Here is a 253,951-nt window from a genome sequence, read left to right on the forward strand (position 1 = left end):
CAGGAACTCCTCATAGAGCAATTGAAATTCATATTAATCTATCTTTCTGCCTTATAGCGTCTCAAACATCGGGCACTCGACAAAAGCATCCCGTGTCACGTTAAGTATCGTGTAAGAGTTCGTTCTGGCAAGTAATATTTTTTAGTTTTATATAAAACTGATTAATTTAAGAGTAACGTGCCATGTAGTTGTAAATGAACGAACAGTATCACATTCGAGAAGGTGATCATTCTCCGCTCCATTTGGACGTGGCGGTCGTTGAATCCTGGCGTATAAGATCGGTACTGACTTTCCGCGCCAGGGTGCTGTCAGTTATCAGTGCATAAACATTCGTTCTCCACGCCGGTGCGACGTACCGCGCGGTCCCTCGCGTTGCGAGTTATACGCGGCAGGGTTCGACCGGAGGGGGACGACACACCGGCACGCATAAAGTAAGAGCAAGGGGAGAAAAAGAGGTAAAAAGGTGGCGCGGAAGTTGAAAAAAGAAAGCCGATGCAAGACACGAAGCACGAAAGAAGAGGAAAAGAAACGGAAGGCGAGGAGTCGGAGGAGGACGAAGAAGAAGAAGAAGAAAAAATAAAGATGAAAAAGACAGAGGTGAAAGAGGCGGAGCACGGCGACGCAACCCGGAGGAACGAGCGACGGAAGGGATGGAATATGATATAATGCAAAGACAAAAAAGAAAGGCTGCGGTCTGCTGGGTGGACTGGTGGGGGCAAAAGGGGGAGATTTAAAGCCGCGTGGACATTGTCATCGGACGCGCGGCTATAAACCAAAGCGGCTGCGCTGCTAACTGAGACGCTCTCTCCGTTACCAGCGTCGTGCGTGTAACACGTACGCGGGGTGCCATGGTATGTTTTCGAGATCGGCCGTGCGCCTTCGTCCACGGTACAGATCTCTTCGGTTATCCGGCAAACCTTTGCCTATGTATATATCGAGCCGCGTTTACGATCTTGGCAGCCGGCCCGAGACAGGTGTTATTTTTCATCGATTCGTTCGACCGCCGCGCTGCCTCCCGAACGATCCACGTTTCGCGCGAGGACTGCTTTAAGACTGTTCCGCGCCGATTTTCGAGTCTTTCTGGCTATATCGTACGACTGCAGAGAAAGAAGAGAGAAAAACACGGGGAAAGGTGAAGAAGAGAAGGTGGGCGAGGGAAGAGAGAACAAGGAGGCCGCGGAGATCCGATCGAGATCGTACCGATAATAACGCATTCGGGAGTCGACTCTCGAAGGGAAGCAACGCGTCTCGTGATAGATAGGAAAAAATCGTACGCATCCATTACGGCGGAGATAAATCCTTGCACCCCCGATGCTCTTGTACCATACCATACATATAAAATTCGCAATTCTTCCATCGACGGTTCAACGATCCCTTCTTTAGTAAAGATCGTCCTTCCCGAACAATCGTTTTCGATTCCATTTAGAATTTAATCTCGGCACCTCCGATCTTCGATCTAACCCCATTAATCCTAAACTCTCTCAACAACCTCTCTCCAACTTCTCTGCAACTTCATAAATTCGTTGCCCTCGGGTACGTTGTCTCCAATCAACCACGACATTCCTGGAGACTCTTCCACGCAGCGAAGCCTCGCGATATCCATCGACTGGTTTTTTCTCGCGGACTGAGTGACGGTCGAGGTCACGTCTCCTCGTGGTCGTGAGGAACCCCATAAAGAGAGTCCACTGGATGGCAGAGGAGACGTCCGTCGAGGCTGGTACGCCCGTGACGGTTTCCTATCATCAATTGTTCCGTTTTACCTTGAACGAAGTGTGCGCAGCGTCTGTCCCTGCGTTATCTGTCGGGTCCCGCGGCGGGAGAGGATCCCCAGACAAGATTTCAATGAACATTTCTCAGCGGACGTCGCTGCCCGTCGCAAATATAATACTCCGTTCTCGCGAGGCGAGGGTGCATCACGACCGTCGCGTTTTCCACCTCCTCCCTCCCCCTCCTTCCCTCTAATCCGCCTGACCAGCAAACACTCTCGGCTATCGTTGAATTCCATCTACGGTTCTCTTAACGCGGCTTCGTTCGTGATAATTCACACGCGCGCGAGCCAACGCCACGCCAGGAAAACGAGCCGCGTGATGAACGAGTCGATGGGCCATGACGGGCCCTCCGAGACTTATTATCGCGCCCTCGAATTATACACGACCCCTCTTTAAGCCACAATATGCCGGGAAATTAATAGACGCGATTTGCGCGCCGCTTCGCTAACTCTGCCATCGTGAAATTATGTCGCATCCAGGCCCTCGAATAATTACCAGGACTCGTATTGCTGCTAGCGGACCTGGTAATGGTAATGCGTTGAGTTCAACTTAACTTTTCGATAATACGGCCTCTTAAACACGTTGTTTGGCTAAGCTATGACTGGTTTCAGACGTTTAATGAAACTCGTTCGCTGTTATGGTTGTTTATGATAGTTTGAGAGATAATATTAGGTTTAACTCCAGGCTTAAATGACGTACGTTATTGATTCAAAGTTCCGAATCGCTTGTTTAATGGCACAGTGGTATGGATTTTTTCATGGGAAACGAAAGAAATGTGTTTGAACTGTTACATATTTTAAGATAATAACTGTAGTTTATCGTTGTATCGATATATCCAAGCAACTAGAATCTCCGCTATAGAAACTCTTGAGTGCAACGAGGAAATGAAATAAAGATTGTAAATATTAGCGAAGGGGAAGGCATTTGAAGAGAATAGAGCATTCAATCACGTTTCAATGTCGTATCGATACACTATGTTTCGAGTTGATGTTATATAACATTGTTTGATTACTTTTCTATGGTATGGAGCCGTTCAACTTGAATTTTGAGCATCGTCACGTTCGTGGTTTTGGTACGCGTCGAAGTAGTTGTGGTACGAGATGGTATAATATAAACTTTCTGGTAACATTATACACACACACGTACAACGTTCAGATTTGTCGTACAATTCACGTAGCAATCGAGCGGTAGACGCAACAGTTTGACTCTACGTAGCCGCGCAAATGAAATGTCAAGCCCTGCTTACACATCTGCTTGAACAGATTGAGCGACCTTTGTTCTGAAATCGAAACCGATGCAAATCGTGTTAACTGGTTGAAATATGCGGATCTATAGCGTTCGATAACTTCATTGTACGAGTCGATCGACCATTAGACTCTCGATAAACTCCACTGTAATCCGCAAGTTCATAATTCTAACGAAACATTGAGAATTGTTGGAATAACTTTTTAAAATCATAAACGTATTGAAATCACAAGAATTCTAAGGTTGCAAGAATTGAAATATTTAAGAATGTTAATTTTTATTTATTATTCATTACGGCACAAGGTTTTCCTTATAACGAAGACACATGCAAATTTCCAAAATATGGTGGCTACAAATAATATTTGCATACGTTTGAAGCGTTTTTTAAGTTCCATAATTGTTCCGAATTGAGTAGAAACAGGTCGCCGGTCGGACACGTTGTGGAAGCGATCCTGGACACGTGGTACGGCAAGCTTACGGTGGCAGCGTATCTAATAATAATCGTAACACTAACGATACCATCGCATTGCCACGAAGGCATTAGAAATCGTGATTCGGTAGGCACCGATGAGCTCGTAACCTTTAAAGAGGTGCATCATGGCCAGATGACGGAAGATAACAGAATGCTGTAGATAACGGTATGCGACGAATGGCAATGGCTAGATCTATGGCAGAAATGCGGAGATAATCGCGCGACGATGAAGCGAACGAAGAGGATGTCCACTTAGCAAATCGGATCCTGGTGAACCAGGATGTCGTAACAGTACGTCGAGAACGTCTGCGCAGGAGAGATCTAGATTAAGAGTGCGCGATGTATCCTCGAGAAACTCGACAATAGAATGTTTGCATCTGAAGATGGTGCGCATATACGATCTTCTTGTAACGTCAACTCTTCGATTAGGTAATTAGGTAATTTCAGGCAAAGTGTTTGATCGTAAAATCGAGAAATCGTAGAGTTAATTTCCAATAGCGATGTTTTAGACGTAGAAGCATCGTGACATCGATAATTCTGGCCTGAAATAGAAACACTTCCGTTTGTTTCTATTTTATTGTCCTGTTAATTTTATATCTGTATGCCGTCTCACAGCAACCAGACTGATCGATTCCATTTTTGTTAATTTTTCAATTGTATTGGCCATAAACGTAATTACTGTTCAACCTTTCGAAAAATATATAACTCGATCCGCCTCGATATATTCATCGTTGAAGATATGATTATTTTCTTTCTACTTTTACCGAAAGAACCTCGCTTTACCGCTAATTCCTCGCATCCAATCAAAAAATCCTATTAAACGTGCTGTATATATAAATAATCTTTGTAACGAAGACACTACGATAAAATCGAATATATAGCAATATCAGGGAACCATTTCCACGTGGCTAACAGGTGTGCGATATCATGGATGTTCGCTCGCATTCGTCGCGGAGGCCGCGTGTTGCACAAGTCTGGCTGGAGGCCAGTCGAAAGCCTTATTTTTATCTTTTGCGTTAGCAAAAGCCCATAAATATCCGTTAAGGTGTTAAGTTACCACCCATGGAACACGTTCGTCTCGCTTCCACCATCCGCTAGGCTAGTGTGCGTCTTGCACACGGCCGAAAAAAACAGGGTAGGGTCCCGCGTACGTGCAAGTACGTATCGGTCGCTAATCTGCACCGGCATCGATGCCGAGCCAAGAAGTCGATTCGTACGCTCGTAATTCGTCGCGGCCTCGGGATCTCACCTGCGAGAACGTTATCGTGCCTCGTGGTCCTCGCAAATCCCACCATGGACAGACTTTCGGGGTAAAACGGGCTTCCTGGCCGCGATAAAAATTTACCGGATCCCGTTTGTAAACCTCCTAATGGGGACACGATCGCATTTTCTGTTCACCTCAACGAGACAAATTTCTCTCGAAGAGATACAAATGGTGGCCGGCTTAAACCAGCCGCGTCTAACAATTCAACGGAAATCCCGAATGTTTATTCATGGTTCTGAGAGTTGTCGCGGTCGGCATATTTGCGATTCAGGAGGAAATCAGAAAGTATTTATTCCAAGGAGAATACCAATCGCTTTTTGAATACGGTAATTGACATTAGTACTAGAATCTTTTAATTTTTTTTTTTTTTTTTTTTTTTTTTATAGAAATATGAAATATGACTTCTATAGTAGTAGTAGTCTATAGTAGACTTATAGTAGTTTCTGGGAAATTGAAAGACGCAAGATGTACAGAATATACGTAATACCCAAAAACTGTATAAAATATCTCAGATACAGTGCTCGTTGAAATATTTAATAGACGAAAGAAATCTCTACCCAGGTCTTACATATTCAGTAATATTTGTAGTAGTTTAGTAGTTTCAGATGTACTTAGACGGATTAGATAAATCGATATGTTTCGACGAATGAACGTTTTAATAAACCCGATATTAAGTAGCACTTGCAAATACCAAATACCTATAGGACAGCTGGTATATTTAATGGTATATACAGACACGCGTAAAAGCAATAGACACACATATTTAATTCGTGGCGGTTAAGCGTGTTTGAAAATGTGGAAGGGTGGCAATATGCGGTTACATAAGCGTACATTCGGTGGATAAACGTACATTGGTTCGACTGTTGGTTACAAAGTCGTTTCCAGTGGGGAAACGGGATTGGTATTTATGACGACGTTACGTAAATGGTTTTCGGGATACATCGCCCACGGCGAGCACAAAATCTGAAATCTCGGCCGTGGTTCCGGGGCCAGACACGTCTCAATTATGCTGTTAAAGGAACTGTTGATCTTAATCAGTCCCCCCTCCCGTAATATTTTTTTTCGATGCCACGAGATCGCACGGCCGCGAACCTTCGCTCGCGGATCGTGCAAATCAGATATGCCAGCCGATACGGATCGACGAATGTTGCTGGACATAACTGAAAACGATAGCCGATACTTTGGGAAAAGTTACGAGACTATTACGTCGACTCTTTTAAAAACATTGTCGGTTCGATTTATTTTAATTGACGATTGTTATCAATCAGTAATTAAGGAGATTTATGACAACTATATCGTTCGATTGCAAGCATACTTGAGTCTTTCATTCTGTATATTATAGTTAAAAGAATTCCAGAATTTGGATGTCATTAGTTCTGAATTATAGGATTCAAAAACTATTGTCATCCAGTTATAGGATTCTCTGGTTAATAGTTGTATTATTTGAATCGTAGAATTCGAAAGCTTTCGTCGTTGAATTCCTAAGTTTCAAAGGACGTTTCTACCAAATTGGAGAATCACTTTTTTTTTTTTAATTCTAAAACACGAGGTCCATGGCTGAGTTCTGGGATTCAAGAGCTATTGTTATCAAATTTTAAGATTCAAAGGATATTCCCATCGAATTATAGATTTCGGTGAATAAACGTGTTAGCAGGAAAATTAAAGATTCAAAAGTTATTCTTACTCGGTGTCCCTCCTCTTTCCATTCACTCGCGAAACTTAAACGTGGAACAGTCAGCGCGCCAGTGACGAGCTTCTTCTTGCACATGGCGGAAGTTACGAAGTAAAGTCGAAGAACGACAGGGAGCAGAGTTTGCAGAGAGGGGTAGCGGAATCAAAGTCGGGCCTGTATTAATGGATTAAATTTAGCGAGTGGCAGTCGAGTGGCGCCAAAAGGAAAGTCAACAGAGAAAGTTTAACGACGTCTGGTCCTTCTGTTCGTCGGATGGGTTCGAGAACGCGCGAACAGCTCGCGAGAGCAGAGAACGAAACAGCAGGCAGGAGCGTTCGCGTGAAATTCGTTAATTGAAACGTTTCGCGGATCGTATATACGGTAGCCGTGTGTTCAGAAAAGGGCGTGACGGTTGTGATAACTCTATAGTGGGCAGGAAACCCATTATAAGTCATATCGCATGGAACGTGGGCATGTGTCACGTTGCCGACTAGGTTCCTGAGTGCAAGGAATGGCTCTCAACTCCTTAAACTCGACGATAGTAATGATTCGCGAATTTTAAATTTTGATTTCGTGACAATGGTTCTGGAATTCAGGAATCCAGCAACAAATTATTATCGAAACTCGAAAGTCCTTGCATATTCTGATCCTCTGCTATTGCCTGCAATGGAGAAGGATAGAAATAGATGGCTTGTATAATGAAAAGTGGGGCAAACAAAGCGTGGCTCTTTATCAATCACTTTAATCTCTATGTCAATTTCAATATGTGTTTCCCGATCAACGTGAGATCAATCGCACAACATGTACAATTTGATGCCATGTTTCGCGGTTCGTATGGTGTACATACATCGTTACAAACGCGACTGGTGGCAACGTGAAATTATCTCACGGAAAGTTGAGCCTCCAATTACGAAAAGACCGGCGCGTTGGCATTGTTACGATTTTTTGCGACGGTGTTATTATCGTCCAGTTAGTTGCTGCTGGCTGGCAGGGAACGCGCACCATGCTCGGTTCTCTGATTTGCGATCGAACGAGCACGATCTTCGACAGGTAATTCTACACCCGGTACTTTTCAAAAAACACGCGTGCCTCCGATTCACCTGGCTGGGGAAGCTTCCCGTAGGCGCGAACGATTAACCACATGCAGATCGAACATTCATGCGTAACGAGTCCCTCTTGAATAGCACAAAACGTTTCCGCGTTTTTTCCTCGTTCGGATTATTCGCTTCTTCTCCATCCCCTCCATCGATCTAAGCTCTAACGCGTTAACTACGAAAGACGCGAGTCGCGAGTTCAACGGAAAGAGACCACTTAATTTCCAGTTCTCCATGAGAAGTCGTCCCGCGTGTAACGTGTCTATTATACCAGCGAGGCAACGACGTTATCCAGCTAATCGGTCTGACCATTTTTCGCTAATCCTTAACGGACAGTGCTCGTACCATTTAGTCGACAAGTCCGGCAAATCCTCTTCCTTCGCGGCGATTAGTGTCCCCTGTAACACGCGTCGCCGCCACGGAATCAATTCTATCTCTCCATCTCTTGATCTCTTTCTTTCCTCCCCCCCTCTCTCTCTCTCTCTCTTTGGAGGGATTAGCTAAAAACAACGAATGGTATAGAGGACCCAGACAACAGGCAACCGCCGCTCACGATCGTGTGCTCTTTTGCACAGAGAAAGGACGAAACGCGTGCGTTACCTCGATCGCCTTTTAGTCGCCATTCCCTTCCTCGACGTTCCTATGGTTCACGAGGCCGGACGAACAGAGGGGGGAAGAAACAGACGTCCGTACACGACATAAGCATATCAATAAAATGTTTAATTGGCGTTTACATTTCTTCATTCGGCCCAACAAGATCGCGATACCGATCTTCCGCCCGGTTTCTCATTCAGACCCCGTGTAAGCTCGTCCTTCCACCGCGTCCTTTCTCCGCGGTGTACTGTAGGCCTGCGGATGTCAGACGTCTCGCGAAGGTAATCGGCCTCCTTAGAGACGAGGATAGAGAAGAAGGAAGGAAGGAAGATGGAGAAGAAAATCGAGCGAAAAACACGTGGAACGTAGAGCACGAAGAAATAGCGAAGAAGTAGGATAGGGTGTAACGGGTTCGTTTCTTTCGGGGATACAACTGACATTGCATTATTAATTTCATAGATAATACTATATCTGTACACGGAATTCTACTGATATTTTTCCCCACTAGTTTTTCCTTCTTTTGCAGTTCGAGTAAGTAAAAGCTATCGACGTTTGAACCATATAGTTTGATCAACATAACAATTGCTTCGATGGAGGTCGAACTTGCTACTGAATTTCTCTCGATCCTTTTATATGGCAAAATTATCCGGATACATAAATAGGAAAGAGCTATCATTTTTTTTAAGTAAAACAAAATGAATTGGAATCTTGACATTCCACTATACTATACCAGGGTCAAAAAATACAAGCAACAGAGAAATTTATTTTGCATTTGCATGTATCGACATTTACACGAGAATACATGTTATCAGAACCTCAATTAGTTACATATATCTTACCTTTCAAAATACCAATTCCGATAGTCGTTCGATTAATTAAGGAAATATACACCTGACGATGAGTTACTACGGTAAAAGTACGTCGGTTACATCGGGTAAGGAACAGTCAACTGAGAAAGTGCGGAATCGAATTTTTCGTTATCTGATAAACACCTTTCTTGGACGTACAAGGGTTGACGAAGGAGGGGGGTAGAGATTGGTCCAATTATTTCTTCCTGCCGAGCAAATATTTCTCGGCTTAATTCGCTGAAAATACTGCGTCGATCACGATGTCCGGGCTCGTGCGATATTTCACGGAGAAACGAACATCGCCGCATTGACGTAATCGCTTAATTAAAGGGTTCTGGCCGCTTGACGTTCCTCTCGTAACGGAAGGGACGTAGCTGCGTGTAAACACGTGGACGATGCCGATCGCGCCTCCGCTCTCGCCGCGCCGTTACGCCGCGCGAGTACTTATGAATCGGAGACAGACTATGTCAGCGATCATGGTACCCACAGGTGCCGAAATTTCCTTCATTTATCGTCAGTCGACCGTTCGCTTGTTCACCGTTTAGCCGCAGCACCTTGTACGCCATGTGTTCGTACATATATGCGTCTGTGTACGAGGATTCTGAAAGTTGGTACAGATGCGCGCTTGATTGGAACAAGAGAAAGGACATAATTTTCTTGCAGAGTTTTTGTAAATTTCTAGATATTCAGATAGAATTTGAATCTTGGCTACATAGCGGTTTACAGTGGTTTAGGATTTGAAGAGATTTGAATTTTGAAATTTTAAGGTCAATGATACTGAACAGGGACTTTAGAAGGCTATACAACGTGAATTTTGGGATACTAATCGATAAGAATTTTTAAGATTCAACAATTCTGAGTAGCGAGTATTAGGATTTAGTACACATTATTATCGAGTTTCGGATTCCAAGTTATTAGTAAATTCTGACGTACAGATTGATGTATCCGTTCTAATGCTGTAATCGTTCTTCGTGGCAAATTTCGACGATATTCGATCGAGGTGAGGCCGACGAAACCTTTTTCCGCAAATTCCAGGCAAACCAAAGGAGTGCAAACGCCCGACTCCTTGTAACTACGTATCTGATGCGGCTCATTAAACTCGCACGATACCCCGAGCAACGATTACGTGAACGAGAGCCAGCGAGAAAGTGGCTCGCGAAACGCGATGTTGACGACTGATGCAACGATTTCTTGTGTTGTAATTGTTAAAGGATCGTTGGTACTCTACGTCGAATCAGCGGAACTCTATCATTTGACGCCTACTATAGTGTGAAATTGTTTGATAGTCATGAAAATCGCTAATCAATTTCTCTCTCTATCTATCTCTCTCTCTCTCTCTCTCTCTCTCTCTCTCTCTCTCTCTCTCTCTCTTTCTTTCTTTCTCTCTTTCACGGATTAAAATCCAAATTACGATTCACATATATAGTTATAATTCAAGTCACCATATATACAAAGAAAATATAAAAAAATTTCAAATTATCTCTGGATCACCGTTTTACCCTACGTGATATTTTGTGATAATTTTATTAACAATTGATCGAAAGATTTCATTCGATCATATCACGAATTATATTTTTGACATATCGATTGCTTCATTATTTGTATACTTTGCCGTGTTCTATATATCTCGGACTATCCTTTCAAAGAATAGCGATTATTTGTAACAGGAACTGGAGCATAGTTTACAAAACGTAATAAAACCCATAATATCAAATACTAAATGTAATTAGAATAAATATATTAAACACGAATAGTGACCAGAGTAAAAAGACGCTTCCAAAGAGGATCGAAGGATTTTTACCTCGTCGAGTTGCTGTATAGCTCGGATAATTTTAATAAGAAAATAAAACAGAAGCAGAGAGAAGTAGGGAAGAAGGACGGAGAGAAGCGCGGGACCTGGAAGGAGTCGGCAAAAGAGCCGTTAATGATTTACCGCGGGTTCAGCTTTATAACCGCGAATTCACCGTCGCCGCAAACGCCGAACTCTTCTTGGTTCCAGAGGGGAAGTCGAGAGAGAGAGAGAGAGAGAGAGAGAGAGAGAGAGAGAGAGAGAACGAGGCAAGATCGTGCCACGCCCCCGACTTCTCATCTTTTACGCGTCTCATTCCATGACGTTGGTACGTGAGGGCCGCCGTTTCGGCACTGAAAGCCGGCGAACGCAACGCCTCGCAACACGCCAAAGAGGGGCGGATTTTCAGGCACACCGAAAACCACCGCGAATTCCTCGCGCTCCTTTTTCCCCTGGTTGTGCCGGTGTCCGTTAACCCTGGCCATCCGGCAATCTCGCGCAAAATGAATTTCGAGAGAGGACAGCTCGTCGAACAGGCTCGGAGATTCTTGATGTTCTTGATAAATGCCGAGACGAGCACGCTGTCGCGCTCGACGCGAGGATGGAAGCTTTTTGGACTCGCCTGACTTTTGTCTGGCTTGCGGCGTGGCACTGTAAGGATTCGAAGGAAAAAGAAGAAAGAAAGAAAATGAAAGAGATCGTAGGTATTATCCCGATGCTGATAGCAAATTCGTTGGCACAATACGAATGTTTGCGCATTTGTGGAAACTTTAAAAAGATACATGTATAAAATACGTACGTGTAGAAATATATAAAATGCGCAAAACCGGTCGTTGGATTATTTAGTAGTATAAGATCCTTATTTAGGTTGCCTTTGTCCAATTATAGTTGTAAAGACGCGAAACACGCAAGCAGGCATTCAAGAAAATATACAGAATGGTACGCAGACCAAACGCGATTCGTAATTTGTCTTCGAGTTGGAAGTTTAGATGACTTCCTGGTTCCTTCGTTAGATATTTCGAAAGGAGAAAACAAAAGATATCGCAAGAATGGATGTTTGAAGCAGCGCCAATTTTGGTATGATCGATCTCGTTCGAAGAGGTAGGAAGTCGAACAAGAAGGTGATTAATGGTTGCAATAGAGGACGAGTCTTTGTTGCAACAGTTCTAGATGGTAACTAATGGATCATGAATGTAGGAAGTGTAACTTGTAACGTCTTCCATGAACCTACGAGGTTGTATAGTCGATCGAATCTTCCACGTTCTCCGATGTCTCGTATTTTACAGAAATCTGGTTACTTCCGGCACCGACAGCTTTTAAAATCCAAATCGAACTCTTCTCCCTTCAATCCGCTTTCAGATAGCATCAGAATCCGAAAGTTGAATTGAAAATCGGGCAGGGGGGTACAAGTGGGAAATAATTTTCGCGTGGAATCCCATTAATCAGAGTGACTCGTTGAAAAAGAGTAGTTAAGATAGCGTAACCTCATCGACCGGCCGTTATCTCGAAATCACGATCGAGGCTGTTAACTCGAAACACGTGGCCGAGTGGCAACCGAACGTTCGAAGAGCAAGGGAAAAAGAATAAAAGCAGATGGAAGAGAATTTAAAATCGAGAGAGAAGAAGAAAAAAAGCGTAATGAAGGGATGCGTTTTGTATACCTGAAAACAAGTGATTTCCATTAGAAAAGGTGGAAACCAGTATTGGTAACTGTACGTGCAAACTATTTCGAGAATCATTATTTCTGGATCGGTTTACCACTATTCATTAACGTCAGGCTTTCCACGTAACTCGAGATCCTTCGATGCCACTCGCAGACGGCTGCAAGCGTTAACAGACGCGTTTACCAACCAGCGGATAATTATTTTTCCTGTAGCCTCCTGTTAATCATTTTACGATGTGTTCATAAAGCGAACGGAGCCGAAGGAAAAAGATTCAAAGGCGGCGCGAACGTCTTACGTGCCGTTATAAAAGCGAGAGTGTCCGATTAGGTTAGAGGGAAAATCTGGAAACTCTGGCATGGAAAATGTCGGTAATGGAAGATAAAAGGAACCTGTGCGAATTGCGATTTCCCTTTGAGAAGTAGCACGATGAAAGATCAAATATCTTTCTCCAATTCTTTACTAGGCAACCATATTGCTTTAGAACAACTGTACCAAAGATTATAATATAATTAGAAAAGTAAATACTGATAAATCCACGATACCGTAATACAATAGAAATCAATCGGTCTGTCACAACGTAATATTACAAATTCTTACTCTACAGACCATATTCACTTTTCATTTTTACCCACTCCTTCTGTAACAAACTCCTCGCATTAAACATCCACAAAATTCCGCCGCTACGAAAATAACCTCGAATCTGAAACCCATAGCAATATCTCTCTCGACTCGGAGCAACGAAACTCGCTAAAAGAATCGAGCCGATAATATGGCTGGAACGGCTAGTTGCGGTATAAATAAAGAATAAAGAACGATTCTGCGGAGGTCGACTTTCTTGCCGCATTCCACCGCTCGTGTGCAGGAAGAAACTAGCAGATACAGCGTCCGCGGGGGACCGTTTCCCAGCGCGCGAGCTTCCAAGACTATCGATTTCTCGACGATCACATCGAAGAGCAGGCGTGGTTGTCCTATGAAGAAAGATGCATTCTAGATGTACGGAACGCGAAGAGCCACTTCGAGGTGTTGCACGACCGCGAGAAGGATACGCGACGAGGGCTTACGACGAGAGCTTGCGACGAGGATGCGCTTTGGATGCGCTTTGGATCTTGGTCCAAGTCGCAACTACGGTTACCACGACGTACGCCATAGGCCCTTTCGCAGCTGCGATAATGGATGAGCGTTCTTAATGATTTTTTCGCCGTGAAACGCATCGGTCATTGAGTAATGATGGCGCGTACGAGATAAGAGGCCGAAGGTTCGAACGACCATCCAGCGAAAGAAAAGATGGAAGAGGGAGGTACCAAGGGGATGAGAGCTGACACGTACACATATAGGGAGAGAAGTAACGCGTTAAATCGAGTCGCTGGAGGCGTCGTCGCGGCTCGTAAGAAAGGAACAGACGTCGTATCGCGAAGCCGGGATTCTCTTTGACGGGTTATTTCCAGGTTATTTAAACCAGACGACCACTCGTCGTGATCCTTCCGCGAGTGAAAGGGTAAAAGGATATGAAATGAATTCGACGCTTTGACAGACGCGGTATTTTTGGAAACTCTCGCTCGGTTATACCTCCTCTGTAGCTAATTATCTCGAGAATCGTTTCCTCTGTATACGACCTCGTATCGCTGCTGGAACTTCAAAGACACCGTTTCGATCGACGTAATTGTTCATAGAGCGTATCTTATTTCCTGACGAGATGTGTCTTTGTTATACCACGTGGGAGAAACCGTCGGTGTAAGTAGTAAACGAAGACAACGGCTATCGGTTAATTAAGTAAAGCGACGCGAAACGTGCAGAAAATAAGTGGCAAAGAAAAACGTGCTATAGTTAGACCAGAAAACATCCGTCTCGACAACCCTAGCTACCAGCTATTTCCGGAAACAAGATTCTTTGTTGCGCCACGCTCTACACTCCCGCGTAACTATGGTTAATTAATGTCGCGAAACTATGCAACGACGAGTCTTCTCCGTTTCTCGGCTCCCACCAAGCACGCGCTAGTCGATACCAGGATGTTATCTTCGTGTTCCGATCGTGTTTCTTCTTTTTCGGAATGTCCTTTTGTTCCGACGACGTTAACGACGTTTCACACTAAACGCATCAAAAGTACTTATCTTTGCCGGGTTACTAATGAATTCAAGTAAATCGCAGTCTGTTGGAAACACTAAGACGTGATTTTTCATTGGAATTCTTTTCTATATTGTTCTTTCTGTTTGTTAGATTTACAGTTTTTATTTTTAACGGAGCTCGGTTTAATATTCATTACCTTTGAGACATTCTCAACTGAAGGATAACTGATATTTTTATATCTGATGAGAGCGAAGCGGGCAAGTCTCTTTTATTGAAATTACACGACTAACTTTCAATCTGAAATTTCAACGGCCAAATATTTAAAACTTACAGAAAGCAACGCTTCATCGTGCTTTATCATTATTATTAAATTGTTACTAGATGATAAATCTAATTGTCGAATTGTCTATAAATCGTTTAATTAACATTTTGAAGAATTTCAACGAACAATAAAAGGAAATAAAACGCAAACAAAACTAATCATCATAGAATTAACGATCGGAGGGAAATCAATAGCGCATCCCAGCATAATGACGACGGACGCCCTCGCGATCGCGTACGATCGTTGCATATGCATTAATCGATATCACACCGGGTTTCGATTAATACTTTATGTTAATGGATGGCGATTATCGTCAGGTTCGATTATTCCCGGCACCAGTGACCGACGGCGTTTTGTCATTATTATTAATTATGTCACGGGCGTCCGTCATGAGAATGCGAAATAACTTCCTATCGTAAACACGTCGGTAATAATTATTACTTGACCGGGTAGGACCCCGAGGGCGATGATTACGTACAAGTCTCGTTGAGGATATCGATAAATTAATCGTGCTCATACGCGCGTATATCAATTAGGCGTAGAATGAATTATTAATTCTCAGGAATGGACGTAGCTCTGCGCGCTGCTCGGACCACGTCCACCAACGGGTCGAGTTTCTTCTTTTCTCGTTTCTGCTCGCCTTCGTCTCCATAAGACTCGCCCTTTCTCTCACGCGCAAAGCCGCTGTCGCTCTGCTTAAGGAAGCGTTTCATGAGCGACCGCAAGGTGATTAAACGATATCGCATCCAGCGACGAGGAGAAGAACGTCGATGGGAGAAAGTTTGCGGTATCGCGAGATTTTTCTCAAACGTCTACGGTTCGTAAAATCGTTTAACGATAACCGGTAGAGTTGGAAGGGCTACGAACCGATAGCACCTGCACTATCGATCCGGAGGAACGCAGCGTCACACACGCGATATTCAATTATCTGGCCTGACAATTATCGCGCGATGTCTGAAACGACGGCTCGACTCGGTCACGGACAAGAATTCAATTTGTAAAAGTCGCTGAATGCCATCTCTCCCTCGCACAACAGGTTTACAGGCTTTCTTGACTTTTCTTTTACCGCGGTCGTTGCAAACGCGCGCACCGCCAGTCGTATCCGCCGCGAAAAAGAGGATAACCAACCACGAGCTGATTGGACATTGAAGTCTCGTCGCGCGATGCAACTTCACGCCCACGTCGCTGAGATGTTCGACGCGCGTACAATGATCCTCGCGATGGCAAGAGGAACGTCCGCTTCCTTTTGCGTTGATTCGAGTCCGGCACAAACTCCTATTCTCGATTAACGTACTGAACAGCGAGGAAAAATCGAACGCGGTGTCACCGGTGCTTGATCGAAGCTTTAAACGCGCAGATCTTTCCCAGTGTATGACGTTCTGGCCGAAATGTGTCGAGGATTTAATTTTTAACGGGTAGACGCGGTTAGATGTTGTTTCGCGTGAAGATAAAATTGTATTTAAAAATATGAAATGCGACAATTTGAGTTTTAGTGGAACGTATCTTACGAGCGAAATGTATCTTACGTTTTATACGGAAAGTAAGTTAATCAACATTGTTGTTTTCTTCGCTTCTTCTTGGCGCTTGTAACTTGAAGATATCTTTAGGTATCCTCCTATTGTGGAATATCTGTTTTCGTTTAAAAAAACGTGGCATGCGCAATAGATAGCACAATTACGTACAACTATTAACTCTTTAATAATGTTTATTGAAATACTACATTCATTTCGGGCTATATTACGTTAATTCCGCGTTACTATACATAATTCCATTAAGGCTATATTAAGAAATGAAATATCACAATTAGGAAAATAAGGAAGAGTAGACTGTATAAGATTGAAAACCATAACTTTATTAATATAACAGCCACTTCAGGCCAGCTACTGGATACTCTTGGTCTCTCCATGCCAGAGAATTATCTGGGAACATAAATAACAAAGCGCAGCCATCTTTCAAAGCTAGTCAAAATAAAAATGACTGGGGAATGCAGTAGCCCGCTATAGAATTGCATGGTTTAAATACGATTAAATTAATGAAAAGACACGCGAGATGTCTTGTCTACAGCGTCGCGAGAAACATCGTTTGTATTATACGGAAGGGTTAAGAACCGCGCGTCCTTCGGTAAAATTTACTTTCATAGAGAAAAGTTTGCGGGATTCTCCGTTAAAGGGAGACTTCACGGTGAAATTGAAAGAGACGCGGTTTATTGTGAACTGTAGGAGTTACGAGGGTCGCACAGAAGCGGACTGCTCGCGAAACTTTCACCGACTGTTTTATTAGCAAGGCGGTCGGACAGCCGGGCGCATTAGGTCGAAAGAAAGAAAGAACGAGACCGGTTGGCCGTTGATTGGGACATTGAATCGCGTGCACGAGACACGCGAAGTGTCCCTTTTAATTCACTGACTTTGAATCACAATCGCGATATCTTCGCGAACGAATAGAAAAAACCAGCCTGCTGAGTTATGTATAGCCTAGAGTAAAGAGTAGAACGGAATAGAGTAGAACGCGCAGGCATTAATCCATAAATAAGCCTCGGTTTCGCCGGGCAAAAGTCAAAAATTCCATTTCCAATCTTCGATACTCATTAGCTGTTACCTCTCATTAATTCTAATGCTCGTTAACTCTTACACTCGTTAATTCATTGCCTCGCGTACTCATTAGCTTACGTTACTCCTGCTCTGTTCCTTTACCCCGCATCGAACGCGGCCTTTCGATTATTTACAAATGTAAATCATCATTGTGCTCGAAAGCACGGGCTGTCGATCCAGCCTGGTTTGCATCTGTCGATAGTTCAGAGCACGCTCCTCTTCAACTATACAATGCCTTTCAAATGTTACCAGCCAAATGGAGGATATTCTAGTATATATTATACGAGTCTCTCAGAAGTCAAAGTAAACTCCATATGTTACTAATTTCTTAATTTTATCGCGTGACATTAATATAAAATTCCCAAGAAATAAATTACTTCCTCGAGTGTCATCTTCTTGCGATGACACGAATAATAGTAATTTTAAAGAAACAACATACTTTTCTATTTATAGATTAGATCAATACTATTTAAATACTTCCAAGTGGTTTAAACGGAATCCTGCTGTATTTTGTTCGCAGCGAGTATTTCTGTTACTTCTCAATTCTATTTTCACTAAAATAAGAATTTACTACATCGCTTTGACGATCAATTCAAAACCGACAAGCGCGAGATAAATCTACACAAGAAAATTCAAATACAACTTTCCAAGAAATACACTAACCTTCCACAATTCTTCAATCCCGTATCGTAAAACGATTTGCGCACGCGGTCGAAGCTTTTGAAACGAAACCACTGATCGCTGGTGTCGGACGTTCACCGTTAACCATCGCGCGGTCGAGGAATCCAACGGCAATTAGCGAACAATACGGAAGAAGGGTGGGGGCGGCGAAGCTTTCACGGTGCCGCAGTGCTCGTCCGAGTTCGAAGAAAGTTGGTATCCCGGGGTGAATATTCGCGTCAGGTCTAAAACGGCGAAAACGTGACGCGAAACGTCGTCCTTGGATATTCGAGCGGCGTATCCGGCGACGGCGATAAATTTCGCGGTTCGGCCGTACGCCAACAGAACGAGCAGCGTAATCACAATAGCGGCGAACTGAGGTGGTAACAGGCCTGGGTCCAGGACTCTCGCGTCGCCTTTGTGCAAAAGGCTGCTGGCTGCTGTTGCGGCGGCTCTTTCCTTACGCAGCACCCGAGACGTTCGCAGACGTGGCGGTCACAATAGACACGTCGTTGCGCCGCCTTCCGCGTGCCGGACAATGAAACAGCACAAAGGAGCAGATTAGCGATATTCCGCGAACGCGGCTAAGCAACGGGGGGTGGCAGAAAAAGTGCTGCGAGAGGAAAAGACGACGGTAAACGAGAGATCCATCGGTGATCGAGTTAGAATCGTCGCTGATGAACAGCGTTGGTTCAACGTTGTTGGATTGTTGACGATTGAAATGGAGGTTTGCGCTTTGGGAATTGAATTTGCAACCAGTTTGTACGAAATAAAGTTTGTTGGCAGAGCGTAACCTAAAAGGTTAATAATGTATGGTTACATGGAATTGTGATAATAGGACGCAAAGATTAAAGGAAGGAGAAAGGCAAGATGAAGTGTATGTTAAGTACGTTGATACTGAAGTCTGTTGCGACAGTGGATTTGCGACAGGTCAGAGGATTTGCATAAAGTACGAATGTGAAATGAATTTTCAGAATTCTGACGCAATGTTTTGCTCTAAGAGTGACTGTAAAACGCGCGGGATAATAATTTTTAGCCAACTTTTTCAAGAATAGCGTTTTTAGTTTACATTCTCGCGAGGATTACCACGTATCGAAGAAAATTCTGCTCAGGACAGATCCATCGATTTTCGTCAATCGCTAGGATCAAAAAATCAAACCAATTTGCAAGTGTACACGAGAATACAATAAAAATTCGAAAACGGGAAGACAAAATACAAGGAACAGACAAAACGGAGATTAATCCATAAACAGTGGATTCATATTCGTTTTCTGACGCGGGCCTTTACGGACCACCGTGCAAGACGGGCCAGGCACACATTGTTCCCGGACGTTATTACCATCCGTGCCGAATGGCGGGATGATTCAGGCGGAGTGAAATTCACAATAAATAATAATGATAATAAAATGTCGGAGAATACCGCGGCGTCATTATTAACCCGGGTATCGATCGATGGGGCCCATGGTGTACCGAGCGATCGCGACCGATAACGTTCTTTCTTTCGCTTGTTCCTTCCTGGAAGGTCCGTCGTAGGTCCAAAGGAACCAAACCAGGGGAGAGGAGGCTATTCCCTTTCGCTACACACACGCGTACCGAATATACACATCGGTCTGCACGCGGGTCAGCCACCGATGGTGGCACGGACAGGCCGAAATCTCGATTCCTCTATGTCAAGGCGCGCAGTCGGGGTTAACGTGGCGACCTGCTGCCACCTTTCTTCGGCTTTATTAATACTCGGTAGGTGGCCAACATGACAATAATCGTCTGTGATTACGGCGGAAGACCGCGGGAATATTGCCATATTAAAATGATATATCACGAGAAGGGGTTGCTCCGCGACCACACCCCTGACGAAATGAGCCGAGGACAATTGCAGCTGTGGGAAATTAAACGACGGAAGTAATGATTCATTTGGAGTATCTACCGCTTCGAACACCCGTCCTATCGTGAATTTTCTTTCATACGTCACTCTCGAAGTGTTATAGGAACGTGCTGCTTGTACGAAGGATATGTTTCCTTAAAAATACGAATTTGTTATTGTGGAATTTAAATAATAATTTATTCGAATTATTATTTATTATGGGATAGATACCTTCGATGGAAATTTGTTATAATTTGTCACGTTGATATAGAATTGTTCGTACCGCGCAAATTAATATAAGGCAGCGATTCTATCAAAGATAAATTTCTAAGTTTCCTATCGCAGATATATTTCCATGAATTCCGTATGAATTAGTATTAATTTTATTAAATCACGGCATTCGTTCATATCAATGTATCAACCAGATAGTCGAATGTACTGTACTTACTGAATGTACTGTTCAATACACTTCATTCAACCATCTATCTATCTACTAACTCTATTCGAGAGAAACTTTTCTACTCATAGACTCCCCCTAGTAGGACTAATCAACTTATCGTTTAACCAGTCTGGCCTGTTCCAGGAGACGCGAGTCTCTCCCCTCTGAATTGCGTCCGGGCTGCAAGGGCTCGCATTGAAAGGCCGCCATTAAACGGATCGAACGCGCAACTATCAGACGTTCCGCGAAAGATACACAAGCGGCGAGACCGCGGGAGAGTCCGTTCGTCTACCGTCTGTTCATCGTGTAATAAAGCGTATGCGAGCGAGCCAGCGAGCGAACCAGCGAGCAAGCGTCTATTTGGTTAGAACCAAAGTGTTTTGGGCTTTGCCTACTACTCTCTTTGGTTGAGAAAGGGCCGCTCTTTCAAGATCTCCCCTTCCTCGGGATCTGGCCCTTCAAGGTAACCGTTGAGAAACAAGAAAACACGCGAGTTCAGTGGTAAGATAGAAGCAGAAAGAGAGAGAGAGAGAGAAAAGAAAGGCGGCTAGTTATACGTAGGCTGTGCAGGTCGTCGATGAAGTCGAAGAAGATAGAAACACAGAGGGCTAGGATGGAAGGAAAGAAAGAGAAGAGAGGAGTAGAGGAAAGAAACCAATTGGAGTCGAAGGGTTTCGGCGAAAAAAAGAGAGACACGTAGAGAGAAGAAGGCAGGGCAGACAGATAGAAAAGGAAAAGAGCCATGGAAGAGGTGATAAATGGGAATGAGGATTGCTTGGCAAAGTGCGAATGGGCCACGAGCGAGAATATGGACGGAAAGGATGGATGGATGGATGGATGGATGGATGGATGGATGGATGGGACGGATGGACGGATGGACGGATGGATGAGCAGACGGTAGTGTATGGACGGGTGGGCATTGCACGAGAGCGCAAGTATTACGTCTGGACGAAATCCAAATGCATTCACCGGCGCTGGCCATTTCGACTAACCAACTAATCCTCCCACCTGCGCATTTTTACCGCCATACTTTTCACTTCATGCCCGCCGCGTCTCACCTTGGGATCCAGGTTGCCGCGTCTCGCACCACCAACTTCGCTGCTTCTTTCATTCCACCCTCCTGGAACGGATAGCTCTTTCGAGTGGTTCTTGAAAATTTCGTTAAAATCGGTATATCGTCAGAGCCGAAATAATTGCCGATGATTTATCCGAACTTTCTGCCGTTAAGGCAAAAGAGGGTCTTTAACCTTTTTCATCTCGAGTTAAAATTTACCATCACTCTTCGTTATATAAAGTTGTTGGAATTTTACCTTTTAATTACTTTGCCCTAAGTTGTTACTATTGGGAAAAGTTTTGAATATCTGGCTTAACCAACGATTATATGATATAGCTCAGACGTACACAAATATTTCAGAATTTTTGCAAACTTGTTGAAAGCCTAAAACAGTGAATATTTCAACTTTGAACATAAAGAATCCAGATTCTCTTACGAAGAAAATCATTGAGAATTTAAAACCATTCTGAAGCTTCCAAAATTTTTTAGAAGCCCTGAAATTTCGCGCTAAATCACCGTAAAATAGGGAGGAAACCCAAGTAGCGCGTAAAAACGGTTCGCTTCGGAGTCCACGGCGCTCTCTGCGATTACTTCGTTACCTTAACGAAGCGGCCGCTCAACCTTGACATCATTAGTCGATTGTTCGTCTAAGTCCAGCTGATACTGGTCGGAGGATTTATCTTGCTCGCGCAAGATGTATCGTTCGTCTCTCTCGCCTTGCCGCGTCTATCATACATGGCCGCGGAATGAGAAGAACGGGCCACGACGACGACGTGAACGACGACGACCACGAAGAAGGGACTCTCGTCTCAGGATGTACTATGTAACGAGAGACGAAACGCGCGATGGACAGAGAGGAGGAGTTCGTTTCTGTTCATCGATTGGAGATTCCGTGGATACAAGGCTCGATACGTGGTGCGGCTGAGGACCAGAGTGTTGATTGGTCGAACGAATAATCCAGCCAGCCGGCTAATAAGAGACGTATTTATACCTCTCACGGGGCGAAGACGAACGGAGTGACGGACAGGTCGATCAAAGGGAACGCCAAGCCGCGCTACTAATGAATCCGATTGTTCCCGCTGAATCGAATTGTTAATGAATTATATATCGTTGCGCGAACCTACCCCCTCTGAACGATCTATCCCCCGTGTTGCTGGGAGATTTCACGGTCCACCATCGACCGGTATCCATCTCTGTCGGAGCTGCTTCTATTTTCCCGCGGCCCAGACTGATCGCCTTCGCTTCGTTCGTCCGCTTCCTTTCCTATCTCAGCATCGTTTAGAGACAATGCATGCCAAGGTCGATCCTCGCAAAGCAGAAGATGGTTCGTAGTTTGCGAGCGATTCTCGATTTGTAGTTGGTTGTACGAAACGTGAAAAAAGTTCGAACAGGTTCAGTTAAAATCGTGTTTTATAGGTTAGGCTTGGAAAGGATGAATTTCTATTTTCCACCGACTCGAACTGGTCGCCTGCGCTTCGTTCGTCCTCTTCTTTTCCTATTCGAACATCGTAGAGAAACAATACACGTCGAGATCGATTCTCGCGAAGATAAATGTAGTTCGCGAAGGATTCTTCGAGGTCCTTGGTTGGTGGAAGATAAAGAAGATGAAGGTTTATAGAGGTTGAGTTAGATTCGTGTTTTATAGGTCAGATTTGAGAGGGTTGAAATTTGTGGACGGTGTTATAGGATGATTCGGAGACTGACTTTATTAGAAAAGTGTCCGGGTGGGTGGTATTGCGGGTATATATTAATTTTAATAGTGTCTTGATACTTAGTCGGATTATGTAAATCGGATGAAATATGCGACGTTAGCCAACTTTTCTCCCGTTGAGGGCACGAACGCGAGAATTTCGAGTTTTACGTACCACCGTAAATCTTGCGTAATCCACCATATGCGACCAGCTTTCTTTCCTTCGAAGCGCCAGTACAAAAACATTCTCAAAATCTTCTGGAACTCGAATTTTAATAAAAAAAATTCTTCTCCTTAATACCTAGAAAAATTTCTCTACCCCCGCCTCTGCGCACTGATAAGAAAGACGAAGATCTCAAATATAGCCAAGAGGACTATATGATACGCTAGCAAAGAAATTGTTCGAACGATGATCATTGGATTATCCTGCGTTATGTCGCGATATATTATGCGTTACGTAGTTCAGAATTCTTTTAACGTATCTGATTATAGCTTCGTCTTGCTACTGAAACGGTTTCATCCTATATTTTCACCTTTCCAAAGATACTATAATAGAAATTCCTACCGTCGTAGAATCTCTAGAGAAACAGTCGTAAACAGAAGCGACCACAAAACCTAGCTTCCGATTGTTCACCACAAAGAAAAGAAAAGAAAAGAAAAGGAAGAACGAAGGCGGTAACTGGAGGTGCAACAGTCCGTACCCGTGTCTAGCATTTTCGTTGAGGTCTCTTTACCGTCTAAACGTTTCTCGAGAACGTTTACTTTTAAAGGATTAATAACACACCGTGGCGCGGGTCATTATCCCTCTAACTGTCCATATCCAGCGGTTCGTCGACGTCCGCTTCCATGGAATGGCGCGTTTCGTCCAGCAAAAGGTTACCTTTCCACTGAAACTGGCTGAAATCGACACGTACCGAAAGATCCATCCGGAACGTGGGTATTTCCGCTCGTTCGTAACGAGCCAATCTCCAGCCGGAGGCGTTTCTCTTCGTTACCGTGAGAAACCCTTCCGTGTCAGGACTATGACACTCGCTCGCAGTAAACAAGCGATCGGTGCACGTGCTGCTCTTCCTCCTATGCAACGTCTATCATCGTTACTGATTATTCCTTGTTAATCGTCACGAACTTGTCGTTCAACGAAACAGGTAATTTTCCCAACAATTTTCCGGCAAACCGAAGTACCATATAATGAATTGTAAATATCGGTAATCTGTATGCGTTGCTACGAATTCAAATGGAAAAATTATCGTATTGACTGCCGAGAGAATTCTGTCAATTTTTCATACGGTAGAATCACTTATTTTAACACGATATATCGCTATATAAAGTTGTGGTATAATATCAGTGGCAAAATAAAATTGTTCAAGCATTTTGTAATGTATTTACATCGATGCGTTGATGTTAAAGGTATGACTAATTCTACAAGTTAGGGAAATATACAAGTGCTGGGAAATTAAATGTCGCGAATAAAAGATAGAAATTAAGTTATTGCTTCGCAAAGATTATTTGTGGTGCAAGAATATTTAATTAAATGGAAATATTGTAAATGGTACCGCTTCTCTTTAATCTGAACTTGTGAAAAAAGCTTGATTTCTTTACTGGAACACGGCTTGCAGTAACGTCAAACCCCATGTTGAATCACGTACAGAAATAGAACTCTTAACCTTTCTTAAACCGCAGGGCTGAAAACATCTGCTGTATCTGCTTATTTACACTTTATTACGAGTTTCGACCGTTGTTTCCACGTAACCAATTAGAAAAATCGTAAAAATCCTTCTTCGACGGAAATATAATGCTTAAAATGTTATTATTTCACGTTGTCTATAACGTGTATGTATAGAAGCGAGAATGCCTTTAAAGCTCTGAAAGCCGCATAAACTATTAACGAAGAAGCTTAAAGTCCCGAGAAACTAGCAGAATCGAATAAGTACTACGTGCGGAGACTGTTCAGAAGTTGGTTGAATAAGAACTCCGTGTTGCGTTTCTTGCAACGAAAGAGCCTGGCAAGCAACAGCAGAGGAGCGTAATTTGTAATTAAAGAAACGGTAAATCGATGAGGACTCGAGATACGCCGAGTTCTTCTTCGACGATCCAACGAACGCCCAGCGGTAAATGAAACTAAGTACATATTATTTGAAACCAGATATAGCTCTCTGTAAGTTCGTTAAAAATAGATAAAAACCTGTCGGAGATTCGGTCGATTTTTTACTTGTTAAAAGTTTTATTGGAATTCGAAGATCACAGCTGAATTAAATTTGACGAGGACATCGAGCGACCCTCGTTCAACCTTCAACGAAACAACGTTACAGGGATAAAAATGCAATTCCCTTGGGATGCATAAATTCCGTAAACGCGGAACGCAAACGTCGTAAATCTCACGATCGACCAAGCAATCGACTAAATGGACACGTGAAATACAGCGTGGCGCTTCCATTAAAAAGGACGAAATGATAAAGAAGACGTTGAAATCGGCCGCGTTACGACTCGCTTAATGGGCCTCTGTTTACTTTCACATATTTATTAGCCGCCGCGTAATATAATGTCAATTAAAATCTAGCGCCGTTCACCAGTAAAAAGTAAAAAGGGAACCCAATCGTACACCGTGCGTTCTCGAACGAATCGCGCCGAATAAAACGTCCTCGAATAAACGTCTTCTTCGCAGGGATCGAAGGAACGAGCCATTCGTTCGTCGGAACTTTTTTTCCTTCCAACGCTGCTTATTCACACCCAGGATGAAATAATAAAGCGAAACAGCGATTCGATTTGAAAATATAGGCTTCTTCGACAGTTTCAACGGGGAACCGTTTCTCTGCCAGTTTTAATACAGCGAGGTCCTTGATTTTTCGGCACACCTTCGAAAACTAATCCCGTCTTAAGGCTCTAAGATCGGCTTAGAGACGAGCATAAAACGTGAAATGTCCGGCACGGTCCGGTAGCTGACGTTTAAGTTCATTCTCGACTCCTAACCTCGTTGTCGCGGGTTGACACAGTCGTAAAACGGTATAAGGAAAAACGTGATCAACGTAGGTGGAACAAAAACAGCTATAAACGATCATTCGAGGGTGGAAAAAGGAAGGAGCCAAGAAGGAATCCGAAATGAAGTCGGAGTTTACGATCGAGTATAATTCATACGTCGCTCGGAAGCCGATTAGTGGAAATAACTTAATTCACGGTTTCGAGGTCGTTGTATTTTAAGGTCGTCCAACGAAAGAAGGGACGGGGGGTTTGTTCCTCCCGTAATTCGTGCCACGTTTAGAGACTTATTTATGGTGTACGCCGCTCGCCGACGCAATACGCGGTCAATCGTATTTTATTAACCGAGGCACCGCTCGACTCGACCAGTCGATAAACTCGAATTACTTTTCTTCTTACATCGAGTCGTCGTTCTGCTGGCCTTTTTAACCGGGCACGGCCAACGAGAGATTCGAACGGTGTTTCAATTAGGTTTCTCGAATAATTCGCAAACTGGTTGTGTCCGGTATTCATTCAGATTGCAAGCGTCTTCGTTGGAAGGTGTTTCGACGATGTCTGTTAATTACGTCACTGATTACTATTAGATACGTATTCCTTCGACAATATCTTTCTTTTTCGTTACTAAGCATTTGAAACGCCAATAGAGATTTATTTTAATTGGTTTCATACACAAATAACAATCTTTTAGAGGACTATAATCTTTGCCTCGTAATTATTGCATAGAAAGGAAATTTTACTCTTTGCAAATTCGTGACTAGTTTTCATCTACGAGAGTTATTTCATTATCTGGATATTTTTATTCATATTTAATATCATGTTGAATCCGTCTAAGGCAATGAGAAGGATATAACACATTTTAACTCCATCGTAAAAAGATATACATATTCTAAGAAAGAATGAAAAATCTATGCAAATATCCTATGTTTCTCCTTCCCTTAGAACAATCAAAATCCCGTGGCTTGCCATTTCCTGCTTCTAGATTGTCCGATCGAGACGCGAAAGGACCGTGTATCGGGCGAACCTTGCACAGGGTTCGTGAACTCTCGTTCGACGCTCTATTTCACTTACGCCAGCGTTTTACAATGGAGCCCTTTATCTCTTACTTCCGACGAATATCATTGCATAAATAAGCGGTTTCCCGCGCAACAATGTTGACAGTAACGCGAAAATCATGCTAACAGCTGGGGGATCCGCGACGATGGCAGAGAGAGAACGACGACGTTCCGCGGCGGTTTCGTGATTTGGCCGGAGGTGCATTTGTAATGCAGCGTAAAGAAAAGATAAAAGGGCGAGCGGTTCATCGGTGCTAGGATCAGGTACGACCGTAGAGAGGCCAGTCGCTGGTACGGTCGCGAGATCACGTTTTGCAATATTTATAAGCCGCATTTCAATGATATTATTCCGCCCGTTCCATTTCGTTCGTGGCCGCAGTCCTTCACGTTAGGAACCATGCAAACGGGATCCATTGTCGCGGAAATTCATATTGAAATTTCACAATGAAATGTCGTCGATGCATCGGATACGATCAGGTTCCTTCAATTATAGCTAAGGTGATCCGATAGTACGTACGAGTAAGAGTAATCATGTTTAGCGAGAAGCTCGGTTATTGGTTTTTCGAAGGAATTTATCTAGGGTGGATTCTTTGGAAGAATTATTTGTTCATTTATTGCGTGTTAATACAAATTCTTATATTCGTTCTTATGTCCGCATCTAATGACTATTTGCCGTCAGCTGAAAATACATTTAATGAAAGCTATAAATAGAGATGAACGAAGTTACATTCCATAGCACAAGTGCTATGCTTCTATTGTATTATTTAAAGAAGTAGGGAACTCCAATTCCGTAATTATAGTCGTTATTCCTATAATCATCGATGATAGCGATAGTTGCTACAGTAATTTATCAAAGTTGTTCTACAAAACAATTTTTGTTGCTTCCGTAAATTAAATCACACGAAAACATCAAACGTAATATTGTTCTGCCGTTTCCTTCAACTCCTTCCACGATCATCTCCAATCTCAAAAGCCTCGTTTTAAATTCCATTAGACATCTATAACGTATACTACAAGTTACCATTTCTACAATATGATTCCCAAGATGATTTCTATGCCCATGCCTCCTATCAATGGAATACTTGAAGACCACCCACCAAGACGCCCATCGACTCGAAACTCGTCTACAGGGAACAACGAAAGAAAGACGAAAGAAGACGAAAGTGATACGAACTCGATGGAACCTACGCATCGGTGGCTCAGGCGTCTGATTTGCGGTGCGACCCGAGCAAATTATAAATGGAATCGGACCGATCGCGAACTACAGAAGGAACCTTAGAGAGAGATTCGCGTTGGATGGGGCGTGTTTCACACGTGGCGAAGGTGCGTAAGGTCGGCAGACTTGTATGCTGGTCTGGGGTGTGTGCGCGCGAATGCAGCCACGTTCGTACGTGCGAACAAGTGTGAAAAGGAAGGCGAAAAGAAAGAAAGAAAGAAAGAAAGAAAGGAAGAAAAGGGGTGGCGGAGAGGCGGTGCGCACAACTCGAACGTGGGAGATGTTCAGGTAGCTCTGGTCGCGAATACGTTAGGCAGATTACGTATTATGATGCCCTATTGTATACAAATACGTATACCTACCGTGGCCTGTGTCGGTATATGGGCGTAAACACACCGAGATAGCTTTGTCTCTCGTGGAAACGCGCCAGTAGCCCTGCGGGGAACGTTCAGCTCCGCTCCCCCATAACAGCATTTCCTTTTCTCCCGCGAGAATATCGAGACGATATTGCCGCCAATTAAGGAGTCTTTCGAAAGAAGTGTTTTATTTAATGAATCGATAATCTTTTCGCCTAAAGTATTTATGATTCTATTAGTCTGCCTTGCTTGATCATTTATTGGCACAGATTGACTTTTATGTCATACGTTATAATTATTTATTAATAATTTAGAAGTTATAATTATACGTTGATATTGAGAAGGTTACGGAGATGATTCGTGGAATAAATCGTTTCAGATTTTATCGTCAAGATTAAAAACAAGTAATTCGATAAATCCATTGAAGGATAAAAGAATATTTCATTTTAATACAATGGGCAATTTTAATCGAAGGAAGTGATCATAAACCTTGTTGAATGTACCTAAATGTTTACCGTGGAAATCGTATTACGAGAAAATTTTCTACGACTCTTTAAGATTACCGAGAGAACGTGTTCTATGAGATTTATTCTTCTCGCTGACAAATTTACGTTCAAGGACAATTTTTCCCCTCACAGGTGTTTAACCCTTCCTTCGACGAAACGCTCACCCCATGAACGACGCCTTTAATTTCCCCATGAAACAAGCCGAGCCAGAACCATTCCTCAAGAACATTATTCACTTTGTGCCATTCGAACCGTCTTCTGCGCCCATTATCGACCGGCTGTATCGGTTCATTTCCGGGACGCTTCAAAGCCGAAAACCTCTACAATGTGATACATAGTCCGCGGTCATTTCTTTATTACACCGCTCATGATTCATACTCAGCAAAACCGATTCGTAAATCATCGGAACACGCGACTATGCGTTTCCACTCTTTCTCTTTCTCTTGTTCGACATTCAGTGCTTTCTCGTTTGTTTCTCGTCCCCCCTCCTCTCTCTCTCTCTCTCTCTCTCTCTCTCTCTCTCTCTCTCTCTCTCTCTCTCTCTCTCTCTCTCTCTCTGTATCTCTTTCACTTTCGGTCGAGACTGAGATCCGATCGAAATTTCGAGAGAGTCGTTAAATCATCGAACGGTCGATAGTGTCGATCGACATTATTTTTCTTCTTTCTTGTCTCTCGTTGCGGCTGGTTGTCGTTAAGACTCTGTTTGCTACACCTTCGAACGGACAGAGTAGGATGGTGACGAGAACGCGGCCAGAAAGCGAAAGGATTGGGAGGGAGCTAGTTAATCAACGCATACGTACGAGACGCACGTACGATTATACGACGACCAACAGACACGAGGGGATGTTTCAAGTTATTAATTGGTTGCGCTCGTAGATTATCGAGCCCTCCTCCTCTTGTCGCTTGTCCTAACTGGTCTCACTATTTCCGGCCTTTGAATGGCACTCTGTTTTGCCTCGGATAACTGCGTGTGTGAATAACGTTACGTTACTCCGTGGTCTGTTTTGATTAAAAAATCGAGCATTTGAATTTAAAATGTTTCCTTAATGGGGAGTTAGACGTGAATCGATCTCATATCGAAGGATTCAAATTAGAAATATTTCGTCATGGAGAAATTATTGGGTGATTAGTAGATTCAACTTTATATTATTTCTCTAATAAATTATATAGATTTTAATCGGTTTGCGATTAGGGAATGAGAGTTTGCAATATTTGGTTAATAAAGCTCCTTACATCTCTACTCTGTTACTTTGTAATTAGAGAACTCAGGTTCCAAGTATTTGGCCATAAATTTTTAACATCTGGTCACTGGAGTATTCAAATTTGAAATTCGTTCTTTTAGAAAATATAATTTTCAAACGCGTCGTCGTTAGACCGTTCGAATTTACAATCTCACGATTGAATTTTAAATTGAAAAGTCTATCAAGTTATAAAAAGATGAGTTTAATTTTTTTTTTCATTCAGACCTTTCAATAAAAAAATTACCAGCGAACAATGTGTGCAAACGTAAACGTATATCGATGACAGCATCGCAAATTTGAACAGGTTTGTCAGCTAAACGGTGACTCGGAGCTTTCACACAGTAACGATGATGTCGCGTCACACTCGACGTTCCTCCACAAAGGATCGATACGTAACTCCTGTCACATTTTTTCCTCGCTCGATCCTCTTTTTCCGCCACTAACACGCTAGAACGTAAGTTCAAAGCGCCATCGGCGTGCACAAAGCGCTGAAATTATTTTAACCCTCGGAACTTTCATAATTCCCCGATTACGGTATTCGGAAAATGAACATCCTATCCAACGATATATTATATTTCGGCGCAAGTTTGATAATTCTCTGTGATTGCGCAAAGGATCTGACGATAAAACGTGGAAAACGCGGCGTGTGCGATATACGCCTAATAGAAAATTCTTTTTCACCGGTATATCACTCATCAGCGTCCTTTGAACGTGTTACCGTGTTCAAACCTTTTGCTAGCGTTCGGGAAAAAATTGCTCGCCCAACGGAAATTGATTTTCGATCGCGTAATGTGCGGGAAAATCGAAAGCCTGTCGCGAAATTGCCACGGAACGCGCGTTCTTTGTTGCGATAACGATGTTAATGCAAAAAATACACGATGTTGAACGTACGAGTTCTTTATAGTCTAAAGTTCTAAACGAGGTTTAATAATTTCCTGATAGTCTGTCAGGTCTATCTTGTTTTTTTCCGCGAGTGTCCTAATATTTAGTTTGTGTAGCGATGCACGAACGCCCAGAATGGAACCAGGAACAAAAGAAAGGGAAAAAATTGGAAAGCAAGAAAGATAGGAAGAAAGGAACGGGGCGAGAAACGGGCGTTATATCGGCGTGAAAAAAGACGCGAGCTCTCAGTCTCATTTCCTAAGGGAGAAGGGAGATCGATTGGCTGCTGTTTGTACCTTCGATACTTCACCCTAACGCCTTAACTTAATGATCCGGAATGCATCGCTACTTTCGGAGATGCGCACGATCCCCGATCCTTTATCAATTACAGTAACGTTCGCGAAAGTCCCGTCTGTTATTAGCGTATCCCAAAGCGACACTTCGATCGATTGCTCGATTACTCTCGCGCGATTATATGGAACGGTAACATACGAGATGTCCGCTCGAAAATGTTCCCAGTTCTCTACCAGGCTACGTTCGATAAAGATGCTCCGTTTGTCTCAGAATCAATTCGGCCGAATTTACTGTTAACGCGCTCGGTTATTGGGCGACGGTTGTTACTGTCGAGGGAGAATCCTGAAATTAAATCGCCCCGGCAGCATTAAACGTGTTTCGCTATATACATATACATGAACGTATGAAGTTACAAAGGATGCAAATATCTGGAATCGGTGAAAGGAAGTTCGAATCGGAATTCGAAACGATTTCCAGCTGGATTTAAATTGACACGACGCTCATTAGCAAAATCGCTATGACTCCGGTTGTCAATCATTCGGTTAATGAAGCCATTTCACCGAGAAGATAAAGCACCTTTATGCGAATTTACAGTATTCGTCGAAAATTACCACTCGTAGACGTTTCACACCGCTCAACGTCGTTGCGAAATAAGCCCGAAGACGAAATTAATACTCCTCGAGCCAAAGTACCAATAAAAATCCCTCATCTGACAAAGGCAGCCGCGAACAACCTAATAAAGACACTAACCGAGTCCGCCACCGCGTTAACAAAGTAGGTTAATCGGTTTTTGCATAGCACGCCGCCACGCTAACTATATCGATATCAGCGACATCGATCTCTGATTACGAGACACCCTATGTGCAACGAGCCACGTTCGCCCAGGTACACACCAGGCCATCGTTGGCCTCACCCCGTTCCGCTCTATACGCTTCTCCGCTTCGTCCGTCTCCCTCTCTTTCGAAGCTTTGTACACCGTGTATACGGACGCTGTACCACGGGGCTCCACTACTAATAACAGCCACTTGGCGAGTGTGAAATAATTACTCCGAATGGCATCCAAACCAGTTTCCCCGCGGAGATTAGCATAAGTGATCGAAATGATCAATGAGTCCGTGGCCTGCGCGCGACGTGACTCGTCCCTTCTTCCTTCATTTTCTTCTCCTATCTATTTTTATTTCGTTTTCTCCTTCGTCTTTCTATCTTTTATAGCTGCACTCGTGTAATAGTTTGACTCTCGTGGCTGCACTCGGCCAGATACTCCTTGCCAGGTGACTTACCATGCCTCTTTATGTATAATGTACGTAGTTGCGTGTGTACTCCAAGTCGCTGACACGCTCCACGGGATTTACGATCGCGAAGACCGTGGCGGTCGGCCGTTGCTTGCCGCTAGTCGTTCACCAGGACACCTTTGTACCCGCTTCCCTCGATCGCGTGGCAACTTTCACCCGCGAGCGGATTCTAACGAGATAATAATAAGCAGGTTTTTGCGAATTCATCCGCGATCCACGGTGAAACGAACCACGGGATTTCATCCTGTCTTGGCCGAGTCACCCTTTTTATATAGACGAGGAAGATCGAAGAGATGCCGTGGATTTTACTATTATGTCCGGTTTCATCGATATGGTGAGATTATAAAGTAGCTACAAAGAAGCGCTACACCATCGACCATGAGAATATGGGAGAAAATGTTTGTGTTTTACCGCCAGTCAAAGTCCAGACGATAATATCGGCTTTCTTTTTAGATTCCGACTGTTTAAGTAATTTGCAAGTTGGTTATCTAGGATGGTTGATTGATTTTGCAGACGTGGGTGTGTTTCTAATTGCTTCCGCATTTTCTATTTTCTTACTGCAATCGTCGGGATTATAAGCGAATATTTTTTCTCAATCCGGCAGAAGAAGATCAAACTGTTACAATCTCAGACCCAAGTTTTTCTCTAATTAATCCCTTATCATCATATATTTCTCATAAGAAAAACATTAAAATACAGTACCATGTTAATAACTAGTAGAAACGAATTGCCAGTTGATGGTAAAATACGGTAAAATAAAATAACTCGATATTAAGTGCATTCTACTTAAAAGGAACGTTCCGCTTACTTTTCCATAAGTACACAGTAGATTAAGCTGCCTGAAATATTCGTAAAAGAAATGGTACCCAAATTTGTCTTCCGCTTCCTGGCAATAATTAGTATCAATCACATCACCGGTTTCAGTGATTTTGCACGAACTTTGAACCAGCAAGCCGAAATGCGCGCAAGATTCCAGCACGGTCATTTGTTTGGCCGCCCGACTATGCCTTGGACGCGGCTTAATTTCGTGTATCGGACAAGAAGCAATGCTTCCTGCGCGGCAGACTCGTTAACCCGAGGGTATTTGTTACAAGTGGATGCTGATGAATGACGGCAGCGTGGCTCTCGACCGCCCCGAAAATTAGGACAATAAGAAAAGATGCCTAAGGCGATACCCGACGAAGATTAGCGAACCTGGACCGTGCCACGGTTCTGACACAGAGAAGAAAGCAACGGACAACGCGGCCATTCTTTTCCAGCCGTGTTACCGTTGCTCTTGCGAGAGCAACGTTACGCCGTCAATGCCACTCTGTTTCGCGTTCCTCGTTCTGTATGCTTATACGCGCGAGCGAACAAGACGAGGAGGATAGAGGGAAAGTACAGTGTCCTTAGCGGAACGTAGGCGAGCCGTGATATATCTTCGTTGGTATTCGAGGCCCGTGCAACGAAAATCGTGGCCGCCACCGTGACGAATTTTAGCTAACTCGGTGGAAACTGGAGCGAGGGTGTTTTATGATCTCGAGTGCCGCACGGATTTCTTGGTTGAGCGGTTGGTAAATTGTTTCCGTGCTAGAGTGTAATGAAAACAAGCGGATACTTTGTAGAAAAAGAAGGTTCGGTAAAATGCTGCGGTTTTTTTTAACACCTCGAGAGTTTCTCAAGAACTCTGATGTGTTTGTATTAGAACTATACCGTTCTTTATACTAGGTTGTAAACATTACAGCAAAAAAGATATTCATTCCTTGTATGACTTGTCACTTTCAGAAACATTACACTACTATGTGTGCCATTAATATACATTAATTATTTTCCTTTCGAACGAGACAGCGTGTATAACATCAAAGTTTGAAAACTAATTACTTCTTTCTTTCGCAATTCTTTCGCAATATCACTAGCACTACAAGCAACAAACTTGTGGTTGTAAAATGTCTTTTCTTCGAAGACAGGATGCGAATAACTCGTATCACGTGCAAAGTAAATACTCGAAGAGTTAATAAATTATAATCGATCAATTATGTTTAACCAACATTCCCAACCATTCTCACAATTTATCTATCGATCATATCCGCAAAATCCAAACGAAACATCAAAGTGATCCAAATTTTACGCAAAGCGAAGTCTCAATAACAATAGACGGACACTGAAATTCGTAACGCGTCTCGAATAATACCGTTCCGCGGGCCATGCGGTCGTTACTAAAATTCGTCATTAAAATTGTGCATTATATGGGGTAGAATTTCGCGTAACGGCTGCGCCAAATATCAAAGTGATATTGCGCTCGGGAATATCGCTGGATGTTCGTCAGTCCTCACGCTAAATCGAAAATTGGCTCCGAACCGCGAAATCCCGTTTGAAATCCTTTTTCGCGCCTCGCGATTTCGATACGAATTTGGTTTGTGGCCCGGTGTTCAATGGTACTCGCATTATCCCCGACATGAACGTAATCCGCCGCTAATCGCACGGGCGGACAGAAGCGGCGCGGAGCAGACGCGCGCAATTGTGTTCCGTCATTAATTCGCGTTTAACGATTCGAGCGTTTGCATCCGGTTCGAGCGTAACGCAATCAGGCTGCCGGAATTCGCGATACTTAAATCACAGCCTGTTTATAAAGACCGACAGAGAAGAAACGTGGCGAACGCGTGTAAATTTGTACGCGTTTCAATAGAATGATGTATGGACGGGCGAAGGAGGATTTTGTAATATTTTGCAGCTTGGTCTATGTGCCATAATACACATGGACATAATACACGTCCATGTGGTCGGGAGCAGGTTTGTTACGTGGGTCGAGAAACTTTTTTCGGGCTCGACGTTTTCATACGATTGTCTACTATATGTTTTTTAATAAAAGAGATACGAGTTATTAGCGAGAGTTGTAATTTGATAGTAATTACGGAGCAAGGCTTTCATATATAATTATATAGTAAGGTAATTATGTTAGGAAATTTAGAGACAAATTGTTAAACAGTTTTTATAACTTGAAAAAACCATACGCAATTTCGGCTGATTTGTTATTTGGAAAAGTTGATTACAGATTTTCGATGAACTGTTTTTGCAATTTTATGATTTTACGTCGAACATGATAAACAGATAATATGATTCGTAAAATTTACTTGCAAAATTTTACTCTCTTTATTACTAAAATTTCTACCGTTAAACGAGTTTATCGTATTAACAGTGTTGTAAAATTTTACCAACAACACCGATACAATTGTACGAGAAAATTCATGGATGATGAATTTAACACGAAGGCAGGACAATTTTTCATAAAATAATAAATAAAAAATTTAATTTGCTAAAATCCCAGCCACTACAACTAAAATCAACTTCCCTATCATCTTTTTTCGCGATATTAAACTTACAAGGGAGAGCAGTATCCTGCCGACTTAAGGAACATACGACGAGATTAAAAAATAACATTTCCTCGAAGCGGGCCGCGGAACATGCACCAGAAAGGACAATTACAAGAAGAAGAGGGTAGAAGAGAGGGAAATAGAAAGGCGGGCATTGTCGTCGGGTTTTACTCGAGCTGCGCGCACTATACGGAATTAAATTCTCTCATGCACGGCGACGTAAGAGGTATACGAGGCAGCGCTGATGCGAGATCTCCAAATTCCTCGTTGAGGACACGGAAACGACCTCCGAGTAACCGAGTCGTTCGTGCATACCATTACCGGACAGCTTGATCGCGAGTGACGACCTGAAAAAGCCACGTTTAAACTGTATGAGAAAGTGTCAGGGCTCGTTGATGGAACGAGCCGCGAAGAGGATTTCAAGCTTGCTAAGGAGGGCACAGTCTCGAGAGGCCAATGGTCGCTCGCATTCTCACGACCCAACGAAATCGACTTTTGCGCTTCGATCGCTACGCTAGAAACGTCGAACAACACGTAACGTTTCTTTAAAATTTATTCCTTTTAAATTACATACTGTCGGTTGTGTACGTTAAAACATCGTCATCTGTATAGAGAGAGATAAATTAGCCGAGTAACGTGGGTCGATCTGGTAAAATGGTTCGTTGGCAATAATGCAGAATGTCTTGAGATCGATGAGAGTACTAGTCCGTGTCAGATGTTATTTTAGATTTAAAACTCCGTCTTGATTACGCGCTTATGTCGATAATTTGGATCATTTATTCGTGGATTAATGGAAAGTTCTTGCGGTAATACTCGTTGTTGCACGATAAAGTTTATCGCTTTATAATTTGACTTAAAACCACTGTGATTTCTAGCTCGCCATATTACAACCTAACGTCTAAAAGAATAACAATATACGGCGGCTAGCGGACTACAAATTCACCGGAAACTGTATTAAGGTCGAGCGAGATAAAGCAATTTCTATTCCGTGTAAATCGAATGAACGAAGTTTTGATAAACGCGACGAAAACAGAGGAAGCTCTCTGCCTTATCTTCCCCCGCTACTCGGTAAACTTTTAAAGACTCCTTAGTCCAGTATCTCGCGCTATTAACCAAGAACCGAAAAACTACTTGGGTGGCGATCACCGTGCATGCATCACAAATCACCGTCGTATAGCCTTTCCACGCGTTCTGTGTCCGTCCGTTAGTTCGTCCGTTCGTTCGTTCGTTTCACCATCGACATCCTATGGCTACCGTTCACGAAACGTTCAACGCCCCGAATTCCAACTCTCGCATACCAGCCTCGTTTTCAACAAACGCGCGGTGGCTTCCCCGATATCTCTTCACGCACCTGGAGCGCAAAGGGATCGAACCTGTGATTGTTTCCGTTCCGTGACACGAAACGATACTTAACCGCGTCTCTCTGTGAACCAACCATTCCAACGCGAGGTTAACGCTTTGCGCAACTTTCCTTGGATTTCACGGCACGTCAAGGGGAATGATTAATAGGAAGACAAACCGTAGTTTCTTCGTTTGAGGATAGCAAAGTGTTGTAGGACTAATTGTAAATTTTGAATAGGTGTTTGGTGTGGTAGTAGTTAATTGAGGTATTTGAAGGAAGTATAATGGTAATGGTAATCGATACATCATTTCTTTTTGCTTTTCGAACGTTTTCTCACCGGTACGGGCAAGGTTTCTTGCCACGTGTACATACCTTGCCTTTTGTATTCCATCATTAGATATATTTGATAAGACATTTCACGTTTCACATCGATCAATAGCAACTGGAATTCAACGATGAATGCGAACAATTAGAAATAACTGAAAAATATTGCACACGAAAATATCCAACTATATAACAGGTCTATCGAAGAAAAAAAGAAAATCTAAAAAGTACTTCTCTATATAATACCACTCTTACTATATCGTATCAATGAAACGAACTTCCCGACGGAACCTATCAAGCTATCAAACCTATCAAACAATCAGACGATATCAAAAGACCCGTATACGAATAGCATCACCGGCGAAAGACGTGTTACACCGAATCAGAACACGGATCTACCTCCTAGGACATAAGCATGTAACGAGGATGATACAGCAGATATATAGCCTGGCAAACTGTCCACGTAGTCATTTATATTGGAAGGTCGTGGCTCGAGAGAGGGGTCAAATTTCCCGGTGGAAATAATTCAAGGAAAATAGCCGACACACCGGATGAATCAGGAGAACTGTATGGTCTATATGCAGATTATATCGTCCCGGGTGGTTGTCGCTGGTGTTACCGGTAACGGACTCGGTATACTTAACCCGAACCTCTTGTATATTACGTACATTGTACCGGATCGTTCGGTGTCGAGGTGAAAATAAAAGGAGAGCTGGATGTGGTGTTGTGGACGAAGAGAAAAGAAAAAGAAGGAAAGATGGGCGACGCGTACCGGATCTTGGCGTCTCGATGTTAGGTGCACGTAGAAAACGTGAAAGGGGATGCTGAGAGAACGCTTTGAGCCTGTGGTTAATGATACGCGATGATACGCGGCATTCGTCACTGTCCGATGTCCGGCTTGATTGCCGCTACTGTTCTCTATCCTTTATCTTTCGCGGCCTCGTAACCGGCGGCGTGTGTACGCCGTTGCTACGGTTAAATACGTCCACGTGTGCATAAAACGCGTGTGGATCCGAGCGAGCGTAATGCGCCAACCGAGAGTCCGCTCTGGAATTCGAGGCTTCGAGTAGCCGGCTTCTCGTGATCAACGCTCGCGTTTCGTGAGATGAAAGAAATGGATGCTTCGATGCGAAGAATCGCTGAATATGATTTTTCACTTGAAACTTTCATTTATAGAGGGAATAATAGACACGTAAAAGGTGTTGAAAGTGAGGATATTTCTCATTTCTTTTTTGGATTGTGACATATACATGTATTTGAGATACGAAACGATTAAAAATCAAAGATAATGGACTAGCGAATCGTCCAAATTCTTTTTGCGATGGAAACATTCGAGTTTCATATATTTCAATAAAATTCACTCCCTTCGAATGTCAGATATTTCAAGTTTCAATTTGATACGTCTGGACTTTGCGTGATTTCAAATTCAAAGTACCGGGAGGGGGGGGGGGGATTTCGCGCCAACTCGATTATTCTCTCTCTCCCTCCCAAACAAATACAACTTTCATTTCGAAACTTACACCTCGAAAAAAATCCATCAGTTTTACATTCGATCCTCTCGTATGACCTACTTCTGCTCGGCGAATATTCAGACGGAAGGTCAGTTCCCGCGTTTACACAAAACTCGGGCAACTGGCGCATTTATACGCGCTGGATCGGCCGTGATCGTCGCCGAATCCGCGGCCAGAGGGAGACAGCAGACAAAAAGTACGTTTGGCACACTCCACCATTAGCGGTCGCGGCGAGGAGGCCCGGAACGATCGGCCGTAACTCATCCGATGAGCACGAGGATCAGACCAGCTCTGCTCTCCGTTACTCACTGACAGCCAGTCGTGGAAAAAGTTAACTTATTCTAAGCGTGAAACCAGACCCGGACTCCGAAAAGAAGCTGCACATCGTAATCAGTCCCCTCGCGTGCCATCGTCTGTGCTCGACTTTCGCAGGAACCAGAGCGTCTTCCGTTCCTTTATTACCGGCAAAGCTGAATCCTGATTCGTCTCGCCTGACGAGCTGAAATCTCCTGGCTAGGTTTTGTAACGGTAATTAGGATCGAGCCTATTACGGCGATAGCTTTTTACCAGTTCGTCGCCTATTGATATGCATTCCTTGTTTGTTGGTTTTAATAGGGCGAGGCGAACATTGTAGACGGTCAGTGAGGGCAATCTTTCGATGGGAGATGGTGAGAAGTTTTTTGCCCATTGATGTGATTGTCCAGGAATTTATGAGGTAATGACAGGCGCTAAAATTATACTTCGTGGGGGAGAAAATGGTTGGAACTCTTTCTGCTGGGAAGTATCTGGATACTTGTTTGGCGTTGATGGAACGTAATTTAACTACGAGGTGGTGGTCATTATTTACGATCATCGCATAAACAGGATGAAATTTTTTTGTAGAAAACAGCGTGCAATAATAAAATTCTTTATTGTCAAACTTCATGGAAGTATCATATTTTTGTTATTTGGAACGTTCTCTGAGTTACTAATCAGATATTTCTTTCCAAGATAGAAAGTCTACTTCGACTTCAACGATGTTTGAAAAGAGAGCATTTTTGATCCAGTGATTTCATAAGAAGATATTAGATGCTAGTCGTTAACTTGCCATTAGTTTCTGTTATTTGATAAAATTCATACAAGTACTGCTAATAGCGTAGAACGAATTTGGATATTATTATGAAACGTACATATACCTACGTAATATATTTGACCATTTTCTATCTCTCTGAAATCGATTAACGAGTGCTGGGAAAACAATGTCCAAGAATGTCTAATATCGTATCAACTAACAGAAATCACTCCTAATCCTAATCGAATCTGGTAATGTAGAAACACATACGAACATTCCATTACGGTGTACCGGTGGCATTTAATCTTGCGTCAGTGGCACAATTTGCAGTACCTTATCAAGTAATTTCTCGCGCAACCCTAATCACCGAACGCCACCGAGCACAGCTTGTATCGAATAAAAAAGAAGAGTACCCGAGCGAATTAATACAAATTACCAAGATCTACACCGTGAAACCGGGCAAACGACTAAAGTGTCGTAATAGGCAATTGAACGAACACTGGAACGGTATTTCCTCCTCCATCGTGTATACGTTTCGATAATCGAACCAGCGGCCGAGCAGCTCCGATGAATAAGAGCGATATAATTGCTCGTCCTACTTCGTAATCGCAGGGCTTTCGATTGCTACCCGCGTTAGACTAGTTTCGATACACACTCCAATCTATACGCTTATTAATCCAGCTTCGAGGCCACGCTAAGCTTACCGTCTGGAATTCTATTCAACGTTCGCGTAGACACGGTAAACGAGCTAATCGTGTTCGTGCACGAACCAGCCTGGCATTTGTGTTTTCCCAACGAAACGTTAATATCCTATTAATTAACGCTAATCAACGATACCAACGATAACCAGGCGATCGAGACCAAACCACTTGTCTGTCCCCGTGATTCAACACACGAGGTCAGGTACCTTCGAAACATCGCCCATTGTTCGATATACTCGTTCCGTATACTCTTTGACTCGATCGAGCTCTTTGAAACTCTGAAACTGAGAGTCGAGAGCAGAAGAAACGAGGGGATTCTACTATTTCATCGATCGAAGTCTCGCATCGGTCAGAGCGATATCTTCGGTTGGCACGCGATTCCACTGGCCTCGAATCCCTTCGAAGAGTTACTCGCGTTCCTGGTTCGCGCGGAACCTTGACATTCATCAATGCCGACTGGTGAAATTAATATAGCTCACGGCGGAGCGTCAGCGGGGATCACGAGCTCGCCCTGGGACAGAAGAATGGGCCAAGGGAACGAGTTGACTTTACGTTGTCCGAGGCGTGGGCAGGCAAGACAACGGTCACGTTGCCGCGAACTCGTCTCTCCTTGACTGTGTACAACGTACAATGCGATAATACCGACCGTCGATGGCATATGGAGCACAAGATCGATACCCGGCCGATTCGCCGCGATACATCCGTGACGAAGGTATCGGGCGGCCTATTAGAGGTTCTACGATAGCCACGACGTTCTCGCGTCTACCAGGGTAGGGAATATTCAACCTAAGTTTGCACGTAGATCGTCGGTGTCTCTCGATGTCCGAGCAATCTTTTTCTTCTTCGTGGACCGCTTCGTCTTCGTCGTCGTTCCTCTGTTCGTCTTCTTCGTCCACACGCTAGCTCTCATTGTGGTTAAGTTCCTCTCTGGACGTTTCCATTCGAGCTTTGTCAGGGTAACTGATCGCTACGGGTCCCGACGATCGATCGATACACGCTCGATTCCCTGTAAGCATGTTGCAAATGCGATTGGCGTTGAAGGAGGAGCCTGCCGGAAGCGGAGGGCCACGGCGAGCATTAGATGTATTAGAAGGGAAAAGGCGTTGTTCATCTGTGATCAACCGTTGTTAGTTAATCTGCACGAACCAGCCTGGTTGATGAATGTCGTGGCAGAAATCGTTAGAACGTTTCAGCGAACTCCACCAGAGATATATGTACGACGATCCCGAAGAAAGCGATAATTTACCTACCAAAGCATTACACGCATCACGATTGGTATTCATCGGGCGCTATTTCCACGAGAATACGTTCGATTGCTCCTGTATATCTACAGTACAGTAACGTTGAACATTCGAGTATTTCGAATATTCTGGAAAGTTCGCCGAACGACCATCCTACGGTTAGGCTTTCCCTCAGGCGTCTGCCTCGTTGTCGCGTTACGACGTAACTTTGGCAAGGAATGTCACCGACGAACACGCGTCCTCGACGTGGTAGCGTCGACTGATATATTCGCGGGGCTGAAACAGCGAACGGGCTAATCCAGCGTACGATGGTAAAGGCACGGGGACCGAGGGTCCGTCGTCGTTACACACTCTCCTACTGTGTTTCAATATTTCCTGTACGCCTCGAGATCAGCGTTAGTGGCCGGTCTTTATATCGCGAGCACGCATAAAACCGGGCATAATAACTTTACACGAGACACACGTCCACGACATTTTCCTCGCGTTCAGCGCCTACCACGAGAATCATTAAACCGCCATCGTCTGTAAATATCCGCGGAACATTCTCGGTTTCACGATTATCCCCGTCCTATAGCCAAGAGCTTTCGCATGGCGATAAATACTTTCCACTTTAGGGTCGATCACATTGGACGCTATTTTGACATTCCTAGGCCTCCCCCGGGCATCCTTCGACACTCTGTTGCCTGACAATATTACAACGAATGTATTGCTTGGCCCGTGTTTTCTATATATGGAATCGTTGGTTGAGAGTGGATTAGCATAAGATTCGCTTCTTAGGACCCTTGTTAGCGATCCTCCTGAAATGATGGATTTTTATGATCGTGTGAAATCTATTGGATGCTCCTGCGAAAAATTATTTTATGACTTTGTCGAGGAGAATGATTTCCTTTCTTTTTTTTTCTTTTTTAATTAAATGGTGTGCGATATTCGATTCATCGACTTATAAAAAATGTCAAAGCTGTAATTCTTATCTTATTTCTGTATTCATAATGGATATTGCTTTCGCGTGAAAGCGCTCATGGTCCGTTAATCCGATAGTGATTATTCCAGGATGAAAATTTAATGGCCATTTGAAACCTTAGTGAAGATTTACTTCGAATAAACACATGAATATATATTCACTTTTAACTATCGTCGAACCAACTTAATTGGCTTTTTAGTATCGAATGGGAAAAGATATTGAGCAAACTTTCTCGTTCGTCAAAATAAACGACGCAAATTTCTGAACGTATCGATTTACATATATATTCACGTTACAAAGTGATTACAAAATGTAACGAAAGAATTCTTGATCGATTTAACGGGCTCCGTCTCTAATTTTCCATCCACCACTACCGTTCTTATGCCAATAGGCAATCCCTTCAGAATCTCGCCCCATCGAATCCCACGTTTCCCCAAACTGACCACCCTCTCTACTTTCAAATCAAATCTCGGTGTGTTCGGAAGCTAGCAGGGACCGAGCAACAAAATGACGCGACGAAAAGGAGCAAAGAGGGACCGCGCTGGTAGGGGACAAGAAAAAGGCGAAATCGGCGGAAGGGGGCAGGTACGATCGTGAGGAGATCCGCGGGCAGATTTAGCGGCTCCCGCTGACAAGACAATAGCTGTTCCCCTCGTTTTCTGTGGACGCGCATTCCGCGGGTAGGTATGCGCGCTTCACGAAGCGCCCCGACGCGCGCAAACGTAGCCCTCTCGCGCCTTCCACGCAGCCTCTCCACTGGAAGGAAGAAGAGTTCTTCCTCCGCCCCGAAGCCTCTAGTCGGCCTGTCCCTTTTTCCTCGGGGACCGAAAGCTTCTTCTCTCAGCCACACCGCCGTGCCGTTCCACTCTTGTTGTTTTGCATCGACCAAACCGAGGAATCGTTTCCATTCGTCTGTCCTGTTCGGCCCAACTCTTGCACATGTTTATCGCCGCCGCGAAACTGACACTTTCGCACGAATAGGCGCTGGGGCGAGAAGCGGCGGCGGACACGGCACAGCGGAGCAGAGCTTTTCGGCCGACAAAACTCTGAGCTGTCCCCTCGCGGCCATTTGCTTTTCTTCTTCGGTTTCTCTCTGATGTATGGGCTCCCACGCTCTACAGGTCTCCGTGCAAATAGACGGTTGCTTGAATAGAATTCTGGCTGATTTTTTAACGCTTTCCTCGCTCGCTACCTCCAGTCGGAAGATCTCTCAGAGAAAGGAGACAGACTTTTGGATGAGAGCATAATGCGTTCGCGGCCAGAAGTTGCTCAGGACGTTTCGTAGACAGACGCTCGATGAACGAGTTGCTTCTCCGTTTAAGTTTAATTTGTGTTTCGTAGGAACGAACGTTGTTCGGCACTTTGTGCGTTGTATCTCGTTGCGAACATTCGTAATATCACCGCTACTCTCCCTATGTAGAAAGAATTAGAGATCTTTCTCTATTCTAATTCAATTCCACCGTGGAATTTTCTATAACAGCAACACACCGTATGGTCGGCAATATCGTGATATTCTACCAACGCTGAACTCTGAGAACGAAACCATTCTCTATTTCAATTTTCTGGAATTCCCAGAAAACTACCCAGTCGCATACCGATGAAACACCGCGATTTCACAAATGAAGTCATCCCTACAACGAACCTCTGGCAGGGAATGATACCGAAGGGGATAGTTTCTAATTGAGCAAGTTCGAGTTGGGCCACGAAATTAACATTTAACGGGCTGGACACCTGGAACCCGAACGGACAGCTAACTGATGCTCGGGTTGGAACGCAACAGCGGAGCGCATGAGTGAGCGCGTGTCCACAGTTCCACGAACCTAAACACGCGTGTATGTATAGCGGTCGACCGTATGCGGCTAGACGCAAGGGCCAAGCATTTCACGCACCGCAACGCGCGTTATCTGAACCGCGAAACGTGTGCGTGCGGAGCACGGCACACGACCTCTCCCTGGTGTTTACAACTCTTGGGACCGCTGTTCTAGGTCTGCGAAAGACAAAAAGACCAGGTGTAACAGGCAGCGTGAGTGGAGAGAGAGCAAATCGGTCGAGTTCACGCAATGCTACGTGACGCTCCGAGGCGCAAACGGTCGCGTCGAATCGATAAGCCGGCTAAAAGCGAACGATGAAATTTGTAGGTTGTCTCTAAGCTAGGTAATTCTACGGCGTTCAGTCTGGCTGATTACCCCGGGCGATTTTGCGTTTTGGGCGATGGAATGCCGGTTACGTTCTAAATCAACGAGTCTGCCCCGCTTTGGGAGTTAATAGGAAACTGAGTGGCTCGATGAGTTTCGAAATTTCTCAGTGGGAACGAATATTCGAAAGTGTGCATGAGATGCATTTCAAAGGATCTATGTATATTATGCGGTAATGGTAAATTATTTGTTTGTTGTTTCCGCACTGTTCCTCGCATTTCGCGTGTTTATAATCGATCTTCCAAGAGATGTAATTAGATAATAATTTTGTATATTTGAGTTTAAATATCGAAATTGAAATAGTTCTTAAATTAATATTTTTTCAAACAGAAACGGCTGGTGCATTTTTTAAAATGATGGAACCGCACCGATTAATATGTGTCATCGGTATAAAAGATAAATTTTACTTTCATATCGCCATTATGCAAAAAGGAAATCATTCAACTTTTATGCGAAATATCTGTCAGTCTCATTAACAGTTGGAACGTATTCACAAAGGGTTCGTTTAAATGATTTCGCATTGAAAGTCGCGAGAGGCGTAATATTTTTAATTACTCAAGCGAATCATGCCACGGTCAATCGCAAAAATCATTCTGCACGATCTGCAAACGTCCACGCACGACAGTTACATATAACTGCGAAAAGGGACGTTTTTTAATACTAAGATTGATCGTTCGGTGCTCGGGACGTATTCACCATTCTACAGCAGATCTCGAAGTTATCCGCAACGAACGCGACAAATAGCGTGCGGCCGGGTCCAAAAAGCGCGGCTCTGAAAGACAAAGAGGAACGCAGAGCCGCGGGGCAGATTCGGGCCAGAAGACCGAGCAGCGGCCAGAAGACTTTGATTTACATTCTCCCTAATTACAAATGAAACGCGCGCTCTTATTGGCGCGTCAGTAGCTCGCAAGAAGGATGAGCCTCGTGCATCGTAGCGCGCATGCGTGCGTGCGAACAGACGGAACCAACGAGGCTCGCTGCGCATGCGTGCGTGCGCGACCGCGTGCGTGCATTCGCGCAGCCACGGCCTTTCTTTCGCGACGACGACCGCGATACGTCTTCGAAACATGCGCACACGCGAATATTTCCGCGTGTACGCGCATAAGATACACGTGTAAAGGTAACGCGCGCGAGCTAACGAACGAGTTGACGCTCGGTAGAGCAACAGAAACGGAGAGATAAAATAGCAAAAGACGGAGAAAAGAAGAAAGAGACGACGACGCGTTGCCGCGGCGTGCGAATCCTCTTCTCTCCGGCATTTATCACTCGGCAACCGTGCCAGTTTACGCGCTTTTAGGCGAAGCGCGTGTGTGCGTGCGACGAATCGGCAAACCAGGACGACGAGGCAGCGAACGCACGAGGGAGATCGCGTCCGTCCTTCGCTTAATGAATGTAGATTTGGTAGTCGTGCACGGAACGGATATCGATGACTAGATATTTGTCTCGAGGAGAAAGAAGAAGGAGAGAGAACGAAAGCAAGAAGATATCTCTGCCGGCCAATTTCTTCCTCCCGCGTGGAGACGCGATCTTTGTTAATGTTTCTGTCCCTCCATTTTTTAACGGAACCCCCCAGACGATCGGGGAAATATACCGCTGCGTGTTTATGGTACGAGCGTCTTTCGCCCGATGAGATGTGTGGAGGATCCGCTATAATGTAAATACATACAAGAAACGTATACGTACGTATGTATATGTAAATTGTTCCAGCGTTGTAACGCGGATAAATATATTCTTCTTATTACAATAGTTCGATTATCGAAAGGATCGTGTTCGTATTCTAATCGGGCGATCCCATCGGTTACGAAAGGACCATTGGGCAAAGATCGAGTGGGCAATTTTTCATTACAGTCCAGTCTTTTATTCTGCCGTTGAAATTACCAGCGCCTAATATCTATACAGAGGCTGGTGGCCGTATTTGGAACGGCGATTGTTACGAGTCACACGGTGAGGCCGCGGTGCGTTCGGTTTGAAGAGGAAAAACAGAAACGCGACTGAGAACAATGCGGCGCAATTTCGAGCGCGATAACAGGGCCGTGCCGCGCGGCTGGGAACGCAGGCATTTGTCAGTACACGAGCGCTTAACGACTTCGCGTTGGAAAGGAGCAACAGGTATCGATAGCTAGAAATTAGTCTTCGCCTCGGGATGGGATATCGTATGAACTTTCGAGCGGACATTTTCTTTTTTTTTCTTCTCAAAGGACGGTTAATAACATGGAATAAGTGAAACGTTAGAATACGAAAGAGGAAGAAAGAGCAACGGAACGAGGAAAGGTTTATCGATACGTTGAAAGAAGGGATAAAAAAAATGAATAAGAAAGCAAAAGACGCATGGCGGGAGAACGGTCCACAGATCAACGTCAGAAAAAGTAACAGCTCGACGACGTCGATGGAACGACGACGCCGAATGGGGACCCACTTCTTCGACCTAATGAATATAGATTCGTTTCAGCAAGAAGCGATAGATATTGATCGCTGTGAATACATCTCTCCGCGGACGAATATTAAGTTATCATTTCACGGAGATCGCGCATCCTTTCGAACGCGATCCAGCCACGATACGTAATCCATACGGTCTTATATCGGTCTAATTGCCAGACAAGTTCTACGATGAAAGGACGACGAATATGAAAAACGAATAACAGCGCAAAAATAAAAAACATCATCGACTCGTAACACCAATCGAACGAGATGTTCCTTCTTCCATTGGGCGAGCGCGTCATCCGAACGAAAGTAAACTCTGTCGGTCGCATTCCACGCCGATTATCGCCTCCGCTCGATTATACGCGCTTCGCCGGAGCAAGAAATCGCGGTAGCGATCGACGTCGGGTGAAAGGAAGCAAGGAGGATGCACAACAAGAAGAAAAGGAGAAAGAAAGTACACGTTGGAGAGAAGGTGGAGAAGAGAAACTGTACACGCGGTTGGTATAGCAGAGTAGAGGGAGAAAGCCGAGAGGAGGCGTTCGTCTTGGAATCCGACGAGTTGCAATGGAAATGAAGCGCGCGCTCGCGCGTATATGGTACGCATCGACACCGTGACGCGGGTATCGATATCGATTGATTTATCTCAGTCGATTCAAGCCGTGGACCCTGCGTCGATGACTCGTCTCGCCAAAGACGAGAAGGGTGTATTGGCCTCTGGTGGCGATGTGTGTTTGCGCTCGCGCGCGCCTACCTAATGACATCGGCTCTTCGTGCAGCCGCTCTTAGGGCTGATTAAAAATGGCATAATGAAAGAAGCTGCAGCGACGACGATACGGCGCTGCTACCAAGAAGCCGGCAAGCCGCTGGCAACCGAGGAAAGGGGATGAGAAAAGGCTGAACAGAAGAAGAAGGTTGAAAAGTGGGAGAGAAAGAGAGAACGAACGAACCGAAATCGCACCGAGAAAAGGATAGAGCGAGACGAACCGGCCGTTCAGACTTCTGGTCCTGAGTGGAGTTTAGTTTTTTAAGCGATCAATCACCCGTTCTACAAGAAGTACGTATCCCACCTACCGAAACGCGAAGTAAGTTAGAAAGGGGGGGAGGGGGAGGAAGAAGGTGGACAACGAGAGAAAACGAACGAACGTCTGGAGGCTGGAAGAGAGGAGCGAGAAATCGGCAGCATGCTTGGATTCGGACAGCGAATCTTCGTTATTAAACGCTGTATCGTGTACCTTCGTGCAGGGCAATGACGATGTGGACCGCTGTTCGCAAGCTGACAGAAACTCTTATTTGGTCTTTCGTTACGTTGTTTGAATTTGTATCCATTTGACTCTACGCTTTCGCGAATATCAACCGCGTAAATGGTAACATTGACGTAGTAGTATTTTGTTACAGTGAATCAAAGAGACAAACGCAAAGAGATTTTTACGCAAGATGCTTTGAAAATAAACGGACAAAGACGAAATTATTTTTACTAAGAGCAAAACGATCTACTTTGGTAATATTCTGCGCCTAAATTATCGGAATAAGAGGAACGCACTATCAGATTCGTTCTTTAATTCTCTCGTTCCGGTACTGCAACAACCGATCGCGTCTTGCCGCAGCAAACGCTAGCTGTATAAATAACGTCCGCGATAATACACAAAATCCATCTGCGATACAACGAGATACGCCGATCAGGAACAATCGTCTCGGAGCGGAGAGGTCGAGCGCCGATTTCCTTGTAAATTGCTTCTCGATCCCTCTTTCTCTCGCTTCGTCCTTCTCCGTCGTATCTCTCCTTTTTTCATTCAACATCCTCTCACTTTCTCTTCTTATATGCGTGCCTCTTCTTCCACCGCATCTTCTCTCCAGCCATCCACCTCTCGAACCTCTGAATTCGCTCTATCTTTCTCTTTCTTCCACGCCGACGGATAATAATAAAATATCACAATCATCACGGCTAACTACTGTTTCATTAAACGATTAATTAACCGACGATATATTACGTAGATAGTGGCGGAATCCCCATGCCCCTCGTCAGCCCCTTTCTACCGATTATTGCCTCGACTCTGCCTACGGTGGTTGGTTGCGATGCAACTTTCACGCGGCCATCGATACGCCACCATCGGTGGCACAGTCCCTTTTTTTCCCCCTCTGAGTTTTCATATCCATCGTTCCTTCTCCTTCCATACGATAATATCCAACGTGATCCTTTCTCTCTCGATTTTAATTCCCTCGCTTGAAAAGATACGTCAAGGGGGAGGGTATTAGTTGTCGTTGTACGAAAGCCATCAGCACCCCGTCGAGAGAGCTGGAGATCAGATTCGACCGACGTTCGATTCGTCGGTGACGCGAGACGCCCGTGAAGAATCGGTGAAAATTAAAAATTAACCGGGCCCCCTATTTACACTGCTGTTTACCGTTACCACGGACCCGAGAAATCGATCCTAGCGCTACAGCTGAGCCAACTCGTCCAATTACGATAATCACCGGTCGTTGACGTTAGATTTGTCAACGTGAATCGTTCCGTGCGTCTGATTCCCAGTTCCTGATTGCGATAAGGGCTAGGATGCTATTAATGATTGTCAACAAGTCCTGGAGGCTATTTTTCGTGGCTCGTTTTAGTTTCGGTGATATTTGTCGGATACGGGTACACGAGGCGATTTCTTCGAAGATTGTATTTGATGCTGGTTCATCGAATTGACGATAGATGATCTTTCTTTGCGTGTGGTTAAATTTTAAATGGACCTTTTTAACCTTTTTTTTTAACCTTTTGCGTTACAATTTTTTTCTTACTTGTAACACTCCTGTTATATGTCAAATGTAATCTATCATAAGTATTACATGTAAATCATGTTTGGTGATTGTCGCCGAAGAATTGAGACTGAAATCCATGCTACAAACGTGCTTCGATAGTATGAAAAAGTGAACGGTCGATTTTATTAAGGTAACTATCGATGAATCATTTTGGTCCAAATATTAATTTACCCTTTATTTCCTATCTTCGACACATAATCGTAAATCGCACGGTATCACGTTGCAAAGTACATATGTATTACATAGACAAGTTATGTCGCGCGATAGATATAACAAGATTCATTCTGGTTGTACGTTCGATTTATCAACAAAGACTAATTACCAGCTCGTTATGTAATTCCGACTAAAGAAAAAAACCCCGACAAATACGTTCTTCCGTTTTAGCCATAATTTATAACGGACAATCGATAATCCATATGCATGTCGCAGTTCGTCAATCCTGATAATCTGCACCGTGTTCATCAACTAACCCTGTTAATTTTCCAACAGCTGTGAAAACATTGACTAAACTTCCAACGTTATTATCAAAGATCACAAAGGTTATATCTACCTTTCATCCAAGGAATAATTAATTACAGAATATATACAGAATGCATTCTGCAATTATTGCGTGTATACAGATATACAGATTAAACTAAATTTCCCATAGATAATTCTCTAAGGAAACTTAATCCAAGAGATAAAGTGGATCTTTAAAATTATCATAACCCGCAATTATTCAGCAATTAAATAATCTCAGACTATGTTAACGTTTCAAAGAAACGTTTATTCGTTTCTTTTTGTCTTTTTTTCTTTTTTTTTTTTTTTTTTTTTACGAAACGTCTCCCAAGCATCCCCGAGCCAGCAAGAAAACGTAAAGGTATTTTCTCTCTTTCTCTCTCTCCCTTTCTCTGCCCTCCCCGCCATCTTCCAATTGCACTTTATTTATCACAATTTGCTGACGTTGATATATCGTTACACGGCCACACGACACATATGTATGCGTCATCGCAATTTACATTGGCCATCTCTCAATGTAACCGTCTTACTTAACGACCAGTCGACCGACCGCGGACTGTCTTTAGAACGGGGCCCTCGCCATGGAAACTCGGGGAATTTTCACGCGTCGCGCGACAGCTGGTCCCAACCGCGATGGCTGAAAGGTATACGAACGCGATACGCTTATCGAAAAATAGTGCATTTTGCAATAGGAACCGGTTTCACCGACAGATAACCCGGGGCCGCATAAATACACGCCACTAAGTACTTTCAGCGCGCGACGAACATAAAGGGACTGTCATATTGCACGTCTCTTTTCCCCTATCTCCTTCGGCTGGACCAACCGAGCAAGGACTCCAAGAGGAAAGCCTTTGAATAGTACCCTGTCGGTCTACACGTGTGCATATATATCGGGTTCGTAGGTGTAACTGTTCAACCAGGATTTTCTAAAAAATGATCAATGGCATTTTATTGAATTCGAACGTTTATTATCATATACGCCCGGAGTCCTTAGAAATTTCTGCGTGAAAGGACAACCAGATGAAAAAGTATTTGCTTCTTGGCGAGATACGTTATGCACGTGGATATGCAAGACAGTCGGAGGCGGAGGAACGTAAGAGACAATCGTATGAAACGGAGCACACGGATCACGAGGCAGGATATAGAACAATTAGGATGTTAAGTGACGACCATTTAAGGACGCGTGTCACAACATAATGCCCGTGTCCGTCTATCCATTCATTCGTACCTCGGTCCATCCCACGCGATCCTTATTCCGCTCCTTTTGGTCGGCTTGGCCGCGAGTCCTCCGTCTCTCATAATGCTCTTACGACTTACAAGCGTCTTCGTGCGTCGGTTTCAGGACGGTGTGCATCGATCACCCGCAATCTCACGGTCCCTCTAACTCTCTCGCGGGGTCTAAAGGATGTAAATTATAAAACAGAAAACGAGCAACGCAAGATCACCGAGAATATCCCTGTCGACGACACACCGGAAACGTGACAAATTGAACGAGCACGAGAAACATCTCGCCATTGTGCCACGGTGAGACCGCGTGATCGACCGAAATGATCGCGTTTGCAAAGAAACAGAAAGGTTAAAAGAGACAAAAAAGAAAGCAGAGGAAATATAATATTCGAAGAGAGGGTAGAGAGCACCGATTTGTACGGACGTTTGTTTGTTATGCGCGAGCATTTTCGGCCTGAAAATCGCCTCTCGAGGTCTACTTAACCAGCCGTAATGATCGAAAATCGCCACTTGCGAGCGCGAGAAGGCGATGCCGAGCCTCCCCATCCACCGCGCAATAAATTCCATCGAAGGGAACAGAGAAAGAGACAAGGGGAGAGAGCTAGCGAGAGATACGGGCCAAATTTTTACTACCAACTTCTTTCACGATAATTGCGCCGACCTTGTTTACCAATCTGGCTACACGAGGCCATCATCTGATCCCCTGAGCATCCGGTACAGATCGCGAGAACGAAAATTTCAATTTTCTCTACCGTCACTGTCTATTCGCAGCTTCAAAATGGATGAGATAAGGACGAAAGATAATCGTAGATTCGAAATTTGACTTAGAAATTTGACTCGAAAGAATTATCTATCTACTGCGTGGAGATGGAAAGAAAGTCTGTGGAAGGAATGCGACATTGACTTGCTATTTTTCATAGAAATCAGTGCCACCCTTGCAGCTGCGTCTTCTTTGCATTGCCTATGAGTAGCGAAATTAATTAAAACGCGACTAATTAAACTGTTCCAAACACTGTTGCAAATCTTCAGATTATATTATAACGCATATGAATTTTCATATCGAAGCCAGAGCTATCGACTGAATTATCTGTTATTAGCCGATAATCGCTAAAATTGGAAATATGTCCTACATTTTCGCATGAATGAATAATGATATACTCTAATTAAGTCGCTTTCTAGATTAATACGAAACGATCTAACGAATATTAATGCTCGATGGGAATGCCTGGAGATCTCTGAAAATAGCGAATCTAAAATTGCCAAGAGACAAGAAAAATTATATCCAAAACCGATCTGACGAGATAGCCAGAAAATAGCTAACAAATGGGAGGGATCTACGTAAAAAGCGTTTAAACAGCGTATTCGACGAAAGGAAGAGGTGAACGAGAGGAAAAAACGAGAAGGCCGTATACGAAAAAGAGAAGAAAAAGTTGTTCTGGAAGGAAGGAGCGCGTTAGCAGAGGCAACAGATGGAAACGCGGTGGCAAAGTAGATGAGGATAAATATGCGAAGCACGAACGATCCTTCGACGGTCCTACGAGCTACCATCTTTATCCCTGTAAGCGCACGTACTCTGTAAACTTACGTGATGGATAATTAGAGTCGAGCGCTACGATTATCGCGCCATATTTAGCGAACGCGGCTAGACTATGTTGTAGGGAACCCTGGTAATGGACAACGGGCATGCACCTAACACGGTTACGCTTATTTTCCGCTTCGAAGAAAGCATCCGGAAGGCAAGCGCGTACTCATTTGCCACGATGTTCATCAAGAAACTCGAAGCTGTCTCAATGATCTAAACTCGAGGGTTTATTTTATAATATAATTAAAAAAAGCGTAGATCCTTTCGGACCGAATCGTAGCTAATATAAAGAGTTGGCCGACGCTTTCATTAAATCTGTGTAATAACGAGAAAATGAACGTTACCAGATTGCTCCATTGATCCACTGACCAGGCATTTCTCGATCAGCGGGGGCGAATACAAATTTAATCGGCCGGCCGATTATTTCGGTAGTCGAAGGTCTGATGCAAGAATTTTTCGCCAGTCGTACGAATCATCGTTCGTTCATTAGGCTGGCCAGCTGCTCGAGAGATTACCATTGCCGAGATTGTTGCCGGTCATCGTTTGCAATCGATGCCCCGAGAACAGTATGGGGTCTATTCCCGCGGCGCGCGTCGTTTCTATGTCATTTTACTCGCGCGGGCCGACGAGTTGCTAGCGACGAGGCGGCTACGGTGTGCCTGGTAATTAAATATCCATCGTTTCGTGCTTGCGAACCTGGCTAAATAATCGAATATTGGAGTCATAGAACGGCAAGAGGTTTTTCCCCTTCGGTAATGAATCTACGGTTATGGGATAATTAAAAGCGGCTAAAAATGCTGCTGCTGCAAAGGTATACAACGTTCTTTCCCATTGGTAATTTGAAACGGTGGGAACAGAGAATACGAATACGATTGGAAAGCTCGATGCACAACGGTTTCGTGCTTGTACCGTGCAATTGGTGTTTCTAATATTCCTGAAATTTGATCTATTATCGTTCGTTTGGTAACTGTCAGTGTGACATTTCAATTTCATCAATAAGCATCCTATCGAATCGTTGACTCGCTCCATCTGTAAAATTATACCTTCTACTTTTAGAGCAACGAGTTCTACCAATAAAGAAATAGCTTTCAGTTCTTAACAAGAAATTTGTTTGCATCGACAAATGACGTGGCTTTCGACCATATGTTGCTCTCGCATTATCCTCGATCAATTTCAATTTTCTGTTCATCTCGAATCTACGATAATCTTACCAACTACTTTTAATAAAATCTAAATTACCGGGAGAAACGAATAACCCTCGTCTAAGAACAACCTTTAGCCCTGGAAGAAAACAATTACCAGGCTTTCCCTCGCATAAGCGCCATTCGGCTTACAAAGTATCTGAAAGAAGAAGGCAAGCAAAAAGACGCGAAGGAGGACCGATGCATCGGTCTTCCCACGCGGCCGCTAATTACCTGACCGTTACCGGCTCGGTATCGGGAAGATGTTTTTACAAACGTTAGCAAGGAGCGGGTAATCATGAGTCGGCGCGATGCTCGAGCCCGGACGAATGTAATTCGCCGAATGAAACGAGGGAACCACGCGAATAATTACAATCCGCTGTGTTATGGATGCTCGGAATATCCCTGTTTTCCTTCGATATGTATCGATCGCGCACCATCATCGGCAACGATTCTCTTCGATCTGCTGCAACCACGTTACGCGCGCGTACACCAACGCACAATGCCTGCATGCGATGCGTCGTAACGACGTTGGCATGATTCGCGAACGCGTGCAAAATCATCGACTTCGTTCTACGTTTCTTCGTCTTTCTCTTTTTCCGTCTTCGCGCACATGGTAAGAAGAAGGGAAGAGGGGAGATGAACGAAGGGAGAAGTTGCCGGAGCCAAAGCGTAACGTGGCCCGTTGAAAGTGATGTATACCGAGTGGCTGGCTTCTCGGCGCTAATTACCGCTATTAGTAACTCCCCACCAGTCCGGTACTCGCAAACATTAACATAAGGGACAATGACAAATGACAATAACGCGGCTGCGACGCGGTAAAGCACTGGCCTCTTCTTACCTGCCTCGTTCTCCTCGTTCGCGGCCATTGTGCTTTCTCTTCTCTTTCCTCGACTTCTTAAATCCCCCGCCGCTCCTCCCCAAGAATCTCTCGCACGGCGTTTGTTTCGAGTATCGTTGATGCCACGCTTGCCACGCTGTTCGAACCTAGACTACAAGTAACTAGTTTCCCCCGATTCGTTGAAACTGGTGCCTCCACTTTATCGTTAACGCTTGACACATTTCCCATAGCGATGTCATAAGCTTCTATATATCGTATGATAAAAAGTATAAGATCAGGGCATCATCGTCGTAAACTGCCAGCAACATCGTAACATTCGCAAGAAACCTTATAACCAAGTAGTACCATTTTCAGGAATCACTTCACGATTGAAAATCCAAGTCGTTTACTCTAGAATTTTCCTTCTCGTTTCTTCGTTTCGTTCGTCTGGTTTGCCGGTTTACGCTCGAATTCCGATCAGGCTGGCGTTCCTCTTTCCTTTTTCGTCGACCACCCCATCGATCCTGCGGTGATCCGTAGTTCGATCCCCCGGTCGTTTCGTGTACATACGAAATTCGACGAAAGGGGGCCCCGGTGACGGCACGTCGAAAGGGGACTTCCGCGTGTTTCGCCGCACGATGGACAATTTGTTTGTTGCAAGGACGAGGTCCAAGAGAGAAGTTCGAGACTCCGTTTCGCCCTTCTGGCCCGCCTTCCCGTCCCACCTTCGATAGCCTCTCTTTCCTCGACCAGTTACGTACCTAACGAGGCCGCGAGATGGATCGACTCTCCGTCGAGAATGCGCCTCTTTCTCCTCTTCTCCTTGTCCCTTCTCCTCTTTCCTTCTTCTTTCATTTCTCTTCTTCTTCCCCTTCATCCTCGTCGCGTTCTTCTCTCGTTCTTCTTCCTCCGTGTCCGCGATCGAACAGGAGCACCGTCCTCTGGCTAAGTAATTTGTGCGCGAAGACAAAGAATTCCTCTCTCCTCCCTTTCACGAACGTCGCTGTTCAGCGTCGTTCTCGTTCGAAGTTCGTTTCGTGCCGCGAAACCGGATAACGAGACGCGGAAACTGATTGATTTCCCGTCGTGGACGCCTGCCAGCGCGATAGTCCGAAGCATTAATGAAGTTGTCGAGGTGACCGAGGCCTCTCGGGGCTCGGAGCTGATCGGTGAAGGCTCGCGGCGGGAAACGCCGTCCACTCGTTTGCGAACGCCAACGAGAACGTCCATCCGGACGTTTCCTCCGTGCCATCGATACTCTTTACCGTACTGACTTCGGGTATTAAGAACGAGAGACTGGCATTTACAGCATTTGTATGGAAACTCGTGGCTCGTTCGACGAGTCGAGCGAAGGATAGGCTCGAGGCCGAGCATCTTTAATCCTCTTCTTTATTCCATCTCTGGTCCTTGGCTGAACAAACTATCGTATTGTAAACGTGAGAACTTTGTGACGGTGAAAAGCATCGGTTTCCATGTTCTAAATAAATCTACCTTGGAATCGTAAGTTTAATAATGGACATACAAGAATGAAGTAAACGTAACTATGTGTGACAAATTTGAAGATTCTCGGATTTTGAGATTCTCTTGCACTTGTGCCTTGCAAAGAACATTCGTTCTACGTAATAGCCAGTTTTACCGGGCACGCCTCGCCAAGGATTAACTGCCGTGTGTCCCGCTTATCAAAGCGGAACAGCCAGCCACGGACAGTGTCTCGATAGCTGATCAGACATTGTTCTACCTGGTTTGAAGTAGAACGGATGAAAGTCTTCGTAGCGGACAAATATGCATAATAAATCCACCGGATAATGTACGATGTAATAGCGAGTCTCGTAGTACATGACTTTCGATTGATCAAGCACAACGACTTCTATTAACAGTTGAGATTAATCGCGAGGGATCTAATGGTAAAACGGAGAGACTTTGAGCAGAAATCGTGTTTCCTGAGAAGATGTACGCGAGAAAGAAGACGCGCTGCGTGACGTTGTTCCAACTATTGATTAGGATGACTGGGAGTTTCGAGATAAGCTCGTTCCCCGTCGTTTCTCCGTGTAAAGCCCCTTACCTTTCCAGCCGAAGCTGATTGAGTTCCGATGGGTGTGCCGCTCTTCAAACGCCTCCGCATTAATTATTAGACGTCCGAGAGGCTTTCTGGAGGCGCTGGTACGCTTCGAAATCGGGCCTCTGGCTTCTTCCCCGAATTCCTGCGGGTTCCATACTCCGATCCTTTAGCTACGAGTTAAACATCAAGTTCGATCGTCGATCGAAAACGATCGTAGCCATCGCGTGCTTTTTCAATCGTACGGATGTCGATAAACATTCCAGTGAATGGAACGATCCAAAGTTCACGAGAGAAAATGGCGGAGGAGAGATACGAGTGGACAAAGAGGGAAACGGTTTACGAATTTATGACAGCAGCAAGGGGTCTCTGACGATTTATATCGCAATATAAATTTTTTGCCGCGCGCTTCTCCGTACGACGATGCGGACTATACCGCCTCTTCCACCGATGCAATCACAAAGCTATCGATGCCTGATGGCTCTACGAACGACGGTGCAATATTCGCGAGCCGTTGCGAGACCCGTAAGAAGAAAGAGGGAAAGAGGAAACACGGGCCGAAGGAGAAGCACGACGGTGAAGAGCAGCAGCGGAGAGGAGTTACGATAGCTTCCGGGCGGCAGGTGGTTCCACTCCTCCTCTCTTCTCATTCCGTGTGGTGCTCGTTCTCCGTTTTCCCATCGTTCGAGGCTCGTGCGTCGGCCACCACGCCGTATATCGCGTTGTACCAGCTTTTATCATTACCGTTATTATAATTTCGGTGAGCGTGGCCGACGAATCGATGCGAAGTCTCGCTCGAAAGGCGAACAACGAACAGAAAAATATGGCTGGAGAAAGAAACTTAAGTTGGCGGTGAAGATCGGTTCGAAGGAAGAAGAAAAAGGATGAACAGAAAGGGACCGTACGAAGAAGGAACTGGGAAACAGAGGAGTTCGTGGTTGCCCCCCTCCCTCCCTCCCTCCCTCCCTGGTAATTTGTAGCTTCGATATCATCGCAGCGAGTTATTCAGAGGCGCACCACCGTACGTACCTGGCTGACTACCTATCTACCGATAGCGCCTCCTTGATTCCACTTCTTTCTTCTTACCCCGTCCCCGTTTCCTTCTCGGCTCCTCCCGAAATCCTTCCACTTTATACTTCCTTCTTTGTAACTTTAGCAAGCAAGAACGCGACCTGTCCGATCGACGAACCTGTTTCTTCGAGAGTTCAGCATCTGTTGTTATCGACGCTCCGCAGAAACATTCCTCGGAGAAAGTTAGTGGATTACCGTGGCGGCGCGCCAAACGGGAGCTTGCGTATCATCGTTTCATCGAAACCATTCGGTTATAAATACGATGGAGGACGATGAGAATTGGAGGAAACTGAGAATTACGAAGATCCTTTTTGCTTGGTCTTTGGCAATTTGTAGCGCGGGGATTAAAAAATTCTCCTTTTATAAAATTCCTTAGTTGATTGTATAACTTTCAGACGAGGTAATTGGAAAGGAAAAGACCCGGTGACTTTGTCCTTCTCGTCCAATGGCATTCGTCGCGCGATTTCTATTAAATCTTGATAATCTGGTATTTAGTAGAATGATAATCGATCCGATGTTCGTGCGTCTATTCGAAATTTTATCGCGATCAATTGCTTTCATTGCACTGGCCGACAAACTCTCTTCACAAAAGTTTCCCAACATCGCTGCGCAACGTATTCATTCGGCTAAGTTAGTCCATGAAATTATACGACGAAAACACCTGTTTGCTCGACCATCGAGACTAATCGTAATCTCTCGGAACCTCCCTCCTTTCTCAGGAATTTCCATATCAATATGGAAAGTAGCGGTTGATGAAACTTCGGCTAAAGATACGCCTCAACCTCCTGTTTCACGGAGACTGTTTTCAAGGAAACCGTCCGTCGAACGTCTTGTAGTCCGCTAATGACTTTCCAACGACGTGACCGTCTCGTCCGAGACATCCTCTTTGAACTAGCTCATCGTGCTTCGTTGGTCGACCAGCTTCTAGTCTGGGAGGGCGCACGATCGAACAAGTTTTCTTTTCCACCGGAACTTTCCGTAAGACTGTCCACGACGATCTGCTTGGAACTCGAAAGGTACAAAGATTAACGTTTCGTTTATCTTAGAAATGAAACTCTGAAGTTTAAGAGACGAATAATTAATCAATTAGCCTGTGATTGATATTAATTAATCTACGTGTGATCTACATTCGTTGCATTTTACCTTCCAAAGATCGAGAATTTCAAGCTAGAAAAAGCTTTATACGCTAGCGAGACTTCTTTAAAGTATCTCGTGAGAGACTTTCAAAAACTGTGAAAAGTCTCTCGAGACCGTTCTCCGTCACAGTGGAGTCATCCGACCAGAACAATTAACCTCGTTTTCGCGCTTCCGCGAAGAATCAAAAAAACCGAACTGGTACATAGCCAGAGCTAGAGAAGGTGAACTGCGGATAGGCGAGAGTTGGAAGAAACGTGAGACAAGCTGGTTCCAACCGGGTTACGATGCGTCAGGCCGATTGGTCATCGGAGTAGGATGATCCATCGAAGCGGCTCGATGATTGCGGGTTGGGGGTCTGACCGGTACTTTGGTCGCCATCGAGGTGGCAGGAGGTCGCGATCACACGCCTACCAAGTTGGTATCGTGCCCTCCCTCTTCCTCGTCCTGTCCTCGTCCTCCTTTTTCGTCCTTTTTCGTCCTTTTTCGTCCTTTTTCGTCCTGGCCGATGTATTTCACGCGCGTAACACGATAGCGTGAGCAGCGTGAAGAACGGATGCGCGGCTAAGGGAAGGGAAGACGAGAGAAACCCTCCTCCTGGTTTCTTGGCTGCGCCAAGAGTTACGGATTTCCATGAGGACGAGGAAGAGAGAGCAGCGTCGAGGTGGTTGCGTACACGGTGGACGACGCCGCGACGACACCTGGAAAAAACAATACGCCGGCTCGTATCCCCGTTCGTCTCCTTCCTCCTGAGTTTCTCGCTCGATTCCTCTGAATGGCGCGACGCGCACGGTCTATGAAGTTGAATCCTTGCTCGCGGTCGCAATGCTTGTCAACATCGGTTAGCGGGATATTTCCTCTGGAGCGGGCATTGGCCATTGATGTCACACCCGGTTCTCTCTTACGTTTTTCTCCCTCCCTCCCCCGGGCCTCTTATTCCTCCACCCCCTTTTGCACTCTCTCGGTCTCTGTCCCTTTTTCGTTTGTTATAATCGAGCCGAAGGAACGAAGCGAGAAAGCGGAGATCTCTTTTCACGGCAGCTCGGTACCAGAATGTTTTCGATGCGAGAACACATCTATGAACTCGCTTCTCTTTCCCGTCCTCTTCTTCCGTCATATATCGTCCTTGTTTCGCGTTTTTACCCTTCCATCCGATTCTCCTTCTTTCTTCCTCTACTTATTCCTTCCCTTTTCTAACAAGCCCTTATACCTTCGTATCCATCCTTATTTCTCTTGTTCGCCGCCACTGTACATGGATGTGTACACTGTGCAAGGATGGAGGAGGAGCGACGACGGAGGGTGGTGGGCGCGGGCCTTCTTTATTTCACTCGGGGCTGCTTTGTCGAACGCGGCCTCTCGAGTGCGGGTTTCTTCGCGTCTTTGTTAGCGAGGCGAGAAATTCTGTCTGTCCTCTACGATTACTCGAACCGGGCCACGGCTCCTCTCGTCGTACTCTCCCTATCGAGCAAAGCGGTCCGCTTGCTGGGACTCGAGGTGTGATCTCGCAGCTCGCCTGCTGCACCACCACGCGTCTTCCGTCGCACACGTCCGCTCGATCACGCTCCCTACCACGCCTGTTACGCGCCTACACGAACGTACACCACGTAATACGCTTTTTCATCTGTCGTCTCTCTCGGTTACCAAGAGAGTCGCGCAATTACAAACAGGCACACAGCCGCACAAGCGTACTTGCAACGCGTCGATACGCTCTCGAGGAGCGAGGCCGTGTAATCGGGTGGCGATCGAGCGGATCGAGATCCTCGTGAGACCCTCATACCCGATGAAACGCGACGCGTTTTCCCTCTGCTCGACACGTTCTACAATCGTGAGATGCATGGCTGAAGAATCGTGTCGAGGGGCACGGTTTCCAATAGAAAGAGAAGTCGTGAATGGTGTAATTGACCTATTAGTGCGCGCTTTTTAGAGCCTCGCGCAGCACTTCGCTTCGTTATTGCGATCCGCTTCGAATCGCGCCCTTTCCTATTATGGGGTTGCGCTCCCGGCTATGTGCGCGATCGACGCCCGATGAGTAATGCCCGGCTACCGCGGCAATACTCAGGAAAACCAAGAGCGCGGAATCTTCGAGCCTTTTCATCCACGGTTTCGTTCTGACTATTCTATGGTTCAAGTTCGTCCGGGGAAATGGAAAAAAGAGATCCTTTGTCAAGTCGATTATAAGAGCCTCGGCGAATGCCTGCTGCTTCGAACTTTGACACGTTGCGCGACATACTTTCGATCACCGCTTGGCTTCTTCCGTTTTCTCGAAATATTCTTTCTAATTACAATCTGAAAGGAGATTGATCGTGCCTATTGTTTTTCTGCAGGTTCGAGAGATGATCGAGTTATTCGAATTTGGATTTACTATTGCTGGCTGGTTGCGCGCGATACGCATCCGACGTTTCCCGACGAAACGAATCAGTGGACGATCCATCGGAGGATCAGAAAGAGCCAGCAATTTATTTTTCTCGAACGATGGTAAATCCTACCGGGACGAGAACACAAACCATGCTGTGCGATCGAAAGATCCGACACATCCTTCCACTCTATTTTTAACGCCTTTTCGAACAAAAGCTTCGTCAAAGCTACATCCGAGAAATAAGAGTCCTCCGGATCACAGGAGCGTCAAATTTGTCGCGATTGAATCGTATTAACGACTTGTTAGGAAACTTGCAACGAAAGCGGTTACAAAAGGACAGAAATCGAAATGAGAATCGAGGGACGAGGAAAATAGGAAAAAAACGAAAAGCAAAAATAACCGATACGGCACGTAGCCGCGGTAGCCGCCGTGGTAATTGCATTAGATCGATATCCGAATATGGCCAGCGACAACGGGGGAACGAAAGGGTTTCGTGAGCTCTATCGTGCCCCGGGCGACTTTTAACTTTTACACGGCCGCGTGAATACATTAAGCGCGCGGCTTCGACGAGATACGCGGTTTCTTTAATCTTAATCAGAAGACGTATGGACATAGCGGAGCAACTACATTCGAACACGAGTACGCCATTAGCAAACAAGATCACCTACCTGACCCTTTCCTCGCCATCCGCCGCCCACCCCTCGCCCTTCGATCCGGTCGCGTACCGCTCTTAAAACACCTCTGTAAATTGGTGATAAACCAACGGTACGGGTGTCCGGGTCGCTGAAAAGTCACGGCAATGGGTACCACGAGAGAGAAAGAGATCTCGAGGAGGCACGGGTCTCCCCGGGACCCAGGTATCGCCTCGCAATTACGTGGATCGCAAGGCGTAACAGGTGGCCGTCACGACCGCGCGACGCGTTTCTGCGTTTCGAAAGCAACAGCTAGAATAAAGTTACTAAGACAATCGTATCGACCAAGCAACATTTCTAACGACGTTCCGACCGGCTTTTTGGCTCGAAGATAAAGAGTTTCGCGTCGATGTTATTACGTACCAAATTAACGCTCGTCGATATTTTTCAATTTAAAGGATTCTGCGCTTCGAAAGTAACGGGAAGAACGAAGTCATTCGGACAGTCGCGACGACCGGTCCTCTTTAGAGAGAATCGCCTAGATGATTTTTCAAGTTATTTTTGAAAGTAATTGTGAAATTGACGGCGGAGGTTAAAAGGATGACTTTTTTTATATCAAGTGTCAAATTGGCACTTTTTGATATTTTCGAATTTAAGCGATTCGTGTTTCTTTAATGCGATATAAGAGGACGATCGAACATTTGCATAAAATCTCGATACCGAATATCTGCTGATAAATCTGCGAAAACAAGGATTTCCACTTGAATAGTTTTAGTTGGTGACGCGCGGCAATCATCGTTTCTCACGTCGTATCGAAGATAATGTACACTTTGGCGATGAGATCAAGGAATCGTTAAGCTTGTTGTATCGAAAAATCCAATTCTTACGCTATCGTAATTTCTCGAATCAATAATCGATCTGGACTTATTTTGAAAGGCGAAATCTGCTTTCATCTCGTTAAATTAATTTTCTACGAAAATGGGAACGCGAAGGTGGATTTTCTCGTGAAAAGTTTACCAAACGAAACGGCTCTACAGAATCTAGCGATATTTTTTCACCGTCCAAATCATTATCAATTTGAAAATCAAAGACTTTCCTCGGAAACGATCCATTAAAAGTGGTTGTATGATTTTTTCATCTTTTTAATATCGTAATAATTATAATAGAACGATCTAGGCTATTAAAAATACATTTATAGCATTCTTCCAGCGAGCCACCCATTTTATGTCGCTCGAACATCAAATATGGCTCATCGAAACTCATTAACTTCGAATCCGATTAACCGATCGATCGGTAGCAACCGTGACGGTACCCGAAATCGCGGCACGTCGTCGAACGTGGCGGAAAATTCTCAATTATAATTAACAACGGGAGCAACGTCCGATCAGCGGTGGCCTGGTGCAACGAGATGATAAATCATCTCTCGTAGGCAGGCCGTCCACGAAATTCGCGGCCAGGCTTGAACGTAAGCGGCGGAGGAGAGAGCCGGGCCCTTTAATACCGTTAGTATAACGAGAGGATCGGCTATCAGGCTCCGATCGGCCAATACTGCCGGGAATAAATGAAGAGGCGAAGATCCGAGGCGAAATCATTACAGTAACGAGACATTAACCAGATAAGAGTCGCCGGCCTTCGGCTCCTATCTATCCGAAGCGCAGCCACGAACACCGACGCGCGGTTTACACACGATCCTCGGACCCTCACGCGCTCCAGCTTCGAGCGCAGAATGGAATTCGCATTATTAAAATACGCCTCTTCGCGGTGGCTCAGCGTAAAATATCCCTTCGACGATCTACGCGCCCTCCAGTCTTTTCTGGACCCTAAGATGTTTATTACCGATACATGCTTTTGGCAACCTTCGTGCCGATCATGGAACCCTTCCTTTTACCTGTACAGTCCGTATAATGTAAGAACTGTTATAATACTTTTTGTAGCAAACGCCATAAGATGGAGTATGGCGAAAACACATTGCTGCTCATAGGCGTTAGAATATCTACCTGTTACAGATTTATTCGAAAAATCTAACGTATTTTCGTTTCGTTTAGTATTTTATGATAAAAGCTACGTAAATAAGAGATAGAACGATTTAAAAATTCTATACGCCGTTAGACAAAAACGTAGATTTCTAGTTTTTCTATTTTATATGGCATCGAGAATAAATATATTTTTGTAGATATGTTCCTCGTCGTTCTTGAAACGTATTCAACTAAGAGCTTTCTTCTTTTCAAATATGTCAAAAGTGAACTTGTGTTTATTCCGTTTATCGTCTTCGGATTTTCCCCATACATAGAACGTGTCCTAACGCTTACGGCTGGTTAACAGCGGTTACAATTTCCTTGAAGGAATTTAATCATTCAACCTTTTCGCAAACCTGCATCAGCCAATTTTCGATACTTTTTTTTTTTTTTAATATCTCGATAGAACTAGAAACAACAGACACGAACTAACCGCGAGTACGTCGCGTGTCATGAACGCGAGAATGAACGACTCGAAAGGCAGCGTGGGTGTCAGGAAGCATACATACGCGTTGCAGGCTGTACGAAGAGCCACGAGGCCAAAGTCATCCACGCAAATTACTTGGCCGCCATTAATGAGGGTCTTCGGCTGGGCACACGTCGAAAGTCGTTGCGGTCCCGGGAGATCGACTCGCTGTGGCGGCCACTTAATTCTTTCGGGCCCGTATCGGCGCGGGTCAGCCACGAAAGAAAGGAAATGCAAGCGCTGCCTTTCGCGGAGTAATTAAAACCGTCGTATCTGACCAAGCAGCGTCGTTAATTACCGCTAATTACTTCTGGTCCTTTCCGTGGCTCGGCCTCGAAGAATCTCGTTGCCAAGAGATTTTGGATCCCGTTTCCACCACGAACGATTCCGTCTGCAGTCCGTCATATTTTCTCTGATAAACGCACGGATTACGCAGGTAAGTGTAAAGTCGTGGCAATGATACGGCGAAACTGATTCGGAGACCTCGGTTCGTTACGCTTGGATACTTCGTAACGCGAACTCTAAGCGCGAAAATAGATTCCGATGTAAGCTGCAAAGATAACCGTTAACAAGCATTGGTATTGGTCATACAGATGGTCGACGAGTCAAGTTTCGAGATATCGTTGGTTTGCATTCGGTTAAGGTGTAATGGTTTAGGCGAGGTTGCGTTATCGTTTTACGGTTGCGACTTGAAATGATACGCAACTCGGTCTCTGGATAACTATTTCTTTAAGTGCCTAAGTTCCATACTCCGTACGAGTTTCTTGTATGTATATGAATGATTATAATTAAGGCGTAGCGAATATAGCGAAGGCGAGTCGTGTTTCTTAGTAAAAGTCTACGTCGATTCTATCAAAAGCGTTTGTATACTTTCGGTAACTCTAAAATTTACCGAACTTCCTGAACGATAATACTACAAAGATTCGACGTTATTCCCCATAAACCAAGAGCGAACCACATACTGTTCCACCGCACCATACCCTATTTCCTTCTGGCAATCGTTTCAATCAACTCGTATACACACAGCCGTAGCAACGTCAGGAAGGAAGAATCGAATCTCCGGTGTAGTCCGTCACGCCCACGTGAGTGGCCACCTACAATCGCTTCGCGACAGAACGACGAGGCCTTCGGACAGACGTCGAGTCTTGGGAACACCGTACGAAGGATCTGAGGGACGCCGACATGTTAGTCGAACGAGCTATGGCATGATTTAATTACCCGCGAGGAACGACCGCGGTACTAAACGTTCCGCCGCCGCTGCAACCGTCGTCTCTATCCATCGCTGCTTTCGAATAGGGCAATAGCTCTGTCTCGGCGGACTGGCTGCGAGATTCACGATCCCGGCGCGATAGGACGCGCGCGACGATACGATCGATGCGATCGATAAAAGAGCATCGGATCGGAAAAAGGACAATCGTGGCACGGACGTCGATCTTTGCCGCGCGCGACACTCGAAAGCAGCCACGCTCGACACGCGGGAGAACGGCCAGAGAGCGAAGAGTTATTCAGTAATTAGCGGAATAGCATGGCCGTTCTTTCAGACGACGCGCAGCCGGCCATCGAGACGATGGAGAAAACCGGCGAAGCACACGGTCTTTTCACGAGTAGACGCGAGTAACACGAGGCCGGTTACCTGCGTAGTAAGCTTACGGGTGATGCATGTTTACAGGCCGAGAAAGGCTGCCTCTACCGTGGGCCGGCTGGCCGATCGTCGGAATTGAAATGCTCCCATGGAACTAATAGTCCTCTGTTCTTTTCCCCGAGCATGGTTTAACCAGCTGAGTTACGGGCATTCGCGTCGATGCCTCTCGATCGTTCGATCGTTCGAGAACCCACGTACCGGTGCACCGAGAGTATTCTTACAAGCAGCGAAGACGCGTCGCGAAGGATTTCTTGCAAGATTGCCCAGGGGGTCTCACCGCGGCCAGATTCCGCCGATGATAATGCGTGCACCGTGTCGAGGAATCCGTCGCTTAAGCGGACGTGACGAGAGAAATGCTCTATGCTGCCCGGATTTTTCATCGCTTTCGTCGCGCTTCCCGCCCGCATCCGAGAATTTTAATTGCTAACAGCCTCGTTACGAGACTGCGGTTTCGTTACGAGTATTGGTAAAAGCACTTGTTTGCAATAGTTTGTTTAAATACAGGACAAGGCGGTAGTTCGTTTACGGGTGAACTTATCAATTTGTATATCCAGTCATTTACGGAAGTTTTCGTGCATCTTATAAAAAGACCGCTCTTATCGTCATTTCAAGTAACGATAATTTCTTTACGGCAAAATGTGTTATTCCACGGAGATGAATGTACGATATGTTTGTGCAGTTTTACCGCTTCAAGTTCTTCCACTTTATGAGAATCTTGTATAGATTTTAATACGTATAAACACACTAACTTCGCAGTGAATATCAATAGATTTTATTTGAACAAAATTATCGACTGTAGAAAAATTTCCACGACTGACTATATCCTCATCGTCTAACAACCCACGAAGAGCCATACGAAAAGCTAAATTAAGAGCCAGTCTCAGAGAATACTTCCTCCTATATTACCTAAGTAGAACCGACGCATCGTGAGTTTATTACGCTCGTTACTCGGTACGTGAGAGCAAGACATTAAAAGCACATGTAACCGGCAAAAAGGTGGGAACAAATTTTCCAGGGCCTCCGTGCTCTACGAAGCAACGACTAAGCCTAACCGTTCGTATCATAAGCCCGAGCGAAAGAAACCTCGGTCCTCGGGAAGATTCCATTTCCCATCACGAACGTTTCCTGCATTAGTCGATTCCGCGTGCAGAGCCTCGACAATCGCGGTAATCGCAACGATCACGCGACACTGTGAATACGCTGTATGCCGGCCAACCTTCAACGTGCAATTTCGGTGCATTCCGCTCGAAGCACCCGCACAATTGGGGGGATGACGCGGTTTGCACTGTGTATCCGGTACACCTGTAGCTCGGAACGGGAGAAAGAGTTCGATCGATGGCAATCCGAGCTGGTCTAACCCGCGCACGTCCCGACTATTCACCTCCACCAGTTTCGCCATTCGTTCGTGCCTGTATACGTGCACAAACGTGGACAGAAACGAGCACACTCACACACACGCGCGAACGCACGAAGATGAACGGGGCAACAGGTGGGTTGGCGTTGAATCCGCTTTGACCCATTTCAACGAGTTTCCTTTCCGCGTCCCGTCCGAGGAAATTTCCTACGTGTTTCCCGCGTAAACTTTCCGAACGTGCCCGTCGACCCAAGGGAATTCCTCGTACAATTTTTCTAGCTGAGAATATCAGGGGAGAGTGGCATAAGCAAGGAAGATAGAAAAGCGGGCGAGGACTGAGTTTCCTCTCTTGGAAGTCGATGGGAACGATGGGTAGAAGTATAGCGCGTGAAATTTTTATCGCGTTCGATGTATGTGATTTTAATCCTGGTAGTGGAAAACGTGCAGTTTCGATGTTCTACGCGTATTTATGTCGGTTTATATTCGTTATACTTCGTGCGTTTTGAAATTGGTAATAAGTTTTGAATTTGCATCTTACGATGAAAATGTTCGAAGAATAGAGACAAGCGTTATTCGCACATATGTCGGAAAAGTTGTAACATATGAGAATACAAGAAGGACGAGAAAATATTAATTCGTGAGAATTCGATATCTTCACAGTAGGTATATCGATCTTATATTAGTCTTATCTAAAATGAAGATGTAATACACGAACGTTCAATCAGACCTCAAATGAGCAGCCATTATGAAAGCCTCGTGTACAACATAGTACATAGTTACATATACTCGAACCACCTATCGCTACACTCGTGCGCTACAACTTTATCTAGTAACAAGCTATCAAATTACACGTTTGAATCCAGACCGGAGTAACATTTCACTCAACCCGATCATCGTTTCGCAACCGTTATTGAATTCTCATCGCTTTGATGCTTCATGAATTACCTTGTCCACGTGGAATACCCTCGAAGAGGATGTTACCGATCGCCTAATTACACCTTACGGAAAGGAAAGACGCGTAAGACGAGGACTCGAAAATCGCCGAGAACATAGGTATGCAAATGGGGCGACTGGCGAGCAGGGTGATCGCTCAATTCCTAGACTCGAGGCGAGCCAGACGATTTCACGCTTTTTCACACGCGAAAATTACGAGTGGAGAGCACGACCGTGCGTTTCACGGCCGCCAGTTCCTTTTAGCCTCTTTCCTGCCTTTCGTTCTTTCTTCGCCACGCCGCTGAATAAACGTTCCCAAGCCTCGAGCTATTCCGGATCGTTTGTTCGCGCGTATGATCTTCATTACGTGAAATTAGCGCTGTGCAAATATGGCCACACCTACGCATTCGGCTCGTGTCAGACCAACCGGCAACCAGCTCTCGGACGTTAGCTTTCTGCTTTTTTCTGTCCGCGAGAAATTAACACCCGAAGCGAGGAGCGAGGTCTCCATTTTTCCTGTTAAAGGTTCGTGGAAGCGGTCTGTGTAACGATCGTAGACGCGCGGAAATTGTTCACAGCCGATCGTTCAATTTATGGCTGCTATGCGTTACTATCCTCGACAATTGAATTGAAATCTCTGTGGCGAGATTGGTTCTCTATGGTCGTCGATGTATGTTTCTAGCAATGGGAGCCAATAATTGAAGCTTTAATTAAGCGTATCCCGAGAAATTTGTTGATTACGATCGTATGATCGTTAAATTTTTTTTAAGCTTCGAAACTTTCAAACTTAAATTACAATATTCTAAGATTCCGTGAATTTGTTAGATTTAATATTACCGAGAATCTTCTCACCGCATTGAACGCGACCTCCATAACAAAGACTCGTTCAAGTATGCAGACCACCGAGCGAATGTTCTCACGCGGAACCCGAACAACCCCGAAAAGTGAACCGCTCGCGATTCTTGCACAAGCGGATGATATTAACGGAACGCTAAATAACTCGAGTTAACTGGACTCCGAAGCAGCCGGTTCGGTCGGCCACGGTCGCGAGAAGCGTGGGAAGTTATGCAAAAAGAGCGATCGCTAGCGGAGACAGTACTGCCAGAGACAGGATATCGGTGCTATTTAAACAGTCTGGTCGAAGGAAAAATTACGATAAACGAGGAACAGAATGTGACAGACAACGAGATCCTAGGTCGAACCTGTATACAGGTTCTCTAGTACTTTATGCTTATAATCGTGAACATTTTAAACCAGTCGAGATATACGCAAGAAAGACCTACCTGTCTGCGAGAGTATGCGAATCCACTGGCTGTCACGTGTAAAATATTTTTACTGGGAGAAACGTCCGTTTACTTCGCTTCTTCTCGATGTTCTTCCTCGGCTGTTGGTCGCCGCTGGCGACGTGGTCGTCGTTGTCGTACGGTGGAATCGTTGTCCGTGGCCGATCCCCAGGAATAATCACGCGACACCGTTGTCCTCGATAAATCGCTCGGCGCAAAACAGGTCTTGAAATGGGATCGCTCGGGAAATTACTAACGAACCGGCCCAGGTCGGAGTTCGTGGACGCTTAAACGAGCGGCACGGCTCAAATTAACGTTCAACCACCGCGGACGCTGGCGTTCCCGCGTCGTTACGAATCCCGAGGAACGACCTCGTGTACAGGAACCCGACTCGTTCACCGAGCGCCTTGCCAATCACTTCGCTCCATCAGCGCCGCAAATTCCGCGTCAATATCGCGCGAATGGTTTTACGACTGGTCAGAACGTGAAAACGAAATTCCATAGTCTTTCGGTAAATTGTAACATTTCACCGAGATATTTTCACATCGTTCGCGTATTATTTGCTTTTAACATTCGATTTTTTAAAATTCAAACAAATACGATTTGGACGTTTATCAAGAAGAAGCTTTTTAATGGAAATATCTATGACGTTGACGGAATCTACTTATCATGACGCAATGTTTTTCTATCCTATCTCCGGAGACTATGTTTATCCTGAATTTAATTAAATTTCCGCAAGATTATCCGATATATCGACTGACTCTATAATATCAAATTATATTCCGCGGCGATCGCGCAAAGAATTATCCTACCGGCTTGTGTACGCAGGTATTCCGAGGAAAATCCGGCAATTAATTTTCCGAAGCGACACCGCTAAGTCTTCGCGGAAGCCCTTCGCTCTCCATCCCTAATTGCTTTCGTTTTACGTGCTTGGGAAGCTTGACCGCGCGTCAGGTTTCCTGGCAACAATTAAACAGGCTCCTTTCGCGGGCACCGAGCCGTCGTAACTTAAGCGAACGGATCACGGTGTTGGCTTCGACGATAACGGTTAATTAACTCTGATTCATCGGCGAATTTACACGGTATGTTCTATCGCGATCTGCTGCGTTCCGAATTTTGCGAATATAACCGCATACGTATGGATTCGGTTGAGTTCATTTGTAATTATCGAATCGTTTGTTTGTGAAATCGAGAAGCTTCGAAAGAAAAGAGCCGCGTGCAAACTGCAAAGCGATCTGTTTCTGTTAATGAAATTAATTAATTAACCAGTAACAGTCGACGATTGATTAATTGGTAGAAAGAGGTAAGAGGTGGAATGTGTAAAAGACGAAATTTGTACGTACAATGGTTGAATTGACTTGATCGATACAAATTCTATAAATTCCCGATTTATGAACTCGTCGATTCTTCTATATCAGCTTATGCAAATGCAAAACGCGATACGACGATAGGTAAGATTGAAAATAGTATTGGATTACACAGTATTTAACGATTTAATTACTCATGGCATCATTCCGATGCATTTAATCACCGAACAAAATAAATTTCCCTGGAAATTACGATTCTCTGAACGAACGAAAAGGTAATTAATCCACCAATATTTGAAACTTTTATTTTCAACAGAGCAAACAGTTCAATTACGAACAGTTGCCAGCTGTTCCTCGGCAATTGCCAATTATCGTTCCACTGGCTGAAACTATACTTATCCGACGTCCGGGTGTTAATCTCGTGGAGCCTGTCCTCGAAAAAGTAACCAAGAAACCAATATCCCAGCGTAAAACAGTCATCATTACTGTCATCGCGTTATCAGCACGATCGTGGTCGAGAGAAAAAGCGTCCGGCCACAGTGTATTACCTCTGGTGAAACAATTTCGAACACCTAATCACGATCGCTTTCTTTCTCTGCGTGGCCGGCACGAATGGTCAAACCTCTGATTCAATAAAAATTTAATGGCGGTAGACGATGAGTAGGCCGAATGAAGGGAAGAGGGCGCTTAAGTTGGACGAGGAGCCGGACCAACGGAAAGCCCAACCGAGCTCCGATCCTCGTAGCCGGCGGCCAGCGTCATCGTGGTAAGGATCAGAGAGCCCTTATCAGATTTACCGACCCCTCTTTCGGCTGAGCGGGACGATAGGAGGACGCGAGCAGAAGAGAGGACGAAAAAAAAGCAGAAAAAAGGAGACAGGAAGATGGAGAAGGATAGACGTCGTGGAAAGCGCCAAGGGCGGAACGTCGTCGTCGTCGACGACGACGAATCCTTGAATATTTTAGGATTCGCGGGGGGGTCCGACCGCGTACACAATGCCGCGAACGCACTCAAGTCCACCCTCCTGCGACCAAGCACATCGTCCAAGATTATTAACAAGGCATCGTTATGACTAGTACGGAAGGCCGGGACGGTGGTGGCGAGGCCTGATTTGTCGGGGCTACTGAAAAAAAAGCTGCCTCCCCTATATTGAAAAAAGTTCGAGACTCGACGCTGTTTAAGGATGTCGTGTCGTCCTCTCTTTCTCTTCGTTCCAAAGAAACGTATCAACCTACGCTCCAAAGAAGGATTTCACGGAATTATCTCTGGCTGCACCCTTCGGCCACGCGTTTGTCGTTACGGTCTCCGGCGATGCCTGGCCCTCCTGTCCCTCTTCTCGAACTGAAAACCAAGGAAAAATCTTTTGTCCTTTTGCGATCTTGCCTCGTGGAAAATCTGCCAGCCTATTTTTCAGGGAATCTGTCCGTTCTTGAGGGAAAGATCGAAGTAGAAGAGAAATAGAGGGTTGCACGCGTGTCGCGTTCCCCTTCGCGATTTCGGTTATTATGCTCTCGTCATCGAGCCGTCGAACATTAGAGAGGGAGTTGAGTCGAATAGACTTCCGTGACTAGGCGGATTACATACAGCTACGTGGAAAGGAGAAATTAATCAGAGAACACAGCGGCCCTTCTGCTCGTCTTTGTCGTTCGACGAGCGAAACGGATCGAAGCCTCGGAGACCTTTTGTTTTCGATTAGGTACGCCGTTTCCTTTCGATGTCGCCGGAAAACCAGAAGAAGGGATGTTTTATCCCTCTTTGAGCCACTCTTCGGTCGGCTATCGGTCGATCGTATCGACGGATGATTTCGTCAAATGGCGGTTCGTCTCTGGTCGACGTATGCTCTCCCTCTCGATGATTGAAATACGTTTGATTCTTTGAGTAAACGCGAGCTAGAAGCTTCTTCCTCGCTCGACGATGGAAGGAACGTTCGATTAGTTAAAAGAAAACGCGTGTCATTGCCGAGAAAGAGAAAGTTATATCGCATTAGAGAATTAAAGAGCGGAGAAGTTTGCGAAGAGAGAAAGAAGAAACGCAAACACGATAGCGGAAAAATATGATACGTATAGTTCGATTAGTTCTCTCGAATTTTTATGTTTATATCGACAAGTATATTTCTATGGTATGGCAATAATTGAAATTTGGTTGACAACGTACCAAGTTTTGAAATTGCTCTTCCATAAAAGCAATCCTGGTTTTCGCTTATAAACGTTGCGCGGTAAATACAATTAAAGATATCCGTTAAAAACGAAAGGAAAAAGCAAAGTTCTCGAAACAATGGCCGCAACATACCTGTGGCCATACACGTTCAAACAAAAAAGAAAAGGACGGCAAAAAGTCTACACTTAACCCCTGTCGAAGGAATGCACGATACGTTCAGAGTAACAGAACGAACATACATTTCGCACATTTTCTTACACGAGATAGTCGATCCAGAATTACACATCACCTCAGGACGCATCGAACTCGAATGGAACGATCGTATTGGCCGGTAATCTCGCATTGTCTCGGCGGTGTCAGTTCGAGAGTGACAAATGTGTCCTCGAAGGCAGGACCTAAGGATATACCTGGCCATTCTGGTACCTACGTTCCACGTACCTACGTGTATATGTGTGTAGCGGCGGAGCAGCAGAGCAAAGCTGTAACACGGCGTATCCTCGTAGAACCGAGATTAGGCTCTAAAACCCTTCCCCAGATAACGGAACCGCTAAGCTGTCCATTCGTCTATTGGCCCATCCTTCGTTGTTGTAATGGAACTTGGGAAATCTTAGCTCGCTTCTCGCGATTGGGTCGGACCAAGAGGTCTAAGATAGCGAGGAACTCGGGCAGATTTCGGTCTTACGATACCTTTTTGGTATCCACATTCGGGAAGATAATAAAAAGGGACGGATAAGGGAAATAAAATATTCGGAATTCCTGGTATTGGAAAGTAGAGAAATCGACGCCGGGTTCGTGTTTTATGACGAGCCTACGTTTTAATACGCCTCCCCGAGCCTTTGTAATCGTACAGCTTTAACGCTAGAATTATCAGAGTAGTCGGTAAGTTATCAGCTTGTAACTTTTCATGGAAATTTTCTGGATTTACAATTTTTCACTATTTATCTTTCTTTCTTTCTAAATTTAGAAACATACTAAAAGTTAGAAGCACATAAAGTTTAAGCGATAAGTACGAAAATTAACAGCCGTGTGCTCTCTATTCGAGCTCTTCTAACTTTGGAAACAAGATTAAAAGACAATCGAATACTTTGGACACTGTTCTCGAATTTAGACTCTTAAAAGGTTAAGTCAACGGATCGGTCAAAACTATTTCTGGATACACGATATATACGTATATGTCTCCAAGACGTTAACTGCAAATACAATATTCAAAAAAGAATTTTTCTTTTATTATACCGGATATGAAATCTTGCAATACCGAGAATCACCGAATTCATCACCGATGAATAATACAATATGTAACTTTCGCCGCTGGTAAATGTATATTTTAAAAACGATGTGACATACTTATTTAGATATGACATTTGACATAGTTATTTAAAATATCTTCGAATGGAGAATGGCAGATATAAGTTATAAGCTCGTAAGACAGATCGGGCAGGAAAAGTTAAACCGTTTCCTCTTTCGCTACAAAATAAATCTTTTAACGTATAACAAGATGCTCTAGGTTGTTTTCGTGAAAAATATTCGAGCTGCTTCGCATACTTTCCTCGTCGAATATCCATTTCCAGCGTGTCGATACGTCTTGAAATACCGAGTGTCGAACGAGCGACGATAAGTACATAAAGTGTTGGCAGAAAATTGAAATTCTTTCGTCCCATACAATGTTCATGGAACGGAAGGGTTCGCCGGTTGTACCTCTTCCCCTGGATGTGCAACCAAAAGAACCGATAGCGACGAGTGAAAGGTACAGATAGCCCACGAGTTGACATTTTGACGACTCGAGTAATGTTTGAGTTATCATCGGAATGACAACCATATTTAACCTGCCATAAAATAGCACTCCGCTGTGCTTTTACGAGGAAACCGTGGCCGACGTGCGGTCCTCCAACGTCATGGACACAGCACAACGAATGCAGATAAGTTACTCACCGATGCCTTACAGGACATTCCACTTTTCCCCTAGGATATGAGAACCAGTTGTCTCCTGGGACTACCGTTCCATCTGTTATCTAATCGAACGAATTTCCCCTCGCCTCGAATTCTTCCTCGGTAGTTCTCTTTTCATTTCACGTGAACTGAACAATTCGAACCAGATAACACTGATATTTATGGAGCATCTCTGACTGCTTCAGGGCTGCTGAAAACGTGGCCCTTACAATTTTCGATGAAATGGTTAGAATTTTAATTACTACAGACGCTTATTATTATTCTCTTTTTCATCGAGACTGATGAGAACCGTATCAAATTATACGAACGACTATTATTCCATCGAATTACGTAATCCATATTATTTTCTAAATAAAAATTACGACATAGAACATTTCGCCATTCAATTTTATACAGTAAAATATTCGACGCTCGTGACATCGACGATTCAACCTCTACTGGACGAGGGTTAAAACATCGACCATGTTTCCCTAAGAAGAGCGGACCATTGACAAGCTGCGAGCTCGAAAACAGATCTCCGGAGGCGAAAGAAAATCGCGTTTAATTCCTTCGGAAAGCATTTAGCAACCAGTGGCGAGCAACAATCCCCAGGAAACGATCCCTCGCCTAGCTATCGCGAGTTTCCTCGTTCTCGCTTCCTCGAACCGTAATCACCAGATCAAACTTTTACGAGGGGAAAATCTGGCGGCCGGTGTACAAACCCATGTCGAAGGTCAGGGAAGATACACGCACCTATGGGACAACAATGGTAAAGTCTCGAGGGGTGCATCCCATTAGCGACGATGGTAGAGTGGCACGAAATGATTGCCGCGCGCCCGAAGCAATACTGCAAGAACATGTCATACATTATTAACGCGTACGCGCGCTCACGCTCACGCTCGCGCTCTCTCGCGAGTATGCCGCGGATACCCACTGTCTAATAGCCAATATATATTCATTGAATTAATTGATTTCTCACGCGAACCGAGCGTCATCTTCGTCGAAGGTCGTCACTCTGCCACTTGCATCGCGGACCCAATCAACTTTTACTTTCCATTTCGGCGCACGCGACATTCCTTTTCCAACCGCAAGTTGCAGCTTACAAACGATTAGGTGAGTCTAGTGGAGGAGCGGAAGGATACGCGTGGAGGCTTATAGAAGATGGTTGATCGTGAGATTTATAAGACGAGATTGTTCGTTCTTGAAACCGTCGAGTATATTTAAAATGACGATTAAATCAATATCAGAGCTATCTGTGGTCAATAAGTATCAGAGTATATGTCATAGATGCGTCTATCAATTTACCGCGAATATCCGTAACGTATTATTACATTTTGAGGCTGATCTACGTCGCGCTTTACTAACATAACTAAACGTTAATTTATGACGACCGTGCACGCAATAATATTTTACGAAAACGTCTACAATTTCACAGATAATAACACAACGTCGAATATAATGTCGCTGGCGAATTTGACAGTTCCTTGGTCTGAGCAACATATAACTGAAAAGTAAGATGTAGATATACTTCCATCAAAGTAATCACTTCCATCAAAATGTAGTTGAACCACCTTCAAATGGTTGTTCTGAGACACACGAAATAGAAGTACGTGATTTGATCCTCTTCAGAGTACATCCTTTATAGATATACAGCAAGATAGGGATATGTGGATCAGAGGAACGTTTTAATCCATCTGAGCAATTTGCTTTACAATGAGCGACACTCGCTTATGAACGAGGTTTGAGCGAAACTGCACTTGAAAACGGTGGTTTAACAAACAATGAAATATACTATGTATTTATGTAGATAGTTTGACGAGGATGTAAATACTTTTTAAATTCGACATGATGCGAATATAGAAGGTTGACAAAAATTCCAAAGAAAAATGTTGAATAATCTCAACGAAGAAAATAAAGTTGCCAGAGTTAGTATTTAGACTTACAAAAATAACTTCCCTTTACTTCAAATCCATTTATAGCATTCTTTAGTCTGAAAAGCTTTAAAAGCTTTTATCTACCTATTAAATTTGTATTAAAGTAGCAGAGGCAAAACAATTTATAGAAGACGGTAAGATTTTCGAAGAATAATTTCGCCGGACTTGACTTCCCAAGTAAACGCTAAAAATGCTATTTCTATATTTCCTAGTATTTTTCTCCGACGTTAGTCGCAAGCGACGGCAATTAATTATGCAATCGTTTATTACCATTTCATTATCGATAGGTAGAGATGGGACGAAATTTAATCTGACCAGTTATAACGGGAAATTGAAATACCAGCGAATATTTGATGATTCAACGGACGTCGAGCACGCGCCACAAAAGCTAGAAATTCCTGTTTCCTCTGAAAATATTAAAATGACAAACGTTATGACAAGGGTCTCTTCTCTCAACAAGCTGTTAGGGTAGACGAATGTTGGAAAAACTTATGCGACTGAATGTTTCAAGGTATTCAGAAACGTTGTTTGAGAAATAGTAACGAGTTTCGTGTGCAAATGACACGAGCTTCTATACTCGAAGTTCTGCCATATTGAACGCATCGTGAGTGCGACTCAACTCCACGTCACGGTAATCTCTGACTAACGCGGAACATTTCTTCGATGTTTAACATAGGGTAACAGCAACCGTAAATCCCGTTGATTTTGTCACCGATACATGAAATTTCCAGTTCTTCGACCGCACGTGAAACGAACTTTCCAAACTCTGCCATCGTAACAAGATCCACTGTACGTATATGCGAAATATGCGGAATATTAAAGCCAGTCGGTAAAGTTTCTTTTTATTAGAGGAAATTTATTAGTAGACTTAGCGATACTAGATTAAACTTATTATTAGAAGAAATTCATCTAGTAAAAAGTCGTTCGAATATCCTAGGAATTTATCGTTCGCTCATTGTCAAAAGAGCAACGTTTGTTCGACGAAAGGAGGAGAAAACGAAAGACGCAATCACCTACGGGCGCGTCGGTGTTATTAACAATTTTCACCATCTCCAGCCGTTTAGTGCCCCATGAAGGTAAAAGGAGAGTCCGGTTAGAGAGATATACACGTATCTTGTGAACTGCAAAGGCTTGCCGATAAAACCTGTGTCCAAGTCCCCATTCGCTGTATGACCCATAAACCCGGTGAGCCTCTGCAGCGGTTATCTTCAGGGTACGTAACTCGTCGTCGTCCGTGCTGGCCTAGGATAAAAACTACGTAGTAACGGTGCCTCATTAACGCGGACAGACTCCACTTTGAGCGAGCTGACTCAAAGGATGAAAAATAATTGAGACACGTCAGTGGCCGAACGAGGAGGAAAAGAAGAGGAAAAAGAGAGAGGAAAAGGAAGAACGACGGGACAGTGGAAAGAAACGACGGGACTGGAAATCCAGAGGATGGAAAGAAGCAGCGTGTACGGAACGACGTCTTGGGGTAGCCACGATGCACGTACTCTTCCTGTTACCTCCGTCCCTCTTCAACTTTTCGGTTTCCTCGTGCAGGCTGATGCTTTCTAGCTTCGAACCCTTCTTATTTTACATAGAAACAGCACCCTACGGTGAACTCGAACGCATTCAGCGACAGACTTCAACCCCCGTGGATACGTTCGCGTCTCACCCCCTCCAGCTAAGAGAGAGTACACCGTTGAAGAGTTGGAAAGAACTACAGAGAGTCCAGGGAAGAGGAGAGAGCAGCGAAGGAGGAGGTGGGACTATAAAAGAAGAAAGATTTACAACCCTCGTATGAAATTCATACGCACTTCGCACCTACCACTGTCTACGCTCCGAAGGCTTCAAAGAGCCTCTCTCTTTCAGCCTGTTCGCTCTCTCTTTCTCGCTAACGACGTCGCCCGTCCTCGTCCTATCGATACAACCCTTCCTCTCTTTCTCGTACACGCTACTCGTGAACTCTCTGACAGCCGGAAAGGACAAGGGATCCGATGGTGCGAACAAGAGATATCCTGCACTGTCGTAATCGAACTTCTCGTTCTCCTTCTCGACGTCCCTCTAAAAACCATCACCAGTCTAGGGACACAGGGAAAAGATCGAGGGAGGACAAGGGGTGCAGCGCTCGATGCACGACACGGATACGATCACAGGCACGTTGTCATCCGGTAAACCATCGCGCGGCGTTGATTCAGGAAACGGTGGAGAAGATGGATTCGCGCGAATGGTCGAAGCCTGCTCTCGTTCGTGTTTAATAACCATCGCTTTCCGCTGTGACGCGCAACCGCGGCGGCCCCGTGCAAAGAAGATTGCGCCAGCTTAACCGCCTCTCATGGGACAAAGTGTGTCGGCCACCCTTCGAACGCTCTCCTAGCATCTCGTAACGGCGATGGACGTAACGTGCAAGCGTTGCCAAGGGTTACTTGCACGAAATTATTACCGGCCCTAATAATCCCGGGGAATTACGGTGTATTATAACTAAAGGAGAGAAATTTTTTGGAAGGGTCGGTGCTGTAGGTGTTGAACCGACTGGTGCTGTGGAAAAAAACCCAGCGGCAAGCAAAGATCCGTTAATTCGCTCGTTCCTTCAAGAAGTTACTCGACCTTGATATTTACAACCTCGACAATGCTTGACCTTCTTTTACAGGAAACGCTCCTCTCTTTCAAACAGGGCCATTTTCTTTCTTCTGCCTTCCTTTTTTTCTCTCTTTTTTTCTTTTTTTCTTTTCTTTTTTTTTGTTAAAGGAAAGACAAACAAAACGAGACGAGAATTGCCTTCGTCCGAATTGTCCTTGTTCAACGTTAGGGGAGTCTCAAAGGATTAACAGCGTTTGAGGAAAGGGAAACGCGAGGCGGAACTATCGGGCGCATCTAGACGGGACTGATTCTCTTTATCGGCCAATTTCACGGTTTATGCTAATTCCGATGAATTGTAAGGCTCGTTATTTATTCTAATTTATGCTGATCGACGATCAGGGGACCGGGACATTGTCTCGTGAATCGCGCAAGAGAGAAAAATGTGTTACAGGTAGACGCCCCCGGAGTAACTGGTAAGCTCGAAAACGTTAGGTCCTAATCCTCTTGACGAGGCAGGACCTCGAAACTGTCGATCTGTACCAGGGACAAAGCTTCTTCCGGTCTATAAATCTTGTAAAAACGCGCGTCATCGATGAACAAACGTCGATAAGGGTAATTTTATTTGGACCTCGTAAATCCGTCCGGTTGCTGTTAGGAAACAGCAAACCTGTAAAAGGTAGTTTCGGAAAGTGGCGATAAATCAACAAATTTGACAATCTACGGGAAATCTTTGTCGTAGTTTTTCTAACTGTTTGAAAAGCACGCTTTTATTCTCTTTATGAGTCTTAAAAGCTGAAAAGTCACAAAGCCAGGCGCAAAATTATCGCTTTTAAGTGATCTTTTGCAAGCATCAACGCCCGATGCGGATCCAGACGCGTGTGTGCGCCACTTCAAAACCGAAAGAAGTCGTTTAAGATACTAAACCATAGCTCGTCCCGTGTTACTACGAGTCTTTTAGGCAAGTGCATGAAAACAGCTGTCAAAAACACAGCGAATCGCGACGCGTGAGAGCTGGAAGGTACAGAAAAATAGGTTAGAACGAAGCCCTAGTAGAGACAGTGTCATCGTGTGAGAAGCCATCTCCTGTCTATGAAACGTTTCGACCGTGTAGAACCATTATCGTCCCGCTCGACTTCAAACGCTCGCGAATCACGATGGTTACAGCGAGATGTTCATCCGGCGATTTCAACGTCACCTTGTCTGCTAATGGCTCGACGAACGCCAGTCACGGATAACTCGTAAATACAATTCGCGGTCTTTAATCCTGCGATGACACACACGGGACCTTGGAAGTCTGGTAACGGAGCATTATGAAAGTCGCGGTAGTCGTTTTAGGTCGGCGACCCGACGATTAATAACGATTTTTCATGGCAGGTCGCCCCACCTTCGTCCGTTCTGCTCGCATCCGTGCATAACGCGCTGAATGGTCGAGAAAGAATGAGAGTGCGGAAGGAGAACGAGAAAGGGGTGGAGGCGAAAGGAGAGGAGGCTTTTTTCACGGAAAGACCGCGAACGGAAGTTGCCAGGGGCGGCGCACCCTCGGTGGGTGGGCCTGCAGCTGAATTAAAATTGATGGATAAGGGCAGACAGGCCTCGCAATTTTCATCGAATTAACCTTCTGCCCAGCCATATTACGTCGCGTCTTGTTGCCATGTTCACGCGCGGACCTTTCGTCTTCCATCGAATATTCGTCTACTCTCCCCCTTTTTTTATGGCTATGACGACCGCTCGTTCACGGCGTTGTTACACGGCGTCGCGTAATCGTTGATTATTTGCGGAATAATTAATTTATGGCGCGTTTGCGTTACAACGTGCCTCGATCTGCTGTTTGTTCTCATCGATGAACGATAGGGATCGAGTGGACGAGGCCTTCCGAAAGTGGTTCGGTAAATTTTCCCCTATAAAACACTGAGTTATACCGTGGAAATATTCTTCCATTTTATAATATTTTTTCTAGCTTCAGTTTGAAAAGCAAAGATTATACTGCGATCAAGATAAAAAAGATTTAACGAGCTGTAATTATTCGTATCCGAACTCTGCAGTTATTGCAAACGAAATGCAGGAAGTTTCGGAAATGAAAAGGACCTTTGGGAGATTGGTCGCTTTACAGAGCCGCTGCGTTCCCTCGTCTTTTGTTAGCCGAAGCTTAACGAGAAAAATTTCTGTCCGTTCGTTTAATGTTCGATAATCTTTGGAGTGTTCATAACGAATCCAGGACACTGCCACATAAAACGATATTTACGCAATTTGAATGGGATTAAAGACCGATCAAATCAACGATATGAAAGTATTTAAACGAAAGATTAAACTTTTATATTTATTTCTCACTTATGCTCCTCGTTACGACAATACAGAACTTTTTCTCCGCAGACGACGCGTTACCTTAAGAAAATTAGCCTTATTAGCATATTCCTCTGTGAAATTCAAATATTTTCCTTCTCCAATTTTTTTAGCGTACTTTCCCAATATTCCAGATTTTTAGAAATATTTTCTCGCGAAAAATCATCCTTTATTCCACTCGAATTTACGAAACTTTAGTAACAAAAATATTCGAGTTTCGTTTTTTATTTCCTCTAACGAGCTGATATCTTGAGGTAGCACGCGCTAGTTTTATCCTTAATAGCACTTTCAGCTCTTATCTTGTATGATATAACGAGAAGCAAATTTATTAACGTTAAAAAGTTCCACGGCCTTGCTGCAAGATTTTCTCCCATTATACGATTTTAACGTTAACTTCCTCGTATCTCTTCCTTCCAATTCCGCGATACCGAGTGAGAGGAAATTATTTCCCTCATACTTTTTAACAGATATCATATCTCTCGCAAATATATCTATAACTTTCTATCTACGATCGTAACCTTCAAAACCATTTTAGCCCTATCGAATATTCGATCGATCTTCTTCAGTTTCGTTATAACGTAAAAACGGGTTATATCTTGATTAAAAAATACATGAAAAAACTAAACGATACTTAAGAATAGTTTTCTACGAACTAATTCGGATCAAACGTCAACTACTGCTTAAGTCGCAGAAAGCTAACAACGATCGACCAGACTACTTGTGGCATTTCGTTGGAGCATTAAACCACAAAGCTAATAAGCCGATGAAATGCCTGAAAGGTGAATTTCCTATTCCATAACGACTCGTTGTTTCACCACGCATTAATCACGTTAATCATCCTGGATCGTGACCTAATCGCGCCCGAAATTACGCAACGCCGTGATCTTACCCGTTCGAACGAGTTTCAGAAATACGCGACTCGTTGCTGCGTCTCTCGCGAGTCTCACCCGTCTCTCTGCATAAATAACCCACCCACAAAATTTATGGTAATAAGCTGCCAGCCCGAAGTTCCAGTCCCATAAACAACAATACCCAAAAATTTCTTCGTGTTCGAGGCACGTTTCTAATTACGACGTCCGTTTTTCTCTGTTCCAGGTACGTAAATCCAATCAGTCATTTAGAAGAGAGCATCGGCCCGCGTAACGGCGTAAGTTCGAAAATCGAGGCCCATTCATTCCTATTCCCCGTCGACGCTCAATTAAGTCAAGGTAAACAATGATAGAGAGAGAGAGAGAGAGAGGGGGGGGATGGGGGCCGTGCCTGACCACCGAGTTCGAGGGCCCTCGTCTTTCCTTTTTTTCTTTTCCTTCTAATTTACGACGCCACCGAAGCGCCCTGATAATCAGCACCACGTCGTCCAAATAGCCGTCGCGATTTTCTTTCCTTTTTACCTGCCGGATTAGCGGTGATATCGGCTACGACCGGTGCGTGCACACCATCCTCCATGTTGGCTACGTGGTCCAGGAACCACGAGGATGGAAGGGAGTTAAAACTTACAACTTGGAAGAGAGGGAAAGGTAGAAACGAGAGTCAGTAGAGTAAGGGGGGGAGAGAGAGAGAGAGAGAGAGGAACGAGGCTCGATGGCAGAGAGGAGAGGAGGAGGTTTATGCGTTTCTTTCGTCGCGGGGTTTCGTTTGCAATAATTTATGCGGGGAGACAGCTTGAGAAATGACCGCTGGCTCCTTGTGCAACCTTAATTTGCAACAGTTTACTTCGGATACGTTTCGAGAAATGGCCGCCGGAGAGATACGCCGGGTCCGTCGGTTGCGCGCTGCTGCGTCTCCACTCGGACCGCATAAAGACATTTATCGCGGATCGAGCATCGATGAAACGTTCTCGGGAAGAAAAACGAAACGAAAGGGAAAGGTTGCTCCGCTTTGGCCCTCGACTAACTGGTATAATTAGCGATACGATGTTGTCGGTGGAGGGGCTTCGTGTGGGCGACGACCGACAGAGAAGCGGCGATGGAAACGCGGCCGCTTATCGCTATCGTTGGAATGCATTGTACCAGGGTGCACCGTAAAATATGGACGCGTTCGCGCCGAGGTGAAAAATAATAAGAGGAGGAAAGAAACGTATGTACGTATATACGAAACGGTCGTGTCCTATCTGATCTGCTCGTCGAGCCCGTTTCTTGTTCGTTGTCCGTATATCGGTCTTGGTTGCCTGTCTTCGCGGTAAACGTTATTAGAAATTGTTAACTGTCAGACCGTTCTAACCGCGGGAACCGATTGAAACTGATAAATGGAACGGTTATAAAGGTGTTTACAAATAGTTAGTGATATCTCGCGGGAGATATAAAGCGCTATTATCCGAATCCATTTCTCCGTAATGATTGAAACGTACGAAAGACCATATACAATAGTTGGTAAGTAAGATCAATTACATTAAACTTTCGTATCGTTATTAAAGCTTGGTACGCGGTTTTATTACCGTAGGGATATTCGATACGCTTTCAAACCCATATTACCCCTCGTTTTACGATATAATCCGACGGCCCGTTTTCGAACGCCATTCTCTCACGATGGATAAGGTTAAGAAATAATAAAAGATGATGGATTCGGGATTCGATCGACGCTCTTAAAGCGCAAAGAAACGTCGTTTCGTTCGTGTCAGCGGACAGAGATGGCGGATAAACGAGCGAACGAAATCGGGCCGACATCTCGAGGAACGACCCGAGGATTGCCGCAATCGACGGAGATCACGAGAAATCGTTGTGTTGCATCGTCCGGCCGCAGGACCTCTGATATATCCGTCGGCGTTAAGAGTCGTTGAAACATTAAACTGACCTTTCCGGTTCATTGGACATATATATCGGGCCGCGGGCCGATATACCCGTGAGACAATTACGCTGTAACGACCCGCGACCACGATCCATCAGAATTCCGTCACGCGTCGTGAGCATAACCGTGATTCGATGAAATTCCCTTTCGGTTTTCCTCCCTCTCTCTCTCTCTCTCTCTCTCTGTGTGTGTGTGTCTTTTATCAGGCCGTTTAAACGCTGATTTAAAGGGAAAGAATCGGAAATAATCGACGAAGCATTGGTCGAGTTTCTTGGAAACAGCGTGCGTACGCGCGTTCACCATCCTTAAACGAAGAAACTCGTTCTAGAGCGCGGTAAATCGAGGGTTTTCAGAGAAATTGATGGAATTCGATAAAAATCGTGGATGATGATCGTCTCGCCGGTGTAAACGTCTGTAGGACACGGCGCTGGATAATATACTGCTTATTGAAGGAAAGAAAAAGAATAGAGGAGTATTATCTATGAATAGATGTCTGAATATATCTGGAGATTGAGAATCGATCTGCACGAACTCTATCGTGCATCGTCTCCTTTTGACTCTGCTGATCTCGAGTGAGTGTCGATTAAAAGGCTTAAACTAGAAATCGTTATCACGTAGCAGAAAAACAAGTTTAACGGTCGATATCAGAAGTAAATCGAAGTAACAGCTATCGTCAATGATAAATTTCAGACGACTCGAAACTGGAAACTCGTAGCTGGAAACAAAGTTTACGATAAATAGTAGATAAAAATCCGCAGCTAATTATCTCATATCCCGTAAAATATTACGTTTTGATGTACAGTTACTTCTCCTGCGTGCTCGAAAGCGATACGCTAGAAGAAACAATTTGAAACTTCAACTTCGCGCATCTTTCAATAGATTCGAACTGAACTCTCCGACCAAACATCGAAATACTCATATTCAACCGCGAGCGAATCCATTTTCCGCTTGGAATCGCGAGGTTCGAGTCCTGCTCGCTTCGTTCGAGGATCGACGGAGGAACTGGCGTCGGAGAGGAACGGAAAGGGGGAAAAAGATGGTCAGGGTTGGCGCGTGGGGAAGACGGAGGAGAATAAAGGCGAGCGACGAGGCGAAAAGCGTGGTAGCGCGGGATGAAGTCAATTACATTATGCATATGACTGGTAGAAGGCAATACAAGAAGCAATCGGCCGGCGATGGAGGCATGCCACTGTTAAATTAACTACCTACCTAGTTGTGCGTAATGCAATAATGTATTAGCTGTCCCTACTACCACCCTTTTTCCTCCATAACCTTCTCTCTTCCTTTTCTCTTTCGCGTATTCAGCAACCACCACGCGAAACCGCCTCGTCGCTCTTTCTCGTCCACCTCTTCGTCTCCATTCACTTTTAACGCCCGTTCGTCTTTCTATTTAAGTTTTTCAACTGCGATTCTCGCTCGTCTAACTGAGTGAATAATTAGACACGTAAATCGCGCTTATGCGAGACCAGAATTTGTGCCATTTGGTTTTTCACGGGAAGGGAAGAAGATTTATAGCATCGGGAATATATCGAACAACGAGCAATTGTTTTGCAATTAGATCACGACGATGATTTCAGATTTGCGCAGAAAGTTTTCAGTTTGTTTCCTAATTCGTTAACGGAGATGAAGGATCGTTTTAAATCGGTACAGAATCACGGGTGAAATTTTGTTCATTTGTAATTCTACGAAAAAGATCGAAATATTCTACGATATTGTTTTAATCAGTTTTTGTATTATCGTATTATCATAATATACGCGATATTGCTTCATATACACGTTATTACCGCACAAAAGGTAATACGGTAATCATAGCGAATAACATGATGCGAATATAACCTATACACAGGTAGAAAATATGAATTAGATGGTGCTATTAAGTACTACTCGAAAGGCAGGGTACGCTGATAAAGGGATGAGAGGCGTAAAGGAACTTTTTACCTGCTTGTGGTGCACCGTTATGTAGTTCTTTAAAAAATGCTACAAACAAAACTTCAACCGTGAAAAGAAACTCACAGTACAATACATATCACCAGGAGCAATCACGGTACGATATTCCATACGATCCATTGAAAAAACGGCCAGTCGTTCTTCGTAACAGCGTAATAGGTAAAAGTATCGAAATATACAAAAGCGCATCCACGCGTCATCGCTAGATACATCACGCGATAACGTGCCGGTGGATATACTCCTGCGTGGTTTTATGGCGTAATACTGGCCACGGTGGTATCGAGTCAGGGCGCGAATAAGGCTTTAGTACCTCCGTAATACCAAGTAAAGTTTCCAGTTTATCGGCGCGCTTTACACACCGCGTACCAGCGAGCGTAAGAACGGTGAAAATCGTCTACGTTGCTATGTGTGTGCAGACCAGGCTGGTGGAAGGTGGAAATAAAAAGGAAGAGACGAGAGAAAAAAGAAAAGGAAATCGACGCAACACGTCGACACGTGAGAAACAAGAATTCCAGGGCTGCGTTCTCTCGCGCGATACGTCTTCCTCTTCGAGATGCTCGCGCGTTTTCTCGATTTTCTACCGCAATTGGGAATCGTAAAATACGATCGCGGAAGCGTGTGCTCTCTTAGAAAGAGAGAAGTTCGAACGGTACGAGTATTCTGGAAAATTGGCTCGTGGCGACTGCGGAACCATCGATACTACGGTGCTCTGTTTTACGAGCGTCGCACTAGGAGAAGTAAATTTCTCTGAGAAAGCTTCTCTTCGATGGAATCATCCGCGATAAAAATAGTCCGAGTCGTATTGACTCGGGAATAGAGTAGAGACTGGCGAACGATACGTTTCTTGGGACGAGTATGAGTTGCAAGTCCATCGCCGTACTTCTCCGGTAGATTCTATCGTGATAGATGAGAGAATTAAATCTTCGAGACCCAGTTGCTTCGTATAATTGATCGACGGAAGATTCAATTTGATTTGGCTTTATACCGTCTTCTTCGAAGCGTTATTTTAAGATTATTTCTAGCGGCAGTAAAGTGATTTAAAGGTTTTCATAGTTTGCACTCATCGAATGAGATCTCTAAAGGTACTTGTATCTATCTTTGTTGCACTTGCGTCCCATATAGTTTCGTCGAACATAAATATCTTCTATACGACCCATATCCTATTTATAGACGGTGGATGTTCGTGCAAATTTTTCTCCGCACAAACGGCAAGTTTTACCGCAAGTAAATTGAAATATCGCGCGCGATTAAAAAATTATTCAGTCTGTTTTCAACCAGTCTTCCCGAGTATCCGCAAAATTTATTTAAATCCCTCGCTCCAACACCTCCGATACTTCTCACTGCGAAGACAACGCGTTTCTTACACGAGAACCCGTGTCAACGTAACACCACGCTCAACCGAAAAATCGTAGGGTAAAAATTTCGCGCGAGTAATAAGATCGCGGTATTAACGGCTCCTTCGGCGACCTCGTTACAAATCCGTGGCCGATGTTCAGCGTCGCATAATGCAAGCGGATGGCGATATTCCGACTTTATATACGCCTGGTTACGTAGGTGTGTGGCAGGGTACACGAAAGCAGGCTCAACGGAGAGGCAACCCTTTATCTCGACACGTGTGGCGTACGGCTGGTCCAGCGAAGCGTGAAAAACGCTCGCGCGAGCGATCTCTTAACGGCCGGAGTCAGCCTTATCGCTTAACGGCGGCTTTTCATTTCGCGAAACTCGCCTAACGGGAACTTTTAACGGAGCGACGGTGATACTCGTCGCCGATCGAATATCGGCAAGGTAAATCGACTAGGGAGCCTGATCGATGGCAATGATATTTATATCGGATGAAATCGAGCAAACGAGAACGACGAGAAATCGCACGTGAATCGAATCGACGAACCGATTCGTATTCGCGCCTTTCCGACGCCGATTTTCATCGCCTTACGAGGATAATTAGACTGGTTCGAGGCTTCGCGATTTCTCTCGTATTGCCACGTGTTATCTCGACACACAGGAAATTTGTTGACTGGCGAGGTATGAGAAGATGCGAGAGAATAGGGGAATATGGCTGATACGAATCGTCGGTCGCGTTTAACGAGTCCGAATGGATGATCTCGTTTTACAAAGGTGAGATAATTAGAGGTTTAATTAATTCTAGAAATCGAGGTTACGTTTCGCCGTGAGATAGAGATACGCGCGAGAACGAATAAAATGGAATCGATGCGAACATGCGATAATGCAAGTTTCGTCATCTTCGAGTTTATTTTCAAGGATAGGAATAAATTTCGTCGCATGTTGCATATTTTCGAAGATTAGGCCGGCACTCGAGAGATGAATTTTATTTATCCTCGTATATTGTTACACCGATTGTATCTTTTCTATTTGCGTCGGTTTTGTGCAAGCGTAAAGTGAAAATATGCAGATATTCTAGAAGCGGAGAGGCTTCGATGGTAGTTCATATCGAGAAGCGAGGTTTCAAGCAATTTTTTTGAAACGCGCAACAACAACGTATAAATCGCGTGCAGGTTAATAAATTTGTTGTAATTATAGAAGGTAAATTTATTTGTTTGTTCTACACGAATATTCGAAAGTGGATATTTGATCCCTCTCTTGAACTTTAGCGCATGTCGGAATGTCTAAAAAATGTCAAGGAATCAACTTCATAAATATTTCTATGATCCAAGAATGCAAATAATCTACAAAAATTAAAATCCTCCGCAAAAAACTTTCCTCTACCAATTTCTTACATTCATACCATCCCTTTTACTTCGCGATCAAACAAATCTTTTATTAAATTCAGTATGCAACGTATGGTATATGAAAAGAAAATAGCGACCTAATGCACTATCATCGAACTTATTCATCCCGTGACACGAGAAACGAACGCGACACCGGTAACCTTGGGAGAAGAAAAATACCCTCGCCACGTCCTCGATCGCACCAGCGGCACGAAAATTCTATTAATCGAGTAGCTGGTTGTCGTCTCGAAAATACGAACGGGTTCGTGAATTTTTTAAGACGACGCGGTGCGGCACGCCGAAGAGAAACCGGCTCCGCGACGACCGGTCTCGAGGTCTCCTCCGCGACGACGACCGATAAGAAGTTTTCTGTTTTTGCTGTTTCACAGTGAGTCAAGGTATTAGTAACGGGAATACTGGGAGAAAAGAGCGAGCAAAAGCGGTACGCGAGCTAAATCGACCGGGCGTATCGACGGACAAATTACCGGCTCGTTTTAATGGCACGCCGTGTGAAAACGATGACCGTGAGATTAAAGGATTATTTTCCGGGGCATTCCTGCTGCCGGCGCGCTTGTACGAAATAAAACGAGACCGGGCCTGGTGACCTTTCGCGGTCGCCGCGCTACGCTGAATCGCGCTCGATCGCTGGATAACGGGTCGCTTGGACAACTTGCTACGGACGATGATAAACCGATTAGACACCTTTTCAACGGTCGAATGCTACGTCGAAGGGGACTAGATATTCTATTTCGCTCGAACCGTCGTAGTTTTAATTCCTTACTTTAATTCTTATTCGATAAAATTTGATTATACCGGTAATAAAATTTCCATCTTTGCTTTCTTTTATTATCCCTTGTTGACCTAATTGGATTCAACCGCAGAATTGTTCGCGTTACGATCGATCGGCCACTTTTAACCCTAACTCTTCCAGAAACTGCGGTTTTATTACTCGGTCGGGATATTAACGCTGAAAAATTAGACCGAGGAACCCTTATCGTAAAGAATCCACTGTCCATCTTGCTGGTTTTTATTAAAAATCCGAAACACCAGCGGAAAGAATTACGGCAGATCCTGGTTCGCGTTCGTTTCCCGGTAACGAGCGATTCGACCGAGTTCCTCGTTCGTGCGGCCCGTTTCCAAGGATCTCGTAACCGAGAGACGAAGTCTGGGACGACAAAGAGGATGATTAACCTGAAAGCGGAGGTCAAAAAAGGGCATCGACGTTGTTCCAGAGCGGTTGGTCGTCGTCGTTCGCATAATGGCGAATACCGCGGTGAGAAGCACGGCCATGTTCGTTGGTCGCAAGAGAGGTGTCCGCGGGTAACACGATCGAGGGTGGGCTTATGGAGATCAAAACCCCGTATCGGATTCCTTATGTCTCGCAAATGGCTGCCCTGGATGGTGTTAGTTACAGGCATCAGCCATCTTTGGAACCTTTGCGTGCTTCTTTCCCCGTGGATTTGGGACGAGAGTACAACGAATACCAGAAACAACGGACAGAAAGTCTCGATCCCCTCGATGTTACCATTTTTACATAGAGTCTGCGACTGTGGCTGCTTCTCTAGTCTCGTTTCCCGAAGATTATCAGCGGAATTTCCAGCGAAATAGGTGGCTGAAGGAGAAAGGTCGTAGAAAAAGTATCGGCTAGGTCGCGTGATTCCCGGTAACCGGTAATCTACGGTAATTTGCATTCAAGTACTGACATTTCGTCAATCGGCAACGGTAGATAAAACGCTGCCCACGTGAAACGATGGGAAAACCAGGTCTGGCGGCGCGCAGCCTCTATCCTGTACTTGAATTTTCAATCACCCTTATTACGTGGCATCGATTGCATCATTTGACATTGCGCAATTTACCCGCTGCCCTATCAGGCTATCTGAAATACTTGGACGTGACCCGATACGGAATTAAAAACTCCCCACGGAGAATTATCTTCACCCACGGGGCAACACGCGAGAACACGCGTTCCACCGTCGATACGGTCTCCGCTATTGACCATCTTCCACTCTACGTACTACATTCCTGCTTCTATAATAGCTCTATATAATTCCTATCTATCCGTTGGTTCTTGAGAAACGACGAACACCCGACGATACCGATAATTAATACGCGCCTTCTTTTCTTCGTCTTTCCTCCCCTCCGTCGAACACGCCCCTTTCTTCTCCATTAGTAGGTCCCTGGAGAATATCGTGCACGACCAGATAGCCGCCCCATTAGGTCGCGATCCACGGGCAAGGATCTCCAAGGTTTAATGAATTATAGATCGTACAGTAGTTACATCGTTGGTTAACGCCTACACGCTGATCCAGAATGACCAATATCGGTCGCGATTTTGCGTGGGTGACGTCACCCTCGATTTACTCGCCCCGAGAACAGCGTATTTTAGCGCATGGCCGATGTATCGATTCAATTTGCCACACGCGATATCTGGCTCGGCCGTGCGTTGAGCAACGACTCTCGGAATATCTGCGTGTCGGGCATAGAATCGTAAAGGAGAAACTTCGAGCCCGACACGTACGATGATACGGATAATTAATACATGCATTGTATTTCTCTCTTTTTCTCTTTTTCTCTTTGTATGCCTGTCGGTCGGTTTTAATTGTCGTTCCTTACAGAACAGACGAGGCGGAATAAGAGACTATGAACCGTGGGTGATCGAGAACGTCTCTACGGTGAATCACGCGGTGTACGGTAGTTACATAAGCCATTGTTATTGGATGGTAAATCAATGAATACCGTATGGGAGGTCTGATGTAGTCGCCGCTTGTTTTGGGAAAGGTATCGACGATGCGAGATCCAGTTGTTCGTTTTCGATTCGCGAATGACTAACGAGCGAACTAATCCTTCGTCTTAAGCGATGTCCAGATCGTAACTCGAACTTTTTTCATTTCTCGATGCGATCTTAGAGCGTTTGAAGGTCGAAGCAACCGTTCGTCTTGGCCCTTGTACTTTAGACGCGGGAAAAAGAGGCCACTGTGTATCTTCGTTGAACCGAAACTTTCGAACCTAATTCGCTGCGAAGCTGTGGTATCATGTCGGTGTCAACGTTTGTGATTCAAGCAAATTAGTCATAACTTGTGTAACATGTTAGGGACCATGAATAGATGTAAATGCCTGGAAAGAAGGACAAGTAGCATTCGTAAACCTCTACGCATTTATTAAAACACTTTACGTCGTAATAACGGATAGCACCAGGAACGGATTAAGAGCGGCTATTACACGACGTTTTAACCTCGGAAACGATCTGCAGGCTGGCAATATTACCACTAATTAATACGAAACGTTCCTTCGTCGTTGTACCAGCACGCTAGCCCCGAGCCTTGTACTCTTTTCACGCGAACCGAAGAAGAGAGCTCGGTAGGATAACAGCTTCTACCCATCGAACTCTCAAGGCAAGAATACCGCTTTAATGAATTATGAGACGTACAGTAGTTATATCGGCGTGTACCGGCTATATAACAACGAACGAGGACGTGGCTGATACTACGAGAGTGGGCGATCGCTCTCCTCCTCCCTTTCGTCTTCTTACCTCTGTCTCTCTTTCTCTCTCTCTCTCTCTTTCTCTTTTCCTTCGTTTCACTCGCCACCGATCGAAGGAGCGAGCAAGCGAGCACACGCTCCGCGTTACGAGCGAGACCGAGATTGATTTCGCAATCGAAACCTAAGAATAGCGTTGTAAAATGTACTCGCGGCTGAACTGTGCACTCGGTACCTACGGACGCTGGTACTCGAGAGCTGGCGAACAAATGTGTGGGTGTCGAGTGAAAGAGGGGGTGGGTGCGCGCAACCACTACCGGTTTTGGGACGTAAATCAAGGATAGCGGAGTACAATCGGCGTGCAATCTCGCGAAAGAGAGAGAGAAAGAGAAAAAGAGCCGAGGAGAGAGCCTGGTGCTCGGGACAGGGACTGTAAACGAGTTTATTAGCCCGACGAAAAAGCAGAAAAACATCGTAACGAACTCGCGGCGGGCATAATAGAAGCGAACCGCGTGCCATCGTCGAATGAAATCCGATCCGCGAAGTCGCGTTCAAGTCTTAATTGAACGCCTTGGACGCCACAGTGGTCTTAAAACGCGACCTCGTGATTCGTTCCATTACGCCGGACGAATATATGCGAGCCGTGGCCTCACCTATCACGATCGGAAATTAACGATAATACGATCTTTGCTACAAGCAGACAATTTGTAATTTGCGCGGTCGACGTGTGTATTTGAACGTGGAACATGGGTCACGCGAGATCGGCACTAGGTTACGTGTAATGAGATTCTTCGAAGTAAAAGAACTTCTTAGGAATTACTTACGGTTTTTCTACGTGGGAAACTAGAGACTCGATGATGGATGCGAGGAAGAGAACTTGATTGTATGACACTTTCCACCTTTAAGAAATGTAAATTCGAGTAAAAAAGTTACGTTACGTTAGTTAGCTTGTTTTTTTCTTTTTCGTTTTTTTCTTTTTTTTTTTTTCGTTACATCCAGTTGATGGAAAAGTAATTTCAGTCGTGTGGATATTAAAGCGAACCAGCCAACTATAACGATGCCGTAGTAAATTACGTAACGCCTTGATTTGTTAAGATTCTCTGTGCTATCATTATAAAAAGCAGGTTTCGATCGAAAATAGTGGAATAAATCAATAACGCTTCGAGAAGATCTCGTACCACGCACCTGACACTCTCATCTTGTCTCGCGTTCGTCTTATTTGATAGGAAAAAGTACATAACTTAATACCTCTAATGTAAGTTTTACATCTGTTCATCGTAGACCACCAATGGACCTCAGTGTCATGGAACATGTTAACGAGACCGTCTGTCGGACCATTGATACCCGGGACGACGGCGAGCTCGTTAAAAAACGAAAGCACAACGCGCTCGGACTAGACACTCGGTCGAATCATCTCTTCCAGGAAACTTGGAGCGCGTACACGCGTCAGAACGGAGCTTAATGAAGACGCGTTTCCATGAAACACGAAGTAACACAGCCGCAAGGAAGATTATACGGGACTAGGCAGTAGCACTTTCCTGCTCCATCTTCGCTCACCTCCCTCGATGAAACTTGAACTACTTTATGAATAGGATTAATAAAATCTTGACCAAAGTGGTGTCGAGTAGACGTCAGGAAACGCTTCTGGCGGCCATTCGTTAGCTCTTCTCTCTCTCTCTCTCTCTCTCTCTCTCTCTCTCTCTCTCTCTCTCTCTCTCTCTCTCTCTCTCTCTCTCTCTGTCTCTCTCTCTTTCTTACTGTTGCCGGGCAATCGTTTCGTCCGTGTAATAAAAGCTTTAACCCTTTTCCGCGAGTTGCTGGGTCACGTTGACCTACCTGGTGAAATCGTCTTAGCTACTCCCACGATTACGTTTATACACTTTATTCTCGGTATCATTGTAGTAGGAATATTCCACGTTATGAAAGAGCATCGAAGAATCACGGGGAATCACAGAATGATTTTTAGGAAAACGAATTTACAAAATTGCAGATTGCGAAAGTTAGTGTACGCTTTCTTTTCAAATGAAAATTCATCGGTAGGTGTATTCTCTTCGGCAAAGATAGGGCACGCGAATGTTTTACATTAAATGTAAGAGTTGTGTCATGTAGCATCACGAAACGAAGAAAATGAATGAACATATTGAAACTAAATCCCTACTCATCTTAGTTGCCACACCAATATATACCGGTACTTTCAATTTCCAACTGTAGCGAAGAGCTTTTTGAAAGAAGGAGCGAAAAAAACGATTAGCTCGACGATAAAACTTCCTACTTATCTATGACCAATGTCGGCGATAATTTACACCGCTACAAGGATTTCTGGTAACAAAAGGAACCAAGTTTACGAGACCGTGACCCCAGAGCTCGTCCCCTGTCGCCACATCAACCTGTTCCAAGAGAGCGAGCGAATAAAAGAAGAAAAGAAGAAATAAAGAAGGAGATGAAAAAAGAGGAGAAGTTTGGACATATCTGCGAAAGAGTCGGGGCAGAAAGAGTCGTCGGGCTAAACTGGAAGTAACTGGATCTCCAGAAGTCTTTCGTCTCTTTCCTTTGGTATTCTTCCTGGGGTTTGCTTGATTCACGCGCATTCTTCGCGCGGACAACGCGCGAAACCCATGGCAGTGCTGGACCCTCGATCGTGTATACGCTTAGCTCGCGACAGCTCCACCATAATACCTCGGTTAGAAGAGTATTATAGGTACGCTATAGGTGTACTATACAAGCGAGGGCCACGGTTACGAAAGCCGCTGCAGCCGACGGTCTTTTTTTTCCAAGTTGGAAGGTTGCTGCTGCTGCTGCTGCTGCAGCTTCGTGTCGTAAATCGGGTGGTGCGCGTGAAATGGTCTGGCTTGTGTGGCATCAAAGGAGACGAGTAGGAGCAGGACGTCGACATAGGTGTGAATGTAGTCAAATCACATCAGCCTCGCATCGGCCGACACTCGAACGGACTCGAACGGAAGAAGAAAAGGTAAAAGGAGGGAGGATGTATGGAGGGAGGCGAAGAAACGCACCCCCTCGAGCCCTTCTTACGCCCCCACTCCCGTTATGCTCGCCTCCATATCCGCCATTCTCACGAGGAACAACTGTATTCTACACCGTATTCTCTAGAAACCCTGCGTGTGTACTCGTGCACCGTTCCCTCTTCTGTTTTCCCTCCTTTCCTGCGTCCCTCCTGACGCATACCACCGCACTTCCGGTAGACGCGTAAAATATATCGCCTCTCTCGTGAGCTGCTCGCGGGTCGGCTTTGTTCCATGGTCGTCTTCTTACCTAGCCGACAAGCGAGTCGGAAGACTTGTCGGCGACCCTCTTTCGAATCTCCATGCGAGACTGTTGCCCCGTGTTTTCTGCCTTCTTTTTCGATCGCCTGGCGTGGTAACGTCGCGAGAAGCTGTATATGGAGGTCGTCTAGTAGAGCTAGCCAAGAAGCGAAATGTAGTTCTACAAGGCCTTTTACCATATAGCTGATTACGAAACAAAGACGAAGATAAGATTCCTTTTATTACCGATTTGAAGAATTTTAGGAGAAACTTCGTGGAAGCAGCCTATTTACATAAGCTACAACTGCTCCCAGCCGATACTGCGACGCTTTAAACTACTCAGACGCAATTAGAAACACCGAACAAAGCTTGGTTTCTCGTAGAAGAGCGAAGATACTTGGCCAAAGAGAAACGTCTCGTTCGAACGTTGGTCGATTCAGCCGTTTTATTTATTTTTCCATCGGGTAACAACCCGCGCCGAGTCATTACTCAGCAGCATCGAGCACCATAGAAGCCCCGTAGCAAGAAATCATTGTTTCGGTCGTACGCTGTGAAAGGTGAAGGAGGCGCGGAGCAGCCACGGTTCCCTAGCTTCGATAATAATCACCAGCCACTGAGAGGAACGGCTGACGTTAACCGATCATTTTTGTCTCTTTCTCGTTAGGATCGGCACGCGTGCATTAATTAATCGGGTCCCCTGGATGGAAAGCCCTTTCAGTTTTTCTTCCCTCACTGCCGCCGTGGGACGTCCGCGACGAGAACTTCTCGTGATCCTGGCTTTCCAATCAAACTTTCCCCGTAGCTCGATGATCCCCTCCTCCCATAGGTATAAAATGTATAACGAATGACAGGAAAAAGGAGACGGGGTAGAGGAAGGGAAGAGAAAAAAAGTACACATACAGGCACACGGCAAGAGGCAAGAGAAGGGTGTTGCGTGAGATAGGGAGGAGAGGAGAGAGGGGTGAAAAGAGAGAGAGAGAGAGAGAGAGAGAGCTTCGTCACCGGTGTACGTAACGCGTACCCAAGGGAAGAGCGAGAATATCATACGAGAAACCATGGTGTTCTCGAACATGGGCCCTGTAAGAAGATCCGGGCCAACGATTGGTCGATGGCGCACCCCTTGCATGCACGTGGGCGTGCATACGTGGTATTGAAATGCGTCGGTGTGACAGCCGCGTACACGCACCTCCGTAGCTACGTTGTGCGCGCACCCGGTATAAGAAAAGGGGTTAGTATACTCGGGCGTGCATGCAACAACCCCACGCGAGAGAGAGAAAGAGGGGCTGGAAGTCATTCGGTACCCTTTTTTTCCCCTTTTGTTTACCTTAGGGCCGATCATTAAAATGGCCGCCGTATCGGCGAGTTCTCATTGGCCGAGACCCTCCCCTTTACCGCTCTGCGCCCCTTCGCAACCCTTGCCACGGTACAACACGCTTCATTGTCGAGGACGGACCAACGACTGCGTATACCAGCCTGCATGCACCGTGTCTAGCATCCCTCTTTTTTTTCCAAGGGAGCTTTTACACGAGGGTACTCCTTTGCGCTCGCCTACGGAGAGTCCTCTCCTCGAGGATCGGTAACACGGAGGAATAGAATGGGTAGGAGGAAAAAATCGCTTTGAGCCAGCGCGATGGGGAGAATTTGTTTTGATTCGAAGCTACTCGGCTGACTCAGCGGCCGATTCTAAAAAATTAATCTCCCTTCCGGCCGTCACTGTATACTCGATCGCCGTCCATGTCAACCCTAGGATTTCATCGTCGTTTTCAACTCTCGCCGAGAAAAATCGCTCATCTTTTATGTAGAACTCGTTGAATGGTTCTGCGAACGGCTGCGAGTTTTAATTGGATCCACGATCGAATCTACTTTTTACAAAATGGGAACAATACATCGTACGAGAAACTATGCTTCTATATTTCCTACATGCTATTAGCGCCAGTTATATACTAATTTACCGAAAACATCGAGTCAAACGATCGAGGTACTAAAAAACGATTAAAAAAGAATCCCCTGAAAGTCCATTGAAAAGAAGCGTCTCGGTCAACCGATCGAACCGATTGGCAATCGTGCGTGAGAACAGAGACATAGCCGGTGTGCCGATCGGCTTCGTTATCCCAAGCCGGTCGAACGACAGAATAATTCCCGAACGCGGAACATCGCGTCTCCTCCATCTGGCCAGGTTCGTTCGACGCGCCCGGAACGTGCAGCGTACGACGTATAGGTGTATAGGCGTTTCCTTAGGGCGGCATTCCGAAATCGGGAATAGGGCGGCGAATCGAGGCGCCCGCCGGTGCCGCCTTTATTTGCTCATTTCCCTGGAGCGAATGTGCGAGAAACGAGGGATCCGCGACAAGGGTATCGTGAAACGGGGAAGGAGAACGTCACGAACGGATGAGATAAAGGAGAGAGGAGGACGAAGATGGACTGTCACCGATGGTAATACATCGTCGCCTTCGTGGCTGCCCTCTTACAGACGGACGTACGGACAGACGGCGAAGACACGGCAGACGGGTTCACGCAAACACGTGTTACGAACAACAGGTCCGTTCGTAATTCCTGAGGCTCTCTGTTCGGCTCGTGTTCACCTGTCTCTGTCGGTTGGTCGGTTGGTCGGTGGTTCGCTTGCGCGGATGCCGTCGTCTCGTTTCGATTCTTGGCTCGCACGTCGTCGCGACCAGGTAGCTCTCTTCGAGTCGGTTTCATTCCGCTCGGCTCGGCTTCACGGCAACAGCAGCGGTCTGCAGTCGCCGCGGGGCCCCTCGGCGGACTACAAACGAGCCGTATTCGCCAAATCCAGCTAACTCGAGCCGAACTGAATCGAAGGAATCCGCTCACGGTCCGCTCGTCCCTCGCACGCTCGGAATACAGCGCGTTGCCCTTTAGCTTCGACCGCCTCTCTCACCTTCCCTCCGTGTGTCCCTCGAACCCTACATTTCCTCTCGTTCTCCGTCCTACTCTCGAGTATACGCACCCTTCGAGTATTCGCCTTCTCTCTGCTTCCACTACCCACGGTTTTCCCGACGTTCGTTCGAAACGAGAAATTAGCGAGGGAGAAAGGGGCAGCTCGAGCGTGGAATTCTCTCAATCCGGCAGCCCTCTGCGTTCTCGAACTCGTGTGCAAAGAAGGAGAAAAAAAAGAGAAGGTGGAAATAGGTGACGAGGCGGCCGAAAGATCGTGAAGAAACATTTCTTAATAAGTCGGACTTACAAAAGGGTGGCTGAGTCGTTCTCCGTGTTCCCTCTTCTCGGTCTTATTTTTCGTTTTCTTCTTCCCCTCGGTCCGATTCGATTTCGAGCTTTGAATATTTCCAAAGCGAAAGTGTGCGACTCGGCTCAGAGACAGAAGGAGACGAGGAAGGAGACTGCGACGAATCGAAAGAATTCGTCTCCCGGTGGCAGTCGTATATTTCTTCTTTGAGAGTCGAGGTCATGGCAGACCGGCCTAACGACGCTACGAGAAATTGGATGGGTCTAACGAGCGGCGTCCTTCCCTCTCATTGGCGCGGTGGCTAATAAATTCATATTCGGAATTAATTAACGACTGATTTAATTATGGCCATTTTTAATTTCTAATCGACGCTCGCGACATTTAGCGCCGATCATCCGGGACAACATGAAATATACGAAACTCGATCGAGAATCTACGCGTTCCTTCGAGCTTCGGGCTTTTCAAAACGTTAGACAGGGACAAAATATTACGTGAAATTTTACGTGTGTATATTTTGATGTATGAAAACGTCCTCGAGGCGGCTAATAATTCATAAGCGTCGGCGAACGTGTAATAACCAACCACGTAGGGTCCTCCGCTATTCTTTATTTTTTCTTTTCCTTTTCTCTCTCTCTCTCTCTCTCTCTCTCTCTCTCTCTCTCTCTCTCTCTCTCTCTCTCTTTTCGAGACATTACGAAAACCTAATCCACCACACCTTCGCTTTAGTATGGAATAACAAGATGTTCGAACGTTCTCGTTCTTCAGATCGACTTGGTCGTTCACAAATTATGCCCAACCGGGTCGTCGATTGCGCGATGGTATTCCGTAGACTCTGGGCGATTCTATGCCGTGTAATTAAAATCAATAGGAACGATACGACTTGTCATCTTTGGTGGTATAAAACAGTTCGCCGTGTACTTTCGTTCGAGCCCCTCATCGAATTATGTAGTTACCTAATCGCTTCGTAATTTATCGCGCGAGCCACATGTTTAATACATGATTTGAAAATCAAAGAGGCACGAGGAATTTACGATCAACCGGATGTTCGATTCCACTTACTCTGATTTATTTTCTTTTCAATTTTCAAAGCATTCGATTTATTATCTATTAGATAACATATCGAAACCTAGCGCGATGTACCGCAATAAACTCCATACATACAACTCCAACGCACTACAGCGGTAAATACCAATTTGTAGTCCTCCAAGAGTAACTCGCGATACGATATTGATCATTATTGGTAGGATCCTACAATAACCCAAACGTTATTAACATTCTTGCAATTTAAGTAATTTCGATAATTCGAAACGCAAGTTCCACGTTACGTAAAAATATCTATTGGCTCATCCTGAGATACTTGACCTGACGATTAATATATTTCTATTTCACCGTGCTAATAAAGAGTTATTAATTATTAATTTCTATCCAAGACGTTAATTGGTTCTCGAACGACGAACGAATCAGACAAGACCATCCCGGGAGACGCGTCGAATCTGCTAAGATAAAGGAAGAGAGAACAGCGGAGAAAGAGAAGAATGGTTGGAGGGCGAGTAGAACCGTTTAGAACATCACGCAAGTAGAAACTCGTGTATTCGGAGCAGCCGTAATTAGATACTTGGAAGTACCACCGGCGTCGAAACTGCCTCCTGGTCACTCTAAATCCTTCGACGAAATCACGGCAAGGAAAGTGACTACCTCGTCGGCGGCCATAAGGCGTCGAGCTTTCGGCTCTCGTTTATTAGAGGTGACAGTTTACACGAACCGCGCCGACCAACAATCCCATCGAAAGAGCGGTATGGCGCGTTGGAAATCGAGTATTAATCTGAAAAGAAAAAAAGCAGTTTTCAATCGCGACGACATCGTTGTAAAAACTCGCTTTTCATCGCGATACACGCATAAATTTCAGATAGAAAATGTCGATGAAATCGGTACACCGTAAAGGAGAGAAAGTTTAATCGCTCTTTTAATACGGCGCACGCTTCGGATTTCTAAATTGCAGATTCGATGAAGCAACGAACGACGAAACTTTTCATAAGTCGTAGAGCGCCGCTTTCGAAGATTCAGAGACACTCGAAGCGTTCCCCGAGTTCTACTTCTAATACACTTTGCATAACTTTATTTACCGCCATGCGATAACTCGGCGGAATCGCGTTAGCATCCCGATTGAAATTCCTCCTAGGTTTCACGATCGGGTGACAACTCGCTGAACCTGCGATCTTGCGTAACACGGTATTTAAACGAAGCGTCGAGAGTGGCTAAACAAAACGGATAAATTACCGGATTTGAACAAGGAACATCGAGCACGCCATATATTCCTCTTTCGCAGAAAATTTTGCAAAAGGAATTAGAAACTAAAATCTTTGCAAGCCTCGATACGAGCTTCGAGAGTCACGCGAACGCAACAAATTTCCAAGGCAATATCAAAGAGTAAGGAGCACAATCGATCCTTTAGGGACAAGCTAACCCTTGCGAGCGAGACAAAAAGAAACAGGCAGCGGCTAAAGTAATTTGATTGATTGAAAGCCACTTACCTACTAGCAGATTTCAATCACCGATTGTTCTCACCACCAATTACTACCTATTTCTATATCGTGTGTCCTTTGTACCTTCTACTCGTTAACCATCGTACACCTTTCCAAGCGAGAATAACGAAATTACGTCACTTATTTTTTCCCTCCCCTGTTCTCTCGGTCTCGATATCGTGGACGCTCGCAACGAGCAGAGAATTAACCGACATAAAAGGTTGTTTCGAAACGTGTACGCGAGCCTTCTACGACCGCGGAAAAAAGTCGCGAACATCGTTACGACATTTTCTTGCGAGTATCTATCCATACGATCCGATACAAGCCGATTCTTGTCCCCGATGTCGTGGCAATCGTACTTTCATCGAACCGCGGATTTCTCCCCGCGCCGCCCCTTACCACCGTGTCACCATCTTCCTCTTCCTTTATCGTTTGTCTAACGTGCACCGTGCGCGTCGTTCAATTTCATTGCAACGAAATCTAGCAGCAAATTAAGTTCATCGATGGGCGATCAACGTGGAGCCTCGCCGAGGTCGTAAGTCCAAGGAGGAAGAGGAAGAGAAGCTTTATGATAGTCGGTTATGACGAGTCGTTAAAGTAATCGTAAATCGTCTGAAAAGTTACAACCTTAATACTATTTATTACAAGTTCATTACGAAATCGATATGTTAAGGATCGCAAAGGTTAAAAGGCTTACGATATACTAGTGGACAATGAAACTGCATAGTCCGTGGAACATGTAGAAACAACGGAAATGTGGCACATAGTTGTATTAAATTGTTTCGACTTTGTGTTTTAATAGTCCGGCGATTGAAAACTGAATCGCAAAAGCTGATTTTTATCTTCGTTTCTATACGATCGTTCGAAATGCCTAGAAATTAACTACCTTAAACGAATCGTTCGTAGCAGAGGCAATAAAACTGAAACGTTCTATTTCTCGGGTTTCCAAATCGTCTCGAACGATCGATTACCTGCGCCGTTATAACCTGTAACATTCCAGACGGAAAAAAGAAACGAATGTTTGAAACTACAGACACGCAGTTGCTCTAGCCCTAACACTGGCTCGATCCCTCAACGATCGATTCACACGATGAAACAGGACGAAGAAAGTCGCTGACACTGACGAACAGCAACAAGAAGAGAGCAACAAAGTATTTCGTAGAAGTCATGGATGCGCCCGGTTAATTTCGTTTCACTACCATGTTCACGATGGCCGAATGGAAACAGACAGAAAATTCTCGGTTTCGTTCGTGTGTAATTTCCAATCGGTTTATGTATGCGATCTACCGCCGTCGCGTACACGGTTTGGCGCCGAATTGGCCCGATTTTATGCACCTGGAATCGGTTGGAAAGGAGAAACGAAACGTGGAAGAAAGCAGAGACGAAACAGAGGGAAAGGAAACGTAACCGACTGACTGCAGTTTAGACCATCTCCGAGGAAATGATAGAGAAGAGTTCGCCGGTTTGCCGTTAATCCTGATATTTAAACGGAAGACGGGGGCCGCGGCGAGTCGTTCCGATGAAATTTCGCCGCTGAAAAAATATCCTTCGAATTCGTGGTTTTGGTACGGTTGTATCCACCACGAAAAGACGGCGATGGAATAGGCCTGGGGGCTCGTGCCCGATACCCGCCGATTTCCAGTCGTCAAAATATACGTTCGTCCCGTTTCCAACGGTTTGTCCCTACTCACAGCCTCGCTTTAGCCTGCTGCTAATACCCGTTGCCCCGTGCTCCACCTAGTCCTATCCGGTGATCGTTGTTGCTGCTGCTGCTTTTTCCTTTCCGTGGCCCGTAGGCTCGCCAACGATTAGCCATTACCAAAGATTAGAGCGTGCCACGCCACTCGTTTTGCCTCTTCGTGTCCTTTTCGTTTCGCTTGCTTCCTACGTTTATTCGTCTTGGAAACCAATGACGAAGAAAGACCGACGTTTCTTTGTCTGGTATATATGAATGTATATTATGGTACCAGGGGCCAAAGTCAGTGAACCAGGCTGAGTTCGACCGTGCCGTGAGAATCCTTCGAGACTGCGTCGTTTTCGAAACTTCCTTTTTATCCTGCCTTTAGATGAGACGAAAAGAGAAGAAGAAGCTCGCGAGCTATTTGTTAGAAACGAGTCGCTCCTTCGGAGTAATTCTATAGGTGGTTGGTTTCTCTCGCTGCAGAAATATCGAGGAGGTTCTTCCAGCATAGGCTCGTTGTTCTCTGTATTCTCGATATCTTTTCGATTGGGCAAGAAGCAGCAGAAGGCGTGTCGACGACGTAAGGGGGCATCGGTTGCGAATATGTATATCCTTTTACGCGGAAAACGTAATTAAGCGTTTCGTAATTGGTATTTAGCGGCGATCGTTGAGCCAATTGGTAGCGGCGCGCGAGTACGGAATGGACGGCCGAGGTCAGATTCGTTGAGGTGTGGGAGAGGAGAGTAAGAGAAAGAGAGAAAGAGATAAAGTGAGAGACGCGCGTGTGATTAGTGTCAACGAGCTAGTGAAAGGAAATTTCTAATTGCATACGTGCCGGCACGGTCGTCGAATGAGAAAAGGGATACTCCGTGCACCGCAACGTGCACTCGAATCGACAATCGCGCCCCGATCTCGACGTGGGAAGAGACACGTGGGTTTCTGACTTTCAGCCAAAAGAATCACACGCCCGTATCTTCGTATCTCTCTGCCAAGAAATACGGATTTTTGTCGGTGACGAATATTTGTCTCGGCCGAAAGCTCGTTGGAGACAAATCGTTTCTTTTTTGGCCGGTACATCGATGGTTTTCATGAGAATTAAGGGCTTCGAAACGGAGCGGAAACGAAGTTGAATTTACTCGAATCGAATGGTCAGAGAGTTGTACCGGACAGACACGCTATTTTCCAGAAACTATTTCCGTTGAACCTTTGGCTAGGAATGCAGCTCGTGTGCACGTGTTACTTCGAATCGCGACATGTTCGTTACGCCAGCTATTGCTTCGCACTCCGCGTTATGGCCCCGCTTGTACGCCATCTTATTTAAATTCAAATCGAGCAGGTGGCTGAGCAGCTTTACGCTGATTAGTGGAACAGTTCTTGCTCGAATCGTACCTGGTTGTTCTTGGCATTTTGAGTGGTCAGCTTAAAACGTCGGTATCTCTAATTGCGTGTACCGTAGTTATGGCGAATCTCTTCCATTTGATTCTTTCCCAACGTTTACAGTTTTTAACTATGTTTTTCCTATCTTTTATTTCGATACGAGTAAGTGATTTTCTTCGTTTAACTGCGAGTAACAACTCACTCGATTACGTACTTATCGAGCGTAATAGACAACGATAAATACTCGGTCTCGCGGTAAAAACACCTTAACACCGTCTTAAATTTCCTTCGGACGGGATCGAATCACTAACGTAAGTACCGAACGAAACCAACTAAAATTTCTCCTCGTTGATCAAACTTTAAAGTTATCTTTGACACATCTAGAGATTTACAATTCGTTGCCATGCGATGATACACGAGCCGATACAATTGCTCGATACGTCTGAAAGGTTGTTTCACGTCGGCACGGAGAAGACGAGCGAAACGTAGAAAAAAGGCGATCGAGGTCGAATCGACGACTCGCATTGGCAGAACTAGACTTGGCGTAATTATCGGTTAACCGTGTTCGGCGACCCGAGCTAAGCTTTCGTGTTTCGACGATCGTCCGCGTACGGCTTTAGGACCGACGAAAAAATTATTTCCTCGTGGAAATATGCTCGGGTAAACTGTCTCACGACGGACAGCCATGTTATTATATCGTTTCAGAGGAAAGAAGCAAATATTGGGTTCAGCGAGCTGACGGAAGATGTGATTTAAGAGTCTGCGCGGATGTCATTACGCGTATCGCGGTTAAATACAAAGCCGCGGAATCCGTGTATCGTGCGAGCATCGATAACCATAGGTTTATCTTGCGAAATCGATGCGCATTTAACGAACATCGGCTGTAAAAGTGGTGTATATATATTGTTGATAGAACGAAGGTTTCGCGCGGTATTTCGATCTTTTCTTACGATCACGAAACCATGCGAAAACAAGGGGCGTCGATGAAATGGAAACGATAGTTTTATAACAGCAAAGGTGATATTCTTACCTTGACTGCCGGTTGCCGTTGAATCGTACTTGGCAGTATTTTATCGCTTCGGGTCTTTCCAAGTACGCAATTGCATTTGATACACTTTATTTGGTTCCTCTTTCCGATTATAGAGTGGATTATTGAGTCTGTTGAACGAAATCGACATAGGTCAATCGTTTGCCATTTTACATAAATACGAACGAATTGAAAATATGCGAAATTATAAAGCATAAAATCTGGAAAGAGTCGTTACGATTTGATAAAGAATAATTGACGATTGGACGCTTAATTATACCGTAATAAAACGCTTTTAAAAGTAATTCTTTGAACTCGAAATTTTCATGGAAATATATTTCCATCAAAAGTTCCATCATGTAATAAAATTCAATTAAAAGGGGCTCGTTAATAATATGTTAAAATACGATTTATCCCAATTACTTTCTCTCGCGATGATATGGAAGAAAAAAGACATTATAGTTCGTTTCAGCAATTAATACTCGTTTTCATGGACCAGTAAACTGGCTGAGGGAATTCCAATATTAATTACGTCATTCCAAATCGATGATCTTACAGGTCGAGCAAAGGCTCATTAAATACCCATGACTACTGGCTCCTATCTCGCTGTCGGTACGACAGGTACGTCTGGTAATCGCTTAAGAACATTATAGGGCTTACAGTTTCGCAACCACTAGCGGAGTATCAAAGTTCCAAGCCCGATCGACTCTTGTAACCAACGATGCATTAATCGTCGCGCAGAGACAAACGAGGCAAATCCGTTGACACGGCCGTCGAATCGAGCCTCTAAGAATTAATAACTGTCGGCCGTAAAATCGTTAATGTTCGTTATTATTAATAATAGAGTCGGAGGCGACCGATACCAACCGTTCTTACGTAAAGGTGGCGAACCAAGCGTTGAACTACTGTTTAACGTCTTCGGTTCCTTAATGAATTAATTAGCTTGAATTATTTTCTCGCGGTTATACGGGCCTTCGACTCGATCGAATACCATTCCGATGAATAAATACAGAGACATTGATAGATTAAGTAAAGACACGTCGATATAACATAGCGATAATAACATACTGCCAGCGTGTCGTCTGACCCCTGAAAAAGCTATTTAACTATGTATACGACGCTAACAAAACATCGAGCTATACTCTTATCGTAACCTTCGAAAGAATATGACTCGACGAAAGCTTCGAAATCTTCTACAAATAATAGCGTTTAGTAGTAGTGTAAAACAGATAAATATCGAATATCCTTCAACTACAACAACAATCTCATACACGTTAATGAAATCAATATCTATTCTTGCATTACCGTCGCAAATTCCTTTCGAAACAAAAAGAATTTACGATCTACATCGAAACTAAACTACCTTATTCTATTTTTCTATCTTTCCAATATTCTCGTTCGATCCACAGAAACATTATTCCGATCTAAACTTATAATTTACCACTTTAACCCGTTGTTGCTACCTTGTCCCGCCCTGATGCAAATGGCAAACGGCGATTTTATCTTCGCTTAAACTCGCCCCTTAATCTCAAACTTTCTATAAGAAAGAAAAACGTACTAATCAAAAACGAGAAAAAAAAGAAAGGAACACGACCGTTCCCAAAGCAAAACAGCGTAACGACAATCTTACTGGTAGCTGAAACGACCAATGATATTTACATATATCTTGACTTCAAATATGGCGTGGTTTTTCTTCGCGGTGTATTACGGATTATCGAGAAAGTACATTACCGGTTCGCGTTCTTGTGACATAAATATTGAACGTTCGACTTGGCTCGACCGGCGTACTACCATATTCGAAAAGCTTATTTCACCCGATCTTATTGACATTTTCAAGCGTTCGGTATTCGTCGATCGAACCTAGACACGATCGCGTAAATTATTAACAAGCCATCGATACGCACGCGGGATCTCGTCGCGTTTCACCGCGTGATAACCAACGCTTTATGCGCGTTTTATGATTCGTCGTTTTTTTCTTTTTTTTTTTTTTTTTTTTTATTATTTAAAAGAGAAACTGCACGTTAACGAACGACCAGCCGTTATGCTCAGCGATTCCCTGATACTTTTCGCACCATCGACCACGCGTTATTTATTGCCAGGCGAATAATATTTCCTGCTTCGAAAAATTTGTTTTCGTTGAATATTTTATATGCCGAGGGCTCCATACGCGTATACGCGAAACACGAATTCTTCTACGCTGTATGTTTGCCATTTTTCGAATACTTTGCATTCGCGACTTTTCCTGCATATTTAATGTCCTCCCTGCTGGACGAAGTCGCCCGTTTGACCTGTTTCCACGGACCCGGTAGCTAGGCGTAGCTGGTACTTACGCTTGCCATCGTAATGGGCGTGAATTATGTTCCTTCGTTGGGCGATGGATGAATAATCATGCAGGAATTGTATATCATTAATGGTAGAACATGCGCTAGGCAAAGGAACAGAGTATAAAATCTTCCGAAGATTAATAAACTTAAACTACTCGCTACTATCGGCTTTCGTGTTGGATAAACCAAACCTGACCTCGCCGAAAGCTATATAAGCTTTAAAGCTAACACTGTACAAAACACTGTACAAAAACTAAAACAGTATCCGTTATTTGGCTGACCAGATTAGCAACGCGTGTTTCGAGGCAAAATGCAGATGTATCGAGGATAAAAAGTTTTATTACAGAAATCGTTCTCACAAAGCAACCTATAGGGTTGTAAACGTTAAAATAACAGGTAACGAAGCCCACCAAGCACCAGGCGAGACACGGCAGGCGTTAGAAAAATTCTAACTGACTGCCCACTAACGACACGTTCGACAATGGTCGTTAAGAAAGTGTTCGATGACTCATTGGTAGACTTTTCTTTTCATCTTGCACATTCCTCCTTTACTGCGTGGTTTGTGCCCGCGATACGTCGATTATTTTATAGCACGTCGTATAAATACGCTGTACCGGCTCTGACATGGCCTAAAATATAGTAGCAGTTGTTCTAAATCTTTTGCTTAATTTAACAAGAGACGAGCGAGTGAGAAAGACAGAAACGGCTGAATAAGAGACGCAAGATAGGGCAAAGGCTAGGATATGCTAATTAGATTACAAGCGGGTGTAGCGCATGCCAGTTATGCGAAAATGAAAAGACCAACGCGGCGTAAGTACCAAACCAGTCCGCGAACTAGACAACTAATGCGACTCGGCAACATTCTATTCGTTAATGCGATGCATTTTTCATCGAACGTTCGCTACGTCGCGATTCGACCAACGAGAACGATCGAAACGATCGTTTCATCTCGTAGAGATATCACTTGGTAATTAAGCGTTCGCGCCGCGACGATACAAACATCAAAACTCGCTCAACGGTAGTCCCAGACGTTCAAATGTATCAAAGCCACGTTGGAAAGAGTAATTATTAATAACCGTTCGTTGTGACAGGCCTGATTCTTGCGCGTGGTAGACGCGCAACGCGCGCTTACACAGTTACAGCGACGTTACACGATTAATTATTCGCATTGTTACGCCTTAGTCAGAGATGCATGCGCAATCGGCAGACCGATCGGTTCGTGAACTGCGCGCCAGTTAAGGTCGACCTACGGAATCTTCTATGTAGCGAGTAATATTAAGAAATCGTGAAGCGGATGAAGAAATTCTGTACAATTGATTTTGGATCGTGAAACGTGAGTTTGATGTATCGTTACTTCTTCTTTTCTCGGCATCTTTTCAATTATCGGAAATGTCGACGAATTGTAAAATTCTCCGATGAACGTTTATATTTATTATAATTATTATAATTATATTACAATTTTATATAGTTTGTTATAATTATTTATAATTTTTTGTATTTATTAGAAATTTTCAGTACTTGATACTTATTAAATCGACGCTTTCGTAAATTCCGGGAGCAAACGTCGCCTCGTTTCTGAATATCCTCTCTCATAAATGTCGCATTGAGTCGAAAGTAATATGAAACTTCTGTCACTTTCATCGTACGTAGTCTGTATACGATATTATCGAAGCAGTCGCATATTCAGGTGTTCCTATAAAAACTTAAACACTTACGAAGCAACAAGCTCCTGGATTTATGTTAATTAAGATGTCCGTCTGTCCCAGTCACTTTTTATTGACTCGTACAGTCTGCGATCATCGACATTTAACACGCTTTTTAGTTTTGCATGCGATTTACAGCTGATTGCCGATGAAAGCTACCAATTGCAACATTTGTGGCTGCATAAACGATAAACCATCTGTTTATTAAAACTTCGTCTAAACCTTTGACACGACAGACGAAAGTCTCGCGAGACTAAACGCAGTATCGAAACTAGAAATATATTTAAATATCTCGTGCCAATTAAATTATTTAGGTCGAGCATAAATTTTTTTTCAATCAGTTTCTCAATCGATATCGCTACCGTTTATAACTTCGTTACAAAAACACGAAAATAATTACGCTTCTAAGAATTAAATATCAAAAGGTTGCCAAGTCCTCGACTTATAACTGGAATCCGGATTTTTTACTTTTATACCAATTAATTTAATCGCGTTATTAACGACTCTTTTCTCAATGTAATTCCTAATTAAACTAGCTACGCTAAAAGGAAAAATCATTATTTATAGCAAACATTCGATGGTGGAATGTCGAGAAAACGATCGACTTAAAATGTAAAAAAAAAAAAGGATGGTGTCAACTTTCTCGATACATAGTTGTTTTGGCTCTTTATAATGCTGTTTGCGTCTCATTATCGACCATGAATACACCGTTGGGTTCGCCGTACGAGACGTTCGGTCGCAGTTTTAATTACCACTCCTACAACGCCCTTATCTTATCTCGAGCAACGCGACGAAGTTTCTTTCAGAAACTGGTACACGAGGTGAATCTCCGTTCACCGCAGTTCAGCCGCGTTTAATATTCCGACGCGTGAACGTCGTATTAAATCACGCGCGAATCCTATCAACCTTGTCGATCTTCCCTCAACGACGAGATTTACGGTAGATCAGTTGGCAATTTTCTGGGAAGAAAGTTTCTGCTTCTTCTCCATTTTCCGGTGATCGGACGCGTCGGTAGTATCGTCGATCATTAAGACGATTAGGCTTTACGCAACGAAAGAGAGTTGGAAAGAGTTCGTGCGATGAAATTGACGGCGGCGAGAAGGCGCGAGAGATCGCGAGGATCTATGCGATCTATCCGTGTTCGCGAATTGTTCGTGGACGATAGGTGGAGGCAAGCGGTCGAGGCAGAGGTAAATCGAAATCGAGACGGGCCAGCACGAAACGATTTCGCTTTTGAAACACCCGGCCACGAGACGGGTCGCCGTTAATTAAGAAAATTTGCATGATCGTAATCGTGGCTCGTTAAGCGGAACGATTCTTAGAGCCGCGATTCGGACCGCCTGCCGATAAATCGGTTTCGAACCGGGAGTATCGAGAATGCCGCTAGTCGGTTTGGAAAACGGGCGTAAAAGCCGTAGCTGGGAGGGACGAGACTCGGTTGTTGCTAGCTCTCGATGGATCGATTTCTTCGCGACGTTCGGCGTACCGTGTGCCGCGGCTCCTCGCGTCTCGACTCTCATGATCATGAAAGTGTAATTGCCGGGGCAACAGGGACAACCCGTTGCTACACGTTACGTGTACACCGTGGCTGATTATTCGCTCATAGAAAATTCATCGTTGAGACTAATTGCGACTAATGGCCTGGGACTAGGATCAGCCGGGGTTAAGCTGCCAGTTGGATCGATTGCGAAAACCGATTCGAAGGCGTCGCTACGGGAGCTCGACAGGGCAAAACGACGCGGAGAGACGAAGACGGAGGATGATCGAGAACCGTGTAAATACGACAGCTAGAGAATCGACGGAGATAGGAATAGAGTTTGAAACAAAAGACACGTCCTCCTGCTCGTCGTCCTCTTTGTAGTTGTGTCATCGTTGTCGTCGAGCATTATCGTTGCTGTTATAGTTGCATGCTCGTGACTACAATAGCCGGCCCCATGGAAAAGGGGGCTGCCAATCGGGCAGATTCGAGCAGTTCCTGCTAACTTTCTCCTCTCTCGGCTGCGGCGAAACTCGGCTAGCTTCGAGTCATGATCTCTTATGTAGATCTACTTACTTCTTCCTCATCCACCACCACCTCCTCCGCGTCTGAAACTAACACCATCGTCGCGCTTTGTGTATACTTGCTTGTCGCTTCTCGTCTTCTTCCTTTTCGCTGTTTCTAAGCCCTAGTTGCTGGCTGCTGCCGCTTTTACGATCGTTCTTGCTCCGGAATCGCTCGCTTACCTCATCTCGTTGCAAGATATACCGGCGATCTTTGGAGACACGCTGCGCTTTCTCGTCTTTCTAGCCAAGCTCGTTTGCCGGCTGCACGGATTCGGGCCATTGCACGCGCACGATCCACCGTTTCACACAGCGAGACTCGCAAGAAATCGGCTTCTTTTAAAAGACGCGACACCCGTTACGCTGGCGCTCGTGATGAGAGATACATCGTCGTCCGCGAGCTTAGCCTCGATCGAATCCTTTCGCTTCTGGGTAATTTACGTGAGATTTAAATAGGGACACGTATCTACGCTATATACGCGTGTGTTTCATTATTACGAGAAGGATTAGAGACAATAATTTTGCTAGATCATGGTCTAATAATCTCGTAAATTTGAAATCTCGTAAGGAAACAACGAAACTCGAAGATTTTTTAGAAAGTTGGTTCGGCTGTGCAATATCCGTAAAACGGAAAGTGAATAAATTCAAGCTAGCAAACGACGTTCGAATCGAACGGTAAAAACGAACAGTAGCGGAGATTATTGCCGGATCGCACGAAAACCATCTTCCTCGGACGCTGAATCGGCGTTGCGCGCGTCGATTCAGCTCCTCGTTTGATCTCTAAAGTTGCTCGCGCCGCGTAGAAAGTTGCCAATTAACTTTGACAAATAAGCGATCGCCGTTTTACATAAGAAATTTATTAAATGCGTGCTCCCCTAGTCCGTAAACGCCGTACTTACCGCTCTCCCTTTCCCTTTCCATCTTCTTCTCGTTCTATAGAAAACCAAGATGACTTTCAGCATGAAATTCGAACCATCTCGTTATTCCTTCGTATCGTAACTGCTTGCAATTTGCTTGCTCGTTGCCGCAAGACGCCCTGGCGCCTTCTTACACGAGGCCAGACACGACCAACGATTAATCGATCACGATCGAGCTTTCACGGCGTGCACAATGGCGGACAGCGACAAAAGTTCATCCATCGTGTCGATGGTTTTTCGATGAAAGCCTGTATAGGCGACGACGATCCTTTTTAAATGTCGTCTCGAGTCCCTCGTCTCGTTTTCGCGTTGCACAATCCGAGCCTCGACGACCTAAATAATTACAAAGACCGTACAATCGGCATTCCTAGCGACGCCTATGAGAAACACCTACGCCGTCGGTATAGTCTCCGCGTAGCTAGACCGGCTGTACACGATTTTGCATTCGTTTTATCTCGTTTTGCTCTCGATAGGCGAGCCGTGTGACCCAGATTCGATGTTGCCGCGGAGAAGCTCGAGGGAATTCCCCGCCATTAGACCGCGGCTTCGATCTAACGAACAATAGAGATCCGCGCGAACGATAGAGCCCGGAGCTCACCCTTCTACAACCGATAGTAACCGCCCTTTATTTTATTTTTCGACCGAGCTTTCGAAAGGTACAGGCCTCTCCATTCTATGTAGATACACGGCACGGCCTCTCTCGACGGTCTACCGCTCTGGTTTTCGCGCACGCAGCGCGCCATCGGACTCGGCCGCGATTCAATGGCCTCTAAATCTTGCCGCTCTATGAATAATTTACGCTTGTCGCGCTTTCTAATTGACAATTAGCCGCGACAAATAGCATCATAAAGCTCGCGAGTAAACGCGATCGACCTTTTTCTCTGCTGTGTTCCGCGCCGTGTGTTCTCGATTTATACGTGGCTATGCGTTTTACTTCGTTGGACTTCTTCTATAAATTCTCGCGTATTATGAAAACATCGTGGATGTACGGTGCCGTGCACGCTCGCCGTGAATTCTGGAAATTTTTCTCGACAGGCGATCGATGAAATTAAGTTGCGTTTATTTATCGTATCGTGTGCATTCGTTTCGACCGAACCAACGTTATTCCTCTTCGATGTATCGCGATACGACGATTCTAAATTACCAACATAATCTTAAGAGACAATTCTTCGAGTCGCTCAATTCGTCGCATCGGTGGATTACTTCTACTCCTTCACAGAGCGTAAAGTCTCTGCATCGCGAAAGGCCAATTCCTCGTCCCTCTTCTCGATATCCACCTACGATAAATCGATGAAATCGCCCCAAGTTAGAACAAAGCAATCGATATCGTAGCCGTTGAAACCCCTAAACTGCCTCGATAACGACACAGCCGACACAGCCGTCGTAAGAAAGGTCGCATCGACATCCCTGCGTATCGAATCGCGATCTCGTGAAACAGCGGGCTGACTCTGGTTCTGACAGTCGCACGACCAGAGAATGATATCATTGCGGCGTTAAGGAGTGAGTCATTTCCTATCGACATTAAGAACAACGATCAAGCGACGCGTTTCGACGCGGAGGCAGCTCGCCTCTCTCACCCTTCTTAGGTTTTTCGAGTGTTCGAGCATCGTTGAACCCGACGTTGATTCGAATCCAACCGCTTCGCCTCGTTACGCAATCTTCTCTCATCGAGAGGATGCTCGCGGTACGTGAACTTCGCATGACACAGGCGCGTGTACGCGCGTTACCACGAATCTGGTTAGATTCTCTTTCGTCGTCTTGTTTCAAAACGACATCTGCGGCACGCTGATTCCAGGAACGAGGAAAAGTACATCTGCGATGATTTCCTACAACGGTGAACACGTGTGTCAAGGGGTGGAGAAACGCGAGAAAAGGGGAGCAAGAGAGGAGGCTTTTTTGCCGCCGATGCATAAATTCCGCCGACTTTGCGTGCTCCGTCTCGTGAACCCCGAGAATCTGGGGTAAAAAGGGTCGGACAGGTTTACCAAGGTTCTTCTTTGTCCGCCACCTTGTTATCGTTGTGTGCTCCGGCATGCACGTCACCCTACTTGCTAATTTATCGATTACCCTTTCCTGCGTTTCACTCTTTCGTGAGAATCGTACAACTACTTGTTCTTATGTTTTTTACGTCAGGAGTTGAGAGTTGGAAAAGCGAGCGTTTGTAACGAAAAACGCTTTACCGATTCTCTCTTATATAATTCGGAATTCGTTCTTCCCATCGTCGCAAAAATACTACCAAACTCTGTTTCCGTTAATTTACCTGCCATTTCGCAACTTTGCAGACCTAAGTAAGAAAGAGTAATTAATTGCAATGTTTTTTCCAAAAAGCGGATAAAATGTTAATCATAGACAGTTGGTCGTTTATTCGCTTAGAACGTCGAATTCCCATATGATTTGGGAATTTTATTTTGCCGCTACTATGTCTTTTACCTACTCGGGAAGAGACAAATTTAAACGAACTATGTATATGGAATTCTCTAAACGTACAAAGCTAACAGGTTCACGCAAGTGTCACCGATTGAATATTTAAATTCAACAGGAACGCCAGTCATCATTCAGTAGCCGCCAGACAATGTGGACGTTACCAACAAGCTCGACTAAAGGGACTTAAACGATGCATAAAAACGTTCCAAGTCGATGTGTAGGTGCGTAACGACAACGAGAAGCGATTGATTTCACGTCACGTACGAAACAATCGTCGCGAAGACAAGAAGAAGGTGTTAGGCCACGGTCAGGGCCGCGTGTATTTCGACAGTAGGCAGGAATAATCGCGGAGAACACGGGCCACAAAGCTCGGTTCCGAATGGTATTCGTCGTAAAATTCGCGATTCTCCGCGCGTTCGCGTGGAACACGAGCCGCAGAAGGTCCGTGGAAACCCAACGACGAAAGACGTCTTAAGGTCGCTCGTCTTTGCGATATCGGAGGAGTCGAATCAACCACGTTGCTTCGGAATCGCAGACACGTAGCCATGAAAATATTTCGTTCTTTCAGCACGGCCCACGGTGAAAGTGGTTCGTTCGATTCTTGGAGGCGACAATTCAACGAGCGCGATAAGCGAATAATTTTTACATAATCGCGGAATTCCTCCGTCATTATGCGAACGCTTCGCGTTTCTAGAATTCGAGCGACGCTTCTCTTCGAGTCGAGAATCCCAACTGTTCTCTCTAAATCGGAGATTTTGTTCCCTTCGTTTAGGAACGCGCACCGTTTTCAACTTCTATCGTTACCGTTACGATTTATATAGAAAGAGCGAGGAACTTTTTGCGAAAGCACCTTGTTCACGCAGAAGAGAGATTAAACGTAAAGGTTATCGAAGTAAAAGGGCTGGAGGCAACGCGAGATAGAAAGAAACAGCACGCCAGCGGCCAACGGCTACGTGATCAGCATATCACATGCGGATCTCGCGGGTCCCGTGAGAAGCTTTCGCACTGTAATCGTTAAAAAGTTGGTCGACTTTTCGTCGCGCTAACCGGCCGGTGAAATACGGTCTGAATATTATAGATATGTCCCGGCCTCGTAAAACAACGACTCGCTTTATGGCGTATCGCTATTTATCTGGCGAATTTATCTCCTCTACTTTCTGTCAGCGTAATAACGCGGATAATTTATGCGCCGCGAGGTGAAACTTATATAAGAAACCACGCCGACGATATTTCAATTTCGCCTTTTATTTTCGGACTCGTGACCGTTCGATGCGCGATTTCACGACGAGACATCCTCCGTGGAAACGTGGCCGCGTGGCAAGTGGTCCGATCGTCGCCTCTTAAAACGTTACCCACCTGCGAAACGATTCGCGTTATTTTATCATAAACGGTTCGAACCGACGAAATCAGCTCGCGCTCGGTAGCAACCGGTTCCAAGAGTACGCGCCCATCGCCATCCAGTCGTAAACGTCGGATGAAACAGCCGAAACGCGAACCAAGTTAACGTCGACCATGCCGGGGGAATCGTTTCGCACCAGGTTTTGCTTCTCTGCTGCGGGTACTTCGAACAGGACAAAATTTTACTCCCTTTTATGAACACCAACCAACGGCCACTTATCGCTTTCGCGTAAAACTGTCCAGTAGAGGAGATTACGGTCTTCTCCTTTCCCTTTTACTTGATTTCAACGTAGAATCGATTTGTCGAGTTTTTAACAGATTCATTTCCTCCGGATTTTACGAGTTACAGCTAGCTGTGTTAGAATATTTGTCATTAACTTTGATAACATACCAACTTCTTTTTAATATTTAAGTGGGTAGAAGCAATATATATTTCCTTATATTTATATAATTATATTCTCGATGTATAGTTTCAACACGGTCCACGGAATCTTAAATTCGCTAAAAAACAAAAAACGACTCGTCGCACTTTTCGCCTGAGAGTTCTCTCACGGTACGGTCGTTCATCGTTAAGTATTAGCTCGTTCGAAAAGTTTCTTTCGCTTCGTAAGGTGATAATAGATGTTTTACGTTAATTTCTGTTTTATATTATTTCATCGAATTAGATAAGATCCATTTCGTTCTATTTCTATCATTATGTTCGTGCATAATTCGATAAAGTGATCTAAAACAAAAAACATTATGCGTGTATTATTTCCAAAATGAAATAAACTTACAAAACGAAAGAAACTTTTCGGACAACCTAATACATATCGACTATTCGTTACTTGGCCAATTTCACGTTCACCACCTGCGATTGCTAGTCGCTTGCGTAACTTTTCCTGCGCGCAAAAGCCCCAGATGACGCGACGTTCGATTCGTTTATCCTCAACGAGGATGCAACCTATGCGTATTGTTTTTCCGGGCGACAATAACGAGTCCGGATGATTGGTTTCTAGTTCATGAAGCGTGCATATGCTCCGAACAGCTGGCGCGGCCTCGATAAAATTCATAATGATACCGTTCTTTGATGCAATTTTCTGGTCGAAACAAATCCATCGGATCGGTTTTATTACCATCCACCTCGACGCCCCATCGGGTTATTGGTTGCGGCCAGGATTTCACCGCGTACAATTCACCGATCCTGTCCTCTACTCAAATATTTTCAAACAGTTGCAACGTGCGTGGCACCGCGAAACCGTGTGTATCTCGTTGAGGTTCGCTCCACGCCGATGTAATTAATTAAACGTTATCCTGACAATTGAATATTGCTGTTATTATAGGATATATCATGTCGGCTCTCTCACTTGATACAACGTAACAATGTAACGCGATTCGATATCGACGCGTTAATTTCTACACAGCTAACTAATTCATAGTAGCGACTACCTCGGTTCTCATTCGTTCGTTTATTTATGATCACTCGTTTAGAATCGGGCATCATTATCACGATCGCAATTAGAAACACCATAATTACTCCAATAATTCGAAACCAATTGGATTTCGGCTTATCCCTGCGAGCATTGCGGTTCATCCGACGGACGCATTGAAATATTCTGATAAATATCGTCAAACGGCAACCGAACAAAGAGGATTATTCCTTTCGTAAACATTTATATCTTGTTTCTAATTATTCGCATTTTTCAAACGTCGTTCGATTCCGTTTACGGCCTCGCGAAGCTGCAAAAGTCTCGCCGTTTCATTCGCGAGATGATTCACTTTTACTAGATCTGGCTATGCTAGCAGCCAAGTTCGCTAGCACGATCGTTCGATCGATTTGCATACGCGGTAGAGCGCTAAAAGGCGTTCGTTTCCCTGGCAGATAAGGACAGACCGATTCTCGAAGCGGAAGAAGATAAATATCGGCGAGCCGGCCATTATGAATCAAACGTAGAGGAACGGTAAAAAAGAACCGCGGCGATGTAGTTTTTCGCTTTATCGATCGACTTTATGGCCGAAAGAAGGCATAAACCTTACTTATTACCACGCCCACGGTTTACGCCGACTATTAACGCGCGAATCTAATTCGCATTGTGCCGCTCGCGACTCGGTCACAGCCGAGCCAGAGGAATCTGGGCCACCGGCTAAACACCGGTCAATAAATCGAGGCATTATCGATACTGGGAGAAAGTGTTCGATATTCCGTCGCGTCGATCGCCATTATATTACGCCATCGTGCGACACACCGCCTCTCTTCGACTTTGTTCTCTACGCGTCTCTAAGTACTTACGTTCTACGTTGAACACAAAGGGCCAAGGAGAAAGAGAGGTAAAAGCACAAAATTCTCATGGGTGTGCATTAACACGCGCCTAAGCTAATTAAAGCTAAATCAGTTGTGCGTGGGCGAGCACAAAGGCTACTACTCTGCGAAGAAAACGAAGTCGGTCATGGTGCGCCGACATTAAGCTCGCTGCACACGCGCTCTTTACGCGCCTCTTTATGGAATCCCTGAACAGGGAAAATCGCAGTGCGAATTCTCGGTCGTTATCCGTTGGCGAATCGAACTTTTACCAGAGATCGAGGCGACAAGATGGAAGTTGGAGTTGGGCCCCCCGCCCCCCGTAAAAAGGGGCAAATGTTACCAGTGGATCCAGCGGAAAAGGGAACGGTCTTCTTTTCGCTTCCGATCCCGGTTAATTGCTACCGCGGACAATTAACGTAATTGTTTTTAACTACTTACGGCGAACGTCGGTACGTTCAAGATGGTATCGACCGACTGTAAATCTTGCCAACCACCGAGCTGCTTGATCGCTACCTGTCGCGGAATCGCTTGTTCGTTCGGCTACTTGGAAAGTAGCTCCCGTTCACTCTTTCGACATTGCTCTGCAGAATTCAGAATTCTATTTACGAGTACGAGGTTTTCCAAGGAAACGATGCTCGTTTAGATTCTTGAGCAAAAGTTCACGAAAGTGACGGAACTTTGACAGCAACGCGATAACTCGCGAGCTATTACCGAGATGTCTGGTAGAACTCGAATTACTGGTTCGGTCGAAAAGCGGATTTTTTCAAAAAGTTAAGTTATTACGACCTTCGTTTTATACGAGAAAATGATTTGTTTAAGAAATCACGAAATGAAAGTTAGCAAGTAGCTCGGGAGTTTGTAAAAGAGAAGAGAAAAGATCGAGAATTAGATAGTATAATTCCCTTCTTTTGTACGTCCGCGTGACTTTTTCGAGCAAACGGAGCACGTGGCACGATTTATCGGCACGCAGGCGGGTATTAAGCGTCGACCAACGGATTCGCACTTCCGTATGTGTCTGAGAGACAACTGGCACGGTCCGTAGCAGGTGAAATTGGGCTTAGACTCGCCTTCTGCGAGAAAGCTATCGAACTCTCTTGTTTAGCGCATTGCACACCTGTCGCGCACACGGAATGATACTTATTCAGCATAATAGATTCGAAAGAGCGAACCATTGAGATCTTATACGGGTTGAAATGTTCAGCTGTTCGACGTTCATCTTCGATCGTTACGCTTGCAAACGAGGGTATTGAACCAAAGTATGCCTCGATCGTTATTCCTTTCTCGATGAGATTTATTGTTTGCCCAATTATTTACGATAGCGTAAACCATACCTAATTGTCGTCAGTTTTAAAAATAATTTCGATAGCGACATATTATATAACAAGGCTTCGTTTATTTCAACGAATCATTCGCATTCGTTATTTGGTCGTAAGCAAAACGTGTAGAAGATATTAGTAAACGGTATTTGCTCATACTATATATAACAGCAAGGTATATGCAAACTTCTAACTTCTAATAAATAATATTTTATAATAATGTTCGCAGATTACCCCTCAAAGATATGGATGCAAACACAGTGCACCGTTAAATGCAAGATTTATTCTCGTTTCTTTTTATCGATGTTCTAATAAAAATGTTTAATTGTTCGATGGGGCACTTTTTGTTTCAAAGTATCTTCTATTTATCGGTTATATTCAAAATGTCCTAACTGTCAATTTTCATACAATTTTTACAATTGTAAAAAGTTCAAGCGCACCAATGACCACCGTGGCCGGTCAAAGTGTCAACGTTGTATCTTATTTTGGTCCTGGGGGATGGCAATATTTTTAGACGATTAAAATAGAAGAAAATAAGGCAATTGTTGCTTTAAGAGAAAAAATAGGAAATTGGAAACCTGAATCGATTCGAAATCTGTTCTGGTAGAAGTTACGAGTTTCGTTAGTTTCCCTTACAGTTAATCCCTGAATGCCAAACATTCGTAATGCCGTCTCAATGCGAAGCAACGTCGCGCGCAAAGCTATCTTTGGATATTTCTAAAAATGTCCTGGAACGATGTTCAAGCTATCCAACATTCTGAAATAATGTTATGCTACTCTTGGTTTTCATCGAAAAGGTATCAATCGTCCCGAAATCAATTCTGTAATCTTCGCAACATCGATTATCGACACTCGTCATACCTATCGCGAGAAATCTACGAATCTCTCTAAAATTTGTGATTAATATCTAAAAGTAAATATCATAGCTTTCAATTTGCTTTCGTATCTAAGTTGTTTAGATGGTCGATGAAAGAGATATCTTTACTCCAGCGAAAGTCTTATTTTTGGTGACAACGGTGGATCTTCGGTGGATGAAAAATGTGTTAACGAGCGAAAAGGGATATTTAAAGTAACTGTGAAAGTCGATAATCCCGTCAGAGCGGATGCAGTTGAAAAAACGAGACAAAACGATGGCTGCTCGCGCGTATCTGCCAAAGTTTACGGGATCGAAAGCATAAATGTTGCGTTACAAACGAGCATAGGGCCCGCCTCTCCGACAGGCGTTCATTCCGTGGACCGCATATTTCCTGTGTGCCGGCGCGCAAAGTAACGGGCCAAACAAACGACGAGACACGAAAAAACGCCACCGTGGAACCATGGATGGGGACTTGTTCCGAATCATTGCCCGCAATTTCTTATTCCCTCGTAACCGCAGGGACAGCGAGACTCGTGGAGGAGTCTCCGAAAAGAAAAGAAAAAGGCAACGAAGGAAACGGCCCACGGTGATTTTAAATATACCTCGCGAAACCTGTGCAAGGGGTTGAAAAAGAAAATAGGTTAACCGTGATTCTTCGGCTAACGATAAAACGAAAGTATTAAAGGAGCGATCGTCTAGCGTCGCCTCGTGACTCGAAATACCTGTCCGGCGCTCATAAATAAAACAACAGCCACGCGTTACCATCGAAATCGATTTCATTACCATGGCTTTTTCTTTTATCTCTTATCTCTTACCTCCTTTGACACCGTCCCCGTGAATTCTCTAGACTTTGCGACGAGCAGACAGGTTCACCGTCGGCTGATTAATCCTTTCAATCTAAACGCTATCAATCCCGTTGATTACAAACGACACGTGTGCGCGCGATCGAGCTCGCGATTAATATGCACCGCCGCATGAAAGAGGATTACCAAAGCCGGATGATGAATGATCGCAGAGCCACGGCTACGGATTCTAAGAGGGTTGACATTAGTTTAGGGTTTACTTGCCGATGACAGTGGTTACGCGACGTGTACAAAAGGACGAAGGGAGGAAACAAGAGGCCACGGTGAAATATCGGAGAATGATTTCATAGCGGCATTCCTCGCAGAGCGAGAGAGATACCGCGATGCCCATCTGGAATAATAGAATACCATTTCCTATTGTGTTCCTATCCGTCTCTCTTCCTCTCGACCAACGCCGCTAACTACCTCCCTTTGCCTCTCCACTACATATATATCTCTCGTTTTCTTTCTTTCCCTTTCAACCTCCCCCTTTTCTCTCCCACGTTCACCTCTCTCTTCTATATATATACATACGTATACACTACGCACTGTATAAACGTAGACACAAATAGACGCGTGTAAGAGACTAGATAAAGTGCAGCCACCTTCCTCCCTCGTAATATGGTACACCTACGGCGGGCAACAGGCATTATGCTGGTCGGCGCGTTTTACCAAAGATTATGCAGCCCGCACACGTATGTCCGCCGTATTATGGCCGTTCAATTCCCGTGGAATCCACGGTACCGTCCTTCGAACCCGTGTATCGTCCCGGGAACTCCTGAAAAGGCGTCCCCATTCAAGGAGCCGTCGCTTTCCACATCGATGTCCACTCCCTCTCACTCTCTCTCTCTCTCTCTCTCTCTCTCTCTCTCTCTCTCTCTCTTTTCGTCTCATGCCGCGGATTCAAGAGACACACGCGAACAAACCGGACGCACACGCGCGCCACGAGCATAATTTGTCGGCCATTGAAATGCGTAATGATGCGAGTTAAGCACGTACTACGAGCGAGAGTGCGGCTCGTGACAAAGTACGCGAGCCATGGAAACGTAAGGAAGCGAGAGCGGGTCCGAGGAGACGGCCCCGCGGTACGATTTTCCACGGGCATTCCCGCGTCGATTTCATGGGCAGGTGTCTCGTGGCACTTTCGATTATTACGCGGCCACAGAGGAGGAAGGAGGTGGTTCTCGCTTCTCTCCTCTCGATGGTAGTATAATAATGGATAGTCTTTTAAGATTCCAGACGTGGTCGAAACAACGAGGGATGAGGGGAGGGACCATTGTCTCGGCGCCTCGAGATCGGCCGTGTGTCGAATTCCAGGATACGCTCAGTGGCGTAGCCGACCTGTCTCGACGATAGATCTCCCGGGATATCCTTTGTCCGTTAAAACGCAGATTAAGATCGAGGAGTATTTCGCTGCGAGTGATTCGAAACGTGTAATTTTTAAGACTTTTAGAAGAGGGAAAGTTTTCAGAGTGATGCGTTAGTTCGGTTGGAAAGGTGATGTATCGGTGGTGTATCGTGAGAAACTGAATCTGCATAAATTACGACGATACGAATTAATAAACGAAAACTTGTCGACCGAAACGGTACGGAATCGATCGATTCGATTGGTTCGATCTTCGTCGTGTAGATATCTCGACGGTTAAAAATATACGCAATCTCGTCCGAAGAGAGAATTCGTAACGATCACGACTACGAATATAAGAAGTAATTCTTAATATTAACGATCGGATCTGATCTCGCGAGTTTTCGACGCCAGTGTTCTCGGCCTCATCGGCAAGGACAGTCGATCGTTTTACAAATTAAATCCGTACAGCCGCGGGTGCCGTGGAGTTAATGCATTATGCGAAAAAGATAGCGAAAAGCAACGCTCCTCCCTCATCCGGAGAGGCGAGAAACCGGTAGGATAAAAGAAAGCCGTAGAAATCGATTCCTATACCGGTGGCTCCCATTGTTCCAGCGGACACCTTGACGCGCGTAAACGTTCGCTAATGGCTAATGGATCTCTGCGATCTTTCACGATCGCCGCACACGCACCCTGCCGAAAATTTTTCGAGTCACACAGGTGTCAATCTCGTCGAAGCCCCGGATCAATTAGCTCCCACCGACTATAACAGCCCGACGATATCGTCTATACACCGAAGATTCGTCTTTGATCATCTTCGATCGGATCCCCGTCTTTCCTATCGCTGCACGCAGAAATAAACCGTTTGACGAAGGTAGAGACGCGTTTACGCGTTCGACGGACGTCTCGAATGGCAAACGGGAGATTCGACGAGACGACGCGCGTTCGATCGTAGTTCAAGGCAGGGTCAACGTGGATCGCCGCGATGGATCGGTAATGAAGCGAAATGGATTCGACTCGATGAGACGTATGGGTACACGAGTGTGCGAGCACGTTGGAACACAGCTGGTGAATTCGGCAAACGCCGTTGAATAATGATGATCGATGGGCGTTAAGCGTTTCACAACGCGAGAACGAGGAATCACGAAGCATCGAGCAACGATACGACTCCTCGAATCGGTCGCTTTCGGTATTCGAAGTTATTAAAATATGATAATTCGGCGAAACCGACCGGCGTACCACTCTAAAAAGCCAAGGACGTCGGGCCTGAAAACCATCTTTCGTAATTTCGCTGATATTAATCGGTGCTCGGACGATCGACGCGGAAACCACGGAACCAGAAGAACGAATCGAGGTAATGGTTACTTATGTACCTACGCCACGAGATCGTTGTGCAGAGAGGCGCGAGAGGTTGGTAGCCGGCTAGAAAACCGCTATCGCGAGATCGATCGTCGAAATCCGTGTAATAAATCGCTGCAACAGCGATGGATTAATTTATCATCGGTCCGCGCCTCGGGGTGATTTATTTCCAGCGGTAACGTCATCGATACCGATGCATTAATAATGCTGCAACTTTCTTGATTCGCGCGACTCGACCCCGACAGGGCGAACAGAGAAGTAGGGGAAATAATCAAACCGGCTCGCAATATTAAACTCAAGGACCATTAGGTGATTATACAAACCACACACCGCTGAATTATCGACACCGATGCACCACGTTCGGCCAAGTGTAAGCGTAACTTTCCGATTTGGTATTCCGCCCTGGGACTTTCCATGGAATTACCATTTCCGGATCGTTGCACCTGCATTACCGAATGACTGCGGATTCGTTCGGGCCATAGATAGACCCTCGAGAAACGAAGAACCCTGAAACCTCCTGCTGGTAGGATCTAGTGTGTGCGCAGGATTTCCACCGTCCCACGGACTCCTTTTACGGCGACCACTTGAAAATTCATTATGGGGCTGCACTCGTTTCAAAACTTTCCCTGATGCTTTTGTCGGCGAACCGTGCGTCGGTTCGAGGTTAAACGGTCCAGCGTGGTCACCATTTCGGTTTACATACATATATATATATATATAACTTTTTGTTGAAAGTTAAAAGCTAAATTACCGATGACAAAGGTAGATATAAAACTTGTACCAGAAAAGTCAAAATGAAGATAAATATCCGATTCGATACATATACTATAATACGTAACTTTTATAGATATATTTGAAAGAAATTATTTGAATCGTCGAAAAATATACCGCCGAAGATGGCTGTAAAACTGGTCATTTTGATCATTAAATTTCTCACCGAATCTTTTCTACATTAGCTAGATTACGCTAGATTAGCGCGGCACGAACTCAATCGGTGAATTCATAGCAAATTCGTCCTGATTCGAACCATCTGGGAAATCATAGATACTTTAATACGACCAGTTAAATAGTATAAAATCGAGTTTCCTTCTAAAAGTATCGCATATGCAATCGATATAAATATCCGAAGAAATAGTTGATTTTGAAAAATTTGTAAAGAGACAAGCGTGTGGATCGACGGAAAGAGAGAACATCGAGACAAATAAACAAAGCGTTCGATCATAAACTCGGTAGGAAATTTGTTGGAGCATGAATCCCGGTTCGATGGAAACACAAACCGAACATTTCGCAGGTTTTCCGTATAAACGGTTTTCCGGTGAGCGAGAGTTTCTCCGAAAACTAGGCGGACACACCTGCCTTCCGGAATGCCTGCGGTTTCGACGAGTCTAGCAGTTGTTGATCAATCGTTCGACAGAAGGCTCTCGAAATGGGCATCCTTCGTCTCCTGTGTACATAGGATTTGGCTTATCCAACGACGTTTCTTTTCCTCGAGTCCGCGAGAACCGCAAGAATAACGATCAATATTTACGAAGCACTCTCGTCTCCATGACTGCTGGTATTTATACAACCTACCGATTCGAGTACCTCTTCGCCTCTTTATCCGGCGTGCATCCGTTTGATATCTTCATCGCCTTGGTCGAGCTCTCTCGTGCCTTTTCCTCGTCGATCGTGCACGATCGAACCGCACACACCGGAGAAAAAGGAACGATAACGAGGAAGAAAGTAGCCGGTAAGCGAAGATGTGTAACAAACGGATCGTGGATCAACGATCGCGAGACCTCGATCCTCGATCGGTTCTCTCTGTTTGAAGACGATTTAAGGATATCGCGTTATGGAACGTGACTTGACTCTATTAATACTCTGGTTAACCCTAAACTCGGCTCTTCCTCCTTTCTTTACCTTCGTTCGATACAGATTCTTTTCATTTGTCGAGTTACATTTAGCTCCTTTGGAACGTTGATAAATCGATTGACCAAAAAGTACGAAGGTGATAATAATTGTATTCTATCGGTCCACCGAAAGCGATTCTTTGGCTAAGTTTTCTATGCAACGACAGAATTCCATCTGCTTTATAGACTGTTTGACAGGCTGCTTCAACTTTTTATTGACAATTTATTCGCTGCTTTTAAGGTTCTTTCTCCATAATGTTGATACGCTGATTAAAAAGCAGTAGAAAAGAAAGAATACGATAGTTCGATGAAAGACGGTCGTTAGGAAAAGCTGTGAATAGGAAGAGGATTTTCAACAGAATGGATATAGAATAAACAACGCTCGATGTTCCACAAAGATTCTTTGATTTATTGTAACTTGTCATCGAACACTTTTACACAGATTTCTCCTTAGTATTTTGCACGACGAATACACTTTGCGACGACTTTCTTCTCACATAAGCTCGATATTAGCAGTCATAGCCTCGTGGGATAAAACAGAGACACACCATCGAACATTAACGAGCCACTCGAGACTTGGCCGCAGACACGAACAGACGCGACGAAACACGATTGTTTAATCACCCATAACGAGGGAAAAAGCAAGCCGGCGGTTATAATCGATTCGTTGTACTCCTTGTCCGTATTTCCACTTCCACTCTCTTGACGATTCTATCATTCCTGATCGCTTCATTCCATCACAAAACCCGGAGAAAACAAGCAACGGGGAACCCTCTTTAACTAACGAGTCACATCAACTCTTCTCCGTCGTCGATTAATTCAAAACATACCTAGTCCGACTAACAATCAACGCTGAAACATAAAAACACAAGCGGAGAAAAAAGAAAGAAGAGGAATAGTTACGGTCGAAAGAAATTACAGTTCGGCATGATCTATATTCCATTCGGGGAGGAAAAAAAAGAAAAAAAAATGGACCAAGTGAAAAGCATGGAATCTTTCTAGAATCGGGCGTGTTCCTTGTTCCATATTAACGATTCATCGACTTTCCAGTGGGAGGATGCAACGCGACCCGGCGCCGTGGCCCGATAGAATTTGAAGCGTTACATTAGTCGAACTAATGACCGACATGACTATCCGTGGGTAGATACCGGTTCTTCGAGATCCAAGAGAACCAACAACCATGCCCTCGAGAAGATCGTCGTAGACGGCGGAGCGATGCAGAGGATGATCACCGTGTCTGGCTTACGTGGAGGGCGCCACGTACTCGAGCACATTCGACGCGATCGCACGTATACACGCTGCAAACTATGCACCCTATCGTCCTTTCTCTTCTTTCTAATTCACGTATTCCGATCTGAACGTAATACGTCTGCATTCGTCTTCTTCTACGAGTCCACGATTTGGAAAATATCTATATCCACGGATGAGACGTTTAGGAAAAATGAAATTGTCATGGCAGAGAAAGGAAAGTGCCTATTACAGATTCTATAGAAAAACGAACGACCATCAACTTGATAGACACTTGGATAAAAAGAAGCTTTCTACGCGACATCCCTTTTACCGAGTACGAAGAATTATTCGCAATCGGCGAATAGTCTCGTGAAAACTAGACGAAGATTAAAACCTACGGAAGACGTGAAAGCGCCACACTTTGGAGAAGAGAAACGCGGCGAAGGGCAGAGAAACGACGAGGGCGCGTGCCGAAATTGAAACAGGAAACGAGAGGACTAACGACGATCGTAAGTCAAGAAAGCACTCTCGCTCTTTTAAAAGGCCTCGCCGCGTCTAGATGATAAAAATGGGAGAAAAGAAAACGACGAGGGACGCTAATTCATAGGACTCGAGGCGAATCGTGATCCGGACGAGACTACTCTCTACCACGCGCGGTTCTGCATTCGCCCGCTCATGCCTACAGCTGTATGGAAATTTTCAGTGACGGTAATGAGGCTTAAGGGACGGTTGTGTAATCAGTGTGCTCCAACTCGATAGAAACAATGTTGCCGTGCGCGGTGAGGGCCGACGTTCGTCGTTCTGGAAATTAAATTCCATCCGAGTTTCGCAATTCCGCGCCACACTGCCCGCGTTGCTATTTATCACGCCGCTTGCTTTTGTTAATGAACGTCAAACTGTCTTTTCCGGCGCGTACCGCCGCAACGCCAGCCGCGACAATCTCAGAACGGTTTCTGGACACCCCGGAATCCTCCGGTCCCTGATTAAACGAAAACACATTGTCGCGAACTTTCCCTAACTCGATCATCGCGTTCGTTGCCGTTTTCATTAAATTGCAGAGAGAGGGTCTCGTCTAAATCGCCACGAAAAATAGAAGAGTGACGGTCGGGTATAGTCGATAAAAGGGATCGATTACCTCTCAAAACGAATTGCTTTTGTTTTTAAGCTAGAAAATCGGATTCGTTATGTCGGATACATAACGAATTTTAGGAAATTTTTTGAGACATTATTTCAAGGGGGGATTGCGTGGATAGATTTTGTTGATACTACTTACGTAATGATAGAAGTTTAACCCTCCGCGATCCGAATTCCGTTTGACATTCTATCTCGACTGATTTACGTCCAATAAGCTACTTGCACGTAGTAACTCGTCTAAATATGTTGACGTATCTCTCAAATAAATTGAACTATAACACGAAAATTACAACACTGGCAATTTTAAATAACTACGCGCAATATCGCAGCTGGAAACAAGGGCCTACGATATTGCAAACACTGGAAACTTTGAAATAAAAAATACGTCACACTTTGTAAACTTCAAATTTCAAAACTTCACTGCAATAGCAAGTACTAACGCAATCGACCTAAACTGCAAACGAATACTGTTTAGGTTAAATACTTGAATATTTTCTATCGATGTGTAACTAGAAAGATCCGAGAAATAGAATGGCAAATAATTATAAAGCGGTATCCAACTGGCAATTATTAATACGTTTAATTATCAACTTCGAACCTCGACAACGTACAATTGAGAATTTATATATCGAGCTTTTACCGCCGTCGAAATCGCGATACAACTTAAGAGATTGTTACGATCGCGATCAAAGTTTCAGTAATCGTACCTTCGATAACTACAGAGACCACGGTAAAAGTTTTTTGCAGACGAGCGAAACGAACGATAACCAAGCATCTTAAACAGGAAATTACGTATCTTATCAACGGCGCGGTAATTACGCGAATTCGTTTAACAGTGTTCGATCGACCTCGAAAACTTGGGCCTCACGGGCCAAACATGGCACGCGATGAATAAAGTTGCCACCCTGCCCCCACTAACGGCCCACGAAACGTAATTCCACGGGAAAATTGCTTTTAAAAAAATCCAATTCCCGCACCTCGTGAGCTCGCTGCGATGAAATTTGTCCGAAATTCGCGCCTCTCCTCCTCGTGCCGTCCCGATCAAATACTCTCACGTTCACGGTCCGCGCCCAACCGCCCGCGAACTCCTATCCAACCTTCCGCCACCTTCCTATCGAAATCACCTATCGTCGTCGACATCGATCTGCACCTTCTCTTCGAAGATATACATGGATACCTGAACAACGTCGATCAGTTACAAATAAACCTGTCAACTGAGAGAGTTCGGTTAAAAACTCGAACAACTACGAACTGGAAACTGAGAACTGCCTTTCTGTCGCGACGCGATGGACCAAAGAGTGAAAATTCACCGCGTGCAATCGACACGGGTGGTCGCGACGATTGCAACTCGTGCGAGAAACGTGAATCTCGCATCGCGTACCGACGACACTCTCCGTATCCGGAGCTTCGAAACGAGCTTCGAGACGAAGCGAAGCGACGGGAACGCGCTCGCAGGGAGAGCCACTCGGAAACTCGCGTCTCGCGAGCAGGCGGCGTAATACCGCGTAGTCGCGGACCAAGGCAAGACACGTCGGCGAAGCCACGGAGGGAACGAGGGTCCTCGGGCTTCGTGCGTTTCCGGCAACGCTCGGCGCTCCCCGACACCCCCGGTCGTCGTTCGAGTCTGCCGACGCGAGACGAACGGCCGCGACAGTCCGCTCGGCCGACAGACGCGTCCGCGACACCGTGCAGAAAGGTACCGTTCTCTCTGCGTTCACGAGGCTCGTCTCGACGCAGCGAGTGCCTCTTAAACCATTGCTCGAGTCGCTCCTCGACGAAGTAACGCGTGTCGGCCTACGATCGTATCGAGGCGAAAAATCAACGAAGAAGTTTTCTCAGTGTTCTATCGTCCTCTTGGATTTATACCGATTTATACCTTGGATAAACCGATATATCGGTACGGATCTTGATCGAACAAGTGAGAGAGCGTCGCCCCGTTTCACTGGTTATGCGACCCGTGCGGATCGTAAGTGCGTGAGAAAGTATACGGGGGTGTGTTCCGGGTGTAAAAAGGCACCGCTCCGTTTCCCTAGATTTCTGGTGCTGGTCCATCCGTGAGATTTCACAGTGCGATCTCTGACGACCAGAGTTTCTTGCTCCCTTGCTCCTTGTTCCTGGTAGCTGCCAGGATCGTCACAGAGGAGACTGGTGCTTTTATCGTTCAGTGAGAGTTTGCATTTACAGTGAGAAATCTTCGATAGTTATTTAGCCGAAGGTTTTCATTCATCTGAAATAACGTCGATCCGAGAGAAAAGGGTCGCTGGTGAGATGCTCGGCAGGTTCACGGTTGTACGGTGATTCGCGTGATCCCGTCGCTGAGCGTCGGATACCCTCACTGTCTGCGAACGAGACAGCCTTCCATCTATCGAACGGTGGACTTTTCGTAAAATCATCTGTCCGATGCGCCGCATGTTCGACCAAGCTATTAGACAGACTTCTCTATCGACAGTTCGTCGTCGTTTCTATCGGATTCCGGTAAAGTTAGACCAATGAGAGGGCCAGTAAGGTGCGCTCCAGGTGAGAGAAACACGGGGTGGACCCATGGAACGCGAACCACGGTGGGCACCGTTGGAAACAGAACACCGGAGAAATTTCGCCGATTCTAACGACCAATCGCGCATCACCGACCATTTCATCAAAGAATTTCGCCACTCGTCGAGTCAACGTTCGACGAATTTCTCGATCTGTTAGACGCTCCGCTAGAACACACCGAACCAGAGGAGCGTGCGAAAAACGTGGGAAGATTTGTCGATCGTTGAAAGTTGGTCGAAAGCTGAAAGTTGCGAGAGGAATGTATCGAGGATAAGGAGGATACGCGAGTCCCGGAATTTCGATCTCTGACGTGAGAAAAATAGGAAAAAAAGAGAGAGGACAGGAAGAAGAGGAAGAAAAGAAAACGAGAACCGATTCTAACGAAAATAGTGAAGTGTGGATGTGGTGTCCGTGCAACAGTGGTGGAAGGTGGTTGTGGACGACGATAAGAAAAGTGCAGGTGTCGTTGTTTGTTATTCTTGTTTTTGTCGTGGTTGTTCGTTGATCGTTGTATTCTTGGTGAGCAGTGGTGACGCGGTGCGCGCTGCTCGTTCGTCCACGTTGTTACGATGGTTTCCACGTCCTTTGTAACTTTGGTGTTCTTCGTCTGCCTGCAAACGATTCTACTCTCCACTGTGAGCAACTGCGCGAAGACGATCAGCATGTACTGGAACACCACCAATTCCATGTAAGCCAAATTCAAATTTTCTCCTCCGCGCGAGGAAAATCCTCCGCCACGTGACTCTTCCCAGACCTTGAGACAGTGAAAGATTCGTTTTGTTCGCGTCTGCCGCTCGTCGAGTCTCGTGCAAATACGCATACACGCGTTGGCACGCGTGCCAAACGCGTCTCGTAGCGATGCTCGCCGGAGAATCGATTTTTCGCGGCGTCGTGCCTTTCGAGTAACGATCCTGCGCTTCCGGCGCGGCGGAGCTTTTATCGCGACGAAGCCGCGGTATCGTGTCTGCCAAAATTACAGGGGCGCATCGCGACGCCGGCCACGCTTTAATGCGCCCGCGAAATGGACCGAGCCACGGGGATCGCTCCGACGTCGACTCGGTCCAAATCGTCGACGATAAAAGCGAAGAAACGGCGATTTCCAGCAGCTAGAACCACGGGAAATTGCTTTCGGCGTAGCCGCGTGACCGATCAATTTTCTTCGTTCTACAGGAGTGCTTGAACTTTGACCAACTGGCTGTAAAATTCGTTAGCGAGTGTCAACTTCCTTGCGTCGTTTTTATTCGGTACCGATGTTCTTTGCAACTTTAAACCGTTAAACCCATACGGTTCCTTTTAATGGTTCCGCGCGCCAGCGTTGCCTATATAACAACTGCTCCAACGCCGTGACAGGTGAAAAATGTCGAGATATATTAAGCCGCGTTTAGACCATAATTTGCGGCGCGAGTGTGATTGTATATTATAGGGCAATAGGTTAACGCGTGCGCTTAGCTCTAAACGCGCTATCTGTGGGAATTTTTATTCGGCTTTATTAACGAATATTTCGGCAAGTATCGCGTTTTGTTTCTCCCAACTCGATGATCTTCTCGCGTGGAGAAAGATTACGACAGACGCGTTACTTTAGATGCGGAATATTCGATATTCTCGGTCGTCGTTGAACGTGCGCGAGAAACAATCGGCCATAAAGTGTTAACTAGAACATATCCATGCAGAAAGAGCAGAACGAAGAAAGCTACGGTAATTCAAGGTGTATAATACTCGTCGGAATTTACGCGTCACGCGTTTTGTATCGCGCGTAAGCATAGTTTCACGCGAAACGTGTAAATCTGGCCGGGTAACGAGGCTCGTTACTTTATCTGGAAAAAAAATCTATAAGTGCGTTCTCTGTTGCTCGCTTCCTGCTCGGACGACGAGCGAAATCAAAGTGGCGCTCGTCAAACCGAAGCGGCAGGCTCGATTCACCGCACTGCCAATTAAATCCACATTACGTAGTTAATCTAATCTGTCACGGTATTTTTCTACTTGTCCCGGATAACTCGTTTCGTGTGTGAAACAACGGTAAAAAAAAAAAAAAAGTCATATTCTCGTCGTGTATAAGAACGTACCGAAAATTCGCGTGTAACTTGGTTAGATTTCGCGTGAAAATCATCCTGGGCTACCGTAACAGTACCCTGTCGACGAATTGTGCTAGTAAAAGGCTCGTAACGTTCCCGTTCTTTTTTTCTTCTTCTTTTTCTTTTTCTTTCTTTTTTTTTCTTCTTTTTTTTTCTTGTTACTCGAGGAAACGGTGTCCTTATAAGCAGCTTGTTAGCCGAGCAATTTCTTTCGCAGGTTTTGCTCGGCAATTTGCGTAGTTCGCACTACTTTTTAGCATCCTGGCCGGTGCAGCGGTGAATGCGTAAATTCGCGCACGATACGCGTTGGACAAGAAACACGCTCGTGATTCGCGTCAACGTTATAATCGACGCGATATCATTTCTTTTTTCGCTCGCTTCGCCTCCTTTTCGACGAGCGTGAAAAACTTGCCAGCCTCGTAATTTTCTCGATCGTCTGTAGTTTCTTGCCGATCGTTTTCTCGATCTCGCCATCGTTGTCGGCGCACATCCCGCCAACTAATTCGGTCCGAGAAAGAACGCTCGTAAAACGAAATTTTTGCTCGCCATCGAACTTTCAAGGACGCGGTCTGAAGATCGGTCGAACTTGGACGAAAAATTACCAGAAATTCGATCGGACGATCGCGAAGGATATTTTGTAGAAGTTCTGCCGTAAAGAATATTTAAAGAAAATAAAGAAATTACCACGGTAGAACGAAATTTTCGAAGGAACGCCCCGAAAGATATCGCGTGGATATTCGGCGGAAAGTTAACGCAACTTTTTATCGTGCACGGTGTGCCCGAGAACTTGAATGCGCAACAGTGTGTGCGTGCACAGCGCACATCGTACAACGAAATCCGGGCACCCTATTCTCCTCTCTCGTATAAGGCCCCGACGTCCGGCTGACTTTGACGATCGGTTTGAAGTCGCGCATGCATTACTTACAGCCAGGACGAGCTGAACTGTGGAACGTGTGCGTGCCCGTACGTGTGAGAATCCATTTCGCGAAGGAGAAGGACGTTGTCAGACTGTCTTTTTCAAGGGACGTACGAAGGGCAGTAAAAAACACGTCCCGCACGGAAAAAAAATCGAAAAGGAAGTAACGCGTATATAGCGAGCAAAAAGGAAACGGAGAAGATAGGGCAGAAAGGGAGAAAAACGAGGGAAAAGATACTGCTGGAAAGAAGAGCGTGTTCTTGCCGAAGAAGCGAGACCGCGCGCATAAAGAGGGTGTAAATCTCGGCCGCTTATTGGAAAATCGAAATTCGCTTGAAGAAATTCAGCGTAAAACAAGGGTAGAGGAGGGGGCACGGGCAGAGAAAAAAGCTGTCGTGCGAGGCACGGAGACCAGTGGCTCGTTGATTATCATAAATCTGTTTCCACGATGTTACGCTGGCAAGTGTATTCTCTACTGGCGGGCCAGAGCGCGCCAGGCTCGACGTTTACTACCTCGTTGTGTTTTCGACGTGAATTCGACTCTTTGTAACTATGATGGAACGTATTAAAAACGATCGGCATCTCTTTACTCGCCTGTGTCGAACACGTTAATATTCGATTAATATTCGATTAAAAAATGGCGAAAGATAACTCTGGTTAACAAGACGACGAAACGTTCAAACTATTCTTTTAATCGGAGCAGCAATGGATGTAAATCGTCATCGGATCAATTAGTCAGGCGAGTTTCGTGGAGATAATTGATTTAAAGAAGAATTTTAAACGATCACGATGTCGTTGGCGAAATAACGACGACAGAGGCACGATCGCGGCCGCAGATGCTGCAGCACCGCTGGAGACTTCAATGCCGGACAAGAAGATCTGCCGCGGTAGATTATTGAACTCTCTACTCTTCCGAGTGCGCGCGCGCGCGCGAGCGGCTAGACGATTCTATCGGGTTCGGAAAGGCATGGAACGGCCCGTGCAATAAGTGTTTCTGGTTGTCGTTGCGCTTACGGTTTCGTATTCGACTTGTTTCGCACATACGCGTAACACGGCCTGTCGTATTTTTGATCGGCCACGTCGTTAATTCTGCGACAAGACCAACGTGCTGACAAAGTATTAAATTGCACTTTATATTTCACGATAACAGTGCCGGTATTATCGACACCTGAAAGACGATTATACGCATTCGTATTAGAATATATTTATGACACTCGTTTCCACGTTACGATATGTACTACACCGTTCCTGACATTTTATGGCGTTCGAACAACGATATTCGTCACAGTGTGTCAAAAATGTTTCGCATTTTACCTAGCTTCGCGTAAACATTTCGAGCTAGTGTCAAATAACCCGATCGTGTAAATTTATTCTTTTATTATATTATATTATATTATATTATATAGTCTACAGTGGAAAGAAAGTGATATATCTGGATCTGATAAGAGAACGTTTCTGTACATTCACCTGTTCCATTGATTCGTCGATTACTTTTAATTTACTCGGAATCTCGTAACGCGAGTCGAAAAATCACGGTCAATGAAAACTGCTTGTCGCTTTGCAAGCAATAGTATGAAAAATTGAGAAACCAACGTCGCAAAATTAGTAACTAGCGTTACTTTATCGCGAATCCAATTATTTCATAGAGTAAGTCAGGTATAACGCGAATAAACTTACCATCAAACAGTTGTGACAGATCCTGTTCAGAATCCTCGACATCTAACGCCTTCGATCCCCTATCGTTTCCTCGAAATCGTTCGTTTCGAAGCAGTTCACGATTGTCAGAATTATGCCGTTAACGCGTAATGCTAGCGACAAGCGTGACAAATTGCGAATCGAACGTATCGTCCGCGAAACCGATACGCAATGGCATGTTAACCGCAGCATCGTTGTTCGTTACATACGAAATATCTATGTGTGATAAATATCTAATTGCACGAGAATGGCGGTTTTAGCAAGTCGAGCGTTAACGATGCGCCACGGCCTAAAATTAGAGTGCACCGTGGCGCGTTACCACGAAAAATCTTAATTTCGGCGCGGTGTAGATTTCATAAACCGTTACACTTTAACACGGCCTCGGTACCGTTATTAAATTGCCGGTGTACACGCAGTAAGAAGCTCGTTTTTGAAAACCACCGAAGATTCCTATTATCCGGCTCTCGGTAGCTTCGTTTCGTGGCGCTTTATAGCTTCGAGTATTAAGGCAACATCGATTTGCAGCAGCCACAAATCAGTGGTTTCCCCGAGGAAACTAGTACCCTTCGTACCGAAGATTGAGAATTCGCTGCCCGATTCGTGGAAATAACCGACGGCCGGCACGCCGTTGCCGTGTCGAATCACGCGGAAACAAAGAAACACCTTCGTCACGACGGGACGATAGGAAACAACCTGGAGATCACGTACGAATCGACCGATCCTAATTACTCCGCTAACTCCGACAAAAATGCCAACAAGGATTTCTGTTAAAATTATTTTAAAAATGTAACTTTAGAGGAGACATGTTGCGGCCTTCGTGCAGGAAAAATGAGATCTTCGTTTAATCGCGTCTGGCAAAATAAACGACGAAACTACGCTGATGGCAAATTGCACAGAAGTCAAATGGTACACTGCAAATAGCTCGCTCCGCGAAGTATCATTACGAACAGTGTGAAATCTCTACATTTGCGAGTACCGCCAGCCTGAAGTCATCGGTTCCCTTCTCGTTAAAGCGACGCCCTTCCTACAGGAAAATTGAAATCCGCCTCGCGGAGCGGGTAAATAACGACCTATAAAATCGCCTGTATCCCAGTCTAATCGTTTCATCCAATAACCTTACATTTTATTCCTGGTTTAACGACGGTTGAGTGATCGGTAGTTTGACTATCGAAAATAGAGGACGACAAATTATTTTAAACGAATGAAATGCATTTCATACAATTACAGAAGGAAGTCTCGGAGCTTCTTCGTCTTTACATAAATACGCGAAACCACGACGAACAGAAGCGCGTCATTTTCCTATGATTAAAGTAATTATGGAAGAAGAAAACTCGATTTGAAGGAAATGTTTCTGTCAAATCAGCCGATTACAAGCATCGTTAAATCGCGTGCGTCTGGAGTATGTGGCGCATGGCTTAACGAGCGGCAAATTAATTATTCATCATTAAAAGTTAACGGGCCGTAGTAGCATCGCGTCAACGCGGGTCTACGCGAGAAAAACGAGACGCAAGACACACCGGTGACGTTTACGAGTACGCGGACAGCGCGTAAATATCTCCATGAACTTGCAGGACGCCTTCTTCCTGTTACCACGTGTTTAACGTTCTACGACTCGCACAGATCAAAGAGAGTGAGAGTCTTAATTCTTGCACGACTAATACACTCTTATACTCTTCTATGTGGTATCCGCGGAGAACGATTTATGATCGCGAAAAAGTGCGAAAACGCGGCGCGAAACGCCGATCGAAAACTCTCTCCCGACTGATTTACGAATTATAAGTTACATCCATCCATTTGCGCGTGATTTACTTTCGACGACGAGACTATTATCGCTTTGTAACGCGACTATCTCGCTAAGAGGAAGTCATCGTGATTAATTAGGCGATAAAAGACGCACAACAAAAGGAAAGCGAAATCGTTGACAAGGCATTCCTCGGCGCGCGTACGATTTGTCGTTAATCGAACTCGATATCGCTAATTTAACGCGAGTTACACCGATAATCCGATGGCCACGTCTCACGATGTCGAGGAACCATAAGCGAAAGGAATATTCCGTTCTCTTCGTCGTTAGCGTTTACTGGCGAAGCAACTCGGAGAGTTCCAACCATGGAAAAAGTTCCTCTTTCTCCACCCCTTGTGTCCTTGTGGGTAGCTCAAAGAAAGAGAGAAAGAGGGGGGGAGAGAGAGAGAGAGAGAGAGAAGGAGAGGGAGAGAAGCTGCTCCAAGAGGCACGTTTATCTCCAGCAGACTCTGGCGGCTGGCAATAAATCCTGACGTTATCAGTATTAAATATCTTTCGTAAAAATCCGCAAAGAGGCCGAGAAACAAAAGATCATTATTAGCGTAAGCACGCGTGTACATCATTACTCGGTGTGTCCCATGCAACCGGTGCTCTCTCCTCCCGCTTCCTGCTCCGGCAACAATACGGATGCCTTACACTCGAGAGTCACCAACGTAAGGGAGAAAAAGCGTACGTCGGGGCGTTACGAGCTACGAAGACCGCGTTACGGTTAATTAAACGCGAACGGAGCCTTTGGCCAATAGCTACGGATCGCCTGGAAACTGGAAACCAGACGCGTCGAGAAAACACGTCCAGAAAGAAAGAAGGAGAGAAAGCGGCGGCGCCCGTCGCATCCGTGAAAAGGGACCCCGGTAAAATCGTCAGAAAAGTGTCCTTCTCGAACGACAGCTGTTTCCTGTTACAAAACCCCTCTACGGCTGTCCGTGTCTCTGGTCCATACTCGGGGAGAAAGAAGGGGCACCCTCGCCAACAGCGAAAAACCCCTGTAACATTGTGGTTAGGACTTACATGCGATTACATGTTGTTCGCAGGCCGTGTACGACACCGTAATCCATAAAACGCCTGCGTTCCACAGGAATTTATGTCCTAATTCCTCGTGCGCCTCCTTATATCGCTACAAATGGACGATGGATGGGTTGTCGGGGTTAGAGGGATAGAAAGCAAGAGGGAAAATAGCGTCAGAGTCTACGGTAGGATAAATATCGCGATATCCTAAATCTTTACTAGGTAAAGAACAGCATACAGCGACGTAAATTAGCGGTCGATCAAAGCTTCGTACGTTCCCAAAATTTCTTCGTAACGTTGCAATTTCAACGAACAGACCGCGTACGCCCATCCCAAAATCCTGCCAGCGGTTAAAATCAATTTTCCCGCCCGTGGAAATTAATATTTGCCCAACAAGAACCGAGGGTAGGGGAGCGATCGATGGGGACCGGCGGTCGTATATCAGACTTACGAAGTAATCGCGTATTGTGCGTCGACAGATAGCCATCATCTAGCACGGAGCGTGAACGATATTTCGCGTTACCCACGCAATCCATTTTTCCCAGATGATCCCCCGAGTATGGTCGTCCGCGTTTGTCAGTCGATAGGGCGTCGCGAATCGCGATGTTCCCATAGGTTTCGTCACCCGAAGGGCGAACGGATACGCGCAATGAGAAATTTCCACGGCTCAGCAGGTGGCGAACATTTGCACGAGACCACGTTACACGTTTGTCCGCCAGAAAAAAAAAGCGTATCGTTTGATTGTAGACGGTGCACCGTAATGATCATTATTATACCAATTAATTCGCGCCTACGTGTATACACTATACGCTGTTGGACGCGTTATCCCTGGTCAGCACGCGATTTCATCTGCGGAGGAACGTCATTAATAGCTGCTCGGATATCGCTATACACTTAAAATAATTGCGGGCCCGAGCAGCGTGTATGCACACACGAGTATTTCACGGAGGCACGTGGCGTTTGTGTGGGTTGCGTGAAGACGAAGCCGCATATTTGTTCGGCCGTAGGTGTGCGCCGAACGGACGAATAATTTTATTCCCACGGGAACTCGCAGGATAAGTCGTCCCGCGTTGGCCCAATTAGCTCATAATCGACGCGTTCGTTTTTTGTCTCTGGCCAGAGAGCCTCGTACTCCCTTCGTTTGCTGAGAATTTTAACGCATTTTAATGGGGCCCCGGGCGCGGCTATAGCGGCTCAATTATCGATCGTAATTGACGGAGTGTTAGGAACGAGAATGAAAAGCTGTCCGGTTTCTGAAACATCACGTTTCGCTGCCTGGTGCAACGTTCCAGGATGAATTTTAAAATACCTAACGGGCTTCGCTTCGGTTATGAATTCGGTGGAAACGACGGCCGTACTGGATCGAGTTAATAAACCCGCTTGCCGTATCCTTCGGCTTTATCTTTATCTTTACTTAATTGCTTGTCCAACTAACAGAACTTTCGGGACCTTCGTCGTAACGTGTACATTCTTTTTTACGTAGAAATCAAATTCATCGATGCCGAATGAAAGAAACGTTTCGTTCGAGCGTGAAAAACCAATGGGAGAACGAACCAGCTCGGAGAATTTAGGACAGAGTCATAAATCGCCCTCCTCGCCAAAAAGAAAAACTGCGATGTCGGCTATGTTAAATCGATACCAATCGCGTTAACCGTACCCTTTGTTCCCAGTTTCCTACGTCCTAAATTCCGTTCCACCTATCGTCGAACGATTTTGCCGCATCGCTTGGACATCCTCGAGACCACGAAAGGATTCGTAAAATACCAATTTCCGTTTCACCGCAGCGGGAAGAGAGTCGTCGAGCTGTCGATGATTTCCGTGCTTCGAATAAAGGAGAGACTCGCTCGGTGTTACGGAAGAACATGCGTATTTGCGTGTTGCGTGGGAGAAAAAGAGAGAGGGGGGGGAGGGAGGACGAGAAGCATATGCACATGATGAGTGCGTATAAGTGCACGTTTCGTCTTCAAAACCGTGCAGGAGATTGCACCTCGAGGTCCTGCGGTGCGCGTTCCACGAAGAGACGTTGAACACGCTGAGAAAAAGGAGGATGAAGGAGAAGAACGAACGAGAGAGCAACTGCCTCACGATCCCTTCTACCGACGTATCCTCGCTCGCTCGTCCTCATTTGTCTCCTCGGTTTTCGAGCCACCGGCCAAAACTCTTCGTGCCTTTCTTTCGGCCTGTTTCGTCTGACCGTGCTCTCTCTCTCCCTCTCTCCCCCTGCCACCAACCGCTCCTCTTCTGTTTCTCTTTCCTCCTCCTCCTCCTCCTCCTCCTCCTTTTCATTTTATCGTCCTTTTTTTTTTCTTTACGCCATCTCGCTTCCAATCCATCGCTCGCTGCTGGGACCCTGAAAGGACTCGCGGCTCCGTCAGACAGAAAGGAGAGGGAGCGGGCACAGCAGCGAGGCTTTTTCGAATCGAATCCCTCATTGTCGACTCGGTAATTCGAGGAGGATCGAAATAACCCATTATCCCGTAATGAGCGGTGCATTCACGTCCACACAGGGATGTACGCAGCGTTGGTCACGTGTGCATACGTGTTTCTTCGCGTACACGCGGCCACGCCACGCAACGATGTTACATTTACACAGTCACCGCTCGTGAGTCGTTCGCCTCGGCCGACGTGCAAACGCTGTTACAGGCTTCTTCGTCCGTAAGGAGCTGCGCGTGTCTCGAAGACGTATCCTCTAACCACAAATTCTTCGTCAAATGTTGATAATACACGCGGTTGTTTGTTTTTCTTTTTTCTTTTCCTTTTTTTTTCTTTTTATAGCCTTTCGATGAAATTGAAGCAAAATCTTAGTTGGAAACCTTAAATAATGCTTGGTGCTAGATGATGCAACTATCGCAAATACCATTCTATGACGGATTCTTGGTACGTGGGCTGTTTTAACGTTACAGGAGGTCACGAGTAATACTTGTTTATTCCGTGTTAAACGTAGATATGGCTATCTATTTTTATCAAGCTAGCAGACAGCTACTTTTATAGACTTCGCGGAAGAGGAACGCATACGGCACAGATACGAATAGAGTACACGAACGCCGATCGATAGTTACAAGCTATATATTCTAATCTTTCTTAGATTTCTAGCTTCTAATCGGTTCTTTCCGTGTGTCGAATGGGATCTCTGCGCGACGCTTGATAGCTTTTCGAAATTATCGAAGACTTTTTCGTCACAGGGAACCGGGTATTCGATCGTACATAGTCCACCCCAAATATTATTCTACCAGTTTACCCTGTTTCTCCCCCAAAACACAAGTGGCACCAACAGTTGTTTTATTAGCCGAACGTGAGTCACGCAATTCCTAGAACTAATCAAACATAATCAACTGTTAAGAATTTGTCGATCTTCTATCGTCAAACCACAATTCCACTAATTCCAACTGGAAGGATCGTCCCTATGTTCTTGCTTCGAAATTCACGTAAACCTCTTCAAAAAGTCTTTTTACTCTATAAAATCCATAATACTTGGCATTAGGTTGTCGGAAAAGTTTCTTTCGTTTCATAAGGTGTGATGATAGATGAACTACAATTTCTGTTTTATATTATTCTATTGAATTAGATATTATCCGTTTCGTTCTATTTCTGTTATTATGTTCGTGCATAACTCAATAAACTAATATAAAACGAAAAACATTGCGCGTCTATTATTTCCTTATAAAACGAAAGAAACATTTCGGACAATCTAATATTTACAAATCTCTCTTACAAATGCATTTACAAAAAGAACTCGTAACCTGTCGATTCGCTAATATCAGTTTTGTAAATTATGGTGCAAGTGGGTGCAAGGATAATTTGCAAAGCGGATGGAACAGTTCGAAAGGTCTTCGAACCTCGTAGAAGCGTTCGCGAAGCGTTTCTTAACGATACAACCGGCGCCATCTGTGGGGCAGGCAAGAAACCACCGGACCGCTCATTTACGACTCTTTCAAGGACCCGGTCGCACTAAATCCTTGCTGCCTGGCACCGTGTGCCCGCTCCCTAGCTGCCGTTGCTGCTGGCGTTCACTGCTGTTCCGCCTCCGAGTCCTCGACATACCTTCGACGAACGGTACGACTTTCGCGTTACCGGACGACGGCAAGCGGCGACGCGTAATGAAGTAATCATCCCCGTTATCGGCCCTCGTTGATCGATCCACCTCGAGGAGCGGGCACAGTTGCCTTTCCGAGCGACGCCGCTGTCGTTCGTTACACCCGAAACGATCGTTCGATCCTATCTCGTCGCGAGTTTCGCGATGTTTTCCGCAATGGATGCCGTTGCATGAGAATGGAAAACAGGATTCTCGGGATTTTCATTAGATATAGCGGTTATCGAAGAGCAAACATGTCGGTACTGTTACTTGTTAACGAAGGATCATCGACGATCCTCGACGATCTACGTCTCTTTGTTCGAACTTCCGCGAGGTTCTCAGGATGCCATGCGTTTATCTACTGTCTCTTTCAGCGTTTTTCTCGAAATAATAAGCCGAGGAATATAGATTTTTCGCATCGATCGTACTACGCTCTGAGTGAGATTTTTCATTCGGTGCCAAGTCCAGCGATAAGGGTAACGATCAGTTTCGAAATTGACATGGAGAAACGCTTTGTCCATGGATACGAAAGGATTAACGATGCGATATTTAGAAAGAGATTTTTCTTTAATTGAACAAATAAATGGCTATATCGATATCTTATCCGGATATATCGTACGTTTTTGTTAGGAAACATGGCAAAGTTTGCATAGTTTGATTATACTTATCCTGTGAAAAGTTCAGCCTGTTAAAACCGTAATTAATTCAAAAACCAAGATATATGCAGGAATGCCGAAATGAAACCGAACGCGTCCGAAGATACCATCGCGAAACTTTCATGCGTTTCCATAGAATCCACTCGATTCGAAATACCTCGAATTCCGTGGTTGTTGCGGCTCCACGAATCGTTCCTTACTTATCAGCATCGACGTATCTGTTCCCTCTATTTACTCGTTCGAAAGTGTACATCGTTTTCCTTCGTCGAAAAAACCATAGAATTTTCCTTCCTCATACCTAGCCGTACTTTGTACGCCTCTAATCTCTCCAACGAGCATCGTGTTTCCCGGAGTTTCTTTACCCCGTCCATTGTTCTAGCCGGCTCTCGTCGTCCATTCTAATCATCGTGTTAGATTCCATATTCCCTTATCTATTCCTCGACAAGACAAAGAAATCTAACAGAGTTATCTGATGACGTACACAAAACCGGTACTCGCGGTCCTGTTCCTCCGATCCGCGCTAATGGCCACGGTCTCCACAATCGTGGATTCACGTGGACACACCCTAAACAGTCAGAATTTTGCCTGCTAATGGAACAACGTGTTGACACAGGTTCGGTCTATTTGTACGAATACAATTTGCTAGAGGCGCCGTGCGCCACGAGGTTATTTGCCAACGGACTAATCACGAGTTCCTAAGATCCTATACCCACGCGGTAAGACAATGGAAATACCTGGCGAGAGTGCTTTTTTGTCTTAGAAGGCTCGTGTCTCCTTGTTCGCTTATCTCGACAAACGATCTACCTAAAAATGTTTGTTCCGTCGGCCGGCTGAAAATTTTGGTTGCGCGCGAGTTACAGCCAGGCGCCATGTGCTCCGAGTTGGAACGATCTGATCGCGGATCTAAGGAATCTACTAGCGTAATACGATAGGAGCTTTTAAAAACAAAGACGTAAAAACCTAGGATACGGCAACATAACACCTGGACCTGGCTACCTGCTGCTGGATTTTTCGGCTCACCGTTTTGTCCAGGCTCCTCTTTTACACGCGCTTACCTATTCACACACTCGCACGATGAAGAGCGGATATTTCCCGAGAATCCGTGTGGATAGGTCTTTGAATATCGAAGAACGTCCTGTATCAATTTATACGACGTTATCAGATCGTCATTGACAAATAAATAATTTGGCTGGATCGCGCCACCTTCGAAACGGCCAGGTCCCGTTGATGCGTCTCTCGCTAATAACGTCAACCTAACGAACGACTCTTTTGTGAAAGAGGACCTTGTGCGTTGTGTGTATAAAGGTTATACCGAACGATCAGAACCACTCGGTTTTAAGAAAGGTTTAACGTAATTCAATGGGATATAACAAATTCCACGATTCGAAGTCAGAAAAAGGGATCGCCTCGAAACGGCCTACCTGGCTCCCCGGCCTCCTCGTGTCCGACCGTTTCCCTGGCCCGGAGATCCTCCTTCATACATATCTACACGTATATTTTTTTTTAATTTCGGAGTTTCACCCGACAGAAGAGGATTAATGGGTGCTCCGAAGCAACGAAACCGTGACGCAGAAGGAGAGAGAACGGCAGAGATCGGAGCGAAGTCGGGTATCCTGAAACACCCCATTCCGTCCACCCCAGGTTGCCAGGTTCCTCGAAGCAGGAATGCCATAATCTAGATAACCGAGCATAATAGAATACCTGGACCTGAACTGGTTGCTTTCTACCTCGTTGCACCTTCACCTTTTTTTTCTCCCTTCTCAGTGCCAGCTCGTATCTCCCTACACTCCTCTTCGCTACTCCTCCCTCCATTCTCCCTCTTCTTTGCTCTCATGCTCGTCTCTTCTTCTTCATCTTCTTCTTCTTCTTCTCCTTCTTCTTCCTCATCTTCTGCTTCTTCTTCTGCCTCCATTCGTCCAGCATCTGGCTGATCAGGCTGTCCAGGCTTTTCCAACGTGATCGTCAATGATGACGTAAGGATACGTCTTTCATCTTCCCGGTGTTCCTCAATGACACGAGGATGAGGGAAGACATTCCTCGTGCTCGACAAGAGACAAGGAATGCCGAAACACAGAAGGAGAATGGAACAACCCTCTTGTTGTACGTCCTGTAGCTAGAACACGTGTTTTCCGTCGAACTACCGACCACCGTAACAAGGAAAAATCCTGTCGGCACCGACAGACCCACCAAACTACGATCGTATCGAATTTTTGTCTGCTACATCAACAGCCTGAACCTGACCTCTGTTTCACACACGTACATACATATACATATAGATATACATATATATACACGTATCCTAGAGGAGAAATTTCGTGAATGTCCTGATGAGAACTCGCCGGGCAGCCAGTCTTCGTTATTTCTTCGCCTGTTAACGGTTCGACGATAATTCAACGTCCATGCCGCCGTGGGATTGGACCCCGCGGTGGCACGCAGCTTTCGTCGAAACTTCTCCTTTTCTTCGCCCGTACACTCGACGAAAATTATAGTTTGGTCTCTCCGTTGTTCGCTGTTCACGTGTCTTTCATCTTTCAGGATAATTCACAGAAATTAGTCACACGATAGAGAATCGATTCCGAGCGTACGATAAAGTATATACGAGGGAAACGTGATTTGGCGTTCGATTATCCGCGAGCAGTCTCTCTCTCTCTCTCTCTCTCTCTCTCTCTGTCTCTCTGTTCACATCCCGAGAACATCTTGGGAATAAAGTGGAGATCCGGCGAAAAAAATCGATTCGACACCGCTCACCGCGTACCATTAACGAACCGTTCACGAACGAGCTGGCATTCACAGAATTTTAATTCGTATCCGAGCACGCCGGAACGAACGATACAGCAGCATTCCCGGATTGTGTCTACAAGGAGAAGGCGTCGTGCCGCGATCGTTTGCCTTTACGTTTATGTCGCCGTTACGAAATCTCGGTTCCAATTGTCCTTCCAGTCGGTCGATACGGATCGTTGCCCCGCGAGTCTTTATCTAGATGGATCTCGACTTGCCGCGCCGTACCTCGAAACCACGAACCTGGCAAAGAGGTCAAAGCTCTCCTTCTCCTTTTCCTCCGTTCCGCTGTTTCTCTTATCTCTTCTTATTCCTCTTTTGCATTCGTTGCTTCATTACGTTCGAAGATTACTTTGAGCGAAACAGCGAGAAAACATAAGGAAAACAATCATTTTTGTACTATTTCGTGGTTAGAAGCAACTAGAGATCAATATTTTCATCGAAAATCTCACAACCAACGAAACACCAGTTTCGATAATATGTGATTGGTCGACGAAGTAGCGCATTTTATAATTGCACTCGTATGAAGATTACTGAAAAAATTCAATAGTCAATTCCGTATTATCGAAACTTTGACTTGGTCGTACGATTTTTGGCATGCTGCTCAACACTCCAATAACGATTCTTTGCTCGATTGTTTCTTAACCTCTATAGATTTATCAGCGACTTTAAAAAAAATCTTATATTTATGAATCTAACGAATTGTTCGAGCGACAAATCAAGAAATTAATAACAACAAACTTTTCGTGTGCACTTTGTACGATCTATTAGGTTGTCCGGAAAGTGTCTTTCTTTTACAGACACGTCTTTTACAACAACGCATCTTTATACAAACACGAAACCTAATCTGTCGAACGTTGTGATCTTTAGTTTGATAAAACAAAATGGATCATACGTAATTCGATAAAATAATATAAAACGAAAAATACTCTGCATCCATTATTTCCTTATAAAACGAAAGAAACTTCTCGGACGACCTAATATGATGAAATTGTACTTTTATCTGTGGCCATGGTTTCGTTTCACGAGGTCGGAAGATTATCTTTTTCGGGAGAAAAAGCAAAAGTATCGTAATTAAATTTCTCGCGGCTCGCGATCATTAATAGACGCAACACCGGTTGCCTACGGACAGGGGATCGAGTTACTCGGAGTCGCTGCGGAGTATAGTAACGTTCAACTAGAAATCAGTGCCGGCCGATAAGCGCGCGTTCTCACTGTTTCCCTTCCGGTTATGCTGATAAAGCGAAACGTTGAATGGAGGTCGCGAATGACATTGATATAGAAAGTAGGCTGGAACGATCGGGGAGGATCGCCTGGCACCTGGGTCCATTCGCATCTTTCACGGGAAACCTGTTCGTTTTGACGCTGGTTTAACCATGTCGTGCATATGTTGCATGGCTAGAATGAACTTCTTGACGATGAAGGACGGGTTTCGAGTTATATCGAAGCGTGTTTAGAGACTGGCAGGGAATGCAGCCACGTGACGGTCTCTGTGATTGTCCAGCGCTCCAGATGTTCATTTCTAAGAATGTATCTTCATGACAGAGTGATGTCATGGATTTGTAGAATAAGACTGACCGCGTTTTGTTCGTATTGAAATTGGAGAAACTCGATACCAGAGATCGCAACAACGATTTCACTTTTGAAGATGACATTCTAGAGGATTGCGTGTACTTTGACATAGGTGTAAACAGGTATTTATGTAAGGCTGACCGTATCTTGGGATTGTATAACGAAGTAATTCGATGTAAATCTAACGATTCCTTTATCCTCCGATAGAAGAACGATAAGAGATAAAATGAAATTTAGAAAATTTCGCAAGCGTTCACAAGTAAAACGAACAAAGGATAATTTACATGCGATGAAATTAGATTTTTCTCAATCGGACGTCTCGTAAATTTTCCACATGGAAATTCCGAGGTTGTCGATGATCCTTGATTCGGCAAAACGCTCATGGACCTCGCATAGAATTCCATAGGCGCGTGGAACAACGGTACGTGACTCGCGTAATTAAGCGCGTAACCTGACAATATGCGTGGCTGCGTATGCGTACGCGTTATGTGGAACAGAATATTTCGAATTTAACGGGGAATCCTATTTAACACGAGCGCGCAATGAAAGTAATTCCAAGCTTTGCGCAATGCGATTTTAACGAACACCGTAATGACGTTTCCAGGGCTAAATAAAATGTTTGGAAGTAATCAGATAGCTTTCGTCTAATTGTTATGCTCCCGTATGCTCGTTATTACTCGCACTGTATTACCGTATTATCGTTATCATATTATTTTTCATTCTCATTATTTTATGCAAAATACAAAATAATACCAAACATTAGCGATCATTATGACGCAGTTAACGAGTTACCTCGGCTATTTTTGTCGTCGTAACGATTATCCCGTGTTCGCGTTCGACAATTTATTATTCGATACGAGCGTAATAACAAAAACATTTTTAACATAAATTGTATAGCAACGATAATGATTTATAAATTACGCGAGAGATTTACGAGAGACTTTGAACTAAAATCTATAAAAACTCGAAGGAGAGTTTATATACGAAAGAAATCAACTGCACGAAGACCTTTTTCTCATTTTTTCCTTTTCTCATTAGTGTTCTTCGATATCTTACTTAGTTTCTAAATGGTATATATAATAGTACGGTTACAACATCCAGTTACAGTTAAACACGATGATCTGTACCGCTTCTTAAAGCGATTACACTCGTGTTCGTACAATCATCATGATCGCCAAATGGGCAACGAACGCTTAGGTGAATGTGCGAAACTTTTTCTAGTACGACCGTTACCAGATCGCGATTTCATAATCTCGGCGAAAGTACATACGACTCCCACGAAGGAAATCCACTTACAAAATTACCAATCGATAATTACCTTTCGCGTAACTCAACCACCGACTCGTCGTGCATTTTTCGATCAAATTATACTAATCGCTGCTCATTGATCTTAGAAATTAAAAAATCCACGCTATCGTTGCTATGTACCCCCTTTTTTTTTTTAACAGGAAATGTTTCTCCGTAAGTGTATTAGTAAAGCGCGAAAAGATCATTTCAGGAGCAGGAAAGGTCATTTCGATACACGGTTCGATATTAATTTCTTCCGACTTTTTGCATTTAAAGGCAGAGGCGCGTAAAAGGCGGTTAGGTTGGAAGCGTGTCGGGAAAGAGAAAGAGAAGCGAGAGCGAGTTACGCTCTGGCAAAGCCGGAACGGTTCCCTTCGGGGCGATCGTGGATCGTTATCGCGTGGAAGAGTACAGTCCTCCCTCTCAGTTCGACCTGACAAAAAACGCAAAAGGAGCAGGCCGACTCCAGATGCGCGATCATTTGTAATATTTAATTATGGGCGAGTCCGCGGGGAAGATCGTGTCGCTACTTTAGATCAGAGAAGAAGCTCTTTCTTGTCGTAAGCTTCTTTCCCTCCTTTCTTCCTTCCTTCCTTCCTTCCTTCCTTCCGGCCGTCGATTTCGTTTCTTTGCCTGTCATTTAGATGGCGGCAAGTGATGAGTGCTGATAACGTAAGATACTTTCACTGATCACTACCAAACGGTTTATATAGTTCAGGAATACTAGAGAAAATCTACCCTCGGACAAATTGTAACGCAATGCTAGGAATGTTTTAGAGTTTAGGTAGATTAAACTTTATATGCGAATAATTCTTCCTATGTAATTCTAAATCTATTAAATATTTCAAATAGTAATTTTTCTTCTATTTTAAAAGAAATAATCGAAATCGTTTCTGTCTTGAAGGTCACGTATCTCTTACAGGCATTTAGGTTGATCACGTGCTTCCAAGAATATTTAGTAATCTTCAAAGGAATAAAGCTTTCGACCTTCCGAGATAAAATATTTCTTGCGCATACCACGAAAAAACAGACTTCTCAATTTCCTTAAACTTTCCAAGCTAAATATTTTGTGCTTTTTGTTAAGGTCAACTGATAGAAGAACGAGTGGATAAATTTCTAATAGAAAAATATATTGGAATAAGTATAAGTATAATATATGCTGATCCGGACCCTTGCTCTTACAGTGTTACGATACAATAGAAGAAGCTACGATAGGGAGCACGTTCATATATTTATAGCAAAGGACATTACCAGAAAGTTAACCTTGTAGCTCTAGCCGAAGGCTACAAAACACAACAAAAGAAATCTACTTATAGCTCTTTTCTTTCTAGACCTTGTAACCCAAAACATGATTTATATTCAAGGACACAATAATACGGACCTCTCGTTACTTCGAATTATTTTTGTTTCGATAAATTCTATTCTCTTCGTAACAGCGGTCTCCGGGTCATGGATATACAAAACTAAAGATATAGAGTTTTTCTCCAAGTAATTACTTCAACAATTTCAATATTCCTTCAACTACGGTATTTGTTAGGATATCGAATTGCGTTGTTCTCATTACTATCGTATAATATCGCAATCGTTGACCAGGACCTAATTTATATTAAATATCACGTTTGGCCAAGGAGTATGGAAGACTCGCGAAAGTATCGGGGCAAAATGCTTGGTTACAGTGTTCGCACCTTTTTCGAATCCACGTTCTGAACCTCCAATTCGGGGTTATAAAAACGTATTGATCGTACGAAACTGGATATCGTATCTGTAACGGTAACGACGACAGCCACGAGTGTTGAAAAGCCGTAGCATGAGTAGTCCATAATATCGGGCAAATTGTCGGGTATGCCCGGTGCAAAATGCGAAGCAGCGTCATTTTTCAGCGGCGTTCTTCTAAAATTATCGATAACTTATCGACGATTGACTATAATTCCCCGTCATACGTAGACGTTACCCAATGACGAAAAATCTCATTCTCTGTCTCGCACGTCCTCGCCATCTCATCTTCGTCTTTCCTTCGTACTCATAACTCGATACGCGATCGTACATAGTTGCACTTTCGAGCAATACGCTCCCCTATCCTCGGGCTAATAAAGTCGTATCGCTTTATTTCTTCTTCCCCCCTCCCCCTTCGTTTCCTTTTTCTCCTCTGCCGCGGCTATTTCCTAGATCTTCTTATTAAACGATGCCTGAACGCGCCAACACAATGGAAACTAAATATTTCTCCGGATTTGAGGAAACAACGTCGGAGAACCGCGTATCGTGTAATCTCCGTAAATTATCGTGACGTCTCTACGATCGTTGAAAATTCTTCGTGCAATTTCGACCGATAGAATTTTCGAAGAATCTAACGCTTTTCATTTAGTCGGAAACGTTACGTCGGATTGAAAATTCCAGAAAACATGAAAATTGCCATTCCCTATCAGGATATATTTTGATATATATATATATATATCAATTAATTAGTCATACATACAAACGATGATATAAACAAACCCGAGTGTCTATCGTATGTAGTAACGATTAACGATGCTCGAATCTCGTTCGAGAACTTTCTCTCTCTTCTGCCTGTTTATTGCTGCAAACTAATCTTCCATGTGTCTACTGTTTAGTTCCAAATCTATGTCAGTAATGTCGTTCACACATCGAAAGTCTTTGTGCCTGTAGAAACGGGAACAAGAACGAGACACGAAAATTCGACGATTACATCGAAGTTAAACGAAATCGTTCTATTTCGAAAGTCCCGTTTGCGCATCTCTCGACCCTGGTCCATTTGAACGATCCGCCAGAAAACGTCGTCTTGTTGCGTGCCAGAAACGTGGCACGGCCTAATGCGATTCTGATGTACGAAGCCGATGCTGCGAAAGGTCGAGACGGTCAGAAAGCAGCGGAACGCGTACGTACACGGCGGAAGTGGTAAAAATCCTTTTTCCTCCATGGCGAGGCACGCCGACTTTCACGCGTCCTCGAAAACTGGTTTTCAAGTGTCACGTTTGTCATCCTCTCGTCCGCGTCTTTCTCGCGCAACTTCCTCGTCCGTGTATACCCTGGGGCACAACGGAGATAAAGAAGATCGGCCGGGTGCGTGTTTACTACCGTCCCAAGATTTTCGTGCAGCTGAAGTGCTTGCTGAGCGACTTATGTCCGCATTTTCTGAATGGAACTCCGGCTGCGGGGGATTTGCGCGCTCCGCCATTCAATGGAGGTTAAACGCAGTGCCCCTCCTCTTCTACGATGCACGAATCGAAAGTTTCGGGTTCCTCTTGCTTTTCGTCGACTTTCGACCGTCTTATGGTGCGCACGGTTCGCACGCACCGATACAATGCGCTCTCCAGCACAATGTAAACAGCATGCGTTGAAACGTTGAAACGTTGAAACGTTGAAACGCAATCCTCTTGAGAAAAGAATGTCTCGTTCTTGTAACAGTTAGGTGACTATCGGAAGAAAAAGCAGGAACGAACCGCGTCGATTGAGAGAAAACTTCGATAATGAGTTTTGGCTGGTTCGTCCGATGAAAGAAGTCACGAGGGGTCGTCGGTGATTAGTTCGATTTCGAAGGCGTATCAGGGAGATTGTAGGGAGTTTTTACGCGTTAGGGTGGGACACGGGGCAAGATTGGTAAGCTAAGGTCCTTTGAACTGGTGGTATATATTCAGAAGTAAGATTTCGCCCTCCTGCTTTTTCGTACCACCATATTACATAACTTGGTGAAGCCGGTTAAATATAGAAACAGGAGATTCGATTATAGAATCGAATCGTCTCATCTTGCGTATTGTGGCGTAGCTACTTCGTAATATAATATTTATGCGGGCATAGTCTCGCAAAAATAGACAAGAACGATTTCAATCAGAGTCGTGAGTGTACCGATTCCATCGGAGTATTTGCAATTAAGATTGCACGCTTTGCATAAGGAATTATTCCTCCCTGGAATTATGCTTACATTGTATAAAACGAACCTGTATACATCTACACGGTGATAAATTAACAAGTCAATAACTCCATTGGCCACCCTTTCCCGTTTCATTTTAATCTCCGATCAGCCCTAATCTCTCGGCAACAATTTTTTTCTTTCTCTCGTCAGTCACTCGATCCTGGAATTTTCGTTATCGTTGCACCGCGCCGACCTGAGGCAACGCCAACAGGATCGTCCACGCAGTCCCAACCCCGTCCACTCTCCCTCCATTCAAAAAGAGAGAAACATTCCTTTCGGCGACGTTTTTCCTTCGAATTTCTTAAAACATATAGCCGAGCACACTATGCCCGTGCACCGTATGATCAGCCGAAATATTCATGAATATATTTCGTATATTACATGTATCCCGAAATGCGAAAGATGTTATTACGCGGGTCCCGATTATTCTTCGTACGTAAGGCCAAGAATGGAGATCGGGTCCCGGTCCTTGGAAGGGCGCGAGTCTTCCAGAGAAAGTATATATAACGCGTACTACGAAGAAAATGTGCCACGTAATGCGCCGCGAGGCCCGAAGCGAGGATGACCACAACCTGGTGAACCGACGCAGAGGGGCAAGAAGGCAGAGGCAGATGCAAGAATCCAGAAAAAGAAGCAGCTGCACCCTGTGCACCCAACTATCCTTTCCCTCTCTCTTTCTCTCTCTCTCTCTCGCTCTCTCGCTCTCTTTCACTCTCTCCTTCGTGTTTTCTCTCTCGAATCTTAAGTTTTGATTCTATGCGCCGCCTTCTGCTGCCCCTTTTCAATAAAAGGCAACGATACGCGTTTCGAAATATCCCAGTGTGTACCGAAGGCTTTCTTCCGCAGCTTTTGCGGTATATCCCGTGTCCAAACAACTGCGTGAAATCGATGATACCGGATAGCTTAAAATTTTGAATTCAGATTTTCCGAGCGACAGTATACAAGATAGCCAAAAGCTATGACCGCTAAGAGACTAAAAGACTGCGTAAGTTAAACGCATGAAACATAGACAATTAATACATAGATGAGTTTGATGAGTTTATAAATGTAGAAACGATTGGACTAGCGTCGAGCCAAGTGCAAAATGTCGAGAGATAGAAGAACCTGGTGCAAAGGATCTGGAAATTGCGCATCTGGCCAGCTCCACCTTTGCTTTGATAAGAATATATCTCGGATCCGTAATCTCACGGCTGTGCGCGGTCTTATGCTATATTTCTCGTCGAACGTTATCAAATACGCCGAAGGATAACTGGCTTCTGAGAAGGAACGATCTGCCGATGTACGATAAGCTTGTTAGTCTCGAGCGATGTTCCCTCCTCGTGTTCGCCCTCCCCTCTTCCTCTGTTCATCGTCAAGCTATACTGAATCATAACTGACACCGAATTAAAAGCGAAGGTCCCCTTTGCTCTCTCGGCCTCGTCCCACCCTTCCATTCGTCTCTATCCTTCCAACTCTTTGCTCGTTCGTTCATCGTGGTAATTACCGAACACGATGTTTATAAAAGGTGTTGCGATAAAGTTAAATTGGCCTGTCTTTTGTCGATGAACGACGCGGATCGGGTTCGTTAAACATTTACAATTTGTCCGTGAAGCAGGTTCGGGCTATCGGAACGCGCGTCGTGCAATCATGTCGGTTCGAAAATTTAGAAACACGGCCCGGTAGAAACGTGTCGCGGCGATATCAAATTACGCTCGTTACGACGCATGACCCGGGTACCGATTAACTCATCGTGAGTCAGTGTATAAACGACGCGACGACAGGCAAGCGGTAACTCGACGAGTTTAAGAGGTTTAATACGTACCTTTGGTGGAAGAATGCAGATCTCGTTAGTTGCTTCTAATAAACCCAACACGACCGTAAAAATCGTAGTACATGGTGGACAAAAGTTCACATCCATCAACAGGATTATATGACACTGAATGACAGTGTCCGACAGTGAATGCAGAGAACATACGATATTCCCCTTATCTCTGTATCACCGCTGGGAATTTTTTCTCAAATATCGCACGGTAGATACAGCTTCTTATCTCCGCATCGAACGTCAAATAATTTTCGTCGTTGGAATCGCAGAATAGCATTTTTATTTGGAATAACCAAACGTCTTTTGATCGAGTAGCCGCCGGATTGTAAAAAGTAATTAAACTCTCGTTTTTGACGCTATTCGCGAGACGTACAAATTTTCCCGAGTACCAACAACACCGAGCTAATCCTTAAAAGAAGAGCAGAAGGACTCGCGTTCCTCTCGAAGTAAGGTACAGCAGGTGTCAAATCTGTGCGCGCTTAATTAGCGCAACTCGTTTCCCAGACCGTTGGAAATTACGTGTTCGTGCATCTTGCTGGAGAAAAATAGACGAGTAACGGGGGCCCGTGGACACAGATCGATCCAGAGAGAGAGAGAGAGAGAGAGGGGGAGGGGAGAGGGGGAGAGAGAGAAAAGCGAGAGAGAGTGTGGAGCATCGGCTATCGAAGGTTCAATCTTCGTGCCATGGGGCCGGTCACTATATGGGATTCTGGGGATACGGGGGAGGTAATCGATTACCATGGGACCGATCTTTCTCCTCCTCCTCCTTTCCTTTTTTTCTCTCTTTTCTTTTTCTCTTCCCTTTTTTCCCTTCATCTGCCCACCCCCACTCTTCCTCTGTCTCTCTCTCTCTCCGTTTCACTAGCCTCCTACCCTGGTCTTTCGAACCGACGCCAAAATTTATACCTGGCGGCTGCTACGGAGATGCACCCTCGTCTGAATGGAGGCAGGGCATTCAACGGCGCCGCGAACTGTGAAACGAAAAATATATGGTTTCCAAAAGAACAGCCGTAGGTCGATCCTCGAAAGGCGGAGGAGAGAACGGCAGCGAGAGAGGAAGAAGGACAATCGACGAGAGAAAAGAAAAATGCCAAGGGGTGGGAGTTGGATGTGTGCAAGAAGGTGCGCGAAGAGAATAAGAGGCGAGAAAGACTCGCGAGACCCGTGAGTGTCCTGTGCTATAGGAGCTCCGAAAACGAGAATCGGATTCTTTGAATTTTCGAGACCGGCAAGATTGATGCCGTGGAACATTCTTAGATGTCGGTGACCGTGGCTCCATGGTATTGTCGACAGACAGTTGGACGTCTAATGACGAACGATGGGGGCTCCTTGTCGTCCGAACGGGACGACCCCCGGTGTTATATCGGTAATCTCTGCGGCCGGTCGCCGGATTTAGAAAAGTATCGATGGTTTGATCGTTGCTGACATAGTTTACCTCCGAACGATTTCGCTTCCTTTCCAGCGATACCATGTCGCGATCAGAATTTGCGTTACGTCGCTCCAATAATGTTTGGTAATGTGGTAATAATAAAGGTAATGTTTGAAGCAATAGCAGAATATTACGGTCACTTAGTTATTTTAAACAGCTACGTAATTCTCTGTCTCTGATTCCATCAATTGGTTGTGTAATTTTGCGAATACGTTTGCCATCGCGTGGCAAACTTTCTTTTTATCTACCAACGAGTACACATATTGTTCTATTCACAAACTTTTGTAAAGTTCACGTGACACGTTTCTTTTTCGTGTACGCGTGTAATTTATGCCTGTTACGCCGCTAATAGTACGATTCAACGTAAATTCAAAGAAAGAATAACGAAGGATATACAAAAAGAGACGAAGAATGAAATGAAATTATTAGAGGTCGGGGTTTGCGAGCAAAGGCAGCTATATAAACGAGCTGTATACACAAAAATGCTCGTTCAAAGTTCGTACGTGCTGCGACCGCGGCTCTAAACTTGTTTTGGAGCATAAGCTTACAAACTCTAAAACGATCCTCGGTGATCATTACCGTCTCTAATCCCCCATTCATAGACATTAAACTGTTACGCGGAGCCCAGCGAGCTCCGAAAAAGTACTCGGCCGGAAAGCACTCGACCAAAAGAATCTCCAAACGACAAAATACCCTACCGACTATTAACCCACGGCAACAATGCCGAGCAAACAAAACGCTGCACTTCTGTCCGCAATAATTTTTTTTCATCCCTTGCTGCCTCTGGTATCTGGTTCACAATGGAGAACCTTTCCCGGTGTGTCGATCCAGATCAGCCATGGACTATGACGACCCTCTCGGTCGCATTTTCTCTATCCCAACACCCTAATCGAGGATATTCACAATCAAGTAGTCTATTATTTGTTGAAAACTCGACAGAATGGTCGAGAGAAAGAGAAGAAAAGAGAGAAATAAGGGGCGGAGGGGGGGGGGAGCCAACAAGAAAATCGTGCAAGATAAAAGACACGAAAAGACGTCAGGTATCCTGGAATATCTCCGGGTCAACATAGAGCATCGTTTTCTTCTTCTTCCTCGTCTAATTCTCGTCAGGTATACGTAGTAACCTTCTTCCTCTTCTACGCGGGTCCTTGAAACCAAAGAGCAAAAGAAGCCGATGCTCTTGGCGTGTCGGGACAAAAGCGAAGCGAAACGATGGTGGCTCGTGCAAGCGCGCAGAGTCTCCCGAAGTATATACGCACCGTTAGGCCCCATTTGTCTAGAACATCAGGATTTATGCCGCCCGAGGTTACTCCGCCCTTGGGCCTTCGAGAGTTCCACCGATTTACTTTTATGGCTCCGTACTACCAGCAGCAGCCGGCACGAAGGACCGGGTGAAAGTCGCGCGCCGATGCTATTCCGTGGTGTTGCGCAAGGGAAAATGTTACAGGAAACACGCGAGGGGACCACCGACTACGGCAGGCAAGCAACAAATTGTGAAACACGCTCCAAACTGAAAGAGACGACGCGTACAAGAAACCGCGTACATCGCGAGTGCACCGTATCGTGATTCAACGACACGAGTCTCCGACTCAACGATGCATATATCGAGGATAAAAGCGCGGATGAAAACGACTTAGAGGGTCGTTCGGATCAACTTTATCGACTTCGAAGCTTTCCATAAGATGGAGCATAACCTTCGACACGATTAAATCCTCCACGTTTACTTACGGACAGATTTTCCGTTTCACGTGACTTTAAGCTCTTTTTCGTCCGTTTCATTTAGTCGGTGGCTCGTCGAAGGTTTCCTAGAGCTCGAGATAAATACGCGTTATCGTCGTTCGAACAAAGACGAATACCAATGCGCGCACGGAATCCTTGCGCCGTTGGTCTTCTGTAACGACGGGATTCATATACGAAGGTAACTCCGCCCTGAACCCGGCGGCCGCAGGCCTAGCTATTCACATCCGTTTGCTTCGAGTGTCTGTGCTTGCGTCGAAAAAAGGAAGAGACGAAATAAAAGAGAAGCGAAAAGAAGAAAGGGTTCCTCAAGGTTGATTTTTACGCCACTTGTCGCTCGCCTCTATCGTTGGCATGGACATTTTCTTCTACCGCGTTCTCTAACTAAACAGTGCCCCCCCGCCATTCCTTTCTCTCGTCCTTACCGAAGACATCCTAGTTATCGCAAAAGTCCCTTGTCCCAAAGGACGCCGCACGTGGTGCGTCCAGGTATCAGCTAGTGGACCTCGTACCTCGCGAAAACGATTTCGCCAGAAAAGTCACGTGCGGAAAGCAGTAAACGTAAAAGTCGTCGCCTGGGCCAGAGATCCCCCCGAGTTTCAACGAGGACTAAGGCCTTCGTGTTTACTCGACTGCTTAGCACGTCGTAAAGGGATGACGAGTCTATTTCCTTGAAACGAATGGCGAGGACACACAGGGCAACGGGAGGAGGGGTTTGATGTATGTGCAGAGGACTTGTCGAAGAAATCCTTGAGTTGTTGACAGAGAGAACGGAACAGGGACATAGAGGCAATACGAGGCGGATGATAAAGAGGCGGAACGAAGTAGAGGAGGATGAGACACGAAAAAACAGAGAGTGGTGAAGAAAAAGTTATCTGCCGCGAAGAGGATCTGGCGCGGTCGAAGAGTAAACGATAATGACAACTTCCTGATTCGATGCTCGCTCAAACGACGAACGCGAGGAATTCGTGTACGAGCCGCTCCAACATATGCCGTTCGCATACAATTCTGTTTGTTTACACGTCGGCAAGACCGCGCAAGGGGAACGCAGCTACGAACAGCGAATCGACTCTCGGCAGACTGACGCAAACCCCATAGATCGTGAATAACCCTGGTATGGGAATGCTCCGTTGTCACGAACCGACTTAACGCGCCTGAAAATCTCGATAACGATCGGCCGAATGTTATCGCGTTAAGTGGAAACATGGGTCACCAGGGAATCGACGATAACGAATAGCGACGATCGAACCGCTTTGAAATTTCGTCAACGTTGAAACTACCGGTGCCTGCTCTGCTCTGCTCGCAGTGTTTGCAAACACTGGCTCAGTGGTGCGATTCTTGTGAATTTGAGATATACAATTGGCTACAAGTTTCCTCCAAGTCCCATTTCAGATTGAAAGGAAAACTCGTTTAACCTTTTATATCTCCCAACACGTTCTATTCTCTTCTTGGTAATCCACGGATATCCCTACAACCCGTAACGCAATTGTAAATCTGGCAAAAAGTCAGAGAGCCAAAGTGTATACACACATGGCGCGTCTGACGTGGCGCAAATCAGCGGCACACAGGCTGGTTACACGCCCCGTTTTCCCAGACGCTGCGGAGCAGAAGCGATATACGCTATACATCTCTGACCGATACGACGCCGAGTAAACGAAGAAGGCTCTGGAAGGATGTGGTTGTTCGAAACACCTCGGAGGAAGGGACGAACGGCTAGAAAGAGTCGGGATGGTGATTTTCCGCGAGTCACGCGAATTCGTGACTGAATGCCGAGAATCTCCGGCGATGTGTCACGCTGGTGTGAAACGTCACGGCACTAGGAAGTGACCCCGAACTGTCGTTGGGCCCGCGTACCTGTGCACGACAATGTCCATAAACAATGGGAGCTATCTCGGGGATATCAACACGATGGCCAGGCCGTGGATCTGACCCAGGAACGGGGCCCTGACCCCGAACGTGCACCGGGACACGGGTTATCTTCCATATCGGCCGGACAGAAATGTCTCAATGCGCAATGCGGATCTTTGTCGAAGGTGCAAATACCGTGCAGCCGGTCTGTCTCTGTCAAGGAAATCCTCTAAACGGATGCGCGTCGAACCTCGCGATCAAACCGCCGAGGGACAGATTAATAATAAGGATCGTGGAATCGTGTCTTCGAGATAACGCGTTTGATCGATGCCGGTTTCCTATTGCTCGATTATTTTGTTCGGATAACCGAGCGATAACAGGGCGGAGAATATGTACCGGACTTGCGTCGCAGGGTATTACGAAGCTTCGTTTTGCAACCTTTCCGGCGAGATCGAAGGTTTTGACGGAAATCTAAGTAGATTGTTTTGTATGTTTGATCGCGTTGTAGATAATCGACTCCATTCTTTGGAAGATTCTCCGTTTCATTGCTTGGCTACACGATTGGTATACGATTGTTAAACGACAAATGGCCGTTCAACCTTCTTTTCTTAATTCTTAATTTTTCTACCAGAATACGTGACAATTCTCGTGACTCTGTCGAATTTCCTACATCATCAACCTATTAACCACGATAGAATTCGTCTTCTATGCTTATGAACGAACGATGTAAATAGTAAATTCCAAGGCGCTTCCCTTTCCAATTACAATTTGTGGGATTAACCAGTGTGCCTTCTGAATCGTTCAATTGTTATCGATATTATTCTGATTTCTCTCCATACCTTAGTAATATGGTTATACGTACTTACACGTAAGTAGTAGTTACTTTCTCTATTTTCACCTCATAGGAGGTATATGATGGTTAAAGTGTCATAATGAAAGGTGTTAAAGTTTAATGATCTAAGCCGTAGAAGATAAAATTAAAATATTGTATTCCACTATATAAAATATGGTTTCCTCTATCTTTATTTCATTTTCTTCTATTCGATCGAATGTTTACGCGTTCTCGGAAGCTCGGTAAAAAAAATGAGCACGCGGAGATTATATGGGTATAAGAATATTTTCCAAGTACGCGCCGCTACCTGGAAAGATACCGAAACAAAGTATCCGGCGTGCCATAACACCGTATGGCCGCGGACTGTTCGAAAACTGATCCCGACGTTGCGTTTCCCCGTCGTAGGAACAAACATTTCCATAATCGTAAACCTTTCATCGGCTCCCTCGTACACCGAAGCTGGTATCAGCTATAAAACTGAAGAAGCTATAACGTAGCAAGGTCAGGCCGCAAGCTCTACGTTTTCTTCCCAAACTCGAGTGCTAATATACCGAACGGTACTTGACCGAAGAGTGGCTCCGTCTAATCGACGCCCGAGATCGCCATAAAGTTGGCGATCGTAAAATTAAATCGTCGTTAAATGTCACGGAGGGTCGCTCGATCTCTCGTTACTTTCACGACGATTACAAGGTTCCACCGGAAGAAACAAACAAAAATTACTCGGAGAAGAATTTCGCTAAATACTATTGGCCACGATCGGTCGCTAAATTTTCAATCATGGTAATTAATACTTTGTGTTAATCCTTTCGCTGCGGTAGTTTATCAGGCTAGGGGTATTTCTGGTATACGGATGAAAGGGATTTGCGTTAATTAAAGATATATATGCATGTTTAAACGTTCACAGGGAACCTGGGTCGTTAACGCTCGTGCATTTCTTCCAATCGAATTTTCTAACTTTTGAGATATTCGATTTAAAATCTGATTTTCATATCTTCATACTCGTACTTATATACATATATATGTATATATACATTTTCGGCTGATACGATACAAATTTCAACGAGTATCGGACAATTTTTAAGGTTTCTCAAACGACGTAAATGGATAGTTTGTTCACAACGAGTTAACTGTTTTATATATAGAAATAAAAATGATTATTATGTTCGCGGTGAAAGGGTTAAAGCTATTCGCGTCACACGAGGTTTCTCATGTTCGACCGGATTTTTTCAAGAAACACAAATTCCTCGAGAAAGAATTTGACTAAACGACGACGTTTATAGGCTATCCCGGTGGTTCGTTCCTCGAGGAGAAAAATATTCGGGAACTAATGGTAACCAAAGGTGAAGCGGCTTACGGACGCTAATTGGTAGTTAAAATTAATTAACGAGTCGGCGATACACACGGCTCTATTACCTACGTCCTACGTCTCCGCATCGGCAACGCGCGTACCTTCTCCGCCGCATTAACCGAGTTGGCTGCAACTCGAAGGTTCAAAGGGTGAAAACTGCGGTCGCTTTCGACACATTCGAAACGCCGAGACTGATAAATCTCTGGCCCGCCAACCAGCCAGCCAGCACGGAACTCCGAGAAGCGCGTCGTCGTCGTCGCCGTCGGGATGCCTGAACCACGTGGTTTCAGACTCGACTCCGACCGACTACTATTTTCTTTCAACGACGAGCATTTGATCTCCGATCGGGACAGACGCTCCTCTACTTACGCCGTTAGTCCAATTACAAAGGAGTGGCATGCTGCTGCACATAAATTACACGAGCTCCGGGACAATCTGAATCGTATCGAGACTCGGCCATGGTTTAACTCACGATGTTACTCCGTATTTGTACACAGACCAGACTAATAGGCAAATCATAGCCTGTTTCCACATTTTTATACTCGAAGGTTACTTTGTACGGCTCCTAAACGAGAATAGCGGAAATGTTTCGGTCTTAACGTCTCTCAGTTTCAATTATTTTATTCCATAATCAATAGTTATTCTAGTTATAGCTATAGATAGTTATTCTAAGATGATATTTTTAGATAAATAGGATGGGCTTTAGTTTGCAAAACATAATTACTCTTAAAACGTACGATTCTTTAAAGGTATGGTGGAATATTTTTCGAGATATACGTAATCCTTGTGGCAACTCTACGCTACTGTACAAATCACATGACATCGAGACGTTATTCGTCATTGATACACGTTAGTAATTTTTCGCAATAATTCTAAATAAAATTGACACGTATACAACCTGCCTTTGAAATGAAATCTAAACTAATCTCTTAGCACGAGTGTAACGACTCGACATTGCACAACAAGAACTTACCAATATCTGTAATTCGCTCATTGAATGATATAATACCTCGCCAACTAATTCTTACAAATAATTCTTACAATCACCCGTAACTACACCTACTTAAAACGAATAAACAGCGATGAAGAAGAGAACAAGACACAATTACAAACAAATATCCTCTACCCACTCAAATAGCGCACTACCCAAATTTTCAAATTCCATATTCTCGATTCGAAGCAAACACGATTATATCCGATCTCCAAACTCAAAGCCTCTTCTCTACCTATAAATCGTCGAGCAACACCGTCCTCCGATAAATTCATATTAAACGAACGCGATACGTAAAAGAAAAAAGCATCGTCACCTGTTTGAAGGAAATTCGGCCAGACCGCGGGAGAAGAAGATCGTGTTGCGGCTTTCGACGCGGTTGATAAATCGACGCTACGAGACGGAACCCCGAAAACACGTGCGCGGACGTGGCTGCGGTATAATGTCCCCGGCGGACTATTTCTTTCAACGGCGGCCCTCTGATCTTCGGTCGGCTCTGACACTCCGTCTAGCCACTTTAGTGCCTCCATTCCACGCCTCGCGAGGGAGGTGGAACGGCGAGAACGTTTGTACACTGTGCACGGCTTTTAATAGGACGCAACGTCGCGGTACGCGTGGATCGATGAACTTTCGGTTAGAAGCCACACGCTACGCCAGCAAACCAGAATCGTGTGTTGTCTGTTTCGTGCGCCACCGATCGACTGTGTCGACCCCGAACGAGTTTCGACCTCGAATAGAATCGCCGATTCGTCGATTTTTCCTCACCCCGTGTCCTCGAACGTCCTCGAATTGTCTGCGATCTCGAATAACACGTGGTAATTTAATTTGGAGCGCTCCAGGGACAAAAGATCGTGCCGTAGATGTCGAAATTTTTTCCTTTGGCGTAGGTAATGTATCTTTTTCTTTTGATCGTGTGTCGGTTATTTTGATCGGTTAGGAGGTTTTTTTGTAAAAGAAAAAAAAAAGAAAATACAGTTGATATTGGAAAGAACGAAGAATCGTCGCTGACGTCTTCGAATGTCGTAAATTTCCTAAATGCTCTCGTCGACGATAATCACTTTGTCCCCTCCTTTACATTCATAAAGCACGCGCTATATTTTCTCTCGGAGATTTATCTTCGCGAAACAGCGCCGATTTTTTAACGACCACCCGTTTGATGGAGCTGTATTTTAAACGGGCTTTTTAACTTTTAAACTGCCGCTTCTTTGAACCTCGTGACAAGTGATCGAAATACAATCCGGCCGATCGAATCTACTTAAACACTTACGATATTTCCAATGCACCAACCAAAATAGAAAAAAGAAAAAAAAAAAAAGAAAAAACAAGAAACCTACGTAATCATAAATCGTAATTGTACATGGCGAAGATGCCCGTCAATTTTCAGTGTCAGAAATCCACCGCAATTGAAAATAGACGGCAAATTCGATCGACCCAGTAAATGTAAACCGCACGCTTCGACCGCAAGCCTCGCGGGTTCGGTCGTGTCTTTAAGAAAAAAAAACAGAGGACGATTTGTCGTTTTCTCTTCGAAAATCAACGTGTCACAATTTCGTGTATCTTTAAATATTCACAGTTCTCTAAAAATCAGAGCGAATTGATCGATCGTATAAAACTCGTCGACGAAACAACCGATTAACTGCGACTCGATGAGAACAGTCACGACGAAATTATCAACGCCAACAGGTTCCGTATTCGCAATCGTTCAGCTGTTTAACGGGCGAGCTCGCGCCGGGACAAAATTTTGCCCCGAGGGAAGGAAGAATTACCAGGCGCCTCGTTAACTTTCGTTTCGTCTTCTTCCCTGTTCCGTTTTCACGCGAATCGTTTCTTCCCCTATCTTTTCCCGCGCTCGTAAATCCGATGGATTATCGGCACCGTTAAGAAAAAAGTTGCGGTGGGTCGGCGTAATTAGATTAGGAAACGTTTCACGTACCTAAAGCGCAAGTTTTTTGCACCGGTGTAATTGTCCGAATTTCTCTGATTGCTCGATCAACAGCTATCAAATAATTTTGTATACGATTTTTAGCTGCGTGAGTGGCGCGTATCGAACTAGACTTTCCAAACGAATTCGTAAAAAATTGTCCACGATGATAAGAAGATACTCGACAAAAGATACGTAAAATTCAGGTACCGCGAAAAGTACGATAGCAGGAAACGGTTCGAATTATCCAGGATACGAAAATAGATCGAAGAGGAGAAAAATTCACGGGTAGGAGGGGGCGGATGGTCGGTGGAAGAATACGATAAATATTTGAAGTTAACTAATAATAACGCCGGCACGTCCTAATGGCACGGAGAGACGAAAAGACGCCGCCGGCGACGACGCAGACGACGACGACGACGACGACGAAGACGATGACGAAGACAACCACGACGACTGGTCTTACCCAGCGACGTCGACGAGAGAATCACCCGCACTGCTTTTACATAACGCATTAATGTCGTGCATTAAATGGACCGACTGCGCCGTATACTGGACCATCTTGCAGGAAGTTATTATAAATACGGCACGAGACCGTGGAATTCGTTACGGTAGGGAAAGCCGCGGGAATGCAAGCGGCGCTCTTTTATAAATTATTTAAAAGTTCAAGAGGCCCCCGCTAAAGAACCAGGCCACGTTTCGGCAAAAATGCTTCTGACCCCTATGAGATAGAAATAGATCGACGGAAATCCAGTGCACGCAGCTACCGCCTTTATATTTCTACCGCTGACGAGTTGCGTTGACGTGAATTGTTACGTCGATGCGTATGAAAGGTGGTAAAATATTTTTTCTTCAAATAAAACTACAAATAAAACTACTATTTTCCTTGAAATATATTATTTGATCAAAGTATTCTTCGATCATCGAGTACTTTTTCGATCGTTGATTGGTTTCGTTATTCGTAATTTATAAGAAGTGGTAGGTAGCCTCGTGTTTAAAGGCTCGAATACTATTTTTACGAGATGTAACTTTCGTATTGGAATTGAGTTGGATTCCGTCCGAAATCGTTGGCTCTCAGTCTTTGTAAAACACAGTTTGAGAGAAGAATTCGTTTAGGGCAACGATTAAATTCCGGCTGATTTATGAGAGCTTCTTGAAATCTTCGAGGAAATAGTTACGCTTTACAAGGCATAAAACGATGATTTCGGTGTAGCAATGGCCTGAATTGAGGAAATCAGCTTGGTAGAGGACGGTTCGCGTTCATTCGGACTCGTTAAATCTACGCCCATAAAAACGACGACAATAAACTCGGTCCATAGTCTCGCGGCTGTTTTACGTCGATTTTCAACGCCGAAGAACTGGCTGCGGTTGCCAGCTCCGGAAGAACAAAGGCTTAGTATGTGCACGATGCAAAAATAAGATCAGCCGAGGGGAACCAATTATGGAGCGTATTTGATGTCGCGAAGACAAGCAGGTGCAAACGAGAGAACCGATACGTTACACCTTTCCCTCGAACGCGATTGATGTTTCCTCTATGTTCCAAGGTTATTCAATTTTACCGTTTCGAAGAATCGATTGACTCTATCAAAAGTAATCACCGGATTTTTTAAGATTTGAACATTGGGTTATCATATATCGTGATAATTAAGGAAATTTAAAATGTTCGATATGTTCGATATCGGCAGACGATGCTTAGATCGATACTGTGAGTTATCACGAAACAAACAAGATCGAAGATATTCTTGGATATTCTATCTGTCTGAGAGTAAGGAAAGAGAAAGAAAAAAGGAGACCAATGAAAAAATCAGGAATCGTTCGAAGCTTCGACTTTATCAAATAATTCCTAACGTCTCTCAGTCACGCCGTCAATTTTCAATACTAATTCACGCAGACATTAGAACCACGAGCCTCGAGTCGGTGACGAAATAGAAAGAAGAGGGAAAAATATGCATTATACGGGTACAATGCTTGTCTAAGGAATGAACATGATGAATGAAAGAGTCGAACGATGGCCCCAAAGCCGGTAACGTCCAAGAATGCTTCCTCTTAGTCGTTTTGCTTTCTTCCCAGTTCTCTCTCTCTCTCTCTCTCTCTCTCTCTCTCTCTCTCTCTCTCTTCCCCTTTCCTACTCCCTCTGTTCGCCCTCTTTGATGCAGTCGCAGCTTTGATATTCCTGCCAGAATATCCCACTTATAGTTAGCGCATAAGCCTGCTCTTCTCTATTCGTTTCTTCTCTATCTCACACTCTCTCGCTTTTCTCGCTTCCAATTGTCCTTTCTCACTCGCACCCCATTTCTTCCAAGCTTGCACTATCCCTGTCATACGTTTCCAGCTTTTCCTTCCTCCTCTTTAGCGCACACATTCTAACACACGTGGCTATAGTTTCCTCGACGTTTCTCACCGACTCTTTGTCCCGTCTTGCACGGGACGACGCGACGACGTCGAACCGTTTGCGAAACGTTCCTTGCTCGGTGTTCACCTCGCTAGAATAATACCGTGCACGCGTGGATCTCCCCTCTCCTAACGCGATGAAACGCGGGTCAAGGATCGACGATTAAAGGATTCGTTGGCGAGAAGAGCGTGTCGTTTACACGCTGACGCGAATTCCCGCGGTTTCCGTTGCTTCCTCGACGCTCCAAGATTCCTAGATTCCTCGAAGAACGCCGGTAATTACGTCGATAAGAATCTCGCATAATTCACGTGGTTGGAATAACTCTTAGGCATCGTGGCTAATTTTCTTCTCCTATGGCTGGAAAGAGGGAAGGTGTCGATAGAGCTTGATCCAACGTTCGTCGAGAAAGGAGAAAAAAGTTAGACACGGATATGTTCGCCGACCAATGAACCGTGTCGATTGGGACATGAAATTGGGAAAGGAAAGGGTGACGTATAAAATTGGTCTGGCTGAACGATCGACGAGAATTTCCAGAGGTCCCGAAACGATGGAGGTCCTTGATCGGTACACGCCCACTTTTTCGCTGTTCCAATTAGGCGAGCACCCTTGCGCACGTTTTATTTGGTAGTTGATTGGTGTCGAGCAGACAGTAGTGGAAATTAATGAAGACGGTTTCCGGGGTAGGATATGCCGAACAGTTATTGGCCCTCGAATAATTTCGCTGAAATTCGCGGATTTTACAGGTGTTTAGTCGACAATGCAATTAGCAGCAACACGGTCCACTAGACAGCCAATAGGATATCCGCGATACACGCGTTTATACGATCGACGGAAATTAGGAATGTGAACGGAATAAATCGATGATCGAGATGAGCCCTTGAGAAGATGCAAACATTTAAAGCACCATTTTTGTTCGTGTAAAATGTTACGAAATTTTATTACGAGATTTTGTAGGTTTTTCATCTTTACCTAGATGTAACGCGCGTTAAGTTTCTCAGAGAATAAATGTCTTAATTGCTCAATTTTTTTTTTTTTTTTTTTTTTTTTTTTTATAGAACAAGAGAATAACACAAAGTATCGTATCTTCCAAAGATAAACTCTAAAAATAATATTTCTTACACTATCGGTTTTCTCTATCTATCTTCAACATGGTTTATGAACGGTTCGATCTTTCAATGTACATAAAGAAATACCAATATCAGCGTTCGAAAAATTCCGTAAAAAAGAAGAGCAACGATAACGATGATTAAATAGCGTTATCGTCCGTATTGAGTAAAAGCAAAATGTGTTTCTAAGCAAACCTGCGATATTCGCAACCGCATAGGTTTTTAGGTTCGGAGGGGTCATTGAAGACACCCCATACATATTCATAGCGACTATTTACCTAAGGCCAGAAAAGAACTGTTAAGAACGAAAGCAACGTATCGCATTAATGCAAGGGTCCTCGAAGATCCTACGAATACGTAGGTATATGCAAATGACACCATTGCCGCCGAGGAAACCTTTAAATCACACATCGAGGCTACCAATAACATCGTCGACGATCATAATACAAGACCGCCTTTATGCTCGCTGTACCAGCGAGAGTAGCAAGATGTTCGTCCTCGACTTTAAAAGGATCACGTTCTAAGTACCGTAACATGCAATAACAGCCTTTCATCGGATATAATTCGTAGCAGGATTAAAATAACAAATAGACCAGAGAGCGACGCGTGTTGCATGTCGTAATTAACATACACCGTTCGACGTGGAGCAACAAGTTTTTACAAGAAACGAAGTTTGTTAATCGTTCCCAGGACACCTGATTCTCGCATAGAATTACCGGACACGCCATTGATATCTCGTTCCAAACGAACAACCGAGTAACAACTTCCAAGTTTCACGCGATATCTTGTTATACCGTTGAATTTGCATCTGATTATACCTAAATGAAATAAAAGATGAAAAATCCGAAATCAACGTTGGCGCGCGCTCGAAAAGAAAAGGATCTGTTACAAGAATTAGAAAATTTCCGACGATGCAGATAGGTGAGCAAATTACCGTCACGAACAAATTTCAGACAGATCTCGGTTATTTAAATTTCTCTGCTTCCCACCTTCCCACCGTATTCTTCTTATCTCAGCTCGTTCACTGGAACAGTTGAAACGCGAAATAAGGTAGATACAAAGCGAATCTTTTTTTCCCCCCTTCAAAACGAATGCCCCGGTAAATTTATACATCACAATTCACCGCGCATCGCGGCCATTAACGCGTCGACGACCGGGGAACATGACGGCCATGGTACATCAACCTTCGTGAGGAAACCGAGCTGCCCGGTCCAAAGTACCAAAAGGAGCCACGCCGTGCTTTTATCGCGAGTAATTCGGGCCACGATCGTACGTATACGGTGTCTAATAAATTCGTGAATGGCCAGCCAGCGACTGAAATGTTCTACACACCCACGCGTAACGCACACGAATTGCCATCGTGCAACGGTCGCTCTCGCTCTCTCTCTCTCTCTCTCTCTCTCTCTTTCTCTCTCTCCTTTTTTCTTTCTATGGGTTTCGTCTATGGTTGTGTGCGCGCGTGCCTCGATTCCCGAGGTTGTTGGCGTTTGGTTGCGCGCTTAGGGTGGGTACCGAGCCGACGAACCGACATGGGGGCACCAAGAGAGAGCGGATATTATCGCCAAACGTTAATTTGGTCGAGGCCCGGCCTACCTTCCAATTTTCGAGCCCTTACACGCCCACTTACGAGATTGTCCGTTAATGCTCCGAAACGTCGGGACGCGTTTTCGACGCCCGCGTTTTACCGCCACGGAGAGCTTCACGGACTTGGCGTACGGCCGACGGGTACATCTCGGACGAGGCTTCTCTTTAGACTTTAGACTCTCTCGGCCTTTGCATACGAGACACACGTGTTGTCAGAGTACCGTACGTGTATACTTGAAAGGGTAAATAGAGTTCAACTCGAGCAGCAAGTCTTAGAGACGAAGGGTAGTGGATCTGCAGGTGTTGGACATTTCTAGACGTATAGAGCTTTTTAGAGTTTAGAACTGCAGCTATTAAGACTTTAAATAGCATGCTTTTAAGTTAGGCTCTGTTAACCAGAGGTCTAATTACGAGCAGAAGCCTTTTAGACAAAAGGAATTCAAAGTTTTTAAGGTTTTCATCAAAGGTAGCCTGTAATTAGAATTTCAAAGACGACAGGCGAAATACAAGAGGAATACAAGAGGCATTTTACGAAAAAGGAAGGGTATTTGCAAATTTAACATCGATAACGCTCGTGTATGCGCGTACAGCCTGATAACGCTGGTAATAGTGTAATGTTAACGGAGCAAGGGCGGTCGTATGACGGAGAGCATCGCGATAAAATTAAATGGAACGTCGAAGAAAGGAACGACGCGTCTCCGATTGGACGCTAAGAAAACAGGGAAAACCGTATTTCAGTCTGTGCCTTAACATTCCCGCGTGGACGCGCGCATCACATACGCCCGCGCGCCTAATTTATGTAACACAGAACAAATATACTCGTGGTAGCGTACGGCGCGTACGTAAAGCGCGGTAGAAGCAAAGAAAATAAATACGGGACGGAACAAGTGGAACGTCCGCGAGAAGCAAGAAAATAGTTCGCGCGGCGATTCGTAGACCCAAAATAGGGCGGTGTGAACAGCAGGAAACTTTACTATACACCGTGCAACGTGGAGTAGGAGAGACGCGTGTATTTGGCGTGTGTGAGCGCTGTTGGAAAGAACCGGTTATATAGCAACCGTCCTCCACCTTCTCCACCTTCTTCTTCTTCTTCTTCTTCTTCTTCTTCTTCTTCTACTTCTTCTTCTGCTTCTTCCTCCTTTTCTTCTGCCTGTTCTTCTCCTTCTTCCTTACTTTCCTTCCTACTCATTCGCCGACCTTTCGTTCCATCCTCGCCAAGTATCCAGCGAGCTCGACTACATAATACAAGCGATCCTATACATACAAACAAGCACGCGCGCGTGTGCGTGCTCGTATAGAGACTCTCTGTATGTACAGTGTACACTTACGTGAGGTCCCGACACCATGGGCGCCTGCCTATCTGACATTGGGTGCCTGCCTACGAGGGCGAGTCCGCGACGTTTCTTTTTTCTTTCTTTACCGACCTGGCTACCGACGGACGGACCCTGGGGAACCGTGTATTCCTTCCGAGGAACCTCCGGGGGCGTTGGAATTTCGCCAACGTTTCACGGATAGCCTTGTTTCCGATACGCGGAAACCCAGTCAGAATTCTATTGTACTCGACTCGCAACGGATATCCCAGGATATCCCGCGGCGAAAGAAACACCGCTGAGTGAAACGTGACCGTTAATACATTTAATCGCGCCGATGATATCCGACGATTAATTTTTTGCTTGATGCGTTTTGAGCGGCGTCGAGATCCAGGCGTTGGAAATATAAATGATTCTCTTCGCTATTGTTCCAACTTCGTTCGTATTCGCGTGTGTATACTACGAATGTTTGCGCCTATTTACTATGCCTATACGATTTCCTATATTTCATTCGGTAATACGAGAGTCGAATTATTAGATATATATCGATGATTAATGTCTTCTGTTACAGATTTCGAATAGACAACACAGACCACATAATAGACGTGAACAAGAACAACGCGGCGTTCGAGTACGATCAAGTGAACATAATATGTCCTGTGTACCAGCCAGGAACGTATGACGAGGACGCGGAGAAGTATATTATTTACAACGTAAGTACTTTCGTATCGAATCGTAATGCTAAGAATCTTACCCTCGACATTGGTAGAAAGATCGTCACGAGTCCGAGCGTGTACCCTGGTCCCGCCATCCATAGTGGGATCAACAGATAAATCGAGTTACACGTCTGTCGACCCATTATGCGAAATAAAAAATTGTCAAAGGGCGTTCCGTGCTGTTTAGACAGCTGCTGCTACTCGAAACTCGTTCGTTAACTCGCTCATATCGGACCCCCAAGAACGACTTCCGCCTCGTAGCCAACTCTTGACATCGCGTTGCCCTCGAGGGGCTGTTCCAACGCTATTTCACCCGCTTTTAAAAATATTCATGACAAACTACCGTGTCGCCATTATTCCCGAATTAGAGAAACTCGTATATACAAGACCGATAACGATGTTTGTTCTTCGGACGAAAATTACAGAGTTTCATAAATCAAATTGTTGCTAGCATCGTGAAAATCTTTCGTTGTTCTGCTTTCCCTGTTCTTGCTTTTATCAGAGATTCCAACGGGCAGTTTCCAAAAGCTGCAACGCAAACGTCACGAATCATCGCCAAGATCTAATCATCTTATCCTACCCTCCTCGTATTGTCTCGTTCGAACTCAACGATACTTTCCTTACTCGAGATACTTTTTCTCCCTTAATCGTATCTTAAGAGGAGGGGAGGGTGGATGGATAGCGACGAACTAGCGAACGAACGAAAATCAGCTTTTTTTCACGGCTATTCGTTGCGAAGAATAGCTTTATCTTTGTAAAGAATCTTTGTTTGTATAGACTCGACAAAACGATAAAAAAGAAAAAAAAGAAAAAAAAACGTTCAAGGACGTTCAACTCGTAGGTAACAAACAACTAACGTGGCGAATCGATTGGTACCGGGAACTTATAGGTGCATCGTATGTCTCACAGGTGTCTAAAGAGGAATACGAAACATGTCGGATAACGAATCCAAATCCACGGGTGATAGCAGTGTGTAACAACCCGTATAAGACCATGTACTTCACGATCACCTTCAGGCCGTTCACACCGCAACCTGAAGGCCTAGAGTTCCTGCCAGGCCACGATTACTATTTCATCAGCACTTCGTCCAAGGACGACCTTCATAAACGCATCGGTGGACGATGCACCAGTAACAACATGAAGGTGGTGTTCAAGGTGTGCTGCCGCAACGAGGCTGACACCTCGTCGTCATCGGCTACATCGCGCAACAATTGTGAGTATCCTTCGTTTTATTGTAAACACCGATACAAGTATCACCATTTTCTTGTTAATATCGATTTGTTCGCGTAACGTAACGTAAAATATAAAAATAATGTATAATAATTTTAAAGACGTTCGATGCACATGCACATTAGAGAAACGATCGAATTCGCGAGCGTTTTCATCTTCGGTCCCATTTACAAGCATTGCTTAAATATTCCTATTCCGAAATCGTTCCGACATACGAAAACCTTTGTCCTACCGAAAGGTATTCTAACGGGGTCCGATTATCATAATCTGAAATTATAGTCGTCGTATAGGTCGTCTACGCCGCCTTTTCATTTCGCGTGTAAATCACGTTTAAAACCTTCACGGTTTCGCTCGAGCGTGCGAGCTCCCTTCGTCCACACTCGTGAATGAAACGATTGGAAGAAGGGCCGTGTCATAAATTCATTATCCCCTAATCAGTTACAAAGGGAAGGACTACTCGTAACGACAGACGGTCTACGCCGATTCCTTGATCTTCCGCTGCGAACACGATCCACCCTCGATCCCCCTCTCTGTTTTCCCGCTCGTACAGACGGCCAGCCCGTGCTCCTCCCCTCTTAAATAATCCCTATCAATTATAATTCTTAGCCGTGCACACCATTTGTTGCGGTTAGAGGACCAACGCTGACCCAGAACACAATAAATTCCACTATTTCATTCTAGCCCGTTCTCTTCTCTCCCTAATTCGTTCCAACCGTCCTCCCAACACCTCCTCCACCTCCTACCCGCTACCACCGACCCAACACTCGTCGGAGACGATTCATGCGCCGTAATGACTAGCTATTTCGCCGGCCGAGAACTCTGAACTCCCTTTCCCTCTTTCCCTCTTTCACCATTCGGTGTCTCGGGCATTCAAGATTCCAGCAGGCTCTCCACCGACCTCGAAATCCTTCCGCGGCTTTCTACTGTGCCGTGTTGCGGGATCGGACTGTGAGCACCGACGCTCGTACGTCGTACGATGCCCTACGATTACTATCAGCGGCCACGAACCGCGAGAAATGTTAATCTCGCGGAAAATTTCAGACTGGCTCCTCTGCTTTACGCCGCGAGCGCTTTGCGCGGCGAAAGACATTTACGCCGGCAATTAGCCGGCGAAAATGCGAAATTAATCTTCGACTTTATTCCACCGGTACAAGTTCATTCTCCCCGAGGTCTTTGCGCCTGTGAATTTCGGCCGAGAACATAAAGCATTTGTCATTCATTACGGTTATCGTGTTCCCTTTCAATTTTTTATTCCTATTTCTTTTTTCTTTTTTCCTTCTTTTTTTTTTCACTTCCCTTCGCTTTATCGCCGAAAGTCGATCAGCTTCAGGAATGAACTTTGACCGCAAATTGCGTAAATTTCGATTTAAAGTCGCGTAATAAAGAAGATTATTTTTTCTTTTATATATCGCATAAACGTTTTAAACATCGGACATCGAACATCGGACGCAGTAACAAGAATTCACGTTCCCATCGTTTTCCCGTGGCGATCATCGCGGATGTTCGATCAAACTTTTACGATACCGCATTTACGGTTATGATTGTAACGGTTTGCGCGCGATTCTATTATTACGTACGATCGGCATCGGCGAATGATCGCCGGAGCGATTAAATAAAATTTAACGGACGCAATCATAACCGCCTGTATTTCGATTCGGGGGCCGGCTTTAAAATATCGACCTCCGGCGAACGCGGCTATGTACATAGATAATTGAAATCGATGTCGATTCACCGGACACTCGGTCCCGTTTACGAGCAATCGTCGAACGGCGGTCGCGTTCTCCGTCGTTGAATCCCCCCGTTGAAAATTACGCAAAACCGATGCGCGATTTGGACCGCGATTGCGGAGTTAAAATCGAAACGCTCGTCGACGCGACGTTATCCTAAATCATCCGGCTGGAAATGCCGGTGAACGACGATGTTGGACGGGCGCTCGCGCGCGCGTAACAACAGTAATCGAGACTGGCTGAAAATTGCACGCAACTCGTGAACCAGTGGAAAAAAATCACTGGCGGAGATTACACGCTAAAATTCAATAGCCGCAACAAAGTATAGCTCTGGCCGCACGATGTAGCCCAGACGAGGCTACGTCGTACGTGTACGGTTCTCTCGAAAGCACGTCGCGTCGTCGCGTCGTGCCTCGCGAACACGACGATGTAATAAGAATGTTAGAGAAAGAGGAATACGTTAACGTCGATCTATGTCATTTTTCAGCCGTAGCTGTAACCAGCAGCACCGTGCCAAGCAGCAGCTCGACCAGCACCGCGGTTTTGGGTGGAGGAGCCGTCGGAATACCACCCCCGCCACCACCGAGCGTCGTCAAGAACGGCGGCCCAGATCGATTCTACCCAGGGGGCAGCATTCATCATCATCACGATCATCATCAACCGGCCACGGCGGCGCCGACCCTGCCCCACGTACCCCCTCCGGCCATCTACCCTGTGCATCCGCATCAGCCTCCGATTCACAATGGACCGCCGTCCTCCTCGCCGCCCAAGACCTCGATCGGCCAGAAGAAGAAGAACAGTACGTATAACACAGCGCCCCCACCACCTCTTGCCACCTGCTCTCTTTGCCGCGAAACGAGTTTCTCGATGCTCCTCGCGACCATTATCTCGGCCAATGATTCTTTCATTTTTCTTTTTCTTTTTTCTTTTTCTCTCTCGTCCTTCTCTCTTTCTCTACCTTTCTTCCTTCCGTTCCTTCGTTGCTTTCCTCTTTTTCATTTTCTTTTCTTACGCGAAATCTCTCTCGTCGTCGCATCTTGTCGAAATTAATCATGCAAGAGGAGGGTCATTTTATTAATCGACGCGAATTAGATCGTCTATAATGTATCTCCGAGCATCGCCGAGTTGCTCGAATTTAATCATCGAATAGAGTAATGAGAAATTCGAATATCATCGAATCTATATTTTGCGAGAACGTGTTTTCCGACTTAGCTTGCGCCGCTAACTCCCTTGTCCCTTAGCGTTACTTTCGTTTTGTCCGGCTGATAATTATCGCTTCGTATCCGGATTACTGTTGCATAAAATTAAGATAAACCACTCGTACTCGACGATTTTACCGCTCGTTATCGTTGTGTAAATCGTTTTCTCAGGATAAAGGAATTACTGCGTTGTATCGCTACATCATCGCTATATCGTTATATCTTCTTCTTATTAACACCGCGTAATTGATATTTCTTCTTTTCGATCGGAGCAAGCGCGAGTCCATATTCGCGCGAAAATCTTTCTCTTCCATCGTTCTTTCACGATAGCTGAACGCGAGTGCGAAAGTCGAAGAGAAGAGTCGTCGTCGCTTCGATCGTTAAATTACCGTTACGTAGTTGAACGTGACGGTCCACAGCGTGCCAAACAATCATTTTACGTAATTCATTTGGCCTATCGTTTGCTCGTATTGAATAAATTTTAACAGGTTTTAAAATTATATCGTCCCTCGTCGTGTCTTATTCTACTTATCATCATTACTAATGCATCATCCTACAAATAATGTCGAAAAGAATAATATATGTTGAAAATTGCATCGATTGACCGGACGTGAAACTTCCGAAACATACCTCGAGGATCCTATCTTTATCTTTCGCGTTCAGATCAAACGTTCTATTACAATTCATTCTCGTACAATTCATTTCTCCAACTATTATTATCGAAAAGTATCGAATATAAAAGTTAGATCAGTTAGTATCGTTAATGAAGGAAATTATTCAGAAAATTACGAATAGAAAACTTAATAGACGAAGGAACACCTTTGGTCCCCAAAACGCGTGCCAGATGGAGAACAATCGAACGCGGTAGGTGACTCGATTCTAGGTGACTCTCTCAACAACCATCTGTCGTCCAGTCGCCCTTCTTGCGTTGTCACCTACGATAATTTGACTTGAAAATGCGCCACGGATATGCACACATTTGCATTCCATCGATAGCCAGGACACGGACATTAACGAGGCAACCTGCTTGGCTCGAAACGCAACAGAGAATTCGTGTTCCGGAGGTGTCGAATTGAAATTACTCGAGTCGGCCCCGTTCCGCCTTCCTTCGTAACAACAGTTCCAATTTCTCCACTGTATTAAAATCGTCCCTTCGAAATCGAATCGTGTCCCGCGAAATTTATAACTCGGTTCGTGACCGACGATGTATATCTGTTACAACGCGTTTCGTATCGAACAGAAGCAAAAAGTACATCAATCTCCAAGTACTCACCAACAAGCCGGAACCTAGATGGAAGTTGAAGCTTCCGCTCCGATATCGCCGCGTTTCCTAGCTAGCCCTGGTAATGAAGCAACTTTTTCCCACGGAGCTCATGGAAGTTTCATTCCGAACAGCAGAAATTTAGAGACGTTCTTGACCTCCTTTCTGCAAGAATAACGTGATTATTTATTGGAAAAATAATAAAGAAAAATAAAGTTAAGTATTAATAATTGCTAACGGAAATCTAGGATCTTAGAATTACTCGCTGTAAAGTACTTTCATTTGCTTCCATTTCGTCGGATAACTGAATTCCCAATTAAAAATGTCCACTTATTAATCCACGTTGATCGATTAAGTTAGCGGATAAGCGTTTTTTTTTTTTTTTAAATACTACGATAAACAATCAAATGGCTATTGTCCGGAAATAACAATTGATTCTTTCTGTCTACAGAGGAATATTCGGACCATCCGAACGAAGTTGTGAAGAACGAAGAATTGACCTACAACGGGGCGAGTTCCAGCCGTGTTCAAGATCGGTACTACCAGCTGGTGATGGTGTTGACGGGAAGCTTGTTTATCAGCGCGATCATGCCGCAATTATTACGGTGAAGCGACAACACTACCGACGAGAACGTATATCCCATACGTCGAAACCCCTTTTTCTGTGATTATCCTACGTTTAATTAATTTCTTGAGGCACGCGTGAGCGCGCGCGCGCTCGCGTGGCCGCCCCTCGATCGTGAAAAATAAATGAAAAATAAAACGCGCACGATTTATGGTCGGACTGCCTCGAGAGAGAAAGAGAACGAGAAAATTTAATCGGGAAGGAAGAAAGATAAAAACGAACAACAATGGTTTAGAGAAAAAAGGAAAATTAAATGAAAATAAAAGAGGATGCGAGTTATAAGAAGAACGAAGAGTTGGCAGAAATAATAAAAAAGAAAATAAACGTAAATGTCAAGAGAAGAGACACGCACGACACACGAGCAGCAACGCCATATTGAAACTATTCGAAAACGAAGAACGAAGACGTAGATAGTAAGATTACAAAGACGAAGAAAGACGAAACGAGGAGAAACGCTACTATTAGACACTATCATAGTATGCCCACTATTATCACTACTATAAATGGTAGTCGTATTGGTTGTCCTTCTTATCATTACGCTAATTCTAGGTATTTATTGGAAATACGAGGAAAGAGAACGAAGTCGTGGACAGCGTGCTAAATATCCTCGAGCGAGGCATACGCCGCATAGCGAATAAATACGTCCGTCAAAGAGAAGCGCGAAAGTTCTTTCGTTTAAATATCATAACCTCGCGCGTGAGCATTTCGAACGATAATGATATCGTACGACTGACATCGACGTTGATCGACTAACGGTCCTCTGTCATCTATGCCTCGATTGCTTGAGAATTAATATCGTACTTGAAAAGTCAAACGATCAAGTTAACTTAGAAACTTATATGTATATAGAGAACCAATTACTTACTAGGTTAGTATGATTTAAAACTTGCCATCTTAGTAGATGTATCACTTAGCACTCATTTTTTTGTTAATATTTTCAGTATCACGTCCGCGCAAATGTAGATACGTCATTTGTTTAACTGAAGATTTCAGATCAATCACGTGACTTATTGCGATAATCGAATGCAACGTTAATCCGCGATTAATCGCGACGGTCGCGCCAATATTCGGATCGAAATCTATCGAAGGAAACAGTCATGGCGGAGGGTCGTTCGGGTTGCGTAAACAGTCGCGAACAGGATAATTAGCACGCGTGTAAATAAATTCCTAATGAATATGTACAAGTGGCTCTTGCCTCGTCTTCGGGGCAGAGGAATTTAAGAGAGTGCCGTATACTAGGTAAAATCTTATATATGACACACGAAAGAGTGCGATACAGCGTGAGTGAAAATTTCCGAGTGTGACAGAGTATGACGTGTGTGGGTGTATTGCGAGGCGTATGTGAACATTCGCGAACACAAAGATCGCCCATTTGGATAGGACACAAAACTGTGTAAGGTGCGATAAACTTTTGTAAGTTCCGCCCGCGATTCTCGCAATCGTGACACTTTCGCGAACACGTAAACTATCGTCGGCGAAGAAATTCGAAAATTCCTCTCTTCGACCGAGTTCGTCGAAGGGAAATGGCGAACGAACGAACGAACGAACGAACGAAAGTATGGTATGTAATGCGTGAGAGAGACTGATCGCGGAGCGAACGAAATAACAATTTTTGTATCATAGTTGTACCATACCGAACTTTATCTATAGATCTGTATTATATTTATTATCCGCTATCATTACGCTACGAATAATCACACTCGATATTCTATATTTACTAGTAAAAAATATCAAATTTAATAGCGAATAAATTGCGTATTCGGCGGGGTAATGATAAAAGAAACGACATGCGAGCAAAACGATGAATTCTCGACCCCTATCATCATCGGATCTGCCATTTGTTGTTTCCTTCTATTTTCTTTCATTTTCTTCGTGCTGTATTGCTCGAAAACGTCGAACACGCGAGTTCGAGTGCTTATTTCGACGTGTGCTCGTTATTTCAATAAATTGGCCGCGCGATGGTCGGTTTCATTTCGTCGATTTCGATATCGTCTTTTGTGCTATGTACATCGTTCTTTTCAGTTGTCCCTATGATTCTCCTGTTTCTTTTTTTTTCTTTTTTTTTTTATATACTCTATTTATTGTTCACCGCCACGCAGATTTCGTTTCCATCCGCGTACTGACGAACGTACGCGCATGCAAATCGCATTTATTTGTAAAACGTACGGGATTACATGTATACATGCACAGTGGTCACGATCGTTACACGCGATCCCGCTCTGATTTGTCGCGTACGTCGATAACGACGCCCTCTTCGCTAACGTTCAAGCTCTGTTCACGCTGCGATCGCAGCCGATTTTACGTTACGAACGCCCATTAACGTATAACATTGTACACGTATCCTGTACGTATCCGTAAGCCCGTGTTTCGCTCGATCACGATCACGGATCCATATTTCTATCGATCGCGCAATTTTCATACCACGATCACACGACAAACGTCAACTATGTGTCTCGGATTTTATCGCGCGGAATACATCGTACCGGCAATTAATTATATAGTGCGCGCGCATCTTGCGCATATCGCGCATCGTATCGTATAAACGTAACTTGTAATCTTTAAAATCGCGTTCCCGCCAATACATTCGATGATTGGCCGCACGGCTACGATGGCGCTATTTTATTGCTTGCGTACTTACACAACTCTTATTTACGCGCATTTCATCTTTCAGAATGCAAAATTATCGTTTTTGCGTGCGACGTCTAGTTTGACGATCGACCAATCATAATATACCAAACGTATCTACCGATTCTGTATCGGCGATACGAACAACACGGCGAATATTACATACATACAACCTGGTCTTAAAAATGGATCCGTGAGCACCAGTGTGAATGGAGCTTTAATAAGTGCACATAGTTGTTTCCGCGCGCGTAAAAATGCACACACAGCGACCGAAGAGCGTTCGAGGCTCGAGGACGCGAAGGGAAGAAACTACAACGAGCAAATGATCGTTTCACGTTGGCCACGGGAAAAAGAGTTCGACCGAACGGCAACTAGAGTAACGAATTATTGTAAATACGAATATGCGGAGAGAATTACGTATCGTATAAGGCAGAACGAGAGAATGTAAGAAAGATTAATGAGAGTGCAAGGGTGAGAGAGACAAGAGAGAGAGAGAGAGAGAGAGAGAGAGAGAGAGAGAGAGAGAAAGAGAGACCCCAATTCCGAATCGTAGATAATAAAGAAAAGATGTATTCTGATGGCTGCTCGATTGACCGACTCGTTTTCATCGTTCATTGATGGTTCATCGTCCTTAATTATACGCGACAATTAAAATGGAAATCAATGACCACGATCAACCGGGAATGTTGAGGGAAACGATGGAAATTAAATGCGTGTATAATGTTATCCATTACAGTATTGTAAGCCTAAGTATTACATGCCTCCGATCCACGTCTGTTTGTCTGTCTGTCCGTTCGTCTGTCTACGGTTTGTACTTTTTACCCATGTGTTAACCGCAATAGCAATTTCGTACACGTACGAGCGATCGATTACGAGAAAGCAGTTCGCGACGATACCTGCGATTCCACGATTCTTAGCATGTAGATTCCTCACAAATGATCATATTTTCGTTTCGTTAACTATAGCTGCTACGATGACAGTTTCTTTTAGTTTCTCTCTAGTCGTTTTCGTTCGCACACACATGTATACACGTGGAATTGTTTGTGAGCCGCTGATCAACCCGCAAAACGAAACCCAAAGACAATCACCTGCACCATTGTAAGGAAAAGCGTTCGAAGCGTCTCTGCGTAGATCAGTCGTCAACTATAGCGTCACGATATCATTTAGGTATATACGATTCGTTAACCCTCTCACACGAAGTAGAAGTAATTAAACACACGATTGTACAAAACGTTTCTCGTACAAGTTCGTTTTGCGGGTCTCAGAGGATATTACATACAGTAACGTACGTTTGTAAAGGGACGCAAATAGTAGAGTGCGTTTACGTTTCGATCGGCATGATCGACGATCCATGTAACGGTTGCACACACGTCTTGAATCGTGGATGTATCGATAGAACTGCTCCGGGCGGCGAATTATCGATCGACTCGAATTAATCGAATTAATCAGAGCCAGCATGAAAGCCCGTAATCAATTAAATATAAATGCAATAGCAATGCAGCAAAGTTACATAGATCCAATGTGAATGGTACTCATTCTTACGGACGATAGATGAATACAGTATAACAATAATATAGACTCGAACTATCGATAGAAAATAGACAAGGTCACTCACTGCAATATTTTTTTATTTTTCTCTCCTTCATTTATCTTTCTTCTTTTCTTCTTTTCTTCTTTTTTTTTTCGTTTCGACCGATCCGCTCCGAAAGCACCCTCCGATCCATCCGTAACACCAATCCCGACCACCACCACCACCACCACCACCACCACCACCACCACCACCACTACTACCGACCACAACGTGAAACGCTGCTCCTCGAAAGTTATTTTTGTAACCATGAAAAGGGACAAGCATCGTACCAATAAGGTATTTAAATCGTTAGTAGAAAGTATATGTAGATACTCGATATGATAGAAAGTTTAACGACACCGATATAACAGAAACACACAGGAATAATCATAAGGTCGATGAACCCGAAGATTACGATTAATCAGATCGCGCGTTAAGATTAATCTTCGCTCTTAATCGCGTATACAGACCGATATACAGGTAACGCATAAGTACGTAGACGCGTTGCAGATCGCACGTTTCGAGCAGAAATACACGAAGAACAAAACGAGGAACAGGTTTCACAGTTTTCTAATCCAAAGACGTTCGAACCTGCCCTTCATTGCGATTTTTATCGTTCATTTTCGCTATTTCATTGTGTTATCCTCTCGTGTGCGTGTTTTGGAACAATGTCAAGAGATTAGAGGTCCTCGCGGATGGAGATCACAGCAGGCGACTGTTACGCGTACGCGAAAACGGCTTGTTCCTCTCTTCTCGAGACAGGGGCTATAACGGGGATGAGATAAAACGGGCAGTAACGAGAAAGAAACAGAAAGTAACAAGGATGGGAAAGGAAAAATACGAAGGGATCGATTAATTAGATTTACCGCGTCGAATTGACAACGTCGCGGGTTTATCGAGCGTGAAAATGGGATCGAGATGATTTCGTAGGTACGTCGTTGTAAATAGAGAAATGAAGAAAAACAAGAAAAAGATTACGATCAATAACGATAACACGATGAAATTTATATTAAATACATAGCAAGTACGAGGATAGGTTTCTAATAACAATTTATTATAAAAGTGAATGTACGTTGATGTCTAAGATTTTTAACAAGATGGAAAAAAAGATAAGAAAAAACACAAAGTGGTTATTATTAAACTATGATTATTAACTCATAATCGAGAAACACAAGTACTAATTAAACAAAAGAGCGTTTGAATACAGAACCACACTTTTTAGCCAGGTCATGAATTCTCTCACGTTGCATATATTAATTTTGTAACAGGTACATTACATGACACATACGATCACGGTCACGGAAGCCATACGGGAGGCGCCACGTTATCACCGGGGCAACCGTTAGATCATTTCTTTTCTCTCTCCTGAACACGGTACACGTATTTACATATAAATTAAACAACAGTCGGGATATCGTGTTTATAAAATGAGAAAAAAAAGTCGAAAGCTGATATCGCGCAGTTTATTCGATCAATCGATACGATATATCGAGGATAAGAAAAAAAGGAAAATATCAAAACCAGCTTGGAGAAAGAAAGTATCAACGGTTTGAATAGTTCGATCGGTTAGCGTTGTCTGACAATCAAACGACCTAGTTTCCAATTACGACGCAACAATATTTATTCGGCGATTATCTCTCTTTTGCCTCACCTTCGCTCCATCTAAATTTCAACCGAGTAAACAGATGAAAAAGGAAAAGGTGAACAAAATTGTAAAAATAGTAACGCGGTCCACGTGTGGCATTCGTGAACAGGATCGATCAATTATAGATTGCGTGTGCTCGCTAAGTATGCACGTTCAGTACAGTACAGTCGTTCATTACAAAGCATTACAGATACAATACAAAGTAGCGTAGTGTTCATAATGGTAGTCCACTTGTAGCGAAATAGTGTTTAAACAGTCCAAACAGACAACCAAGCAACCAAAAAAAAAAAAAAAAAAACCGGAAAAACGACATGATCGTCGAAAAAATTACAGGTAACCATAAAAAGTACACAGTAAACGTGAATCGATCTTCGTGAAGTACGTGCAAGACACGCACACACATGTACACACTACGACACGTGCACACGACACATACACATGTATATTGGCACATATTGCGATACAAACAGTTTCAAACACTGTCGAGGGCGTCGCGAGAAAAGGTGCGGCGTTACTCTAAAGATACGAAGAAAAAAAAAAAAGAAAAAAAAGTATATATTTAAATGTACACTCATACACAGATACAGAGACACGATATACACATATGCAAAAGCGACGCGACTTCGACGACCACGCGACGTAAAACGCAAATGCGCGTGAATTCACTCGCAGAAGCAGAGAAAGGAAGAAAGAAAGAAAGACGAAAGGCGGAAAAGAGGGTCGACGATGCTCTAAACGTAAACTCGTCGGCGTCGCGCGATTTATATAGCTATATTGTATTATGCATGTCGATATACGGTCACATATAACGATGGAAAATGAAAGTAAACCAAACGAAACAAAATGAAAAAAAAAAAAAAAGTGAAAAAGTAACTGGAAAATGTTAAAATGCCGGACAGGGAGACCGGGCGTCCCCCGATAAAATAATAATAATAAAAAACACGTACATACTCACTCACATAACACATACAAAGTACGTCGACGCGTCGTACGACGACGAAATACGTCGGCGTCGAAACGTTTCATTTTGAAAGTACCTTGCGCGAGTCGTCTCGAATCGTTTAAGTACAAAGAAATAAAAAGAAAAGAAGAAGATGATGACGATGACGAAGAAAAAGAAATGCTCTCCTCGATGGACGAGATGCGTGCGATCCACGTTCCACGCGATTCAGATACCAGGGTATCGAGTTCTAGTTCGCGGATTCGGTGAAGAAATCAGGTTTCCTTTTTTGCGTTTGAGGCCATCAGCGACGAGCACCATTGCGTGGGTTGTATACGAACCAGAGGGATTCACAGTGCTGAATGGTAAATTTGGGGAAATCGCGTGTCACGCCTCTTTCGTTGAACCCTCGACAGGCATTAACGAGTTCCTGGAATCAAATTGGTTGTAAAAAGAATTATATTTAAACGATCGTTGCCTGCTCGATTCGAAAGGTTGTAAGCGCATCCGTGAATCCGCTCGCCGTTCGTTTCCAAATGTTTCTATTTTTTAAACGAACGAAAGCGATTTGCGAGTAAAACTGCATTCGCGATCGTTTCGATGGATATTTATCGAAAACGGTGAGAACACAAATAAACGATATATACGCTTTGTTGCACTGATTTTTCGGCTTTTACCGATATTACGTATACACATCTTTTACCGCTGTTTCAAAACGCTGTAAACACGAGATGCAAGAGGAAATTGATAGCTTGAATTACGTTTTTATCGAAGCTCAAACTTTTCGCAGCATGAAATTTCCTATTGTTTTATATATATATATATTTTATATATATATATATATATATATATATACACGTACATGCTTTGATCGATTCGAAGGATTTCATATGTTTTACGAAATGGTTGAACGCGTGAAATTCAAACGCACAGACGCAAAGACGACGATTCTTCTTGCGTCGCGTGAAACGAGCGAAATGTAATTTAAAAGGTAAAACTGCCATTTTTAATTAACGTAATCGATAACCTCGAAAACGATTGGTAATTATCGTAACCGTACAACTTATTCGTTGTCCTACCCTGCAAAACGAACGTTAAAAGATGAGAGTTAGAAACTATAGAGTATGGAGGAATGTGAGTTCGCAGCGAAAGCGAATGTCCGGTTCGATCGCATTCTTAAATTTCGCGAGTCTTTCGACACTGATCATATACAAAAATCGTTTCAATTCGTTCGACGTTCCATCGAAGTTGAAAGATACCGTCTGTCAAAGATGAACACGCTACATTTACAAGCAGTACATCTTAAAAAGCGCATAATATCCACGATGTCATTCGATCGTGTATACACGGAGAATTCAAGATTTTAAACGAAGCGTTGCCAGACATTTCTTATCGCTTTATACTTTATATATGTGACAGTAAAAGATATACGAAATGTAGAATACTAAAACGTATTATTTTGAAATTTTAGATACAGAAAAGAAAAAAGAACCAACATCACCTTATCCTACAGTTTAAAATGTTAGTAATCTAAAAACAAGATCGACACTGACTGACTATTAACTGAGACTGAATTCGTTAATCCATCATTTCATTCCCCCCTTCTTCCTCTAAGTAAAAATCACAAAACCTTCTTCTCTTTCATTTAATTCCAAGATATTTCGTCTCTATTCAAAGATTTCGATCGTTCAAACCGCTCGATAACGTATCAACCACACGTTTGGAGTTGTAAAAACCTATTATATATTAGTCTGAATATTTGATATTTAATAAAATAATAATTTCACCTGAAAAGTTAACCATCGATCCGGATGTTATGTGCTTTACAAGATCGAACGTACATAGCGTATACATAATAGAAAAAATCGCGATGGCGTTTAATATACGAAATCTGACGATTCGCAATGCCGAAAACGAAGATGCTTATGTTTCGAGCCGCGTTGCTTGTTCACGGGCACGCGACCATGCCACTTCGTTTCGATCGATTCGATCCGATTAATTAAGCCCCCGTTCGATTCGCCTAAGGCTTTCAGCCGTGTATGCTTCACAGACAACGAATCTCTCGACTTGCCAAGCGACTCGCGACTGACAATAGTTTCTGCCTGCGATCCCTCGATGCGATTGTTTTAAGCGCAAAACTGTCGTCACGTAGGACAGGACTTATAAATCGTTGAAAAAAAAGAGTATTTGGCATGGAAAAAGAAAAAAGAAAAAAAAAGATAGAAAGGAAGAAGATACGCCCGAACGAATCGTTTCCCCTACTTGAATCTGTAAGGTACGCTCGTCACGTTGTTTACAGCTATTTATCGATTCTAAAACCGAAGCGAGATGTTACACATAAAAACGAAATATTTTTGCGGTGCAAAATTTTCGCAAAATGAAAAGTCAGTTCCTCTGTGGCGTGTTGAGATATACGCGAGATTTCGAGCCTAAATCGTTGTACGATTGTTTATATAGAACGAATTTATATTATATAGAACGATGCGAAAAAATGTTAAGTGTGCTTGTAAGTGTGCTGTATGATGATTTCCGGTGTTTACGATATTCGTTTGCGGTCACGCTGAATAAGTCTTGTCTTACACGTTCGCACGCATTCTACTTCTAACCACCAAAGAAATACACTCGCACGTATTTCTTCTCCAAGCGCTTCTCCAAGGCACTTCTATTATGGGAAAGAATGCAACGATAAACCGTGGTCTATATTTATCGCAAGTTTTAGTATTAAGTTTTGAAAGTTAGCGTTAACAGGTGCCATTTTTGTGCCATCACTTTTCTTCTTTTCAGGCAGCCAAGTAAGACGAATAGAAAAATTATTCACCGTTAAACTCCATAACTATTTGATGATTAACGATCCCACTGATGAATTTCATTGATTTACTGAAAATAGAAACAATCGGGTGAGCTCGCGGAAAGAAGAAAACGGAAGAAACGAGAAGGAAAAACGGATAGATCGAATGAAAGCGATGCCTGATTTGAAGCGCGCATAACTTAAGGATCGCGCAACTCGAGAGAAGAAGCGCGAGACAAACGAGAGAAAAGGAAAGCATTTTAGGCAAGACGTGTCGGAGTACATAGACTTCTCGTGAAAGTAGAGCCAATGGAGAAGAAACTAATCGGGCGGGAAGCAATGCTGCCTCGGTTATCCGCGTAAAAGCATACTTGCAGTTATAAGGTCCTACCTAAGTAAGAAGAAGAAACGAAGAAATTTAAATAATGCAAGACGAAACGATGGAAGGAAACCATAACTGAAAGGCCTAGGTTGTCGCACTCGTTTGAAAAACTTTCCTGCAAGAATGCATACAAAAAGTAGCGTACAATTGCTGTACACTCGTTTGTTGACGCGAATATAAGGGGAAAAAAGTCGATTTGATTTGTATATGTACACACGGTGAGCCCGAGGTTCGTGCAAGGACAGGTGCATTTACGTATGAATGAGGAAGAGATCTGGCGAAATCGATGCTCGTTTCTTTCTGGTTCATAGTCGGTAGGCGCGAATAAATCAATGACGGTATCACTTCATTCTTGTAAACGCTAATGTCCTCTGCGGCGATCATTGTTATTATACGAACGAACTCAAGACGGCATGGTATACAAGACTAAGAACAAGACCTAAAATGGGGACATAATATTTTATAACTCAACTTTTGTACAGAATAAATAAATACTTGTACTGTGGACCAATATTTCTTTTATTTCATTCGCATGTTTACGACTCGATTTCATTGTAAATGAGATATTCGAAGGTAACAAAAAATCATATGACAAATGTTACGTGAAAAATAAATTACAAACATCAACAATATTTTTTTTCTTTTTTTTTTTTTAATACAGAAAGAAGTTTGTTCAGATAAAACGTGTAAAAAATTATGTGATCTATATTTACCTAACTATTTATATTCAATTTACAACTGTTGCTCGTTTCTTCTGAATATTATAATAAACTATTTATTTTTTGTTTGAATTAACGGTATTATAACTATAGAATTTTTTGCTTCTGATATGCGCCACCATCTTCCAAGTCTGTGTTCTTGACCAATTCCAGCAATAAGTCGAGTCCCATCCGAAGTGAAACATAGCGCATTGACGAACCCTGTTAATTGTATCTCAAATAGCGGATTCAATGATCTGAAGGAATCACCGCATTGCCATAATCTGATAACGCCATTTCGTGATCCTATATTCGATAATTACGAGAAACGATTGAAATTCTTTCATAAAGATAAATGAATCACATATTTAAAAAAGAAAGTATTTGATACCTGATGCAACTAGATCTGTATTGAGTAAAGTAGCTATACTCGAGATCCACATTGGTTGATTATTGCTTTCATCTCTTCCGTGTGCGTCTGCCACCGAACACAAAGGTTTCTTCTTTAAACAACCCCAAACGCATAATTGTCCATCGTCTCCACAACTAAAAAAGTGTTCTTCGTTTATAAGCTTTACGGTATCTATGCTACCACCATGTCCATTGAATATAAGTTGCGATTCTTCTACGATTTTCCAAATTCGTATCGTCCCATCGAAACCACCGCTAGTTATAGCTCGTTCACGCGCAAGCGCGTCGATCGATGTAACACCATTTTGATGTCCAAATCTAAAAAAGTAATAAAACGCGACTATAATAGAGTAAGCTACGTTATAATAATGACGACGATAATGATATACTCACAAAGATTCAACATATGCCATATCACTTAAATTCCATACTTTTACGCTTCTATCTTTAGAACCGGAATACAACGTGTGCGTATCTCTACGGAATACTAAACTGGTAACGCTATCCCTATGACCTTGCAAGTTTTTTATGTGATTCAAGGTATCTCCACAAAATACTAGAATATGTTTACAACCGCTATCTCCTGCTACCTTTAATCATAAGAAACAGATATTTATATATACTTGTAAATGCAGATATATTATAAATGAAAGTTTATATAATCTTACCAAAAATTTACCATCGGTACTAATCGCCAAACATTGTACACATTTCATTCCAGCCTCTGATTTCCTTTTCCCTTTAACGGCTTTCAATTTTGCTCTTTCTTTTAAGCACCCTAGTAAGTAATATTCGCTTAAGTAAAATTGTTCTCATAATTCAACGGTTCGATGTTTTATCAAAAGTAACATACATTTAACTAAACTACCATCCTTTGAACCAGAATATAAAAACTTTCCATTGCTAGAGAGACATAAACAGGTAATTGAACTTTTATGTTCTTTACATTTTAGAACAATTGGTTCACCATGATTGATATAATTTGAAGCTACAGTCTTCCGTAACCTTCCCTTTTCTTCTAAATATTCCTCTTGCAATCTTCTTGCTACTGCTCCTTCTTCAAATTCTGCCCTATCTCTTTCTATATTTATTTACAAAACTGGTGTTAAAGACATAGAACACGTAGAAAAACAAATTCATGTAATAGTTTACTACCTTCCTCTTCGATGTGCCGAAGGTATTTCTTTGCGAGTCTTACACGCTTCTCCTGAGCAGTTTCTTCCTCTTCCTCGCTTTCATATTCTTCGTTTCTTCTATACAAAATAATAATTAATAACAACTAGAAATAAAATTATTAAATCTAAATTTGGAAATACATAAATACCTCTGATTTTCTTCTGCAAGTTCTTCGTCTGTACTGGCAATACTTTCATTATCATCGGGTATAGACTTATTTATCTTCTTTGTTTTCCCCTTTGTTTTAGTATAACCATTAAACTAAAATATGATAAATTTGTAATCTTTTGTAGTACATTACAAATAAATTCAATTGCATCTTCCATTCATAGAATAATTTTTATGTATCAAAAATCAAATATTTTTAAGTATATATACATTTTTTATACCTTTCTTTTAATTCCTCCGCTACCTTGTTTATTTCGAATAAAAAATGACATATTTACAAAATGCTTTTTCAAACGAATGTTAACCTATTTCACTCCTACCACATGGCTTATTTTTCTTAAACAAGCACTGCCAGCAACCGCAATCAAGAAAGCACGATATTAATCTATGTAACAACCCGCTACATGGAAAGTCACCGGTAGGATACGGCGATGGCGCACTCTATATTCAATGAACATAGTACATTTTTCGAATAATGCGTAATTGGTAAACCTGATCCAATGATAATGCATTTTTCTATGACTATTACTTTTAGTTTGATTATTTATAGATAATATAATTACTTGACAAAAATTAACCCCTCGCCTTACGATTTAGGTTCCAATAAACAATAAGCAAAACATGTCTTCTGATATATAAATGCATGTGTAAGATACAACTAATTTTATTTCGCATGACGTTTGATAAACTTGACTACCAATTGATCATTGAACACGAAAGATTTATTATCTTGGAGTAAATAATAAATCAATAACAACGACGTACTACGTCTTTCACACGATACTGTAAGTTACAGGGTTAAGAACCGTTGTAAATTCTTATTGATCCCTCATAATTTAATATTTATGTAAACAAAAAAAAGGAAAAAATATGGTTCAAAAGAAAAGGGTGCTTATGGTTTGTTTAGGTATGTTTTAAAATATTTGAGCGTATAATAAATTTAAAAAGTCGTATACCATAACAGTATAAAACGTTATTTTTATTTTACAGGGAATATTTGTCGTTCGCCAATAGCAGAAGCAGTTTTCAAAAACGAAATAAATGTATTAGGCTTGAATGAATCATGGGAAGTAGAAAGTGCAGCAATCGCGGGATATCATACAGGTAAATGTCCAGATTCAAGAGCTATATCCACGCTAAGAGAAAAGGGTATCACTAACTATTCTCATACAGCACGAACAGTGAGTAAATTTATTGTTATATAAAAAATGTCTGATATTAGTATTAATGTATTTTATCATTGTAGATCAACGTAGATGATTTTACCACATTTAATTGGATATTTGGAATGGATAATACTAATATTGAAGAATTAAATAATATGAAACCTGCGAATTGTACTGCTAAGATTGAACTTCTTGGAAAGTATGATCCAAAGGGAGAAATCATAATCGTAGATCCTTACTATGTACATAATTATTTTAATACGAAATGTTAATTTAAAATTTTCTATTATAAAACAAGAGCTAAATTAAAAAAGATTTATTTACAGATGAACAACAATGATGGATTTCATAAGGCATATGAGCAGAGTACACGGTGTATAAAAGCTTTCTTGCAACGACATAAAGGTATTATCAAAAAATGTATTGCACTTGTGATAATTTATAAATTAAATTTAAAGAAATATAATTATAGCAAGCTTCTTATTTCCAGATGAAACTTTAAAACCAGAATAAAACTTAACAACTATTATATTAATATGTATAATTAAAATTATTAAAATATTATATATGTATAAATTGTTAGAGGCAATAAAAATTCATTACAGAATTAAAGTATTGATTCATTACTACTTATCATTTACAAGTATTCTTTAAAAGAAATTTTCAATCATCTTTCACATATAAAATAACTCTCTAGTTTCATATCATACTGATATCATTCCGATTTCTATTAACTTAATACTCGTGTAACTACATATTTACTTGTACAAGCAACAGTTATTTAAGATAAAAACATATATATGTATTTACCTCGTTTTACAAGCTTCTTACATCATACAAGTTTCTTACCTTATACCAAGTTTATAACCTTACCAAGTTTATAACCTTAAGGACACTATTGTAAAATAGTAAAATTAAAATATTGTAAAATTAATTTAAAATTAGTAAAGAGCAACATGTCACCAAAAAAGAAAGTGTTAATGGTGTGTTTAGGTACATTAAGAATGTTAATTGCCTGTGCAGAGTAATATTGTAAGCATATCATCTTTCGTTATATCAATATTAAAAATTCTTAGGAAACAGCTGTCGTTCTCCAATAGCAGAGGCAGTATTTTACGATGAAATAAAAAAGTTAAATCTTTCTGACGTTTGGGAAGTAAATAGCGTTGCACTTTTACAGTATCACGTAGGTAACAGTCCAGAGCCTAGAACTATGTCCACGCTCAAAAAAAGAGGCATTACACATTACACTCACATAGCGAGACAGGTATATATAACGAATTGTTTTATTATAAAATGTAAGATACAACGTGTCCTTCTGTTTTCAGATAACAAAGGAAGATTTCTATAAATTTGATTGGATATTTGGAATGGATAGCGGAATAGTATTTGATCTCTGTCAAATGCAACCAGAAGATAGTCAAGCAAAAATTGAACTTCTTGGAAAATATGATCCGAATGGAGAATTAAATATAAGAGACCCGTTATTTGTAAGAATTGTTAACGTATTATTGTTAAATTATTTTTGTTATTATTAAATATTTAAATATTTTTCAACTAAAATAATAGGACAGTGACAGCGCTGGATTTGAAAAGGCATTTGAGCAAGCTGCAAGAAGCATAAAAGTATTTCTGGAACAACATAAAGGTAGCTTTATATACCATGATATTTCATTTATTAAGTCATTCAAATAATTTATTATTATATTATCTTATCAAGAGATAATTTCCTTTACAGATATTGTAAACACATAATTACGCTGATTACAATTGCACTGTTATATATACACCTTATATATAAACTATTGTACATTGAAATAAACATGAAATATGTAAATATTATGAATATGAATTATTCTTATTTAACTTTACAGCCACTTATATACACTTCAATAATATTACGATCATCTCCGGAATAAATGAATTTTTGAAATTGTTCTTCCAAGGTACTGCTTTGCAAATTATTCAAAAGTCCATCGCTTACATCTGTATCCACAATAAGAGCATCGAATTCTTTACCGACTTCGAAATTCCCTACTTGATTGTCCATTGCAAGGGCTAAAGAAATATTGTATTAGAGATTCGGTAACTTGATGCAGTAAATAATCTTAATTTAATTCTAAGAACAGTACCCGCTGCACCTCCTAAAGTAGCCATATGAAATACATCTTTATAATTAAGCGCTTTATAATTATCCTTCATTAAGGACAAATGGATCGATACTTGTAAAGCTGATCTCATTGCATCTAAAATACTACAATTTTGTCCACCTGATACATCTAAAAATAAAAATTGATTTATTGAAATAAACTGCATAATTATCATATAACTATAAAGTTATTAAATAAAAATAATAAATTTATACCAGTGCCAAGTCCAATCTTAATCCGTTTGCTTTTCAGTCTTTGAATATCGCAAATACCACTTTTCAAACATGTATTTGATGAAGGACAGTGTATAATTGCCGTATCACGCTCATTTAATAATACAAGTTCATTATCTGAAAGATATATCCCATGAGCTAACACTGTCTGAAAATAAGCAGTTTATAGTTTCTTATATTTTGTATATATGTATATATGTAATTAATTATTTTGTATACCTTATTTGTAAGAAGTCCAGCTGCATCATATACAGCCGCATAAGAAGGATATTCAGGAAAGTTATTCTTCACAGCTTCTACTTCATCTTGATTTTCCGATACATGAGTCTGAAATATTTTACGCGTATGTTAAAACAATTCGTACACATAGAATATTTTGTACATAAAAAATATCTCATATATAGTACCTGTATATGAAGATTTTTTTCTTTTGCTAGTTTTCCTAATTTTTTCATTAGTGTCATATCACAGCTTAAGGCAAATCTTGGTGTTATAATTGGCTTTATTAGAGGACTCTATAATAATTATCATATAAATAAAATAAATTGATCTTTATAAAGAAGAAGTAAAATATGAATTTAAATGATATTCACAACCTTACATTTAATTTAGCCAAATCTTCTATAAATTTGTTTACATTTTCTATGGATTGTTCAGTAGTTTCATAATAATTATCACTACGTTTTACATTCATACTTATTTTCCCAATGAATGCTCGTTGACCCTTATTAGCTGCTATTTGTCCAAGGATTACAGATGCTTTTTGATAGAGAGATGCAAAATAACATGCTGTTGTTGTACCACTCTTTATAGTCTGTTGCTATAATTTCAGAAATAATATGATCATCATTTATATAAAATATAATCCAAAAAGATATTTTGATATTACGTTACATTGAACTCACCAAGACTGTATTAAATACTTGTTCAGCAAATTTTTCATCCGTATATCTCTTTTCTAAAGGAAAAGTATAAGTCTCCAACCATTCTAAAAGTTGTTTATCATATCCAATTCCTAAATTAGGAAATTGAACAGCATGAACGTGACAATCAATAAATCCTGGTACTAAAAATTGACTATCGCTGAGAACACTAACATTTTCATTTTTTACATCATCTAAGTTCGGATTTATCACTATATTAGAGATCTAAACATAAAAAAATATATTATATAATTTAACAAATATAAGGTTTACATTAGGCGTAATATTTAATTTATTACGATAAATAATGACATTGCAAATTAAAAATAAATAAAAATAGACCGATACATACTTTGCCGTTTTTAACGTGTATCATACCACGGTCGACGATAATCAGTTCTCCCTGTTCGTTAGAATGAATAAATGGACCAACAAATATCTTTTCTCTGGCAGATTTAGACATTGTGTTAATTTTTCCTGACATTGCAAATTTACTGCAACGCGTGCCATAAATGTTTAAGAACAATTTAATTTAACAATTTTTTATCTTTCTTAATATTTATCATTAATAAATATTGTATATTTTTTTACTTTTCACCTATTTATTAATATCCTTGTCTTTTCTTAGAAATAATTCATTTATATTCTTTGAATGGCACGTCTTGTATCGTCTTATAGTATAATATTCTCTTCTAGTATAGTAACGGAAAACATATCGATGTAACAAACAATAAGAAGATAAAACTAATATCGTGCCGAAGCTATACAAGTATTTGTATTTGTTTTTATATATTTATCTTCGTATACTATACAGAACAAAAAAAAAAAATGATCGTAAAGAAAGAACAAAAATCTGAAATCTTAAAAAAATCGGATAAGATGATGGATACTCATCGAGAATTTTTGGATATGGATACCGATGAAGAAGACTTTGGTCACCAAGGTACGATAATTAAACACATACGTCTTAAAATTTCGACTAAACGATAAAAGATCAACGATAAGTTAAGATTTATTTATATTAAATTAAACTACTAAATTTGAATATATTTTGAGGAAATGTGTGAAACAATTTTAAATATATGCATGATAATTCTAATTTCTGTTACGATATATAAATCTCTGTTCTCTGTAATTGAGAAAATAATTTAAGATATTTAATTGTATTGTAGAATCACCTGATGCAGGCGAAGAATTTGTCGTTCCTTCAGAACCGGAAAAGCCTATTTTCTCCGAGAAAGATTTAATTGCTTTAGTAAGAACACCAACGTAAACCCCGCAATATGAAATTTTAAAACTTACTTGTTGCCCAAATCGGGTCAGCAGAGTCCATAACAAGATAATTTATTGCAAAATATATTTTTTTAATATCCGCTTAATACATATGTACAGATAAAAACATTGTAGACTTACGATTACTTATTATCGTTTGATTCGTTCTGTCTAAGAAGTAATACTAAATTAATTATGCATCAAATTTTATATAGTATTACAAAATTGTAATAAATCAGTCTAATGAAACATTACTGCAGAACTGATTTATAGTTTGAATGAAAAAGAATTAGACTAGAAGTCACACTTTAGTATTATAAAAAATTCCTATCAGTCTAATGATAGGAATTTACTGTAATGCCATCTACGGCGCGACTTTTAAGATCCTGTTGCAGAAGTAGAAATACTTTTGTAGGTTTCATTGAAACGATTAAATGTTTTCGTTTGAATATGCTTTTAGGTGAAATATGTGAAAGATTTAACGATATATGCTTGCAATGGCGTAAGTTGGAACGAGCATTCCGATGAAACAATTCAAGAATATTTTAAAAATCCGTCATATACAGTGCTAACTACATTTTACGATAAAGATGAATTAAATGCCATGTTGGATATCCCGATACATGCATCTAACGGATTTACATATTTCTTAAGATCATCATGGCAAATTTATACCCCAGAAAATTTTTTAAAGACCGTTTCATTTGGCAGTATTAACAATAATATTAAGAGTAATATCCTAAAATTTATGGAAAATATATATGCACCGATTGTGCTGCACAGCGAAGATTACGCTTCATGTATCCAAATAAAATATTATAATTTTATTATTTTAATTTTGCTCGTGTAGAATAGTATATGTGGTATAATAATTACAAAGTTTCAAAATTTGATTTCTATTTGTTATCGTTACCTGATTACCTCATTATCTCGAACAAAAATAATCCATATTAGAACTACAATTTCCCATAACGAACAGTTTTAAGAAACGACGTATTTTTAAATTTACACGAGTTTATCGTACATCTAATGGAGGAAGTTTATAAACCAATGGGTAGAACTATTTTATACGTTCCAAAGGAACGTCTTCTCCAGACATTTTTAAAATCGGATACAGACAATTATTTTTTGTTGGGTACAAATAAAACAACGACCATTTCCGAAGAAGATGAAAGAAAACGAAAGTTAGTCGGCAGGCTAGAGAAAGTAGTTTGCTTTTGGATCAGACAGATACGTAGAGCAACGATGACGTCGATGAGAAGACAAATTAATAATATACAAGATGAAGTCGACTATTGGAATGCAAAGCGTCAGTTTCTCATTAGTTAAATTAATTTTTCTATTTACGGCTACTATATCTTTCCTTGATAAAATGTATCTGTTTTTAATTCCTTATAGATTCAAATTTGAATCATTTGTGTACTCAACTTCTTAATACGGAAGTTCGATTAATCATCGATATTTTGAAAAATTTGCATTCTCCAAGCGCAAGTGAATTAGAGAAATTAACTATCCACATTGTTGCAAGATTAGAGGAAGCGTCGTCAAATTTAATGTACTTAAATATTCTACTTCGTTTTTGTAAAAATTTCAACATTCCGGAAGATGTCGAAAATTCTGTGACAGAAGCATTACTTCTTATATTATTCATTTGGACGGAATCGTCATTTTATTCTACGAAGTAAGAACAATGACTTATGTTCGAAAATAATATTTCCCTATCTAATATTTCTATATAGTAATATTTCTAGGCGTAATATAAAAATATTATGTCAAGCATTAAGCTCGCAAATAATGGAACAATGTAAAAGATATATCAAACTGGACGTTGCTCTTGGGAGTAATCCTGAAATGGGAATACAGATGTTAGAGAAATGTATATTTTGTTGTAATGTTTATAAAACAATATACGATAACGTATGCTTTCTATAAAATATACCTTCTTGTATTAACAGTTGATCGGTAGATTATTAACACTTATTTCAGGTCATGATAAATGTTACATGTTGTATCAATCTTAACAGAGAATGGGACATAAATGAGCAAGAAGTTTTTAGCAAAATTAATATTTTTAAACAAAGATGCTACGATGTCATTGAAATTTGTAAAGCTTTAATAGTATTTGGAAGGTATTTGAAAGAAGAAGAAGAAGAAGAAGAAGAAGAAGAAGAAAAATAAGATAGAAATTAATAATCATTTTTATGTGATTTAACAGAGACGTTAAAATTGGATTAATCGGAGGCCCAAACGGAACCGAGTATGAAGCATATTTACGGGAAATTGAATCTTTATTTTACGAAAATTTAAATGAAATTATAATGGCACGTGACATCGTGTTCGATGTTACAAGATCCATTTGGTTTATAAAGATTGAACGATTTAGGTATATGGATTTGCAATTGGAAAACATGGTAGTAAATTTAATTAACGATATATTTAAAAATGTAAAGAATATAGAAGAAGGTATCGAGGCAATTTACGTTTTACAAAAATTTAGAAAAAGAGAGAATTTACGAGAATTATTGCAAAAAAAATGGATACAGGTATATATCGATGCTGTGTGTATTAATTGATCGCTAGTAAAAGTTATTTATAATAGTTATTACTAATAACAAACAAATTTTTAGGTGTGGAAAATATTTAGTAGTGAAATCGAATACTGTTACATCAATGCGATTAATCGATCCAGAGAAGAGACTGATATTGGTGTAACTTTGTTATGCATTTTACAATACTTAAGAAATCAGCATTCTATAATCACAAATGCATTAGATTGGATAGGGGATTGCGGTTTTGGAAAGTGAGTAAAACAACCTAAATTATTTGAACAGATTTATTGAAATGATAGATTTCCTTCTTTAAATATCTTATTCCTTTCTGCTAAACATCTTTTTTATAATATTATGATTTCTCTACATTCGTATATAGGACGTATTACGCATGATTTCAGCTGTGTTTTGCAACGATATGAACATGTAGTAGATGTAATTGACAAGAGAAGAAAGATGTTTAACATTTACAGTCGAAATGGAACGCAATATATATAAAAGGTGGAAATAATTTCATTTGAAGAGAAAAAATAATAAAAGAGTGATTTAAAAAGTTTTGCATAACGAGAACCACCTCTGTCACTTCATTATCAATTATATTGATATTGCTACAATTTTGGACGGGGTACTGTACTCGTAATTTTTCTAAATATACGTCGTTTTATTTTCGACTTAAAAGAAACGATAGGAAATCAAATTTAAAAAATGAAGTATCTATCTGACATAATACGGAATATATACCTTCTCATATTTTATTTGATACGAAATATTATATTATTTATGTTCACTCTGAATACTTATAATACAATTCACATTGTTGATACTTTTCAGGATAAAAGTTCATTCTACGTGTTTTACTTGTTTAAAATCTTAAGTAATATAGCATACATAGATCTTTCAAAGATTTGTATTATATGAATTCCTTCTTATCAATCACCCTGCCTTTTTGTAATAGTGTAAAAATAAGATTTGTAATATAATTGGCATAGGATGAAAGAGAAATCTCAGATGGCACTTTACACATTGTGAGGTATTTGAACAGTAAACTAAAGTAAATATTATGCTTTAGTAATTTACCATATCGAAATGAATTCATACAGGTTGTAGCCATAATTGAAAATGATAGTAAATTATATTCTATTAAATCATTATTATAAAAATCTTTTCGATAACATATTGCAATTAATATCACATAAAATGAATGAATATCACAAGAAAAGAATGAGATTACAATATTGAAATATTTATATATACATAAACCTTTAATTTACTTATAGAGAGCATGAGTGTATCTTCTGTATTAAAACTAATTAACTTTGGGAATTTTTAATATTATATGACGTTCGTGTAATGTCTAAAACAATTCCCAATTTCTTACTTACTATATTATATTATACCTTTCCATTTGAAAATTTCTAAGGAATGTTTATTTAGAACATAATCATAAATTGAATACTGTTACAATTTTTACGCATAAAGCGATAAAACTCTTGTAAACACTCAATTATTTAATTTCTGAAATTTGAATACCGAAATTCCCGAATAATTTACCCGTATTTAGGCACAACATTCATACTTTCATTTCCTAATATGCTATTAGTACCTTTTATCATATTCTGTGGTCCCTTACGCAAGTGTAAACACCAAATGTGAAAAATAGATGTAACAATATTAGACACATAACATGTTCTTCTACGTTCTTAAGATACATATATACTGCATTACATTTTCATGTTTCCCAAAGTTATAGTAGTTACACAGAATATACACGTGATATATATTATATTTCTTTATACATAACAAAACATATTTAAAAGATAAGAAATAAAATATAATGAGCATTTTTGGATGTAATTTGCCAGTAGCAATATGTATAGGGTAATCTATGCAATTAATATTTTTCTGTACTATTACTCACATAAAATACATAAATTATGTACATATAAGATTGCTTCAAATTATTTTAGTAAATGGAACAAAATAGCATATTAAGTACTATCAACAAACATAAGAATACATGTATAATCGTGTATTTGTATTTATATATATATATATATAATAAATTTTATAACAAGTTTCCTCGAAAAATTATACCTATAGGCTATAAAGAAGATCATGAAATATAATTATTACTGATGTAATAAACTCGATAAATCGTCATCAATATCTTGATGGTACATATTATTTGATTTACGTAACTTCCTAGAAAAAATAGATGTTAACTTTTCTTCGTGACTTCTTTAACACGACACGATACGATATTTCCAGCAATAAAAATATAAAAAATATTTCGTTAAATATTAGTGTTATTGGTTATATTCTAAAAATAACATAGTGTAATAATAGAATAGCACCATTTATAAGTTCATTCAGCTTTTACGCTTGAAACTAGTTGTATATTAAATTGAGCTGTGTTAAATTGAAAACTTTGGCATAGATTACCCTATAATCAATTATGCATCTTTACTTAGGAACTATTATAAAATTTATACATAAATATTTTATGTACATATACATGATACTTGTACATGTGCATTCATTTTTTAAATTTTGATTATCATAATGCTGTAATCTACTTTTTGCTTAGAGAATTAGAACGCTCTTTTGGCACAAATAACTTAAATAATAGTACGTATTTGGTTTGTTTTTACCCTACCTATTTTTGCTGCAGTTTCAATTTGATGCAATTACCAGATTTTCCTGACCACTCGTTACCGTAAAAATTGGACTACCTGGTATGTCCTTATAATCAAGTAATTCACTGTCATCGCTAAACGAGCTGGTACCCGAACAGCCAATTTGCTCTAACCGCGATGGTGGTAAAAGAAATATCAATGAGATCGCTATTATCATATGCCATGCACTATGAACATACTATAAAGAAAATACAAATACTTTTTAAATAATAATAGACACAATTTTCCACCTTTGTTAATATATAGTAATTTATAATGTACGTACCTGATAATTGGCCTCTGTCTCAACTAATGAAAAGAGCAATAAACCTACAACAGCTAGTGTTAATCCTGCTAATAACTTTGGGATCCTATCAGGCTTTTTCAACCTTCTCAAGTGAAAACAACGATAAGCATATGTCCCCATCTGGAAATATATGGAAAAAAAAAAATAATGCTATTATAAATGCTTCTTCTAAATTACTTACTGGGATCATAATGCCCATTCCTAGTGGTACTAATATACTAGTTAAACTTGTTTTATTGGATTCAACGCCAAAAGCTATAATAAGAACTCCAAACATATGACATAATGATACAAAACGAATCGGTATTTCAGCCATTGCAACAAGTGTTACCCAAAATGCTAATATACTTGAAAAAAAGTCACTGTATTGCAAAACCTGAAATAAATTTAATAAAACTATTTATAAAAGAAAAGATATGATACAATTGTTATGAAACAATTTACGTACTTCATATTTAGCAACGCAATAAGTTATAACATGTTGATCACAAACATGGTACAGAGATGAAAAAAGCATAGTTGCCAAATAGACTAATCCCTCGGTATATAATCCGCGTTTAACAGCTAAATATATAGCAGGTATGAAGAAACCATTACTTAAAGTTAGTATCAATGTTGTTATAAGAAGAGAAGATTCTGGATTGGCGCTAGTAGCATCGGTGCAGCCCCATCCTTTGTATCCTGTGTAATAAAACATATCGGTATAATAGAAAGAATTATATGCATAAATTATAAATAGTAGCTATTCCGACTAGTAATCAAACCTTCAAAACATGTGCATGTTGTATAATAAAGAATATCACGATGAACTTCTTGACAAATTCCATGATGACCACATGGATGATTTCCATCAAATACACATTCCCTAGTTCGTATATCCAATGATACGAAAATTCCTTTCATATCACAATCAACAGGCTTTCTATTTAATGGATAATATCATTTTGTAATTGTAGTTTGATTTTAATTTTAATATTTTCTATTTATATTTCCGAAAATATGATCTTACCCATTAAAATAGCACGTTGCCGCTAAACTAACAAACCAAGTATCTGCTTGTGGATATGGTATCAATAATGTTCCATCGTGTCTATCAAATGAAGACAAGATCATTGACATTTCGGAATTTTCACATATAACATTATCTTTAGTCCTATTTGAAATTCGCCCACGCTGAACGCAAAGTACAACTTTATTTAATTGCCCTGTTGCCATCTGAAAGATATATGTAACAGGTTGAATAGTTTATGAAATTATATACAAGAGTTTTAGTAATTATTGCTTACTTTATCCGTTTTCAAATGAGCATTTATAACAAGTGTACCACCAATATCAATTAATGGCAAAATATCAAACTGCGTTATTACTGGATACACATCAGTTAACATTAGCCAAGAAGTTAACCATTCTTTATTCTGAATATCAACCTTTTACACAAACACATTTAATAATTAATATACTTCATATTTATTTGTTATATTTATATTCATAAAATGCTCGATACCTGTAGCAAATAGAACCCTGAAGATATTTGTGAGTACTTAATTCTAGTAAACTGATATCTTGGGAAACATTGATCATCAAAATGTTCATCTGATATACGAAATTGATTTTTCATAACATCTCCATTATAAAATGATTCATTATATCCATCTTCACTATGATGTGAATGAAGTTTTGCTAAATATTTCATGCGCAATTGAGCTAATGTTTTAGAAAGGATAGGTGTATCTGCATATTGTTTTGTAAAAGTTTCTTCTGTTACTCTAATTGGGCATTCTGAAAAATAAGATAGAGCAGAAATAATTTATAAGTTTAACATTAACAATTGTTAACTAAACAAAGTCAAAAGTAATGTAAATTTACCTGAAGTGACTACCTTCACATTTACTTCAATAATACTATCCGAAATAATCATTAAATAATAATAACTATCTTCATAAGGGGAAGATTCTGTAAAGGTATATGAATCCAGCATAGTTAAATTTCCAGTTTCAAACGATTGAGAGTGATTGAAAACGGGCAAAGAACGCCCTTTTAGTGCCATATTTTTAATACAAAGTTCATGTACATTACGAGATTTAAGCACCATAAAATTGCAACCCCAAATATGTACACGAAGATTCCATGTTCCTGACGGGACATATATCCTAAATAAGAATGCAATATATTAGTAATTCTCAATCTCTATAATCGTTTGGATATGATAATTATACCCTTTACTTGTAATAAGAAGTAGATTTTTTTGTTCTTAATGTTTGCTGGTAACCAATAGGAATATTTTCAATACCATTGGTTTGTGTCCATATAGCTGCAGAACCTATACTGTAGTGGCATTTGTGGCCAAGTCCCTAAAGTATATAAAACTTTAGAATTAATATAAAATAATACAACATTGGAAGATAGATAAAATCAAGATATACCTGCTGTTGAACCTTTTCATCCCAGTGAGACAAATATGCTCCAACAAACCAATCTCCAGCTTCTGGTCCATAAACTGGTATAGTCGCAACGGTTTTTAGCTCAAATGTTGTAAATCCAGAAACCCTAAAGGCATGATTACGCTTATGATACATATCATTAGGAAATGTATCGTTATTTATAGATATCACAGGGTAACTGCCCCATTGCAGGTATCTGAAAATCATAATAGTAAAAGTAAATATCATATTACGAATCCCTATACGTTCATGATAGCAAAAATAAATATTTACATATGTACTTTTCTCTCTGGGCAATCTTGCCTATCCATAAATGCTGCAAACTGCCAAGTAACTCTAAGCACCTCTTTTGGAAGCGTATAATGAAACATGGTTACATCTGAATAACTTTTGAACGAATGTAGTGATCCTTCCTGACTTGATTGCGGCATAATACATTCTTTAGCTATCAATATAAATTATTTGCACGTTCTATGTTATATATAAATTTATTTTCTTTTTATAAATTATAACATTAAAATTATAACATTTTCCATGCTTAAGTAAATGTTATTTAAGAAAAAAAGTGTAGTATCATCTTAGAATATAAACCGTTAAAAGATATAAGTTGTTAAAGAATAAAAGATAGGAACAAAATTATCAATTTTGTAAACGAAAAGATCTGTTTTCAAATTTACCTGGGAAAAGTAATAAGATTAAAAAGACGTGAAATTGAAGAATCATAAGATATCGCCTTGAAAAATAACATATCGGAGGCATGATAATATTTTTTGACATCATAGAAAGATGAAAATTTTTTTTCGATCGGATGTTTCCATCCACTTCTTATTAATTATCGATCATTTTCCCATTCCTGTGTTGACTGTATATCTTGCACAGACGATAAATCACTTTGTCAGACGACAAATAGCTAGCCCGCTATGTTTGCGTGTTTAGTCTATATGGGTTTCCTTCGATCAGCCGTAGTGGACGCCATACAAACAGCAAAGGGTGGAATGAATACAAGCTGTAAACTCATAAACGAATGCTAACTTGGTTTTGTCGAAAACGTTTATTCACAACAATTCGCGATACTGCTACAATGCTTAGGAGCGCATGAATACTTCAGTTTCGTCGGTGTTAAAAACTTCTATAAAGTGCGCACGTGAGACAACCGTACTCGAGATGAGCGCCATAGTAACTGCCCAGCGCAGTCGCCCGGAGATAACGTTTACTCCTTGTCCTCGTTTGACAGCAGAAGCTGCTTGCGCGGGCGGTGTTGCTTGGAAAGCGATGGAGACGACGAACGCGGAGCTGCGCTGGCGCAACAGGGCGATAGTGACCTTTATGGCGGTCTAATGAAAATACCATGTGTTCGATCGTTCGCGAAGAGACGCGATCGCGAGGAAGCGCGCCAAAGAGAGTCGTAAATTCCCGTTACGATTAATAGAATCGACGTTAGGAAATGATCGATTCCCTTATTTCGGTTAGGATAATAGAGGTGGTTGAATCGATTATAACACTGAGAATAAAAGATTACAGTGCACTTTGTCCCAACAACTTGTAAACAAGATAATTACGCACGGTACGTATAGATATAAGTTAAACAGACGATCGATTTAACGACCTTAATCGTAAAATAGAAAAGCTGAGGTTTATGACAGTTCCTTAGGATCATTACGGTCCGGCTAATTATATTTGCACAGGTAATGGCCGCATCGACCGAGGGATGGATTTCAGGTTACACAAAGAGTCACCGGTGACTTACCAACACCATATTTTAAACGTTTCGAAGAAACATTGTATTCATCTTAGCACAAATGAAATATGTAATGAGAGGAATAACAACATATAAAATACACAAATGAGATGGAGAAAAATATAATTACGATAAGAAGAGGATAGAAAGAAAATGAAGCAAATATCCTTAGCGCAACATTTTCTTGGCTTTTTATAATACAGTTACAAAATTTTCTTCAACATCTTCCAATCGATATTTACACGACGATATATTATAATACTATATAATAATATATGAACATTTTTATACAAAGCACATAAAAACTATCTTTTCATAGACTTCTACATTCCAGAGGATATTAAACTTCGATATCTTCCTCGGCAGCAGGCAAAACTACCGTGGTCACAGTTACTGGTTTCGTTTTCGATTTCTTACACAACAAAATCTCTATCCTTCCGGAAATGTTACTCTTCAAAATCGCATTGATCATCATAGGAATCGAAATGGCGTTCGGTAACAAAGGTACGTCCATCACTCGTGGTTTCACTTCCGTGTTTTCGCTTCTGCAAACGATGTACAGGTCCGTATCGGACAATTCGTCGGATATGTTCGTCAATAAAATACGAATCTGATAATTGGGTCCCAATCCCAAAACGGTAGCTTCCATGGTAAGCAGATGTGGTCCCGCAACTTGACTATCGTTCAAAGATTCGACTAATTTTTTGGCTACCATCAATCTCAGTCGAAGAAGACCTTGCTGAAAAGTAGAATGAATCTTCTTCGCTTCTGATCTTTCTCGTATCGTTTGCTCAACGAACAATCGCGTTTTCTTCGGTACTAAAAATTTGGTGCTATCGGTTGACGGTAAATCGGATATCGCGTTGTGAATATTGAAGTCCGCAGTCCGTTTTAGAATTTTTACACACAGTCCACCTCCCACGGTGACCATCGCCATCGTTCGTTCTTCTTGACCCATTTTACCGTACTGTTTCGAAAAGACGATGCACAATATTTCTATCTTATTAGTATTCAACTTGGAATAATATAATTATTCGTAAATTACCTTCATCGCAGAAACTGGCTCCATGATTTTCAACGTGTCCACGTGATGTTTCCCGTCGTACACGCGGATTCCATAACCAGCGGTACTCACAGCGAGCAACGAAAGGCCAATTTGCGGAACTGGTAAACTTACCGAGTCCAAAATCGCACCCGGAACACGAACATGCCAAATTTTAATTCCCTTTATTATCATTAATTATATCATTAATTTATTATTATTTGTAACGATTCGAGTGAAGATACATGGCCGAAGTAAAAATATTCTACATACCTTCCTAGAGAAGCCGATCAAAGTGCTATCCATGATGGTAACCGCGACGCTTCCGTTATTAAGGGCTGAGATGGCTATAGCCGGCGATGGTAATTTTTCCCAAAGTTTCACGGGTCTTCCTCTTCTTATCGCGCCTATCTTACCATCTCTTCCAACGATTACTACAGTCCCGTCACCGGTCCATAAACCTGTACACGCGAAAGCAACCGGCGGCCATTCCAACAAATGTTTATCCATAACAGAAAATGTTCTACAACGAAAGAATTGGTTTAATTTTATAAATTTTCATTATTCGTATAAGAATTGTTTTTAAAGGGAAGTGGTACCGAGGATCCAAAATAAGTACTTCTCCGAATTCCGTGCCCAGCACGAGACAACTACTCGCTGGATCGTTCCACGAATCCCTTCGAATCACAGAAATCGCGGTCAAAGCATTACTTTTAATCAATGGAACTCTTCTGTATTGTTCGGCGAAGCTAGACCTCAAATTCGGGTCCATGGATAGGAATTTTAGTGTTCGCGGTGAGATAAATCCCGCTCCGAGTTCCTTTAACAATAAATCCAGTTCGTCGGCTAACGTTAACACGTTCAATTCCTCGTCCATTCCAGCCTTATGCCAAATCTATGAATAAATTTATTGTTTCAACTTTGAAAATCAGAGAGGTACTGGCCACTAAGAAATCAGAAAATCGTCTGTACCTCCCGTTCCTTCGGGTGTACGTCAATGTGTGGCAAACAGTACTTAAAATACGGTCTCATGTTTTTGAATATGTAGACGCTGGAACCAACGCCCACTGCCAGTACGGACGACCGAGGTTCTCCGTTTTCTGTGTAAAAACCAACCACTCCACACGGTGGATCTATCATGTTGTGTTCTGTTATCTGGTCACCTCCTTTATAAACTCTTATCTAAAAATAAAATAATATAAAATGTAATTTCGACATAAATAATTGTTTAGCTTTGAAAATTCTATTTCGTTACTTTAGGCGAATTGACACCGAGCGTCCCTAGATCGACACAGACAAGTCTAGCGTCTCCGTCGCCGCTTACATCTAGCATATCAAGCGCATTTGGTAAAGTGTATAATCGGGTTGCTGGCTCCCAAAGCGCCTCCAACCATCGACCGGTACCAAGATCGCCGATGTTATGTCCGGCTCTAAAAATTGCACAAAATAATAAAAAGACGAATGTTACCTAATTGTTTTACAGATTGTAGCTATATCTTATCGCGTTTAATCGCGATTAAGTTAACGTTGAATACAAAGGATTAAAAGGGAGAATAATTTCTTCTTACCGTAAACCGTGCATGTTGGAGAATCCTTTTTTTTAATGTTTACCACAAACGGTTATCTTCGATCAAAATGCATCGTTAGTATGTCTGTCTAAACGTTTCCCATACGCATTCTATGTACAGTAGTAGTATAGCGCAGCGTAATAGATCGTCATATCGTTATTAATACGCTGATGAGCGTTCTTGGGCTGAAAGAATTCTTTTTTCGAATTAATCTAAACGAACACCGTGCCAATTGTAATTTTCGAATGGAAGAAAGATCGATCATATCGGAAAATCTGTTTAGAAAACTCGCTAAACAATGAAACGATATACCAATGAATCGCGCTTTGTTGTGAACATTTGTATCCATAGAAATGTTCACGTGCACAGAATATCAATGATCGCGCGCAACTCCTCTCGTTTAATATTAAGGGAAACGATATTACATCGTAACGAATGAGAAGTAATTTATATAACAGATATCGTAGAATTTTAATCGATCGATATAAGGTATAAGTAAACCTGGATTATCTTTAAAAATACTTTTTACGAACACAAACTACTCCTTATAATCTATACTGGTTCTGTTTCAAATTGACCAGTGATTGATCGTAAAATTCAGTTTCTTACTTTACGTTTTCAGGTAACGTTCCTATTCTATGTTTTCAGGTAGATTCTATTTAAATCATTGTTATTGTCGCGTGTTTCCTTTCCTTCGGAGATTAAACCCAATTTGACCTTTATATAGTATGTATATAAAGGGGATTTCGAGATGAAGCATTTCAATGAATTCTTCGCCGGCTAGTGAAAACTTTACATCGAATTTTCGAAACCGATAATTGTGCACCCTTATTGACAAAGTTCATTTTGTAACGGATTCTCTTAGAATTAAGGATAATACGGCCATACTCGATAATAATGGACACAAATTCGGAACAAACATCAACACCGGTAGGAGCCACGAAAAATGATTCAAAAGTACGATTCTGGAAATGTTGGCAGGAGAACGTAAAACCGAGAAGCGGAGACACCAATTTGAACAATCGATCCGGCCATTGTTGGAGAAAATATAGAAATTCGAAAAAAGATGACAGTTGGGATGAGATCGAGTCTCCGCAGTTTGTGGATTTTTTTAATCCACCGGATATAGGAGATTCGTTTTTCAGTAAATAAAAATTATAAAGATCGGACAATTCTTGAATCCTCCTGGTGTTCATTCCTCTTTATTACTTTCAGACAAAGCAATTGTAACTACAAGCACGCCAAATCCGGATCATACAAACACAAAACATCCGAACACGGTAGTAGACGATGAAACGTTGGTTGCGTAAGAGTTACAATTGTGAATTTCTTTAAATCACATTTAAGTTATTTTCTTCTCGTCTGATAATAAAAAATATCGCTTAATATTTTTTTAGATCTCTAAGTAATTTCTATTTATCCGATATAACGATCGATAATGATGAAAAAACATACGTAAATAGCGATGATTCTCGGGGGCAAGAGAAAGAAGAATACGTGGTTCATAATGCTAGCGAACCGGTATGTCAATTTACATAGCTGATATTGCCATTATTATGACCGATCGGTAAAAGATCGAGGTTAACATTTTAGGAGGCTAAAGCTAACGCCAGAGCATCTAATAAAACGAAAATGATGCAGAGAATCGGGATCGTGTACCCCTTCACTTTTGATTTACAAAAAAAAAATACGCAAGAAGGAAAACAAGAAAATATTAAGAAGGTATGGTAAAATCACACCCTCTAATCTTACAGGCTATTAAAAGAATATATATGCTTTTGTATTGTTCTTAGATATTGAAAGACGAAAACAAAGCGACGAAGGTAGAAAAATCTAATAACCGCGATAAGAAAATTACGAGGAGTACCGACGTAAGTATAATATAAACAACATCGCACTTCGCATTAACAAATAATAAATATATTTTTCTGCTTTTAAAATAAACCAGCTGTGGAAGAAACCACCATTTGTACCATATTTGTCAAAACAGAAATTACCACCACCGAAATCTCCACCTTTACGTACAGCGTCTCGAGCGCAAGAAAGAAAACGCTTTGACGAAAATATACGAAAGAAGAACAAACAAAAAGAACAAATGATACAAATGGTAATAATATTCTGTTTTCAATATTATGGTATATATCCTAAGAGATATATATATATATACACACACACACATGATAGGCAATTGCTGCTAAGAAAAAACAAGAGGAGGAAGAAATTGCATTACTAAGAAAACAAATGGTTCATAAAGCTCAACCAATTCACAAATATAAAATTGGTTTACCGAAAATTAATAAACGACCTTTAACCGATCCCGTAAGTCCGATAGTATTGAAACGTCGTCGTCGCATATAAGTATTTAAAATATATATATATATATCGGGAATAGTATGGCACATTGTAAAAAATTCTGTACCTTATTCATAATAGTACATTAGTAATTACGTTTGAATTAGATAATTTTCTTTTTACTCCCTTCTTTCCAAATAAATATATTTATATAATGATGTAAATTAATAATACTTGATATTACATTTAGTAATATAGTAGCACATTCATACACATTTTGTCAATAAAGGCAATTTCCTTGGATGCGTGTCTCTAATTTCTCAAAATAACATTTGTTACGTCCCGTTATACGATAATTAACTATACGATAATCAACCATTAACTATGCAAATAATTAGTCTGATCGTAATAATCCTAAGAAACTGTAATAAAACCATCTCCTTATGGTTATTGCCCCGTCAGGTAAAAAGGGGGAAACGTTTTCCCATAATAGATTTTCACCCGCAAGCGACCAAAGACGAGGCGATCATCACCCAACAAGAGTTTTCCTCTGCGACAGCATCGTCACCGAACTTCTCTGGTTTCTCATCATCAGATCGGTCAACATTTCTTGACTGGCTTTACGTTTTTAACTCGGTCAACATCGCTATTCACCTCTATCGTCCTAAACGAAATAGGCGATCGATCATTTCGTGGCGTCGATCGTATAATCGTAACGGAAATTTACGACTCCCGTCGGTCGAACACATTTCTTATAAAACATAACAATTATTCGGACTATACTTGTAAATGCTAAATAATTGTTAATCAAAATACTAGTAAAAAGTTTTTGTAGATGTAGATATGATATAGTGAAACTTGGATGTAGTCTTTTTATAATTTATATTTACCACAGCTTATGCTGTGTAAATATTAACATGAAATATTTAACATATATAACAAGCTCACTCTAATATATTGTAACATAGATATACATATAGTATATACATATATCGTAGATATATGATGAAAGATTGCCAGTGTGCATTCTAGATTAATATCGATATATATTTCTAACGTACGATAGTTACAAATATTTCAATAATTGATAAACACATATGCGGTAATTACAAAAATGGATGTTTTTTTAAGAGCATAAATTCTTATGTTTTCGGAAGCATGCTGTTGTACCACATAAACTGTCAATTCGTAGCTTCTTTTTTAAATAACGAAATGTGTATAAGGTGATGAACTTCATTTTGTGTTACGTGCAATAATTTACAATATTACAAACATAATAAAAACAATTGATCAAACTGTCGAAAAACATAATAAATGTTCATTTAATATTAAATATCGCTGCTATATGTAGTACTAAGTGTGCTACATGATAGCTCGAAAGATATTTCTAGATAAATGCTTGTGAAAAGAAAAGTTGTTTTAAAAGTTGTCTTATATATTTATTCAATAATATCTACTGATGAAAATCGTAAAAACCCGTCAGTCTTTTTTTTTTTTTTTTTTTTTTTTCTTCTTCTTTTTCCCAGTATATACTTTATACAGTTTATAAATATAGATAATTTTGAAACAAAATCATGCGTGATATCCATACCACATTTCGTTACTTTTTCTTAAATTTAATTGCAGACATGCGCATCTTTTTATGAGGTTGAAAGCATTATTCAGTAAAACAGCTGAATTGATACCTCGTTATTTTTTAATATGTAATAAATCCATTCATTCCATTAAATTTATTGTAATATTTTATTCGAAAACTAAACAGTCTCTGTATGTAAACTTTGTTATGAATTTCACAAGCCTATATCGGAAATAACATATTTTTATTTCTTTCCCTTAAACTGGTATAATAATTAACATATTAAATTATCCGTAGAATTAAAGTCTATTTATTTTAAAAAATTATTTTATAATATATAAATCTAATGTTATCAAAAAAGGTAACTAGACCTATTAATACTCAAATGTAAAAGATATCTATATCTATGTCAAATTAAATATAAATGCATAATATAAAAGTTTCAATAAAAAAGTTGAAGTTAAAATGCATTCATAGATATGTAAATGCAAGTCTAACGGTATAATAATCTATCAGTATCATCAGTTACTGTTACGCCCGGTGACTCTGCATAGCCCAGAATCTATCCCCCGATCGAGACGGCCGATAGAATTAGTCGGACCGCAAAGAATAACCCTAAGACTATTGGCGGTACGCAAAGAGTCACCGGACGTAATAATTACATTAAAGCTACATCTATGAATATAGAGCAATTTCAAAATTGTTTAGAAACCGAAACTAAAATAGATCGTAAAATATAAAACAGTCTGCGATATATTTGGCACGTAAAGCCTGACTCGTATCACAATGTATACAATATGCATATTCTTGCGTAACTAATAGGAAGCCCACTGAATGTTAATGATAGACAAATATACAAATAATTATCCTAAAACTATTTTGAACACAGCCAATGACACATTAGTCACACACATTGTCATAGATTATATAGGACATAAGTTATACATGAACAAGTAAATTCATTGATTTAAAATCCGGAAGTGTATATACCATATCGTAATTATCTTTTCCCTTTTTGTCTAAAATATGTCCATCTTATCGCTTGATCTTCATCTTACTGAAGTAATGCGGATGATGGTGATGGAGGTAGCGATGGTGACGGCGGTGGTCTTGTGAAAGTTTCTATTTCATTACAGTGGAATTGACATACTGTACTAGATGTACTTAAAGTAGATTCCGACCACATTCCCCTTCTCTTAATCTTTCTTCTAGCTCCACTATTATCTGTACTTGATTCAGGCACATCTCCAGACTTGTTCTTGCGAAGATACTTCCATAATAGATTTAATCTGCATGAGTTTGAAATGTTAAATTATATAAACATTTTAAACTGATACTTGCGAAATTACAATTACGCGTTATTTACCTGGGATATTGAAACTGAGCAAACTGAGACGATGGACCTATTACTGCTAATACCGAACACAAAAAAAATGTAGCATATATCCAACTTATGCTCATTACAAGGAACAAAAAAATTCCAATTTGTATATATGCTAATACACATGAAGGTAACATAAGAGCACCAGCCGCACCGCTTGTGAGAGAAGCCATTAAAGTTGGACCAGCCATCTGTGCGAGAGCTGCTTTCACTTTATCTTCTTTCTCTTTGGAAGTACATGCTCTGTAACTTACTACGTAATGCAAACTGAAATCTACAGTCAAACCTAAAAATAATATATGTTCAGTTTTGTATATTATGAAGATTAAAATTACCTATTATTAAAAGATACCTATTGCTGTAGATACTGCGACACTTTCTAGGACATTTAATTTCCAACCAAGAAGAATCAAACCAGCGATTGTTACTACAATTGCTGCTCCAATTGTTACAATTGCATATAAACTGATAAGAGGATTAAATGTTACTAAAGCTAACACTATGAGAGCTAGAACCAATGAAACGCCTATTGCCCAAAGCGTTCCTTCGTACAATGTTCTCTGTAATTCATAAAATTCTAATCTACTAACGAACCAACCACCGCGCATTCCTAACGGAGCTTTTTCTAACTGACTTTGCATCCATGTTTCAACCTGTAAAAGTATAATTTTTATTAATCTTTTATTAGTAATTGAGCATTATGATTGCTTTCAAAAATATGAAATATTAAAATATATATATATATATATATATACACACACACACACACACATACATACTTATGAAATATAATTTTATTTTACCTGATGAAAAAACTGATCCATATTTGAAAATGAAAGGCTATAATTATATATGCTGTCATACTCGACGACTAGAGCTTTAATTTTAGGCGTTGGCATTATTATAGAATTTGTTTCATTTGATACTTGTAATTGTTTAAGATTTGGTTCGTTCAAAAATTTTAAACCAGCAGAAACACCATTACGAACCCACAAATACGACGGAGTACTATATAATTTTGCATTTGCTTCGACCGCACATCGTTGCAAAGTGCTAGCATTATATGGAAATTCACTTTTTTTACAACACGGTGTATAATTAATATGCGAATCAATGGGATCTTCACAACGTCTTTGCATCCAATGATGTAATGATTCGATAAAACAGTTTGGTAATAAAGGTCCTAATGTATCACGATAGAAAGGTTGAGCTCGTAGATCGCGACAAAATTTTTCAAGCCATACTTGTGATTCTGGATGAGATACATCAAAAGATTCATCCCATTCTGGTGTACCAATTAAACTAGGATCTAAATAATTGCCATTATCAACTGGTTTAATACCCCATACAAATCTTAATGGTAACACATCTTCATTATCAATCTGCAATTATTGATTATTCAAAATTTTTGTGAGTGATACATTAAAAGAAACTTTTTAATTTTCTGTACATACCATCCCATGTTTCTCGAACCAAAATTTTCGCGAATATACTAAATCATATTTCTCAAATGGATGAGAACTATCAAATAATTGGAAATCAGCAGTATCCGGCAATTGTAAGCCAGGGTATTGAAAAACAATGATGCAACATGCTATTGCTATGATACCTAAACTTAACAACCAGCACCATCGGAAATTTATAACTACCCTCGTAAGGATAGTATTAAAACCTATCGTCACTTTATCTCCAAACAATCGTAAAGGTCGAATAATTTTTCGCGTTATAAAATTTGCAGGAGATAAAACGCCTCGTTTGAGTCGTTCCGACACAACGACACATGCCGGCAGCCAAGTAATCATTAAGAGGAAGTTTGCAATAACGGTCATTCCTGAAAATAAACTGCATTTATGGGATTAGTAAAGTTCATATTTCTTTATTATTTTTATATTATCTTCCCTTAATATTTTAATATTAAACAATTATTTCATGTACCTAAAGCAATTTATAGCGGTAACGTTACTAACAACTGATGCAAAAAATGCTACTGCAGTAGTTAGAGATGTAACAAACATAGATGGAACAGCATGTTTCATTGTTTCTTGTACCAGTTTAACCAATCCATTATTTGATATCTTTTTTTCCTTTCCTTTCTCCCAAATTTTACAATATATAAATGCATCATCTGCTCCTATTCCTTTGAAAAGATAAAATTGCACGTTAAATAACTTTTATCATTAAAAATCGTAAATTTAACATTTAATTTTCATATATTCTTTAGTTTCTCACCTACAACAACGACGATTGCCAAGAGATTCATAAATGGGAAAAACTTGATATGTAGAATTAAAGTGTAAAATGCATATGAAATGCCAAGACTAAAAATTACAGCAATAATGGTTGTGACAGTTAATAGAAAAGAACCAGTATATGCCCATATGCAAACTGTTACAAAGGCGAAACCAACAAGCAGTAAGATAGAATCTGACACTAACAATTGGTTGAACAATGTACTTTTTAAACCCAATTGCATGCCCTTCACGCAAAATTTTCCATAGGATAGATCATTATCACCAAGTCCTTTATAAAAGTCTAAAGTTGCTGAGCTTGTAGCAATCGGTAAAAATAACATTGCATACTTCAACGTTGAGTTTTGTTTATTTTGAGGATCTTGTCTCTATAACAAAATATGAAACATTTTATTGACAATTGTTCTATTCTTCGTAATAATTTCTATGATATAAAAGTTTTCTCTTACATGATCTGAAATAAAATCAATATCTAACAAGTAATGCAACAAGTGATAGGCTGCGTTGTGCGCATAGCATTCACTTGGGACATGTTTTTGACAATTTAAGTCTTCTTCACAATTTGATGTTAAATGACCATTTTTATAATAATAAACACATTGTTTCAAAAGAGTTTCTACACGGCTAAGATCGTTTTCTGTTACACCCAGGCAAGAACTTCGATTAGACAAAAGTGCAACATAATTTGCTGGTGACCAACTTCTGCAACACTTTTGTCCTATATTATTATGTCCAATTTGTGTTTGACATAAAGAAGGAAAGTGTGGGTTCGATCTAAGTTCTGCATCAATATAGCATTGTGCTAGTACACCTTCCATTGACCATAAGTTTGAATCTTTAGACTTTCTACCAATAACTACGCGTGCATAACCAGGTATTGGTGAATTACAAAAAAATTTCTCATTTTCAATATAGTCTTGACTCGCATTTTTATTTTTTAGCTCTATTAGTTCTTCCCATTTATCTTTAATTTCAGCTTTATTTATTTTTTCTTCTTTATTAGTTACTTGTTTTTGATACTTTTTCTTTCCTTTTCTCTTATTTTTAGGTTTTGTCCTTACGTTTAAATTCTGAAATATTGTAATGTTAATTTGTAAATCCAATGGCTTGTATTTTACATGCAATATCCTAAGCAACTTATACACAGTTAAAACAATATATTACATATAAAGCTTGACAGACATACCTGTTGCATATAATAATAATGTTCCAAAGGATTATCAATCAATTGACCGTTTGGCTTATTTGATTCTAATAAGTTTTGCCAAGCGATAAGTCTTTGCGCTAACATTGTACCTCTTGCCTCAAAACCCTTAATGGCACAAATAAGGTATAAATTGATAAAAACATTATACATATATTATATTTCTACCTTAATTTTATATACTTACTAACTGAGGATCAGAGAAGTCAGGAAACTTTTTAATAGCTAAGGGAACGATCAAACATGTTGAAGAAAAAATAAGTATTGCCATTAGAATGGTATAAGGATGATGAGCTATTACTCGAGAAATCCACCATATTTCCATTTTGACAATTATATCTTTTTTAACTTAAGTCATATTTTCCTATAAATTATCGTAATATATAAGTTACTAAGGCAGGATTATCATAATCTTTGTCTAAATCATACGATGTTGTAGTTTTCTTTTTTTTTTTTTTTCTTTTTTTTTTTTTTTTTTTTTAACAATTATCAAATTGGAAAAACTCACATTAAAAATTATATTTTGTAGTATAGTACTAGCGAAAATCAGTTTTTGACGCGTATAGCTTAATAACAAACCACTGAATAGAACATGTACTATAAATAATTTGAAGTTTCATTTTTATGTTTATACATTTTTATGTTTTCTTTTATTGTAACCGTTATTAAATTTGTAATATTTTCGCATAATCATTTTGTCTATTTTTTGAAGACTTATAACTAACTAATAGATATAAATATCACAAGAGTGAAATTATAGCCACTATTTATGTAAGGACTTTGAAATATAAACGTAATTTTATATAAAACATTGAAGCATGGTTGTTCAATTTAAAAAGCAACATGGACTTCCCACTTTAAGGGATGGCACGTGTTCACATTGCAGTAACAAATGGGATGATCCGTAGAGACAACGACCATGATCCGTAGGCTATGGTGGATAGATATACATACACATGTATATGTACATATGTATATATGTACATATACAATATACACTAGTGTACTGATATATATATATATATATATATATATATATACGCATATATGTATATAATCCCCTAGAGTATAAAATAAAAACATTTTATTCTGTTAATATAGTATTAAAATATTCTTTGCTTTTTCAAAATTTAAATTTAATTTTATCCTAAAAAGTTACAGGGACAATAAATAAATTTTCTTATTTCTGTCAGCTTCTATATATTGTATATATTTGTTTAAATAAAATGAGTTTAGATAAGGATAGTTATGAAAAGCTTTAAAAATTATTCCATACATTTATTGAAATTTATTTATACTGCGACGATGTAGTGTCTTTTTGCATTTAATAGTGTCTTTAGTCCATATTCTTTTATATTGGTATTTCTCAAAGTGACACGTGATGAAAGCTTATTCGTGTTTTGTAGAGTATTTAAGTATATATACGATAGTTAACATATATACATCAGTATGTATGTATAAAATTATAAGTAATATACACGTGTCTTCTTCAACGTTAAAAAATAGACAAATATTATTAAATATGTTGATTAAATACGATGTAAGTATAAATTAAATGTTTACAATTCCATTACTTTATGTCATTTTTAATAATTCAACTTATTAATGAATATTTTCATTATAGATGAAAATTCTAATAGTAATATTTTCCCTCTTTTTCACAAATGGTTTTGTCAAAACTGCGGAAATTGACAATAAGCTTTTAAAATGTTTAGGTATGTAAAATAAGTGTTAATGGTAAGTTATAGCTATTTACCTTGAATATAAAAAATGATTATAATAAGTTAATATTTATAATGTGTAGTTTGTAGATCAACAGTAAAAGAAATTGAAGAGGAATTGGCAAAAATTGATCCTTCGAGAGAAATTGAGATAGGGAATTATAGATTAGATGCACAAGGAAATGCTGTTCATAAGAAGGTAATAATAAATTTTTATATTTCTTGGATTATAATCAAAACATATTTTTACATAAATACCTTTATTTAAAGATTCCACTTGCACAATCTGAGGTACATATATCTGACATCCTAGATAATATTTGTGAAAAAATGTCAGACTATGTAAGAGCAACATATAAATCAAATGGTCAATTAACAATCTTAAATTTAATGAGTCCATCTGGCAGTATGAATCCTGAAATGAGCAAAGTTGATATTATTCAGGATGGCGACTTAAATAAAAGTTTAAAATATTATGTAAGTTTTCTCTTTTTTATTTATACTTCATAATATATTTTATCAGCTATTATTTTGATGTGCTTCATTTCAGTGTGAGGGAATAGTGGAAGAGTTTGAAGATTCTATGATTTCACTATTTATTCGCAAAGAAAATGATATTAAAGAGCAATTATGCACAAATGTTTCAAAGCTATGTAGTTCTACAGATCTTAATAAGGATGATGAAGATAATGAGGAAAATGATATAAATGAAGAACATTATGAATTATAGTAATGTATAGGAAAGAATGAGATACGTTTGTATCTATATATATTTCTGATATTCAAAAAATAAAAAAATTAAATATACTATTTATAATGTAACATGTCTAAAACAGGAATAAACTACAAAAATATAAATGTTAAAATATAAATTCACTTTTCTAAGAAAGAAATGCGTTTATATGCTTGGTATAAGTAATAAATGTAAATACATACTTTAATAACAAGAGACAATATTTATTAAAAGTATTTATTAAAACCGTTATTTTATTTCATTGATTTCCCGATAGAGACCGCCCTGATCGACGAATCACATACGTAGGGGTTCTAAGAAATCGTTCTGTGAGTTACGGTCATTTATACCCAGGCTTCTGTGCGCGATTGTTTCGTCTTCGTTCGTCGCCATCATTACGAAGACGGAAGAGGTTGGTTTCATTCATTTTCGTGTGGCAGTGTCATTATACGAAATCCAGCACAAATGAAGATGGTTGATAAAATAGACATGAGTCTCGACGATATTATCAAGCAAAATAAAGGAACAAGACCACGGGGCGGCAGTAGCAGACGTGGAAGAGGTGCCGGTAATTCACCTCGTAGAGGAGCACGGAGAACGCAAAGAGTTGGTGGTGGCGTCATGCGGGGACGCAATCGTGGTGGCATTACAAGAAATTCTCTTCCATACACAAGGGTAAGAAATCAAATTATTTATTCTTCTTTCTATTATTATCGTCATTATTTACGTTATATTAATTTTGTCACGTGTACCGTATATGAGAACCTATCGTATTACTTCCGCCTTAAGTGCTTATGTATGAAGCAGTTTAATTTTGAGATAGATTAACGATCGTATTTTAAGGTAAAATAATTGTGTAAGATAGAAACGTGATTCCTATGATTCTTATACTGTTCAGATGAGGAATACTTTACGTATTTCGACAGAGTATTCAACTTAAAATTTTTCGGGAATGATAAAAGTCCGCGCTTTTATGGTGGGATGTTCGTTAATTTTAAGGACGACCATGTGTATTTTTTTATATATTCAAATGTTAACAGAATATCATGGAATAGCTTATTATATAAAATAATGTGAAATGTTTAGTAAAAATATATATATGAAATGTTTTTAGCTTTAGATGTAATTGTTATAGATTTAGTAATTTTTTTTTTAGTTTATAAAAATACACATGTGACTAATACTATGTTCTTAAGTATTGTAAGATACCACAAATTTTGTACAGTAATAAATAATTTTCATTCATAGGGCGATGTAAACAGTGCTTGGAAACACGACATGTTTGATGGAGTAAAAAAGGTTGGCCGAAGTTCAATAGGTAGCGCAGGGACAACCAAGCTCCTTGTATCGAATCTAGATTTTGGAGTATCCGATTCAGACATTCAGGTACTTTTTATTATTATTTCAGACTGGAACTACCGACATTTGAAATATAGTTATCTCTACCAAAACCAGGCAAAATGACAGGTCTTCAAAAGATACGTAATAGTAGAATATTTTTATATTTATTGATTTATTATTACCTTACAAAAGGAACTCCATGTTCTGACATAGAAACTGTATAATAGCAACTGTAATAATAACAATGAAGTACAATAATGAAGAATATTTAATAACAAAATCATTGGTAACAAGAATATTAAAATAAATTTCCGTTGGTAAATATAAGAAGTATAATATAATAATATAATAAATAAAATACAAATATAACTTTAATTATTAAGTACAAAAGTTATCATTCGTCATATTTCTTACAAACGTAAAAGTTCTTTCGCGTATACTTTCCGCATACATATTTTTTACAAAGATTGCAAATGGTGGTGGTCTTATTATTATTACAGTACCCTATCTGACGCCATTTGCATGAATAAGGTGAGTTCATTGACGTACTTTGGATCTCGGATGCTCTTTGCTCTATCCATGATTTTTCATTGTCAATGGCAAGTTCATCTGCTAATTGAAAAATAAAATCTTTTCTGGATATCTGCTCACCTGTGCTTTCCTTATATAAAATCCAGGCATTTATGTCAGCTAAATCTAAAATATTAAAAAATACTCGAAGTGGTTATCTTCTTGATCCCAACCTCACGCTATATTTTTTTGCCATTTAGTCTGCTATATTTACCCCAAATTTTGTTTTATTATAAAATTCGAATATTTCAGGTAGGCCCTTTTCGTTTTTCCCAATTTTGTTGATAGTTTTATGTTTTGAGCTCATGATAGAAACTTTCTTTTTCGGCTTACCTTTATAAATTGTGAGTATAATCTCATTTGATCGATACAGCAGTGACGAAAAGCGAGCTATGGTATCGTTCTTCGTTTTACAAACTTTTGGGAGCTCTCTTTTGTTTCTGCATATCGTGCCAACCACTATGGTTCTTTTGCCTAATAATTTATATGCCAGTGACAAGCTTGTAAAAAATTGTCCTTCCCTTCATACTATACGGTTCAATAGGTTTGAGTACCAAAAATTCACCCAATGCTTGTTTTTCGTTCTTTCCTAAATAAGGAAATCCATCTACAACATACTTTGTTTGAATATCAGATGCCAGCCAAAATTTAATTCCGAATTTGTCCGGTTTATTCGGTAAATATTGCATAAACCTGTATGTAGCTTTGGCCGGGACAAGTTGCTCGTCCATTGTAATGTTTGCACCAGGTTTATAGCAATTCTGGCTGTTTTCAATAAACTTATCCCACACGGTTGATATTAGTGGAAATTTGACACCCATAAATTTATCTAGATATCTAATACTCCATTTAAATAAATGAATCCGGCTTCAATAAACAGATTGACTGTCAAATTCAGTCAAGTCAAATTGACTGGTACTGGTATAAGTAGCCATGATACAAAATTATTTTTATTTTAAATGAATAAAACAAAATTAAAGTTCATTATATTATTCCTTTAGCTATCCCTGCAAAAGTCATTACATCGTTGCTGAGAAGAAATATAACACGAAATAAAAATTTTAAGTAAAGTTGTCAAACCAGTCATTTTGACTGGTGTGATAGTTCTAGTGCTCCAATATTGCTTCAAATTCAAAAAATAGATAAATTTTCAATCTCAAGTTCATAAAAATCACTTAGCCTTTTCATTTTTAAAAAGTTACTATAAAATTGCAATAATCTGTGTATTTGTTTGTTCTAGGAATTATTTAGTGAATTTGGCCCCTTAAAGTCAGCAGCAGTACATTACGATAGATCAGGTCGATCATTAGGATCTGCAGATGTTATATTTGAAAGAAGAGCAGATGCTATTAAAGCAATGAAACAATATAATGGCGTACCCTTAGATGGTGTGTAGTTAAATTTGTGTCTGTACTATAAGTTTTGCTTTGAATGTCTCTTTTTAATTATAAAATTCCGCCTATATTTAGGGTTTCAGTATCACTTATTAATCTGGTCTCCAGTTTATACCTAGCAACATACAGTTTGAGCATTTTCTCTTTTATCCTTCCATAAATACTCCAACATGGGATGACATTAAAGAAAAACAAATTTCAAAGAAGTTATTGTGAATTATGATTTGCACAACTATTCACGTCTATTATTGCAATATGTGGTATACATCGGCAGGTCGTGAAATGAACATACAAGTTGCTACCTCTGAAATACCAGTCACGTCTATCCGAGGAGGACCGAGACTTAGCGGCAGTAATTTTACACAGAGACCTCAGTCCCGCTTTAGGGGTAGCCGTGGAACAGGATCCGTCAGAGGTATGTAATTGGTATATATTAGAAATGAGATGAGTGAGTTATGAAAAAGTACATTAATATTTACTTTTTTAAAGGTCGTGGAACTGGTCGACGTGGTGGCAGAGGCGGCAGTCGGCAAGTAACGAAAACTCCTACCGCTGAAGAATTAGATGCAGAACTGGAAGCTTATGTGAAAGAAGTAAAGTAACAACGTCACAAATCTTCACACTTAAGATTTTGTTCTGATCTGACTTAACACAATACAATGTGTTTCTCTAATTTTCACGAGAATATATAAAAATAAGTATAAATATATCATTAGCAAAATGTTGTAAGAAATTCTTTTTAAGTGGGTATTTTTTATTTTTGACAGTTTCTTTGAAAATTGGCATACAATTTTTACAGACACTTAAGAAAAATGATTTGTAGGAGTTCATAGATTTTTTTATGGTATCGTAACAAAAACAAAAGAAATAATAATAAAAAGTTATAATGTAAAGACTGTATGGATTTGTATGTATTATCGTGCGTGTGTGGTTATCAGATGAAAAATACAGTAAAATTCATCTTTACAAGTTGTTGTTTATCTAAGTACAGAAGTGCTTCTAGCCCACAATCTAATTAGTTCATATGAATAATTAACTATCAAAATATTCAAAACCTATCTTTGAACATAGTTTATATACTGATATACGTGTATCACTATGTTTAGCAGCATCAGATCTTTGTAAATTATGTTTAATGAATTGTTTTTTACCATAAAATAATAAAACGTACGCACCACTATATGTAGCTAATAGCTTCTAGTGGAATAAGGCTGTGACATACTGTTATCATCTAGTCATCTACTAATGAAATATTTTACTGCGCAGTAATGGGCTTGTAAGGCAATGTACATGGTTTTATTCATGCAGCATATGAATGCCAATGCAGTGGTACAAGACTGAAGCAAAGAAACTGATGAGCCATTACCTAATAAAGAATAATGTTCTTGAAAATGACCATTTTCATTTCTCACCTAATCAAAGATTTATGTTTAATTTTCTTAAGTATTGCAGAAATAAATATCATTTAAAAAGTATACAAAATTAGTACATAATTACAAACATTAAAGTAGAAACAAAACTTTTATTTGGAGAACATTTTTTATTTAATTTAAATAGTCACATGAGGTATCATTTTGTACATATGTAAAAATATTCGCTAATAGATACCACAGAGTGGACTATATTATTTTCCACTTCTGATTGTAAAGTAGATCACTACAAAGTTGTACTTGTTTGTATCTTAGGAAGTCATTTTTAATGCTTCTAGAATTATTAATTTTCTAAATACTTAATAATAAGATCAGTCGAGTTTAGATAATAAATTTTTACTATGCAATAATTGTGTACAATATGAGGCAATGTTACCACACCAGTGTTTTAAATTATAAAAGATAGATAAATTATGTTGATTTTTTTATAATCTTTTGAGTGTCCTCTTCTTGTCTTTCAATATCTTTTTCTTTTCTGCCGATAGTTTTTTATCTCCTGCATGCTTTTTTGGGAGGGGTCCTCCGACTTCAGAGGATGTGCAACTATCCAGACCTGCTTTGCTGCCTTTCCCACCTCCCTAAAGCATAAATGTATTTTTCATCATTCATTATTACGTATGCAAAACTTAATTTTAATATATGTATACGACAATAGGTTTACCTGTGCATGTATTTCTGTCATCATTTTTGCTCGTTCGGAATAATCGTCATACCTTTCTAATAATAATTTACCAGCTTCTTCATTTAAAGCAGATTCCGCATTTGGCACTATTAAGAGACATTTTACAGTCTGCAGATATAAAATAGATATGTTAATTCAATAAATTCATTAAATATCTCTTGTATCAGTTATACCAATTAATAGCTTACTAGTAATATATGTTTAATTCCGAGATCTGATTTCCAATCCTTTTTTAAGGTATTGACACAAATTTCCCCATTTTTTGCAACATTTGGGTGAAAAATTTTTGTAAGGAAAAATGCCTTTGGCGGTCCTTGAGGAAAATCTTTGCCAAGTGCTAATTTTACTCTGAAGAAACCGCCAGCATATGGCGTTCCCGCTAATATTAGGAAAATTTATATTTTTAACTTATGAACATTATAATATACACAAACCACCATAAATTTTAATGATACAAACATCATACATGTATATAAATATGTGAAATAAGTAATGTTAAATAAAAACTTTCAATGACATTAAATTATATCTAAATAGATGTGAATATTAAAAGTTATGTTATAGGATATATAGGTTTTTATTAGCATTATTTCTGTTGATCTATCAAGTTGATTATGCAAATAATATTCCCTCTCTTATAATTGATAGAAATAAACTTATATGTATATCTATATATATGTATGTATATATACATGCATAAATGTATTTAGGTGTGCATGTAAATCTGACATTTGGATAGGTTATACTTCAATAACTGTGCGATTTTTTTATATAGTACATGATAGTTCATTGAAATTTTTCAAGAGGAGTAATTAAGTGAACTTTAATCTTACAGGGTCCTTCTATAATAGCTTGAATGTCAGTAACATCTTCTTCGTTTAAAACAACTCGAATACCCTCGGGTGGTTGTTCAGCTAATTCACTCAATTCTTTAGCTACACGTCGAATAATTTGTGGAGATAAGTTTTCGACATTTGATATCTGAAATGATAGACAGTGACAGATGATTTATTTATTTGAGAACGAAGATATATTAAGAGAAACCTGTCCCCTTAACCAGGACATAAACAAGAAGTACCGCTGTTAAAGTTCGCAGACAGAAATTAATACGTATCATCGAGTACTTACAGAACTCACAGCAGCCATATTTAGCAAATTTTGAATAAAGTTTCAATTAAACGCGTTTAGGACGCGATTGTTTGAAGTATACTGTTAGAAAATCTTTAACGTCACAACATCAGCACAGTATCGCCTGCAATAACCAACATTTTGAACTGATAGCCAATCGCGTGCGAGTTACAATAATCTCGAAAGTAGAAGTCGATTCTTCGTCATTTCGTGTGTTTTCAAGCAAACAGTATCCGGCGTCTCCGACTCTTACCGAGAGCACATCACGATAATCAAATTAAAGGATAAAGAAATGTTTAAATGAAACGGAATATAAACCTGGATGATGTGAATAAATTGTAGCATAACATTATACTATAGCTTTGACGTAGTTTCAAGTCTTTGTCGTATTATACTGTTTCTTCACAGCGAATTTGAATACTTTATTTAGTAGCCAGGATGGCTGATAGTGCAGCAATAGAAAGGGTAAGACTTCACATCTTTTAAAGGTTGAATATTTAACGTATGATCAACGCGTTTTATTGAATATTTAATCAATGCCGGATTTTTGTATTATACCATGTAGTCTTACTATGGTAGAAAAATCAATGACAGTGACACTCATTTTTGTCCTCAAACAACATAATCTCGTTGCAGGAAAAGCATATGAAACAATTAAAACGTAGAATGGAATGTTGGCGTGAAGTAATACTTCCATTGAATTCCATTCTATTATGGGAACGGTCCTGGTACCCTGGCCTTATACTTGGAATTACAACTATAACATTTTTGTGAGTGGAAATATCAAAATATATAACCATATATATCTTTTGTTGTAAATTATTTGTTTTTTTATGTGTTATTTTTTAATACTATAAAAGAAAGGATATTTTTCTTTATTTCTCATTTTACATTATTATAGTCCTCAGTTTTTTAAATCTTTTATTTTCTTTTATGAACTTTTAATAATGTTATATATAAAATAATAATTAAAAATTAATATTGTTTCCTAACATTGACTTTAGAATAGAATATTAATGTATACTATACTATATGTATTACTATATCAGTCATTGATTATTTTTATATGTTACATATTTGTAAATAATTATATGCTAATATATATTTTACAATGTTCATAAAAATTTGCTTGTAGTCTAATATGGATGTTGGAACCTGCTATACTTACAATAATATCTATAACTCTTCTTATATTGGCTTTGATTGATTATCTTGTACCAGTTGTATTATCATTGCTGAGTCCTGTCAACAAATGGACAGGCCAGAAAGAGAAAAAGTTAAATGAGATATGTCAAAATTTATCCGTAATAATCTTACAGTTACAAAGTTTGTGGAAATTGTTGTTAAAAACACGAAATGATCGTCCGAATGTGGTGAGTTAAGAAGCTATCCTAGATAAAAGGAATCTTTGTTTAGAAGATATTTATGTAACAAATATTAAGTACAGCTTATTTACAAGAAAAATTGCTCTAAACTATTTTTTATCTTCCGCAGTATTATCCAGGCATAATACTTTGTCTTGTCCTTTGTATATGGATTGGAAGCACGGTTAATAACTTGCTTCTGTTTTATATCGCAGGTAATAATTTTTTAATTAATTTATTTCATGCTGTATTTTACAAGATGAATATATGTTAATGTAAAACTTTATTTTACTGAAATGTTACAGTGAGTGTCCTTTTACTTACACCAGGATTCAGACATAAGGGACGTGCGATGTCAGTTAGTATAGCATATGTGTGCGAATTTCTATTTCACGAAAAACAATCATAATCATCATTTTGTATGTGTTTTCGTCTTTATTCTCTGTGAGACTTTAACTACAATAAATTAATTCGTAATTTATTAATTCATAATTAGGGATAACTAGCTTTTCAGCTTTTTAAACGTACAAGTACTGTAATATAAATTGTGTCCTCATCTCTTTTCATCGTTTTATGTGATATTTATGATTGCAGTTCGTTTTACACGCACTTTTATAATATAAATATACTTCCACATTATTCTTCATTCATCGATAACAATAAAATTATTTCATCTTTCATCAGACTTTATTTCCACGAAAGTAGTTACTTAAGTAATGAGATTTTCGTTAATGAGATTGGATTAAATATTAGCATTAATTTTATACTTTTATGAACATCAAGTTTAAAATGTTTGAAAATGGCGGGTTAGTTAAATTAAATATCCGATGGCGCTAGTGGTATAAATAAGTATATTATATATACCTAATTTTTCGAAGCGAGAGTTACTCATTTAATACTATAATTTATGTATAATTTATGTATGTTACGAGATAAACATTGCGACTGAAGCAAGAAATGCATTGCGTAATTATGTTGCAAATAATCGTCAATATGGATTCATTGGTAATCATTAGTATTTCACGTATCAATTCGTTTAGACCAAGTTATTCAATATGAATATCGATAGTTTATATTAATTGTTTATATGTGCTTACAAATAAACGTTACTATGGTGAAACTCTCATAAATTACTATTATATAAAAATATATTGCAATTAATTGTTGTGTTTGAAATATATCGCTCTTTACATTACCTGAAAACATTATGGATATAGTAATAAAGCTAAATGAGCAAACAATAGGCAGAGACAGAATTATCAGGTATATAATTTATTTACTTCTGAAATATATTTAACCGCATTAAGAATAATTGATTTAATTGATGTAAATTTATTATATGATTTAAATTATTTTTAATTGATATAAATTTAATTGTATGTTTTACATAACCTAAATTTTATTAATTACCATCATGTTTAATGCTACTATTTTTCTCATAATATAATTAAAAAATGCATGTTATTAAAAATTTCATAAAAACCTGTACATTAATTTTCTACATAAAAGAATATACTAATTTTATTTAAGAAATTTAGTACAAGTAAAAGTAAATAGATAATATTAACATTGTATAATTACTTTTTAATAATACTTTTACAGATTGCTACAATATGGAAGCAGAGCTTATTGGTATTATGGTCAGAATATTCGTAGTACACAACATTCTGCAGAAGTCTTAAGAAGTTTGGAATATACATTTAGTTCCTTTAGAAAATGTATTTAAAGCGATATTTATAACTTTAATACAATTACTATCGATAATAACTGTTTATTCCCATTTTCTTTATAGTGTTACGTCTAGGGAGATGTTTGGACAGTTTATATTCTGCTTTAAAAATGATGAAATATCCAGATCTAACTATAAGAGCCACTTTGACACTATCAAAAATTGCCAATGCTCTATTCTTATTAACAGATCATATAATTTGGGTCGGCCGTGTTGGATTATATAGGGTTAATATTGAAAAATGGAGCAAAATATCTAATAAGTACTGGTTAATGGGTATTATAATGAACCTAATAAGAGATATTTATGAAATCATAAAAATCTTTGAACATGAAAAAAAGAGTGTATTAACGAGGACATCAAAGTTCTCACATCATTTATGGAAACGATATAAATTACTCTGTCATTTAAGAAATCACAAAGATGTTGTAATGGATACAATTAAAAATGGATGTGATTTATGTATTCCTTTAACAGCACTAGGCTTTACCAAATTTACCCCTGGAACAATTGGTATACTTGGTGTGGTATCTTCAATTGTAAGTTTGTATACATTAACTTATCCCCTGTATAAATTAACACCAACTTAAAATTAATTGACATAATTATTTTTTATGTACATGAATATGATTACAAAGCATTTATTCAAATTAAAGGAATTACATTATTAAAATTAAATTAATATTTTTTTTATGGATTTTCATGATTTTTATACATTTTTTATGTATATATTTTTTACTATGTATCTAAAAAAGCTATATGTTACTAAACTGTGATACTTAAATAAGTATTTTGTGATCAATTTTTGGTAAATTTTTAAATAAAGTATCCTGAAAGTAGCACGAGATACTATACATAAAATTGAAAAATCTGTTTTATATCATAAAATTATATTTCAGTAAATATATTTACATAATATTTACAATGTAACTTATATCTATGTCATGTTATTATAAATAAATTTATATTTGCAAATGAAACATTTTTTATAAATACATTTAATAAAAATACTCTATATAAAAATTGTTATATTCATTTGTATAAAAAGTTCTTAAGCATTATCTTCTGCTAATATGGCTGGAGAGTTTATGGCGATAATTAATTCATATTTGTGAGAATAGTACATCAAGAAAATTCCCCACTTTCCACAAATCATAGACCAAATAGCCGATATCGTTGTACTTTCTCCAACGGGTACAATGGCTAAAATATCAGAAATATGTGTACGTGTTTACATTTACTTTGCCATATCTTATATATATATATATATATATATACACATAGAATTCTATTTTAACCGGAGATTAAATAATATACATACGGATCTTGTAATAAAATGTGAGAAAGAGATACCATATTAGTGCAGTAATTCCTGCTACAGCACTTACAAAACCGACGACATTTAAACTTTTCAACGTAGATTTGGTATGCCATCTTTCTAAAATTTCTTTTCCTTTAAGCCAATGCAGGTGAAAACAAACCGCAGCTAACATACCTATGGGATATGCGAAGTAAAGCAAGATTTTATTTATATTAATTTTGAGTTAAATTTATTATACAAAAATATCTCTTATCATACGAATAACTCTTACGTACTATTAACAATATGAAATTTCTCCCATAATATTAATAATATAATAATAATTTCTCCTATTTGTGATATGTTTAAAAAATGAGCAGAAGGTAATATTCTTAAAAATATTACGAAATATGTTGCCTAATTATTGAATGAAAAAGCATAGTTCCATAATTATAACCATAACTATTAGAAGATAAATATGTACAGCAATAAAGAGGTAATTTTTATTTTGTATGTAATAAACGAAGAATATCGTTTGTTATTACTGTAAAATATTTGTCTGGGGAACTTTTAAATCGTTTGCTATTAATTTTAAACCACATTTACGATTGCAAAATTAGATGATTTATATAATAAGATGTTCATCGTGTAACGAGCGATGCTAACCTGATAAGATAGACCAAAATCCAACGTCGAAATTCCTATACACAACAAAGAGTACAATAAATGCTGATACAGCAAAAATTATACCAAAGGCGCTTATTATTAAATGTATTGTAACACCTCGCGGCATTTTTAGGTTCTTGTAATTATGTACTACGTAGCGCACTATAGTCGACTATATCACAGCATGTCTTAAGGAAACTTAGTTTGCTTGTGCAGATGCCCGTCTTGATATTTCAAACTGTACAAAATAAGCTATTGGTAATTAATAACAATATTTTTTACAATTATTGTATCAACGAAGTTTCAGAAGTATTTTATTGAATCTTATATTCTAAGTTGGATTACATTCTAAACGTTTGTGAATATGATATATGTACTGAATAATTGGTGAAATTCATGTAACCAAATTTAATACCATTAAACGAGTGTCACTCCTTGATAAACCGATGCGCCATCTGCCGAGGTTACGTGGAAATGATGTTTGCCAATTTTACTGCAATATTTTCTCTGACTTTAGTGAAGACTTTACAATCGCATTTAGTTTATTTAAAAATTATCGTGGATAATATTATTTATATATTCGCGGGGAATATAATTTATAGATACTTCATCTGCGTGTTCCGGTTGCGTAAAAATTCCTCTGTGATGTTTCATATTCGACAAGTGAAGAGAAATCGAGGTACAAGAATTCGATTGCTTTTTACATTTGTAAGTTTTTATGCTATACCTACGTATATGTAACATTGCGTAAACGATGACTTCACATATCTTTTAATTACCAAACGATAGATAAGTGTTTTCTATAGTTATTTGTGCAATGTAAAAGTTTCCAAATAATTGTGTCACTTATGAAAGCAGTAAGAGGCCTATTTTCACTGTGTACGTTGCGTATGTAGTAAATTTACAACAAATTTAATATAAATATAAAGAAAGGTAGAAAAAATGAAATTGTTTATTTTTGACAATCAAGGTCCGCGCAAGGATCTTTCGGTATTTCTGCATTTTTGTAAGTTCTTGCCATTTTCTTCTCGTGTTCTCCTATAATTATCGTCGCACCTGTACGACTGAAAGTATCTTGGTATATCGAAAGATCTCCGTGCAATAGTTTTGGTCTTATATAGCCAAGCACTATATACATTTAAATATATTTGGATGTATTTTAGTAATTTTAGTAATTAAAGTCGAAGTTATATTTAAAAATCTTTGTACTCACATCTTTTTGCCGTCGCTGGAGGTGCAAGAACTTTTTCATCTTGAGGATTGAAATATAAATCATGAATATACGCCACTAATTCACTTTGCAGATCCTTTTCTTTGATCTCTTCCCCAACTTCTCTTGTATCGCGCGGACCCTCTATACTTCATCACATAGCAATTTTTTAAAGGAATCAACTATTTATGCCATTTCTATACGTTATTAGCCTACTAGGATGTCTATAGGTGGCTTGATAAACAGATCGCAGTCTATCGAGGATATGTTTATGAACCAATTGTCCAGCAGCTTCGTCCAATTGCGTAGGGATCGATGCTATACGAGGATCGATTTCTCCTTCTTCTATACGATCCGTAAAATAATCTTTGTGATATATTCTGAAAATATACAATTCGCGTTCCTAGATAAAATTTGTCCATCTGTTTATAATTTCGATAATATACATCTTTTTTTTTCTTACATCTCAGCTGGTCGTGTCTTTTTCTTCCTAAAGTTGCGAGTATATTCCGTAGAAAAAAATTCACATAAATCTGCCATTATGAAGTGGCAAAAAAATAAAAAAATAAAAAAAAAAAAAATAAAAAGAAATAAAAAAAAGAAAAAAGTAAAAAGAAAATAGAAAAGAAAACAAAAGAATTAGGTTATACACATATGATTCCGTCGGTTTGAACTTGATTGGTTATAATAATAAATAAATGGTAGTAATTATATGTCTTTTTTTTTTTTTTTAATGGTGACTTTTTTTGGGAAATTTAGGGGATTCGTATCTTTTTTTTTTTTTATACATTACAAACACGAGAATGCGAGTGAATAATTAACAATTGCTTTCATATAATCGAATATTTTAGAAATCGGCAGTGTCTGGTCGATGAGAGAAGTTTTTATCGTTCGAATTTATAATTTACAGTCCCCAAATCTTCTTCTTGACGAAGGTAGTGGTTCCAGATATTGTTGTCGATTTTTTATGTTACTGAGACCCATCTTGCTGATAGTATCCATGTATTGCGAGCGACCGGTGAAAGGTGTCTCCCACATAGAGAAAGATTCTGGAACTGCAAATAAATTTTCGTAATATCAAATTCTCATCGTTCGACTTCTGTTATCGTAGAAACATTCGCGAACCTAAAAACCTAAAAACCTAAAAACCTAAAAGCCTAAAAACATTCTACGAAATATCTTTCCTTCATAAAAATTGTACTTTATTTAGGAATTTCTTGTCGAGGAAGAACGTCTGCCAAAACGAAGTATCATTTTTTGTTGTAACAGTTATTGGTCAATAATGTACTTTTAATATAATAACATTTAGTCGATGGTATTCAATATTCACGCGAGAAATATGAAATATTTTTTTCTTAGATTAAAATATAACACTTTTCCTCTAATAATATCTGTTTCATCTACAATGTTTGGAGATTTAAAACAAACGGGGACATTCGAAAATATTTCATACCTTGGAACAAATTAATCGTTTTGGCTGGCTGAATATGCGGTCTTTCGACGGCGGTGTATCGAAATCTCGTTGGATCTCTGTAACCCTTCTTTATTTTCGTTACTTCCGCCGGAAAAGGCGAACAGTACGATGAATCGATCGCAGCCTGTAGCTCTCTGTACACTTTGATAGGCAATCCTGAATTCATTCGAACGAGTTATTTGCACGATATCACGTTCCTTCAATGCCGGTCCATACCTCTCTTCGCGTAATCCGTTTTATAAATACTCTTCATCGTCTCGTCCATTGGCTCGCAGTTAGCGTCTAGCATAGCCTTCGCGAGATTCGTCATTTCACGGTTCACTTTCTTCAATTGGTCCAGAAATTGTCGTTCCTTGTCAGCCAGGTATTTGTATCTGGATGCATTTTTTAAAGTATTATTTTAAATTGCCATTCCTTCGCCATGGATAACGACGTTGAATCGACATTTATTGCGATATAAAATTGATTTTTAATTTAACGAAGGATTATACAGCGTGCAGAATATTCATATTGTTCAAATCACTTTGTATTTCGTTCAACTTATTCCGAGCAATTTGCATTTTACTTTTACCTATCCTTGTTACTCTGTTGGCCATGTTCGTCGCACGAACAATCCTCAGGATCGATTCTGGGGGTGTATAATCGAATTCCCGTACTCTTCGGTGGTTGTGCCGGTTTCGTAATAAGAGGTACAGGATACGGCCAATTAAAATCACGATGAGTGATCGTGATAAAATTTTCCAACGCGGTGGTCATCGTGTATACCGGTAATTTAATCGCCAGTTGGAGCATACGATCGAAGAATTTACATGGGTCTCTGTTGAAAGAATATTCGTTTAAATATACGATATTTCTTCGCTGCATGAAAATACAATTAACTGGTCAAGAATGAAAAAAGAGAAAGAATAGAGAAACAACAATTTTTCATTCGTCGAGGTTAACATTGTTTTTAACGAAACATTTATAATTAAAGGAAATATTTTGTAAAAGATTCTGAATTACGTCGTACCTGGTTAATCTTCATTTTTATCAACGGAATCGACGGATTTCGAGGAAAATTTGTCTTAGCAGAAATTTCTTCGCGAAAAAAAAAAAAGAAAAAAAAAACAGCGACTAAACGTTACATGGCAATGGGGACTGAATCGATTCGTCGGTTCTAGTATTACGAAATTTCATCACCTTCCGGAACAGCCAAAGTATCGTTTCTTTGATCAGCATGATCGCGGCAATGACGGCTCTGTAAAGCGCGTAATGTAATATAGCATTTAAAAACGTGATACCGATGTGCGCGATCACGGAATCGGTCGTTAATCTTAAATCGTTCATCTTGAAATTTGGAAATTATTTCGTCGATTTAGTCGTTTCAAACGTTCATAGACGTATCAAGCTTTGTATAATTCACTGGTGATTTATCGAAACTGACTCGCCTACTCGTTCTACCAATCTGATATCCGATACAAACGATTCGGTTCAAAGAGTTCACGTTTATTAAATACTTTCGGGTAATTTCATGATGCTCGAAACGAGAGTAATTGATATGACAATTTTCATCGCTAATAAAAGTATACGTATCAGGACGACATATCGTTATTAATTATACACGAAATACAGTACGTTTAAGTTGAAAATAAATTTGCATTTTAATAAGAAGTCGCCGATGTATCGCTAAATTTTCGTTGAGGGGACGTTGTTCTCGAAATATGTTCGGATATTTTTTGTTCCGGTTCCTTGTTTTTCTTCTCGTTTTCCGTCTCAAACTCCTGATCGCCGGCAGGAGAGATCTTCGGGCACATTCGCGAGTCCAGGGAAAACCGTTTCTTCATTTTCTCGCGATACGTATCCTTAGGTTGCTCCAACGACGAAAACAAGTGTTCCTGGGGGTTCAACGAAGTCAACTTCAAAAGCTTCTCATCTTGAGACAGATTGCATTTCCTCCTTTGAACGCGACCCCTTGCCGTCGTAAAAATTGGCCTCGTCGTCTCCTGAATACACCCACAGTCCAACCGTGTGATCGTCGTCATCGTGCCACATGGCTCGAGATTCTGAATCGCCAGACAATTACGATGCAGTCGGTCAGATATCGATCGATCAAATACGATTAACATATATTTTAATATTTCCATTCTGTCGAACGCTACGTTTAAAAAATACTCTTAACCACAGTGGAAATTTTATTTCGTTGTTAACTTATTAACCTTTCGGATATAGATGTAGAAACGCTAAGATCCACGACCTGAAACAAATCGTCTTTACTCTTCATTTTTAATCTCATAATTATAGAGGTTCATAGTTAAGCAACGACTCAGTTAACGGATCAGAATTTAGTTGGACATGTTATCGAGCAACAAGTTTTTTTATGTAAAATGTTATACGTATAAAATATTTTACGTCTAAATAGTAATTCGTCTCTCGATGATACTTTACATACGTTTTTCAACCGACCTCCCGAAGATGGATGAAAACTGGAACTTTGCAACGTTCCGGTGGTGAACTTGGAGGACGGCGAGGCAGTTCTCGGGCCGAAATAATATTCGCCGATCAATCGTTTGATTTCTTGCGAGTAGTATCTTTCGCTAATGTCCCGTTTCATCTGCAGCTCCTTCAGCCTTTGTAATTTTTGCATCGCGGTTACCGCCTCTGGCATATTCAGCTCCGAGTAATCGTTGAATCGTCGGTATCTCTCACGAAGCGTGGCGTGGTTACTCTTTGGCAACACTTTGCCGTAAACCGGTTCATTTGGGTATGGATTATATATCTATACGAAACAATACCCGCCTGGTGAAATTGCAATGGACAGAAGCTTCGAATAAAAATTCCCACCGCACGTTTAAACGAATCGTAATTTCTTTTCGATTCATAGGTCGATTCACAGATCAAAAATTGTCGGTCCATGCTTAACGCAGGGATAACAAGAACACCGAAATCGTAGAAATCCAATTTCCCGTTCAATTTCTACTTAATTGCACAAATAAACAGAAGGGAAAACCACTCGCCTGTACAATTCCAAAAATTTCATTTTTGGCACTTACAATGTCTCGCGTTCTTACGTCATATAATTCGATTTATAAATACGCAACGATGCTAAAATAAACGCCGTTTAATCATACGTTGTTTTTATTAATGCCAGGTTCCTCGATCTCGGAGACACTTTCCACGGAAGATCTCTCTTCTGGTAATCGGATATCGTGCTCACTGTTGTAAGCCTCTTGATAAGCGTTCGAACTACTATAACGTGGCAAATTATGGTGTATTTCTCTATGCGACGATGTTTCCCGATGATTGTCCATCTCGCTTTGAACGTACCTTCAATTATAGCGTTACATAATATTACACGGTATAATTAATAAATAAATAAACGCACACACATTTGTACATATAATAAGAGAAATATACGATAGAAACAAAGAAGATAAAAATAAAGAAATATATGATAAAAAAGAAAAAAAAGAAAGAAAATAATTACGATAATATTAGTTTCGAAGAAAATTCATAAGTCACAGCAGATGTAGGTTATTAAAGGAGGAAGATTACTCGTTGGATAGTTTGTTGCGAACACGATTCGAAGAGAAAGTTGCTATTTTAATTTATTCTGCGAAACACGTTGTCGACAGATGCATAGCGCTTTTGTGCATTATTACACAGAATTTGATGTACTATATTATTTTCTAGTTCTACGTAATTTGTCTGTCTTCCATACTGCGAGTAGGCTGACTGAGTTCCTCGAGCAACTTCAAGGTTTTAGATATTTCCGAATGTCTTCGAATATTTGAATATTATTTATTTCAACGAGGAAAGGGACATTACGTATTTCTTTGAAACAAGAACGTTCTTTATTTTTTTTTTTTTATACGTATTGGCGATAGTAGCAGTGAAAAAATGGAAATAAATTCTTTTCCGCAAGTATTTTCTGGCGATCACGTTAAACGTATTTGAGAACTGGATCCGGATGGAATATCGTTTATTGAACACAGCGATACAATTAATTTCTAGAAGGCAGCTGCCGCCCAAGCTGGTGCGCTATCGTGTTTTTGATGAATTTTATATTTTAGAATCGATTGACCTAGTTTATTGATAGTATCTTGGTATTCCGATCGCCATGGAAGTAATCGCGTTTCCTGCAATTCGTCTTCAGCCCCGGCCACTTTCTTCGACCGCCTCTTTCCTATTTTGTCTCCGTCATCTCGACCAGATACTTTCAATAGCTTAGCTCGAGCGGAGGGTCGACAGTCTATGTCCTTTGCTTCTTCTTGCCTGATATCACAGGGAGCCCCCATAAAGATATCCTCCATTGGCGCGGCTGTTGTAATATCGAACGATGATTCAGAAAATTTGTTTTCCGACAACACCGAAAGTAACGAACAGTGCGTCGGTAGCAAATAAAATAAAATGTACCAGGTATATAGACTTTCGAATTATTTAAAAGATATTTTACAAAATTCTTTAACTGGATCAGAGTTTTTACATTTTTTATCTCGATCGACAATTATGTTCTCCGAAATAATTATACGCGTATATCGTTGGTTGCGTTTTCATAAAACTTACCTTTGTCGGAATAATCCAACTGGTACGTTGTCTTCAGTCGATCTTCGTCAACGCGTTTAATTACTTCGTCGATAGGAGTACTCCGTAGAACTCCATAGAGATTAGGATGTTTCTCTTCCAACTGAAACGAGCGTCTCGACGTAATGCAATTGTAAGCCGATTTACACCATTATTGGTTTACCTTTCTCATGTAGGTGGCTGGTTGATCGAATCTCGTGGCTTCGGTTTCCGGATGCGGTCCCGTTTTTGCAGGATAAAGCTTTGGGTCCAGAAGCCGCCCCATGGGACCCGTGCGACTCCAGTCGTAATCGTCCCCGCAACGTACAAGGGGCTTTATCTCTCGCGGACGATCATGGCATTTGCAAGAAGCATATTCGCTCAGCGAAGTTACCTTACGTTTGTACCTGGTCGAAGGCCACGTGTAATCCTTTTTATACGTCGTAAGATATTGGGCCATAGCGCGTTCACCTCTTATTTTCCAGCGGTGATTTTATTTTCGAATCGATCGTTTATTATAGACTTTTTATATCTCACATTTTTCATATCGGTCTAATTTCGATGAAAGGTTATATACTTTGTGAGTCACGCGTGTTATAATTAAATTTCGCGTCGAATCTTTTTGTACCAGGCCATCCCGTAAAAAGTATCATCCGTTGCTTTACTAGTTCGAATTTCGAAGGTAAACTCAAATGGAAATTGCTGAAATTTATGATCAGCAATTAGAAAGATCGTAGATAGTATTAATACAGAATAATTGTTTCATCGTGACAATGTTCGGTTCCACTTACATCTTCGTTCGGTCACCAGTCGTCTATGATTAACCCCCATATCTTGTGTATATCCGCTTACTAGAATTTCTTTCAGAGATTATCGAAACGCCGAATGATTAAACGTTAGTCCGTCATTTGTATCTGCGTGTGTGTTTCGTTGACTAATGGTTTTATCTTAATCATCGTAGTTTTATGGTACATGTTTTGGTCGATGTCGATCGGCGGAAAATTTACGGACAAAGTTGACAGAATTCGATGGGTTAAGCGGCAAAGTTCTGCCAGTGAAGGGGAACCATTGGCGACGACGTTCAGACGTTTTCATCGTTGCCGAACGTCGTAACAGTTAGCGACCCGAAAGTTCACTAATTTTGCCAGTTCAAACAAACGGCCACAGCGGTCGTACAACTCCCGTCTGGAGAACGGTGTCGGCGCGTGCGATTTTAAGTTGCAACGTCCGTTGTGCAAATAAACTTTGCCCAATAAATAGTCGTAGACTACGATACTGTTCACGCGTTTACGTGCAATCGCAAACAAAGATGCCACACAACATGGCACCGTTCGTTTAAGATTATTGTGTTTGGCGTAGTGCCACTTTCAATAGAAGTTATCCATTTTCCAGGTCAATATTTCAGTCTGACTGAATCACATCGAAAAAAGAAAAAAGGAAAAAGATATTCTTCCATGTTCTTTCGTCTTACCGACGACTCTATTCGAGAATCTTTCTTCTCGTTAACGTTTCTTCTCTCTTATATCGTCCCGACGTCAGATACTTGATATCGATATTTTCCTTTTTACGAAATTCCTCTTTAATTACGATTATTTTGTACATTAGAGACGGCTGCGTGGCATTAATCTTATTCTCACCCCTACCTTTTCTATCGCGATTGGCTCGGCTCCAAGACCAACAGATAGTTCAATGTAGACTCTAGACATAGGCTACCGACTTCGATCGACGGTACAACCAAAGTCGTGCTCGCTTTATTTAGAGATACATCAATTCGAAAGTTCGGTCACTCTGCTTCCGGAATCCGCGCTGTCTTCTCCGTCCCGGGGACAGACAAACGAATGGATTCCGTTCGAATCACGGGACTCATTCTGCCCAGACAGTGACATACAACTTGCCTCATCGGGATACCTTAAGCTTTCCTTTGATCCTAGCCTCCGTATAAATTACTCTCCTTATAAATTAATTCGAAGAATTAATATAAAACTATACGTTTGCATCTTTCTCGCGACTCGTATGTTATTTTTCACCTATACAAATGTATCGAGCGTTTTAACGTTTCTGTTTCTATAAGTTTCGAGGAGACGTTAAATCGGAACAACACCCCAGAAATAATATTCGACGTTAATTTAACAAATTTTCGATCTTCGGATGATGTAACCAGTGCATCTACTGTTTCGATTTAGCGAAACGACGATGTCACAGGCTATCGAACGGCCAGACGACGAAATAATCGGTCGAAACGAATCATCCTTGTCGTCTTCGTTCATCTTTCTGGCAAAACCGTTGGTCCCGTAGGAAGGAAAGCTCGGAAACGGACTGTACTACCGATGGTTGCTCTAAAGATATCGCTGCGTCCACGCGGCCAGGAATAGAACCGTGACGTCGTTGTTCGTCCACGAACGAATACTAACTCTTCGGTTCGTCGTACACCGACAGTTAGCCAATGCGATACGCTTCGAGGTCGACGATGAACACGATCCTACGAATGCCACCCCGTGATTCTGATTTTGTTCCAAACACTTCCTACTTTTCCTCTGATTACGCCACGATTCCAAGTTTTACGAAAAGTTTCGGTCTCGATCGATCTCTTATCGGTCCTGTGTTTTAACGTCTAACGATCTTGTCTCATGATCTTACGATTTAAGATTTATTATCATTATTAAGAGTATTATTTATATTCATCTACATTCAGTGATCGAAGGAATTTAAGAATGCGTATTTAACGGAGCAGACTTTATTTCCTCTTTCGTAAGAAGGTGTCCTCTTTCCATTGCAAATTGTTACGTTCGTAAGCGTAATTCAGGTCGACGAGTCGAATTATATTCGTTTAAGCGTCCCCACAGAGACCTGAAAATTTACATTTTACACCGAAAATGTAATCGCTTTCAACGTCCATATCGATTTTCTAGCTTCTTTTCTTTCCTTAATGATCGCTACGAGCCCTTTCGATTTTACATTCTATTCCTCTTTGACAACCTCGTCCGTGTAGTCGAGTGTTTTCCCTTAATTTAGCGATTAGAGGTAGCGATAATCGGATATCCGTAATTACTTATAAACGTAATTACAGACATAAAATACGATGTCACTGGACGACAAAGAATTTTTCCTACAAACACGAAAACGAAAACTTTCTTGCGAAAACCTTATACTACAAGCTGTGCCTCTTCGTTCCGTGGCTTAATTTCGCGGTTTGCAAGCTCGAAAAGACAGACCGAAGGAAAAGGGTGTGAAAAGTAAAGAAATAACAGGGCGCGTACGACGACACCGGCGCGTACATGGCCGATAAAAATCGTCGACAACAGCCGGACCGTAAATTTCTTAGTGGAAAGAATTATTGCTGTCGGATAAAGACGACCAGGCAACAACGAAGATCTGACCAAAAGCGCACGTGGAGAACACGAAGCGGCGGAGAAACGTGGCGTTACTGACATTAAGTTACTCGCTTTTCGTTTATTCGCTTTTTGAAGTGCCGCGTTCCCGAGTGCCACGGTGTGACTCAAGCACAAGGGAAAAAAGAGTCGATGGACTGGCATGGAGAACGCCGTCCGACTCGAAAGAACTCGCTGACAAAGAGACCCGCTGCAGCTTGCTTCGAATTAATCCGTGTATTATTTTCTACTTGTTCTCCGGGGCTTTTAACCCCGAAGCGCCGCGTTTCGTGTCTTTTCTTCGCATTCTTCCCACGAATTCTTTCCTCCTGTTCATCAAAATGAACATCTATTATGAAACTAAATATTTCGTACGTTCTTCTCTCTCTATGTACGTTATTCGATAAATTAACCTATCGACAGATTTCTCCGACACTGATCTTTCGTTAATACCGTAAACGTATTAGACAGATTCGTCCTTCGGACGAAATAAAGGGTTAGTTCGCTTACATAACTGCCTCTCGTATCTATATCGAGAGCGAAAGGGGTGATTCAGAGCGGATCGACGGGAGGTCGTGGTACGCTAGAGAAGGACCGTATTCCAAGTACGAGGGCGTCGTTAATCAGACGTGACGCATCTTCCAGAAATCCGTGCAATTGGAAAACTAAAATCGTATAGAAACAAGACGGATAGTGGTCCGGTCGACTGTCGCCTACTCATCTCTCCGCAGCAGGAAGCAGACCAACTCCATCAAAATAGCTCCAAACCCATTAGCATTCATTAGTGCATCAGTGCCTCTGTCCTCCTTTCAACCACCAAATATTATCTTTTATATACTCGAAGAGGAATAATACTAAAGAGCACGAGCGATCGCAAAGAGGTAAACTTATCCTCGCAAACTTATCCACTCACCTTTTCGCAGCTGGTATTTTTCAGCTGACCATCGGTCGCCTGTCCTATCATTTCGGATTTCATCAAAGATTTCGCGCTCTACGAAGACAGATTGCGCGGCTGTTGCGTTAAATAAAAAATCGCGTTCGAGGAGGAAACAATTCTGATCGGCTGTCTTCCCCAATTTACATATTCGTTTTTATTTTATTTTAGGCAACTTGTACTTTCTCGTTGTGTCGTTTCACCCTTCGATCGAAGACTTCGTTGCTCGTATACGTTGCTCCAGGGAGACAAATTGGGCGGGTGCGACGTTAAATTAAAAATCATTCGCGTTTTACACGCGGACAACGGGGGTAACGGGAGGAGTCAGGCGAGTCTCATTAAATTTATACCGACGTTCACATTCCTGTCCGGCGACGTAGCAGCCAATTAAACGTTTGATATAGAGTGGACCCCCGTGTTTTGACTTTCGACCGGCATCGTGTCCGCGCGACACTGCCGCCACCGGCAAAAATAATCCGCGTTCGAAGGGGACTCACCGGAGAAGGGAATTCGCGACGGAGGTTCGCGGAACCAGACTGCCAGATTCCCCTTTCGTACAAAGCGCGAGAAATTACGGCCACAGTGGCAAAGCTTGTGCACGCCAAGGCCGCCCTTTTTCTTCAGCCTTCTTAACGACGTCGTTACGCGTCCTTCTTCCTCGATGGTTTTATCACTGCTGGAGAGTTAAGCGATTTATTCCTCTTGCTTATTCCTCTAATTTGTTTTCGTAAACGTTTAGTGGGCAAATTTTGTTGATTAGTCAGCTTGGAGAATCGTTTGTTAGTCATGTTGGTTTATGGATTGGTCGGATTACTCGGACGGTTCTATCGCGATTTTACGATCGCTTCTTCGTTTCTTTTTAATTTGTTAGTTGGTTCGTGCTACTCTTTTTCTATTGGCAGCGTTTAACGATAGATACGAGAGAGTTTTAGGTTGATTATGAGAAAAGGAAAGGGCAGATCATACGATGTATTCTTAGCGTAAATGGTACAAAAGCAAAAAACCATAATATTGGACTAGGAAAATAGATTAGAAATATTTTATACGATGGTTTTGTAAATATCAACTAACACAGCGAGTTAGAGCAGGAAAGAAATTTCCGAACTTTGGATTATTAATTTCTCGTGTTTCACAATTTCTCTCTCTTCTTCACCTCGTACCGATCATCAAGACGAATCGCTGCTATTATCGTTATTTAGGATAAGAATTACCGTTTGTTTCTCCCAGTAAAACGTTTACACCGATGTTCTCGAATTTGTCGTCGGGTTTGAACACGACGCTTGTTTAATATCGTTTGATTTAGAGGGACGCCGGGCCTCGCCAGAGAATCGAGAACGTGATCCGATGGTGAAAATTTCCGTTCCGCGTAAAGTACCGAGGATCAGCCGCGGCCTTTTCTCTGAACGTAAAGCGACTACTTCGTATCGTTAGGGGCGATCGTGCCGTCAAATTAATTCGTCGTGATTTCTGTTTTTCAACCGTGTTTCTTTCGTGTTTTCAGTACAGAGATTCATGCGCGTAAACGTCAGTCTTTCAAACTCTCTTCTCCCCTTCGATCCAATTTTTCCCGCTAATAATGACTCGCAACGTGCATTTCTCTTCGCAACAACGAAACATCGTGTTACGAATAATATGTCCGTGCGCTGGACACGGACATTTCATATTCTTTTTATCACCGTTTCCTTCCTAAATATCTTTATATAGTAAAACGGTAAGAAAGGGTAGTCAGGTTTTTAAGGCCGGTGTCTCGGTTACGTTATGGCAACATTATTCTAGGACCTGCCACTAACATGGCAGAACAACTGCCTCCGTAGAAAGTAGTGTTAGATATTCTTGGCACGTACTGCCCTTATTGGGACAACGAACTGAAATGATTCCTGGAACATTATGAAAGTGTTGACGAACGATCATCAAGATCGCGCTTGAGATAAATAAGACGAAATAATACTATCGTATTATATATAAAGAAGCAAGTACAAGTATTTGCAATTTGTTTATCAACTTTTCAATTTATTTAGCGGTAATTTAGATATTTAATACACACACGCGCGATATAACTCGGTTATCTTTTCTTAACCAACAACGTACTTCTCGGAATCTATTTCGAATTTTTGGTTTCCGTAATATTATCGAGCTTTTCTTCCAAGTAATCCTAACTTCATCGAGCAAGTTAATTTTCAGGAACGATTCTCGCTTTTCGCACGATCGTTTGGAACGTTCACCGTTTCACAAAATATCTTCGAATTTCGTCGCGTTTCTTGCGACTAGCGAACTGATTCAGTTTCTTTGTTCGAGGAAACACTACTCGGTAGGTGTGAGGACACCGATGTAAGCCGGTTCAAAATCCCTGGAATACGAGTTCGATGCCGGTGTAGCATTTTTGGATTTCAAGGAACATCCAAGATCAAGCATAGGCGCGACTGTATGCAAACTCCCTTTCGAAATCTCTTCCTTTCAAATGGGCCATTATTCGGTGAACGAACATTGTTCGACGAATAACGTGTTCTCGTGGAACTAGGGTTATTGTCCCGGCGTGTCGCGATTATTCCAACAATGATCAAAGTCACGTGAAATAAGATTCCGGTTAGAGAAAACGGAGGATCGATCTTCGAACGTGGCTCGTTTCCACGAGACGATCGTTTATCTTGAACAGTTGGTCAGGGTTTTTAATTTTAGATAGATTCTATGAATTTTGAAGAGCCACGAACCAAAGACAACCGAGCTTAATCCGTACGTTTTAAATTATCATCGATATTAGGGTCTGCTAAAGTTTATCTCTTTCTCAAATCCTTGTTTCTTGGGACATTAAATTATTATTATTATTATTATTATTATTATTATTATTATTATTATTACGGTTGTATTTCTGGATCATATGAATTTCGTTACTCGTCGTAATACTCGAGAGACTAAAGTCAGTCAGATGAAAGGTATTTGCCTCGTTACATCGATCAACGTCATCTTTCGATATCGTTTCAAGTTTTGTTCGGATCCTCGATAATAAGACGACAAAATTACCTTATTATTCGCGCTGTGCCCACTTTCCAGCCACGAAGATATCGTTGTAGAAACGTTTCAAAGCACAAGACTCGATTAATAGAGAACTACTGGAGCGTCGAAAGATTCCCTTCCAATGCATAATCGATTCTTCGACTTACTTATTCGACTTCTCGTTGTTCCATTCTTCGTCTACAAACTATCGTCAGAAAAACGCAGCATCGTTGCTTCAAAAGGGAACAAGTTAAATACCGAAAACAGAATGTGCAACTCGCTTAATTAACGGCTGCAACGCTGCATATTCTACGCAAAGTCGCACAATTTTTCAATTTAATTAGGCGTGCGTCTGTCGACAAATCGACCGGGATCGCGTTACAAACGGACTTGCCAAAATCCTCGTTAACAACCTGCTAGTTAGCGCGATGATGCTTGACGATAATCCATCGCGTTCCTTCGCGCGGGAAAGTAAGGAAAATAAAGGATAAGCAAGGGAAAGGAAAACGGGTTTGCTCGTGCGTTCTTCGTCAACGCGTATAGACACACGAGGTGTTTCGTTATTTATACAGTCGTGACATTTTCCGTTTCGATCCCTCTAGCATTCGCCGACAGGTTGACGCTTCGCGCGTCTTCCGTCGCGCTTAACGTCTGCCAAAAAGCTCGCCTAACCGTGCTGCCAGTTTACGCGAGATAACGCGTAGCCAGCGTAGCAAACGGCAAACTCGATTATAGAACGCTATTTCTATATTCTCATTATAATTAGACTGTTTCTAAATACGGACGTTTAAATGCAATCACCATGTGTAACGCAAGTATTTCCATGACGAATCAAAGTCACTCGTTAATGTTGCTCGCTAGACAGCTGAGCTTAATCGCGATGGATAAACGTAGATATCGCTGTTTGTTACTCGCTTGTGCCATTGTGATTGGCCAACGTTTGTCGTCTGATATATGCTTTACGTATGACATATACATACATATACACGTATACACGTTGTACAATTGCCTGGTGAAATATCGTAATAGTAGGCGACGGATAGATCGTATAGATATCGATGCATCGATAGCAGATTTAAAGGAAATAATCGAACATGTTGCGAACAGATTGACTTATATCCGTAGGTTCCTCCTAAATATAAAGATAGATTTCACAATTTCGATAAAAGGATCGATTTCATGATCTATAAACTCTTTTCGATGCATATCGACGAACATTCCAAGTATATAAAAGACGTAGGAAAATGTTTGCGAATGATAGCGATCCATGTTTCGTGTCTTTTCATAATAGTAAAGAAAGGAGAAGCTCTTTTCATGCGGAAAATTTGAAATAACGTTAAATAATCTTTTCTTTCTCTTCTCTCATCGAAACGAGTGATTTTTCGCGAAAAAAAGTTGAATCACGTTCTTGTTTCTCTAGAAGAAGTTTGGTGGCTTTCGTTCATTGCCTTTTAGTTGCAAGTAAACGATTCCGAAATCGCTCGTAGTTTGTAGAATCACGCGGCCATCGTCATCTTGACACTCATCGCGTTTCGTCGCGTGAATCCGAGGTCTGCCAAGAAATCCGATGACACAGTAATCGGTACAGGGTTCGACCAGCGACTCGTTATCGTGCAACACGTAGATGTAGGTCGTTAGTTTTATTTCCAATCGACTACCGCGTTGGTCAAAACAATTGATATAGAACGATCAATAAACAATCGTGTATCGTTTAACGAATATCGTGTTCGTTACGTATGCCGGATGCGTAGTTTTGCATACAATTTTTCAGAAATCTGTATTTGCCAGCAATTTTACATTTTTTTATGTCCTTTACATACACGATCATCTAGCGTCGTATAACTTTCGTCTAGAATTACATTATTCCTCTAAATAAATTTCCAATGAAAACGGAAATGAACACGTCGTTGATTCTATCTTATTATCGAACAATCGATATTAAACTTCGATAAACTTGCAAATTATCTACGACTATTGTATAATAGGATAACATCATACACGAAATCATCGTCAAATTCTGAAATTAAATTACTACATATAGAGAAGAATCGTACACTCGGCCACAGAAGCAAAGTATTATTTTCATTTTCATCGTTCGATCGATCGTCTCGTCAACAATTTTTTCACATCGATCAATTTTTTTTATTTAACTCGGACGTATCGATCTAGCAACTACATACACGCAACGTTCAGAACACCTAACACGTGGTATTTTGCAAAAACGAAATGTCAACGATACCAACCCGTCATAAATTATCGATCGAAATACACGATCTTTTTTTTTCCTACACGAATGAGGAAAACAAACATGTAAAGTTAATAAAATAGAAAGGAAAAAGGAAGCCAGTCGTGAGCACGCGTTTCGCTACCTAACGAGCCTGTTTCGCGAAACTCGATCGTTCCTCAGGGTTGAACTCCCCCCGGCTCCGTTATAACGCGTCATCCTTTACTCGCCACGAGCACGGTAAAAGGAGAAAACGTTCCAGCTAGCGGCCGGGAAGTTTCTTCCATGGAAACCGGCGACAGTTCTCGGTTGACACTTGCCACGGTCTGCCAAGAAGCCCGATTACACGATATCGGCGCTCGTGCGCGTCGTTTACGAGCGTGTGCCGCAGGACGGTCGCCCGAGTTGGAAGGACAGCGGTTTTAAAATAAGCTCGCGAGAGTCCCAGCGCTCTGCCAATGCCTATCGGTCCAACCAGTCGGTGCGCGCTCTCCTTTTCAGCAGTCGTTGATCGTGCACCGTCCTCGCAACAACCGTCGTCGTCGTCGTCGTAGTCTTCGTCGTCCGGCCACTTGTCGTCACCGTACCAGTTGTCGTCGTTGTTCCGACTCGCGCGCGAGCTCAGAGAAAACCGGACGCGTTAACCGAGCGTCCTCGTTGCTGTACGTGTCGCGCGCCGCTACTAGTGCAACGATCTTCTCTTCTATCTTCGATCCAACCGATATTTCGCTTCTCGGCCGATAATAATTACCGTACGACGAAAGAACACGGTAAAGTAAACGGTTCGTACACGACACAACGATACAGAGAGAACGAAATACGAGTTGAAGTTAAATCCGACCGAGCGTGTGCTCGTGTTTGTGTGCCAGGTGACACGTGGTGCCGGTCGGTCGTGTCCGGCGGCGATATAATCGTCACCGATTCACACGGGTTCCACGCGAATGATTTATTATAGAGTTCACGGGTACGCGGGTGTATCGCGTAGTCGCGTTTGACAGCGCGTCGCGTTACGCGGCTACCTGTGCTCGCTGTGCATACGATACACGGTCGCAGAGAAGGTGATTTCCTTGAAAGGATACTCCCGTGTCAGCTACGAAGGAACGCGTACCGAACGCAACAGTAAAAATAGGAGGTAATCAGTGTCTCGGATAGAACCGGGTTCGAACGGATCGTTGGGAAAGTGACTCGATTTAAAGTGACCAAAGTGTACCACGATCGTTGCTGTAACAATTCTATTTGTCCGGACACCGTTAATTCGGACGAAGGTTTATCTAGTGGATTTATTTAACGGAATGTGAACTGTAATCGAAAGAGATCGTACCTAGTAGAATCGCATTCGGAATTTCACGAAACGGAATTTCATTTATTGTAAGAACTGATCCAGCGAGTCTATTTATCGAAATGCGAGCTCTGGTTGAGAACAGTTATGGTTGATATACATACGTCTATTCGAATTCCATTGGTAAAAACAATTATCCGAACGCGAAATTCGTTTAAACGAAATGTCGTTGCCGATAGAAAGAATCGGCAAACTACTATTATACAAATAGTTTGCGGCAGGTTCGGATGAACCGAGTTCCATAATATTCGAGTTGGCAGTGAAGATGTTCGAAAAATCCATTCTCACGAGCCAGGCCACCGGTATCGTTCGTCGAACGTGTATGGTATTTTAAGACAATGCTTATAGCGAAAGAACGAGTCGCACTACCCAACACGGACAGGAAATAAGGAGAAAGTGAAACGATAAATTCACGAAAGACGAGGAAGGCTGGTTCTTGCGAAAGCCTCCTCCGACTTGTACATTAACGCGAGGCGATATTAGAGCGGCGCGAGTTTGTACACAAAGGCATGGTCGATGCAAATGGGCGATCAAAGGGGCAATGTTTCCAGTAGCACTTCATTAAACGCGCAAGCGTGTTTTTCGCGAAATGCGTCTCCTTTGTTTAGATGAATATATCCCACCTTTATTTTTAAACGTGACACGATCCAAAGGACAGTAGTTTTTCAAGGAAATATTAAAAACCATCCTTCGATGTAACGATACGTTGTTTCTCGTTAACGAAGTTTACAAAGTTTTGTTCCATTCGAAGGCAAGTTGCCCGAATTCGAACGAATCGAAGAGTAAACTCGTGCCGCGTGAATACAAAGTCGGAGTAAAGTTACTTCGATTCGAGCGACTTAAATTAACCCGATTAATTTGAACGAGCGTTTAAAGAACTACAAAGGACTTTCTCATAAAGATGATTCGTAAAACAAGTTTTCCAATTTGTGTCAAGTTTATAGCGCACACGTGACGTATCAATCGTTATATCAATTCGCGCCAACGTATTTTTTACGGAGCATGTCGAATTACACGAAGACGACCAGAGATTTCGCGCGGTTTGAAAGGATTTCGTTGATCGTTAGCGGGATGTTAGCCTTGGTCAATTTCACGGAACACGCCACAGCGTGTGTCCGCTCGTTTGTATATTGTTCTATTCTCGCTGTGCTGCGAGTCTGCGCGTGCTCCTTTAGGACTCTCGTATAATCTTCGGCTTTGATAAATCCTACACGATTCCGTATTTTTATTTCGCATGTTCGAGATATCGGTGGCTCGTGCGATAATTTATAGGTTCCGTTTATCTACCGGTAATTTTATCCGCGACCGTAATCGATTCGCTCCGATTCCTCACCGTTTGATACCGTTCGGCGGTCGAAAGTCGTCTAAATCGTATGCACGGTGGAGTATCGCGTTGCATCGTGTCTGACCACAAATATTTGAATTACAGGAAACTGCGGTGAACGATGGCCGATTGAAAAAAGCATCGCCGATCGAGAAAGCCAAGAATCAACGACGGTGAAGCGTATTCCACGCGTGGTTCGTTTCTTATTCGTTCACGATCCTGACACAAGTGCATCTATTTGGAACGATCGAGGCGCGCGCGCCAGATCGAAAGTGTTCTTCGAGAGGTGATCTTTTTTTTCTTCTTCTTTTTTCTTGCGGTGTGAATCCCCCTTCTCTCACCGGTTCGGTTCAGATACAGTGGAGAAAGTGGTTGAAGCCGGTGCGTGGTCAGACAGCGAGTCGCCGATCGTTAAAGCGGTCTCGGCGTTCCCCGTGGCCGGAAAAGTGTTCAGTGGTAAAATCCCGTACGGGAATAATGTGACAATCGAGCAGATGTCAGGTGTTGGTTGCGTCGAGTCGGAGCCACGATATTCCGCACCCTGGTATTCCAACATCGACGTGGCACTCATGGGAATTCAAAGTACCGCGCAGTTCGTCGAGAAGTACCACCACATTATCGGTGAGTTTACGTATCTCTTTGTGCAGCTTTTTTTTCTTTATTATTTCGATGAAAGTTTGCTTTTGCCGATTGCTTTTAAGGAAAGGAAGGCTCGAACGAAAGAAAGAAATTGTGCAAGTAATATCGGTATAAAAGGAGAAGTTACTATTTTTTTAACTTTACGTTGTTCGTAAGTTAAAAATAGCGCGAGACGTGTCGGTCTTTTTCATTTTCTTTTCCACGTGTTGCTGTTGTCGATGCAGATTTATTATGAATTTCTGATGCACGAAAACGCGAATTCGATAATACGTTGCAGAGGTTGTGTAGGATCTCGATATAATTCTCGCGGGCGTCGTAAATCTGCCAACTTGAATGTAGTTCTGCGCTGAAAACTTCGGTCACCGCGGTGCACGTACAAGCGAAATAAAACTGATCGTCTTGCATACACGGGGCCCGTTTACACGACCCCGGCAGTTTATTTATGAAAACGTAACAAGCCAGTAGAATTTTTGTCCGATGGTTTACGGTCTCAACGTAATACCGTAAAGTTAAACAAGGATTACGAATAACAGGATAATGAAACTTTTCTCGATTACCGTTACCTCTATGTATGCGTTGATCGTTCGATATATTCATGTCTCTTAATCGACATTCGATTAATCGGTCGAATTCAATTTCTCCGCGTAATAAATTTCTCGGTACATATTCACGCGCATCGTATCATTGTCTGGCATTATTTTCACAATTTCTTTCTTCGTTCTTGTAAAACGACGATATAATCGTCAGTCGTATTCGCGCGTGATAACGTTGTTATTAAGAATTAAATTTCTATTTAGAAAGATATTTACACGTCGCAACGTGTTCGGTCAATGCCCGACGCACGTTTGGAACCGTCTTAACGCGTATCCCAACTCGATCCTCGACCACCCTTCTCCGCCCTCCGCGCTTTCCTTAGAACAAAGTCATTCAGAAATTATACGAAGGATACAAAGAGAATACCAACATGTGTTGTT

The 253,951-nt window shown here is 41.9% G+C and overlaps 19 protein-coding genes and 1 long non-coding RNA gene across 33 annotated transcripts; 10 read left to right on the forward strand and 10 right to left on the reverse strand.

Moving 5' to 3' along the window:
* The first annotated feature begins 35,895 nt into the window (after positions 1-35,895).
* LOC126919050 (uncharacterized) lies at positions 35,896-40,352 on the forward strand. The gene is made up of 2 exons (XR_007711502.1): positions 35,896-39,956; positions 40,044-40,352. It is a non-coding gene; the product is annotated as an uncharacterized LOC126919050 (long non-coding RNA).
* A 91,629-nt stretch (positions 40,353-131,981) lies between these two features.
* Positions 131,982-186,633, forward strand: LOC126918816 (ephrin-B1). Of its 2 annotated transcripts, none has more exons than XM_050727231.1 (5): positions 131,982-133,557; positions 173,522-173,663; positions 174,576-174,879; positions 177,111-177,422; positions 179,535-186,633. In XM_050727231.1, the coding sequence occupies exons 1-5, from the start codon at positions 133,439-133,441 to the stop codon at positions 179,690-179,692; spliced, it is 1,035 nt and encodes a 344-aa protein (XP_050583188.1). In that variant the 5' UTR covers positions 131,982-133,438; the 3' UTR covers positions 179,693-186,633. The 2 variants fall into 2 exon arrangements, with proteins under 2 accessions (XP_050583188.1, XP_050583189.1); XM_050727232.1 differs by lacking the exon at positions 131,982-133,557 and adding an exon at positions 173,214-173,400.
* Positions 186,634-190,345: 3,712 nt separating this feature from the next.
* LOC126918812 (U3 small nucleolar RNA-interacting protein 2) lies at positions 190,346-192,516 on the reverse strand. 2 transcript variants are annotated; one of them, XM_050727222.1, is made up of 8 exons: positions 192,333-192,516; positions 192,092-192,204; positions 191,923-192,017; positions 191,621-191,848; positions 191,436-191,545; positions 191,161-191,357; positions 190,748-191,085; positions 190,346-190,662 (listed from the first exon to the last, which is right to left on the reverse strand). In XM_050727222.1, exons 1-8 carry the CDS (start codon positions 192,381-192,383, stop codon positions 190,430-190,432), a joined length of 1,365 nt encoding a protein of 454 aa, XP_050583179.1. In that variant the 5' UTR covers positions 192,384-192,516; the 3' UTR covers positions 190,346-190,429. The 2 variants fall into 2 exon arrangements, with proteins under 2 accessions (XP_050583179.1, XP_050583178.1); XM_050727221.1 differs by having other exon boundaries at positions 191,923-192,020.
* A 352-nt stretch (positions 192,517-192,868) lies between these two features.
* On the forward strand, positions 192,869-193,889 carry LOC126918824 (low molecular weight phosphotyrosine protein phosphatase-like). Its single transcript, XM_050727243.1, has 5 exons — positions 192,869-193,018; positions 193,102-193,292; positions 193,358-193,519; positions 193,604-193,682; positions 193,768-193,889. Exons 1-5 carry the CDS (start codon positions 192,982-192,984, stop codon positions 193,788-193,790), a joined length of 492 nt encoding a protein of 163 aa, XP_050583200.1. The 5' UTR covers positions 192,869-192,981; the 3' UTR covers positions 193,791-193,889.
* Positions 193,890-194,003: 114 nt separating this feature from the next.
* On the forward strand, positions 194,004-195,119 carry LOC126918825 (low molecular weight phosphotyrosine protein phosphatase-like). The gene is made up of 5 exons (XM_050727244.1): positions 194,004-194,270; positions 194,354-194,544; positions 194,606-194,767; positions 194,847-194,925; positions 195,016-195,119. The coding sequence occupies exons 1-5, from the start codon at positions 194,234-194,236 to the stop codon at positions 195,030-195,032; spliced, it is 486 nt and encodes a 161-aa protein (XP_050583201.1). The 5' UTR covers positions 194,004-194,233; the 3' UTR covers positions 195,033-195,119.
* LOC126918813 (guanine deaminase) lies at positions 194,927-198,164 on the reverse strand. Of its 6 annotated transcripts, XM_050727224.1 has the most exons (10): positions 197,886-197,983; positions 197,762-197,806; positions 196,936-197,077; positions 196,566-196,808; positions 196,262-196,480; positions 196,068-196,175; positions 195,880-195,987; positions 195,643-195,808; positions 195,410-195,556; positions 194,927-195,335 (listed from the first exon to the last, which is right to left on the reverse strand). In XM_050727224.1, the coding sequence occupies exons 3-10, from the start codon at positions 197,065-197,067 to the stop codon at positions 195,136-195,138; spliced, it is 1,323 nt and encodes a 440-aa protein (XP_050583181.1). In that variant the 5' UTR covers positions 197,068-197,077; positions 197,762-197,806; positions 197,886-197,983; the 3' UTR covers positions 194,927-195,135. The 6 variants fall into 6 exon arrangements, with proteins under 6 accessions (XP_050583181.1, XP_050583185.1, XP_050583184.1 ...); XM_050727228.1 differs by lacking the exon at positions 196,936-197,077 and having other exon boundaries at positions 196,566-196,675; positions 197,886-198,164; XM_050727227.1 differs by lacking the exons at positions 197,762-197,806; positions 197,886-197,983 and adding an exon at positions 197,997-198,163 and having other exon boundaries at positions 196,936-196,986.
* Positions 197,271-201,086, forward strand: LOC126918827 (uncharacterized). Its single transcript, XM_050727246.1, has 10 exons — positions 197,271-197,526; positions 197,756-197,838; positions 198,316-198,655; positions 198,835-199,164; positions 199,254-199,536; positions 199,607-199,772; positions 199,842-199,984; positions 200,071-200,398; positions 200,483-200,655; positions 200,806-201,086. Exons 1-10 carry the CDS (start codon positions 197,412-197,414, stop codon positions 200,900-200,902), a joined length of 2,058 nt encoding a protein of 685 aa, XP_050583203.1. The 5' UTR covers positions 197,271-197,411; the 3' UTR covers positions 200,903-201,086.
* LOC126918810 (transmembrane protein 8B-like) lies at positions 200,675-207,065 on the reverse strand. 4 transcript variants are annotated; one of them, XM_050727216.1, is made up of 13 exons: positions 206,505-207,061; positions 206,101-206,272; positions 205,810-206,023; positions 205,610-205,737; positions 205,253-205,536; positions 204,891-205,165; positions 204,673-204,801; positions 204,396-204,601; positions 204,151-204,308; positions 203,835-204,067; positions 203,568-203,762; positions 203,366-203,506; positions 200,675-203,278 (listed from the first exon to the last, which is right to left on the reverse strand). In XM_050727216.1, the coding sequence occupies exons 1-13, from the start codon at positions 206,605-206,607 to the stop codon at positions 203,078-203,080; spliced, it is 2,439 nt and encodes an 812-aa protein (XP_050583173.1). In that variant the 5' UTR covers positions 206,608-207,061; the 3' UTR covers positions 200,675-203,077. The 4 variants fall into 4 exon arrangements, with proteins under 4 accessions (XP_050583173.1, XP_050583172.1, XP_050583174.1 ...); XM_050727215.1 differs by having other exon boundaries at positions 204,673-204,813; positions 206,505-207,057; XM_050727217.1 differs by lacking the exon at positions 203,568-203,762 and having other exon boundaries at positions 204,673-204,813; positions 206,505-207,065.
* On the reverse strand, positions 206,860-210,892 carry LOC126918811 (Bardet-Biedl syndrome 1 protein homolog). Its single transcript, XM_050727220.1, has 8 exons — positions 210,785-210,892; positions 210,176-210,360; positions 209,863-210,037; positions 209,580-209,789; positions 209,207-209,502; positions 208,881-209,130; positions 208,611-208,790; positions 206,860-208,532 (listed from the first exon to the last, which is right to left on the reverse strand). Exons 2-8 carry the CDS (start codon positions 210,187-210,189, stop codon positions 207,906-207,908), a joined length of 1,752 nt encoding a protein of 583 aa, XP_050583177.1. The 5' UTR covers positions 210,190-210,360; positions 210,785-210,892; the 3' UTR covers positions 206,860-207,905.
* On the forward strand, positions 207,124-214,243 carry LOC126918815 (uncharacterized). 2 transcript variants are annotated; one of them, XM_050727230.1, is made up of 8 exons: positions 207,124-207,391; positions 211,041-211,319; positions 211,391-211,481; positions 211,573-211,696; positions 211,769-211,897; positions 211,969-212,046; positions 212,124-212,282; positions 212,961-214,243. In XM_050727230.1, exons 2-8 carry the CDS (start codon positions 211,073-211,075, stop codon positions 213,261-213,263), a joined length of 1,131 nt encoding a protein of 376 aa, XP_050583187.1. In that variant the 5' UTR covers positions 207,124-207,391; positions 211,041-211,072; the 3' UTR covers positions 213,264-214,243. The 2 variants fall into 2 exon arrangements, with proteins under 2 accessions (XP_050583187.1, XP_050583186.1); XM_050727229.1 differs by having other exon boundaries at positions 207,128-207,391; positions 210,824-211,319.
* Positions 213,981-219,872, reverse strand: LOC126918808 (protein dispatched). 2 transcript variants are annotated; one of them, XM_050727213.1, is made up of 11 exons: positions 219,386-219,872; positions 219,065-219,241; positions 218,860-218,985; positions 218,123-218,743; positions 217,654-218,041; positions 217,360-217,561; positions 216,879-217,266; positions 216,228-216,806; positions 215,777-216,077; positions 215,410-215,710; positions 213,981-215,332 (listed from the first exon to the last, which is right to left on the reverse strand). In XM_050727213.1, exons 2-11 carry the CDS (start codon positions 219,200-219,202, stop codon positions 215,098-215,100), a joined length of 3,279 nt encoding a protein of 1,092 aa, XP_050583170.1. In that variant the 5' UTR covers positions 219,203-219,241; positions 219,386-219,872; the 3' UTR covers positions 213,981-215,097. The 2 variants fall into 2 exon arrangements, with proteins under 2 accessions (XP_050583170.1, XP_050583171.1); XM_050727214.1 differs by lacking the exon at positions 219,386-219,872 and having other exon boundaries at positions 219,065-219,366.
* Positions 219,873-220,262: 390 nt separating this feature from the next.
* LOC126918818 (protein seele) lies at positions 220,263-221,577 on the forward strand. The gene is made up of 5 exons (XM_050727236.1): positions 220,263-220,417; positions 220,502-220,592; positions 220,682-220,797; positions 220,869-221,075; positions 221,149-221,577. Exons 1-5 carry the CDS (start codon positions 220,331-220,333, stop codon positions 221,326-221,328), a joined length of 681 nt encoding a protein of 226 aa, XP_050583193.1. The 5' UTR covers positions 220,263-220,330; the 3' UTR covers positions 221,329-221,577.
* Positions 221,578-221,652: 75 nt separating this feature from the next.
* LOC126918819 (THO complex subunit 4) lies at positions 221,653-226,028 on the forward strand. The gene is made up of 5 exons (XM_050727237.1): positions 221,653-222,006; positions 222,580-222,717; positions 224,483-224,630; positions 224,911-225,051; positions 225,126-226,028. Exons 1-5 carry the CDS (start codon positions 221,797-221,799, stop codon positions 225,236-225,238), a joined length of 750 nt encoding a protein of 249 aa, XP_050583194.1. The 5' UTR covers positions 221,653-221,796; the 3' UTR covers positions 225,239-226,028.
* Positions 226,029-226,156: 128 nt separating this feature from the next.
* Positions 226,157-228,046, reverse strand: LOC126918822 (ubiquitin-conjugating enzyme E2 S). The gene is made up of 5 exons (XM_050727240.1): positions 227,877-228,046; positions 227,582-227,729; positions 226,937-227,127; positions 226,728-226,856; positions 226,157-226,644 (listed from the first exon to the last, which is right to left on the reverse strand). The coding sequence occupies exons 1-5, from the start codon at positions 227,892-227,894 to the stop codon at positions 226,492-226,494; spliced, it is 639 nt and encodes a 212-aa protein (XP_050583197.1). The 5' UTR covers positions 227,895-228,046; the 3' UTR covers positions 226,157-226,491.
* A 10-nt stretch (positions 228,047-228,056) lies between these two features.
* On the forward strand, positions 228,057-229,918 carry LOC126918823 (ADP-ribosylation factor-like protein 6-interacting protein 1). Its single transcript, XM_050727242.1, has 5 exons — positions 228,057-228,341; positions 228,513-228,646; positions 229,012-229,249; positions 229,371-229,455; positions 229,546-229,918. The coding sequence occupies exons 1-5, from the start codon at positions 228,315-228,317 to the stop codon at positions 229,647-229,649; spliced, it is 588 nt and encodes a 195-aa protein (XP_050583199.1). The 5' UTR covers positions 228,057-228,314; the 3' UTR covers positions 229,650-229,918.
* Positions 229,919-230,353: 435 nt separating this feature from the next.
* On the forward strand, positions 230,354-231,949 carry LOC126918821 (peroxisomal membrane protein 11B). Its single transcript, XM_050727239.1, has 3 exons — positions 230,354-230,503; positions 230,843-230,958; positions 231,033-231,949. Exons 1-3 carry the CDS (start codon positions 230,448-230,450, stop codon positions 231,557-231,559), a joined length of 699 nt encoding a protein of 232 aa, XP_050583196.1. The 5' UTR covers positions 230,354-230,447; the 3' UTR covers positions 231,560-231,949.
* Positions 231,839-233,282, reverse strand: LOC126918826 (heme transporter hrg1-B-like). The gene is made up of 3 exons (XM_050727245.1): positions 232,936-233,282; positions 232,291-232,464; positions 231,839-232,172 (listed from the first exon to the last, which is right to left on the reverse strand). The coding sequence occupies exons 1-3, from the start codon at positions 233,060-233,062 to the stop codon at positions 232,021-232,023; spliced, it is 453 nt and encodes a 150-aa protein (XP_050583202.1). The 5' UTR covers positions 233,063-233,282; the 3' UTR covers positions 231,839-232,020.
* A 1,253-nt stretch (positions 233,283-234,535) lies between these two features.
* On the reverse strand, positions 234,536-237,097 carry LOC126918817 (uncharacterized). Of its 2 annotated transcripts, XM_050727235.1 has the most exons (5): positions 236,629-237,097; positions 236,191-236,436; positions 235,836-235,993; positions 235,599-235,775; positions 234,536-235,200 (listed from the first exon to the last, which is right to left on the reverse strand). In XM_050727235.1, the coding sequence occupies exons 2-5, from the start codon at positions 236,409-236,411 to the stop codon at positions 235,043-235,045; spliced, it is 714 nt and encodes a 237-aa protein (XP_050583192.1). In that variant the 5' UTR covers positions 236,412-236,436; positions 236,629-237,097; the 3' UTR covers positions 234,536-235,042. The 2 variants fall into 2 exon arrangements, with proteins under 2 accessions (XP_050583192.1, XP_050583191.1); XM_050727234.1 differs by lacking the exon at positions 236,629-237,097 and having other exon boundaries at positions 236,191-236,584.
* A 102-nt stretch (positions 237,098-237,199) lies between these two features.
* Positions 237,200-238,906, reverse strand: LOC126918828 (uncharacterized). Its single transcript, XM_050727247.1, has 3 exons — positions 238,727-238,906; positions 238,048-238,374; positions 237,200-237,661 (listed from the first exon to the last, which is right to left on the reverse strand). Exons 1-3 carry the CDS (start codon positions 238,904-238,906, stop codon positions 237,260-237,262), a joined length of 909 nt encoding a protein of 302 aa, XP_050583204.1. The 3' UTR covers positions 237,200-237,259.
* A 654-nt stretch (positions 238,907-239,560) lies between these two features.
* On the reverse strand, positions 239,561-243,295 carry LOC126918820 (uncharacterized). The gene is made up of 4 exons (XM_050727238.1): positions 240,950-243,295; positions 240,343-240,860; positions 240,162-240,282; positions 239,561-239,916 (listed from the first exon to the last, which is right to left on the reverse strand). The coding sequence occupies exons 2-4, from the start codon at positions 240,616-240,618 to the stop codon at positions 239,606-239,608; spliced, it is 708 nt and encodes a 235-aa protein (XP_050583195.1). The 5' UTR covers positions 240,619-240,860; positions 240,950-243,295; the 3' UTR covers positions 239,561-239,605.
* Positions 243,296-253,951: the final 10,656 nt, after the last annotated feature.

This window comes from Bombus affinis, chromosome 7 (assembly GCF_024516045.1).
Source record: "Bombus affinis isolate iyBomAffi1 chromosome 7, iyBomAffi1.2, whole genome shotgun sequence".
In the NCBI taxonomy this organism is placed as follows: domain Eukaryota; kingdom Metazoa; phylum Arthropoda; class Insecta; order Hymenoptera; family Apidae; genus Bombus; species Bombus affinis.

Excerpts from the sequence above, each read along its gene's own strand:
- LOC126918816 (XM_050727231.1), top strand. The coding sequence starts at position 133,439 with ATGGTTTCCACGTCCTTTGTAACTTTGGTGTTCTTCGTCTGCCTGCAA. Across the intron at positions 133,558-173,521 it reads TGGAACACCACCAATTCCAT|ATTTCGAATAGACAACACAG; the intron begins GTAAGCCAAATT and ends CTTCTGTTACAG. Across the intron at positions 174,880-177,110 it reads GGCTACATCGCGCAACAATT|CCGTAGCTGTAACCAGCAGC; the intron begins GTGAGTATCCTT and ends GTCATTTTTCAG.
- LOC126918812 (XM_050727221.1), bottom strand. The coding sequence starts at position 192,383 with ATGTCATTTTTTATTCGAAATAAACAAGGTAGCGGAGGAATTAAAAGA. Across the intron at positions 191,086-191,160 it reads ATGGCATATGTTGAATCTTT|ATTTGGACATCAAAATGGTG; the intron begins GTGAGTATATCA and ends TTACTTTTTTAG. Across the intron at positions 190,663-190,747 it reads TACAGATCTAGTTGCATCAG|GATCACGAAATGGCGTTATC; the intron begins GTATCAAATACT and ends TATCGAATATAG.
- LOC126918824 (XM_050727243.1), top strand. The coding sequence starts at position 192,982 with ATGGTTCAAAAGAAAAGGGTGCTTATGGTTTGTTTAG. Across the intron at positions 193,019-193,101 it reads GGTGCTTATGGTTTGTTTAG|GGAATATTTGTCGTTCGCCA; the intron begins GTATGTTTTAAA and ends TTTATTTTACAG. Across the intron at positions 193,683-193,767 it reads TTTCTTGCAACGACATAAAG|ATGAAACTTTAAAACCAGAA; the intron begins GTATTATCAAAA and ends TCTTATTTCCAG.
- LOC126918825 (XM_050727244.1), top strand. The coding sequence starts at position 194,234 with ATGTCACCAAAAAAGAAAGTGTTAATGGTGTGTTTAG. Across the intron at positions 194,271-194,353 it reads AGTGTTAATGGTGTGTTTAG|GAAACAGCTGTCGTTCTCCA; the intron begins GTACATTAAGAA and ends AAAAATTCTTAG. Across the intron at positions 194,545-194,605 it reads ACACTCACATAGCGAGACAG|ATAACAAAGGAAGATTTCTA; the intron begins GTATATATAACG and ends TTCTGTTTTCAG.
- LOC126918813 (XM_050727223.1), bottom strand. The coding sequence starts at position 197,067 with ATGTCAGGAAAAATTAACACAATGTCTAAATCTGCCAGAGAAAAGATA. Across the intron at positions 196,809-196,935 it reads TACACGTTAAAAACGGCAAA|ATCTCTAATATAGTGATAAA; the intron begins GTATGTATCGGT and ends TTTTATGTTTAG. Across the intron at positions 195,809-195,879 it reads CTGGACTTCTTACAAATAAG|ACAGTGTTAGCTCATGGGAT; the intron begins GTATACAAAATA and ends GCTTATTTTCAG.
- LOC126918827 (XM_050727246.1), top strand. The coding sequence starts at position 197,412 with ATGATCGTAAAGAAAGAACAAAAATCTGAAATCTTAAAAAAATCGGAT. Across the intron at positions 197,839-198,315 it reads AGAAAGATTTAATTGCTTTA|GTGAAATATGTGAAAGATTT; the intron begins GTAAGAACACCA and ends ATATGCTTTTAG. Across the intron at positions 200,399-200,482 it reads TGCAAAAAAAATGGATACAG|GTGTGGAAAATATTTAGTAG; the intron begins GTATATATCGAT and ends ACAAATTTTTAG.
- LOC126918810 (XM_050727215.1), bottom strand. The coding sequence starts at position 206,607 with ATGATGTCAAAAAATATTATCATGCCTCCGATATGTTATTTTTCAAGG. Across the intron at positions 205,537-205,609 it reads AAATCTACTTCTTATTACAA|GATATATGTCCCGTCAGGAA; the intron begins GTAAAGGGTATA and ends ATTCTTATTTAG. Across the intron at positions 204,068-204,150 it reads AACATGCACATGTTTTGAAG|GATACAAAGGATGGGGCTGC; the intron begins GTTTGATTACTA and ends TTTATTACACAG.
- LOC126918811 (XM_050727220.1), bottom strand. Across the intron at positions 209,790-209,862 it reads TCGGTGTCAATTCGCCTAAA|ATAAGAGTTTATAAAGGAGG; the intron begins GTAACGAAATAG and ends TTTTATTTTTAG. Across the intron at positions 209,503-209,579 it reads TACACCCGAAGGAACGGGAG|ATTTGGCATAAGGCTGGAAT; the intron begins GTACAGACGATT and ends ATTTATTCATAG.
- LOC126918815 (XM_050727230.1), top strand. The coding sequence starts at position 211,073 with ATGGACACAAATTCGGAACAAACATCAACACCGGTAGGAGCCACGAAA. Across the intron at positions 211,697-211,768 it reads TTCATAATGCTAGCGAACCG|GAGGCTAAAGCTAACGCCAG; the intron begins GTATGTCAATTT and ends TTAACATTTTAG. Across the intron at positions 212,047-212,123 it reads AAATTACGAGGAGTACCGAC|CTGTGGAAGAAACCACCATT; the intron begins GTAAGTATAATA and ends AAAATAAACCAG.
- LOC126918808 (XM_050727213.1), bottom strand. The coding sequence starts at position 219,202 with ATGGAAATATGGTGGATTTCTCGAGTAATAGCTCATCATCCTTATACC. Across the intron at positions 216,807-216,878 it reads GGTTCGAGAAACATGGGATG|ATTGATAATGAAGATGTGTT; the intron begins GTATGTACAGAA and ends CAATAATTGCAG. Across the intron at positions 216,078-216,227 it reads TGGATCAGTTTTTTCATCAG|GTTGAAACATGGATGCAAAG; the intron begins GTAAAATAAAAT and ends ATACTTTTACAG.
- LOC126918818 (XM_050727236.1), top strand. The coding sequence starts at position 220,331 with ATGTATAAAATTATAAGTAATATACACGTGTCTTCTTCAACGTTAAAA. Across the intron at positions 220,418-220,501 it reads ATATGTTGATTAAATACGAT|ATGAAAATTCTAATAGTAAT; the intron begins GTAAGTATAAAT and ends TTTTCATTATAG. Across the intron at positions 220,798-220,868 it reads GAAATGCTGTTCATAAGAAG|ATTCCACTTGCACAATCTGA; the intron begins GTAATAATAAAT and ends CTTTATTTAAAG.
- LOC126918819 (XM_050727237.1), top strand. The coding sequence starts at position 221,797 with ATGAAGATGGTTGATAAAATAGACATGAGTCTCGACGATATTATCAAG. Across the intron at positions 224,631-224,910 it reads TAATGGCGTACCCTTAGATG|GTCGTGAAATGAACATACAA; the intron begins GTGTGTAGTTAA and ends ATACATCGGCAG. Across the intron at positions 225,052-225,125 it reads TGGAACAGGATCCGTCAGAG|GTCGTGGAACTGGTCGACGT; the intron begins GTATGTAATTGG and ends ACTTTTTTAAAG.
- LOC126918822 (XM_050727240.1), bottom strand. Across the intron at positions 227,128-227,581 it reads AGCTATTATAGAAGGACCCT|CGGGAACGCCATATGCTGGC; the intron begins GTAAGATTAAAG and ends TCCTAATATTAG. Across the intron at positions 226,645-226,727 it reads TGACAGAAATACATGCACAG|GGAGGTGGGAAAGGCAGCAA; the intron begins GTAAACCTATTG and ends TTTATGCTTTAG.
- LOC126918823 (XM_050727242.1), top strand. The coding sequence starts at position 228,315 with ATGGCTGATAGTGCAGCAATAGAAAGG. Across the intron at positions 228,342-228,512 it reads ATAGTGCAGCAATAGAAAGG|GAAAAGCATATGAAACAATT; the intron begins GTAAGACTTCAC and ends ATCTCGTTGCAG. Across the intron at positions 229,250-229,370 it reads GAAATGATCGTCCGAATGTG|TATTATCCAGGCATAATACT; the intron begins GTGAGTTAAGAA and ends TATCTTCCGCAG.
- LOC126918821 (XM_050727239.1), top strand. The coding sequence starts at position 230,448 with ATGGATATAGTAATAAAGCTAAATGAGCAAACAATAGGCAGAGACAGA. Across the intron at positions 230,504-230,842 it reads GGCAGAGACAGAATTATCAG|ATTGCTACAATATGGAAGCA; the intron begins GTATATAATTTA and ends ATACTTTTACAG. Across the intron at positions 230,959-231,032 it reads ATTTAGTTCCTTTAGAAAAT|TGTTACGTCTAGGGAGATGT; the intron begins GTATTTAAAGCG and ends TTTTCTTTATAG.
- LOC126918826 (XM_050727245.1), bottom strand. The coding sequence starts at position 233,062 with ATGCCGCGAGGTGTTACAATACATTTAATAATAAGCGCCTTTGGTATA. Across the intron at positions 232,465-232,935 it reads ATTTTGGTCTATCTTATCAG|GTATGTTAGCTGCGGTTTGT; the intron begins GTTAGCATCGCT and ends CATATCCCATAG. Across the intron at positions 232,173-232,290 it reads CACATTTTATTACAAGATCC|CCATTGTACCCGTTGGAGAA; the intron begins GTATGTATATTA and ends CTGATATTTTAG.
- LOC126918817 (XM_050727234.1), bottom strand. The coding sequence starts at position 236,483 with ATGCAGCGAAGAAATATCGTATATTTAAACGAATATTCTTTCAACAGA. Across the intron at positions 235,994-236,190 it reads CAACAGAGTAACAAGGATAG|ATACAAATACCTGGCTGACA; the intron begins GTAAAAGTAAAA and ends AAATGCATCCAG. Across the intron at positions 235,776-235,835 it reads AACGGATTACGCGAAGAGAG|GATTGCCTATCAAAGTGTAC; the intron begins GTATGGACCGGC and ends GAATGAATTCAG.
- LOC126918828 (XM_050727247.1), bottom strand. The coding sequence starts at position 238,906 with ATGGACAATCATCGGGAAACATCGTCGCATAGAGAAATACACCATAAT. Across the intron at positions 238,375-238,726 it reads CTGGCATTAATAAAAACAAC|ATATATAATCCATACCCAAA; the intron begins GTATGATTAAAC and ends TGTTTCGTATAG. Across the intron at positions 237,662-238,047 it reads CGGGAGGTCGGTTGAAAAAC|AATCTCGAGCCATGTGGCAC; the intron begins GTATGTAAAGTA and ends CTGGCGATTCAG.
- LOC126918820 (XM_050727238.1), bottom strand. The coding sequence starts at position 240,618 with ATGGCCCAATATCTTACGACGTATAAAAAGGATTACACGTGGCCTTCG. Across the intron at positions 240,283-240,342 it reads CAGCCACCTACATGAGAAAG|TTGGAAGAGAAACATCCTAA; the intron begins GTAAACCAATAA and ends CGCTCGTTTCAG. Across the intron at positions 239,917-240,161 it reads GTTGGATTATTCCGACAAAG|CCGCGCCAATGGAGGATATC; the intron begins GTAAGTTTTATG and ends ATATTACAACAG.